Source organism: Orcinus orca, chromosome 14 (assembly GCF_937001465.1).
Source record: "Orcinus orca chromosome 14, mOrcOrc1.1, whole genome shotgun sequence".
NCBI lineage: Eukaryota > Metazoa > Chordata > Mammalia > Artiodactyla > Delphinidae > Orcinus > Orcinus orca.
This window is the reverse complement of record NC_064572.1, coordinates 3,942,090-4,230,447: the sequence shown is the minus strand read 5'-3', so window position 1 is coordinate 4,230,447 and position 288,358 is coordinate 3,942,090. Positions and strand designations below refer to the sequence as shown.

Below are 288,358 nucleotides of genomic sequence, written 5' to 3'. Positions count from 1 at the left end.
TTGAAATTTCACTTCCAAAAACAGTGTTATTGACCATAGTCACCGTGGTTTACATTAGATCCTCAGACCTTAGCCATCTTATGGTTGAATGCTTGTTCCCTTTTACCACTCCCTCCCTCTTTACCCTAACCTGGAAACCACCATTCTTTTCTCTATTTCTATGAGTTTGGCGTCTCATGGCTGTAATATCTGAGGGATGTAAGCAAATACAAAAGTCATCCCTTCAATTGTGCGTTATCTTCCATGTTATGTAAAAACACCCTCAACCAACAATGGATCAGGTCATGTCCCGAGAGCACTTACAGAGTGGAAAGCATTACTTTGGGAATTGATCAAGGGATTAATCAGTTTCACAACTTAGAGCAACCTAATTTGACATCACACAAAAATGGATTTATTTATTGTTAGAAGGTTGATCTTAAACCAAACCCATACAACTTGTGTATAAACCTAGTCACCAAGGGAAATCAGATATTTACAGGTACAGATGGGATACAATTTTGCAGGATAACATGGGTGTCTTTTGAGACTGTGATCAAAAAGACTAGCCTCCAGCCATGACCCTTCTGGTATAAACAGCCAAAGCAGCCCATCACCATGGTAATAAACATTCCAAATACGGCAACTATAGATGAAAGAAAGCTCTGGTGACAAGATTTATTTTTAAGTATAGAACTACAAGAATAGTGAAGCCAGAGCTGTGGTTTTATTTTGCTGTGTTTGTTTTCAGTTATGTGGCTGAGATATAATGAGAAAACTTGTATAGAATCAATCTTTAATAAATCAGGCAGGCTTGTTTAATCTTCTCATCTCTTGATCATTAGGATAAGACCAAAGTGAAAATCCTGCACATGGTGAAGTATATGGAACACTTAATAATCAATTCATCACAGAAGAAAACATTTTAAACCAGGAAGCACAAATGTGCAAGATCAACAATAGTAACCAGATTTAGCTAAGGATGGCTTTGTTTGAGATGAAGCATTCACCATCAGTAAGTGGATGAGCTTTTTATTCTGATCTGTCCGGTGAGAATATGGATTCCTCCTGCAAATGTCTGGCTGTTGTGCAAGAGGTGGGCTCAACCTAGGCATGTCACTCACGCTGCTAAATGGGTAGAGATCACCAATTTCAGAGAGCTTATGGATGGAAGCAGGGACACTTCACTGCAATGAGAAGAGAGAGAGAGAGAGTATGTGTATCAATTATGTGACTTATAGGTCAACCAGGAAGAGATTTTTTATCTCCCAGAAATGGAAGCTTGAACCATCCAATTAGGAATCTCCTGATCAGCACTAGTTAGGTCATCTGCTCACAAGGCCTCTGCCATCCACTACAGGAAAGGAACCTTGCAATTAGGAACCACCTAGCTGCCTAGTGTATCTTTCTTGTCTCTGCTCCCTTCCACCTGTAAAACCTCTTGTCTTCTTTAGCTCTTGGAACTCCCTTATATCTGCTAGACCGGATGGTGCCAGATTCAAGAATCACTGAATAAAGCCAATAGGATGTTTAACATTTGCTCAGTTGAATTTTGTTTTTTAACCCTTTGAAAAATTGTCAACTGATTTGTCAAGATATAGAGCATCAAATTACATAAGTATAAATATGTGTAAGAAAAGATCTGTAAAATAGCTACATGTTAAGGGTAAATTGATCCGCTGAAGCACGTTTTCATCAATGAAGGGTCAGCAGAGGTCCTGGGAAGAAACGGAGTGTGAAATTTGGCCTCGTGGGGAATGATGACAAAGACACAGGAAGCAGAGAGAAAAGCAACCATGTGTTGACCGCAAACGCCCAGAACAGAGTCCTGCTTGAAACAAAGAGGCTTTTATTTGGGGTTTGTTAGGACTGCAGCCCAGAAGACACACATCCAAGGAGCACTTGAACTGTGTCCCCACAGACTATAGAATGGGGAAAGTGTATAAATCCAAAATGCTGCAAGGTTACATAAATACTTTGTCAAGAAGTAGGACTGAAGTTGCCAAGAATTAAGAGGCTTGTTAAGCAAGGATTGGTTTGGTTTCAAAATAAATATATAGTTTTGAAGGAGGGTGAGTTTGAAATTCCAGGGTTGCAACTGGCAGCTGCTGGCAGACATTGTTTGGAAAATGGATAGTGGTGGCCTTGAGTTTGATACACCTCCAAAAATTCAAGTTCTCAGTGATGCAGGGATGTATGTAAAGCCACATCGACAATGGCCACTCAACTCCATATGGATGCCTGAAGCATAGTTACTCTATTCTGATTTTTAAATGGTCTTAGGCATGTAATCAACCACAAGTAAGCACTGAAACCTCCCTGTTTACAAGACAGCTAGAATGCATCTGTGTTCATCTTCGTCAGGTGTTCCCCTGGTGGATGACTGCCATTTCACTCTGGCCACAACTGGAGACAAAACTCAACACTGGAGAGAGAACAACATTGACAACGTCTGAAAGAGGGAAGGAGAGGGGAAGTAGGCAGGGCCAAGAGTGCAGGCCAAGATGGAGAAGAATGAAGACCCAGTGAAGCTAACTGTTGTAGGGCTTCATCCCTTGAGGTAAAGAAAATCCATCTCTGTACCCAGTCTAGTCATCAGGATGCCCTTTGTACAGTGTCTCTAATTTCACACTGAAAATATAAAATCCATAATAAGATGACACTGTAAGCCTACCATGACCCAGACACTGTGGACTTTTACAGGCAATTTCTTATTTAATCATCAAGACGATATTATCATGTCCATTTTACACATAAGGGCACTGAGGCGTGGGTGTGTGTGTGTGTGAGGGACATGCCCTGAGTCACAGCTCTCACGAGGCAGAGCTGAGAGACACCCCAGGTCTGTCTGTAATTCTAAGATGAGTTATCAGGTGGAGCACGAGTTCAGTCAAAACTTAGGTCTTTATACAAAAAAAGTAAAAAACCAAAGTAAAAGTAAGTATTTATGTGAGATTTTTGAAGCAATGGCATTAGTTGAGGATTTCATTCACCAGGGCTGTAGTATTACTAAGTTATATGCTGTCCTGCCGCACAAGTGCTTTCCCCTTCGTGACTGGCGGGCGGCAGGCAGGCTGAGGCTGCAGCGTCCCCTGCGGGACCCTGGCCTGACGTCTGCTGTCCGAGGGCCCCTCTCCCGTCCTCTCCACTTCTCGCCCCTTCTACTGTGACTCCTTCAACCACCCCACCCCCAGGTGGTCTGTACTCCGCCCCTTCTGCCTGTTGCTTCTCTTTCTTCACTTGCTTTCCTCTTGCGGTGCCATCGCTGCCTTTGGTCCCCACTCGAGACCCAGTTTTCAAATTTTCTTTCCATCTGCGCTGAAGGCTGTTCTTCTCCTAGGGTCTGGTCTTCTCTTGGCATCCTGGGCCTCTAGGGAACCAATTCTCACTAAGGGAGCACAGCAGGAGGCTGTGACCTGAGATTCATTTCCCAGATCCTTCGTCATGGTGAAAAGCAGAAGTAGCCATTACTAGACTTTGTTTAGCCGCAGCTCTAAACCTATTACAACAGCTTCCTACCAGGCCAAGATGAGGTCAGAAGTAATTGATTCCATCACCACTTTGCACTCATTTGTTCATTATTCAATATTTACTGAGGACTGACCATTCTTATCACTAAGAATACCAAACAAAACCAAACCAACCAACAAACAAACACCCCTCCATCCCAAATTTTCTCTGTAAGAAACTCATCCTTTCATGGTGTGATAGAAAGTAAAGGACCATCACAATGCAGTGGAGGTCCTTGCTTTGTGTAGGAGTCACAAGGACATTCCAGTTTTTTCCTGAAAAACAGGAAGTTTCCCCATCAGGTAGGGGATGGGGTAACCTGAAGGGCAGAGCTTGTGAAAATGAACCAGGATTCTGGCATCCTCTCCTCCTCATGCACATGCACATGCTCTGACCACACCGGCTGCCACACCATCTTAGAAACCTCTGAGCACCCTCTGTCACAGAGAATTTTCCATTTTCTTCTGTGGCTTCATGAAACTTGCTACTACTCCAGCAATAAATGGCTCTTTCCTTCTCTGTCTTCAGAGCCTTTACTCAAATGTCCCCTCCTTAGAGAAAGATTCCACACCACACATGGGAAATATCAGTCCCAGTCTCTCTGTCCCCTTGTCCTGTTGTACCTTTTCTTGTAGCTCCTACAGCCTCCAGAGATGGGATCTTAATCCCAAGTGTGGGCTGTGGGTGAAGGTAGATGGGAAGAGAGGGCAGGGTGGCATCTTCTCCCCACCGGCTTCGCTGCAGGATGAGCTACTTTCCTTCAGAAACAATGCAGACATATCAACTCCAGGTAAATTGAAATTCAAAGTGAAAGACAAAAACCAAAATCTTTAGGCACTTACATAAGGAATGTTCTTATGATATCAGGGAAATGAAGAACTTCTTAAAAATTCACACAAAGGGGAAGACATTAAAGAAGAAGATTGATAAATACTATCATGTTATGATTAAGAACTGATCATCAAAATGCAACATGAAAAGAAGGAAGACATGAATTAAGTGATAGGTGCAATCATTATAAACAACTTTCAGAAATCAACAATAAATGATGTCAAAAAGACATTGACAGGAATTTCAGAGAAGGTAAAATATGGATGTCCAGTGAAGATTTTCAGAGATGGTCACTCTCATTGGTAATAAATTAAATGCATACTAAAATCACAGTTAAACACTTTTCCACATTCCACAGTTGGGCAAAGGTTTATAAATGGCAATAACAACATTGTCTCACATGTGGCATAACAGGAAGTGTCATTCTAGTTTAATAGGAATATCAGCTGTGATTATATTGTACAGCTAGTTGAGTACATTTCTGAAGTCTTATCAATTGTTACCCAAGACACACAGCAGACACATGTGAACCAGTTCCATAATAGTAATGTTAGGAAATATTCAAATATTCATTCCAAATAGATTAGATAGATTTTGGTATATTTAAAGTATAGACTATTAAATAAGAGAAATAAATCACGTGCATGCAGCAACACGGATAAATCTCAGAAAACACTACTGGAAACAAAATAAAAATTACTTCCCAAACAGATAATCACTATGTGATTTTACTTATATAAAGGACTAAAAGAGGAAAAGCCAAAGAGTTGTTTAGGAATTCATATGCATGTGAGACTCTCTAATGAAAGCCAGAGAATGTCAGAGAGTTGAGAGGCACAGAAGAATTAGAATGTTTTATTTCTGAAAGTGGGTGGGGAGAATATGAGTACTTTTCACTATACATTTATATTACCTATGCAGTTTCTTTACATATGTCTCAATAAATAATATATCACATGACAAAATAAATTACAAGTGGCATTTATATACAAAATTTGATATAGTAAACTTCAAGAAGAAAATAAAAATATTTCTATGATCTTGAGGCAAGGAAGACATTTATAAACTGTTATGAACTGAATTGTGTCCCCCAAATTCATAGGTTGAAGCTCTAACCCCCAGTATGTCAGAATGTGGATGGACTTGCAGATGGGCCTTTAAAGAGGTGAACCAATTAAAATAAGGCTGTTAGGGTGACCCTAATCCAATCTGTCTCCATCCCTGGTCCCTGTAAGAAGAGGAAATTCGTCCCAACAAAGGACACAGGGCTGTGTGCACTACAGGAAAACATTGTGAGGACACACTGCGGAGGCCGCCATCTGCAAAGCCAGGGGAGAGGACTCAGGAGAAACCACAATGCATGACATTTTGACCTTGGACATCCAGTCTCCAGAACTTTGAGGAAATATATTTCTGTTGTTTAAGGGCCCCCACCCCCAGCAGGCTGTGGTATCTGATATGGCAGCTGCAAGAAAATGATACATAAGCATTATCCTGATTGCCAAACTACATAGAAACACCTTAAAGGGTTTTACTACACAAAATTGTTCAAGTCTTATAGGTCAAGAAATAAGAGGAGAACTACAAAGTCAAATTGTTATTTATAACACGGTTCACGGATGTCTGATAGTCCTGATAAATAATTCCTACAAATATATAATAGTATAAACATTGTAGGAGAAAAATTGGCAAGATACATAAGTGGGAAAATTCAAATGAAGAAATACAAAAGGTTACTAGAAAACAGGAAAGGAAAACAGCCTATCTGTATAAATTTAGACTGAAATATTTTCCTTTCTCTGAAGAGAAAAGAATCTTTTTATATAATATCTTACCCACTAACAAAGATTCTAGCTTTCATCCGTTATGATCTGCATCTCTTCGATTTTTTTCTTCTTGGCCCTTTTGCAGTATATGCAAATCAAAAGCCTTTAAAATGGTTTCTGTTTGACATAGAAATTTCTGTTGTCATTTCTGGGAAATTATAACAAACACATAATTAGGTATAATATTTTAACTGTCAGAACGCTTACTCTAAAATGAGAAATAATCTTAAATGCTGAACAATAAGAATTTTCGTGAAGCAAGTCTAGTAACTTCTATATCAGGCAAATATTTAAAATGGAAAGGAAATGGAAAAAGAGAGATCCTCTCTTACAGGTAGATTTTTTGGGTTGTGAGTTACAGGTGAATTTAAATATCTCGTTACGTGATTCTCAATATTTTTAAAGGTTGCTACAATAAATATAAAGTATTTTGGTAATAAGAGAAATCTGTTACCAGAATTTGAAGACTACTTCAGAAGAAACACCAGTAAATTCACTGAGCTCTGAGTAGCACAGGAGGTGAATTTCCTGTGGTTGTGAGGGCCCAGGAATCACACTTGCCTGGAGTTAAATCTTGGTCACTCACTCATTCACTCTGTGATCCTGGCCATGTTAGTAAAGCACCAAATTTCAGTTCTGTGTTCTCGAAAATCAGGAGAATATTTGTGTTGCCTCAGTGATTTGTTACGGGGATTAAATAAGATCATGAAATTAAGGGTTCAGGTAGGCACAGAATAAGGGTGCTTCCTGCCCACCCTCCAACCACATACAAAGGAAAGTGGAGTTTCAGCTGGAAGTCATTAGGTCCCTGTGGATCAAGGGGGATGGAGAAGTAGAAACAAGTCAGGAGCGAGGAGAAGGGTCCAAAGCAGTGCCAGAATCCAACGCTAAGACTGACCACCCTGTGACCCATTTAGACAAGTAACATATTTATCTCAAATCATTCATAGGGCTTATCGGGGATTGCTACAAGCCCTGAGATATGTGCTAATACACACATTACTTCATGTAATTCTCCACACAGCTATATGACGTGATAGTATTGTCATCACTGCTTTAGAAGTAAGGACAGTAAGGCAACGTCCCTGCTTCCATCTGGACGCCCGGTGCTCAGCTGCTGGTTAGGTGCAGATGCAGAGACCTCAGGAAAGCCTCTCCGCATCTCCCTCTCCCACTCAGAGGCCCTCAGACCTCCTCAGTTAGGTGCTGAGCACACAGCTGCTCCCCTTGGTGCCCTGAGGCTCCCCTGGCCATGATCCGCTCTTTCCTTGCAGGAGAGGGGCTTCTGAAATGATTTTCTTGAGGACACATTATCGGTGTCACCCCTCCTCATTCAAACCGGCAATACAAGGAAATTTCACTAACCAGTGTTATAATAAACCTGCTTAAAAAAAAAAAAAGATACACTTCCCTACCTGTATTTGTTTCTTATTGTTGATATAACAAATTACACAAGTACCTTCTCTTACAGTCCTGGAATCAGAGGTCCAAAATGGGTGTCACTGTGCGGACATCAGGTGTGAACGGTGCTGTGTTCCTTCTGGAGGATCTGGGGGAAGGTCTGTTCCTTCACCAGCTTCTAGAAACCGCTACACTACATGCTTGTGGCCCCAGCACCCACTTCACTCCCGCCTCGGTCACGTCCTCCCATCTCCTCTGCCTGTGACCCTCTTAACTCTCTCTTTCACTTCCGGGGACCTATGTGATCACAGTGCACCCACACAAATAACCCAGCAGTGTCTCCGCAGCTCAAGATGCTTAACTTAACCACCCTACACAAGTCCCTTTTGCCAGTTGACTTTACATCTTCATAATGGGGATTAGGGCCTGGACAACTTGAGAGGTCATGTTTCTGTTGGCCACACTACCCTTCTTCGTCACTTGAAAGGACATTATTTTACATAATTGAAAATTTTCTTCACAACACTTTAGAATACAACTAAGTATTAAAATATGAGTTACAGATAATCAAACAATGGGGGTAATCAGCGTGGGTCATAATAGATGGATACAGAATAATGCTTTGTTAGTTTATCACCAGCAAGAAGCAAGGCGTGCACACTATATGGGTTACAGCCTGTCAGGGCAGCTTAGTGGAGGACGAGGTGGTGGAGGCCAGGTGGGGTGTGCAAAGCCAGGGATGAGCCAGGAATGGACCCCGGGAAACACAGGTACAGAATCCAATGCACAGCTAGGCCTGCTGGGGAGTTTAGGCAGGAGGAGCCCAAGACATCGGGGTGGCGGCTGGTTGGGCAGTGTGCAGCTGTGGGTGTGGGTGCCCCTGAGATGCTGACGCTGCTCACTTCAGTTATTTGCGCAAGTAACCCGCCCTCTTTAAAACCTAGTCTCACCCTGGTGTCCCGATGTAGAGTCCATTCAACACAAAACACAACGCAGCAGAGTGTTTGGACCACAGAGTGACTTCCCGACCATTGATCTCAAGGAGAAGTACAGGAAAAACAAAGGCCTTGAGTGAAGAAAGGTGAACCCCACTTTGATTTGAGGGCACACAGGGTGGAACAAGGGCAGAGAGCAGGGACGCACTCCTGGCAGGTGCCCATGGCCTGGAGCATGTGTCCCCAGGTGGCCTCCACTTCTCAGACCAGAACTCACCCAGACCCTCCGGAGCTCACGTCTCTGCCCCAGCGGGTGGCGGAGAGCGCGGGGTCCTCCTTCCAAAAGCATCTCAGGACCCGAGCACGGGGTCGGGTGGGGTACCTGGAACGGGAGTCCGTGCCCCCCAAGTTTGGGGAAGGAAGGAAGGACGAGAGGGAGGACTCCACGCTCCGGGGCCACGGGGCGGGCAGTTTGACTGCTTCCTCGGGCGGAGAAACAGTCGGTGTCGCGCGGTGTCCCTTCAACGCCCCAGCAGCTCCGACCCAGAGGGGTCGGTGCCAGGCTGCGCTGTTCCCCCATGTCCAGGCGCCGGGGCGTCTGGGGACCCTGGGGCGCAGCCGCGAGTCTGGAAGTCCTGGGACCTGCCCTTCGGAGACTCCGCGGACACCTGACACCGGGCGCCCTGGAGCTGCCTCCCCGGGTCCCCTGCGCGGAAGACAGCGAGGCCAGCGAATCACATCTGAGGCCCGGAACCCAAGGTAGGTCTCCGTCCCGGGAAGGCGCGGCCTCAGCCGGGTCAGGAAGAGCTGCTTCCCGAGCCCTTCCCGCGCTCCTTCCATGACCTGCCGGCCCAGCGACAGCATGAGCCTTTGATCCTGGCCTCCCGTCTAAGTCTGGGGATGCAGGGACGATACCACTTCCCGCTCCACCTGCCTGAGGACCTGTCGCCCAGGGAGCAGGAGGATGGGACGCTCCGGCCCCTCCGCTGTCTGTGTGCTGCGCGCGGGGCCGCTGCTGGGACACCAAGTCCACGCCGCATCCCGCGTGTCCCTTCTCTGACCTTTGTCTCTGGTGTGAACGGGCCCAAGTTTCCATCCTGGTAATAACGGTTATATAAAATTATTTTGTAGAAGGCGTTCGGTCCCCTGCCAAAACAAGGCAGTTCATGAATCGAAATGCCAGTCATCCTTAAGCTTTGGCTGTGAGTCTCAAGAGCTGGTCACAGCCTCAGCCACATTTGGGTGCAGAGAGCACAAAACAGCTGCCACGCTCCACTGGCCATTAGCCGTCAGAGAAGCAGGACTCAGTGGTCGGACTCCACGTCCAGGGGTGGGGCTGGAAAGGCAGCTTTATGTCCCTGTGGGAGACACTGTAAGTACTGGTGACTTGACGGATGAGGAACTGTACCCAGCAAGTAGCTGCTGCTCGGAACTATTGGGGACTCTGCACACGGCAGGCCATGGGGCACAGGGACAGTAGAGTTTCACTCACTGCCGGTGGCTGGGTATGCCGAGATGAGGAGGCCGTGCATGGGGGGCTGGGGCATCTTGAGGGAGGACTTGATGGGGAGCCTTTGGTAATTTGGTATTTGTTTTGTTTTAATATTTTTTGGCCTGTGTCAAATGCAATCAGTTTATTTTGGAATGCTGACCTCTAAAAAGTGTCAGTTCCCCTGTGGCTCTATAGATCAGGTCATGGTATCCTGTATCCCGTTCGCCAAATTCTGCCCAAGCCAGTGCTGATAGGGCCTACAAGTTAAGAAAGGTTTTTATAACTTAAATGTTAAGATATTAAAACAAAAAATTGTGAGACATGAGAATTATATGACCGTCAAATTTCAGTTTCTATAAATAAATAAAGTTTTATTGGAGCACAGTCATGCTCACTCATTTACCTTATATCTGTGACTGCTTTCCTCCTGCAATAACAGAATTGAGTAGATGCAACACAGGTCATGTGACAAAGCCTAAAAGATTTACTATCTGCCCTTTAGAACACTGTGCCAGACCTGGGTTAGGAAAGTAGTATTTTTTAACACTACATGTTGGAGTTTTCCCTAAAGAGCCCATAAACTTAGGAAATTTTGCCATGTGAAATAAACCTTTTTCTTGGTAAATATAAAACTGGTTATATTACTCTCAGTAATCTTGGTTAGAATAAACACTAAGACACAAAAGGTACAATTTTTACTGCTCTGTGGAGGGAATCCACTTGCTGCTTTCCCTGATCTAAGAAAAAAAATCACAAACCCTTTTTACTGAAATAGAGCTCCCATCTGGATGAGCTTCAACTATAAAAACTACCAGGTATTTTCTGAGTATCAAAAACAGGGCGTCAAAACCCACATATCTATTTAGTTTGAACTTTAGTTTGGAGACATCTCTTTGGACTGTGGCAGTGTTTGTCAGAGTTCATTGAATATGTACATATTTTAAAAGAATAAGGGGGAGGATTCAAGATGACAGTGTGGGAAGATGCAGAGTTAGCGTCTCCCCACAACTAGGGTGGCTTCCAGCCACTGGTGGGGAGCTCAGACCCCCAAGGAGACGGGAGGAACCCCAGAGTGAACTGGTAGGACATACAGGAACTTAAGGGGGAGGAGAAGTGTAAGCCAGATAAGATCGGCGCCCCTGAGGATGGGGAGATCAGGAGAGGCAGGTGGGAGGGACTCTCTGGGAAGAGCAGGAGAGGAGTGGAGGGCGATCACCTGACCCACTTGGGCAAGAGAGCTTGCTGAGCTCCTAAGCCTGTTCTCCCCCTTCCAAAGCCCCATCCAGGCCGTATGGGTCCTGGAGGCATAGGAGGGAGGCCAGGGGTATCAGGAGAGGTAGGCCATAGGTGCCCTCCAAGAACGGAGGAGGAAAGGCGAGGTGAGGAGGGCATTTGCCCTACCCAATCGAGCACTGGAAGCCTGATGGACCCCCAGGTGAGGTCCCCTGACCTCTGAGAGTAGGGATGGGAAGCACGCGTGGGTCCCTTCCATTCCTTCAGTGTAAGCCCCAGCCCCCAGAGCCCCCAGAGCCCTTTCCAGCCCTGTGGGTCCTGAGCATTCACCCCACCCACCTTCAACCTCACCATTGCTTATGTCTCGCTCTCCACAGCCAAGTCCTCCCCCTCCACTCCGCCCTTTTTTTTTTCTTTTTCTCACTCCTCTTTTTTACTATTGTGGTACTGTTGTACCTTTGAGTTGTTGATTCATCTATATATTTATTTTTATATTCTTTCTAACATACCTGTTATTTTCCTAGTCTAATTTTATTTTTTACTTTATTATAGTACTTTTCTCATTTTTTTTTTCTTTTTGGCTGCCCTACATGGCTTGCAGGATCTTATTCTCTAGCCTGGGGTTGGGCAGAAACTCCTGCAGTGGGAGAACCAAGTCCGAACAGCTGGACTAACAGAGAACCTCAGGGCCCAGAGAGTATTCATCAGAGTGAGGTTTCATAGAGTTCCTCATCTCAGCAGCAAGACCCAGCTCTAGCCAAGAGGCTACAGACTCCAGGGTTGGAAGGCTCAGGCCAAACAACCAGTATAACAGGAACACAATCCCAATCATAAAAAAGAAAAAAAAAGACACAGCAAAAAACTATGTCACAGTTTAAGGAGGACAGTAAAAATCTACAAGACCAAATAAATGAAGAGGAAATGGGCAACTTACCTGAAAAATAATTTAGAGTAATGATAGTAAAGAGGATCCAGAATCTTGGAAACAGAATGGAAGCACGGATTGAGAAAATACAAAAAATGTTTAAGAAAGATCTAGAAGAACTAAAGAACAAACAAACAGAGATGAGCAACACAATAACTGAAATGAAAAATACACTAGAAAGAATCAATAACAGAGGCAGAAGAAAGAATAAGTGAGGTGGAAGAAAAAATGTTGGAAATAACTGCTGAAGAGCAGAATAAAGAAAAAAGTGTGAAAAGACTTGAAGACAATCTGGGAGATCTCTGGGCCATCACTAATGCACAAACATTCAATTAATAGAGGTCCCAAAACAAGAAGAGAAAAAGAAAGTGTATGAGAAAATATTTGAAGAGATTACCATGGAAAACTTCCCTAACATGGCAAAGGAAATAATCACCCAAGTGCAGGAAGCACAGACAGTTTCACATAGGATAAACCCAAGGGAAAACACACCAAGACACATATTAATCAAACTAACAATAATTAAATTCAAAGAAAAATATTAAAAGCAGCAAGGGAAAAACAAAAGTAACATATAAAGTAATCCCCATAAAGTTATCAGCTGATTTTTCAGTGGAAACATGGCAGTCCAGAAGGGAGTGGCAGGTTATACTTAAAGTGATGAAAGAGAACAACCTACAATCAAGATTACTCTACCCAGGAAGGATCTCATTCAGATTCGATGGAGAAGTCAAAAACTTATCAGACAAATAAAAGCTAACAGAATTCAGCACCACAATACCAGCTTTACAACAAATGCTAAAGAAACTTCTCTAAGCGGGGGAAACACAACAGAAGAAAAAGACCCACAAAAACAAACCCAAAACAATTAAGAAAATGGTAATAGGAACATGCATATCAATAATAACCTTGAATGTAAATGGATTAAATGCCCCAAGTAAAAGACATAGACTGGCTGAATGGATACAAAAACAAGACCTATATATATGCTGTTTACAAGAGATCCACTTCAGATCTAGGGACACATACAGAGTGAAAGTGAAGGGATGGAATAAGGTGTTCCATGCAAATAGAAATCAAAAGAAACCTGGAGTGGCAATACTTGTGTCAGATAAAGTAGACTTTAAAATAAAGACTATTACAAGAGATAAGAAGGGAAACCATATAATGAACAAAGGATCAATCCAAGAAGAAGATATAACAATTATAAATGTTTATGCACCCAACATAGGAGCACTTCCATACATAAAGCAAATGCTAACAACCATGAAAGTAGAAATCAACAGTAACACAATAATAGTAGGGACAGTGACACCCCACTTACACCAAAGGACAGATCATCCAAACAGAAAATAAATAAGGAAACACAAGCTTTAAATGACTCAATAGAGCAGATAGACCTAATTGATATTTGTAGAACATGCCACCCCAAAATGGCAGAATACACTTTCTTCTCAAGTGCACACAGAACATTCTCCAGGATTCATCATATCTTGGGTCACAAATCAAACCTCGGAAAATTTAAAAAACTGAAATCATATCAAGCACCTTTTCTGACCACAACACTATGAGATTGGAATTCAATTACAAGAATAAAACTGTAAGAAACACACATACATGGAGGCTAAACAGTGCACTACTAAATAACTAAGGTATCACTGAAGAAAACAAACAAGAAATTAAAAAACATAGAAAAAATGACAATGAAATCACGCTGGCCCAAAACCTATGGGACGCAGCAAAACCAGTGCTAAGAGGGAAATTTATACCCATTCAATCTCACCTCAAGACACAAAAAAATCTCCAATAAACAAGCTAACCGTACACATAAAACAGCTAGAGAAAAAGAACTAAGAAAACCCAAAGTCAGTACAAGGAAAAAAATCATAAATATCAGAGCAGAAATAAATGAAATAGAAATGAAGAAAACAAAGCAAAGATCAACAAAACTAAGAGCTGGTTCTTTGAGAAGATAAACAAAATTGATAAACCCTTAGGCAGACTCATCAAAAAAAAAAAAGGGAGAGGACACAAATCAATAAAATTAGAAAAGAAAAGTAGAAATCACAACTGACACTGCAGAAATACAAAGGATTATAAGAGATTACTACAAACAACTATATGCCAATAACATGGACAGCCATGAAGAAATGGACAAATTCCAGGAAAGGTACAATTTTCCAAGAAGAATTAGAAAATTCCAATTTTCTAATTCTTCCAATTTTCCAGGAAGAATTAGAAAATATAAAGAGATGTATCACAAGTAATGAAATTGAAACGGTAATTAAAAATCTTCCAACAAGCAGGGCTTCCCTGGTGGTGCAGTGCTTAAGAATCCGCCTGTCAATGCAGGGGACATGGGTTCGAGCCCTGGTCTGGGAGGATCCCACATACTGTGGAGCAACAATGTCCGTGCGTCACAACTACTGAGCCTGTGCTCTACAGCCCGCGAGCCACAACTACTGAAGCCCGTGTGCCACAACTGCTGAAGCCCGCATGCCTAGAGCCTGTGCTCCGCAACAAGAGAAGCCACCGCAATGAGGAGCCTGCGCACCACAACAAAGAGTAGCCCCCGCTCACCACAACTAGAGAAAGCCCGCGTGCAGCAGTGAAGACCCAATGCAGCCAAAAATTAAATAAATGAATGAATAAATAAATTTATATTAAAAAAATCTTCCAACAAGCAAAAGTCAAGGACCAGCTGGCTTCACAGGGGAATTCTATCAAATTCTATTCTATTCTATTCTATTGAATTCTGTCGAATACTATTTAGAGGAGAGCTAACACTGATCTTTCTCAAACTCTTCCAAAAAATTGCAGAGGGAGAAACACTCCCAAATTCACTGTATGAAGCCACCATCACCCTGATACCAAATAAAACCAGAAAGATATCACAAAGAAAGAAAATACAGGGCAATATCACTGATGAACATAGATGCAAAAATCCTCAACAAAATACTAGCATACAGAATCCAACAGCACGTTAAAAGGATCAGACACCATGATCAAGTGGGATTTGTCCCAGGGATTCTTCAATATACGCAAATAAAACAATCTGATACACCACATTAAGAAATTAAGGAATAAAAACCATACAATCATCTCAATCGATGCAGAAAAAGCTTTTGAAAAAATTCAACACTGATTTATGATAAAAACTCTCCAGGAAATGAGCATAGAGGGAAGCTACCTCACCATAATAAAGGCCATATATGACAAACCCACCACAAGCCTCATACTCAATGGTGAAATACTGAAAGCATTTCTACCAGGATCAGGAACAAGACAAGGATGTCCACCCTCACCATTCTTATTCAACATAGTTTTGGGAGTCCTAACTACGGCAATGAGAGAAGAAAAAGAAATAAAATGAATCCAAATTGGAAAAGAAGAAGTAAAATTTTCACTATTTGCCTATAACATGATACTACACATAGAAAATCCTAAAGATGTCACCAGAAAACTACTAGAACTAATCATTGTATATGGTATGGTTGCAGGATACAAAATTAATGCACAGAAATCTCTGGCAATCCTATACACCAACAACAAAAAATCAGAAGTAAAAATTCAGGAAACACTCCCATTTACCATTGCAACAAAAAGAATAAAATACCTAGGAATAAACCTGCCTAAGAAGGTGAAAGACTTGTACTCAGAAAACTATAAAACACTGATGAAAGAAATCAAAGGTGACATAAACAGATGGAGAAATATACCATATTCTTGGATTGGAAGAATCAATACTGTGAAAATGACTATACTACCCAAAGCAATGTACAGATTCAATGCAATCCCTATCAAAGTACCAATGGCATTCTTCACAGAATTAGAACAAAAAAAATTGCAATTCGTATAGAAAGAAAAAAGACCCCGAATAGCCAAAGCAATCTTGAGAAAGAAAAACAGAGCTGGAGGAATCATGCTCCCTGACCTCAAACTATACCACAAAGCTACAATAATCAAGACAGTATGGTATTTGCACAAAAACAGAAATATAGATCCATGGTACAGGATGGTACAGATACCCACAAATATATGGGCACCTAATTTATGACAAAGGAGGCAAGAACATACAATGGGGAAAAGACTGCCTCTTCAATAATTGGTGCTGGAGAAACTAGATAGGCAAATGTAAAAGAATGAAATTAGAATACTCCCTAACAACATACACAAAAATGAACTCCAAATGGTTTAAAGACTTAAAAATGTAAGACCAGACACTATAAAACACTTAGAGGAAAATGTAGGAAAAACACTCTTTGACATAAACCACAGCAACATCTTTTTTGACCCACCTACTAGAGTAACATAAATAAAAACAAAAGTAAACAAATCGGATTTAATTAAACTTAAAACTTTTGCACAGCAAATGAAACCATAAACAAGACAAAAGAACAATCCGCAGAATGGGAGAAAATATTTGCAAATGAAGCAACAGACAAAGGGTTAGTCTCCAAAATATACAAACAGCTCATGGAGCTCAATATCAAAAAAAGCAAACAATGCAATTAAAAAATGGGCAGGGCTTCCCTGGTGGCGCAGTGGTTGAGAGTCCGCCTGCCGATGCAGGGGACGCAGGTTCGTGCCCCAGTCTGGGAAGGTCCCACATGCTGTGGAGCGTCTGGGCCCGTGAGCCATGGCCACTGAGCCTGCGCGTCCGGAGCCTGTGCTCCGCAGTGGGAGAGGCCACAGCAGTGAGAGGCCCGCGTACCACAAAAAAAAAAAAAAAAAAAAAAAAAAAAAAAATGGGCAGAAGACCTAAATAGACATTTCACCAAGGAAGACATACAGATGGCCAAGAGGCAAATGAAAAGATGTTCAGCATCACGAATTATTAGAGAAATGCAAATCAAAACTACAATGAGGTATCACCTCATGCCAATCAGAATGGCCATTATCAAAAAAGCTAGAAACAATAAATTCTGGAAAGGGTGTGGTGAAAAGGGAACCCTCCCACACTGTTGGTGGGAATGTAAATTGATACAACCACTATGGAAAACAGTATGGAGGTTCCTTAAAAAAATAAAAAGAGAACTACCATATGACCCAGCAATCCCACTACTGGACATATACCCTGAGAAAACCATAATTCAAAAAGAGACATGCACCACAATGTTAATTGCAGTGATATTTACAATAGCCAGGACATGGAAGCAATCTAAATGTCCATCGACAGATGAACGGATAAGGAAGATGTGGCACATATATACAATGGAATATTACTCAGCCATAAAAAGAAACGAAACTGAGTTATTTGTAGTGAGGTGGATGCACATAGTCTGTCATATAGACTGAAGTAAGTCAGAGAGAGGAAAAAAAATACCGTATGCTAATGCATATATATGGAATCTAAAAAAACAAAAAAGGTACTGATGAACATAGTTGCAGGGCATGAATAAATAGGTAGATATAGAGAATGGACTTGATGACACAGGGTGGGGGGCAAAGTGAACGTAGCATCGACGTATTTACACTACCGAATGTAAAACTGTTAGCTGGTGGGATGCAGCAGCATAGCACACGGAGATCGGCTAGATGCTTTGTGATGACCTAGAGGGGTGGGATAGGGAGGATGGGAGGGAGCCTCAAGAGGGAGGGGAAATGGGGATATGTGTATGCATATGGCTGACTCGCTTTTTTGTGCAACAGAAACTAGCACAGTATTGTGAAGTAAGTATACTCTAATAAAGATGTATTTTTAAAAAAAAATATGACTTTAAGAGTGATCACAGATTTAATTTTCCAGGTATACTGAAAAAAACCAGAGTGGTGAAATTGCACTAAGGATGACAATAGCAACCAACTTCATTTTTATTTTATCTGCACATTGCACAAGAACTTTTAACCCTGTACATCACTGCTTTTTAGAAGACAAATTTCTTTCATTATAGGATCCCTTTTTTTAATAAATAAATTTATTTATTTTATTTATATTTTTTAGAAAAGAATAATTTATTGATAGAAAACTATCAGGAGTTAATGAGTTCTAATTTACACTTGGGAGTAAAGCAAACTCTAAAAATGGTCACATTGATGAAGTAATGAATACATAATTTAATATGCTACTGAAAACTTAAGAAAAATAACCAAAGTCTAGAACTACATAATTTTCGGTTATTAAATACAAAAGCATTTTCATGCAACTTCCAGAGATTCTTGCATGTCGTATAACATTTCTTTCTTAAAAGTGCATTCTTGCATAATAATAACAGAAACAAAATACATTTTGTTTTTTTATTATGTATTTATCAATACATTTCATTTCAAATTTATCAATAATGTATATAGCTTATAGCACATTTCAGGAAATGTCTATATGACAATACTGTGTTATTTGGGGTGTTTTGGATTCTCTATAATTAAGCTAAGAGAAAATTAGGAGCCCAAAATAATGATTTAAATAGAGATCCTCTTGTACAGTATTCTTGAAAATGGTGCCCCATGGATGTTCAAATAAAATGGCAGATAAATGAATTTTAAGGCACATGTGCAGCAGATTTTCTATTCTAATAAAAGCCATTATTGATTTTCAAAACTTTATTTTTGAATCCAAACAATTAATTTTAAAAAATACTTATTTCATGATCCAGTAAACAGGAAACCTGGCTCTTAGGAAAAGAAATCTAGCTTTACTCTTTCTAAATCTTGCAGTGCAACTTTACAGAAGTCCAGAATTTTAGACAGTATTTTTAATAACCCAGCCTTTCTGAAAATATACAGCCTAATCAAGGATCCAGAACTGACAATGTTTTAAATGTCAACTTTACTTTGTAAAGTGCCAACTTTTCTTTGTAAACTAGTAGCAAAATTTTGGAATTATACAATGGGTAAACCCTTATTTACATTTAATTTTTAATATCAGTAGTTTTATTTTGCAGGGTAATTTAATTTACTGTATTAAGAAGAAGAAGTCTATGAAAGTAAGGCCATAGTATTATTTACCTTTCAATCCTCATAACAGTTCAAATTCTGAAATATTGGAGGTTCTCAGAAAATAGTTGTTAATAAATGAAAATTTGATTAAGGAATGAATAAGGTGATTTAGATGATCTTTCTCCTAAATGACACATTTATGTGGTTGATTCCAGAGCCATATTTTCCCGTAGGATCACATGGATGCTATAGTCTCTCCTGTGTGTTTGTGTGTGTATGCTTTAATTTTTATTTTTAGCACCAGTGGAAGTCCTACAACTTGCTATTTCCATTGAACAGTCCATCATCAACATCTTTCCAAGTCAACATCTTTACACCTATAGATTTACTTCATGTAAAAATATCAAAAACTAAATACAAATTAATAATATTGCATTGTGTAGACATACTAGAATTTCCTTACCTGATCCCTCTTAATGGCTATGTTCACTGAATGTTCCGTTTTTATATTAAATAATTCTGATATCAGTAATCTTATTACACATGTATTTGCACAAATGTTGCTCACACACCGGTTTCTTATCATTGGACTTTGCTTGTGGAATATGTAAAGATGAATTTGTGGTCAAGTTTATCATTCATTTCTTGGATGATCTTTGGACTTTTAAAAAACATGCAAAAAAAATGCTTTACAAGCACTCCATTTTGAAACCACAGAATAAAAATCATTCATACATGTTTTCTACGTGTACTTTCATGGTTTCAGTTTTAGAGTCCACGCAGCCGAAGTCCCCGCAAAATCCCTAAGTGCTCCCAGGAGCAGGGACCCGCGCTAGCGCTGTGGGCCGCTAGTACGCCCGCCCGGCCGGGAATCGCGTGGGGAGCGCTTCTCCGCGGCAGCCTCCAGGCGACCTCTTCCCAGTACCCCGCCCTCTTCTTCTGTGGCCGGGGTCGCTTCCCGCTGTACTGATACAGGAGCTAGCGCCGAGACGGACGCCCCGGGACGAACTCGGGCGTTTGGGCGGCCCGCGCTGTACCCTCGCCGGCCGGCAATCGGGATCCATGCCTCAGACTTTCCCGCCGCTTGTCGGGCGCCAAGTGGCGGCCGCTTTGAGACCGTCCCTTCCATCCGGAGCTTCAGTGCCCATTGCGAGGGCTGAGACTCAGCCGCCGTGCCCGAGGCAGAGTTCCGGGAGACCGGCAACGCTGGCGGCGACTGTTCCGGTGGCGCCGGGACGTGGGCGGTTCATGCTGTCGCCGGAGATTGGCCGAGCAGGTCTATAGCTTCTGAGGCTGGCGCTGAGCTGTGGGGAGGTTTGGGTATACTGGATGGGTCGACCAGCACGCCGTGGTTCCCCTCGGGTAACGGGGACCACGGGGCTGTTTTGTGTGACCAGGAGAGTGTGTCCGTGCCTGGCGTCCTCCTCCGTGTGTCCCGTTGGTCGTACATTCTCATATTTTCCAACTCGCCTGGAGGTTGGGAGCAACACGGATGTATGCAGACATCACCAACCCTAACCCTAACCCTAACCCTAACCCTCACCCTCCCTTTTTGACCTTCAATGAGCCTTTCTGCATGTATTTTGGAAGGTCTCCTTGACTTCGAGAATGAGGAATATGTGCTCTTTTATCTCTTATCTGGGCAGGGCCCAGCCTCCTCTCTCACTCCTGATATTTTGGAGTATCTGTCCACAGGGGAGAAACTCCAGCTGTTCACCCTGGGACCCAGCTATCTCCTGCCTCATAGGGATGGTGCAGGGGTTTAGACCACAGACTTCAATCCTGAAATCTGTTACATTGGAAGTGGCAGTTCCAGGACTCTGGAGAGGTACTCTGCTGGAACTCCAATGGCAGACCCTGGCCACTTTCATACAGTGCTTCACCACCCATCATGCCCAGGTCTCTGAGGCAGGTGGTGATGACGCACTTGGCCACACTGTTGAACTGGGTGACAGTGGCATGGATGGTTTGTGCCATGTGCTCATTTTCAAATGTGTTTTCTGGGACCAGATGGAGCCCAGGCACTGAGCGGGAGCCACCTTCTTGAACACGGCCTGGGAAGCAGGGGGAACGTCACATGGGTCTGCCACACCCCCTCTTTGCATGCCCGGCAGGGGCATCACTGACAGTGGGAGCTCAGAAGTGGAGAATATAGCCAAGCCTGCCCATCTCCACTAACTGTCAGCTCCACAAGGCAGCTTAATTCTGCTCAACCCAAGGGAGCATCTTCCACCCACCCCGGTCACCCTTCTGCTCTAATTCCTTGTTCAAATGCACATTCCTCTGTGCAGCTACAACCAGGGGCTTTGTCTGTTTCTGTCCCTTGAGGTTAAGGGCACTTCAGATGTGTGTAATAGGTGCTGAGGCTGCTGAGTCTCTGGGCAGATTGTGGGGTGACCCAGGTATCTGGCTGCACACAGTGAGCTCTCCTCTCCCAAGCAATGGACAAGGCTCTGCCTGATGTTCTATCTGTTCTACCTCTTTTAATCTGCACAGCCACTGTGTGGGAAGTCCTCTCATTGTCCATCTCTACTGATCTCAGGTGGACAGTGAACTTGCCCAGGTTACGTGGTTGATAAGTGGTGGAGCTGGGCATCTACACCCTGATCATAGGAGTCCAGGCCATGGAAAGGCAGGTGTGGGGCCCCAGGCCCACCATGAGCGCCAACCTACTCCGCACGCCCATCAGAGCCAATGGTCCTGGTGCAGCTGTCTCTAACACTGCGTTGACCCTTCTTCTGACCCTTCAGCAAGCAAGAACCTTGGAGCTGGCACTAGAGCAGGATAAAGAGAAACGTTCACCCACGTAACTGACTCCCTGTGCCTTCCCCCAAACAGAAACATCTATGTCTTTAAAAGGAATACCCAGTCCCTAAACCCTAATGCAGAGAATCTTCCCTGCCTGCAGTTCCTCTTACCCTTTGGCTTTGCCTCAGTGAACTCTAAAATCTCCTTCTGGACCAGGAAAATGGGGCATGGTGTTTCATGTCTGAGGCAGGCAAACTGACCTGCATGTAGGCCAACTTTAGCCTAAAAAAGAGGCAGAGCAGGGGCTGCCAGGTAAGCTGCAGGTACTAACACAACCAGGTGCCTAAGATGAGAGAAAGAGCGTGGGGGGAGTCACGTGTGGAACAGAGCCGGATGCCTGGCCTCACTCAATACTGTGCACCCGAAGCACCCTCCTTTGGCTCTTGGACCCAGATGATGGCCTCAGCCCACTTCCAACCCCACTGTGGTTATCCTTGTACTGGAAGGCCTGAGCCCGACAGAGATTGTGTGAGTCTGGTCTTCTTACTGACATTCTTCTCTCCAAGGTCATGAGCACAGCATACTCCATCCTCCATGCACATGAGCATAGAACTGAGCTTGAGACAGCTTTGTGAACATGTTGCTCACCTCACCTCCTCTTCTGGTCCCCAGTTATGGGTGCCAGAGGAGGTAGATGTAGGGAGGGCAGGTGGAGTGAGATGGGGCTATGGAGGGAATGAGTCTCTAGGGGACCAACTCAACCCCTCTGATTCCAGGGAGGCTGGGACCCTATCCACAGCTTTCTGACTCATTTGCTTCTTCGGGGGAAACCCCCAGACATAAGCGTTCCCATGGGAACTGAAAGGTGTGTGAGCTCCAGTGTTCTGCCTGTCCTTGCCCAGCACAGCCTCCAGACTCCCACTCTGTGCTGAGGCCTAGCACAGTGGTATTTGGGTCGACAGAGGAGCCTGTGAGCCCAAGACCACTCAGAGTTTTAGTTGGTCCTGTGTTGTGTTGTAATATGGGAGGAGCACCCATATCCAGAGGCAGCCATGAGGGCATCACTTCTCATGCACTCTGGACATGACTACTTAAGATGTCTAGAGAGATGATCTGAAACTCAGTTTATAATTTAGCCCCAGGGATTGTGTCTGTTTTATTCTTTAAATTTAGTGTCTAGGAAAATGCCTGCACGTACTGGGTACTTAATCTATATTGCTGAATGAGTGAATGCCAACCAGAACCATCCCAGGTATCTGGGTGGACCTTGAGCTCCTCTGCCTGCTCCCAGAAATTCCTAATCTGTCCACACCAAGGACTAGGTCCAGAACAAGATGGATGCAAACACAAAGCTTCTTTGCAAATAGGAAATCAGGGTGATTGTCATGTGCTTTTCCAAACTCACAAAGACCACAGGCCAGTGCTGGATGAGGCAGAGAGTTTCTTCACTGGGGAGAGAGAAATATATATGTGAAGACACACAGCATGGCCAGCAGCCTTCTCCGCAGAGCCAGCCACCAGGCAAGCATCTACCATGACTTGCTACAGTAACACTAGGAGGTTCATACTTTTATCCACCTACTTGTGAGAAGAGCAAAGTGAAGCTCAGAGAGGTGCGGTGACATTCCAAAGACACACAGATAAAGGTGGGGCACTCCCCACCATGCTGTGGCTGGGGCAGCCCTCACCTATGAAACTGATCATGTAGGACCTGCTGGGCAGTAGTGAAGGCCTGATTAGGTGATGTTTCTACCTGGGAAAGCTGTACCAGGGACTCTCTGTGATTCTTCTTGTGCCTGTTTTGTGGGGCAGCATTATTCAGGCATCATCTGGGGACAGGTTTGTCTCTTTTCACACCGTGTAGACAAGGAAGGACATATACACAATGGCAACACCATAAATCACCAGTAGGATCAGGATGTGGAGTTCAGACCAGAAACTAGTAGCATAGCAGGAACTGGTGCAAGAGGAAGACCTGAGCGCCCACCCTGAAAAAGCTTCTATGTTTAAAAGTATAATTAAAGTGGAAGGGGGTAATAGACCGTTGACGCCTTCAAGGCATTCTCTTATCTGAGAAACACCAGCACCTCCCGGTTTTAAGTGCATCATCCCAGTTAGTCATCAGCAAACACCACTGTAGACATGAGAAAATAGACGGTTAGGAATTACAAACAAGTACTCAAGATCATGCAGGTCAAACAGGGAACTGCCCAAAGCACGGGCTGCATGACATTCTCTCTAAGCTGCCTGAGGCTTGGTCTGCTATTCATGTGGAGCAGAAGGCCCTGGAAAACCACATTCCTCAGAGGACCCCAGGCACTTGCCAGATTCATGTTTGGGTTCTAGGCCAACCCTGATCACCTGTAAGTCTTGGGGTTTGAGATTCCTCTGCACCTGTTCTCACTGAAGACCAGAATTTGATGTTGTTGGTGGCCTGCCCCTTGCTTAGAAACGTGGAAGAGTTGAACCCATTGACCAGCTCCTCAAAGATCTCTGGGTGGAACTCTGCAAAGACACTGTCTGGTAGCTGGGCCAGGAGTGATCAGGAGCCTACCTGAACATTGCCACAGGGAGAGTCCCCATGAGAATTTCTGTTCCTCAGTTCAGGAACAGAGAGGCATCTGTCAAGTCCCCCAGCCCCCCAGCCAGGGGGGAGAGCAGATGAAAGCTCTAGGTATCAGGTTTAACATGTGTGCAGATGATCTTGGTCTCGAGTGCTCCCCTCTCATCCTGCCAACCACGAACTGGGGTTTGGGCATGACAGACCCCCACCAGGCTGCCGACACTTGACAACAACTCCTGCCCTGGAAGGCCATACCCCTCATTCCCTGACCCCGCCACCCCCTTCACACACAAACAATGCTGGGCTTCCCTCTTTTACCTTTCAGTGCCTCCTGCCAAATGGCCAGAGGTATCGGTGATGAGGGATGAGCAATGTCCACAGCAACAGAAAAGTCCCTCAGCCCAGAGCCTCTGAAAAGTGGGGAACAACAGGAGAATAGATTGTTCTCTTGAGAGTCTCCAGTCGAGTGAGCTCTTGGGGGGTTCTTCCTATAATGTGGGTGTCTCGTTACCAGTGTTTAAGTTCTGTTGGGGCCTCTCACCAAGGAAGTGAGGTCACTTATTCAAGATTTTATTACCTGGGATCCTCCCTTCCATCAAATCTACCCAAATCTGCTTCTAGGCTGTTAACTGCCCCCCCCACACACACAATGTCATCCTCTTTTTTGTACACGATGAGGTGACACAGCCCTGGCCACAGCTGTCTGGAAATGTAACTAGGGTCCTAAATTTCAGGAGATAGAACTGAAATCAGTCCCTTTTCTCACCAGTTCTGTGTCCTGGAAAACACCCTGCTCCTCTCAGCTGTTCCTCAGTCTTCCAACCTGCACAGTGGAGGTCGGGCTAGAATGTCCTTTCTAGGAGCATCACCATGTGCATTGAGATAATATCTATAACAGCTGTGGCTAGTGTCACGTGTGTCTAAGGCACAAAGGAGAGACTGGAAAATTACAAGAAGGGGTGGGACACAGCATAAAATAACTCAAAAGACGTCTGAGTCTCAGGAAGGTGATATTGGAACTGTCACTTCCCCTTTTGGCCTCATTTTTAGGTCAGCAGCATGAGGGGGTTGAAATTAATGGAAATTCACACGTTGTCACCCTTTGGAGTAAAACTGTTCAGTTGTTTCCTGTTATAATTTGAATGAGAGTCAAGTGACTCAAATTGGCCTGTGTGGTGGGCAGGCTCCACATGGCACCCAGTGACCCCACCTTTCCTATACATACCCCTGTGTAACTACTAAGTGGTTAGCAAATACCCCAATCAGTAGATTTTAGTCAAAGTGATGGAATGTCATGTGTATGCTTTAATTTCAAAAATCGCTCACCTTCCTTTTATTCCCTCTCTAATTTTCCACTTCTCTCTCTCTTATCCCTGAATTGAGGAATCAAGCACAGATATTTTGAGCAGTCATATAAAGAGCCACACAAAGGAGAGAATCGAGGCATTGCCCAAGTCAACACACAGAAAGAAACTCAAACTCCAAATCCAACCTGCATCCTGAACACTGTGAATAAAGTTGGAACCAAATCCTCTGTCACTTGAGTCTCAGTTGAGGCTGCAGCCCCAGCCTGTGAGACACCTTGATGCAGAGGAGTCCATTATGCTGTGCCCGTATTTCTTACCCACAAAAATTGCGAGCTGTTAAATGCATGTAATTTTAAGATGCAAGGTTTGGGGTAAATGTTAGAAAGAAACAGATACCTAACAGTCTAGCAGACCCCAGGATATGGCCCTGACTTCCTGACTCCCCCTAACCCCCGCAGTTTTTTCTCCAGTTCTACTCATCACTTTCTAGCATCTCTGGTCCACTCACCTCTGCACACAGGTGCCTGCAGCAGTGGTGACGTCTCCCTGACATGCTGCTCCCAGATGTGTGAGGGTTGGTTCGCTGTTGTCATTCTGGTCCCCGTAACTGTCACTCCAGTGAGGCCTCTGAGACCCTCTTACCCAGGGACTCCCCAAACCCCCCTCAGAGCACAGTCATTATTTCCAGTCTCACACTTGCTCTTTTCTTTCATATGTCTTGCTCCTGTACTTTTGGCCATCTCTGCTCCAGGCTGTGAGCTCCTGGAAACTAGGGAACTCTTGGTCATTTTGTGCCCCACACAAGGGCATCTGGCAGAGAAGGAGTGCAAGGTACATAGTTGCTGAAGGAATATGTTTGACTATCTTGGTGCCCTCCTCATTTTTAACCAGCTGGACTGTGGAGGTGAATGCTACTGACAAGAGTTTAAAGTTGTATGTGTAACAGGGGGGACCACAAAGCCCTCTATGTGGCTCTCAGTGGGCATCAGTGATGCAAAAGCCTGTCTGCTCCTAGGTGACCAGCACTACAACTGTGGTCCTGGGCCTGCACACCCCTCAAAAACCGGTACCTTTATTTGGGTGTCCTCAACACAGAAGCTCTTCAGAGTCACAGGGGCATAGAGTAGAACATACAGGCTCCAGGGCAGTGCAGTGAAAGTGGCCCCAGAAGCTTCCTTTCCCCCACCGTTTTGTCCATCACTGTGGTGTCTCTTTGCTCGTGAGGGATGACCTCAGCCAAAACAATGATATCCCCACACCCAAATGAGGACCACGAGGTCCCAACTAAGACTGGTCTTCTTCTTAGAACCCTGGCTCTGGGTCTGAGGCTCTGCCCCCTTGTGCTCACAAGGCCTCGTTTCCCAGATAATCCCTCCTCTGCGGGACCTCCGTGAAGTGGAAAGCATTTTGCCAAACTCTCAGAACACAGTGGTCAGTGGTGGAGAACCAAGTTTCCCAGCCGTCTTTCCAAGCATGCAGAACACTTGCAATCCGCCACGGCAAGCACACAATTTGTAGAGAAAGAAAGCCCTTCTCCCCTGCAGCACGGTCTACACTGGGGAATGGGGTGTGTGCTCAGCCGGGTTCTAGAAGATCAGAATGGTGGACTGTAAGACCCCAGGCCCTGTCCGCTGGAGAACACTAGGGAGATGGCCCACGCCCAGGCAGGACTATGGGAACTTGGAGAATCCCCTTCATTCTTTCGACCTCTGGACACACTGCCAGGGGGGTGGACGCCCCTGCTCCATGGCAGAGCTCTCTCCAACATTTTCTTGCTCTCCTCAACACTTACATATTGTTTTCTCTTCCTTAACCACCCTTGCATCATCCCCAGCTGTTAACCCTATTTCTATTTGTACATACATATGTCTGCATGGAGATGCGGAGAGAGTAATGGCCCAAACTGAGCCGAGTTGGGAGGAATTCACCAGGATCTTAAGGGCTCTTATTTCAAAACCAAACATGATGGGAGGGACTGAGTACTGGCTTAGGGAGCTGGATTCCTCATTTTTATTCCGGCCTCTGTTCACATATGGTGTCCTAGACAAGTCCCTGCCTCTTTCTGGGCTTCAGTTTTCAAATTATATAAAGAGGGTTTTGATGCAGAGTTGTATAGGCACGTGCACAGCCAGACAGGTTCTCAGGCTCCAGCAACAGTAGATGGGGTGTTGACGTGAGTGAGCTCAGGCAGGCACAGGTACACAGGCCTCCTAACATGGGCAGATGTAGGCGGACATGTAGCAGGAGTGACCAAGATACCTGTCGATGTCCTAGCACAAGCAAGAGAGAGGGCGCCTGTACCCCACCTCCCTGCACCAGCATGAACACTGGAAGAAGGGCTCTCCTCAAAGGTGAGCTCTGTCTGATGCCCCCACTTGCTGTGTCTAAAAGGTCCACATTCTCTGGAGCCCTAAGGACGAAGATCATTCACAGTGGAGTGGTTCCCAGCAAGTAAATTGGGGGTGGAAGTGATATTTTCTTTGTAGAGGCTCAGGCCCTGGAAACACGCTCCCTGATTTGCCATACATTTTCCCTTTACAACTGAGTGGAATAAACCCAAGGAACATACCCGTAGTTGAAAGCACATGTTGTTGTTGGACAATCCACAAATCGAAGGTTGCTGGGTCCCTGAATCTCTTATTGGAAGAAAATCAACAAGCAGAATCATTTGCTATTTCAAAGCCTTTGTTGAGCTGTTATATGATGTGAGTGTAAGTTTATGAAAGGTTCAAACAACTGATATTTTCATGTATATCTGTTAAGCAGCTAACTTTAAAGTCTGTAACAAAAGTATGTTCTGAAGACATTTTTTCAAGAAAAATTACATTCCAAAGTCTGAAAACAGAAAATCCCACGTGAGGTTCTGAAAGGATAAGTTTCAAAATGTAATTCATGAGTTTGTTTAATTAAGAAACTGATTTTGAATTTTGTAAATAATTTTGGATGTTAGAAATGTGTATCTTAAATACATTATCATTTTGTTTTCTGATATTTTATATTTAACGTATTTTACATTACTTTCTTGTGCATAAAAATATAATTGAATAAAGGTGGTCATAAGCAGAATGTTTTTTCTTGTTTCCTTATTTTTTGAGAGGATTTGCTAAATGACGGAAAACACAGTTTGATTCCCTCCCTGACAAGCTCCAAGGTATGTCAGCTGTATTCCACTGCTTCAGATAGCTAACGGTTTCTTGGAATTAACTGTGGACTCCTATTCTCAAATGAGGAGAAGTCCATAGATTTTCTGCTCTCATCTTCTGTTTCAGTTATTTGTGTTTGTGATCAACTCTGTATATTACTATAGAGAATTTTATTCCAAGCAGAGCAGCTGTCCTCTGTGTCTAACAGGTTGAAGATCCAGTGGAGAATCTGATGGTGGAAATTGGTGGCTCTTTTCTAGGGACCTGAAATGGATACTGTCATTGTAGCATAGAATAGAGGTTATTATCATTTTGGGGGGGATGACCTAAAAACCAGATGACATGGCTCCAAAGAGTGGGGCACATCCCAGGCAAGAGAGCGGGCATGGCTGGAACAGAGCATCACCAGTGCCATCAGCAGAGAGGCTGGGGCACTGAGATTTTGAGTAACTTAGCATCCTGGCTGGGAGGGGGCACATGTTCTCCAGTGAGTTCGAGCATCCTACATTTCCCCCAAGGGCCTGCAGGGGGGGCACGAAGCCACTATGTCACAGGCGATGGGGCGCATGCGCAACTGCACACGCACTTGATGGGCGGTCTTCCCTGAGGACGGAGTGGAGGCGCCATGGCGGTTGCGGGCCCGCGCGTGGGTCTGGCTGGTCTGCGGGAGGAAGACGTTCCCCGCCCGCGCCCCGGCCGGTGCAAAGGGGTTGTGCCCGTTCCTCGACGCTCCGCGTCTTCCCTTCCGGCCGCCCCGCGCGGTGTATCCCCACCTTCTCAGGTAACGTTCGATGTCGCTTGTTGTCCCTCGGATCCGGTCTCCGAGGGGCCGGCGGCGTGGAGGCTGTTCCCGGCGGGGCGTCTGTTCCGGACGCGGGGCGGTTGGCGGGAGGAGCTCCGCCCAAGGCGTGTCCTCGCGGGCGGCGCGGCTGAGCCCCGGACCCTCGGGCCGCGGGGAAGGAGCTGGGGCGCGGTCGACCAGGAGAGTTCACCGTCGCGGACAGACTCTGCTGAGTTTCCTCAGACGCCCCCGGAAGGTTGTAAAAATGTCCCTTTTTTTAGTTGCCAAGAGAAATGTTTCCGCCCCTTGTCCTCAGCCGCACGGAATTATCCACTTATTCCTTTGTTCAAAGACCTTAACTAACAGACTATACACGGATGATGTGCAGGTAACGTGGATCTAGTTGAAAACGTATTGAAAGAGTAAAAAACAGGGCTTCCCTGGTGTCGCAGTGGTTGAGAGTCCACCTACCGATACAGGGGACACGGGTTCGTGTCCCGGTCCGGGAAGATCCCACATGCCGCAGAGCGGCTGGGCCCGTGAGCCATGGCCCTGAGCCTGCGCGTCCGGAGCCTGTGCTCCGCAACGGGAGAGGCCACAACAGTGAGAGGCCGGCGTACCACAAAAAAAATAAATAAAATAAAAAAAAAGAGTAAAAAAAACAGTGTAGTAAAACACACTATGTTAAGTTTTATAGTTTAAACATGTCAGAATCAGAATTTATTGTATTTTACTTTTCCGTCTTAAAGGAATAAAATTATTTGGAGCGTATTGTCAGCTATGGATCGGCACTTGCCGTCTACCTCGACAAGGATTAAATCAGGTGCTGGTGCAGCTGCTGCAGCCGCTGACCTTCAACACCCCCTGAAAGGAGTTCAGGGTGGAGAGCGGAAATAACGTGCTCTGTGCTCGGGGAAAGCTGGCAGGACAGCTCTTCAGAGAGTTAGATACTTTCAGGAGCTGATTTTATGAGCCCAGTTCTTGTATCTCCTCGTGTCTAGAGAAGCATTGAAATCCTTCATGGTGACGTCACTAGCCGGAGCCTGCATGAGATGAGCAGAAACCTTCTGCAAAAATTATATGTGCTCGATTGCGTGTACTCCCCCTTCACCAAAATTACATATACACTGACCTTCCCCCTGCCTCTTTGGAACAGTTTCTTGGAGCTATCTGAGATTCTGTCTCCCAGGATATAGTCTTTATTTGGCCCCAAATAAAACTTAACTCATAACTTTCATGTTGTGCTGTTTTCTCTACGTCATCAATATTTATTATTTATTTTTTTACAAATCATTCTTTTTAAAATTTATTTAATTTATTTTATTTTTGACTGCATTGGGTCTTCGTTGTTGCATGGGCTTTCTCTAATTGTAGCGAGCAGGGGCTACTCTTTGTTGTGGCGTGCGGCTTCTCATTGTGGTGGCTTCTCTTGTTGCAGAGCACGGACACGGACTCTAGGTGCGTGGGCTTCAGTAGTTGTGGCTCGCAGGCTCTAGAGCGCAGGCTCAGTAGTTGTGGCTCACGGGCATAGTTGTTCCCCTGTATGTGGGATCTACCCGGACCCGGGCTCAAACCCGTGTCCTCTGCATTGGGGGGTGGATTCTTAACCACTGCACCACCAGGGAAGCCCCACAATGAGCAATATTTAAGATGTAGTTCTAGCTTTTTTCTCATTTTCAAGTCAAAATATTGCTGTGTTTGAAATTTTCTCATAATACAGTGACAGTCTTAAATATTTATACACATAAGCTCATTGAAAACTCTTCTGCAATATTCCAATGTGACTCGTATTATTAAAAATCATAATATTCATGTCAATACCAAATTTTTATAGGAATGTAATTTAAAAAATTGTGAATCACTTTTAGAAGTTCCAGGCACAGTGACGATTTTTAAAATACCAACCATTGCATACTTCATAAGACCATTTAAGATGAAATATATTAAACCTTAAAACTTCAACAGAATACTTAAAAGGTAAGACAGGGGCTGCTTTTTATAAATTAAATACATTCATAGCAAATAAATTTTCTCCTAATAGAGAATATGAAGGTTTTTAGCTTAATGTTGTATAGCTCCATTGAAAAGGTGAAATTAGGATATCTATAATCTCCTTATTATTTATTTTAAGCCTCTTTCCCATAAGAATTGATATTTCTATCTGTAGAATCTTCATAGCTTATTCATTTACTTTTTATTTTGGTTTATTTTCTACAACAGAAAGAGTATTCCTATGTCTTGTTAAAGTTTTTATTCTCCTAACCTAGTTGAAGGTTACTTTCTGACATTGGTTGTAAACAAGGGGAGAGGCCTTATAATAAGCATGCGATTTTTCCTATAGTCAAGATGTTTTTCTTGGACGACTTTCTTTACAATTTCCACTTTACTCACAATATTATCCCATTGTGACAACTGCATAAAAATTTGTAATCTATTTATACCTAGATGCTTCTGATTTCACCACAGTGCATTTGCTAATATGATTTTACATTAAATATTAATATAACTTAGTTGACTTTATTCATATATGCTAACATGTTTTATATAGGTGTACACATATATGAATATTTGCTACATGCCATTCATTTGCATAGAATGATAGCTGATTGTATCTGATCTTTCTGACTGACAATTGGGTAAACTTATGTGTGTTTAAAGTACTACTTAGAACAGACATTAAATATCACATCGTCTCATTATACAGTATTTTAAAGGTCATATTTTAAATTGTGGGAGCAGAAATTTTGTCCATTAAGGTTAAGAAATGATCAGGTCACAATTTTGGCATCGTCATGCTCAGTGGAGGAACATGGCTTCTACGTCTTCGTACATGTGCCACAGTTACACCTGTATAATATCTGTGAGCATGAGCAATCTTATGTCAACATTATCTTTTCCCAATATACTCGTAATTACCTGAGGTATATCATATCTAGTTTTTCCTTTTACTTCAGTACAATCAATAAAGGCTTGTTTTTTTTTTTTTTTTTGCGGTACGCGGGCCTCTCACTGTTGTGGCCTCTCCCGTTGCAGAGCACAGGCTCCGGATGCGCAGGCTCAGTGGCCATGGCTCACGGGCCCAGCCGCTCTGCGGCATGTGGGATCTTCCCGGACCGGGGCACAAACCCGTGTCCCCTGCATCAGCAGGCGGACTCTCAACCACTGCGCCACCAGGGAAGCTCAATAAAGTTTTCTTTTGCAGTGATGGCATTTTTTCTTTTTTAACATGAAGGTACTTGTCATCTGACATATTTGTACATGATGGGCTACTGCTCTTGTACAAATCAAAGTACTTTCATTTCATATTTTCATCTGTATTCCAGATCTAATCTGATTTCTTAGGAGCATTATATACTTTTTTAAACTGTATTAAACACATAAGAACAGATCACTTTTTATCTTTACCTACCTCATGAGCTAAATGGATATAGACATTACAATAACATGTAAGTCTGACAAAATTGGGAAGCATTCCAGGGTTTGAGCTTCAAGTAATGTTATGTAATCTTCTAAGAGGTAATTTATTTCTGGCACATTATATGGCAACATCTACAATCACTTGCAAGTCTGTGTGCCATTTGGGCTTTCTGATATTGTCACTTTCAGCTATCCCCTAGGAACTGAGTTTGAATTTTTTTTTTCTTTTTGCGTTACGCGGGCCTCCCACTGCTGTGGCCTCTCCCGTTGCAGAGCACAGGCTCCGGACACGCATGCTCAGTGACCATGTCTCACGGGTCCAGCCGCTCCGTGGCATGTGGGATCCTCCCGCACCGGGGCACGAACACGTGTCCCCTGCATCGACAGGCAGACTCCCAACCACTGCGCCACAAGGGAAGCCCTGAATATTTTAAAAAACACTTCTGATTAGAAAATATCAGGATGAAACATTGAATTTTTGTGGTCACAACTCTGTTCTCATTATTCTAATGTAATATTTGAGTTGGCACATAATTTGATTTTGTTCCATTAGTATGAAATGTAAGCATGGAAACAAAATTTTTAAAAAGCATTCTTGGAATAAATGAACCAGTCACAGTGAATTATTGTTATTTTATTTTTATTTTATAAATGGGCTGTTTGAATATGTTCAGCCATGAAGTGACATGTAGACTTACTTCTGAGTCCTGACAGACATCTCTGGTGAGTGACTTCTTAGAAAGTGACCCGGGATACAGCCATTCCAGTAAAATGACTGCAGCCAAAAGAAAAAAAAAAAAAAACAAAAAAACTCCCAAATAACATAATATATAATAAATGATTATACACATGTGCATTCTTAATTTAACATAAAATATGTAAAATTGGTGTTATTGGAAATTTTCTACTATCATGGGTAATTTACTTCTCTCTGTTATAAATTCTATTTAACAAAATGAAGCAGTACAACTAGGTGACAGGGGAAATTAATAGTAATTACTGGTAGGACAATTTAAAAATAATATGTGTTACAAAAAAATAAAAATTTGTTTAATACATATTCATTTTTAAATTGTTTCAGATTTATAGAAAATTTGCAAGAATAGTGCAGGATTTCACAAATAACCCAGACTCAGTTTCCTCTCTTATTACAGTTTCATGTCATTAGGGTACATTTTTACAATTATTGAACTAGTGTTGACACCTGATTACTAACTACAACCCACACTTTTTTCAAATTTTCTTAGACTTACCTTTTTCTCTTCTAGGATTGCATTCAGGATATCTCACCCTCATTCCATTTAGCTGCCATTTCTCTTTAGGACACTGTTAGTTGTTATAGTTTCTGAGACATTTCTTGTTTTTGATGACCTTGACAGTCTCGAACTGGGATTTACCTGTTGTTTCCCTCGTGATTAGCCTGGGGTTATGTGTTTCACTTCGTATCAAGGGCACATGCTCTGCAGATGACTTACTACTGTTGATGTTGCCCTTGATCATCTGGCTGAGGTGGGGTTTGTCAAGTTCCTCACTGTAATATCAATCTTTACTCCCTTCCATTCAGTGTGTACCGTTTGGAAGGATGTCACTGCGTGCAAGACACAGTTAGGGAGTTGGGAAGTTATGCTCCACCTTTCTGATAGTTAAACATCTGTATCTATTATTTGGGATTTTGCCTGAGCGATTCCTACACACCCATATTTTTGTATCTGTTTTTTTCAGAAAAAATAGCCAGTAAGTTTATGAAATGATGCTCCATCTCAGAAGGATCAGAGAGATGCTGGGTCCAAACATCTGTGCCTTGAATACTGTCCAGCACATAGTCTTGCTCAGTAAATACCTGTGAATAAGACTTAAAAGATATGAGGGAGGGCATACATAGTGTGCATAGGTGGCAAAAGCAGATTCCAGGCAGAGGGGAGAGCAAGGTAAAATGCTGTAAAGAAGGAACATGGCTGGCTTGTTTGAGGAAAGTTGGGAATGCTGGGTGGTTGAAGTTAAGTGAGCAAGGGATAGAGCCCTTGGTGTTGTCAACAGATTGTCGGCCATTTAAAGGACATTGGCTTTTACTCTGTGTGAAATAAAGGACCAGTGAATGGTTGTAAGCAGAGGAGGGCTATCATCTGACTTCCTCTGGCTGCTGTCCTACCAACTGACTGAAGGGGCAAAAGCAGAATTGGGGCGCCAATTAGGAGACTGCTGTAGTAACCAAGGTGGGAGCTCAGGCACGTTGTTAGCCCTGGTGATGGGGCCCAGAGGTCAGATTTTCCTTGTGGTTTTGCAGGTAGAACTGGGGCCAGCTACATGGTTATGACACAAGGTTCTTCACTCAGAAACGCCCATGCTCTTGTATCCATCTTGAAATTCTTTTTTTTTCTCCTCCAGACTTATTGAGACATAATTGATATACAGCACTGTGTAAGTTTAAGATGTACAGTGTGGTGATTTGATACAAATATATAGTGTGAAATGATTACGACAATAAGGATTCTTCCATAAACTCACATCATTAACTTTTTTGTGTGGTAAAATTTTTGAGATGTACTCCCTTAGCAACTTTCAAATATATAATACAGCGTTGTTAGCTATGGCCACCATAATGTATGTTAAAGTTCCCAGAACTTACTCATCTTAAAACTGAAAGTTTATACTCTTTGATGCAGCGTATGATTTGCGGATATTCTCTCCTAATCTGTATGTAAACTTTATATATATATATATATATATAAAGTTTTTAGTTTGATATAATCCCATCTGTTGGTTTTACTTTTCTGGCTTATGCTTTGGGGATCATATCCCAAAATTATTGCCCAAACCAGTGTTAAGTAGATTCTTCTTTGTGTTTTCTTTTGGAGTTTTATAGTATCTGGTCTTATGTTTCAGTCTTCAAATTAATATTTGTGAGTGGTATAAGATAGGTGTCCAGTTTCATTTTTCTGTATGTGGTTTTCCAGTTTTCCCAACAGAATTTGGTGAAGACACTATCCTTTCCCCATTCAAAATTGCATTAAAACGAATAAATATTTAGAAATAAACTTAAGGAAGGAAATGAAAAATGTGTCCTTTGAAAACTACAAGACTTTGATCAAAAAAAATTGAAGAAGACAAAACAAGTGGGAATATATACAGTACCGTGTTCTGTGATCAGAAGAATTATTGTTGTTAAAATGTCCATACTACCCAAAGGCATCTATAGGTTCAACTCAATCTCTATCAGAATTCCAACAGCATCTTTTACAGATATAGAGAAATCAATTTTAAAATATTGTACGTGACCACAGAGACAGCAAATAACCAGAGCAATCCTGAGAAAGAAAAAATTGGGAGTCATCACACTTCCTGATTTAAAATTATATTACAGGGGCTTCCCTGGTGGTGCAGTGGTTAGGAATCTGCCTGCCAATACAGGGGACACAATTTCAAGCCCTGGTCTGGGAGGATCCCACAAACGAGGGAGCAACTAAGCCAGTGCACCACAATTACTGAGACTGTGCTCTAGACACCACGAACCACAACTACTTAACCCACGTGCCACAACTACTGAAGCCCGTGTGCCTAGAGCCCATGCTCTGCAACAAGAGAAGCCACAACAATGAGAAGCCCGTACACCACACCGAAGAGTAGTCCCCGCTCGCTGAAACTAGAGGAAGCCCGTGCGCAACAACAAAGACCCAGCACAACCAAAAATAAGTGAATAAATAAATAAATTTATTTTAAACAAAAAGAAACAATATTAAAATCCTGTAGTTACACGACACTATGATATTGGCACTAAAATACACACATAGACTAAAGGAACAGAATAGAAAGCCCAGAAGTAAACCCCAGTGTATAAGTAACTAATATTTGAGATGGGAATAAAGCACACTCACTGGGCAGGATAGTCTCTTCAACAAATGGTACTGGAAAAACTGGATACTACTTATAATTTTGGGGGGAACCTCCATATTGTTTTTCATAGTGGCTGTATTAATTTACATCTCTACCAACAATGCACAAGGATTTTCTTTTCTCCATGTTCTTTCAAACATTTGTAATCTCTTGTGTTTTGGCTGTAGCCATTCTAACAAGAGTTAGATGATATCGTGATTTTGATTTTCATTTCCCTGATGATTAAAGACATTGAACACTTTTTCATATATCTGTTGGACATTTGTATGTCTTCTTTGGAAAATACATCTATTCAGATCCTTTCTCCATTTTTAACCAGTTGTTTTTTGTTTTGTTTTGCTTTTGTGTGTGGTTTTATTTTTTTCTGTGCAGAAGGTTTTTTAGGTTTTCTTAGTCCCAGTTTATTTTTGCTTTTGCTTTGTTGCCTGTCCTTTGGGGTCATAACCAAAAAATCACTATTCCCAAGACCAAGGTCAAGGAGATTTTCCCCCAGGATTTTTTTAGGTGTTTTATGGTTTCAAGTCATACATGTTTGTCTTTAATCTCTTTTGAGTTAATTTTTGTGAGTAGTGTGAGATAGGGGTCCAATTGAATTCTTTTACATTCATTAGACTGTACCAGTTTACATTTCCACCAAATATGCACACAAGTTGCCTTTTCTTCACATTCTCACAAACATTTGTTTTTTCTTCTCATTTTTATAATAGCCATTCTAACAGGTGTGAGTTGATGTATCATTGTGGTTTTGATGATTATTGATGTTGAGCATCTGTTCATGTACCTGTTGGCCATCTGTATGTCTTTTTTGGGGAAAAATGTCTTTTCAAGTCCTTTAGCCCATTTTTTATTTAATTTTTGACTGCTATTATTTTATGTTACTTCTTATATATTTTGAATATTAGCCCCTTATCAAAAAAGTGGTTTGCACATATGTTCTCCAGTTCTATAGCTGCTTTTTAGTTTGCTGATTGTTCATTTTGCTATGCAAAGTTTTTCGTTTGTTTGTTTGCTGTTCCACTTTTTTTTTTTTTTTTTTGCTTTTGTGGCTTCCACATTTGGTATTATATCCGAAAAATATTTGCCAAAACTATATTGAGGAACTTGTTCTTTATCCTTTCTTCAAGTAGTTTTACAGCTTTAGGTCTTATATTTAAGCCTTCAGTCCACTTTGAGTTAATTTTTGTGAGTGGTACAAGAAAGGGGTCCAATTGTATTCTTCTGTAGGTTGTTATCCAGTTTTTTTCCAACACCATTTATCGAAGAGACTGTATTTCCCCTACTGCATCTCCTTGGCTCCCTTGTCAAATATTTGTTAACAGTAAATGACTGGTTTTATTTCAGTGCTCTTGATTCTGTTTCATTGGATTAAGTCTCTATTTTTTGCCAGAATCTATTGTTTTGATTACTATAGCTTTGTAATAAAGTTTGAAGTTAGGAATTGTGATGCCATTAGATTTGTTCTTCTTTGACTAGGTTGATTTGGCTATTAGTGGTGTTTTGTGGTTCCATACAAATTTTAGGGTTGTTTTCTCTTTCTGTGAAAAAATCATTGGAATATTGACAGAGATTGCACTGAATTTATAGACAGCTTTGGGTAGTATAGATATTTTTACAATATTCTTCTGTTTCATAACCATGGAAACGTTCTTCATTTATTTGTATCTTCAGTTTTTTCACCAGTGTTTTGTCATTTTCAGTGTATGGATATTTTACCTACTTGGTTTAATTTACTCCTAAATGTTTTATTTATTTCTGAAGCCATTTTAAATATGATTGCTTTTTACATTTTTTTTCAAATTGTTGTTAGTATATAGAAGTACAATTGCTCTTCACATGTTGATTTTGTATCTTGCAACTTGACTGAATTTGTCTATAATTAGTAATATATTTTTTTGGAATCTTTGGGATTTTCTCTATATAAGATTATATTAAATGCAAAGAGAAATATCTTTACTTCATCCTTTTCAATTTGTATTTCTTTTATTTATTTTTCTTGCCCAACCACTCTGGCTATGACTTCCAGTATTATGCTGAAAAGGAGTGGTGAGAGTGCACAAAACTTATTTTGTTTATATTTTTAGCAGAAAACCTTTCAAGCTTTCACCATTGATTTTAATGTCTGCTGTGAATTTGTTCAATATGACTTTTATTGTGTTGAGGTACATTCTACGTATAGCAATTTGTTGAGTATTTTTTATCATGGAAGGTTCTTTAATTATTTCGTATTCTCTTTCTGTATCTATTGAGATAACCATCTGATTTTCATATTTCATTCTCAATGTGGTGCATCACATGTTTGAATTACATAGGTTGAATTACCCTTGCATTCTAGGGATAAATTCCACTTGATCATGGTGTATGATCCTTTCAATATACTGTTGAATTTTGTTTGCTAGTATTTCACTGAGAATTTTTGCATTAGTAATACTTGACAGTTTTTTTTTCTTGTAATGTTCTTGTCTAGCTTTGGTATCAGGATAATGCTGGACTCATCAAATGAGTTTGGGAATGTACCTCAAAGTTTTTTAGAAAACTTTGACATGGAGTTGTTTTAATTCGATTTAAATGTTTGGTTGAATTTCCCAATGGAAATTGGAAAATTTCCATCTGGTCCTAGCCTGTTTTTTCTTGTTGTTTTTTTGGTTTTTTTGGGTTTTTTTTTGCAAATCTTTTATTACTGATACAATCTTTTCACTCATCATTGGTCTGTTTGGTTTGTCTATTTCCTCATGATTCAGTTTTGGTAGTTTTCATGTTGCTAGGAATTCTTTTCTTCTAGGGTATCAAACTTGATGGTGTATATGTGTTGATGGTCACCTCTCATGAGCTGTGATATTTCTGTTGCATCAGTTGTAATGTCTCCTTTTTCATTTCTGATTTTATTTGAGTATTCTCTTTTATTCTTCATTAGTATAGTTAAAAGGTTAATTTTGTTTTCATTTCAAAAACCACCTCTTGCATTGATGTTTTCTATTGTTTGCATGTTCTCTGTTTTATTTCTGTTTTCATATTTCTTATTTCATTGCTCTGCTACTTGTGAGCTTAGTGGTTTTTCCTTTGTTTGCTAGTCCCGTGAGAAGTAAGGTTGTTTACTTGTGATCTTTCTTTTTTCTTATTGTAGGTATTTGTTTCAATAAACTCTTATTACTGTTTTTCTTGCAGCCCATAAGTTTTAGCAAGTTGTGTTTCAATTTCCTTTTAAGATTGCTTTTTAAATTTCAAAGACATTATTGTAAAGCTGTTGTAATTTTCCCCCCAGTTTTATTGAGATATAATTGAACACAGTACTATTTAAGTTGAAAATGCACATTATAATGATTTGACTTCCATATATTGTGAAATTGTTATTGCAGTAAGATTAGTTAACATACATCATCTTATAGATGCAAGAATAGAAAAATAAGGAAAATATATTTTCCTGTGATGAGAACTCTTAAGATCTACTTGCTTAACAGCTTTCACATATACCATATGGCAGTGTTAACTCTATTCATCATGTTGTATATAATATTCTCAATACTTATTTATCCTATAACTGCAAGTTGGTACTTTTGGACTTCATCAAATTCTGCCTCTTCTCACCTCCCTCCTCTGGTAACCAAAAATCTGATATTTTTCTATGAGTTTCGGGTGGTTTTGTTTTTTTTCACATATAAGCTTGGTCTGACTTCTCTCACTTAGTATAACGCCCTCAAGGTCCATCCATATTGTCACCAATGGCAAGATTTCCTTCTTTCATATGCCTGAATGTTACTCCATTTTCTAAATATACCACAAGGTTTATATCCACCCATCTGTTGATAGACATACGTTTTTTCCATGTCTTGGCTATTGTAAACACTGCTGCTATGAACATGGAGGTGCAGATACCTCTTCAACATAGTGTTTGTAATTCTTTTAATATATTCCCATAGTTTAAAATGCTGGACCATATGGTAGCCCTATTAAATTTTGAGGCCCTTCTCTATTGTTTTCCATAGAGGCTGAACCAATTTATAAGACAAGCAAAAGCACACAAATCATCCCTTTTCTCCACATCTTTGTTAGCATTTGCTAGCAGATCTCTTGTCTCTTTGATGAATTCCATTCTAACAGTCCTGAGGTGATATCTCATTGTGGTTTAGATTTAATTTCCCTGATGTGTAATGACGTTGAACACATTTTCATGTATTTGTTGTACATTCACATATCTTCTTTGAAAAAATGTCCGTTGGGGTCTTTGCAACAGGTTTTAATTGGCTTAATTTATTTTGTGCTACTGAGCTCTATGATGTATTTTGGATATCAACCCCTTATTTGGTGTAAGGTTTGCAAATATTATTTTTGACTACATAGGTTCTTTTCATTATTTATTTATTTTATTTTGTTGTGTAGCAGATTTTTAGTTTGATATTGTTCCACTTGTTAATTTTTTAAATTGTTGCTTGTGCTTAAGGTATCATCAAAAATAATATTAAAGACCTGTGTTAAAAAGATTTTTACTGTTTTCCTCCAGGAAGAAAAGCCTCCCGTCTTACAGTTGTCTTTACCTTATGTTATTTCTATTTAATTGTCATGAGTGGTGTTAGATAGGAGTCTAGATTTATTCTTTTGCATATAACTATGCAGTTTTCCAAGCACTGTTTAATGAAGTGATTGTCTCTCCACCGAGTGTTCCTGACTGTCTTATCAAATATTAGTTGACCTTATATGCATGGGTTTATATCTGGATTCTCAGTTCTATTCCATTGTTGTGTATGCCTTTCTACATGACAGTACCATACTATTTACATTACTATAGCTTTATAATACAGTTTGATATCATGCAATGTGATACCTCCAAGTTTGCTGTTCTTTCTCATGGTCACATTGCATATACAAGTTCTTTTGTGATTCCTCATACATTTCTGTGTTGTTTTTTTCTACTTTAAAAAATGCCATTGGATTTTGATAGGAATTGCATTATATCCATAGATGGCTTTGGGTGGTATGGACATTTTAAAAATATTAATTCTTCCAAGCATGAACAAGGGATAACTTTACGTTTATTTCTGTCTTTTCCAATTTTTTTCATCAGTGTATTGTAGCTTGTATTGTAGATATCTTTCATCTCCTTAGATAAATTTATTCCTTATTATTTTATTAGTTTGGATGCTCTTATAAATAGAATGGTTTTCTTTTTTCAGATCATTGTTAGTATATAGAAATATGACTGATTTTTGCATTTTAAGTTTTTATTCTGCAACTTTACTGATTATGTTGATTAGTTTTAACAGGTTTTTGGTGAAGTTTTTCAGAGTTTCTATATATAAAATCATGTTATCTTAATATAGACACATTTTTACCTCTTAATTTCCAATTTTGATGCCTTTTATTTCTCTTCCTTGACTGATTGCCCTGGCTAGGACTTCCATTTCTATGCTGAATGAGTGGTGAGAGTGGACTCCCTTGTTTTGTTTCTGATATTAGAGAAAAAGTTTCACACTTTCACTCTTGAGTGTGCTTTGAACTGTGACCTTGTCATATTTGGCCTTTTAAAAAAATTATTTACTTTTGGCTGCATTTGGGTCTTTGTTGCTGCATGCAGGCTTTCTCTAGTTGCAGTAGGTGGGGGCTACTCTTCGTTGTGGTGCGTGGGTTTCTCATTGAAGTGGCTTCTCTTGTTGCAGAGCATGCGCTCTAGGCATATGGGCTTCAGTAGTTGTGGCAAACAGCCTCAGTAGTTGTGACTCACGGGCTCTAGAGCACAGGCTTAGTAGTTGTGGTGCACGGGCTTAGTTGCTCCTAGGCATGTGGGATCTTCCCGGACCAGGGCTTGAACCCATGTCCCCTGCATTTCCTGGCAGTTTCTTAACCACTGCGCCACCAGGGAAGTCCCGATATTTAGCCTTTATTATGTTGAGTTACATTCATTTTATACCTAACTTATTAAATGCTTTTTCTGTGCCTGTTGATATTATATTTTCCCTTTGTTCTATTAATATGATGCATCCCATTTATTTGATTTGCTAGTATTTATTCAGAATTTTTAAACCTATATTCATCAGTGTTATTGGCCTGTAATTGGCAGTGTCCTTTTCAGATTATGATATCAAAGTAATGCTGGCCTTGTAAAATGAGTTTGGGAGATTTCCCTCCTCATCCATTTTTTTTCTTTCTTTTTTGAAGACTTTTAGGTTTGGCATTAATGCATTAAATATTTGGTAAAATTTACCAGTGAAGCCATTTGATCTTGAGTTTTTCTTCATTTGAAGAGTTTTGATTACTGATTTAATTTCCATACCACTAATTACTTCATTTATATTTTCTCTTTCTTCCTAATTCACTTTTGGTAGGTTGTATGTTTCTAAGATTTTTTCCAATTTATCTAGGTTTCTCAGTTTGTTAGCATGTAGTTGTTCAAAGTAACATGTTATCCTTCTTATCACTGTAGTAGAGTTGTAATGTCTTCTCTTTTATTTAAAATTTTGTTGATTTGGGTCTTCTCTCCTTTTCCTTGGTTAGTCTAGCAAAAGGTTCAAAATTTTATCTTTTAATGAACCAACTCTTAGTATCACTTATCTTTTCTGTTATTTTCCTCTTCTCTATGACATTGATTTCTGCTGTAATCTTTATAATTTTCTTGCTTCTGCTAATTTTGGGCTCAGTTTGTTCTTTTTCCAGGTCCTTGAACAGAAGAGTTAGGTTTTTTATTTGAGATATTTCTTAATCCATAAGGTAGGCATTTGTTGCAATAAACCTCTCTCTTAACGCTCCTTTAGCTGCATCCCATAGCTTTTAGTATACTGTGTTTCCATCTCAGTTTGTCTCAAAATACTGTCTTATTTCTTCTTAAATTTATTCTTTGATAAATTAGTTGGTCAGGAGAGTGTTGATCAATTGTTTTGTATTCATTAGTGTTCCAGTTTTCATCCTGTTATTGATTTCTAGTTTAATAATATGCTCAGACAACATACTTGGTATAATTTAAGTCTTCCTGAGTTTACTAAGATTTGATATGTGGTCTATCATGTGGTCTTTTCTAGAAAATATTTTTTCTGCACTTGAGAAGACTGTGTATTCAGCCTATGTTGGATAGAATGCTCTGTATATGACTCTTAGGATCATTTGGCCTTTAGTGTTGTTCACATCAACTGATTCTTTTCTTTTTTTAATTGAAATATAGTTGAGTTACAATGTTGTATTAATTTTTGCTGTATAGCAAAGTGTCTCAGTTATACACATATAAACATCTGTTTTATATTCTTTTCCATTATGGTTGATCTCAGGATATTGAATACCCTGTTCCCTGTGCTATACAGTAGGACATTGATTTTTATCCATTCTATATGCAATAGTTTGCAGCTACTATCCCCAAACTCTCAGTCCATCGTTCCCCAACCCCCTCCCACTTGGTAACCACAAGTCTGTTCTCTATGTCTGTGAGTCTTCTTTTGTTTCGTAGATAGGTTCATTTGTGTCATATTTTAGATTTCACATATGAGTAATACCATATAGCATTTGTCTTTCTCTTTATGGCTTACTTCACTTAGTATGCTAATCTCTAGTTGCATCCATGTTGCTGCAAATGGGATTATTTCATTCTTTTTATGGCTGAGTAATATTCCATTGTATATATGTACCACATCTTCTGTATCCATTCATCTGTTGATGGACATTTATGTTTCTTCTATGTCTTAGTTATTACAAATAGTGCTACTACGAACATTGGGGTGCATGTATCTTTTTGAATTATGGTTCTCTCTGGATATATGCCCAGGAGTGGGATTGCAGGATCATATGGCAATTCTATTTTTAGTAACTTCTATACTGTTCTCCATAGTGGCTGTGTCAATTTATATTCCCACCAACAGTGTAGGAGGGTTCCCTTTTCTCCACAACCCCTCCTGCGTTTGTTATTTGCAGACTTTTGATGATGGCCATTCTGACTGGTGTGAGGTGGTACCTCATTGTAGTTTTAATTTGCATTTCTCTAATAATTAGTGATGATGGGCAACCTTACGTGTGCCTATTGGCCATCTGTATGTCTTCTTGGGAGAAATGTCTGTTTCAGTCTTCTGCCCATTTTTTGATTGGTTTGTTCGGTTTTTTTTATTGACTTGTATGAGCTTTTTGTATATTTTGGAAATTAAGCCCTTGTTGGTTGCATTATTTGGAAATATTTTCTCCTAGTCGGTATGTTGTCTTTTCATTTTGTTTATGGTTTCTTTTGCTGTGAGAAAACTTATAAGTTTGAGTGGGTCCCGTTTGTTTATTTTTGCTTTTATTTCTCTTGCCTTGGGAGACTGACCTAAGAAAACACTGGTACAACTTATGTCAGAGAATGTTTTGCCTATGTTCCCTTTTAGGAGTTTTATGGTGTTATGTGTTATATTTAAGCCTTTAAGCCATTTTGAGTTTATTTTTGTGTATGGTAGGAGAGTGTTCTAACTTTATTGATTTGCATGAACCAACCTTTCCAACACCTCTTGCTGAAGAGACTATCTTTTCCCCCATTGTCTATTCTTCATCAGAGATGAATTGACCATGGTTCTGTTGATTTATTTCTGGGCTCTCTATTCTGTTCCATTGACCCATATGTCTGTTTTTGTTCCAATACCAGGCTGTTTTGATTAGTATTGTAGCATTGTCTGAAGTCTGGGAGGGTTATGCCTCCTGCTTTGTGCTTTTTCCTCAGGATTGCTTTGGCAATTCTGGGTCTTTTATGGTTCCATATACATTTTAGGGTTATTTCTTCTACTTCTGTGAAAAAATGTCATGTGTAATTTGATAGTGATCACATTAAACCTGTAGAATGCTTTGGGTAGTATGGACACTGTCATTTTAAACAGCTGCAGCCTGTTCTCACTGTCAGTGGAACCAGCTCCCCTCTGGAAGCAGGTGTCCATGCAAGGCTCTTAGAAATAAGACAGACAACACCACCCACGTGGACTCTTCGTACACACCTCTGACCACTGCGCCTTTGCTTTCTAGAAGTAACCTCCTTAATCAAGTGGGTGGCATCTAGGGATGCGGCAGCCATCACCCTCCAGGAAGAGTTGGTGCCCCTCCTACCATTGAGGAATGAGTGGTCCTGTGCCTCATTCACACCAACGGTTCCAGTTTCAGGAGTTTGGGGAGCTTTTGTTTTGCTGCTTTAGTGGATGAGAAATGACACGTAACCCATTGTCTCCTTTTCACTTATCTTCTGATGATTGAGGCTGGACTTTCATCACTTTCAGTTATTTCCAGAATGCAGCCACTTTTCCCAGTTCTGGGGGAGACCACTGAACATGCCTTCCTGGGTGTTCCCAGCCACAGACTGTGATCCACATGCAGCGAGGAAACTCCACTCTTTGTGCAAGTACTAAGTAGCTAGTGACTGGCTTCTGACCAACAGAATATAGCAAATCAGGGGAGGTCAGTGTTAAGATTCATTGACAGAACCTCTGTCACTTACATCTCACTTGCTGCATCCTGTGTTCTCTCTCTGTTTCTGTCTGTCTGTCTCTTTTATCCTTGGACCTGGGGAAGCCTACATGGGTGTTACTAGGTGCCATATGGAGAGGCCCACATAGGAGAGAACACAGGGAAGTCCCAGGCCTCCAGGCAGAGGCACTAGGCTCTCAGCTCAGACTGCATCCTGCCAGTACCCATCTCAGTGAGTCTGGGAACAAATCCTCCCCTGTGGAGCGACAGCTGAGACCTCAGCCACAGCTTCATAGAGACCTTGAGTCAAGGGCACCCAGCTAAGTGCTGTGGGAGCTCAGGAGTAACTAGGTGTATGTATTTTGTATGTTGAGAAACCCTCCATAATGATCTGCAGTAAATCAGACAATCTTTAGCATAGAGCGGGTCTACTCAATGTTATGTAGAAACAACCACAAAGATAATGCATATTAATAAAGGTAATAAAATGGACTAAAAACAATAATAGTGAGAATTATGATGATATTACCATTACTACTGTTAAAGAGAAAAATAAACATAGAAAGATTGCAGATTTGCGTACAGACTCCTCTAAGTAAATTTCAGGGTACCTATATCAGATGTCCTCTGAGATATTTTAGAGTCAGAGTGCTAGGTTTGCACAAAGAAATTTGTTCTGAGAGGAGAAAACAAGCAGGTGATCCTGGGTCAGCAGAGAGGATGATATGTTGGCACAAACAGTACAGGGGCTTCCTGGGGGACTTAGAAAAAGAAATGGTTACTTGAGCAGGCACGTCACCATCTCTATGTCTGCCAGTGCCGCACCAGCTTTTCCTGGACCCCTGAGTGAATTTAAAACATGTCCCCAGGTTCAGGCATGCCAAGGATACTCTCCTTACTTCTCACTTGTCACAATGTCAGCTCCTGGGCTGACTTTTCTAATTCGGAGGACTGGACTCCAGGAGCGACACCCTCTCCAGCCTTCCCAGGAGACATGATATTAGCCCCTGACACAGAGTTGAGGTGGAAAATCCTGTGCTGAGTCTGGCAGGACAAGGGTGTCTTCCAGGGCTCTTGCACTGGCACCACTTTCTGGTCACTTAAGAGGACTTAAACATTGTTCTAGAGGCTCAATAAAGTCAAGAGTGTCCTCCCTGAGGTTCACTTACCAGTAACAGCTGTCTCTTCCTCCACTGGGTAAGTCTGAGTATCTCAGGAGGCTCTCTGACCCACAAGTACCCATAAGTACAGCAGGAACCAGGAAGCACCATGTGTATGTAAGTCTGTTGAAAACCCTCCACAATACTCTTCAGTAAATTAGATACATTCATGAGCAGAGAAACTTAAGAAATGCAATAACAACAATAGTGATAAATAATAATATCAATAGTGATTACAATCATAAAGATATTAATTGTACTACTACCAATCATAATACTAATAAACTTAAGGACTGAGGGATTATAGACTTCCCTAATTAAATGACGAGTTTCCTGGGGTATTTTCGAGTCAGAGTCCTAGGTTAGCAGCCAAAGTTGTAGGTTTGCATAGTGAATGTATAAATAGAGCAAAACTAAACAGCAGCAGGTAAAAGAAATCCATGGGAGGGCGTGGGCTGACTTAAGTCTCATATTCCAAGCCCAGAGGAGAGAACTATGTAGAAGAGCAAAGTTGATCCTGGGCTTTCCTGACACATGGAGCCAGCAAAGCTCATGAGTTCTGACGACTGGTGTCTGTGGCTCTAACCCGGGAAAGAAAAGCAGGACTCCAGATACACGTTCAATACGTGAAAAAAACACGTAAAATGTACATGGAGCTTCAGCTCTATCTCTATCCCCACTGCCTGTCAATTGAAAAAGTGGCAGATCAGGGCTATTGATTCCCTTTTGATGCACCTACAGACTTACTTGGAATTGGGAGGAGAATATTACTTATGAATTTGCATGTAAAATTTTTATAATAACCTATCTGGAAGTTGAATTACCACTTTCTTGGGAAATTGATAGGTTATTTTACACAACACCTCATACGTTTCCTTTAGTAACATTTGTTCACAGTATATATATTTCTGAATATGTATGAAAGGCAAATGCCATATCAGCCCAGAGAAGCCATTGACGGGGTTTTAGAGATCAGTGACCTTTGAGCACATGTTTGTAGAACTCACTCATAAAGAGTAGGAACTGTTGGACATATTGCAGAGAAAGATGTACACAGATGTGATGCTGGAGGACGCCCGTTGTCTCATCTTCTGAGTGCGTCTCTCAATATTTATTTACTTCCTTATGCATGTCTTATTGAGATAGGCTCTGCAGCTTCCACATATGCTGCTGCACTCTTGTCCCTGACTCATGCTTCTGTAGCACTTAGAGCAACCTGGAACGAATGTGTTCTTTTACTTATCACAGCACATTTGTCCCTGCATGGAGATAAAGTCTCCATTACCACAATCTCACGTACACCTTACTAGTCTGCCACCAACATGCAGAATAGTACTGGACACAGATGAGGGCTATTTTATCTAACAGACAAGTGACTTTATGTTGCTAAGTAATTCTTCTGCTCGGGGGACTACTATGAGGTTTGAACACAGCAAAAAACACATAACAGCTTGTATCACCCTTTCTACATGAACTCCAAGTAATAGTCTCATTGCTCTTATGTTTATTGGATTCTGTTAGAAAACAGTGTTAACCACATTATGAAAACGTTGCTTCCTTCCTGGCTGAGACATCTAGGCAGCCTGCAGACTGTCTTTCCTCTTGGGCAAGAACAGCAGCAACCAGAGACTTTTACTGTCTTTGAGTGAAGTGTCGGGTGACAACCTTCAGTGTTTTCCCCCTTCAGGGTGCTCGAACCTGGGCTGCCATTGATGCCTTCACACTTGAGCCTTGGCATGTTGTCCTGCGCTTGCATTGCATGCACTCTTCTCAGCACAGAATTTTTAAATCCATCTAGCATTTCCCACATGTACCAGGGCATCCGCTCTGCAAAACAGATATAATTTCCCAGTTGGAGCAAGAAGAGTAGGTGTGGAGGGAAGAGGAGGGTTTCCCCAGGCTGGGGTCCAAGTCAGCTCCAGACACATGTGCTCTGTGTGGGGAGGGAGCAGGATACTTGGAATGTCAACTGGAGGTTGGCTCGACTAAAGGATATTTTTAGAAATGTATGTGAAGCCATTGAGTCAAATTATCCAGATTCTGTCCTTATGCATCACACATCAATTTCTCTTCACGTTTCCCCCTGTACTTTTCACCTCAGAGAAGCAAAAATCCTGTCCACGTGGGAGTTAAAATTTCATGTTTTTGTCTTTGCCACGGTCTCTTTAATAATTTTTCCTCTCATATTCCCTGTAGCGTCTGAATTTATTTTATTTTTCTTTTACCTAAACACTGAACATCTTATTAACATTTTTCTAAACCATGTTTCTATTCACTGGTGTATTCCTCAAATTCATGTTGTTTCCCCATGTAATGTACTTTTCAACAATTTAATCCCCAAATGACACATGTGTCATTTCTTATTTATTTATTTAATTTAATTATTATTTTTGTCTTATTTCAAGCAAAAACTGTGACCATTAAAAGCAAGAAATGATATCCAGGCAAGTTATTTTCCTGGTGGAACAATGTAGCTGTAAGAGAATAGTAAATTTCTTCAGGTGTGAACCCTGGTCATCCACATGTGAAACCTGGGAATGAGGTAAGTTAGGAATTCAGCAGACTCATAGAACTCAGTTACAGTGCAGTGTAAACACCAGACCAGCATAAAGTGTTCACTTTATTGACTAAATTAGACTGAATTTTGATGATAGCTAGTAGAAATGCTACAAAGGGGGGATGTCCATTGCAGAAGATTTACATACTATGTGTATGTAACTGACATGGAGATCATTTTAACTGGAGAATATCATTGAATAAACTTACATACACATGAGTTTTCACAGCATAGAAAACACTTTTACTGTAATGAATGAAGGAGAGCCCTGAGGGATTTTTAATTCCTTAGTCAACATTGAATCCTCACACTGGATCTATCAATGTTAAAATCAAACTGAAAAGACGGAGTTCATATCAAAATTCTCAGACATGGAAAAACGCTTATCAAGAATGTTTTACCACACATTTCAGCTATGAATTCATAATTTTGGTTAATAACCTCTTTATAAATAAGTAGAATAAAAATATAGATTTGTTAAGTAATCTTGGAATGATAAATACAAAATTTTGAAACAATAAATACTTTTGTAAATAGGTTAGCATTAAGAAATATATATACACAAAGTTATATGTGACAATTATTATGATCCACTTAATTGTGATTGTCAGTAAGATTATCAGTTGCTTTCTCATCAGAAATTTTGCAGGCCAGAAGAGAGTGAAATGATATGCTTAAAGCATGGCCGGAACTACCTACCAACAATTCTATATCTTACAATATTATTCTTCAAAAATGAGGAAAATGAGAGACAGTCTCAGACAAAAGCTGAAGGAGTTCAGTACCATAATATCTATCCTTCAAGAAATGCTAAAGGGGGTACTTCAAATTCAAATGAAAGGACACCAGTAACTTGAGGCATATGAAAATATATATGTCTCTGATAAAGGTAAATAAACGGACAAATAGAGAAAACACTATAATTTTGACTTGTAGCTACACTTTTGATTATTCTAGGATATTTTTTAAACCAAAATATTAAAATAATTATAAATTTATTGCTATTGCGTGATTGTTTCCCCCAAAATTCATATGTTAAAAATACAACCTCTCAATGTGTTGGTATTAGGATGTAGGGTCTTTGGGGTGTGCTTAGGTTATGAAGACAGAGCCACCATGAATATAATGTGTGTGCTTTTATTTATTTTAAAATATTTACTTATTTGGCTACATTCGCTCTTAGTTGCAGCACGTGGGATCTTTGTTGTGATGCACAGGCTTCATATCTAGCTGTGATATGGGGGCTCGGTAGTTGCAGCACACAGGCTCTCTAGTTGTGGCAGACAGGCTGTAGAGCCAGGATACAGGCTCAATAGTTGTGGTGCATGGGCTTAGTTGCCCTTTGGCATGTGTGATCTTAGTTCTCTGACCAAAGATCGAACTCATGTCCCCTGCATTGGAAGACGGATTCTTAACCACTGGCCTACCAGGGAAGTCTCTTGTGTGCTTTTAAAAGAGACCTCAGAGAGCTCTCTAGTCCCTTCCTCCAGGTGATGATATAATGAAAAGTCTATGACTCAGAAAAAGACCTTTACCTAACCACCTTGATCTCACACTTCAGCCTCCAGAACCATGAGAAATAAACTTCTGTTTATAAGCTACCCAAGCTGTGGCATTTTGTTATAGCATCCCCAAATAACTAATTCGTACATCTACATTAACAGAAAACAATATATACATATGTGACTTGTGACATTAATAACATGTAATTAATGTGTAATGTAATTGGAGATGTAATAGAGATTTTGCGTGTGATTAAAATTATGTTGCTATCAGTTTAAGCTAGTTTGATAGGATTTTATATGTAATCTCCATGGTATCCCCAAATTGATTATCTATAGAATATACACAGAAGGAAATTAAAAGTAAGTCAAGTCAGTGGACATCCCTGGTGGTCCAGTGGCGAAGACTCCACGCTCTCAATGCAGAGGGCCTGGGCTCAACCCCTGATCAGGGAACTAGATCCCACTTGCCACACCTAAGAGTTCGCATGCTGCAAAGAAGATCAAAGGCCCCCATGCCACAACTAAGACCTGGCACAGCCAAAGAAATTAATTTTGAAAATGAGTACAAAAAGTAAGAACAAAGGACGTCAGTATGTGAGAAAATGTGGGACAGAAAAGCTATATGACATTACAGAAAACAAACCATATATATATATATGGTTTAAACTCATCAGTTAAAAAACAAAGAGGTCCCCAGCCTTTTTCTGGCACCTGGGCCTGGAGGGGCTGCTCTGAAGACGGGCGAGCAGCAGGGAGGCCCACGGCAAATCCCAGCCCGATGCGAGCTGTTCGTCGTTTTCCCGGGACAGCTCCAGGGTCTTGGTGTCCAGAGAGCTGCTGATGGGGGGCAGGGGCGGCCACGGAGGTATATGGGACAGGTTGCTCATCAACTCCAAGCGTAATTCCAGAAAAATTCCACTCTTCAAACAGGATAGAGAGGAGTCCCCTATTGGACCAAGTACAGAGCTTTCTCCCACAGATGGCTCAGGCAAACGAAAAGCTAAGGAAAGAAATGTCAGCTGCACCACCTGGTCATTTCAATATTGAAAATATTGACGAGACTCTCAGAAAAATTATGCAAATGGATGTGGCCTTGTTTGAGATGAATCAGTCTGATTCAAAAGAAGATGACAGTTCACAAGAGAATTCACAAGACAGTTCAGAGGACAGTTCAGAATTTGAGGATGAAGAGGATAGCACCTCTTCTGAAGGTGAAGTCACCATCGATACAGTTAAGCTTACTCATTCAGAAGATGGAAAAGGCAAAATAGAAGTTCTGGACCGTCCTGCCAGTGAAAAAAAAGAAAACAGGGACATAAACAATCTGAGAAACAGGTGATAGTTCCCGCTAATTCTGCGGAAAAGAATGTGGCTTGCTGGTTATTTTGCATTTCAGATACCTATGGTGTTTGTTTGCAAAAATGAATGTATTTTGCTTCTTGGAGAAACAGAAGCTAGCTTTTAAAGAGTTGGAAGAGATAGCATTTGGGGATCTTCTAAGAGCAGACTGTTTTTGATCTCATGCTAAAGAGATTTAGTTTAGAAAGCTTAACTTTATGTATGGTGATGAGTGAATTTGTTGGCATCCTCTTTCATCAGCATAGACTTCGGAAATCTCAAAGTTATTTTAAAGTAAAAATACAAGTTACCCATTTGTTTTTGTTTTAAATTGGCCTCTTGGGGCTTCCCTGGTGGTGCAGTGGTTGAGAGTCCGCCTGCCAATGCAGGGGACACGGGTTCATGCCCCGGTCCAGGTGGATCCCATATGCACGGAGCGGCTGGGCCCGTGAGCCATGGCTGCTGAGCCTGCGCATCCGGAGCCTGTGCTCCGCAACGGGAGAGGCCACAGCAGTGAGAGGCCCTCGTACTGACAAAACAGAACAAAACAAACAAAAACTTAGGTTGGGGTTTTTTTTAGGTTATTATAAAGTCATATTTATTTGTTACCATCAAAACGGGTTCATTGAGGGAGAACTTTTTTTAAAAAATATATTTATTGGAGTATAGTTTCTTCACAATGTTGTGTTGGTTTCTGGTCTGTAATGACCAGTGAATCAGCTATATGTATACATTTGTGCCAATGTCCCCTCCCTCTTGCGTCTCCCTTCCACCCTCCCTATCCCACCCCGAGGGAGAAATTTTTTACAAAGAAAAGAATTACTTATATTTAGATGCCCTCAGACATATCTACTTTAATTAAAAAAAAAATCCTTTCCAGTTTGAGCTGGAAAACTGGTGCTCTGTGGTTTAGTCACTGTCAGTGACTCTGTAGCCTCTCAATGCATGTAAAATTTGCTGGTTGGAAAATTTTGTGGGTTTTTTTGGTTTTCTTTTTCTCATAAAGGAATTTTTTGTTTGTTTCAGCTATTAAAATTATTCCTTCCAGTTGCCCACAGTTTTGAAACCTATTCATTGTAGAGAATAGGGACACCCCAGGAAAATAGGTCACAGTACATAAAGAGGTAGTAACAGGTTTTCCCTTTCAAAAGGCAAAATGATCCTGCATTGGAGTTGCCTTTCTGCCACATTCTTGATCTTATTTAACTTGTTTGGGACCTCATCTGCCATGGGACTGGCTTTGCTCAGGATATAGACCTGAGAGTTTAAAGGACTGTCTCCAAGTGCATTGAGCTCATGAGACTTTGTTGCCTAATATTTTAGGGTTTGTTTTAATTATTTTTTCCTACTCCTCTCATTAGCTTATAACATCTTGTAAATATGCTGAGGATAATTCTCCAAGTTCCTTCTGGTATTTTTCATTGGGAATTGGAAATCGGCTGTGCACTCAAAGTATGCAGAAGTGAACAGATCTGGAAATGAGACTTCTCAGCTGCAAAGGGTATACTTTGTAGCACCAAACACAGCTGTGATGGATTATTGGTGTGAATATTTAAGGATTGTCTTCTATAATATAATATTCATGCCACATTGTGGGAAGAGTTGTATTTGTCTGGTTCACTCCTTAGCTTGGTGCATGGTACACAGTAGGCACCGAATGATGTCGATAAATGAATTTACAGGTATATTGAGGATGTACAGAGCATTTTAAGCCATGGTGTCCATGCGGATATGAAAGTGTAACTTCACTGGAAATACAAAGCCAAGTAGAAATAGTCTGATGGTCAGTGAAAGAGACTAGTCAGTCTAGAATACATACTAGTGTGTAGAATTATATTTCTCTCCCGCCATGGCCTTTTCATATAATACTAGGTATTCTATACAGTTAAAGAAGTCAACTAAATTCAGTTCCTCTGGACATTCTTATGACATAGGAGGAAAAGGAAAAACAAAAATTTAATATGTGATAGGGATGTCGTTTTAAGTGTAAAATGGTTGAATTATTTAATATTCAGAGTCAGGGCTGGCTGTTTTTAAATAAATTTGGATACTAAGATAAATTATGTAGGTCTTAAACATTTAAATATAAAGAAATAAAATAAGTTTCATACTAAAATATAGGTGAATATTTAATAACATTAAAAAAACAAAGATGGACAAGATAGACATAAAAAGCGTCCAACTATATGTTGTCTACAAGAGACTCAGAAGTAAGGACATTCATATGCTGAAAGTGAAAATATGGGAAGAGATATTGCATGAGAACAGTAAGCAAAGAGAAGAGGCGTGGCTCTTCTGCTTCTGCAGCTGAGGCTGTGGCCCCTACTTTTCAGGGAGTAAACAGAGGCAGGGGGCAGGGGCTGGGGCACCCCTCCCACCCTCTGCACCCTGAGCCAGGGAAGTCAGAGGGACTTGGTCCCCCTCCCGAGTTCCATTCTTCCTCCAATGAGAATGGTGCTAATCAATAAGGACCAGGCTATAGAACTGATTCACTTTGTTATAAAGCAGAAATTAACACAGCAGTGTAAAGCAATTATACTCCAATAAAGATGTTAAAAATAAAGAAAAATAAAAACCTGGGGAAAAGAGATGGTCCCCGTGGAGAATGCCTATGTCCTAAGTTTATCTGCTGTCGGGTTGGCTTGAGAGAGGGCAGGAGCTACATGATGTGTTCTCTCCCTTCAAATCCATTAACTTTTTCTTTCTTGATGTACGCACACACCCACACACACAAAACGAGTATAAAGCCCATATATATAGAAGGCTAAAGGGTTGGTCTATGAGCTTGAAAAGAGGGAAATAGAACACTTGAGGCCGACTGCAGCAATGTGTTTGTGTCTGTGCATGTGCATTACTAGGTGGAGGGTCCACAGTATCCATCAGATACTTAAGGGAGAACATATCTCCCAAGTGTTCTGGATTTTGTAAATGATCATAGGACAAGACTCTTCAAGAAAAATCAGCTCTCTCCCACACCACACATTAAAGTAACAAATATTTATTGAGAGTCTCCAGGATTCCAGCATGTGGAATTTTCTGGAGACTAAGAGGTGAAACGTATAACATAACCACCTTCACCAAGTTTATAGCTCAGTGGAGGCAATAAGAATTAATATCTCACAGTTTTTCTATTTAAGTAGGACTCAGGGTTTAAGGTAATTTTTCTGCATCGTGTCCACAGTGTCCCAGGACTGACGCCTTCCTCAAGCTCAGCACCTAGAACACAGATCTGATTGAGCTAAACTGGTGATGCACCTGCTTCCCAGCGAGGCTGTGGCCTCTAATGGCTGTTTCCTGCTCCTGTGTCCGTGGCCTGCTCAGGATATGGGAGACACTTAGGCTGACTCCTCAGTGCGTTGTGTACCTTCCGTGGCCGAGAACTTGCTGAGCAAAACAACTTCTTTACTTTTGTGAACACCTGGCCTCCAAAAGGCAGAAATATTTAGTGACAATGTACTGAGGACATAATTCCTTATTCATTCCCTGACCTCCACTCTCTGTCACAGAGACATGCAAAACCACGGTTTCAGGCTTATGGGTCATGACTTGGCTGTGTCAAGAAGTTCTAGGCCATATGGGAAGACTCCTCTCTCCTCTGAGATTTCTGCTTCAACCCACAGGGAGCAGCTTCCCTTAAGGTCTGAACTGAAACCCTATAAGTTCACATATTGAAGTCCAGACGCTTGTACCTCAGAATGTGACTGTATTTGGGAATAGGGCCTTAGGAGAGGTGATGAAGTTAAAATGGGTCACAAGGGTGAGCCCTAACCCAGAGCTGTGCCCCCTATGAGAAGATTAGGACACAGCCATGCACACTCAGCTCATAGAGTTATGTCCATCTGAGGATGCAGCAAGAATGCAGCCACCTGCGAGCAAGGGAGAGAGGCCTCAGAAGAAACTGAACCTGTAGACACCTTGATCTTGAACTCAAAGCCTCCAGAGCTGTGAGAAAATTAAGCCTCCCAGTCTGCACTATCTTGTTCTGGCAACCCTAGCAAAACCCTAATACAGCTTTATTTCTCCTCTATCCTCTCTTGCATATAAAACTTACGAAAATAGCACCAAAAAACACAGTGTATAAAGTATTTGAAAGAAAAACGCAGGGGAGCCACTGCAGGGGCTGATGAACTACACAGCCGTTGATTCCCCTGGTTTTCTTTGTCTGCTACCAAAGTAAGGGAAAATAGTCAAAATCACCATGGAAGGCTTGAGTAGACATTTTAGAGAAGGCATAGCTCCATGGTGAAACAAACTTGACATGTACTTGGTAGAAATAGTAAATGCATTTTAATCCTTGGAGGTTTAAAAAATTCAATTTCTTGGCTTTCTAGAGAGGTTGTAATGTACATGGTTGAAGGTCCTGAAAGTTGCATTACATTGTGCCCCGCACCGCCTCCCCCTCTTTGCCCAGGTGCCCCTGCCCTCTACAGGTAGCCATGTATCTGGTTTCCCACTGCAAACTTCCAGAGTGTCTTTATGTGCATACAAGCAAATATGAATATACATTTCTCCTTGGCACCCTAATTAAAAACACAAATAGTAGAACACTAGGCACGGTGCTGTTATAGCTTGCTTTTATTCATTTGACAGTATCTTGCAAATTATCCTCTATCAAGACATCGTTTCCTGCATGACAATGCACTGAATGGATGACGTACTATAATACACTTTGCCAATCCACGTTGGGATGCACGCTGATATTCAATAATCTGTTTATATTACAAACAATGCAGCAATGCATAATTCTGCTGCTAGCAAATGTGCAGGGTATGTTTCTAAAGGATTTATAACCTGGAGTGTTTTTAACAGAGCATTTGATAAGATACTCTGTTGCTGAATCCTTCTGTGGAGACTAGCAATGAGCCTTTCTCTTTCTGTAAACTGCAACTTATCAGATCTGCCCCCCCACATATCTTTAAGAATGCCTTCCAGCCTCTTGTACCATTCAGAAACACTCCATAATCTTCTCAGCACCTCTCTTTATTCTCACACACGTCACAGCCTTACCTGGCACATACCTGCTGTCTCCACCTTGCCCTCTGCCCATTGAGCAGGATTTAGAAATACTGAAAACCCCGCTTTGATCATCTCCAATTAATCAGCTACTGTGTGACTCAACTTTACTCAGTTTTATCACTAATTACAAGCAATGGTAATTACAATGCTGTTGAGTAACGACAATAGTAATTTTCAGTTCTGTAGATCTCAGAATTTCTCACTTCACCAGTGTCTAACGCTAATGGATCTTCAAACAAATTCTCAAGTCACTGAAATTGTTTCTTGCCAGGACAACGCTGTATGGTCATCTAGTCGTCCTTGCAGCAGCGGACGCCAGGTAACAACCAAATGGAGGAAAAACCACCGGGATACATCTGGATGGCACGGAAGAGAAGGTGCACCTCCACCCCTCCGAACTCATCCCCTCTGGCCCACCACAGGTCCATTTCTCTCTCCGGGTTGTCTCCTCGTCCACACGCGCGTTCAGAGGCCATTCCGGTACGAGATTCTCACGAGGAGCCTCTCTCTGACAACCGCGCATCGCCTCATGCCTCCTCACGACCATCACCAGACGCCCCAGGCAGCTCCCCATTCCGCATTTGTTAGGCTTCTCCAACCACCAAGCCACAGGCGGAACCGTGGCTGCGCCTGGGGCGCCCTACCTCTCACCCGCGACTGTAGTTGCTGTCACCTGTGGTGAGAGGACCTGGTCCACACAAGCGCTTCGACGACGAGGCCAACAGAAGTAGGACGCCGGGTGCTCCCCGTAGACGCAGCTCGGCCTGCAGGGGAATACCGTCTGCGGAGCCCCATGACCGCTTCTCGTGGATTTCGGAGAAAGTAGCCGCAGGGGAGGAGCTCCACCACGGCCGCGGACCGGGACGCACCTTTTCCCCAAGGCGGCCAAGAAGCAGCACCGGGCGTCCTATTGGATGGGGCGTGGCGGTCCCGTGGGAAGGAGGACGTGAAGACCTGGGTCGCACTTCCAGTGCCTCCCCGTTACGCCATTTGGGGCCTACCCACTGCGGAGAAAAACATATTTGGGAATAAGGGCGAATGGGATCAAGAGAGAAGGCTGGTGGAAACTTGGAGGCGTCCACGTCCGTAGGAGACTTTGAGCCACTCTCAGGCAACACTTGGAAAGCGGAAGTACGACCACCGGGCCACATGGACGACTCCGGGGATGGATACTCTTTCTTGACAACGTGCTTCAATGTTAGCGTTTCACGCGCAAAGGACACAAGGGAGTGCCGGTCGAACCGAGCAGACCCACCACTCAACGACTTCTAGGGAGCGCAGCGCCGGCCTCACACTACACATGTCTGGCCGTCCAAATCCCGCGAGAGCAGCAAGCGCCCATGCCCCGGAGACCTGGACCCAAGCGCGCCAGCCAACAAGCACATCGGGCCCTCCAACGGCCTCAACGCCCGTGCCCGGTGCGTTCCCCACGTCCGGAGTGGGACGCTGGTGGACCGAAGTGGTAGAAAATGAACGCTCCTAAAGTGACTCAGAAGGACGGACCATCAAGGCTCAGGCACTCCGGAGGGCTCGCATGACCCTCTCCCTTCACAACGCGGCGGGCGGCCCAGGTAGGGTCGAGTCCGCTTAGTTCCCGTGGCTGGAGGGTCACGGGCGGTTGCTGGTCGACCAAGCCAGGCAACCCTCACACCCCACTAGGGAGCGCGGCAACGATCACAGCCTCGAAAATCTATACACCCAATCTCCAGCGACCGCAGGAGGAGCCCATGCCCCGCGACCACCGGGACAGTCGCCACACGCATAGCCGGCGTCCCGGAACGCTGCCTCGCGCCCGGTGTCCGAATGTCAGCCCTCGCGAAGATCGCCGAAGCTCCGGAGACAAGGGACGATATAAAAGCGGCCGCCAGATGGCGCCCGACCACCGGCTCGAACGTCCCCGGGCCGGATCCCGATCGCTGAAAGGCGAGGGTGCAGTGCCGGCCGCCCAAACGCCCGAGCTCGTCTCGGGGAGACCGCTTCGGAGCTAGCGCCCGTCTCGGCAATACACGGCGCGACCCCGGCGGCAGACGGGAGATGAGGAGCTGGGAGGATGGTGCCGGGAGGCTGCCGCGAAGGAGACGCGCTCTTCACGCTATTCCTGGGCCGCCGGCCGCTGTAAACAAGGAAAATTCTGCAGGGGGATGGACTGCGTGAACTGTAAGCTGAAACCATGAACGTACCAATAGAAAACACGGACATTTTATTCTGTAATTGCAGAGTGGAGATGTTACAAAAACATAAAAACCGGGGCCCAGAAGCCATAAAGGAAACGACTGATAACTTGACCACCTAATTGATCTTTACATATTCCACAAGCAAAGTCAAATGACAAGAAGTGGGTAGGTGGGAACATTTGTGCAAATACATGTGTACTAAGAATATTGATATCAGTATTACTTAAGAACAGAACATTTAGAAAACAGCCATTGAGAGGGACCAGGTAAGTAAATTTCAAGTACATTCAGACAATACAGTATTATCACTTTGTGGTTTGGTTTATTGATATTTTTTTTAAATGAGCTAGATGTATAGGTATTGACTTGGAAAAAATGTTGATGACAAGCTGTTTAATGAAAATAGCGAGTTTATATATATCTTTTGAAAAGAGTAAATGGAAAAGTAGAGGATTGGAATAGGTAAAGCAACTTTGCAAAACAAGAGTAAATTCCTCCTTACAGCCTGGAGTCAAGAACCAGAACGATGAGTGTGTCAGAAACAAACATGAGCCACACTTCGTGCTTTTCTGCCCCCTCCTTCTGCAGTCCTGGGACAGGCAGCTGGCATCTCAGCCCCTCAATGTCTCTCCTCCACCCACACCCAGAGCTACCTACAGGCAAGAAGAACTTTCACTCTGCAGGCCTGGCCTCCCTCTGTCCTCAGCCTCTTTCCTCCTATCAGGAACCCTTAGCAATTCACTTGGTTTGCCCAGTCGTCCATGCCGAAGGTTGCTGGCCCCAACCTACACCTGTGCGGCCTTTCTCTCCAAAAGCTTTGAGCTGATTTCCCAAGGGAAGAACATTCCCCTGACATAGCAGGTATGAGCCAAGAGGACAACTGGAAGTTCGCTCCTGGATCCATCATACAAATTTTGTGTGCACTCAACTCCCAAAGACGCAAGAGCGATGGAGGGTCCACTGTATTGTTAGCGCAACATGGCCATTGCTTTCTTAAAACACGCAGTCTCAATCAGCAAGTCCAGCTGTGGCACCAAGAAAAAAGAAACGCACACGCACACACACATATCGGCAGGTAATCTGTACTCCTGCCAGGTCTGAGAGTGGTGGGAGCAGTAAAGAGATCATTGTTGCCACTTCTTGGGTCCCCTGTGCTGACAAATCCTGGTTGCTGTATTGATGTTACTGGCGGGGAGTGAGGGCTTCGAGCTCCCTAATGTGTCATTTCCTGTCCAGTGCCCTACATTTCATTCTGTCTATCATACACTTTCTCCTCAATACACAGTTACAAATAAGAAAATAATAATCTGCATATGTTACATTCAATTTTCAAGTTTGAACAAAGGTGAAGAACACATAGGGAGGGACTTCTCTGGTGGCGGAGTGGTTGAGAGTCCACCTGCCAATGCAGGAAACATGGGTTTGATCTCTGGTCTGGGAGGATCCCACGTGCCGCGGAACGACCAAGCCCGTGAGCCACAACTACTGAGCATGCGCGCCTGGAGCCCGTGCTCAGCAATAAGAGAAGACACGGCAATGAGAAATCCGTGCCCCTCAACGAAGAGTAGCCCTCGCTCGCAGCAAGTAGAGAAAGCCCGTGCTCAGCAACAAAGACCCAACACAGCCAAAAATAAATAATAAATAAATAAATAGGAAACTCTTTAAAAAGAAAAGTACACATAGGATAATTGAGTTATTGTGAAGGAAGGAAATTTTATTTATGTTCTTTTGTAGACTTAAAAATGTTCAAATATAGTCTATAAAAAGTTTAATATTTTAAAAATTAGAAATAGTAAATAATTCCTCATTACACTTTATTGTCCAGCATCCACCTCCACCCCAGCACCTTTCACATCTGCTCCACCCCCCACCCCCCACCCCCACCCCCGGTCTGCAAACTTGTTTCTCTCATTACTATCACCTGTGTTAACCACACACCTAAGGTTGTTGTAGCCATTCACATGGTAATTAGGGAATTTTTCTTTACTGAGGCTAAGGGCTGTATTTATTGTTTTTAGTGAAAATCTCTCCCATGTGTTCTGTGAAGTCACAGCATTAATGGAGTCTGGAACAAGTGGGTGTGAATGACGGAAGGAGATTATTTCCACATCAGTCTCCCTAAAAGGGTGGTGAACATAACTGGCATTAGTATTTCATGGGTGTACTTAGAAGATCCAGGCCAAAAGGAGAAACCTGACCATTTGGCAAAAGGCGGACCAATTCAACAATAAAAATAAGTCTCTTCTCACCTGTTGTTTCATGGTAAGGAACTCAGCCAACACTTGTCCGCCTCTGCATACTTATGCAGGGTCAGATGAAAAACTGAGCAGGTAAAGATGAGGAAAGGGAACCCAGGCATTTAAAACATTGTTAGGCATTCCAGGCATGAATCCCCAGCCACTCACCAGGGAATGAGCTTTACCACCTAACCCCCAGGCATGTGTAGATATGGTGAACCCCCCTCTCTCCAGGGTCAACAATAAGGCAGTGTAGGCTACTGCACATAATCAAGACAGTAATATTTTCATTTACACATAAAACATGAAAATCCTTGGGTGTTGTACTTTTATTAGAGCTACCTTTTCAGAGTTATTTCATTAATGTTCAGTTCCTAGGAGTTACACCAAACTGCAGGAAACCCGCAAAATGATCAGTTGGGGAATGTTGACTCCACAGAAAGAACACCACTCTCAAATGTTTCATGAAATAATTCTTGATCAAACGCACTAGGATTTTTTCTCCAACACCCGCCCCAGTGCTTCAGAGGCCCCACTCTCCCTGCTGTGCCCTCTCCCCACACACCGGATACCCTTGCCCTCAGTCACCTTGGTTCCTCCCCATGTGGGAATCAGGCAACATGAGGGCCTCAACCCTATTGCTGCCCTCCATGGCCTTGGACCATGTGGCCAGGCCACTTTGGATCTACTTCATGGTGGGGAAAACAATCCAGGGACTCATGTCTTGTTGGAAGGTCTTGTCACACAAATCAAGGCTAAAAACCCCTTGCACAGGAAAGCAGCAGGAGTACGTACATCATAAGCCCACTGTTGGGTACCACAATCCACACAGGGCAGACACGCTCATCAAATATAGAGTGAAGTTTAATTTAGGGTGAAATTTAGTCGACACATTCAGATACATTAGCGAAAGAGTAGGTGGAGTTCTGTCCTACTAAATGTCATGGGGAGAAACATTCTTCACTTCATAATTTTTCTATAGGAAAGTATGTGTCAACTGTCAAGTGCTACCTAAGTCAATGTTAATCATTAACTACTGCATAGACAAATACCGATAATGTGTCAGGAAGAGGGGTGGATCACAACCCTTTGATCCTGAGACCCTGAAAAGAGAAAACATTCCTTTTGAGACCCTGTGATTGAGATTTACCTACGTTTGCTCATTTATCTTTAGTACAACCCTGTTACTTACAGATTAGTTACCTTTTAACAAGTAACATAAGCTAGGTTCTGAAATTTTGCTTATGTGAGAAGATCATGCAGCTAGAAAATGACAGAGCTAGAATTCAAACATAGCTCAGGCTGTTTCTGAATCTCAAATTCCTAAATATGCTGGTGTTGAGGTGTGGATCCCAGATTCAAGTTTCACCTGGATGTGTCGCCTATCAAATCAGTGGTTGGAATCCTCCCTCTTTTCATAACACTTCCCCTCCAGTCTATTCACACAATGACTACCGTGCTTAGGTTCTCCAAACACAGGAATCCTCCATTGCATTGACCCAGTCTCCCGATCATTCCCATGTCTCCTGAGTTTTATGGAACAATTCTCAGGTCCCTCTGACCTCTCAGCACAGCTGATGATCAAGACCCCAATGAGAGATGACAAAAAGACTCCGCTTCCTATGGCTGCATCTATCATACATATCTCCCAATGAGTTTTATAAATATCTGGCATCCTACCAGGACGTGACCATAAACCATTCTCCCATGCTTTGCACACACTTCGAATGTTCCCCTTGTTTCTTTGAATCCCTGAAATTCTCACCTTCCCTCACTTTCAACAGTGTGTTCACCTCCTACCATGCAGATGAAGTAGAATATTCAAAGAAATGTGTCAGCTCACTGTCATGAAGTCAACACCTATTCCTGAATCTTCACCCATTGGCGTGCCGCTCCTGCTTAAACTGAAAGTCATTTCTACTCCTGGATAAACCTATTTTTCTCAAATGTATCCCCTTCCCTCCTGCTCTCTGGAGGTTGTTTTATTATTAATTGTAAACTGAAGCTCTTCTACCAGCTAACGCCCGTCTCTTCCCAGTCCATTCCCTTTCATCTTTTTCAGTTTCTTCATTCTTGAAACAAAATCTCTGAACCAATTTATCTCTAGTTCCTGCCCAATGAATTTCCTCTTTCCAAAGTAAACTGAAAGAATAGTGCAGGATTAGTGACAATCTCTGGGCACCCCTCCCACAGTTTGATTTACTAGGGGTGATCTCCCTGTTACTGTTGACTTGCGTATACATAAACCTTTAAAACATTATAGTTATCTCTCCGTGATTAAATACAATGAATGTTTCTCGTATTTTACTTGGACCCAAGCAGAAGTGGACTATGACCTCCGTCAGGAAATTTATATTTCCAAAGTCCTCTGACATCACTAACTCCCCACTGCCTTTAAACTAGTCAGTTCCTGCCAGTGTACTGTGTGCAGTTCTCCTCAAACAATACTATTTCAACATCTCAAGACTCCATTGTAGCCCTCTTCTCTCTTTTTTCTATATACACCATCTTCGAAAACTGTTATAATTATTCAGTCTTCTCCTGTTACCACTATGATAATAATGCATAAAAACGAATGCTAGATTTCATTTCTGATGTCTCATCCATAATTGCATGGGAAGCAGACACCTACAATGAAATGTATATCAGACAGAAGCCAGGAACTTCCTCCCCAAATAAAAACTACTACTCCTCTCGTCTGCAGTCTCACATAGCGGCTCCACTAATTATTTGGGGCTCAGTCATTGACATAACGTCCCAGAACCACACAAACAGAACAAAGCATCGATTTTATCTCTACGATGAGCGCTCTTGTCTCTGTTCATCTCCTCCCTGATATACATATACATAGTTCCAGCTACACTTATACTGCTTCACTTTCAGGTTAAATGTCAGTGCCTCAGAGATTCCTTCTTTAAATTACTACCTAAGTAACTCTTCTCTCTCTGTTGTCTTGAATAGAACCTACAGGCAACACACGTAATATTTCGCGATATCTCTACTCATCTATTTTTTCTTTTCTTTTTTTCCTGTTTTCCTCTCTGCACCAATTGCAGAAAAGGAAACCGTAGAGTCATAAAGCAAGTTTCTCTTGACTATTACATAAGGATTGTAAACGCACAGAAATTCCACGTACACAGTAACCTAATCTACTCTCAGATGGCCTGTGACCAATGTTCTTTAATCAAATTAAATAACTATCTTTAAATTAATAATTCTTTGAATAATAAATGACTTTGATTCCTCCTGGGGAAAATTTTATTTAGTAATCACCAGAAACAAAAGGTGTGGGAAAACTGTGTTTGTGTCTTTACTTAAGTATGCAACTACCGCACTTCTGAGTTCAAAGTTTTAGTCTCTTTCTATAGAATCAGGCAGAGAATTGTCGGTGGGCTCCTGTTAATAGATCTGATAACCTTATATATTGTATAATCATAAAGAAAGAACTCCTTTAATCTGGATGCCAATCAGGATAAATCTAATCAAGGAACAACTTCCCTAACATAAACTTTTCCTTCTCAACACGTTAACCACTTAGATACATGTAAGGAAAGTATAAGAGATTCCTTTAATTTGCTAATATTCTAAAAATCTCCAAAAGCAGTCTTGATGCCTTGGCCGGAGGTCTCACTGTTTTGTGAATTGTGGCCAGTTCTGGGAAGAGAATTGCAGCTGGAGGATTAGTCTTTATATAAATATGTTTAACCTACAAACAGTCCATCAAGCTGTGGGTTTTGTGTGGCTTTATATAAGGACTGGTGTTGTTTGATGATATCAAACATTCAAGGAAAATATTTTTAGGGTTTTAGAGCATTTGTATTTTAATACCAAGGTAAAAAATAATTAGATTATAATCAATTACATGAAGTTTCCAGGGAGGCAGGAGAGAAAAGAATACAATTGGAGAAATTGGGCTTGGCCAAGGAAGAGATGATTCTTCAATTCTTACTATGGGCTTGGGAATAAACCGTGAGGAATATTTGTAGATTTTGTGACAGTGAGCTGAAGAATTTCCTCAAATTATCTGATTAATCTGTCTAGTAGAAGATGGTCCCTTTTGTGGAAAGTGGCGAAAGTACTGAGAACGATTAAAAATCAAAAGATATGAAGAATGTCTGAAATATTTGTGAGGCATAGAATAAGACTTAATCATCTAGATATAGTACAATGGCCAGCGATATTTGAAAGATGTTTGGAGATTTGTGAACCCTACCAGATTTAATATCCTAGTTAGATTCAGTCATGGAAGAAGCAGGTACTTGGAGCCCTCCAAGATTGGAATCTTGACCAGCAAATGTGATGAATTTGGAAGGAATATGGAAAGAGGAATATGGAAACTGTTGGTCTTCATAACTATATGTTGAAATTACTTGATTTGATTAATTTGGAATAAAAATGAAGACGGTTGGCACACATGTTAGGAGAGTGGGGTCAGTGCACTGGAGGTTCTCCTAGCATTTGGGGCGAGGGAGGAAACTGACTAATAACTTGGAATATCATGGGTTAATTACCTTTAAAATCTCTTTGATTTTTATTTCCTAATAAATAAATTTGGGATACTAATATTTCCCTTATGAGAAGCAGTAGCCAAAGCCTTCTTAGTTTGACCGTGGGAAACAAGATTATTCCTCTTTTCTCATAGGCCAGTTCACATTTGCAGGTGGGGTGGTTGTTCACTCCCAGGTGAAGATTTATGGCTTCATGACTGTTAGGTCTGAAAACTCTAGATAGGATTCAAGTGTCATGGCTTTCTTCTCTTTCCTTGGATTTGCCTGCTTAGAGTAAACAGTGTCTCTGAGAGAGAATACTAGCAGCTGAGTTCTTGGCAATGTGTCCCCAGGTGAGTGAGGACTTGCTCTTACTCCTGGTATGGTAACTCTCTTTCCGGTGGATAGAAGGGGTCACCACTTGGACTGAGGGCTCTAAGTGTATCATCGTGCGAGTCAAGGCTCTGAGCACTAGTCCTGTCGTCTGGCATCTCTGTGAGTATCGTGGAGTAGAGCAAGGGCTAATACAGCAACCATCTCCTTTCCAACATTTACACCGAGGTGCTCCAGACTCCATGAAGGCTGTGTTGGTAAAGAGGGCACATGAGAGGTTGTATTTCTCTCCGCTCAGCCATGGGTTGGACGGGGGTTTGACTCATTCCATAAGCGAGTCTGCGATGCAGTGAGCTCTGTCATGTGATGGACACAAGTGGAAGGATGAGCAAGAGCAGAAGTTCAAGGTCTGGAAGGGGAGGAGGTGTGTGAACAGGTGAGATCTATACGTCCAGGGTCAGAGATGTTAGCTAGAGGTCTGTTCTGGGCTGAGGGGGCAGGAGAAAGAGAAGAAGCCCTTCAGCTGGACTGGCCCAAAGAGGACAGTGGAGCCAAATTTGCTTTTTATTCTTTGTTTTTCCAATTTTTAATCTGTTTTTTGAGAATACAATTGATTATTTTGAAAACTCTAAAAAGTCACAACAAAATATGCCCTTTCATTCTTGTTCCAAACCAGCCATTTTCCCCCTGTTTAGGAACCTTTGTTCAGAAACTGGAAGCACTTTACAGAAAGCATTTTTTCCTTAATTGGTGCATTGAGTAGGATATAGTAGGTAGAGGAACACTTAGAAAACTGTGGCCATATGTGAAGCTCTGGAGAGGCCTGAACCATCGAGAGTCTCCAATTAGTCTCGGAACAGGGAAGACAGGAAGGAGGAAGCTACAGGAGAGACCATGATAGTCAAAGTGGTGAGGTCCCAGGAAACGAGGAGAGAAAGAGGGACCTCAACCCACAGGAAAGGTCAGTTGGGGATCGTCTTACAGTTTGGCAACCCCAGGACCGCTGGCTTGTAAAGTTGAGCCCGTCTGTCCTCATATCTGGTGATGAATGCATGGTCTGTGTCGAGGTTAGGTAGGCAGCAACTGCGGACCCCAAGTTGTATATACAGTCTGTTCACTCACACAAAATGGTGGACATTGCATCAAGGCCCTCTGACGTTTTAATGACTAATTCACCTGTAGCTTTTATTTATTGGATTTTGTTATGTTCAAACATGTCATGTCAGCTCATTTAATCACTCAACTCTCTTGAGAGGTTATTAAAGTATTTCCCACATGAGAACAGTGAGGTTTGTATTGGGGAATACTTTGCTGTAGTCACTGCTGATAAGTGACGGAACATGTATATTGCCTGTCTTGTGCTAAGTCTGTAGATTTAACTGAAAGTAGTGGAGAGCAGGGATATTTATGAATTCCCAAGTACACATTTTTAAATTGCCAGTCAGCTCACAGTTAACATTCTTCTGTGGACTGTGCAGGTTATTTCACATCACCCCTCATGTGATGCTCCTTTACCAAGAAAGTCACTCTGTATTCAGAGTGTGCCCATCTCTGTGATGCACCTGAAAGGCATATGCCAAGTCAGCCCAGAAGAACATTGGATTTGATGTCAAACAGGTTTGAGCTTTTGATACACACAGCTGCCTTTTTTCAGCACTGTCACCCTCGACCATCACCTCTAAATATTTGGGGAAAGTGGGCAGCCTGAACCAGAATGTCCTGCATGTTTTTAGGAATCAGTGACTTTCAAGACATGTGACTGTGAACTTCATCCAGAACTGGGATAATGTCAATTGCAGGTTTCTTTAAGTGAAATGTCTGTGGAATCTTGTTGAAATCAATGTGGAAAAATCCCTCCGATAGTGTCATAATTCTGTGAACGCATCAATCTTATTAATCTAATCTTCTGCATATTCCTTGCCCTTAGAGTAAATGATGGCTCTGTTGTTACTGGTGCTAAAAGTCAACGCAGCACCCATTGTTTCAGTCCCTCCCTTTCGGTGCTTTTCATCATCTTTATCTCGCCAACATCCCACCCATTTTAGTTTTCGTTTGTTTTACCCTTAAAGATATATTCTAATTGTCAATATCCTATAATAGGTTTCGAATTTCTTATATATTGCTCCATTTCATACTTTTTCTCTGTGTTAAAGATCAACATTTTAAAAATGTTCACAGACAGTAGCTTCAGGAAGAAGCCATTTATCTGAAGGTCAATAGTAAGTTTATGGGGATAAACCCCGCTGTCTACATTAGAGACATGATCTTAGGGTAAGAGGAATTCAGCCCAACCATCTGACTGAAAGTGGACTTAAACCCTGGCCTGGCAGAGGCTTTTGAATAGTTTGCATTTGGAAGCATTTTCCCCCCCCAAAAAACTGTACCTTGAGTTTCAAAAGGGCAGTGGCTTAAATGTAGCTCGTGTATATAGTGTTTGAAAAATAAAGAAGACCGAAAACTTAATCAGAAAACGATGGCAGTGAGAGGCTACAAAATAGAAAAATCTATGTGAATTCAGCAAAGTGAGACTCTATGTGAATATAAGTAACATGGTGGGGTTGGTCGTTAGTGGAGACCATCACTGAGGGAGCAGCCTAGAATTCATGTGTAGAGAAGTATAGAAATGAATTTTATGCGAGCAAACTTTTAACAGTCTCTCCTTTCCTTATCAATAGCAGAGACTTCACACTGGAGAAGAGCCCACTGAATGTAACAAATATGAGGAGATTTCACATAGAACTCAACTATCACGCCATATGAGTGACCTCTCACAGGACAGAAACCCTATGCTTGCAATCAATTTGAAAGAGCCTTCAGCCTTTATTCATCATTGAATTAACATAAGATAATTTAGACTGGAGTGAAACCATGCAGGTCTCATCAATGTGGGAAGGCTTGTAGACAATGCTGTAACCTTAGATGTCATGAGAAAACTCACCCTGAAGTGAGCCCCTATATATGTTATAAATGTGGAAGATAGTTTAGCTGGAGCCTCATATTTAAATACACCAGAAACTCACACTGGAGAGAACCCTTAATGTGATAAATGTGGGACACACTTCAGCAGAGCCTTAACTTTTATTCACACTGATGAACTCACAAGGTGAGAAGGCCTCTGTCTCAAAACACTGTAAAATCTGGTGCCTCAATTATTCTATTCCATTTATATTTTCTATTAATGTGCCTCTCATGACTTAAAATTGAATTACAAATACATTTAATTTTTCACAGGTGTCCTAGTCCTAGAGAATTTGTGGACCCGGCCATGAAAATTCCAAGAATTCAGTCAGGCAGGGATTTATTCCTGCAACAGAATTTTTTATCCAAAATGTTTTTCCCCCACCTAGAAGAGATAGATATGTCAGAACCAAGAAGGTGGAAGATCATTCCAGAAACACAATATTGTAAAGCAACTATACCCCCAATAAATAAAATAAGGTAAGATAAAATAAGACAAATCATTGCAGACATGGAGAGTTCCATTTTCAGATTTGGAGAGGGTAGGTGCTTCCTGATAAGGTCAGGCTCCTCTTCAGATAAATTGCTTTTACTTTGTTGACCTAAAAACATTCATTATAACCCTAAAGTCCACGGATGTCTAATGGGTGAAAGCATGGTATTGTAGGGGTCTATAAAGCATGGGATGTTGCCTGCAACATTTGTGTGTCTGTGCTCCTGTCTGTGTACATGCACACGCACACACACAAACGTGCAAGCAAGGGAAAGAGCATATAGCATCCATCTGATCCTAAAGAGAAAATGTGAGTCTGGAATCAATGGTGTAAATGTGTCATCAGGAGAGAGAGCATCCAAGATACCTTAGTCATTAATTTATCAAATTTTCAATTATTAATGAAGACTTACTGAAAGCTTCCAGGATTTCAGAACTTGGCTTGTTATGAGGACTAAATTGTAACTAATACAATGTTCCTATCTTCGTAGAACTCTACATTCTAACACAGTCAATTCAAATACACTGCAATATAAAATTTCTGATATTGAAAATCAAACATACATAAGGGTTTACAAATTGTGTAACTACAAAATGTTTGCTCCTAATTTACAAAGAAAAGTTGCCACTTTATAAAATAAAATTGAGATTTATAACAGTGTCATTATAGAACTTTGGAAGGCCAAACATTGTCAAAAAGACTGGGCTTTAAAAAAATATTTTACAAAATTCTGAACCTTTGAAAAGCTATTCTGCAAGATTTGGGAAGATTAAAGATAGATTTCCATTCTAACAGCCAAGATAATTGTTCAAAATATTATGAAATAAGTATTTTAAATTAACTGTTCAATTACAAAATACACTTTTGAAAATCAATAATGTTTTTTATTAGAATACAAAAACTGCTGCACATGCCCACTAAAATTCCATTTAGCATCCATTTTAATCGAGATTCAATGGAGCATCATTTTATTTAATCATTTATCTTCTTCCAGGTTTACTGAGATATTACTGACATAGAGCACAGAGTAACTTTACAGTGTATAATGATTTGACTTACATATGTTATGAAATGATTATCACACTAAATTTAGTGAACATTCATCATCTCATATAGATACAAAATTAGCGAAATAGAAAAATGTGTTTTTCTTGTGATGGGAACACTTATAATTTATTCTCATAACCAGTTTTATGTGTAGGAGACAGAAGTATTTATTATCTTTATCATGTGCTATATTGCATCCCTGGTACTTCATCTCTCTTTCGGCTGGACGCTTGCAGTTTGGGCCACATTCATCCAGTCCCACCCCTTCCCACGCCCTGCCTCTGTGGACCACAAATTGGACTGTTATTGGATGAGTTTGTTTGCTTGTTGGTTGGCTGTTGAAATATAACTGATCTACAACACTATGTTACTTCTTGTTACACAACAGAGTAATTTGGAATTACTATACATTTCAAAATAAGCACCGGGTCCTCTGCTTGGGGAAGGGCCAGGGCACCGGCGCGTCTGAGGCCCTGGGCCCCGCCGCCAAGATCAGGGACAGGCCCCTGTCTGCGGAGGACGAGGCAGCCTCCGGGTGCCAGAGGATATGCTGGGATCACGCCCCTTCTCTCTGTCCTCCGACCCCAAGTTCCCTCGGCGACGGCAGAGACAGCGGGCTGGGATGTACCCCTAGGGAGGGAAGCGGGTGCTGTTCCGGCCCCGCGGGGCAGAGACCGGCCGGTGGGAAACCCTCTGCCGTGCCAAGGACCCGCTCTACCGCCCGTGGTGCTCCCATGACTGCCGCTTCCCCTGAGCGCAGAGGAGCGGGACAGTCTCCTGGGCCTGCAGGCCGCCACGCTCCTCTCCTCGCCGCCTCCAGGTCTCCCGCCACGCATCCAGCACCTGCGACGTCAGCGAGGGGGGTGGGAGTTCGTGCGGGGATGGACCCAGCCGCAATCGCCGCCCCAGCCTGGAGCCCTGTCGTGTGCTCCGCCCGACACACGGTCGCTCCTTCCTGGACCTGCCGGCCGAGCTGCAGGCGGAGCCATGGAGACACTGACGTCAGAGGCGCCGTCGGGTTTTCCTGGCCGGTCCTGTGACACCGGGCCGCTTCCACTTCTGGCTCCACGTGCTTCCCGGTCTGTAGCTTAAGAGCCGAAGGACGCAGCGCCGGGCCGCTTCGCTGGCTGCACGTTGCGCGCAGGGTCGGCACTGGAACAACAGCGCGGGGGTCAACTACTTACTGCACCCCGCGTGCTACTTCTTTGATCTTTGTCTCTGGTGTGAAAAGGCCCAGATTTCCCATCCTGGGCAACAGAAATGTTCTTTATAAATGTTTTGTAGAAGATGTTCTGTCCCCTACCAAAATAAGATATTTGGTGACTTGAAATGTCAGAGTCATCCGCTGGTGTTGGCCGTGAGGTTGAAAAGCAGGTCACTGCCGCAACCACTTTTGGGTGCACAGAACCCACAACAGCTGTCAGACTCTGGCCATTAGCCCTCAGAGAAGGTGGACCCGTAGCGGCTGGACTCCAAGCCAGGGGTGGGGCTGGAAAGGCGGCTTTCTGTCCCTCTGGGAGCCACAGAAGTTAGCGGTGAATTGATGGATGAGGATCTGTGCCAAGCAAATAACTATTGCTCTGAACTCTTTGGTCCCATGCATGCGGCCGGACAGGGAGCACAGGGTCAGGACAGTCTCACTCACTGTTGGTGGCTGGGGACGCCAAGAAAAGGGTACCATACATGAGCAGGGGGGGCACCCTGGGGGAGGAATAAGTCCCCTCCCATCTTGGGCAGATTTTGGTAACTTGTTTTTTGTTTTGATTGTAGTTTTCATATTTTCTGGTGGAGGGCTAGTACAATCAATTCGTTTTGAAATGCTGGTCTCCAAGGAGGGATGTTTGCACTGTAATTCGAGGGAACAGGCCATGGCATCTTACATCCCATTGGCCAAATTCCACACCCAGCTTGTGCTGGTAGGAACTGCAAGCTAAGAGTGGTTTTTATATATTTAAATGGCTGAAAATAATTCATAAAAAGATTATTTGCAACCCACAAAAATTATATAGCATTCAAATTTCCTTGTCAATAAATAATGTTTTATTGAAACACAGTTATACTCCTTTATTTACGTTTTACTGTAGCTGCTTTTTGGCTACAATGACTGAGATGAGTAGAAATAACAGACATCCTATGACGAATCTAAAATATTTACTATCTGGTCCTTTACACAAGTTTGCCAACCCCTGCTCTAGAAAAGAGGGAAAAAAAATTTTTTTGACACTCATATGCTGGGATTTATACTTTTAAAACAGTTAAACTTTTAGCGAATTTTCTCCCTGGAAACAAACTTTAGGTAGATGTAAATATGTTAAATTACTCTCAGTAATCTCAGTTAGAATAAACACTAATTCACAATTTTTCCTGCACTGAGGAAAGGAATCCACCTGCAGATAATTTTATTTTCATCTCAGAAATAATCACAAATTAGTATAACTAAAACCTAGCACCCACACAAATTAACATCAACTGCATAAACTGCTAGATATTTCTGAGCCTCAAAATAGAACATTGTAAGCCATAAAAGTATTTACTTTAAATTTTGGTTTGGCGACATCTCTTGCCTGTGGCAGTGTTTACCAAAGTTAATTGATCACGGAGAATTTCATCAAGAATCATTTTCTAATAGAAAACTATCAAGAGTTAATGCACTATAATTCACACTAGAGTAAAATAAACCAGAAAACAATCACATTGATGAAACAATGAATATGTAATTTATATAAGAATATAAAAATGTATAACGACCAAAAAAATCACTTATTACCTTATTTTCTGTTATTAAATATGAGAACATATTATGCAACTTCCAGGTATTCTTGCATCTGGGAAGCCATTTCTTTCTTAAAAGGGCATTATTGCATAATGAAACATATAGGTAAATGCAGTTTTAGATTTTTATTTTGTATTTAGGAATACATTTAAGTTCAAATTTACCAAGAGTGTATATAATCGCATTGGGACTATATACACTACAGAACACACTGGGAAATTCTAGATTTTATGATAATAATGTGTTATTTTGGATTGCTTTGGGTTATCAAAAAAATTAGAAAGAAATTAAGAGCCCAATATAAAGAGCAAGATAGCAATCCTCTTGTCTGTTATCCTTTAAAATGGTATCCGGTTGAATTTTGAATAAAATGGATAATGAAAGGAATTTTAACAGGCACGTACAGGGAATTTTTATCCTTATAAAAATCGGTACTGATTTTCAAACATATAGTTTTGAATTCTGACAATTTAAAAAATACTTATTTTGGAATATAGAGAAGAGCAAACCTGGTTCTTAAGACAGGAAACCTAGCTTTGCTCTCCCCAATTCATGTAGAGAAGATTTTCCAAAATTGAGAATTTTGTAAAATATTTTTACTGACCAGTATTTCTAAAAATATATAACTTTTCAAAGTTCCAGAATTGAGACTGTTTTAAATGTCAATTTTATTTTATGAAGTGCCAACTTTTTATTGTAGACTAGTAGTGATATTTTGTGACTATACAATGTATGAACATGTCTTTTTTTTAACGTCAGAAATTTCATTTGGCAAATGATTCTTATTACCTACATTAGAATATAGAGTTCTATGAAGAGAAAGGCCTTCTGCTATTTACAGTTTAATCATCATAACAATCCAGGTTCTGAAATGTTGGAAGTTCTCTTTAAATATTTAATAATTGAAAAGTTTATAAATGAACGAACAGGGTGATTTAGCTTATTTTTCTCCTGCATGAATCCTTTATGCTAATAATTCCTAAATGGCATTTTCCCTTTTGATCAGATGGTTGTTACAGTGTCACTCCCTTGCATGGGTGTGTGTGTGTGCACTCAGATGCACGTACACACAGTAATGTTGCAGGTAACATCATGGGTTTTCTAAAGGAATTTTTTTAAGACTTTTTTTTCATTTTAAAAGATTTTTATTTAAAAACCATTTTAAAAGATTTTTATTCAATTCGTTACAATATTGTTACTGTTTTATGTTTTGGTTTTTCGGCTGTGAGCCATGTGAGATCTTAGTTCCCCAGCCAGGGATCAAACCCGCACTCCCTGCATTGGAAGATGAAGTCTTAACCTCTGGAATGCTAGGAAAGTCTCCATGATGGGCTTTATAGGCCCCAGAATACCATTTCTCAACCCATTAGACTTCAATGGACCTCAGGGCTATAACGAATGTTTTGGCCAACAAAGAAAAAGAAATTGAACTGAAAAAGGTCCAGAACTCATCAGGCAGCCTGTACGCTCTCCCTAGCTAGCCTTCTTGAAGGTTTAATTGACAAAATAGACGTTGTCTCTATGGTGATCTTTCTCCCGGAACTTTTTTTAGTACCATTTTTCTACATCAAAGAGTAAAGCTTTAAAGGTAAACTTACCAATGGCTTTGTGAGGGATCTCCTTTGTGTTTACATGATTTAGTATATGCACCCCTCAATGTTCTAATACATTCTTAAAGTAGAACTCTTTTTATGTCTGCAAAGATCTTTCACCTTCTCAGTCCTGAAGATATCTATCTGTTCTTCTTGGACAAAACAAACAAAGAAACCCTTGGCTACAAAATGCTATGTAGGGATTAAACCACCATCTGACTTTGAATTCTTGAGTTTTTCCTGTCCGTGTACCCACAGTTATTCACCTTTCTTTAAATATAATTAATGTATACTTTTTTTAAGTCATACGAGAAATAGTAAATGAACGTTAAGTAATAGAATTAATTGAAGCAGCAGAGGTTAATCACAAAATATGTGTGTATTTATTCTTGAAGGCATTCATCCGGAATGCGTATACAGATATTTGGACCCTAATTACGAGTTAACACACATCATACTATGTTTTACATTTTCAGTTAACCTTCATCGTTGTTTCCTGACTGATCCCAGTCTTTGTAATTATGATTAAAATTTTATGAAGTCAGAAAGTGTCTAACTGATTAACAGTGACAGAGTATTAACAGGATTCATTCTTACTTATCATAATATTTCATGATTTTGAATGACACATACCCACTCAGTAGCGCTTATGTATTTGCAAATCCTGATCTACTGAAGCAGGTTTGCTTCGTTTCTTCTTACTTGATACTGAATATTGCTTTCAGCACTTCTCAAACCCCTTCACCATCTACATCTTTATACTGTATATTTAATAATAAGACAATTGCTGAAGGACTGAATTATTGGCTCAATTGCATGCTAACACATTCTTTATAGACTATTTTCCCAGTATGAGTTTTCTGATGAATAGCAAGTGAAAGATTTTCCACATTGTCTTTAGAATTGGCATCTCCTCAGTGTGAGCACTTTCTTGTTCAGTCAGGAATAAGAAATCACTGAATAATGTCCTTCCTTCATTACACTGAGACTATTTTTTCAGTGTGAACCCTCTCATGTCTAATGACTCTATGACTAATGGAACTGTAGCATTCATTTCATCGGATTTCTTCTACAGCAGTGATTAGATGGTTTACCCCTAGAGGGCTCTCCTCATAGTAAACCTTGGGATGTCTTCTCTACTGTATCAGTGATGCAGTCCACTCTGAGTTCTCTGTGTATTCTGAGGCTGGAGCTCCAACTGAAGGCTCTTCCACCATGATTACAGGGTCAGGGTTTCTCTCCACATGACTTTCCTGGTGGTTTAAAAGGGATAATTTCTGGCTGAAGGCTCAATATCCTTGATTACAGACACAGGGTTTCTACTCGGTATGAATTCTCTGGTGTTTATAAAAGTGGGAGCTCTGGGTAAAGGCTGAACCACATGGATTCCAGACATAGGGTGTCTCTCCTGTGAGTTTTCTAGTGCGTGTAAGCGTGAGAGCTGCGTTTAAAGGCTTTTCCACATTCATTGCATTTGTAAGCTTTCTCATTAGTGTGAATTCTCCCCCATGACTAAGGTTATGGCTTTGACTAAGTGTTTTCTCACATAAATGATATTCCTTGTGGTTTCTCTCCTGTGTGAATGTGCTCATGTTATTGAAGCGTTGGATGGTCACTGAAAGTTCTTCCACAGTCATTCCAAACATAGGGCTTCTCTCCCGTGTTAGTTTATTGGTGTGAATAAAAGTCAGCTCTCTCGCTGCATTACCTTTATAAGGTTCGTCTTCTCCAGTGTGAGCTGTTGGTGTATAAATGCGAGGCTTCAGCTGAATTATTTCCCACGTTCAGCACATTTGCAAGAGGCACTCCAGAGTGCACTCTCTCATGTTGTCTAAGGTTGGAGGGTGACTAAAAACCTTCCACATTCTGAGATCTGCATGGTTTCCCTCTAGTATTCAGAGCAGAAGCTCTGATTATGTTACTTCAGTGATGAATAATGGCTGAAGTCTCTCCCATTCAGGCTGAAAGTGTAACACACGTGGAGTTAAGGTTGTTGTATGTGACATGTCCTCATATTCATTGCATTCAGTGGGCTCTTCTCCAGCATGAAATCCCTGCTATTGACAAGGAAAGAGAGGCGTTAAAAATTGCTCACATAATAATCATTCAGTCATTTCTCTACCTGTGACTTCTAGGCGGCTTCCTCAGTGATGGTCTTCATTGAAAATCTCCCCATGTTAGTTACATTCACAGGTAATGTTACTTGTCTGAATTCACAAAGATTTTCTATCCGGTAAACCCTCACTGGTCATAGATTTCTGATTAAGATTTAGGTCTTCTTTATGTTTCAAACACTATATCCATGAGCTATGTTTAATCAATTACCTTTTCATTGAAGCCCAGGTTAGTGTTTGACATGTAATGTCAAAAGACATGGGTCCTCAGATTGTTCCATCCTCCATTAAATTGATAGAAAATCTCCTGTCCACATGGCCAAGGACATGGAGGCAGAGCTAGGGTTGAGTCTCTGATGTTACTGATTCCCACATGGGGAGGAACCAAGGTGACTAAGGGCAAGGGCATCCGGGGTGGCAGTGGGTGCAACAGGGGTGCTAAAGGCCTGTAATTGGTGTTGGAGAACAAATGATGGTGTCTTTCACCAAGAATTATTAAATAAGAATTTTGCAAGAGGTGTCCTTGCTGTGGAGACAGGACTCTCCAGGAGACCATGATAAGTGTTACCTGGGAATTAGTGTTAATCCTAGGAACTGAATATTAATAAAATAATAACTCTGAACAGTAAGTCCAATCAAAGTATAACACCCCATAACTTGCATTGTTTTCTGCAAAATGAGGATATTATATTCTCCCTACATGCCGAGTAGCCAATGCAGCCTTGTTCTTGACCATGGGAGGAAAAAGCGTTCCTTCTGTCTGCGCATGTCTGTGGGTAAGGTGGCAGGGGTCACTCCCAACTGAGTGGTTGGGGATTGATGCCTGATGTATCTAACAATACTCTGAAAGGCTGGGTTCTCATCGCTGCTTTCTCTTTCCTCAGATTTATCTGCTTGATTTCCGGATTGTCCCTGCATAAGCATGCAGAGGAGCGCAGATGGTGGCAGAGTTCCTGATAATGAAACAACAGGTGAGAAAAAAAAGTTATTTTGATTCCTGAATTGATCCATCTTTTGCCAAATGGTCAGGTTTCTACTTTGGGTCCAGATCTTCTAAGTGCACCCAGGAAATATTAACGCCAGTTATGTTCACCACCCTTTTAGGGATATGGCAGGTCAGGGACCAATGTAGAAACACTCTCTTTCCCAACCTTTACTTTCACTTGCTCCAGCCTCCATTAAGGCTGTGACCTCACAGAAGACGGGAGAGGTTTTTACCTTCTCTTTTTTTAAAGGTCATCCCTTGGGCTCAGTGGTCTCCTTCATCATGTTACTGGCTGCAGTGGACTTAGGAATGCGGTGAACACAGGGGATAGAGAATGACTCAGAACAGAAATCTCTACGTCAGTGGGGAGCAGGCGTTTCATCAGGTGAGTCCTGTGTTATAGGTGCTGGGGTGAATGGAGGCTTGGTGAGAGATAGCAATAAAGAATCAATTCTTTTTCCTAATTTTAAAATGTTTAACTTTCTACAGACTACTCATAAACATTTTGATAGTTTTATAAAGATAAATGTAAGTTCCTTAGCAAAGTTATTCACATAACTCTGTTCCTTTGTGTTGTTAACCTTCATTCAAATTAGAAAGTTGAATGCAATGTCTGCAGATTCTTATTTTCTTAATTGTGACTGTGTATGGAGGAGAAGGGGCATAGTACATAGAACAAACTGTAGAGCACTGGACAGCAAATGATAGTCTGGGGAGCTCCAAGACCTCACTCCCACACAGATCCATCAGTAAAACAACCAGGATCTGCCTGAATGAGCTGGGATTCTAGCCCAGGGAACCCCAGAGGTGGGAACAATGGGCTTTCTGCTCCCACCATTGCCAGCCCTGGTAAGTTTTCCTATTAGACCCGGGGATGTGTGTGTGTGTGTGTGTGTGTGTGTGTGTGTGCTTGTGTGTGTGCGTGTGTGTGTTTGTTTCTTCTTCCTGACACCCCTGGACTTGCCGAGTGTGCATCACTGTTTCATGAAAGCTATGCTCATGTGGTGCTAAAGGTATAAGACCCTCTCAGTCTTGTATCTTCCTGTGTTGGATACATAAAATTTATAGGTCCAGCTGCAAATGTTCAGTTTTCTCCTTGGCTCCTACTTGCAATGGCATGGGGATGTCTTCTTTGGGGAAGCAGCTCTAGACTCATGGAGAGAAGAGCTGCACAGGTGTAGGTTGGGCAGAGATAATTGGAGCAACCAAGTGAATTGCTAAGGTCTCCTGATAAGGAGGTAATAGGCTGGGCACTAAGAGAACCCAAGTCTTCTGAGTCAGGGTTCTGACTGCAGAATTCTCCACATTAGCGTGAGGAGCGCATCTCCTTCGCGGCAGCCTCCTGCCCAAATCTTCCCAGCCCCGCCCGCTGCTGGGGTCGCGTCGTGCCAGGCCGAGCCTAACCGACAGGGAGCTCCTAGGCGGACGGCCCGAGACGATCTCGAGCGTTTGGGCGGTCGGAGCTGATCCCTCGCCGGCCAGCGATCAGAATCCATCACGCTGACGTACGAGCCCGTTGTCGGGAGCCACCTAGCGGACGCTTTTATATTGTCCTTTCCCTCATGAGCTTTGGCGACCTTCGCGAGGGATGTGACTCGCCCGCCAGGCGCAGGCCAGAGTTCCGGGAGGCCGGCGACGCAGGCGGCGACCATCCCGGTGGTGCTGAGTGCTGGGCGCGTCCTGTCTTACCGGAGATTGAATGTGGAGAGAAGTGTGCTGTGGGACCGACACTGAGCTCCCTCGAAATTTTGGGGGGAGGTCTGCGCCGGTCGACCAGCACTCCCTGATGCCCCTTGGCCCGCGGAGACCTCCTACCCTTCTACGCGCAACCAGGAGAGGATGTCCGTGCCCGACGTCGTACTCCGTGTGGAACGATCCGTCGCTGCGTCCTCGCCGCCTTTGGGGCCCGAGTACAGCCCTGTGCTGTCGAGGCGGTGGGGCTGCTCAACGGGTCCACTTCACTTTCTCCGGTCTCCAGGGGAGGCGGTCACGGGGGCGGTCCTTGCACCGAGGAAGGGGCACGGGATGCGGGTCAACAGACGGGAGCCACTCGCCAGATTGAACCGACGGCTACGCAGGGACCTCCCGTCCCCACTCCTTGGTCGCCTCGTCAGCGTGGCGCTTGCCTTTCCAACCTGTTCAGGTCCCCTCACCGCCGACTGTCGAGGGCAAGCGTGTAGGGCGCTCATGGAGGGGCGGCAGTTCCTCCTAGGCTTCGGTGGTCCTAAGTCGTAGTCATTTCTATTTGGGAAACAGGGACTGGCCGGGGCATCCGTGATGCTCGGGAGGAGACACGAGCCTGGCCGCCGTCCTCGGTGGGCATAGTTGTCGGGAGCTTCTCTGAAGAAGCTCTGCAGACAGTGAACGGCCTACAGACGCGCGGGCAGAGGGGAGGACCCCCCAGGGCAAGAAATGGGACCGATGGTGTCCTGGGTCGAGAACGGGTGTCATCGGTGTGGCGGTGCGCCTTCGCCCGTGTGCGATCTGGATACTTCCTGTTGAGGTTCACAGCAGTTGCACGTCACTTGGCGTCTGCAGCGGCAAGGTCGACCAGATGGCCAGATTTCGGTATTGGGGCAAGAAAAAAATTGAATGAATTGAAATTCTTTTTGTTGTGAGATTCACTACAATGTGAACATTAGTGAAATAAGAAATCCTAAGATTTACAGTAAATTACTGTAATAATTACTATCGTTTGCAGTTTTTTTCACAAAATGTTTATCTATGAAATTTAAAATATATTTAGTACAATTTTTTGTGATACAAGTCTGCTAATGAGAAAAATGGAATTCTTTTGCAAGGGGGATGTCATTTAGCTTCTTACAGGTTCCTATCATCAAAATTTCAGTTGTTAATGCTGACTTATAAGGAGATTTTGCCTGGTTTATATATTTCATATTTGAAAATTCTTTTCACACAAATATGTACTACCAAATACTGAAGTTCAGGAGTGTGTGATTTTAATTGAACATATTCATTTCTTGGAAGGAATTTATAAAATTCTGTTTGATTCTTCTATTGATATTTGCCTTTTAGTATGTCATTATATTGTACATTAGTCATTTATAATTCTGTTTGCAGTTAATTTTAAAAACATTGATTCAAGTTTCCCTATCCACAGAGTATATGATTGCTTGAAGATGATGAAGGAGGGTTTTGAGATGCAAAATTTTCTAAATCCACCTGGAAGCCTGGGAAACTCTCCCTCCAGACACAAGGCCCTGCTCCACACACTGCAGCAAGCAATCTGGAAAACCAGACTCCAACCTCTGCAGCAATAGGACCCAAGGGTCAGGACTTGGTCAGTGACTCACAGCTTCGAAATTTTCAGTCCTTTCCATGTAGAACCAAATATGTTCCCCTAAGTAATCACGTAAGACGCCCCTCTTCCTATCAGCTTCTCTCAAGCCTCCCTGCATCACAAGCTCTCGGGAGGACATGGCTTCCTTTTTTTGCCACCACAAAGTGTCCCCACTCTTATGTGTGCCCTGAGTCTCAGCTTGATGTGAGTGGTGGTGGCTGACTCCCGTGCTCTATAGACAAGTTCTCAGTAAATAGTGCTTGTTCTCATTTGTGTGTGTGTGTGTGTGTGTGTGTGTGTCTTTTTTCATATCTACAGAGCTTAGGATGGCAGGAAGCAAATAAAACTCATGATAATGTTTCCCATGTTATTTTAAAAATCACATTTATTAATCACCATTTTTTAAGTTGAGACATAATTCACATACCATAAAATTCACCCTTTGAAAAGTGTAGAATTAAGTGATTTATAATCTATTCACAAAGTTGTGCAACCACCGGAACTAATACCAGAACATTTAATCACCTCAAAAAGAAACCCCAACCCCATTAGTCTCTTCTATTCCACCTATGCTCAGGCCGTGGCCACCACAAATGTGCTTTCTGTCTCCACGGATATGCCCATTCTCAATATTTCATGTGACTGGAATCATACAATATGTGCCTTTTATGTCTGGCTTCTTATACTAAATATCATGCTTTTGAGGCTCATGTTTTAGAATGTATCAGTATTGTACTCCTTCGTTTGGCCTAAGAATTTTTCTTTTGAAGCCATAAGATTTTACGTACATTCACATGCCACCAGGGTTTTTGGAGGTGTTTTTTTTTTTGTAAAATATATATTTTCAATTTTAACCATTTAAAATCTACAGTTGACTAACATTAAGTACTGCTTCCCTGCCTGGCCCCAACATACCCCCACTCACCTGGAGCTTCCAGTAGGTCCAGAGGACACAAGCCCAGCGATGCTCCCCTTCCTTGGAAACCCCAACGTCATCCATCATGACCATGATCCCACTATTAGTGCCCCTCATTGTAGCAAAAAGAACCCCGGACATGGATAGACTCTAGTGAAGAGGGCAGCTGCCACCAGGCAAGGTCTTGTGCTTGGGACAAGGAAGCAGTGCCCTGGGACCTGCAGGCACCCTGGCGTCACATGAGGTACAGTGCTGGTCTCCTGAAGGCATATTCTGCTGAGGTCACGGCCAGGTCCCTATGAGGAGAACCAGTGAACCCTTAGGGACATCTCTTGTCATTCTTTTCTTCCTTCCTTCCTTTCTTTCTCTTTTTCTCTTTCCACCAGGAAGAGGTAAAGCTTGACAAGAAAAAAGTAAATGACTTTCTAGACCATCCATATTTCAGGGCTGCCTCATGGACCTGTCCTTATTTTCTCAATAAAAACCCTTTAAGGAACTAAGATGTGCTACATGTTCCATGCACGCTCACCTGTGTGCCTGCCCCGCACAGTCCTCCATCTTCCCTTCCCTCTTCCAACACTTCACTCCACTGTGGGGGCTTATACAAGGGCAAAGATTGCTGTGAGTTCCAGCATGGTGTCTGCCTCACCCCCTTCATGACTGTCTTGCTGACTCAATAGCCTTTGTTCTGGCTGCTCGGGAACCCTTGTCTGTCCTCTGCTCAGGGACACTGCTCATCGTTAGCAACACCCACCTGTATTCCCCACTGTTCAGGCCCTGGGAAATCGGCTGTCCTGACCTGGGACATCTTTAAATATAAGAAATTGCTACCTTCCACCTCTGCTGTCAGAAGACTGGGTGTGTGGCCCAAGGCTCTCGGAGGTGTTTTGCATTCTCCCAGAATCTCCTCTCACCTCCCTAAGAAACTCTACTACCAGGACACCTCCAACCAACACCCTCCATTAGGCGCTGAGCTGTCAATATTTCCAGCCCAGAAAGACCACAGCCTGTGCTTTGCAACAGGGAAAACCCTCCCCTCTACTTCCAGTCCATCCAAGTGCCCCCACCGTTCCTCAGCTCGCACAGCCCACAGACGGTTTCTGAGTCTGTACAGCAGGTGAAGTCCCATAGGTGTCAGGTCCTGAGTCTCTTCCAGCTACCATGTTCCACTCAAACCTACATGACGAGTCCACGGTCCTCTGGTAGTGCAGGGGCCCCTCCCATGTGCCTCTTCTGGCACTGTTGCTGGATCTCCTTCCTCCTTAAATCACGGCAAGAAGCTTGGTTTCTCTGGGCCTGTGAGTGGGGAAGGGTAGGAGGAGACGAGCGGCCTAGAGAGTCCAGTCTATTCTGCATCCTGTGGGCCCATGACTCTGGTGGGTGGAAGCAGAGGGTGTAATGGGACAGCAAGGCTCTTGGTCTGCTTAGTGGCTCGGGATTTAGGGCACATTCAATTGGAGGCTGAACCTAGTGGAGAATGTTGGTCAGCAAGCAATTTCTGCATGTGTAGGAGCTGAACCAGTTCACCAAGCTCTCTCAAAACTAATAAACACTCTTACTTCTGGCAACAGGGGAAGGGCAGATGATGTTCCAGGAAACTCCTCTTTAACCTCCTGGGAACATTCTGACAGGGTCTTTGAATATACAACAAATGTCTGCTTTGGTTAAGAAGACATTGGGTGATTTGAAGGTACATCCTGGTAATGGAGAAAACTACAGTACTTCAAAATTAAAATCCTATTTTATGATTTAGAATCTACTGTACTTAGATGACTGATAAATTGTTTAATGAAGGCATTGGTAAAAATAAAAGCTGAGAGCTACAGAGGTTTTATTGTTTGTTTTTGGTTTTTTTTTTTGTGGTACGCGGGCCTCTCACTTTTGGGGCCTCTCCGGTTGCGGAGCGCAGGCTCCGGAGGTGCAGGCTCAGCGGCCATGGCTCACGGGCCCAGCCGCTCTGCGGCATGTGGGATCTTCCCGGACCAGAGAACAAACCCGTATCCCCTGCATCGGCAGGCAGACTCTCAACCACTGCGTCCCCAGGGAAGCATGAGACCTAAAGAGTTTTAACATTACTTTCTATTTTCATAAATTTTACATTATAGTCTAAAACTGTGGCATGCTTACCTATTTGTCCATCTATCTCTCCTTCTCCCTCTCTCCGTAGTGTTAAGATGTTCGTCACTATTTTGTAGGTGCCAATTCTTCTGCAACATGCACACTTCATTGTGTAGGAGAAGTGGTAACGTTTGTTCACAAGAGTGTAAGTGAGGAGGTGATGCGAGGGCGGGCTGGGCCACTGCAATGTGGTGAAAGAATGACAGGCATTGTCCACGGGGCCTGGCCCCTGGACCCTAGGCTCCTCCTTTTATCCAGACACCTGGGGCACCCTTATTCACTCTTGACCCAGTAAACAGGGTGCCTAGAATATCTCTGTGAGCAGCCCTGGCCAGGAGCCCTTCACATACTTCTCTCCATTTACATCGTGGGCATGGAGTTCTCTCAAAGATCTTCAAAGTTCTCAGTTCTTCTGATTTCTATAGTCTTCGCTTTTCTTCATGCCAAGGATGTCACTAAATAAATCAGCCTATGTATGATTAATATGAACATATAGTGTTGATATATTAAAATAATATTTGTATATCATATTTAACATTTTATTTACATTATATGTACATTTATTTATATAGTATTATTTTATTATAATAAATTAAATTAATAAATATAAATAAGCTATTAATATGAATATATATTACACCTGCGACTCAGGATTTGCCTCCTGGGTGCTCAGCTCTGCCCACTGAGCCAGACTGTTTGCCTGAAAAAATGAAGACTTCAGGGCAAAGTGAAATGTGAGGGGGAGGTGGGCAGAGAAGACCCAACCTGCAGTCACAGTGAAGAATGAGGTGCGTTCTCAAGACCAGCTTGAAGCGCACATTCTTAGTGAGGGGAGTGGATGCAAACACTGTCGCCCGCCCCGTGCGCCCCGTCTGGAGTGGAGAGGGGAGGAAGCGTCCTCCAGGTATTTCTTCACCGGCTCCTCCCACCGGACCCCCTCTCCTCCCCAGTCTCTGCTGTGACACTTGGTTTTTGACACCTGGAGGTGAATTTAACCCTCCCCCACTGTTCTCCTCCCTCCTGTCTCTCTTTTCTTTCCCTTCATTGAGGCTCTCAGGCCTGCTATCAAGTTGGCTGGAGGCCACAGCCAGTCGTAAGCACCTTCCCTGCAGCCAGTGAGCTGGCCTTGCCCAATCTTCCTCCTTTTAGAGCTGTGATAACTGGGTACCTGCTGTCACTGGAGACTTTCCCTGCTGTTATTCTCCCCTCGCCAGGTGGTCGGATGTGCAGGACAACTAAAGGCGACTCTGACTTTCCCCGGGTGTGCATGGTAGCACCTATTGTAGTTTGCTAAGGCTAGCCACCTAAACACAGGCTGTGCATTGTTTTAAGATATAGCCCAAAAATACAATAAGAAAAAAACTCCCCTGATAAGGTTGGCGTGACTAAATATATTCAGAACTTCATTGAGCCTATTCTCATACACTCAATTTACTACAGCTTTAGAGGTTTCTAATTTCTACTCAGATTTGCAAAGATTGGTCACTGGGAAATTTATTAGCTGTCATTGTATTCCAGATGGCAGAGTAAACAGGGACTAGAGGTAGAAACACCTGCAAAATACCTAATATGGTCAAAATTGTCCGACTACTTTTAAAATGTTATTGATTAACCATCCAGACAAATGAGAAATGCCAGAGAAAAGTCAAATAGAGACATGTATTCATTCAGCCAAAAAGATGAACGAAGTGAGAGGTGAGGTGAGGAAGCTGGCCCAGTGTGGGCGATGGGACCAGGCAGCTGTGGCGGCAGCTGTACCACGGCCTTTATGGGGCTGCTCTCTCAGCCCCCCAGACGGGCAGCTTTTCTTGGTAAACTCAGTGTAAGGATATCAGCCATTCATCAGGCACTTCTTTGGCTTCACACATGAGCAGGACCCTTGTAGCTGCAAGGTTTACAAATTAGATCCTCTGCAGTGGCTACTCTGTGTTCTGTGCTCTCCTCAACTGAGGCTGCTTCTGGTGTCTATCACAGAACCTATAACACGTCCTGAGTGTCCAGGCTTACAGAGGTGCTGCTTGAGACTGGGCTGTGACATTTCCATGTCTGGCATGTAGCAGGCATTGAATGAATATTTATTGGGGACAAGGAGGCTAAACTGCACAAGCATCTACTCCTAAGCTGCTTCACACAGCTTGTGACTGCAGCTGAGCTCCAGAGACCTCACTGCCTATGGTGGGGGCTAAAGCTCTCACAGCTTGTTTCATCTGCATGTTGCTTTCCCCCTGATAATATGATCCTTTTAGCTTCTCCTCCTAGAGTTTTGCATAGACCAAGTGAGAAAGACCAAAGTTGTTCCAGTCTTGTGTCAGGCTTTTAAAGCTCAACTACACTGAAAGCTCATGAGAGGTACAGTATCACGTGGGGGTGACTTTCAGCAAGAGTTGTCACAGTGGCACTAACCTCAACAAGTCTATTCACTTTTTGTATAGAGGTTTTAGTCCAATACTCTGCTCAAAAAGTTCAGAAGGCATATTTTGTGATATTTAAGCCCTTTGCTCTTGCTCTAGGGCAAGATTTCTCAACCTGGGGATTAACGACATTCTGAGCTGGATAAGTTTTCGCTGTGGGAGCTGTCCCGTGAGTTCTGCGATGTTGAGCAGCAGCCCTGGACTCTACCCACTAGCATCTCCTCAGGCGTGACAACCCAGAATGTCTCCGGTTACATCCACTAGTCCTCTGGGGATAGGGGATTGAGGAAAAATTCCTCCAGCTGAAAATTTTTTCTCAAGTGGCACCAGTAGATTGCAAGGAGAACCAAAACGACAACAACAAAAACAACAACAACAAATGACTCACCAAGACTTGCCCAGTGATGGAATTATGAAAAACTAAAGAATAGGCTTTCCTTGTGTAGTATCTTCAGGCTATTTTTGGATACTTCTGTGCAGAGCTGACTCAAAGTCCTCCGTCCCTTAGTGGTATTTGGCCCAAGGCCCCAAGATGCCTTTACCTAAAGTGTGTTTAATGTCACGTTTGTTTAATATATTCAGATGTGCCCCTCTGTGTGCCTGCATCAACAGCGTGTATCTACTTAGATTATACAATGTGAGAAAATAGAATCCTCATTATTTCAATAGCCTCCAGGGTAACAACTCACAAGGAACCTAAACTAATTTTACTGATAATAGTGAGAATTTACTACCAGAATATGTAGTAAATATTAGGAAACAATCTATTTTACAGTAATAATTCAAAATGAAGTTAAAGAAATTTAATCATCATGACTGTTTACCACGAGAATCAGGTAGTGTAGCATGTTAGGTGGTGCAGCAGGGTGAAGATGACAAGACAAATATCTCTAACGTGTTCCTCACTTACTCATCTCTAATATATGGGGCACCACTCAGGGTGCACACGGATGTGCCACCCACACCTCTGGCCCAGAAAACACTCACTGCCCAGCTGCTGGAGTGCCATCAACAGGCAACTTCCAGCCAAGATCCCCTCAGGCAGCCTCACCCATGCATGGGACCCTCTCAGGGCTGCCACACCCAATGGTCAAGTGCAGAGGGGCACTTACAACACCTGTGATGGCCACATATGCTTCAGAGCCCCCATGGGCTGAGCCAAGGCTTCCTCGGGGCCGGACACCTGCTCAACTATGCCATCTGGCCAATCCTGCTCCCTCTCTGCCCTGTCACAGAGGTTGACACCTAAGTTGCACTCTGCTTGCCAAAATCCATGTTAACATTCCCTTCCAGAGAAACTGACTTGTGACGGGGGGAAAGCAGTGATGAGGAGGAATTGGGAGCCAGACTGCTCCACAGTTGGAAGTAGCAAGGACCCCTCCACGGGCTAGGTGGGGCACCCGTAGTGTCCGGAATAGGCGATGGTCCAGGTGTGCAAACTCTCACAGGTGACAGGGTAGTAATTGCTAGTCACCATCGAAACAAGAAGAGGAGCTTCCGGTAGAAAGTAAGCAGAAAAAGCTGAACCCCCCACCCAGACCCAGGATTTTGATAAATATATTTTCACATATTGAGGTATGGGGACGTCGTCTGGCTTATACAGGAGTTAACTTGAGTGTTATGCATACTAGAACAGCCTGCGTGTGGCCTATCAAACATACATTGTGCTTCTGCTTTAATTATTAAAGAAAAGAGTGCATTGACCAGAAGTAAAGAATGTCCATGTTAAAAATAAAGATGAAATGCCTCCCTTCCTGGGATGCCAATGCTGAAGCTCCTTCAATAATAAGCTTCATTTCCCAGGTGCCAAGGCCATGCTGACTCTCTGTGTATGAGCTGATCTGTTTTTTGTTTGTTTGTTTTGTTTTTGTTTTTTCCCTGAAACCTTAAAGGAAAGTATCCCTGACTTGTTTAATGTTCTTTGTTCTGACAATATATAAAAGTTTGCTGAAAACCATGCTTACCTGAGACAGTTCATCAGAGCTATCTTAGGGGTTGTCTTCCAGGCTATAGTCCACAGTTTGGCTCAAATCAGATGCTTTTCTATTCCTATTATAGATTGTTTATTGATTATTTTCATCAACAATTTATTAGTTAAAGTAGCCAGGCTCCAAGTCCCAGACGAGCTTAGTCAGCCACTCACCAGAGGTCTGCTAGCCCGTGGGACATTAGCACCGTGAGAGGGACCCTAACTTGGTAGTGGAATTCAGGAGGATGCCCCTGAGCGTTGAAGCCCACACTCTTCTGATCCCTGTGAGCCTGCAGAAATGGCCAACCGTCCCTGTGTAGACCAGGTGCCGCCCCTCCATCCTGTTCTTGCAACGAGAATGAGTGCCTTGTCCCTTCTTACTGCTCAACTTCCACCCTTTCAGCTACCAGCCCTAGGGAGAAATTGGTAACCCCAAAGAACACCCCAAATTGCCTCAGTGCTCATATGAATAGTCGGAGGAAGTAGTTGAAGGAGCAGAAGGAGTGAGATTTCCCCAGAGCTGGAAAAGTGCAGCCAGATGCGTCACCTGTGAGTAACGACCCCAGCTGCCACCATCCCTTTTGCCTTCCAGGTGTACGGGGTCTGCGGTATCCTTGCTAAGTCTATTTTTCGCCATTCCCAGCCCTTCCCTATCATCACCCCTTCACCTTGAAACATGTTCAAGAAAATTGATTAAAAAGAAAATGTGTTCAGCTACATCCAGTGGAAAACCTGCTATTATGGGTATTAAGAACAAGTAGAACCATTCCCAGTCATTGAACCATGGCTTCATCCAATCGTGCCTAAGAAGGAACCAGTTAAAAGAGTGGTATGCTGTGAACAGAAAGAAATCTTTACAGTGACTGGAGAGTTATTCTATTTAGAAAAAGAGAGGGTCTTTTTATCCAACCCCAAGGTTATTCCACACAGAAAGAGATAAAAAAAGACCCTTTTTCCACACCAACAGGTGGATAAAGGAGCCATCAAATTTGTACTCAAAGGAGTTGATATCACGTGTCTACACTTAGCTTCTCGAGGAGCTAAGCTTTGCTCCGCTGCAGCAGATAGGATTGTTGCAATGGAGGCAGAAGGAAAAAAGCTTGCTCTGGGTGCTGCAGTCGTGAAGATGTCTGCAGATGATGCTGAGAAAGTCAACACAGCAACTGGCATTGAAACATGTATTATATAAAAGGTGGGCTGTGGCACGTAAAAGCATATAAGTAAGTCTCAGATGGAATGCACTTGGGCTCCACATGGATGTGGTGCAATATCTGTGTTTGTGTGTGTGTGTGACAGCATGACTACAACACCCCTGTGATTATGCTGAATAAATTCTACACATGCAGAAAAGAGAACCCAAGAAACAAACAACTGTTGCCGCCTTGCTCGGAAAGAGTGCAGACCAGCTGCCCCTGTGTCCTCTCCTGGCCATCAGGCTATAACTCTCCCAAAAGAGCTTCATGACCCAGCCAGTGTGCTGGTGGGACTGCGAGAAGACAAACGGGACTGAATTCTCAGTGTGTCACCTGAGGTGCCCTCATGTGAGCGTCTGGACAGGACCGAGCATGGAAGAGTCAAGTGTACGGGCACTGAACTGGCTGAAGGGTTTTCCTCTCGACATCCCTGCGGAGTCAGAGCCCCTCTCAGCCCTTCATGGTGGAGAAGGGAGACGATGAGACGCCTCAGCCCCTACACATGGACAGGCAGCTCCCGGCTCCTGCGGACTTCCAAAGCCTCATGCTATGAACTGACTTGTAATAACTTTGTTTTTGTCATTAATGTACTAGATATTTTTAGTAGCATTAATCTGAAAACGGGTTATTACCACCGATGTCAGTAATGGAATTAGCTGCGCTAGAGATAACCTACAGTTTAACCTAAAGTTTACAACGAAGTTTTCGCCTCAAAGTTTTAAGGAATTCAAGACGAGACTAGAATAAGACAAGACACCACAGAAACTGCTTGGTGACTGGGCTTGATATTCACTTTAAAGAAAATTATCTCTGAAAACTTAGAAACGTTTAATTATGCATATTGTTATTAGCATGAAGGTGAGAGATAGAAATGAAATATGAACCTGGATATGCTTATAGCAGTGTTATGTGGTTCTGTGGAAAGCTTTCTGCAGTGTTCTCAAATAGCAGTGGAACACCCCAAAGCAGGAAATCGTGACACCTCAAAGTCATGCTGTTACCAGACAAAAGCAAGCTGCAAGGCAACACACAGTATTTAAGACAAGTAAAAATGAAACTTTATTATCTGTGAGTAAATAAAAGTATATTTGAAAAATTTTTTTTAAGTTGTCAGAATATATACAAATGAACCATGGATACCTTGATACGTGTGAACGAGAAATTGTACTTTTACTCTGAAGTATTCAGGGTTTTTTTTGTGTGTACTTGGAACTCAGGATGAACTTGAACAAGAGTGTACACTGTTTGTATTTAAAAACACGCGCACACACGCACAATTTTACATGTGATAACAGAAATGTCTTGTCATACAGCCTAGAGTCAAGTCAAATAGTAAGTTACGTGGAAGAGAATGGGTTTTTATTTAAGGATTAGAGACAGAACACACTCGAAGCACAAATAATAAAACCCTCACTGCACAGTAGTCACTAGAACATTCCTTGAGCACTCGCTGGGTTTAAGCCAGCTTGGAAATCAGTTATTTGTCTAAACTAAGTGAGAATTTATGCCCGGTTCCTAGAAAGCATATGTTTTAATTAACTTGGCTGCCAGTATCTCTCCAGGGAAGAAAATATACATTTTATTTTCAAAACTTGTCTGGGCCTGTTCTATCAAGGATTGGTCCATTAAAAACAAAACACCCAAATCAATATTTTAAAATACTATTTTTGCTTACCTGAAATCTTCCTCCTTTTTAGAGCTTTTTATTTTCTGTCATCTGTTCAACACAGTGTAAAGTAAATACAATCGAGTCCACAGCAGGGGCCGCTACTCAGGGGGCTCGGGGCTTCGGACATCACTAGGAGTTGAAATGGCAAAGAGCATATTTGATGCAGAGCCCTAAAGGCATTTTGGTACTGGATAACCTGCATCTACAGAAAGCACATGATAGCCTGATACTGTTTCCTACATCTGCCACAATTTAAAATAATTTTCTAATGTTTTATTTTCTGTAACCTGAGATTGGGAATGTTGGGGAGAGGGTATAAATATAACTATTTATGTAACTCATCCTAAATAGAGCATAATTAGAAAGTATAATTAGACTTGAGTCTAATTCCCCTTCATATCCTAGTTTCTGTGGCTCTCAGTAGATAAGGCTCAGGTTCCAGTCCCAGCTCATTTCTACAGACTGGACAGTAGGTGGCACCATCAGCCAGTTTAAAAAACAGTTCACTGGTTTGGTTTGTTGTTAACCAGTTTACCACATTTGAGCAGGAACCTAAATAGTTTTGTGCATAAGTGCATTAAGTCCTGGCCATTGTCACGGGAGAATAATCCTAGAAGAGCACAAAGCCATTTAAATAGATCTGTATGAAGTATTTACAAATAACCAGAGGAAGAGACTTTGCCTCTCTGTAGATCGAGATTATCCAATAATGAAATGCGTTTAGGGTTTGTGTCACTTTAATTTCTGGTAATGAGAAATGTCTGCCTGTGACCATACCTAAACTAGTTTGTCCTTTGACCCTGGCCAGACACATAGACTTTATATATTTAGGTTTTCTTGTCTGGGGGAATTAAAAAACTTGACCTAGCTGCTCACAAGTGGAAAACAAAGTATTAGACCTTAAAATGTTCCAGTAGAGTGCAGATCAAACACTCCCAATTCTAGACACTTCATAGAATGTTTTTAAACCTTTTCAGCCACCCCTCGTTTTTAAACCTTTTCAGCCACCAGTCGCTCTTTTCAGCCACCACTCGCTCAGAAAGCTTACTTTACTAGGTACTGTTCACAATGGAAATGTGTTGAAATCACTGCAGCTATGTTCTACTCCAGTGCACAAGGATCTCTACAGATAGGAAGAGTGCTAAAATATTCTGAAAGGGTAAATCCAGGGCATTTAATTTTATTTGAATAAAAACCTGTGCACAAACACATTTTATACATGACTTCAGGGAGGCCACAGGCCCCCTGAGTTCCCTAAGCCCCTCAGATTAAGATCTCCTGACCTGGGAGTGAAAGAAAACAAACGTACCCATACCACCTTCCCCTCCCCATTCAGACCTCTGGTCCCACCCCAGCCACACCCGTGGGAAGGCAGGTCGGCACTCAGCACATGTACTGTCCCAGCTGCAAGGCAGTCAGATGTGTTATATGAAGAAGATCCGCCACAGAACACCTCTGCTTCCTACATCCTCCTGGCCCAGAAGGAGATTTAGAAAAAGCATAGAGGAGAACATCAACTCAGCAGAGCAGTCTCGAAGCACAAGGGAGTGGAGAAACAGGAAGCACAAATAAGCCCAGGGAATGACTGACTTCTGACTTTTTTGTTGATAACAGATCTGGGTGAAGTTTCCCTGCTCCCTGCTGATGGCATCTCTGTATCTGCAGGCACTTTCTCTTTGCCTCGCAGTGAAATGCAACTGCTTGTCAGAAGGCCGATCTCTTCTGTCATCCAGAGGTCACCTTCTCGTGGCTGTCACCCCTGTAACCCTGGACTGTATGCTGATTGTTCCATTGGTTGTTAACACTTCTATAAACGGAGATCTAACTGCCAAGAGTTCAAAATCCCAGTGGTCTGTCAGGTCCCACCACCAATTCACTCCCCAGAGTCATGTCTGAAGTGGGTAAAAATGCCACAAACTCAGGACTGAAGATACTACTGTGGGAACATGAAATACATTTAGAACCTTAGAAAGTCTAATTGTAAAGGTATTTGTTTTCCTTTAAAGTCTGACAAGAAAATGACCCTCTTGCTTATCTTGTCTAAAGAATAAAGATGGACAGGTACTTACTGAAGATAAGCTACAAAATTTGAGACGGAAGAATGGAATTAAAAGAGAATTGTCTCATGCAGAATAAATACTCGGGTTTGAGAATTTGAGAGGAAAAAGAAATGGATTCAAGAAAAGATCTTACTATTAGAGCTGAGACCATATGTGATTTAGTCAAATTTCTTTTTCTGAAGGCCAGATCGCCTTGTACAGACTTGTACAGACACAAAGCTGCAACTTTCTTCTCTATTGATCTACAGAGGGGTCCACAGCCACCACTCCAGACCACCGCATTGTGCAGCACTCAAGATGCTCAGGACTCTCTCCTATGTATCCCTGGGGAGTGACTCCCAAATGGTCCATCCACTGGGTCTAGCTCTACATGTTTTAAACACCCTTTAAACCTCTGAAGAGAGCTCTCCTCTCTTCCACATGAAATATCCCCTCACATCTCCTCACTGTTAACATGGCTGCTGGGTTTACAATCAGGCTTAAGATATGGTCTCCTGACTAATGTTTCTTATTATAATAAAGTCAACGGTTTTATACAATATCTTACTGGCATTATTAATATGTCAGATGCAGAGAAAGAATTCAAGTATTAAGGCAAATAATTGTCCTCCTAGCCTTATGAATTATCTAAGTATTGTCTCAACTGATAATGAATGTACAGAGCCTTTTCATAGGGAAAAATGAGGAAAAAGGTAAGAAAATTAGATCAAGCTTAACTCATAAAATTAGCAGCGGTAGATGTTCTTTGAAAGGAAGAACACAAAGCATTATGAATCAGAAAACTGCTTCCAAAGTGAAAGAAAAGAAGCAAAAGCCACCAGAAAATTCTCATGAGTAGACATTTTAGGGAAGCCGGATAATCTTTCTGGAAAAACAAATTGGACTTTCATTCAGTTGGTAGAAATCGTGCTATAACTTTTAATCTTTAGAAGTTTAAAAAGAATTTAATGTCCACATTTATGAGAAGTTGATAATATGTGTAGAAGGTTCAAGAACCTATAAATATTAAATACTTTATGTTGTATTCTGCCACCCGCCCTTGCCCAGGACCCCTGTCTTCAAAGTCAGCCACTGTGGTTGATTTTCCAGGTATCATTCCAGAGTGTCTTTTTATGGGTGTGCAAGAAAATGTGAATATATATTTTCCTTCACTCCACATTTTAATACATAAGTAGCTGTATAATGTTTCATTACATCTTCCTTATATTCAGTTGAAAAATATCTGGGGGAAAAAACTTCTATCAGGACGTTGTTTCCTACAAAGCAGTCCACTGAGTGGATGATGTACTATAATGCATGTTGTCAGTCCATATTGGGATAAACACTAATAGTCAACCACCTTTTGACATTACAAACAATGTTACAATGCATAACTTTGGCCTATGTTATTCTACTGCTAAAATCTGTATAGGATAGTTTCTAAAGGATTTGTAGCCTAAAGTATTTCTAACTGAAATAACATTTGATAAGATGTTACCAGTAAGATAGCAGGTACTGAGTTTTTCTGAGGAACCTAGAAGTGGTCATTTCTCTTTATTTTATTATAAATTCAACCTCTCCTCTACCAGATTTCTCCCCGATCTGTGTTTGAAAACATTTTCCAACCTCTTCTACCCTTGTGACTTCTCTATAATCTGTTCCTCTTCTTAGCAGTGTCATTCATTCTCATGCCCACCACAGCCTGACATGGTCTCTAATTGCTGTCTGCTCGTCTCTCTTTGTCCATCATTGTTCAACCCACTCCACTGGAGAAACACTCAACATGGCCAGACATCTTGTTGAGTATGAAAAAATGGATCATGGATGATTCTGACTCACTGAGCCTGGATGAGAGGAGACATCCAGAGGGGAGTTTAAAGTAGCTGGGGAAGGAGAAGAGGATTTAGGTTTCATCCATGGTCATCATTCAGGGGAAGATGTTACTGAGACTTTACATAGGAGCAGGAGAAGACAGAGTTAGATGCAAGTACTTTCAGTGGCCCAGAAATGACAGGTGAACTGAGAGGAAGGGACTCCAAGGGAAGAGCAAGGGAGAGAACACAGTGAGTTGGGAGGTCCAGGGGGCGATAATTTGTGGGGCAGGACATCCAAAAGGAAGGAGCTACCCAGAGACGAAACTCCACAACTGCTTGATGATCCATCTGAGTCTCTGTCGTGTACCAATCTGAGCACACACAGGTGAAATTTCACAAGGCTGGGCAGGAACAATTTCTGTGAAAAGAACAATTACTGGAGAACTGTACATTAAATAATTTCTAAAGTTCATGTATGGCTGAGAATCCTCACCAGCCAGAGTGGAGAAACCTCCTTGAATACATGGGGCATTCTATTAAGACACCAGAAATTGTGCATATTAATAGTGGAACTAATGACAAGCCCTAGAATAAAGAATACTCTAGGACTGTACTAAAGGATCCTCTAGAACTGTACTAACAAATATTAAAAATAAGACTTGAAAGGGTCTATGTGATATGCAATTGATCGTTTCCTACCAGAAAAAAATTTAAAAAGTAACACTTTAAAAAACAAAGAAAAAAAACCCCACTTCTATCAAGGAAACTCCAAGGGATTTAGGGGCCTTGTGTGAAAACCCAGGTCAGATATATACATATGTATACACATTAAAATGTTCAAGAAATTGACTACTTTCTGGAAAAATATGAATTCTCAAGACCAATATTTAAAACAACTGAAACAAAAGAAAAATAAGCAAGGAAGGATATAAAATAAAGTTTTTCAACAATTACTTCTGAAAATCACGTATGGACTATGCAAGTAAAGAAAGAAACAAACAAATAAACAAAAAAACTGACTACAAAAGTAACAAGTAGTTTCATAGAATGAAGAATAGAAGAATAGAGGAAATCTGTATTTTGTGAAAATAATTTAACCCTGATATCAAACATGAATGATACAAAACAAAACCACACACCAATTTTACCTGTTGGTAGGAATGTACATTGATACAGCTACTATGGAGAACAATATGGCCATTCCTTAAAAATCTAAAAATAGAAATACCATATGACCCATAAATCCCACTACTGGACATATACCCTGAGAAAACCATAATTCAAAAAGACACATGTGCCCCAATTTTCATTGCAGCACTATTTACTATAGAACGGGCATGGAAGCAACATAAGTCTCTATCAACAGATGAATGGATAAAGAAGATGTAGTACATATATAAATGGAATATTACTCAGCCAGTAAAAGGAATGAAATTGGGTCATTTGTAGAGATGTGGATGTACCTAGAGACTGTCAAACAGAGTGAAGTTAAGTCAGAAAGAGAAAAACAAATATCATATACTAATGCATATATGTGGAACGTATAAAAATGGTACAGATGAACCTATTTCCAAAGCAGAAGTAGAGACACAGACATAGAGGACAGATGTATGGACACCAAGGGGGAAAAGGGAGGTGGGATGAATTGGGAGATTGGGATTGACATATATACACTACTATGTATAAAATAGATAACTAATGAGAACCTGCTGTATAGCACAGGGCACTCTACTCAATGCTCTGTTGAGACCTAAATGGAAAGGAAATCCAAAAAAGAGGGGATATATGCATACATATAGCTGATTCACTTCGTGGTACAGTAGAAACTAATGTAACATTGTAAAGCAACTATACCCCAATTTTTTAAATCCTATCTTATTAAAATACTAATTAATAATATATGAATTGTTGAATGCTAAAGGACATTTTCAGGAATTATGAGATTTCTCAATAGTTAATGAAAAGGCACTGAAAATCCTTAAAAATGTAACAGTTCAAAGGATAAGAATCATTAAAAATGCACAAAACAACAGACTTTCTACTTTTAAGATATAGAAAACATATGTATAAATCTCATCCATAAAAAAGCAACTAAAATAAACATATTTTACAAGGAATATCGAGAATGAAGAAGTAGAAAAAAATCAAATTTACAAAATACCATTTAAAAAGACCAAAGGAAAACAAAAAATGAGAGAAAATTCCATGATTCTGTAGAATACCAAATATTATAGAGATATCTACCTTTCTCGATTTTAATTCTAATAAACTTGCAATCAAAATCCTAGTATGTTTTTAAGAAAGAGACTAAGATTTAGCTGAAAGTCAAGCTAGAATTTTTTTTTGAAAAGAATGAGTGAATCGTACCTTACTAATTATATATATAAAGCTAAATTAAGAGTGTGTTTCTAATACGGAAAAAGATAAACTAGTGTCGACTTTAAAAAAAGTGCACAACGTGAGAGTTGCAAGTTAAGTTTTATTTGGGGCAAAATGAGGACTATAGCCCAGGAGACAGCATTTCAGAGAGCTCTGAGATACTGCTCCAAAGAGGCAGGTGGAAGTCAGTACATATGTGATTTTGGTGAAGGGGGAGTACATGCAATCGAGAACATATATTTTTTGCAGAATGTTTCTGTTAGTCTCGCGAAGGTTGCTGCAAGTCTCGAGGAGCAAACCTCACCATGAAAGATCTTAGTGTTTTTCTAGATATGAGGGGATACAAGAATTGGGCTCATAAAATCTTCTCCTGAAATTATGTAACTCTCTGAAGAGCTGTCCTGCCAGTTTTCCCAGAGCACAGAGCGCCTCATTTCTGCTCTCCACCCTGAACTCCTTTCAGGGGATGTTGAAGGTCAGCGGCTGCAGCAGCTGCACCAGCACATGATTTAATCCTTGTCGAGGTAGATGACAAGTGCCAATTCGTAGCTGAGACTAGCGTTACCCTAAATGTAGATTCTAGGATGAGAGCCTATATGATAAAGGTATTACAGTCAATAGAAGCCATTATGGAGCATACAATAAGTGGTGATGAAAAATTGGGTAGTTAGTTTTCTTTAAAAAGTATTTACATCTTCACTCAGAACCATACATAAAAATAAATTTGATATAAATTTAAACAGGGTTTTATTAATTATATATATATATATATATATATATGATTTCTAGATGGGAAAATCTCAAACATAAAAAGGATAGAAGAAAAATTACATAAAAATGGGAAACTCCAAGAGGTTAATATTTGTATAAGTTAATATTTTTAACATTAAAACATTAATACAAATTGATTTAAACAGAAAGAATAAAACAGATCTAAAACACACACACGAATGATGTGCACAGAGGATTCCTTTGATTAAATAAAAATACCAACATAACACATTGATCTCACAAGTGAAAAATAATACAATCCTTTCTACCTTTAGGAAAACTTTCAAAATATGGGACAATTAAATCAAAAGTAGTGAACAGCCACATATCTAAATTGGTACATTTCTAGAAAGCAGTTTTTAAAGATGTGTTAATAAACGTCTTTTAATTCCATCTTTAGAATTCTACTACTAAAGGGGGAAAAATGATATGGGGACGTGTTTTTACATAGAAAACGTATTCAAATACTTTACTTTTAAGATGGGAAAATTGTGAAGAGCCCTAAATCTAGAATCTAAATAACAAGGAAATGGTTAAACTATATTGCACATATTCCTGACATAACATTATTCAGGCATTATCATAATGTCTATGAAGATAATTAAATACAGGTCAATAAATGTATCACAGCAGCTACTATTTACATTACGTATTACATATGTTGAACGCTTAACTTTGGGAATTTAATTTAAATCCTTAGAGCAGGCCTGGAAGATGGGTTGTGTCATCTGCAAATCAGACGCCCAATCTTGTATTCTTTCAATGCATTGCTCCAAAAATTATATATTACATTACATTATACATATATGGAGAGAGAGAAATCAACAATATTTACATGTGAGTTTATTAGGAGTGTAAATATATAAAAATGTTACTAGCTCTTTCCTTGCAATAGAGATGAGCATGATTCTTATTTTCTTGGTACTTTATAAATTTTGAAAACACATTACTCACATAATCAGGGTAAAAACCAATTTAAAAACGCTGAAACATCCAAAATATAGATGAAAATTTCTGGGATATTATTTTTAATTAGGTAAAGATATAATGATATTTCTTGGAGTGCATTTATTTTAGAGTTGTTTAATCAAAGTAAGTTGAAGATGTTGTTAAGACAGTGTGGGGCTCCACCACAAGATAAGTTCAAAAAATGGCTTTAACCATGTCAGATAGTCAGGGTCATTACTTTTTAAAATCTAAGGTTAGAGAGCAGGGACTATAGTGCTTATGGAACTACTAACCCTGCTTTATGTATTTTCATATTTCAAAATCTTGTTCTCTACATCTATTGAAGCTCATACTACATTAACATTATACTATAATATTCTATATTTAACTATACAAAAGCCTTCAGGTTTTTGGTTGCATAATCTGAGAACTGAATTCATTAAGAGAAAATGACTCAACTGAACGTGGAAGTCAAGGCAGCCTTAAAACCTAAGTACACCTTTTTTCCATAATGTGTTACATTAATTATTTACAAATAATAGTTAAATTCCCTTTGCTTCAATTCCTTCAACTGCAATTCCTGATCCTTAAGGATCTCCAGATTTAAGGCCATATATGCTCCTTCATAGCCATCAGGAGAAAGATATTAATACATTGTCAGAGTTGCAATAAGGTATTGCTCTAACATGCCTGACATACAGGGAACAATTTGAACATATTCTGAATCTCACTTGTGTTCACATGTAATTTTATCCAGAGAAACAGTTGGTGAATGAATGCACAGCTACACCCAGAGGAACCTAGCCAGGTGGAAAAACACAAAACACACACTTGCACACACCTCAAACAGCTACCCCACTCATATCAGACGTTACAGCTTTTTATGGGATTTCAAATCACCCTTCTCTCACTGCTTCACAATCACCCACAAGCTGCAACCCTTCTACCACCCAGATTAACCAGAAAACTGCAGACCCTTTTCAAGTTAAAGTGCCATATTTGTTGTGGGTGAATATTTAACCATTTAGCACATATAATTACACTACCATTTTTATTAGGGTTTGTCTTAGTTTGGGCTGCTGTAACAAATATACCATAGACTGGGTGGTTTTGATAACAAAGATTTATTTCTCACAGTTCTGGAGGCTGGAGAGTCCAAGATCAATGTGGCAGCACTTGTCCTTTTTTTGCGGTATGCGGGCCTCTCACTGTTGTGGCCTCTCCCTTTGCGGAGCACAGGCTCCGAACGCACAGGCTCAGCGGCCATGGCTCACGGACCCAGCCACTCCGTGACATGTGGGATATTCCCAGATCAGGGCACGAATCTGTGTCCCCTGCATCGGCAGGCGGACTCTCAACCACTGCACCACCAGAGAAGCCCCGGGTGTCTTTTTATAAGGGCACTAATCCCATTAATGAGAGCTCCAACCTCCTGACTTAATTACTTCCTGAAGTAACATCACATAACTTCCAAATAACATCACATTGGGAATTGGTCTTCAAAATAGTAATTTTCAAGGGACAGAAACATTCAGTCCTTAGCAGGCCCTTATTTATTTATTTTTTCTGTTTTTTGTTTTTTTTGCGATATGCGGACCTCTCACTGTTGTGGCCTCTCCCTTTGCGGAGCACAGGCTCCAGACGCGCAGGCTCAGTGGCCATGGCTCACGGGCCCAGCCTCTCCGCAGCATGTGGAATCTTCCCGGACCGGGGCATGAATCCATGTCCCCTGCATCGGCAGGCGGACTCTCAGCCACTGCGCCACCAGGGAAGCCCAGACCCTTATTTTTTAATGTACGAATGTCAGTTTTTGAGTATTTGGCCCTAAATCCATTTCCCCACAAGCCCTGTGATTTTGGTTTTTTTGTTGTTGCTTTTGATTTTAAAATAGATTTTTTTTTCAGCTTTATTGTGGTATAATCAAGAAACCTTCACACTGTGTTCCATAGTGGCTGCACCAATTTACATTCCCACCTACAAGTGCACAAGGATTTCCTTTTCTCCACATCTTAGCTAACACTCATTCTTTTGTCCTTTTGAGGGCAGCCAACCTAACCAGTGTGATGTGATATCTCACGGTGGCTTTGATTTTTATTTCCTTGATGATTACTGATGCTGAACATCTTTTCATGTATTGTTGCACATGTGCATGTCTTATTTGGAAAAATATCTATCCAGTTCTTCTGCTCATTTTTAACCTAAATTTTTTTTGTTTCGTTATTGTTGTTTTACTATTGACTTGTGTAGTTTTTTATACAATCTTCATGTTAACCCCTTTTTAGATATTTGCAAATACATTTTCCCATTACATTGTGTGCCTTTTCAGTTTGTTGATGGTTTCCTTAGCAGTGTAGGAACCTCTCAATTTTATGTACTCCCACCTGTTTATTTTGGCTTTTGTTGTCTTTGTTTCTGGTGTCAAATCCAAAAAAAAAAAAAAAATTGCCAAGACGGGTGTGAAGGAGCCAGTCCTCTATACTTTCTTGTAGGAGTTTTATGGTTCCAGAACTTAAATTTTTCTTTAATCCACTTTCAGTTGATTTTTATGAGTGGTATAAAATACGGATCCAGTTTTATACATTTGCATGTGGCTGCCACTTTTTCAGACACAATTTATTGAAGAGACTATCATTTCTCCAATGAGTATTCTTGGCCCTGTTGTCAGACATTAGTTGACTCTACATGCAGGGGTTCATTTTAGAGCTCTCCATTCTGTTCCATTGGTCTGTGTGTCTATGTTGATGCAAGTATTATACTGTTTTGATGACTATAGCTTTGAATTGTAATTTGAAAGCAAGAAGTGTGATTCCTCCAACTTTGTTCTTCTTTCTCAGGATTGCTTTAGCTATTAAGAATCCTCTGTGGTTCCACACAAACCTTAAGATATTTTTTTCCATTTTTGTGAATAATGCTTTTGGAAATTTGATACATTATATTAATTATTTTTATTACATTAAATCTTTATGTAGATTGCCTTGGGGAGAATGGAAATTTTGCCAACATTAATTCTTCCAATGTATGAACATGGAATATCTTTCCAGTTATTTGGTAAACACTTGTACCTAAATCTTTTTCGGCATATCTGATCATTATCTTTATATGAATTCCCAGAAGTAAAATTACTAGCTCAAACAGCATAAATATTTTACAATTTTTAATGCAGAATACCAAATGATGCTCCAGAAAAAGTGGTACCATTTACATTTTTCCAATGCAGCATCTAAGAGTGCTGGTCTCACTGCATCCTCACCACGTTTACCTTTGAAATTTTTTCTGACACCTTGCCAGTTAGATATATATATATAAAGGTTACTTTCACAACTGGATGAAGTGTTTATGAAGATTCTGACTAATGGGAAATTCTAAGGAGGATAATTTTAAGTGTTTAGATATGATTTTACTTAATTGTAGCTGTTTCTTCCCTACAAATTCTTTTGGGGGTTGAATAGAGTAGCATGCCTGTGTTTATTTTCCTCCTGGGGTTTGAAACCTCTGCCTGTCACCCTGTTGCACCCACTTTGTACTTTACCATTGTTCTCCCACTGCCCTTCCCTGTCGCCTCCCCTAGCCAGAGACAGTTAGTAACGGAGTTCCACCAGCAATTTGCCAGCGAGTCTAATGAAAAGCACCCACAGGCTGATGATTTTCAGCTGGGTTCTGAAATATGAATTAATGTGATTTGTCTGGAAAATGTCTCATAAAACATGAACTCTGTTATGGAGTGGATGGGTGATGAGAGAAAACAGTGAAAATTGTGTGTGGGGGGCAGAGACATCAATTTGGCTCCCAACACCCTGGCCCACTTCTCTCGTAAAGCAAATGCACACTCAAAATTTAAGTGAGCACAGGGCTGCCTGAGACTACAGACGTTCCCGGCCTCCTGTGCAGCTGGGTTGTTTGTGAGACTAAGCTCTCCCTCCAAGATGGAAGGAAAGAAATTTGTGCAACTTCTAGGATATTTCCTACATGGGAGAGGCAGGCCTTACTTTCTCCTTCTCCCTCTGTCCTACTTCATGAATGTAAACACTGAAACTGTAGCTCCATCCTTCCCCACGTCCACCCTGGAGGAGGCCAACTTCCCTAGGATGACAGAGCATCAGGGATTACAGAGAAGCTTCCTGAAGTAGCCTTGTGAGAGCAGCTCTGGACTACCTGCCTCCAGATCAGAATGTGAGAGAGGTGCAAACTTCTATCTGGCATAATTACGTGGGGGTGGGCAGAAGTGGTGTGTTGCAGCAACTTAACTCTATCCAATACAGGACTCCTGGAAGGGGCTCCTTTCTGCACTTGCCATGGATCAGGCTGCTCCAAGGACTACAGCTGTCTGATACTTTCAGCTCTCCCTTTCATGGGGTGTTGGGGGAACAGCCAATCTCAGCAACAATCCAATATCCTCTCCAGGCCCTTCTCTGGAAATCTAATGGGTGAAGATGGATGCGCCCAACACAAGGAATCTGGAGCTAATATTTTCTGGGGATACAGTCTTCTTCTTTCCACCACAACATGCACCCCGGCTCTCTCCTAAACACATAGCTTGTTTTGAAATGTGCTGTGCTCTTTCCCTGCTAATACGTGCAGATTCTAAATAAATAACTCAGGGCACGGACCATCTTACGTCTGTTGTAACTTCAATGTTGCTGGAAAGATGAGTTTAGAACTAAGTCCTGTGCTAAACCAATACATTTAAGAGCTTAATTTGGAAAACCAAAAAATTCCAATTGAGTCATACACCCACAAAGTAGGACTCAACTCAAGCGTTGGTCTGAGCTCCCCATTCAAGTGAAGGTGTATGGGACTTCCCAGGTGTCTGATCTTGTCCATGTAACTTCTCATATACTCTCCAGCCTTATGGACCCACAATTTTCTGGTGAAGGAACAGCCTAATATATAATAAAATATTAAACTGATTGAGAACATTGTAAAAAGTTTCATAGTTCATTTGTTCTTTATTTATTCATGCTTAATTATGTACAGAGTGTCTTTTCTTTCGGGACTGGTTTAATATATAGTTTATTAGTAGGGAATTTGAGGTAAAGTAAGGCCAATGGATCACTAGGCATCTGTCACTGAAAAGATTGTTGGTTACTTGTAGCTCCCAAGAGGAGGGGACAGGTCGCACATTGGTCAGCAGACAGAGGGAGGGAGGGGAATTTGGGACAAGTGCTTTCTCTGTAATTCCCCAGGAAGGAACAGTGAGGAGGGCGAGTAGATTCAGGACTGAGTAGCCTATAGGATGTCAGGGGCTGTCCCTGATGTCTGGGTGTTGAGGGAAGGGAGACAGTGGTCCCCAGTGTGAGAGCCACAGAGGAGGTGGATGGTGAGGGCTCTGGATGGATTGCTTTGTATTTGAAAAGCAGGCCTGGGAGCAGGTCTGAATCCAGGGAGGCGGGAGAGGAGGGACTCAGGGGTCGAGGCAAGGGGACCCGGGCCTGGCACGGACTTGTCTAGAACAAGGCGAGCCTGGCATGTTCATGTGAGGAGATGTTAAAGCGTCAGGTTTACAGAACCTAGAAACTTGGTCCACACTAGGGCGCAGCTTAAACGTCACCTCCTCCGAGACAGGTCCCTTGCCTGTGCATCTACAGTGTCAGCCTCCCTCGCCCACGTGTCCTAGTCATCACCCACCTCATTCCTGTGCAGCACCCAGGGCCAGCCCTGTCCACACCCACTGTGGCTGCCCCACCCGGAGGAACTCTCCTCACGGGGTCCCAGTCTTAGGAGCTCCTCTGCCACCTCTGTCCCCTTTCCCTGCCACTCCAGCCCCTCCCCAGCCCTGCTCTCCTGCTTCCCCTGAGGCCTGCTCTTCCCTGCACAGCGCCAACCCTTCTACACGCTGTTCTGTTTACTGTCTGTCCCCCTCCGCAGCGTCAGCTCCATGGGAGCAGCAGCAGGGTTGTTTCTTTTTAAATTGTTCTTGTTTTTGTATATTTTATTCTCTGTGTGGCCTACAGCCCAGATCAGTGTGGAGCCCGAGGTAGAGACTCCATAAGCACTGAATGAGCAGCTGGTATCATAGCCCGGAACGCGCCTTTTTGTGATTTCCTTGTTGGGTGAGTCTCTGTCTTCTCGAGACTGGGAATCCCTTACCCCAGCACAAGCCTGGCACACAGCAGATGCAGGATCAACATTTTGAGGAATGAATATGCCACTCACTTTCCTTAACTCAAGGACCCAACAATGATAAACCTTGTTGCTGTCCTTAGGGGACAGTTAAAATCAAGACAACAGCCCCAAAAGAGTTGTTTAGTAAGAACAATGTCATCAAACTGCGACTTAAATGCAGTTTTGGCTCCTCCAGAAATTGAATCGTAATCCAGTGGATCAGAAATCCTGTGATCAGCACTAGCTAAGCCATCTGCCTGGGAGACCGCTGCCATCCGCTAATACAAAGAAACCTTGCAGAAACCCACACGATGCTTTGCCCAGAACAGCTTCCTTGTTTCAGCTCCCTTCTGCCTATAAGCGTCTTTCATTTTGTGCAACTCCTCAGAGCTTCTTTCTATCTGCTAAATTGGATCCTGCCTGATTCATAAATCTTGAAATAAAGCCAGTGATTTTAAAATTTTACTCAGTCGAGTTTTATTTTACTTTGTTTGTTTTTTTAATGGAGCTTATAGTTTATTTTCAGGTTATATTTTGCTTCAAGAGATTGTCCTAGAAATTAGTCGTGTTTATTACTGCTATGTAACAAACTATTACAAAACGTAGTTGTTTGAAATATAATTTATTATTATCACTGCTAGTTCTGTGGGGTCTCTGTACAAAATTGCATGCTTCTTGCTTTGAGCTCCTCGTGCTGCTGCAGTTGGAGGGCACCTGAGGTGGCGTCACTGAGAGGCTCCAGGAGGCCCCTCACTGGGCCGGCTGGGGGTCACCTGTGCCTGGGGCCAGAGTGTGCACGTGACCTCCGCACATGGCTTGGTTTCCTCGCAGCACGGTCTGTGTTTCCAGGGACCACAGTGTATGAGCAGCAGTCTGAATAAAGAAAGGGGGAGTGGCCAGATCTCTTATAAGGCCGGTTCCGGAGTGGTCCGAAGTCACCTCTGCAATTCTCTATGGGTCAAAGCAGTCACAGGCCAGGCCAGATGTAGGAGTTTGGAGAAACAGACCGCTTGTCTCATCGGGGTGGTGTGTCTTGTTTTGTATAAGGAAGGAAGGAATTGAAGCTGGCTGCCTTTTTAGATAAACCACCAACACGATTCTGTGATGAATGCTACAACTGGGCAACAGATGTCAGGGCCCAAAGCAGTCTTGCTGCGTTCTCGGAGTCCAGAAGGTGAAGCGCATGAAAAAAGTAATTCCAGAACCTTCTCTGAAGGAGGAAATGCTGTGGGACATGTCCTTAATATAAACACTGAGAAACTGGGCAAAACACATAAAACAACATTTTTTGGTCATTGGACAATAGCAAGCAGAGGAGAATGGTGCTGGTAGGGACCAACCAGGGACAAGATTGCTGCTTCCTTGGCGCTGTATTCCTAAGGGCCTTGCGAGTCTAAGCAGGATCTGAGCTTTGTCTAATACACTAGAGCATCTCTGTGACGTTCAGAGTGAGGGGACGGGTGGGTAGGAGTTAGCACAATCAGGGCTCAGCTTTGCAGTGTTCATAATCTGAGGGCACAGAAAGATAGGAGGCTCCTAGCGGTCCCAGAAGACGCCCACAGGTCTTTATCCACGCACGTGGACCATTTACTCGTCACATGAGGTTTGGGTCCCTGGATGAGCCCTAACCCCTAACACCTAGTGGGGGCTCATTTGCTGAATGAAGATGCAGAAACTCTCTTGGAGATGCAGAACGTGAGGAATGGGTGCTGTTTGGATGGACTCAGGTTGGAGGAAAGGGCTTTTTAAAGAGGGGAATGAGGACTTTCAGGTTGGAAATCCTGCTACCTCAGCCCAGCCTCCATCAATTGAAAGGTATTGGTCACAGGTGTACTGAACACGGCGTTTCTTACATCAATGGGAGGAGAGATTGGGAGGAGGTGAAATGTCCCTGAGACACTTGGACCTGACACCCACCCATGTGACCTCAGCTCTGGGAAGTAGCAGCATAGCATCTCTAGGGCTGTCCCCAAATCAGTACAGCAGCGGCTTTCCCTGGGTCTAATTTTGCATTTTTACAATAACCATGAGAAATTTCCAGAAGAACAAGATACGAAGACCTTGAGCAGATTGTCCTTCTGAACACTTCATTCTCAATCAAGGGCAATTCTCTATGACCGGCAGCTATCCCCGCTATACATTCAGTGCTCCCTCACCCAGCACAAGGCACACATTCACTGAGGCCCTACTGTGTGCTGACCTGGTCCAGACACCAGACGACAGCAGTGGGTGAAACAGGTGGAGGGAGATCCCAATTCACATGCAGGTGACAGACTCATGGGGAAAACAGATTAAGAAATAGAGGTACACAATATCAGGAGGTGATATGTACCATAAAGAAAAGGAAAGTAAACTTTTGAAAATTCCTGAAGAAGTTTAGGGAGCAAACATATAGAGTACACAGTATTCTAGGCTGTGAGAATAGCAAATGCAAAGGCCCTGAAGTCACCATGGGCTGCATGTTTGAGAGACTTAGTTTTTAGCTGGAATACTTGTCTTGTGCTCAGTCTGTTTTGCTTTTATTTGTAAGCCTTGATTTCATTTTCCTAGCTCATTAGCTTGAGTTTGATCACACCAACTGGTAAATTCAATTCCAGTGATCAGCAAATTCTACTGCAGAGTTTCAAAATGGAAATATGTGAACTTGGGCCCAGCACTCTGTTAGCAGCTAGCAGGCTGTGGACTGAACCCCCATGATGACTGCAGTTAACAAACTTCCCCAGTGTCCTCAGGCCCCTTCCGCTCCACTTCCTCCCCATCTCATCTGGGTCAAAGCTCTGATCCTGCCCCTCTGCCACACCTTCATTTTCTATGCGTAGCTCACCTGTCATCCCCGCCCGAAGTTCCCACAGGCTTCTCAAAGTCCTAGGTCCCAAACTGAGTTCATCCCTTGTCTCCTCTTGTGGAATCACTATCAGTGAGGGAACCCCTTGATGGCCCCACCCTCAAGCTCTAAGACACGACCTCTGCCCCCTCCCCCACTCCCTTTAATCCCACCCCATGATCCCATTGCTGCAGGACTCCCTGTCATTCTCTCCTTCCACCTTTCTATCTTGAGCTGCCCACCACCCTCTCCCCCGTCAATAAGTCCCTTTGAGATGAGCACAATTACACATAGGATCACTGAGGCCACACAGGCAGTTGTTGCTGGGAATGACAGGCAGTATCCCAGAACAGAGGACAGACGAGGGCTCCCTGAGAAGGCAGAACACAGGGCATCGATGTTCAAGACACCCATAAAGGGAGTGAGGCAGGCATCACGCTGTAGCCCCTCCCCACTGATCACCCCGTGTTCCCTGTTTCCAAGCTTTGCAAATCCTCAGTGGGCCAGGCCTCCTTGTCTGTGTTAGGGGGATGGCATGCATTAGTGTATCTATCCACTCATTTATTGATCTTGTACTTGGGTCCTGCTCAATGCCAGTCTTTGGCTAGATGAGAACTCATTCTTGAAGAGCCTCTTCAGATGTCACCTTCTCCACGAAGCCCTTCTTGATCTACACACCTTCTCCTGCTTGCCTCTGGCCTCATCTGGGACCCCACCGCCCCCAGTGTTGTGATCATTCTTTGAGAAACTCTCCAGCCTGTGAGCTCTGTGAACATACTGGGCCAGAGAGAGAAAGATCTTGAAAAACTGTGATGACTAAATAACTGAATAGATAAAAGGATTAAACACAGGCCATGTGTACAGTAAGTTCACCAAAGTTTAATTCTTTCTTCCTCTTCTTTCCCTCCTTCCAGGACTAGGAGCCCAACGGTTCTTATTTCATCGTCACCTCAGGTAGAAGTTCAATGGACTGGTTGATTTTTATCTTTTGTGTACATTCACACTTTGAAAACATTTCATGGCTGTACTAATCAAAATTGAGAAAATTATACCTTGAGGGGTAAGCATCCTCCTGTGGTGTCTGAGTCAAAACAGGACGATAAAATAATATAGGATATTGAGGAGGAATTGGCTTGTGCCCCCCGGGCAACAGCAAGTAGGGAAACAGAAGCAGAGGGAGGAAGTTTCCACCCCGTCCCCACCGTGTCACCCCTCTCCCTCTTTGTACGGAACTTGCCTGATTGTGGTTACCTGGAGGTGGACGTGTCTCCTGACAGATGGCATGGCCTTAGGGCACGGCTATAGAGGTCACTAGACTTCAGTTCTAAGCCCTCTGCCTGACATAGGACAAGTCTTTGGTGCCCTGGATCACCTGTTTTTAATCTTAAAGAATGTGATAGCGAGGCTGCGTACATGAGTGTCCAGAGATCGTGGAGGCTGGGTGCCTGGCGTTGGTCACTGGGGGATGCTTCCATTCTGTTAGTGCTTCCCCTGGCATCCCAGCCTGGAATATGGCTGTGTGGGTGGAATATCCAGAGGGAGCCATGAAGGCATCAGAGAGACACTGATAGTCAGTGTCAGGACAGCATTGAATTACAGAAGACTGGGCTTTCCTCCTGTCACTTCCAGCTGCCCAGGCCCTCTTACCACTGGCCACATACCCTTACTGAAAACAATCTCCTGGGAACTCAGAGTCACAGCCTGGTGGCCTGGCCACCAGATGGCTGAGGGTGTGTCAGGAGCAGTTTGCCACAGGAGTCTGGGGACACAGGGCTCTGACATGGGCTGGGGAGTGGAAGTGGCATGGCAGGGCTGCACAGCATGGGGTATTGGGTGCCTGGTCTGGGCTGCCACCATCCAGGTCCGCATCACCATGAAGTCAACTGCCAGCTTCTGAGCTCAGAAGCTGAGCAGGGTTGAGGCTGGTTAGTACTTGCTGGTAAGACAGACTGGGATGCCCGGTGCTGTAGGCTTTGCCACTTGTCTCTCCTTTCATCTCTCTCTCCCTTTGCCACTGCTGCCTCCCTCCCCTTGAACAGGTGGTCACCTCTTTGGTCACTGGATGGTGGCACAAATTGGTGGAGTCTTGCAAAGGGTATGTGTAGAGTTCTGAGAAAGGGCAGCATGGCTGGGCTGGTGTCCTCTGTGCTTGCTGGTAGCTCTGGGTTGGTGGGGCAATTTTGGGCCCTGGAACTGTCTGCATAAAATGATTGCAATAGCAAGTTTGGTACTCTATTTTCCACATTAAATAAAAGTGGTAGCACGTGTGTTTGTGTGTGTGTGTGTTTATTTTTTTTCTTTTTCCCACACTGCGCAGCTTGTAGGAGTTTAGTTTCCCCATAAGGATGGAACAAGGGCCTTTGAAAAAGAGAGGGTGGTGGAGTCCTAACCACTGCACCACAAGGGAATTTCCTGTGTGTGTATCTTAAGGACTTACAAAGGAAAGTTCTGAGGCCAAAGAGAGGAATTAATCACATGATAAAACATGGATGAGCCTCAAACACATGACACTGTATAGGAAGCCAGACACGAAGGCCACAGTCATACAAATCCATGTACTTGAAATATACAGAAAAAGCAAATCCACAGGATTGAAAAGCACACATTTAGTTGCCTACGGCTGTGGGGAAGGGGAGTAGGAAGTAACTGGTTAAGGAGCTTTAGGTGTCTTTGTAGGGAGATAAAATATTCTGGATCAAATAGTGATGATGGTTGCACAACTTTGTAAACAGACAATAAATCACTAAACTCTAGAGTGTTCAAAGGGCATTTTATGATATATGATTTCTATCTCAACTTAAAAACCGGTGAGTAATAAATAATATGTTTTTGAAAAATACTTGGAAACACATATTATCCTCATTGCTTGATTTGGTTCCCACTCTAAGCTCTGTACAAATGAACAAAGACCCCCCCCCCACCGCTCCCAAAATGAGAACAAACCCTATTTATTCAGAATTCGTCTATAGAGCACAGGAGTCAGCCACCACCAGTCACATTCGGCTGAGACTCAGGGAAGGCATAGGGATGGGGATGGCTTCTGGGGGAAAAAAAGGGAGGCATGTCCTGATCATAGCTTGTCAAGTGGGGAGGTTGGAGGCGGACTGATAGGAGAATGGGCGTCCCACATGATTACTTAGGGGACCATATTGATATATTTCTTTCCCCCATTTGGTTCTAAATAGAAAGGATGAAAAATGAGGAAGCTGTGAGTCACTGACTAAACACTGATCCTTGAGGCCTATTGTTGCTGAGGTTGAGGTCTGGTTTTCCACGTTGGTTGTTGCAGGGTGTGGCATAGGGCCTTGTGGCTCGAGGGAGAGGTTCCCCGACTTCCAGGAAGATTTAGAAAATTCTGCATTCCAAAATCCCTCTTTCATCATCTTCAGTCACATACTCTGTGCATACAGAAACTTGAATCACTGTTTTCAAAATTAACTGCAAACAAGGGTAATAATTACTGTAATTTTGAGTAACACTGACAATGGTAATTTTCATTACTATAAATCTCAGGATTTCTCATTTAACTAATGTCCACATTATAGGCAATTGACCTTGTAACAGAAAAATATCATTACTTTTTTTTTATGCCCAATATCGCCGTCGGGCCATCTGGTCGACCTCACCTCAGCAGCCACCTGGTGAAGCGTCAGTAGTGCTAATCTCATCCAGAGGGATCCTTGTGGCACACCTACGAAAGCGCAGCTTGACACTCCGGCTCCACCCAGTCCACCATCCGTACCATTTCTCAACACGGGGCAAATAGAAAAGGGGACGCCGGGCCATCCCCGCGTACACGCAGCTCGAACTGCGGTAAAATCAGGGGTGCGGAGCCCCGTGGCCGCTTCGCGTGGAACCTGGAGAAATGAAAATGGCTACCGGGGAACAGCCCCACCTCCGCGACGGCACTGGGACGGACCCGGACCCCAAGGAGGCGAGGACGTACCGCCGGGCGGCCTCTGGGACGGAGCGTCGCGACTCCGTGGAAAGGAGGACGGGAAGCCCCAGGGTCGCCCTCTCAGTGTCTCCTCCTTTCGGCCACCAGGGTCGATCCCTACTAGGGGGAGAAACGTGAACATTTGGGGGTTAGGGCGATCGGGATCCACGGTGGGGCCATTGAAAACTGGGCGGTGTCTGCGTACAACCGTGTCGTTCCCAACCTCCAGGCGAGTTGGAAAATATGAGAAAGTACGACCACCGGGACACACGGAGGACGACGGGGGACACGGACACCCTCTCCTGGTCACACACAACTGTCTGGGCTGTCCCCACGGCCCGAGGGGCACCACGGCGTGCTGGTCGACCCATCCAGTATGCCCAACACTTTCTAAACCTTAACGCCAGCCTTAGAAGCTATAGACCTGCTCGGCCAATCTCCGGCGGCAACATGAGCCGCCCACGCCCCGGCGCCACCGGAACAGGCGCCGCAAGCGTCGCCGGCCTCCCGGAACTCTGCCTCGTGTCCGTCGGCTGAGTCTCAGCCCTCGCGAAGGTCACTGAAGCTCCGGATGGAAGGGACGGTCTCCAAGCGGCCGCCAGTTGGTGCCCGACAAGCGGTGGGAAACCCCGAGGGATGGATCCCGATTGCCGGCCGGCGAGGGTACAGCGCAGGCCGCCCAAACGCCCGAGTTCGTCCCGTGGCTTCCGCCCCGGAGCTAGCTCTTGTATCACTACCGCGGGAAGCGACCCCGGCAAAAGAAAGAGGGCGGGGTACTGGGAAGAGGTCGCCGGGAGGCTGCCGCGGAGAAGCGCTCCCCACGCGATTCCCGGCGGGGCGGGCGTACTAGCGGCCCACAGCACTCGGGCGGGTCCCTGCTCCTGGGAGCACTTAGGGATTTTGCGGGGACTTGGGTTCCGTGGACTGTAAAACTGAAACCATAAAAGTACACGTAGAAAACTTGTATGAATGATTTTTATTATGTGGGATAAAAAATGGAGTCCTTGTAAAGAATCTTTTTTTAAAGTCCAGAAACCATCAAAGAAATGAAAGATAAACTTGACCACAAATTCATCTTTATATATTCATTTTTACCTATTCCACAAGCAAAGTCCAATGATAAGAAACCGGTGTGTGAGGAACATTTGTGAAAATACATGTGTAATAAGATTACTGATATCAGAATTACTTAATATAAAAACAGAACATTCAGAAAACTTAGTCATTAAGGGGGAAAATTAAAAAATTTTTCTACTAGTTTACAAAGAAAATTTGGCACTTTATAAAATAATGTTGAAATTTAAAACATCGTCAATTCCGGATCCTTGATTAGGCTGTGTGTTTTAAGAAAGGCTGGATTGGGCTTCCCTGGTGGCGCAGTGGTTGAGAGTCCACCTGCCGATGCAGGGGACACGGGTTCGTGCCCCTATCCCGGAAGATCCCACATGCCGCGGAGCGGCTGGGCCCGTGAGCCATGCCCTTGAGCCTGCGCGTCCGGAGCCTGTGCTCCGCAACGGGAGAGGCCACAACAGTGAGAGGCCCGTGGAACGCAAAAAATTATTATTAAAATAATAATAAATAAAAAAAATAATAAAATTATTATTAAAAATACTGTCTAAAATTCTGAACTTTTGTAAAATTGTTCGGCAAGATTTAGGAAGAGTAAAGCAAGATTTATTTTCCTAAGGGCCAGGTTTCCTGTTTACTGTATCATGAAATAAGTATTTTTAAAATTAATTGTTTAGGTTCAAAAGTAAACTTTTGAAAATCAATAATGGTTTTTATTAGAATAGAAAATCTGCTGCACATGTGCCTTAACATTCCATTTATCTGCCATTTTATTTGAACATCCATGGGGTATGATTTTCAAGAACACTGTACAAGAGGATCTCTATTTTAATCATTATTTTGGGCTCCTAATTTTCTCTTAACTTAATTTTAGATAAGCCAAAACACCCCAAATAACACACTCTTGCCATATAGACATTTCCTGAAATGTGCTAGAAGCTATATACATTATTGATAAATTTGAAATGAAATGTATTGATAAATACATAAGAAAAAAACAAAATGTATTTTGTTTGTTTTATTATTATGCAAGAATGCACTTTTAAGAAAGAAATGTTCTACCAGATGCAAGAATCTCTGGAAGTTGCATGAAAATATTTTGTATTTAATAACCGAAAATTGTGTACTTCTAGACGTTGGTTACTTTTGTTAAGTTTTCAGAAGCATATTAAATTATGTATTCATTATTTCATCATTGTGACCATTTTTAGAGTTTGCTTCACTCCCAAGTGTAAATTAGAACTCATTAACTCCTGATAGTTCTCTATCAATAAATTATTCTTTTTCTAAAAATAAATAAATTTATTTATTTTTTTAAAAAGGATCCTATAATGAAAGAAGCTTCTCTTTTAAAAGGCAGTGATGGACAGGGGTAAGAGTTCTTGTGCAATGTGCAGATAAAATAAAAATGAAGTTGGTTGCTATCATCATCCTTAGTGCAATTTCACTACTCTTTTTTTCAGTATACCTGGAAAATTAAATCTGCGATCACCCTTAAAGTCATATCTTTTTTTAAAATACATCTTTATTAGAGTATACTTACTTCACATTACTGTGCTAGTTTCTGTTGCACAAAAAAGCGAATCAGCCATATGCATACACATATCCCCATTTCCCCTCCATCTTAAGCCTTCCTCCCACCCTCCCTATCCCACTCCTCTAGGTCAGCACAAAGCATCGAGCTTTACATTCGGCAGGGTAAATACATCAATGCTGCGTTCTCTTCGCCCTCCCACCCCGTGTCATCAAGTCCATTCTCTATGTCTACTTATTTATTCCTGCCCTGCAGCTATGTTCATCAGTACCTTTTTTGTCTTTTCAGATTCCATATATATGCGTTAGCATATGGTATTTTTTTTCCTCTTTCTGACTTACTTTAGTCTGTATGACAGACTCTATATCCATCCACCTCATTACAAATAACTCAATTTCGTTTCTTTTTATGGCTGAGTAATATTCCATTGTATATATGTGCCATATCTGCCATATCCACTCATCTGTTGATAGACATTTACGTTGCTTCCATGTCCTGGCTATTGTAAATAGCACTGCAATGAACATTGTGGTGCATGTCTCTTTTTGAATTATGGTTTTCTCAGGGTATATGTCCAGTAGTGAGATTGCTGTGTCATATGGTAGTTCTATTTTTATTTTTTTAAGGAACCTCCATACTGTTTTCCATAGTGGTTGTATCAATTTACATTCCCACCAACAGTGTGGGAGGGTTCCCTTTTCACCACACCCTTTCCAGAATTTATTGATTCTAGATTTTTTGATAATGGCCATTCTGATTGGCATGGGGTGATACCTCATTGTAGTTTTGATTTGCATTTCTCGAATACTTAATGATGTTGAACATCTTTTCACGTGCCTCTTGGCCATCTGTATGTCTTCCTTGGTGAAATGTCTATTTAGGAGTTCCACCCATTCTTTAATTGCATTGTTTGTGTTTTTGATATTGAGCTCCATGAGCTCTTTGTATATTTTGGAGATTAATCCTTTGTCTGTGGCTTCATTTGCAAATATTTTCTCCCATTCTAAGGATTGTCTTTTTGTCTTGTTTATGGTTTCGTTTGCTGTGCAAAAGTTTTAAGTTTAATTAAGTCGTATTTGTTTATTTTTGGTTTTATTTCTGTTACTCTAGGAGGTGGGTCAAAAAAGATGTTGCTGTGGTTTATGTCAAAGAGTGTTTTCCTCTAAAAGTTTTGTACTGTGTGGTCTTACATTTAAGTCTTTAAACCATTTGGAGTTTATTTTTGTGTATGTTGTTAGGGAGTGTTCTAATTTCATTCCTTTACATGTCGTTGTCCAGTTTCCCCAGCACCAATTATTGAAGAGGCTGTCTTTTCCCCATTGTATGTTCTTGCCTCCTTTGTCATAAATTAGGTGCCCATATGTGTGTGGGTACCTGTACCATCCTGTACCATTGATCTATATTTCTGTTTTTGTGCAAGTACCATACTGTCTTGATTATTGTAGCTTGTGGTATAGTTTGAGGTTAGGGAGCATGATTCCTCCAGCTCCGTTTTTCTTTCTCAAGATTGCTTTGGATATTCGGGGTCTTTTGTGTTTCCATAAGAATTGCAAGATTTTTTGTCCTAATTCTGTGAAGGACGCCATGGTAGTTTGATAGGGATTGCATTGAATCTGTACATTGCTTTGGGTAGTGTAGTCATTTTCACAATATTGATTCTTCCAATCCAAGAATATGGTATATATCTCCATCTGCTTATGTCATTTTGATATCTTTCATCAGTGTTTTATAGTTTTCTGAGTACAAGTCTTTCACCTTCTTAGGCAGGTTCATTCCTAGGTAATTTATTCTTTTTGTTGCAATGGTAAATGGGAGTGTTTCCTTAATTTCTCTTTCTGATTTTTCATTTTTGGTGTATAGGAATGCCAGTGATTTCTGTGCATTACTTTTGTATCCTGCAACTTTACCAAATACAATGATTAGTTCTAAAAGTTTTCTGGTGACATCTTTAGGATTTTCTATGTATAGTATCATGTCATAGGCAAATAGTGACAATTTTACTTCTTATTTTCCTATTTGGATTCATTTTATTTCTTTTTCTTCTCTGATTGCCATGGCTAGGACTTCCAAAACTATGTTGAATAAGAGTGGCGGGAGTGGACATCCTTGTCTTGTTCCTAATCCTAGTGGAAATGCTTTCAGTTTTTCACCACTGAGTATGAGGCATGTGGTAGGTTTGTCATATATTGCCTTTATTATGTTGAGGTAGGTGCCCTCTATACTCATTTTCTGGAGAGTTTTTATCATAAATCAGTGTTGAATTTTGTGAAAATCTTTTTCTGCATCGATTGAGAAGATCATATGGTTTTTATTCCTGAATTTTTTAATGTGGTGTATCATTGATCGATTTACATATATTGAAGAATCCTTGCATCCCTGGGACAAATCCCACTTGATCATGGTGTATGATCCTTTTAATGTGCTGTTGGATTCTGTTTGCTAGTAGTTTCTTGATGATTTTTGCATCTATGTTCATCAGTGATATTGCCCTGTAGTTTTCTTTCTTTGTGATATCTTTTTCTGGTTTTGTTTGGTATCAGGGTGATTGTGGCTTCATAGAATGAATTTGGGAGTGTTTCTCCCTCTGAAGTTTTTTGGAAGCGCTTGAGAATTATCAGTGTTAGCGCTTCCCTAATGTTTGATAGAATTCGCCTGTGAAGCTAGCTGGTCCTGGGCTTTTGTTTGTTGGAAGATTTTATATTACGGTTTCAATTTCATTACTTGTGATACATCTGTTTATATTTTCTAATTCTTCCTGGTTCAGTCTTCGAAAATTGTACCTTTACGAGAATTTGTCCATTTCTTCATGGTTTCCCATGTTATTGGCATATACTTGTTTGTAGTAGTCTGTTATAATCCTTTCTATTTCTTTTTTTAATTAATTAATTTATTTATTTATTTATTTTGGCTGTGTTGGGTCTTCATTTCTGTGTGAGGTCTTTCTCTAGTTTTGGGGAGCGGGGGCCACTCTTCATCATAGTGCGTGGGCCACTCACTGTCGTTGCCTCTCTTGTTGCAGAGCACAGGCTCCAGACGTGCAGGATCAGTAGCTGTGGCTCTCATGCCCAGTTGCTCTGGGGTATGTGGGATCTTCCCAGACCAGCATGAGGCCTCGTGTCCCCTGCATTGGTAGCCAGATTCTCAACCACTGTGACACCAGGCAAGGCCAATCCTTTGTATTTCTGCAGTGTCAGTTGTGATTTCTCCTTTTTCAGTTCGAATTTTATGATTTGCGTCCTCTCCCTTTTTTTCTTGATGAGTCTGTCTAAGGGTTTATGAATTTTGTTTATCTTCTTAAAGAAGCAGCTATTAGTTTTATTGAACTTTGCTCTTGTTTTCTTCATTTCTATTTCATTTATTTCTGCTCTGATATTTATGATTTCTTTCCTTCTACTGATTTTGGGTTTTCTTTGTTCTTTTTTCTCTAGCTGCTTTAAGTGTACAGTTAGCTTGTTTATTTGAGATTTTTCTTGTTTCTTGTGGTGAGATTCAATGGCTATAAATTTCCCTCATAGAACAGATTTTGCTGTGTCCCATAGGTTTTGGGTCAGTGTGTTTTCACTGTCATGTTTTTCTTTGTATTTTATAATTTCTTGTTTGATTTCTTCAGTGATCTCTTGGTTATTTAGTAGTGCACTCTTTAGCCTCCATGTACGTGTGTTTCTTACAGTATTTTTCTTGTAGTTGAATTCCAATCTCATAGCAGAGTGGCCAGAAAAGATGCTTGATATGATTTCAATTTTTGTAAATTTTCCGAGGCTTGATTTGTGACCCAAGATGTGATGTATCCTGAAGAATGTTCTGTGTGCACTTGAGAAGAAAGTGTATTCTGCCACTTTTGGGTGGCATGTGCTATCAATATCAAATAGGTCTATCTTGTCTATTGTGTCATTTAAAGCTTGTATTTCATTATTTATCTTCTGTTTGGATGATCTGTCCATTGGTGTAAGTGTGGTATTACAGTCCCCTGCTATTATTGTGTTACTGTCGATTTCTCCTTTCATGGTTGTTAGCATTTGCTTTATGTATTGAGGTGCTCCTATGTTGGGTGCATAAACATTTATAATTGTTTTATCTTCTTCTTGGATTGATATTTTGGTCATTGTATGGTGTCCCTCCTTATCTCTTGTAATACTCTTTATTTTAAAGTGTATTTTATCTGATACAGGTATTGCTACTCGAGGGTTTTTTTTTTAAATTTCGATTTGCATGAAATATCTTTTTCCATCCCTTCACTTTCAGTCTGTATGTGTCCCTAGGTCTGAAGTGGATTTCTTGTAGACAGCATATATATGGGTCTTGTTTGTGTATCCATTCATCCAGACTGTGTCTTTTGGTTGGGGCATTTAATCCATTTACATTCAAGGTTATTATTGATATGTATGTTCCTATTACAATTTTCTTAATTGTTTTGAGTTTGTTTTTGTAGGTCTTTTTCTTCTCTTGTGTTCCCAGCTTAGAGAAGTTTCTTTAGCATTTGTTGTAAAGCTGGTTTGGTGGTGTTGAATTCCGTTAGCTTTTATTTGTCTGAAAAGTTTTTGACTTCTCCATCAAATCTGAATGAGATCCTTGCTGGGTAGAGTAATTTTGGTTGTAGGTTTTTCTCTTTCATCACTTTAACTATAACCTGCCACTGCCTTCTGGCCTGCTGAGTTTCCACTGAAAAATCAGCTGATAACCTTATGGGGATTCCTTTGTATGTTACTTTTGTTTTTCCCTTGCTGCTTTTAATATTTTTTCTTTGAATTTAATTTTTGTTAGTTTGATTAATATGTGTCTTGGCTTGTTTTTCCTTGGGTTTATCTTATATGGAACTGTCTGTGCTTCCTGCACTTGGGTGACTATTTCCCTTGCCATATGAGGAAGTTTTCCACTATAATCTCTTCAAATATTTCCTCAGACACTGTCTTTTTCTCTTCTTCTTCAGAGACGCCTATTATATGAATGTTGGTGAATTAGTGATGTCCCAGAAGTCTCTGAGATTGTCTTCAATTTTTTTGACTCTTTTTTCTTTATTCTGTTCTTCAGCAGTTATTTCCAACATTTTGTCTTCCACCTCACTTATTCTTTCTTCTGATTCTGTTATACTGTTATTGATTCTTTCTAGTGTATTTTTTGTTTCAGTTATTGTGTTGCTCATCTCTGTTTGTTTGTTGTTTAGTTCTTCTAGATCTTTGTAAAACATTTTTTGTATTTTCGCAATCCGTTTCTCCATTTTATTTCCAATATTCTGGAAATATTACTATCATTACCTTTACTATCTTACTTAGTAGAAACCCTACTATCATTACTCTGAATTATTTTTCAGGTAGGTTGCCTATTTCCTCTTCATTTATTTGGCCCCGTAGGTCTTTATCTTCCTCCTTCAACTATGACATAGCTTTTTGCTGTGTCATTTTTTTTTCTATGATTCGGATTGTGTTCCTGTTATACTGGTTGTTTGGCCTGAGGCTTCCAACCCTGGGGTCTGTAGGCTCTTGGCTAGAACTTTGTCTTGCTGCTGAGATGAGGAGCTCTATGAGACCTCACTCTGATGAATATTCTCTGGGGTCTGATGTTCTCTGTTAGTCTAGTGCTTTGGACTTGGATCTCCCAGTGCAGGATTTTCCACCCAAACCCAGGGTTGAGAATCAAGATCCTGCAAGCCACGTGGGGCAGAAAAAAAAAAAGAGAGATAGAGAAAACAACTGTAACAAAGTAAAATTAAAATTAGACTAGTAAATTAACAGATATGTTAGAAAGAATATAAAATTAAACATATAGATGAATCAACAACTGGAAGGTACAACAGTACCGCAATAGTAAAAAAGAGGAGGGAGGAAAAGCAAAAAAAAAAAGGGCGGGGTGGAGGGGGAGGACTTTGCTGTGGAGAACAGAGCGGGAGTTAAGCAATGGTGAGGTTTGGGCAGTGGGTGGCGCCAATGCTCAGGACCCACAGGCTGGAAAGGGCCCTGGGGGCTGTGGGGGTGGGGCTAAGGATCAAGAAACAGAAAGGGCCCACGTGTGCCCCCATCCCTGGTCTCAGAGGGCAGGGGACCTCATCTGGGAGCCCTTCAGGCTTCCTGGGCTCGAGTGGGTAGAGCAAACGCCCTCCTCTCCTCGCCTCTCCTCGTCCCGTAGGGCCCTTTCCACCTATCTCTCCTAATCACCCTGGCCTCCTTCCTATGCCCCCAGGGCCCATCTGGCCTGCATGGGGCTTTGGAAGGGGGGAAGAGGCTTAGGAGCTCAGCAAGCTCTCCGGCCTAAGTGGGTCAGGGGATCGCCCTCCCCTCCTCTCCTACTCTTCCCGGAGAGTCCTTCCCACCTGCCTCTCCTGGCCTCCCTCGCCTGAGGGACGCTGATCTTGTCTGGTTTACACTTCTCCTCCCCCTTCAGTCCCCGTATGTCCTACCAGTTCACTCTGGGGTTCCTCCCATCTCCTTGGGGTTCAGAATTCCCCACCAGCGGCCGGCATGTGCCCTAGTTGTGGGGAGACACTAACTCCGCATCTTCCCACACTGTCGTCTTGAATCCTCCCCCTATTCTTTAAGAAACTTTACATATTCAATGAACTCTAGCAAACACTTTCACAGTCAAAAGAGTTGTTTCCAAACCAAAGTTCAAACTAAATAGTTTTATTGTTTATGATGCCCCGTTTTGATACTCAGAAAATACCTGGTAGTTTTTATAGTTGAAACTCATGCAGATGGGAGCTGTATTTCAGTAACAGGAGATTGTGAATTTTTTCTTAGATGAGAGAAGGCAGCAGGTGGATTCCCTCCCCAGAGCAGTAACAATTGTACCTTTTTTGTCTTAGTGTTTATTCTAACCAAGATTACTGAGAGTAATGTAACCAGTTTTATATTTACCAAAGAAAGCATTATTTCACATGGCAAAATTTCCTAAGTTTACGTGTTCTTTAGGTAAAACTCCAACAGGTAGTGTTAAAAAATAATACTTTCCTAACCCATGTCTGGCATAATGTTCTAAAGGGCAGATAGTAAATCTTTTAGGCTTTGTCACATGACCTGTTTTGCATCTACTCAACACTGTTATTGTATCAGGAAAGCAGCTGCAGATAAAAGGTAAATGAATGAGCATGGCTGTGCTCCAATAAAAGTTTATTTATTTATAGAAACTGAAATTTGACAGTCATAGAATTCTCACGTCTCACAAATTTTTTTTTAATATCTTAACAATTAAAATTATAAAAACCATTTTTAACTTACAGGTCCTATCAGCACAGGTTTGGGCAGAATTTGGTGCACGGGACGCAGGATTCCATGGCCTGATCTATAGAGCCACAGTGGAACCGACACTTTTTAGAGATCAACATTCCAATATAAACTGATTGCATTACACACATGCCAGAAAATATTAAAACCAAACAAATACCAAATTACCAAAGGCTCCCCATCAAGTCCTCCACCAACATGCCTCAGCCCCCCATGCACGGCCTCATCTTGGCATCCCTAGCCACCGGCAGTGAGTGAAACCTGTCCTTTCCCTGTGCCCCATGGCCTGCCGCGTGCAGGGCCCCCATTAGTTCTGAGCAGCAGCTACTTGCTGGGTACATATCCACATCCGTCAAGTCACCAGTACCTACAGTGTCTCCCAGAGGGTCATAAAGCTGCCTTTCCAGCCCCATCGCTGGACGTGGAGTCCGGCCACTGAGTCCTGCTTCTCTGACGGCTAATGGCCAGCGGAGCGTGGAAGCTGTTTTGCGCTCTGCGCACCCAAAGGTGGTTGAGGCTGTGACCAGATCTTGAGACTCACAGCCAAAGCTTAAGGATGACTGGCATTTCGATTCATGAACCGTCTTGTTTTGGCAGGGGACCGAATGCCTTCTACAAAATACTTTTATAGAACCGTTATTACCAGGATGGAAACCTGGGACAGTTCACACCAGAGACAAGGATCAAGGAAGGAACGCGCGGGGTGCGGCGTGGACTTGGTGCCTCAGCAGCGGCCCTGCGCACAGCACGCAGACAGCGGAGGGGCCGGAGCGTCCCGTCCGCCTGCTCCCTGGGCGCCAGTTCCGCAGGCAGGCGGAGCAGGAAGTGGCATCGTTCCTGCGCCCCCAGACTTACACGGGAGACCGGGCTCAAATGTTCAGGCTCTCGCTGGGCCGACATGTCCTGGGAAGGAACGCGGGAGGAGCAGGGGAAGCAGGGGACCTACCGCGGGTTCGGGACCTCGCACGTGCTTCGCCGGCCTCGCCGCCCTCCGCGAAGGGGATACGGGGAGGCAGCTCCAGGACGCGCGGTGTCAGGTGTCTGCGGAGTTTCCGAAGGGCAGACCCCTGCGCTTCCAGACTCGCGGCTGTGCCCCCAGGGTCCCCTGATGCCCCCGACCCTGGACATGCGTGTACAGCACAGGCAGGCTCCGACTCCTCTGTGTCTGAGCTGCTTGGTCGTTGAAGTTACCCCGCGGAACGCCGGCTGTTTCTCCGCCCGAAGAAGCAGTCAAGCTGCCCGCCCCGTGGCCCTGGAGCGTGGAGTCCTCCCTCTCGTCCTTCTTTCCTTCCCCAACCTCGGGGCACCCGGACTCCCGTCCTAGGAACCCGACTGACCCTGTGCGCGGGCCCTGAAACACTTCTGAAAGGAGGCGGCCCGCACTGTCTGCCACCCGCAGGGGCGGCGAAGTTTCTACCGGAGGGTCTGGGCAAGTTCTGGTCTGAGAAATGGAGGCCACCTGGGGACACCTGCTCCAGGCCATGGGCACCTGCCAGGAGCGCGTCCTTGTTCTCTGCCCTTGTTCCACCCTGTGTGCCCTCAAATCAAAGTGGGGTTCACCTTTCTTCACTCAAGGCCTTTGTTTTTCCCTGTGCTTCTCCTTGACCTCAATGGTCGGGAAGTCACTCTGTGGTCCGAACACTGTGCTGCATTGTGTTTTGTGTTGAATGGACTCTACATCGGGACACCAGGGTCAGACTAGGTGTTAAGGTGGGCGGGGTACTTGCGCAAATAACTGAAGTGAGCAGTGTCAGCATCTCAGGGGCACCCACACCTACAGCTGCACCCTGCCCACCCAATCGCCACCCTAATGTCTTGGGCTCCTCCTGCCTAAACCCCGCAGCAGGCCTAGCTGTGCATTGCATTCTGTGCCTGTGTTTCCCGGGGACCCTCCTGGCTCATACCTGGTTGTGCACACCCCACCTGGCCTCCCCACCTCGTCCTCCACGAAGCTGCCCTGACAGGCTGTCACCATATAGTGTGCACACCTTGCTTCTTGAAGGTGATAAACTAACAAAGCATTATTCTGTATCCATCTATTATGACCCAGTCTGATTACCCCCATTGTTTGATTATCTGTAACTCATATTTTAGTACTTAGTTGTATTCTAAAGTGTTGTGAAGAAAATTTTCAATTATGTAAAATAATGTCCTTTCAAATGACGAAGAAGGGAGTGTGACCAGCAGAAACATGGATCCTCAAGTTGTCCAGGCCCCAATCCCCAGTATGAAGATGTAAAGTCATCTGGCAAAAGGGACATATGTAGGGTGATTAAGTTAAGCATCTTGAGTTGGGGAGAGCATTCTGGGTAACTTGCGGTGGTGCACTGTGATCACATAGATCCTTGGAAGTGAAAGAGAGAGTTAAGAGGGTCACAGGTGCAGGAGATGGGAGGACGTGACCGAGGCGGGGGTGCAATGCATCCTGGGGCCACAAGCAAGGAGTGTGGCAGCTTCTAGAAGCTGGTGAAGGAACAGACCTTCCCCCAGAGCCTCCAGAAGGAACACAGCGCCGTTCACACCTGATGTCCGCACAGTGAGACCCATTTTGGACTTCTGACTCCAGGACTGTAAGAGAAGGAACCTGTGTTATTTGTTATATCAGCAATAGGAAAAAAATACAGGTAGGGAAATGTATCTTTTTGGTTTTTTAAAGTAGGTTTATTATAACACTGGTAAGTGAAATTACCTTGTATTGCGAGTTAGAATGAAGAGGGGTGACACATAATGTTTCCTCAAAACAATCATTTCAGAGCCCCTCTCCTGTGAAGAAAGAGCGGATCAGGAGCAGGGGAGACTCAGGGCACCAGGGGGAGCAACTGTGTGCCCAGCACCTGACTGAGGAGGTCTGTGGGCCTCTGAGTGGGACAGGAAGATGCTGAGAGGCTTTCCTGAGGTCTCTATATCTGCACCTAACCAGGAGCTGAGCGCTGGACGTTCATGTGGAAGCAGGGACGATGCCTCACTGTCCTTACTTCTAAAGCAGAGATGACAATACTATCACGTCATAGAGTTGTGTGGAGAATTACATGAAGTAATGTGTGTATTAGCACATATTTCAGGGCACGGAGCAATCCCCGATAAACCGTATGAATGACTTCAGATAATTATGTGCTACTTGTCTAAATGGGCCACAGGGTGGTCAGTCTTTGCGTTGGATTCTGGCACTGCTTTGGACCCTTCTCCTCGCTCCTGACTTGTTTCTACTTCTCCATCCCCCTTGATCCACACGGACATAATGACTTCCAGCTGAAACTCCACTTTCCCTTGTATGTGGTTGGAGGGTGGGCAGGAAGCAGCCTTCTTCTGTGCCCACCTGAACCCTTAATTTCAGTATCTTATTTAATCCTCGTAACAAATCACTGAGGCAACACAAATATTCTCTGATATTCGAGAACACAGAACTGAAATTTGGTGCTTTAGTAACTTGGCCAAGATCTCAGAGTGAATGAGTGAGTGACCAAGATTTAAATCCATGTGAGTCTGATTTCTGGTCCCTCACAACCACAGGAAGTTCACCTCCTGTGCTACTCAGAGCTCAGTGATTGTACTGGTGTTTCTTTTGAAGTAGTCTTCAAATTCTGGTCATGGATTTCTCTTATTACCAAAACCCTTTATATTTATTGTAGCAAGCTTTAAAAATATTGAGAATCACGAAACGAGATATTTAAATTCACCTGTAACTCACAACCCAAAAAATCTACCTGTAAGAGAGGATCTCTCTTTTTCCATTTCCTTTCCATTTAAATATTTTCCTGATATAGAAGTTACTAGATTTGTTTCACCAAAATTCTTATTGTTGAACATTTAAGATTATTTCTCATTTTAGAGTAAGTGTTCTGATAGTTAAAATATTATACCTAATTATGTATCTGATATAATTTCCCACAAATGACAACAGAAATTTCTACGTCAGACAGAATCCATTTTAAAGGCTTTTGATTTGCATATACTGCAAAAGGGTCAAGCAGAAAATAATTGAATAGATGCAGATCTTAATGGATGAAAGCTAGAGTCTTTGTTAGTGGGTAAGATATTATATAAACAGATTTTTCTCTTCAGAGAAAGGAAAATATTTCAGTGTAAATTTATACAGATAGGTTGTATTCCTTTATTGTTTTCTAATAACATTTTGTATTTCTTCATTTGAATTTTCCCACTTATATATCCTGCCAATTTTTCTGCTACAATGTTTATACTATTTTATATTTGTAGGAATTATTTATCAGGAATATCAGACTTCCGTGAAACATGTTATAAATAACATTTTGACTTTGTAGTTCAAAGTCAAACTTTGTAGTTCAAACAAACTTTGTTAGTTTGGTTTGGTTTGGTATTCTTAGTGATAAGAACGGTCAGTCCTCAGTAAATATTGAGTAATGAACAAATGAGTGCAAAGGGGTGATGGCCATAATTTCTTCTGACCTCACCTTGGCCCGGTAGGAAGCCAGTGTAGTAAGTTTAGAGCTGCTGCTAAACAGCCTCTAGAAATGGCTACTTCTGCTTTTTGCCATGACGAAGGTTTTGGGGAATGAATCTCAGGCCACAACCTCCTGCCGTGTTCCCTTAGTGAGGATTGGTGACTTGCAGCCCTCTGTCTCTGCTTCCCCAGCAGGTGCTGATGGCTACAGGCTAGGTGGGCTGTGACCTCCTGCCAGTTTCGGCTCTCCTGTGTCCCTGGTTGGCCGTACCGGATTCACAGGAGCCCACCTGCTGGAGGGGACAAAGATCTGAAACCATTACCTGCTGGGGGTTCAAATTCGGGACACTGGTTGATTTGCATTTGCTTCAGTCAACAAGGGTGTCAGCCTGTCCCTGAACAGAGGGCTGGCCAGGCTATGCTGTCACCTTTCCCTCACAGTCAGCCTCCTGTCATTCCACCTTGACTCTGCCTGTTCCCTTGCCTCATGGGGACGTCCTACATGTCACAGCCACTGCTGTTCCTCGGCCGATATCAGGAAGTAGATAAGTTCTTCCTGCACTGAACATCCCTGAGGACGTGAGTTATGTGTCCAGCCCTGACCTCAAGGCCACAGTGATGAACAGTGACCTGGTCAACATGGCCATATTGTCAGGGTGGGCACAAGGGGCCAAAGTCCTTGTGACCAGGGAAGTCACACAGAACACGACCTGAGGATGAGGATGGAGTGAGGTTCCCTAGAGGCCAAGGATGCAGAGAGTAGACCAGACCCCAGGAGAAGGAGAGCCTTCAAAGCAGATGGAGAGGAAATGTGAAAACTGGGTCATGAATGGGAACCAAAAGCAGCGACGGCACCGCAAGAGGAAAGCGAGTTGAGAAAGAGAAGAGACATGCAGAAAGGGCGGAGTACAGAGCACCTGGGGGGGGGGAAGGTGGAAGGAGTCACATCAGAAGAGGAGAGAAGTGGAGGGGACGGGAGAGGGACCCCCGGACGGCAGAGGTCAGGCCGGGGTCCCGCAGAGGACTCCGCAGCCGCAGCCCTCCTGCCGCCCGCCAGTCACGGAGGGGAAAGCACCTGTGCAGCAGGACATCGTATAACTTAGTACTACTATAGCCCTGGTTAATGAAATCCTCAACTAATGTCATTGCTTCAAAAATCTCACATAAATACTTACTTTTACTTTTGTTTTGGATTTTTTTTTTTTTGTATAAAGACCTGAGCTTTGACTGAACTCCTGCTCCACATGGTAACTCAGCTTATAATTACAGAAAGACCTGGGGTGCCTCTCAGCTCTGCCTCGTGGGAGCTGTGACTCAGGGCATGTCTCTCACACCCCACCCCCTCTCAAGCCTCAGTGCCCTTATGTGTAAAATGGACATGATAAGATTGTGTTGATCATTAAATTGAAAATTTCCTGTAAAATTCCACAGTGTCTTGGCCATGATAGGCATACAGTGTCATCTTATTATGAATTTTATATTTCCAGTGTGGAAATTAGAGACACTTTACAAAGGGCATCCTGATGACTGGACTGGGTAGAGAGATGGATATTCTTTACCTCAAGGGATGAAGCCCTACAACAGTTAGCTTCACTGGGTCTTCATTCTTCTCCATCTTGGTCTGCACTCTTGGTCCTGCCTAGATCCCGTCTCCTTCCCTCTTTCAGATGTTGTCTATGTTGGTCTCTCTCCAGTGTTGAGTTTTGTCTCCAGTTGTGGCCAGAGTGAAATGGCAGTCATGCACCAGGGAAACACCTGACGAAGATGAACACAGATGGGTGCTAGTTGTCTTGCAAACAGGGAGGTTTCAGAGCTCATTTGTTGTTGATCACATGTCTAAGACCATTTAAAAATCGAAATGGAGTAACTATGCTTCAGGCATCCATATAGAGTCAAGTGGCCATTGTCGATGTGGCTTTACATACATCCCTGCATCACCGAGAACTTGAATTTTGGGGCTGTATAAAACTCAAGGACACCACTAGCCATTTTCCAAACAATGTCTGCCAGCAGCTGCCAGTTGCAACCATGGAATTTCAACATCACCCTCCTTCAAAACTATACATTTATTTTGAACCCAAACCAATCCTTGCTTAACAAGCCTCTTACTTCCTACCAACTTCAATCCTACTTCTTGTCAAACAATTTATGTAACATCACAATTTTTTGGCTTTATACACTTTCCCCATTTTGCAGTCTGTGAGAACACAGTTCAAGTGTTTCTTGGATGTGTGTCTTCTGGGCTGCAGTCCTAACAAGCCCCAAATAAAAGCCTTTGTTTCAAACATGGCACTGTTCTGGGAATTTGTTGTCAATACAGGGTTGCTTTTCTCTCTGCTTCCTGTGTCTTTGTCATCATTCTCCACAAGACCAAAGTTCACACTCCGTTTCTTCCCAGGACCTGTGCTGACCCTTCATTCATGAAAAAGTGTCTCAGCTGATCAATTTACCCTTAACATGTAGCTATTTTACAGATCTTTTCTTACACATATTGATACTTATGTAACTTGATGCTCTATATCTTGGCAAATCAGTAGACAATTTTTCAAAGTGTGAAAAAACAAAATTCAACTGAGCAAATGTTAAACATCCTATTGGCTCCATTCAGTGATTCTTGAATCTGGCACCATCCAGTCTAGCAGACAGAAATGAGCTCCAAGAGCTAAAGAAAGCAAGAGGTTTTACAGGTGGAAGGGAGCAGAGGCAAGAGAGTTACGATAGGCAGCAGGCTCCTTACTAATTGCAAGGTTCCTTTCCTTTAGGGGATGGGAGGGGCCTTGCGGGCAGATAACCTAAGTAGACCTGATCAGGAGATTCCTAATTGGATGGTTCAATATTCCATTTCTGGGAGATAAAAAACCTCTTCCTGGTTGACCTATAAGTCACGTAATTGATACACATACTCTCTCTCTCTCTTCTCATTGTAGTGCAGTGCCCCTGCTTCCATCCATAAGCTGTCTGAAATTGCTGATCTCTACCCATTCAGTAGCGTGAGTGACATGCCTAGGTTGAGCCCACCTCTTGCACAACAGCCAGATATTTGGAGGAGGAATCATATTCTCACCAGACAGATCAGAATAAAAAGCTCATCCACTTACTGATGGTGAATGCTTCATCTCAAACAAAGCCATCCTTGACTACAACTGCTTACTATTGTTGATCTTGCACATTTGTGCTTCCTGGTTTAAAGTGTTTTCTTCTGTGATGAATTGATTATTAAGTGTTCCATATACTTCACGGTGTGCAGGAATTTCACTTTGTCTTGTCCTAATGACCAAGAGATGAGAAGATTAAACAAGCCTGCCTGATTTATTAAAGATTGATTCTATACAAGATTTCCCATTAAATCTCAGCCATATAACTAAAAGTAAACATGGTGAAATAAAACCGCAGCTCTGGCATCACTGTTCTGTGTAGTTCTATACTTTAAAAATATGGCTTCTCTGGTGGTGCAGTGGTTGAGAGTCCGCCTGCTGATGCAGGGGATAAGGGTTCATGTCCCAGTCCTCCGGGAAGATCCCACATGCCTCAGAGCGGCTGGGCCCATGAGCCATGGCCGCTGAGCCTGCGCGTCCAGAGCCTGTGCTCCGCAACGGGAGAGGCCACAACAGTGAGAGGCCCACGTACATCAAAGAATAAATAAATAAATAAATAAATAAATAAATAAATCTTGCCAGCAGAGCTTCCTTTCATCCATAGTTGCCGTAATTGGCATGTTTATTACCATGGTGATGGGCTGCTTTGGCTGTTTATACCAGAAGGGTCATGGCTGGAGGCTAATCTTTTTTGGCACAGGCTCGAAAGAAGCCCATGTTATCCTCCAAAAGTATATCCCATCTATCCCTAGAAATATCTCAGTTCCATCGGTGACTAGTTTTACATACACCAGTTGTATGGCTTTGATTTAACATCAACCTTCTAACAATAAATAAATCCATTTTTGTGTGATGTCAAATTAGGTTGCTCTAAGTTGTGAAACTGTTTAATCCCATGATGAATTCCCAAAGCAATGCTTTCCACACTGTAAGTCCTCTCGGGACATGACCTGATCCATTTTTGGTTGAGAGTGACTTTACATAACATGGAAGATAACACACAATTGGAGGGATGACCTTGAGAAAGCAACTTTGTATTTGCTTACATCCCTCAGATATTACAGCCATGAGAAACTAAACTCATAGAAATAGAGAAAAGAATGGTGGTTTCCAGGTTGGGGTAAAGAGGGAGGGGTTGGGAAAAGGGAACAGGCATACAACTATAAGATGGATAAAGTCTGAGGATCTAATGTAAACGATGGTGACTATGGTTGATAACGCTGTTTTTGTAACTGAAATTTGCTAAGAGGGTGAAACCTAAATGTTCTCTGACACACACACAATGATAAATATGTGAGGAGACGGATGTGTTAATTCACTAGGCGGTGGGCATCTTTTCACATTTATACATATTCTAGATCAACATGATGTACACTTTGAATATCTTACAATTTTATGTCAATTCTACCTAAATTTAAATCTGAAATTTTAAAACAGATATTGTTGCCGAACCAGGTTCACTTACCTGATGCACAGCAAGCCAAACACAGAGACGCCAAGTTTGCAGCAGGGAAGGGTTTATTCATGAAGCAGCCAAGTGAGGATGTAGGAGAAGAAATCTCAGATCCACCTCCCCGAAGGTGAGGGCTCAGGATATTTACAGGATAAAGTAGCAGGGTGGTCTCAGGCATGAGGAAAGGTGATTGGCGGTGGGGGAAAGCTGAGGTCATCAGTGTTGTTCCCAGGTGTATCTGGATCACAGGCTTCTATGAGATGCATGTTCATAAATGGAGGCACTCAACATGTTCTGAGATTGGAGATTTAGACCCTCTGACATCAAATGGTCATTCATCAGACCCATGGGCAGACCCAGTTGTAGGGGTGGTGGGTCTGAGCCAGTCTTAGTTAGAGGGAACTGATCAGGAACCAACTCGAAGTTCCTTTAAAACTACTTAAACCTCCCTCTTACTATAGTGACCTATAGTCGGAGGTGTTATCTACAGGGATGGTTAAAGTTGTTTGTTATATATTACCTAGGTTACCTAAAGATTGGAGTGTATGGAATTAAAGAGAGACAGGGAAAATATAACTAAAGTGAGTTCAATCAGCAGAGGCAGGTTTTCAACACGCTATTCCCTTGTCTGTTTCTCTGTAACGCAAGCTCAAAGATTTCTCTTAGTCACTACTTTCTCTTAACCCAGGAAGGGACATGGTTTCAGTATTGCATCCATGAAAAATGGAAGGTTGATATTGTCTAGCTCCATAACACTTAGGATTATAGGAACTGAGTCAAACATCACACGATCCAAAAAGTCCCCCTAGCTGACAGTATCTGAGCAAGCCTTATTTATTACTCATTTCTGAATTACCATGTTTACCTGCATTGGTGACTTAGTGCATGATTTACAAAGAGCTGCACACTGGAAACTTTCTAGAGTGTTCGATCCTATTCTCCCAAAGTAAAATGCTGCATTTGGAGATTACCCTTTGCGGGGATTCCTTTGATTTTTTATAAATTATATTGTTAACAGACATAGGGAGATTTCATGAAATAATTTTCTCTATTTTTAAAATTATTTTCTTCAATATGACCCTTTCTTTAGTTAGCAAGGGACATGTATGTTGCCTCAAAAAGGATTAGGTTTTTATCACAAGAATGCAAAGAGAAAGAATGGTCTGATGTTCTGCTTTTATATTTTCAAAATAAGCTATTTAAATCCAGACTGGAAATAGTTGTTTTCAAAAGCTATCCCTTTCATTTGGAAGAGGTGAAATTCACTGAATGAAGATAAGGACCTAGAAAATAAGAATGAGGACACTCTGATAGAAGAGCAGCACAGTGATAACCTGTCCAGCAATAAGAGGAAAGAGGAAAAGAATGACACAGACCACCCTGTCCCAGAAGAGGAGACAAGATTCATTCTGACTGAGAGAGGAAAAGTGGGTGGACAGTGGGCTGATCTTGGAGGGTTTGTGGCTTCAGGGATGAGGGGACCTGGCTGGATTTACTGATGCGTAATGAGAATCACTGTGGAGAGAAATCATCCCTCATCAGCAGGGTGTGGGCATCAGGAAACCCCACTGAGACCCGTAGACCCTCTGCTGCCAATGAGTGAGCACTGGCCACCACTGCTGAGGGGCACATTGGCTGTCCTTGTCTTTGAGGTCTCCAGTGGCCCTGGGTAACTGCTGTGCTCGTGTCTCCTGGACCATCCAGCAGAAACCCTGACCATCCCTCCCAGATCCTCTTTGAAACCTAACTGAAAATTTTCCCTTTTCAGTGACCTGGAGAGTTGTAAACCCTCCAATGGTTTGCAAAGTCAGATACAAGATGGAAGAAGAAGGAAAAACCTGGAAGAAAATGTCATTAACAATTTTTTTGAACTCAAATTGTTTTAAAGAACTGAATCTGTTTTCTGTGGGGACGGTAAGTCCACTGTGGTAAGTGAGGCCCAATGGCGGCTGAGGACTCAGCAGAAGGATACTCTGAAGGAGGGCCTGGGATCCATATGAAGACAGGAAAGAGAGTCCATGGCTGACGGTGGGAAGTGACAGCGAGAACTGAGAGCTGCTGGGACAGGGTGTGGCACTGCTCCTCTCTGGACACCACTTCACTTCCAGGCAGCTGTTGTGCACAGGCCTCAGGCTTCAGGATAATGATTCTCGGGGTTGCAAGGCTTGACAGGAGGTGTAGCCGGGTAGGGAGCTCACGGGTTTCTCCCCACCTTTGTGGCAGCTGCTCGTGACCTGGGGCTGCCTGGTCACTTGCAGTGCTTCTGCTGGAGGGACTTTCGGTCTGAACTGATGGCTGAGACCTGAGCTCTCTTAGCTCAGGGGAGACAGGGGAGAGGGATGCTCTGTGCTGGGAGGAAGCAGACCCTTCAGAAACTAAGAAAACAGGGGGCAGACTGGCCGCGAATAAATGATTCTATGCCACACCTTTTGGAAGGAGGAAAGGGTCACCTAAGAGACAGAATGCATTTGTATGGGCTCACAAGTTTACACGGGAAGTATGTCATGGGAACAATTTTTATGTTTAGTCTTTAAACTAAACAGGGGTGTCTGAGTTGTTGGACCTGAGATGGAGCCCTACATATGAGTCACGTGGGGCCCAGGTTTGTGCTTGAGATGCTGCTGAGCCAGTGGGGACCATCCTGTGTGAACAATCCCTTATTAACCCAACAGAACACCTGCAATGTGCCTGCAAACAGGCGGGGGACACGACACTCAGGAGGCATCAGGTTATTGAAGGAAGAGCTCCCGTTGCTTCTTTTTGGCTAAGAGAGGACAGTGGTGACACTCGTCCAAGGGCTGATGATGAAAACCTGCCACACTGGAAAGGATACATTGTCCTTTGGTGTCGCTTCACTGTGCTCTACTCTACCTTAACTTCTTGCTTTAGATTTCATTCTTGTAAAAAGAAAAAATATGGAGAATGAAAGAAAATCAGGGATAACGAGGGTGCATACTCTTGGTGTTTGCTCCACTTCCTTTTTGAAAAAATAAAGTAGGCCAGTGCTTGAGAAGACATATGGAATGCCTGATATAATCACCATTAAATATCTAGTTTCCATGTGCTGAAAGTGACTTCCACCTCATGTGTGCTCGGTAAGACAAGTGAACTGCTCCTGTGTGATGCAGGTAATGGCAGTGGGAAGGGCAGGAATGGAATCATGAGGGTGGATGAGCAGGTGGGATTTCTTATTTCAACTCCATGAGTCTCTGAAGAATTTGTGGGTGGGTTACACTTAAAGTGTCTGTGCTGGCCCGAGAGACGGTGTGAACTGTACTTTATGGACAGGTAAGTGAAGATCTGAAAGACAAGTTTAAGATCAACCCTATGCAGAAGTATCATTCATCTACAGATCCAGGAAAGAAACCAGAGATTTTTGGCTTTTTCAGAAGGCTACATTAACCAGTCGGTACCTGACATGTTGGCACTGACCCCTGCACCTTAAACCCAGCCTCACCCACCAAATATCATGGCACTTATAAATGAGGAGGTGGTGAGAGGCATGTGGGTGGTGACTTGGATTCTTATTTAGAGAGTGCCCTAGATGACTGCCATAGTTGTGTGCAGCTACACAGTACAGATTCTTTTTGTTCCTGATATGTCTTCTGATTCCTTTTACTATATCAGGTTCCACAAATCTCATCTTTTTTTTTTTTTTTTTTCTGTACGCAGGCCTCTCAATGTTGTGTGCTGTCACTTTGCAGAGCACAGGCTCGGGTCGCGCAGTCTCAGCGGCCATGTCTCACGGGCCCAGCAGCTCCACGGCATGTGGGATCTTCCCAGACCGGGGCACGAACCCGTGTCCCATACATCGGCAGGCAGACTCTCAATCACTGTGCCACCAGGGAAGCCCAACAAGTCTCATCTTCAGCAGCATTCTGTGTTTCTACCACAACCCCCAAAGATCATCTCCTTTAAAGAGGTCACCTGCTTCTCCATCATGCTGCTGGCCTGAGACTGCCCCATGCCCCATACCCGTTTCCAAGCCCTTCCTTTTCGACATTCTCATAGCTAATGCTTTGACAATAAATGTTACTTTTTCTCACTATTTCCCACTCATGTCAGCGTATAGGTTCTGGGTGTGGATCCCCCCTTATGGTGTCTGTCTGTAACCACCACCAGGACCCAGTACACTGTCTTCCTTTCCTTCTGGTCTCTGCCTGACACTCAGCTCTGCTGGGGGCTCCCGGGCTGACTCTTACCTGGATGTCGAGCAGGGCAGTGCACTGTTTGTGCATGGACTCTGGGAGGGTATGTGCTTCCTTTTTGGATTTTTAAAACTTGTAATATGGAGAGATTCTAACTGAACTTGCCACTATACATCTTCATTTACAGAATTCCAGACTTCTTCAATGTAAACCAGCATCAGTGACCCAGCCTAATCCAACAGGGAAGTTAAGAGCCACCCCTGCTCCACTCTGCTCCCAGGTAAGAGGAGCTTTGATCAACATCAAGACAAGAAACATGGGTCCTCCTGTTACTGAACCAGGTTCATGTGTTCTATGCAAAGAAAGCGGAAAACCTGAGATACTGAGGTGCGGCAAAGAAAGGCTTTATTCACAAAGCACCCAAGAGAGAACACAGGAGAACAAATCTCAGATCCCCCTCCCCAAAATTCAGGGGCTGAGATACTGGAGGGATACAGAAGCTGGGTGGGCTTAGGCCCGGGGAAATGTGACTGGAAGTAGGGAAAGTTGAGGTAATTGGTGTTCTGCAGAGGTGTATGAGTAATGTGCTTCTTCATGGGATGTATGCTCAAAAGTGGAGGCACTTAGCATGGTCTGAGGGTGGAAATTCTGGTCCTCTGACCTGAAGCGGTCATTCACGGGACACCTGCACTCGCCCAAGTTTGGGAGCAGTGGTCCCAACAAGTCTTAGGCAGCTCAAGCTTGAATTAGACACAGCTGACTCCAAGTTCCTGAAAATAATTGGGGTGAAATCTTATTGTTTAGTCAACACGACGCTTGGAGGACATACAACAAAACAATTAAAGTGAGCTTGCTTACCGAAGGCAGGCTACAAGCAATGAGGTGTTTAATGAGCTTTAAGACAAGCTCAAGAATTCCGTTAGTCACCAGTTTCTGTTAACCCCACCGGGCAGAGTTACACTCCTTTTCTAGCAAATGAAGCCAAACTCTAATAAGTTCATCATGGGTGTGATTCCCCTCACTTGGATTGCTTCCCTTTCAGTCTTTTGTTTTCCCTGGTCTTTGGTGACAATCAGGGCTGACATGCTGAGCACAGTCCCTGCACCAAAAATTCCTGACCAGATTGTGAGAGGGTCCAGAAGAGACATGTGATTTTGTGGACAGCCTAGGCCATCCCAGTGGCTCTGAGAAGACTGTGTTTCCTTCCCTAGCTTCATCTCTGTGCACTTTTTGCCTCAGAGCACTGGGACATACGGGGACATGATCTAAGGTGAGCATAATGTAAAGGGGCTGAGGGACAGTTCACTTAACCTTTCATGCAGACCTTATGGCAGAGAGGAGACAGGAGCCTTGTAGCTTTTCTGCTCAGTTAGGCAGATTCTCCCAGGGCAGCTATTTCCCTGGAATTCATGGTAATGTCAAGTGTCCGAATCATGGATTTAAGAATTTGAGTTGTTCCCCTTCTTGAATACTGATTATTGCTTGGAAGTAGGAGAATAAGATAAATTATTTTACACATCCCTGGACATCACACAGATCCCAAAATCAAAACTTATTGCTGAGCCTGAAAATGGACTGAAGCGAAACTAGACTCATTAACTGTGACCACCCTTTCCATTGCTCTGCCATAGTTTTCCTGCTTCAGGCTTCTCTCCTAGCAGGAGCAGTAGTGATATAAAAATCTAAATGATGTAGTTTCACACACATGGATTTTTCTGCTCTAGAATAAATAATCATGTTTTAACCTATTCATAACCAAATTTGTTCTGAAGGGGAATTAACATGAGTCGGTTTTGTGTATATTTACACCTTTACTTATAAGCCTGTGTCTTAGTGTCAAGAGACACTAAGACTCTTGACTCTGCAATGTTAGCGGCTCAGGAGGGATGTGGCTCATGACCCCACCACACTGCAAGGTCTTTGTGGGCACATGGATATGTGTCATCTTGCATCCATCATGGAATCTGTGTTGGGACTTGACAATATACACAAACAGGGAGAGGAGGAGTTTCTAGGGCCAATTCAGCTGAGAGTTCCCAAAAATGCACCAAGTAAAGGGGAGAAAACAACCAACAGTAGAGTTGAGGTCAAGAACAAGAAATACTGGGTAAGGTACCAAACGGCATCTCCTTGATGAGGGTAAGTGGCTTGTGAAGATGGCATAGAAGTTAGAGAAATAGGATCAGGAGAATTAAAAAAAAGGATTCAAGGAGACGTCAGGAGGGTCAGTGAGCAAAATCCCATTTCTTGGCAAACTTTGCATGCTGTTGGAACATGTGATCTGCTGAAAGGGGCCACGAGAGACCACAGGGAGCGTTGGTGAGTTTCTGACCTCTAATGTATACTTTCCAGATGGATTAACAGGAGAATCAATAAACATTGTTGACACTTGACATTTTGATAGAGCCATATTATTTGCTGAGGTGGCAGGTGTTACCATGGCAGAGATGTAAGTTATATAAGAATATCTTATTTCTTGGGGTGTTTTTACTGCACTTATATTATTTGTTCCATAATAATCACAGCTCCCCTGGGTATTGTTCTGTGATAGGTGATCTGACCAAGCACAGTTCTGATACTCGTTTTCTCTATGACACAGGATATATTAACTTAACTTCTCTAAGCCTGGATTTTCTCATTTGTAATACGTTGATGATAGCACTAATCCACAGGGCTATACAGAAGGTTAGAGGAGAGCATAGATAAGAGATATTTACCATATGGCCTAGAAGAGTAATTTCTCAATACATATGAACCACTATCACTGTAGACAAATCATTCGGAAGAGACAAATGGTGGAACTTTGGAGAGATAGTCTCAGACCTGGATTGTAGGACCACAGACAATGTTACGAATGCTACCTTCAAAATATCACTTAATTCCCTCATTCAGAACTGCATTATTTTTTGTTAATATATTTATTTATTTATTTTTGGCTGTGTTGGGTCTTTGGTGTTGTGCGCAGGCTTTCTCTAGTTCCGGCGAGCAGGGACTACTCTTCGTTGTGGTGTGCAGGCTTCTCATTGCAGTGACTTCACTAGTTGCTGAGCACAGGCTCTAGGCGCTTGCACTCAGCAGTTGTGGCACGTGGGCTCAGGAGTTGCGGCTAGCGGGCTCTAGAGCGCAGGCTCAGTCACTGTGGTGCACGGGTTTAGTTGCTCCACAGCATGTGGGATCTTCCCGGACCAAGGCTCAAACCCCTGTACCCTGCATTTGCAGGCGGATTCTTAACCACTGTACCACCAGGGAAGTCCAGAGCTGCATTATTTTTCCCAATAATACTCCAACACATGCTCTCTTCCTCTCTATCCTGATTCAATCTACCCCTCACACGGCTATGGACTTCAGTGTGGTTTTTTTTTTTTCCCCAATTATAAAATAACAATGTTGATTTACTTCCACTTTGAAATTTAAAATTATCCTAAAATAAATAAAATCCCAAGCAATATAATTTATTAAATGACTTTAGTGTTTAAAAAAAGAAAAGAGAACATAAAATAACTCAAGGCAGGTACTGTTGATGTAGCAGGACGCTCCCCGGGTGCAGTGGCTTTCAGGTGGGGTGGGCCAGCGGCTCTGACTGAGGTGTTGCCAGCAGTCCCCACCCAACATCCTAGACCTGTTTCCACAGTGAGGATTCATACTGCCCTTGTGTAGTTGATGACTTTGCAGACAGAAAGTGAACAAAAGGAGAAGCATAGTTGGTGAGTTTCAGAGAGAGTCCCCGTGGGAAATATGTGTGACCTCATGAAACAGTCTGGGGAACAAGGCGAAAAATGAGAGAGGTTCAGTTGTTCTAGACAAACCTGGTGGCTGTTACTTGACATGACGCTGACCCAAACAATCTAAATGCCAAGTGGGAATAAAGCTATTAGTAATACCGGTGAACCGTCTAATAAAGGCATATAGGGTAAGCGAAAAATATTTTCAGTTCAGCAGGAAAAAGGAAGTCCTGGGAACTTTTCATTTTGTGAGGCACAATACAGCAGAACATCGTGGACGTAGTGACAATGTGGAAGTGAGCGTGATGTTCAAATAAGAGCCGGGAAGAAACTTGGGAGCGATTTAGAGGCCGCGGTGGCCCGTGTGGTCAGTGCAGAAACTGGAGTTCCAGATATAGATGATGTCGGTGGTAAACGAAGCAGCAGGAGCTGAACCGGCAGCTCTGAGCAGCCTCCCTGTGTGACAGGCTCACCAGCCCCAGAGGCACGTGAGGCAGCAGGAGGAATTGCTGGGGAGGTGGTCCTGGAGCAGCATGACAGGAGCAGTGAGAACAATGTCCGGAGGGGAGAGGGTGGCTCACGGGTCAGGGCAGAGTTCAGCCCCCAGGCAAGGGCTCCCTGGAAGACTGTTCCTTACGTGAACAGCATGGTGCTGGCCAAGCAGACATGAGCATCGGTCAAGGCTGGAGGGACAATCAAGTCAGAGCAGGACGTGAGTAGACAATGAAAGCTGTTAAGGTTTTGTGTAAGAGCCCGTCTCTGAGAATCCTAAGGGATGCTGGCGAGGGTAAGGACCCACGGACCATGAGAGCTAAGAGTGTCTGCTGGACATGGCCAGTGCACTTGAGAGCTGGAAGGATCAGTACAAATTTACTTGTTTATCACTTTATTTTTGCTGAGGTAAGGCAAGACAACCTTCAGATTACATTCATAAACTCAAAATATTTTTGAATAAAATTTATCTAGTTTTACACATTTCTTCTGGGTAATTCAATTAATGCATCAAAAATAAATATACTTATTAAAGTTCTTTTTTTCTCACACAATTTGCACTAAAACATGCAAACTGATCTTTTTAGTTTAACATGAGTCTCCAAGGTGTTCTTTCAGTTAGTGACAACAATGTGTATTTTGAGTCTCTTTATGGAAATTTCGGGAAAAAAAAGAATATCTAAAAAAGTACATAGTATTTAAGCTCCACAAATTTAGACTTTCTTCCAATACAGAGGCAAGGGCTATGGTTCTCAGCTCGAAGTGCAATTTAAAAATCTCAGGCAAATTTAAAAATATGTGGCCATCCAGTCCCACTGCCGCAGATTCTGCTCTACTTTCTATGTCTGTGAGGTGGAGCCCTCCGTGACGTATTTTTTTCATCTCCCTCGGTGATTCTAATGTGAAGGCAAAGATAATTATCACTAAGCTTGGGGACCAGAGGGTAAGAAAAGTGCAGAGGATCTCAATTTTAGAAACTACATTTCTCACCTGTGCTCTGCCCGTCCCCATCTCCTAAACATAAACACACAGGTGCACACACCTCCCTGGTCCCCACCAAGAATCCTTTCTCCAGACTTTACTGTATTTGAGTGTCTGCATTCCAACAACAATGCATTCCAACAACAATTCCGAAGGTTTTCCCTAACTTCTCTCTCCTCTCATCCTCTGCTAGCTTCCTCCCCTGGTGTCCCCTTCCGAATTCTACCAGAGACCAGGGCTGTGGTCACTCTACTCGGGATCCCACTCTGTGTCTAACATGGGACTTGCCCAGATAAGATCTTAAATACTAGTTGAATTGAGGCTATTTGTGGTATCGTACTAGCAGCTTTTTCTGTATGCTGGGAGGGCAAGATTCTCAATTTCTGATTCACTCTTTCACCAACCCCCCAGGTTTCAGGATCAGAGTGTTGTGTTCTCTTGCATATGGGCAGATATATTTTCCTTATTCTTTTCCTTAATTTTGTTTCTCCATCACTCTCTTTTAGCAGTAGAAAATAAGCGTTCAAACAGACACATGAGGATAAAATCATTAAAATGAGAGGTCGCATTATCCACAGAAATTTGATAACACTCCGCTCCATGGGGCTCCTGCCCTTCTCTGCTGCCCTACTTGTGACCCTCTCCCCATCGCTCCCTGCATCTGATGATGCCAACCTCCTCTCAGACCCTAGAACACACCGGGCTCTTTCCAACCCCTACTCCTGTCCTTTCTGCCTGGAATACTCTTCATCTTGCTCATCACCTGCACATCCTACAAGTCTCACACTCATCTCATCCCCTCAAGGGAACCTTCCCGACACCCGTGCACGGGAAAGGGAAGCTAATTACCCGAGGACAGGAGTCAGGAAGGGCTCTCTGCATGATAGTCGTGCAGATCCTCCCTCCATCCCAGTGTCTGACAAGGTTTTGATTCAAAATTGATATTATTTGAATGGATAAAATTAAAGACTTATGAGCTTTTTAAAATAATATTTGTCCTTACAGACATAGAGGCAAACATGAACCCAGTGAAAATGTAAGGTTTATTTTTAGTGTTATCCTTAGTGTGCTAAAAATCTCAACCATCAGGGACTTTGTTAATCCTCAACCTAATCCTCAGTTGTATCAGTAAGCAAAGGGAAATAAGAAAAATAAAGGTTATGAATATTTTGGAATAGAGAAAAGTAAGCGAGTGATCTGTGCTCTGTTATTTCTTAATACTAATTGGAAATGTTCCCATTGGGAACACTGATTGACAAGATTAGGAACTGAAATTTCATTAACTTATTGTAAATGTTTAGGTTATCCTCATTTGGAGATAATGATACCCAGAAGATAATTAGGATTTTGTAATGTTAAAACATTAAATATTTAATGGTTACTTTATGAATTAGTTAATAAATAATTTAGTTGGGGTGTGTATTTATATTTTATATTAATTGAATGTTCATAAGCATTATTTATAATAATTTCCTGAGAAATCTTATACATGAGTTGATGTGCTTTCAGTAAACTTCTATCACAGAATAGAAAAGTGTATGATCAATAAAAAGGTTGGAAAAATAAAAATATACAACTGAAGTCAAGGTTGTTGATAAAGAACCTAGACCAAAACCAAACAAATCAGTAAGTATACAGAAGATGTGAGTGATGCTATTACTCTGATGTAACACATATTTACAAAGTACTCCATCTTCCGCATAACTATCGCAGAAAAAATGACATTTTTTCTAGTAAACATGGAAAATTCACCAATATACCCTGGGTCACAAAACAGGCTCAATAAATATCAAAATATTGAAGTATTACGAATTATGTTCTCTGTCCACATTTGAATTTAAATTAAAAATCAAAAATAATAATATTTGAAAATTAAACACTATACTCCTTAAAAGCCCATCATTGGGAAAGAAATACCAAGTAACATTTAATATTTCAAACAAAATAATAATAAAAAGGTAACATATCGAACTTGGTGAGAAGCAGTGAAAACATTGCTTAAGGAGGAATGGATAGCTTTAAATGGTTTTATTAGAAGAAAGGAAAAGGTTAAAATCATTTATCTAAATTTCCTTTTAAAAAGCTAAAGAAACAAAACAAACAAACAAACAAAAAACCCCACCAAGTATCAAGGTCAAGTAGGTGAATAAAAGTAACTAAAAAGAGCAACAATCGATTAAATAGGAAATAGATAAATCACAAAGAAAATTAACAAGGCTAACAGTTGGTTTTTGAAAAGATTTGAGCACCTGAGCCTGCCTGGCAGCAGTGGAGCGTGCAGGGCTGGTCAGAGAGATGGATGGCTGCTGTCGTGGACGCCGCTGGGGAGCCCGGGTATGCAACTCCTGTCTCTGAGGATGTTCCCATTCTGAGAGCCTTTCCTGCGCTCACAGCCCCTCTGAGTGGGCTGAGACAGTTGAGTGAGTGATTCTGGGGAAGTGGCATTTTCCTCCTCCAGTTTTCGTGTTGACTTTCAAGAGAGCACCGTGTGCAAGCCATCTCCGCACTGACACTGCCGTCCACTTCTCCCTGCAGAATGAGGAGTGAGAATGCTGAGGGCAGGCTGCCGTCCACTGGCCTCTCGGCTGCGGTTGGTGACAGCCTCAACTCTTAAGGGACCCGTGCTCTTGGCTCCCTGCTTCAGTCCGACCAACCTGCTGTGCTGTCCTCCCAACTCTGTCGGCTGCTCTGGAGGCTTCACAGCCCACGACCCTCTAGTCAGCTGTGAGTGAGGGATGAGTCTGTCCACTTCAGTGGGGAAATAGCAGAAGGTCCCCTCTCCAGCACTAGAACAGTCAGCGTCCTACAGGTTAGCTTTACCAGAAACAACATGGGCACATTGATCATCCTCTGCCTTTGTCCCTAAGTCTCCCTTGAGTTGGACTGCAAACTGGAGAAGGGGTGAGTGTCTGTCACTCTGAGCCCAATGGGTGCCATCTCCAGGAGCTGTGTACTGGGACATGGGGACCCTTGTTAGTGTCTTTTGAGCACCTGGACGTGAAATTCAAATCAAGTCACATGGGACAAGCCCAGCTGAAATAAACTAGCCTTAAAATATAAGTTAAGAATTGAGGTGGCATAGACGTATAAGTACAGAAAAAATTAGGAATTTTATTCCAAGTGTATATTCATAAAGATTCCCTATAATAAGTCTTAGAGAGAGGCAGGAAGTGTGTGTATCTGTCTGGAGGGAGAAGGCTGAAGACTGAGGCAGAGACGCTGTGGCATAGAAATGGAAAGACTAGTCCCGTGAAGAAGAGCAGGGATTTTGCCCCAGCCACTTATTAGGCTCGGCTACGCGTCCTGCCCTTGAGATCTGTGAGATACCCATGTATCCATGTAACACATTTCCATATGTATTCTATCAGTTCAATCGAGTTTCCTACTTAAAAAGAAGTCATCACTGTTCAAGAGAGCCAATGCCTCCAATTCCTAAATCCATGAAGGAGAATGCTTACGATCACCATGGATTCCAGGGTCATGCCCGCCCTGGCAGACTCTGCCCAAGTGAGCAGAACGAGCTCCGAGGCTCCTGTCTCCTGTGTGCCTTAACGTCTGCATGAAAGACCAACTGGACAGCCTCCCTGGCCCCTCCGCAGTAAACAGCCCATGGACCTTGTCCCCATATGTCCCAGTGCTCTGGGCGCAGAACTGCACATGGGAAGGATGCTGAGGAGACAAGCCAGCTCCCCTGAGCCCAGACTGGCCTCAGCTGTCTGCCTAGATCTCTCTCTATGCGAGTCCCCTTATAGTCTGGCTGAGATTTCTAAGTGAAGGGACCCTACCTAAGAGAAGGAGGCACTGGGTGTCACCAAGGACCAGGAAAAAAAAAGATAGACAAGAGAAACAATCAGAATGACCGTGGTCACCCCTGAGATAGGCTTATTATGTTCTGGTTTCTGCTAGAATAGGAGAAACAGTGTTTCTTGTCTTAATTTTTACTAAAGTTCTTTTTATATGGGGGTGGAGTGAAGCAGGGAAGTTTTAAAATTCCCTATGGATTAGACTCTGCCACTGACATCTGCCTACTTTGAAGGAGTCTATGAGTTTTATAAGTGAAGAAATATAGTACCTGGTTCAATTAGATTATTTCCATGTTATGTTTTTCTTTTTTTTTTTATTCCAAGAGGGAAGCATATAACCTCCTAAGAGCCCCGGCCTTCAAAGTCTACTACCCAGCTACCATCCATGTGAGGGTCAGCCCCAGAGTCCCCAACAGCCCTGAGTGTTAGGCAGGGGTTGCAGAGAAAGGAGTCAAATGTGCTGGATCCTGCTGGTGGTTATAGACAGACACCATCAGAGAGGATTCACTCCCACAAGTAGTAGGCTCGCCCTGAGTGGGACATAGTGAGAAGAAGTCTCTTATATGGTGGGCAGAGAATTAGCTGTGAGAGCGTCAGAAGAAAGGGCTTGGAAAGGGCCAGGTGGCAGGGAGCATCCTCAGGTGACACCAATGATGAAGCAGCAGGAGGACGCTTGAAGGAGAGGGGCCTTTGCGGCTGGTGGTAAAAGCACAGGCTGAAGCTGCTGAGGCCTGTGACGACCAAGATAATCACAAGGAAGCAGAAGACAGAGCAGGAAGGAAAGGGCGAGGTGTGTTGTGAAGCTGTACGTCCCTGTGGCATCAGTAAGGGCGCTCTCTAAATAAGCATCCAACTCACCAGGCAAATGCCTCTCCTCCACGTCCCCACTTACGAGGCCAGCAGATATTAGGGAGGAGGCTGGGTTGAAACTCTAGGTGGTGGTGCTAACGTATCAGGCATCCAAGTGGCTAATACCTGCTTTTGAAAGAGCCAACAATGATCTGCTTTCTCTTTCTGGATCTGTCAACAGCCAATGATACTTCTATGTACTATTGACCTTGGACTCATCTTTCACATGTACATTCACCCATCAATAAAGTACAGTTCACATTGTGTCTCAGGCCAGCAATGACACTTAAAGTGTAACCCACTGACAAAATTCCTGGAGAGTCATGGCGTTGAAACAAGAAATTCCACCTGGTCATCCACCCTCATGATTCCATCCCTGGTCTTTCCGCTGCCGTTACGTGGGTCACACATGAGCCAGTTCACTTGTGTTAATTTGCCCACGTGGGATGGATGTCACTTTCAGTGCAGAGAAATTATATTTAATGGTAGTTATGAGAGGTGTTCAAATTTCATCTCAACCATTGGCCAAGATGGAACTTTGGATTTCAGAAAGGAAGTGGAGCAGGGCCAAATGGTACCCACCCCACTTATGCCTGATTTTCTTTGGTGATATGCAGTCTTTTACCAAGAATGAAATCTAAAGAAAGAAGTTAAGATAGAGTACAGGGCTTCCCTCGTGGCTCAGTGGTTAGGAATCCGTCTGCCAATGTAGGGGACACGGGTTCGAGCTCTAGTCTGGGAAGATCCCTCATGCCACGGAACAACAAAGCCCATGTGCCACAACTACTGAACCTGCACTCTAGAGCCCACGAGCCACAACTACTGCAGCCCGCGTGCCACAACTACTGAAGCCCACGCGCCTAGAGCCCGTGCTCCACAAGAGAAGCCACCGCAATGAGAATCTTTCACACTACAACGAAGAGTAACCCCTCATCATTGCAACGAGAGAAAAGCCCGTGTGCAGAAATGAAGACCCAAAAAGTAGCCAAAATTAAAAAAATAAATAATAATTAAAAAAAAAAAAGGTAGAGTGCAGCACAGTGAAGTGACACCAAAGGACAATGTATCTATCCCAAAGTCACAGACTTTCAGCATCTGCCTTTGGAGGGGTGTCACCACTGTCACCTCTCAACCAAAGGCAGGCATTAGAGGCTCTTTGTCAATAACCCGGGGCTTCCTGTGAAGAGCTCCCACTCCTTGATCCAGCTGCGAGTTCTCATTCACCCTTGATGTGGGTCCGAGGACCTCACTCAGCGTAGCTCCACAGGTAAGTTCTAAGACACCACAGTCCTCATTAGCCACTGCAGGACTTTCCTTCCCTTCTGGAACCAGGTTCAGTTCCTTAAAAAACATTGATCCCAAAAAATATTTTTTTAATTATTTTTTTATTGGAGTATAGTTGATTTACAATGTTGTGTTAGTTTCAGGTGTACAGCAAAGTGAATCAGTTATACATACACATATATCACTCTTTTTTAGATTCTTTTCCCATATAGCTCATTACAGAGTATTGAGTAGAGTCTTTGTGCTATATAATAGGTCCTTATTAGTTATCTATTTTATATACAGTAGTATGTATATGTCAATCTCAATCTCCCAATTTATCCCTCCCCCCTTCTCCCTTGGTAAGCATAAGTTTGTTTTCTACATCTGTGACTCTATTTCTGTTTTGTAAACGCGTTTATTTGTCAATTTTCTTTTCTGGTTCCACATAAAAGCAATATCATAGGGTATTTGTCTTTCTTTGTCTGACTTACTTCACTCAGTATGAGAATCTCTAGGTCCATCCACGTGGCTGCAAATGGCATTATTTCATTCCTTTTTATGTTTGAGACCTATTCTATTGTATCTATGTACCACATCTTCTTTATCCATTCCTCCATTGACGGACATTTAGGTTGCTTCCATGTCTTGGCTATTGTGAATAGTGCTGTAATGAACATTGGAGTACATGTATCTTTTTGAATTATGTTTTTTTTCCCACATATGCCCAGGATTGGGATTCCTGGATCATATAGTAGCTCTCTTTTTAGTTTTTTAAGGAACCTTCATACTGTTTCCATAATGGCTGTACCAATTTACATTCCCACCAACAGTTTAGGAGGGTTCCCTTTTCTCCACACCCTCTCCAGTACTTATCTTTGGAGATTTTTTGATGACAGCCATTCTGACTCATGTGAGGTGATACCTGCTTGTAGTTTTGATTTGCATTTCTCTAATAATTAGTGATGTTGAGTCACATCTTTTCATGTGCCTCTTGGCCATCTGTATGTCTTCTTTGCAGAAGTGTCTATTTCGATCTTCTGCCCATTTTTTTTATTAGAGTTAATAGTTTTTAATGATTTTTCCATTTAACTTTAAAAAATTCTTCTTCTAACAATCTTGTGTCTGACTCTGTGAGACTTTTGGAATGTTTGCAGCACTCCAGGCCATGGAAAAGAGGGAGATTCCAGTTAGGACTCATAGTGTCTCAAGGAACAGGTGGACATCCCTTCTGATGGGCAGTCCCTGGAGACATAAGGGAAGCATTTAACCATGGGAACCAAAAAAAAAAAAAAAAGAAAAAAAGAAAAGGAGAGCAGGTAATGCACTCCTGAGCAGCAATGCCCGCTTCTCAGTAATCAGCAGTAGGTCATCTGCAGGCCTTGACGGGCTTCCTGATGCCCCTACCCTGCTGGTGAGTGATGCTTCATCTCCACTATGATTCTGATCCACCATCAGCAAACCCAGGCCTGGTCTCCTCATCCCTGACCCTATAAGTGCCTCCAAGATCAGCTGTCAGTCCAGCTTCTTCTCCTCTCTCAGCCAGAATGAATCTTGTCTCCTCCCCCAGGACAGGGTGGTCTGTGTCATTCTCTGTCCTCTTTCCTCCTACTGCTGGGAAGATTATCACTGTGCTACTCTTCTGTCAGAGTCTTTCTCATTTGTATATTCTAGGGCCTCGTCTTCATTCAGTAGATTTCATCTCTTTCAAGTTAAAGAGATTGCCTTTCCAAATGACCACTTGTAATTTCGGATAAAAAGTCTACTTTGGAGGAGCTTCCGGGAAGATTGTGGAAGACTAAGACGCGGAGATCACCTTCCTCCCCACAGATACACCAGAAATACATCTACACGTGGAACAACACCTACAGAACACCTACTGAAGGCTGGCAGAAGACCACAGACTTCCCAAAAGGCAAGAACCCCCCCCCCAACGTAACTGGGTAGGGCAAAAGAAAAAAGAATAGAGACAAAAGGATAGGGACGGGACTTGTACCAATGGGAGGGAGCTGTGAAGGAGGAAAGGTTTCCACACACTAGGAAGCCCCTTCGCGGGCAGAGACTGCGGGTGGCGGAGGGGGAAAGCTTTGGAGCCCCGGAGGAGAGCAGAGTAACAGGGTTGCGGGGGCCAAAGCGGAGAGATTCCTGCACAGAGAATCGGTGCCAACCAGCACTCACCAGCCCGAGAGGCTTGTCTACTCCCCCGCCGGGGCGGGCGGGGCTGGGTGCTGAGGCTCAGGCTTTGATCAGAGCGCCGGGAGAAGACTGGGGTTGCCGGCGTGAAAACAGCCTGCAGGGGATTAGTGCGCCACGGCTAGCCGGGAGGGAGTCCGGGAAAAGTCTGGACCTGCCGAGGAGGCAACAGACTTTTTCTTCCCTCTGTTTCCTGGTGCGCGAGGAGAGGAGATTAAGAGCGCTGCTTAAAGGAGCTCCAGAGAGCCCAGAGACAGGCATGAGACGCTAAGGCTGCTGCTGCCCCCACCAGGAAGCCTGTGTGCGTGCACAGGTCGCTGTCCATGCCCCTCCTTCCAGAGAGACTGTGCGGCCCACCAATGCCAGGGTCCCGGGAACCAGGGACAACTCCCCAGGGGAGCACACGGCGCCCCTCAGGCTGGTGCAGCGTCATGGCGGCCTCTGCCGCCGCAGGCCCGCCCCGCACTCCGTGCCCCTCCCTCCCCCTCACCGGCCTGAGTGAGCCACAGCTCCCGAATCAGCGGCTCCTTTAACCCCGTCCTGTCTGAGCGAAGAACAGACGCCCTCCAGCGACCTACACGCAGAGGCGGGGCCAAATCCAAAGCTGAGACCCTGGGAGCTGTGAGAACAAAGAAGAGAAAGGGAAATCTCTCTCAGCAGCCTCAGAAGCAGCGATTAAAAGTCGACAATTAACTTGATGTACCCTGCATCTGTGGAATACATGAATAGACAACGAATCATCCCGAATTAAGGAGGTGGACTTTGAGAGCAAGATTTATGATTTTTTTCCCCTTTTCCTCTTTTTGTGAGTGTGTATGTGGATGCTTCGGTGTGAGATTTTGTCTGTATAGCTTTGTTTCCACCATTTGTCCTACGGCTCTATCCGTCCGTTTTTTTTCTTAATAATTATTTTAATAAATTTATTATATTTTATCTTACTTTATTTTATTTTACTTAATCTTCTTTCTTTCTTTTTTCCTTCCCTCCCTCCTTCCTTCCTCCCTTCCTCCTTCCCTCCCTCCCTCCTTTCTTTCTTTCTTTCTTTCTACTTCTACTAATTCTTTCTTTCTACTTTTTCCCTTTTATTCTAAGCCGTGTGGATGAAAGGCTCTTTGTGCTGCAACCAGAAGTCAGTGCTGTGCCTCTGAGGTGGGAGAGCCAACTTCAGGACACTGGTCCACAAGAGATCTCCCAGCTCCACATAATAACAAATGGCGAAAATCTCCCAGAGATCTCCATCTCAACACTATCACCCAGCTTCACTCAACGACCAGCAAGCTACAGTGCTGAACATCCTATGCCAAACAACTAGCAAGAAAGGAACACAACCCCAGCCATTAGCAGAGAGGCTGCCTAAAATCATAATAAGTCCACAGACACCCCAAAACACACCAAAAGGCGTGGACTGGCCCACCAGAAAGACAAGATCCAACCTCATCCACGAGAACACAGACACTAGTCCCCTCCACCAGGAGGACTACACAACCCACTGAAACAAACTTAGCCACTGGGGACACACACCAAAAACAACGGGAACCAAGAACCTGCAGCCTGCAAAAAGGAGACACCAAACACAGTAAGATAAGCAAAATGAGAAGACAGAAAAACACACAGCAGATGAAGGAGCAAGATAAAAACCCACCAGACCTAACAAATGAAGAGGAAATAGGCAGTCTACCTGAAAATAATTCAAAATAATGATAGTAAAGATGATCCAAAATCTTGGAAATAGATTAGACAAAATGCAAGAAACATTTAACAAGTACCTAGAAGAACTAAAGATGAAACAAACAGTGATGAACAACACAATAAATGAAATGAAAAATACTCTAGATGGGATCAATAGCAGAATAACTGAGGCAGAAGAACGGATAAGTGACCTGGAAGATAAAATAGTGGAAGTAACTACTGCAGAGCAGAATAAAGAAAAAAGAATGAAAAGAACTGAGGACAGTCTCAGAGACCTCTGGGACAACATTAAATGCACCAACATTCGAATTATAGGGGTTCCAGAAGAAGAAGACAAAAAGAAAGGGACTGAGATCATATTTGAAGAGATTATAGTTGAAAACTTCCCTAATATGGGAAAGGAAATAGTTAATCAAGTCAAGGAAGCACAGAGAGTCCCTTACAGGATAAATCCAAGGAGAAATACGCCAAGATACATATTAATCAAACTGTCAAAAATTAAATACAAAGAAAACATATTAAAAGCAGCAAGGGAAAAACAACAAATAACACACAAGGGAATCCCCATAAGGTTAACAGGTGATCTTTCAGCAGAAAATCTGCAAGCCAGAAGGGACTGTAAGGACATATTTAAAGTGATGAAGGAGAAAAACCTGCAACCAAGATTACTCTACCCAGCAAGAATCTCATGCAGATTTGATGGAGAATTTAAAACCTTTACAGACAAGCAAAAGCTGAGAGAGTTCAGCACCACGAAACCAGCTCTACAACAACTGCCAAAGGAACTTCTCTAGGCAAGAAACACAAGAGAAGGAAAAGACCTACAATAGCAAACTCAAAACAATAAAGAAAATGGGAATAGGAATATACATATTGATAATTACCTTAAATGTAAATGGACTAAATGCTTCCACCAAAAGACACAGATTGGCTGAATGGATACAAAAACAAGACCCATATATTTGCTGTCTACAAGAGACCCACTTCAGACCTAGAGACCATACAGACTGAAAGTAAGGGGATGGAAAAAGATATTTCATGCAAATGGAAACCAAAAGAAAGCTGGAGTAGCAATTCTCATATCAGACAAAATAGACTTTAAAATAAAGAGTATTAGAAGAGACAAACAAGGACACTACATAATGATCAAGAGATCGATCCAAGAAGAAGATATAACAATTGTAAATATTTATACACCCAACATAGGAGCACCACAATACATAAGGCAAATACTAACAGCTATAAAAGGAGAAATCGACAGTAACACATTCATAGTAGGGGACTTTAACACCCCACTTTCACCAATGGACAGATCATCCAAAATGAAAATAAATAAGGAAACACAAGCTTTTAATGATACATTAAGCAAGATGGACTTAATTGATATTTGTAGGACATTCCATCCAAAAACAACAGAATACACATTTTTCCCTAGTGCTCATGGAATATTCTCCAGAATAGATCATATCAGGTCACAAATCAAGCCTTGGTAAATTTAAGAAAATTGAGGTTGTATCAAGTATCTTTTCCGACCACAACACCATGAGACTAGATATCAATTACAGGAAAAGATCTGTAAAAAATACAAACACATGGAGGCTAAACAATACAGTACTTAATAACGAAGTGATCACTGAAGAAATCAAAGAGGAAATTAAAAAATACCTAGAAATAAATGACAATGGAAACACGATGACCCAAAACCTATGAGATGCAGCAAAACCAGTTGTAAGAGGGAAGTTTATAGCAATACAAGCCTAACTTAAGAAACAGGAAACATCTCGAATAAACAACCTAACCTTGCACCTAAAGCAATTAGAGGAAGAAGAACAAAAATACCCCAAAGTTAGCAGAAGGAAAAGAGTCATAAAGATCAGATCAGAAATAAATGAAAAAGAAATGAAGGAAATGATAACAAAGATCAAAAAAAACTAAGAGCTGGTTCTTTGAGAAAATAAAGAAAATTGATAACCCATTAGCCAGACTCATCAAGAAAAAAAGGGAGAAGACTCAAATCACTAGAATTAGAAATGAAAAAGGAGAGGTAACAATTGACACTGCAGAGATACAAAAGATCATGAGAGATTACTACAAGCAACTCTATGCCAATAAAATGGACAACATGGAAGAAATGGACAAATTCTTAGAAATGCACAATCTGCCAAGATTGAATCAGGAAGAAATAGAAAATATGAACAGACCAATCACAAGCACTGAAATTGAAACTGTAATTAAAAATCTTCCAACAAACAAAAGCCCAAGACCAGATGGCTTCACAGGTGAATTCTATCAAACATTTAGAGAAGAGCTAAAACCTATCCTTCTCAAACTCTTCCAAACTATAGCAGAGGGAGAAACACTCCCAAACTCATTCTATGAGGCCACCATCACCCTGATACCAAAACCAGACAAGGATGTCACAAAGAAAGAAAACTATAGGCCAATATCACTGATGAACATAGATGCAAAAATCCTCAACAAAATACTAGCAAACAGAATCCAACAGCACATTAAAAGGATCATACACCATGATCAAGTGGGGTTTATTCCAGGAATGCAAGGATTCTTCAATATACGCAAATCAATCAATGTGATACACCATATTAACAAACTGAAGGAGAAAAACCATATGATCATCTCAATAGATGCAGAGAAAGCTTTTGACAAAATTCAACACCCATTTATGATAAAAAATTCTGCAGAAAGTAGGCATAGAGGGAACTTTCCTCAACATAATAAAGGCCATATGTAACAAACCCACAGCCAACATTGTCCTCAATGGTGAAAAACTGAAACCATTTCCACTAAGATCAGGAACAAGACAAGGTTGCCCACTCTCACCGCTCTTATTCAACATAGTTTTGGAAGTTTTAGCCACAGCAATCAGAGAAGTAAAGGAAATAAAAGGAATCCAAATTGGAAAAGAAGAAGTAAAGCTGTCACTGTTTGCAGATGACATGATACTATACATAGAGAATTCTAAAGATGCTACCAGAAAAATGCTAGAGCTAAACAATGAATTTGGTAAAGTAGCAGGATACAAAATTAATGCACAGAAATCTCTGGCATTCCTATACACTAATGATGAAAAATCTGAAACTGAAATCAAGAAAACACTCCCATTTACCATTGCAACAAAAAGAATAAAATATCTAGGAATAAACCTACCTAAGGAGACAAAAGACCTGTATGCAGAAAATTATAAGACACTGATGAAAGAAATTAAAGATGATACAAATAGATGGAGAGATATACCATGTTCTTGGATTGTAAGAATCAACATTGTGAAAATGACTCTACTACCCAAAGCAATCTACAGATTCAATGCAATCCCTATCAAACTACCACTGCATTTTTCACAGAACTAGAACAAAAAAAAATCGCAATTTGTATGGAAACACAGAAGACCCCGAATAGCCAAAGCAATCTTGAGAACGAAAAATGGAGCTGGAGGAATCAGGCTCCCTGACTTCAGACTATACTACAAAGCTACAGTAATCAAGACAGTATGGTACTGGCACAAAAACAGAAAGATAGATCAATGGAACAGGATAGAAACCCCAGAGATAAACCCACGCACATATGGTCACCTTATCTTTGATAAAGGAGGCAGGAATGTACAGTGGAGAAAGGACAGCCTCTTCAATAAGTGGTGCTGGGAAACTGGACAGGTACATGTAAAAGTATGAAATTAGATCACTCCCTAACACCATACACAAAAATAAGCTCAAAATGGATTAAAGACCTCAATGTAAGGCCAGAAACTATCAAACTCTTAGAGGAAAACATAGGCAGGACACTCTATGACATAAATCACAGCAAGATCCTTTTGGACCCACCTCCTAGAGAAATGGAAATAAAAATAAACAAATGGGACCTAATGATACTTCAAAGCTTTTGCACAGCAAAGGAAACCATAAACAAGACCAAAAGACAACCCTCAGAATAGGAGAAAATATTTGCAAATGAAGCAACTGACAAAGGATTAATCTCTAAAATTTATAAGCAGCACATGCAGCTTAATAAAAACAAAACAAAAAACCCAGTCCAAAAATGGGCAGAAGACCTAAATAGACATTTCTCTAAAGAAGATATATGGACTGCCAACAAACACATGAAAGAATGCTCAACATCACTAATCATTAGAGAAATGCAAATCAAAACTACAATGAGATATCATCTCACACCAGTCAGAATGGCCATCATCAAAAAACCTAGAAACAATAAATGCTGGAGAGGGTGTGGAGAAAAGGGAACCCCCTTGCACTGTTGGTGGGAATGTAAATTGAGACAGCCACTGTGGAGAACAGTATGGAGGTTCCTCAAAAAACTACAAATAGAACTACCATATGACCCAGCAATCCCACTACTGGACATATACCCTGAGAAAACCATAATTCAAAAAGAGTCATGTACCAAAATGTTCATTGCAGCTCTATTTACAATAGCCCAGAGATGGAAACAACCTAAGTGTCCATCATCGGATGAATGGATAAAGAAGATGTGGCACACATATACAATGGAATATTACTCAGCCATAAAAAGAAACGAAATTGAACTATTTGTAATGAGGTGGATAGACCTAGAGTCTGTCATACAGAATGAAGTAAGTCAGAAAGAGAGAGACAAATACCGTATGCTAACACATATATATGGAATTTAAGGGAAAAAATGTCATGAAGAGCCTAGGGGTAAGACAGGAATAAAGACACAGACCTACTAGAGAATGGACTTGAGGATATGGGGAGGGGGAAGGGTAAGCTGTGACAAACCGAGAGAGTGGCATGGACATACATACACTACCAAACGTAAGGTAGATAGCTAGTGGGAAGCAGCCGCATAGCACAGGGAGATCAGCTCGGTGCTTTGTGACCGCCTGGAGGGGTGGGATAAGGAGGGTGGGAGGGAGGAGACGCAAGAGGGAAGAGATATGGGAACTTATGTATATATATAATGGATTCATTTTGTTGTAAAGCAGAAACTAACACCATTGTAAAGCAATTATACTCCAATAAAGATGTTAAAAAAATAAAATAAAAGAGTCCAAAGGGAAAGGACAGATCTGTTACAATCAAGGTACCGTTTATTAATCACGAAAAAATAAAAAAGTCTACTTTGAAAGTACAAAAATGTGGAACTTTAGACTGTTTCTCTGCATTCTTGACATAATTCTAATTCTATTCAAGGCAACACGAATACTTCTTACTGACTGGAAGAAAGCTCATATTGAAGGAAAGTTAAAAACCCAGAAAATTATTGCACAGTATCTCTGTTTACAATCCATTGTATGAGAAATCAAAGGAGTCCACACAGAAGGTAATCTCCAAATACCAAATCCTGGGAGAATAGGATCAAATCCATTAGAAAGTTCCAGTGTGCAGCTCTTTGTAAATCTTACATTAAGTCACCTGATAAACTTGATAACTCAGAAATGACTAATAGGTAAAACTTGTCCACATTCTGTCAGCTAAGGGAACTCTTTGGCTCATGGAATGTTTTACCCAGATTCTAGGACCTAATGTTATAGAGTTGGACACAATCGACCTTCCATTATTCATGGATTTATATATTTTAAAAAATTTTAACCTTGCTGAGGTATAATTTACATGTAAAATTATAGGATATTTAAGGTGTGCATCATGGTGGTTTGATATATATTGTGAAAGGATTCCCTCCATGCAGTCACTTAACACATCTATCATCTCATGTATTTATCTCTCCCTCTCTCTCTCTTTTTTTTTTGGTGAAAACATTTCATTTCTAACCTCTTAGCAAATTTCAATTATACAAAACAGTATTATTAACCATAATCACCATGTAACCATAGTCACCATGTTTTACATTAGATCATCAGATCTTATTCATCTTATAGCTGAAAGTGTGTTCCCTTTACCGACCTTTCCCCATTTCCCTCACCCCAATGTCCCCCCAACTACTGTTCTACTCTCTGTGTCTATGAATTCAACTTTTTCATGGATATAGTATCTGAGGGAATTCTAAAATTTCCCCTAATTACAAAGATGGTTTCTAAATGTCATCAGTCCAATTGTGTGTTATTTTCCACGTTATAGAAAAATACTCTCAGCCAACAATATGTCCAAAGAATCAGGCCATGACCCAAAAGCAGTTACAGGTTAGCATCCAGGAATATTTAGAATTGATCACGTGACTGATGCCTTTCATACACAGAACAACTTACTTTGGCAGCACACACAAAACGGATCTATTTATAGGTAGAAGTCTGACACTGAAATACAGCCATGCAACTGATATAGCAAGCCAGACACCAAGGGCGGTTACATATTTCCAGGAACACAGGGAATACACATTCGTCAATCTGTGTTCTCAGGTTCAGCATTCATGGGTTCAACCAACTGTAGATGGGGACCTTGGATACAGAAGGCTGACTGTAAGGGACCTGAGCATCCATGTGTTTTGGTATCTGCAGGGCCCTGGAATCAATCCCTCGCAGAAATAAAGGGATGAGTGTAACATGTATTTCTTTTGAGACTGGAGACTTCTTTCTGTGTTCCAAAACACCAGTCTCTCAGTGTGCCCCGATGGCATGAATATCCAACCAGCTCATCAACATGACAACAAACATTCTAACTGTGAACGGTGCCAAAAAGTAAGCCCAGGTCACAAGATTTATTTTAAAAGTATAAAAATAAACAGAACAGGGGCTTCCCTGGTGGTGTAGTGGTTGAGAATTTGCCTGCTAATGCAGGGGACACGGGTTCAAGCCCTGGTCTGGGAGGATCCCACATGCCACTGAGCAACTAGGCCCGTGAACCACGACTACTGAGCCTGCTCGTCTGGAGCTTGTGCTCCGCAACAAGAGAGGCCGCCATAGTGAGAGGCCTGTGCAGCGCGATGAAGAGTGGTCCCCGCTTGCCACAGAAACGAAGACCCAACACAGCAAAAATCAATCAATTAATTAATAAACTCCTACCCCCAACATCTTCTTAAAAAAAAAAAAGAAAAACAGAACAGTGCTGTCAGAGCTGTGGTTTTATTTTTCATATTTTTGGCTTTAGTTATGTAGCTGAAATTTAATAACAAAAATGTACTGAGTTAATCTGTGACAAATTAGTCAAGCTTCTTTTATCTTCTCATTACATATAATTGCACAAGACCAAAGCAGAAGCCTGGTCTTTGTGGAGTACATTTGATGGAACGCTTTATAGTGCCTACATCACAGAAGAAAACACCTTGAACCCGTGAGCAGAGATGTGCAAGATCGAAAATAATGAGCAGCTCCGGCCAAGAAGGGCTTTGTTCACATCTCTCAGGGACTCGCTGGCAATAAGTGCAGGAGGTATTTCTCTAGCCTAGATTGTGAGGGTGTGATTAGCATGCCAAAGTCATACGCTTTGCAAGGTGTGGGGCTCATCTAAGCATGTGACTCACTCTGTTGAATGGGTGGTGGTAGAGATCCCAGAGAGTGTGCGGAGGGCACAGGAGGGGCTGCCCGGTGGTGACAGAGTGGAGGTGTCAACAGGGGGACCTTCAGGTCAACCAGGGGAAAATTATAACCTACCAAACCTTGGTTCAATTATTTCTTCTGCCATTGAGTCACCAAGTTTACACACTTACACTCTGAATGATAAGTTCTGTAATTTTAATAACTGTATCTCCTCTTTAGAACCTTCTGTTAAAAAGAAGAGGATAGGCCCAAAATGCAATTGCTCACCTTAAGCCGCATGTAACTTAATTATATAATTATAAATATAATTAAGTTACATTCCCCCAGCGATGGAATCTTAAACCAGTCAATCAGGAGCTCCAGGTGAGCACACGTTAAGTCATCTGCCTGAGAGACGCTGGTCTCACCTAGGAGAGTAACCTCGAAATAATCAGCTAGCTTATGCTTCTATAGCTTCCGTGTCCCTGCTCTCTTCTGCCTGTAAAACCTCCTGCCTTGTTTAGGTCTTTAGTGCTCCTTTCTATCTGCTGGATTGGACGCTGCCTGATTCATGAATCACTGAATGAAGCCAATAAGATCATTAAAGTTTACTCAGTTGGATTTTGTCTTTTAACACTTCCAAAGAAATTCAATGAAGAACATCAGGTTACATAAATCTATGTGAGAAAAATCCGTAAAATTGCTTTGCGTTAGATGTTAAATCCATCTGTTGAAGGACTTTCAGGTTTTGCAAGAAGGGAGGCTTACCCAGGTCCTGGGAAGACATGGAGTGTGAAATTTGGTCTCCTGGAGAATGATGACTAGGCTACAAGCAGCAGACAGAAAAGCAGCCCTGAAACGTGCTAAACCTTCCCTTGCACAAGGAAGCGACTCCTCTGCTGTGGTGAATCTTGGTCAGATGTTCCCATTACCGGGTGACTGACATTTCACACTGGCCACAACTGAAGAGAAAACTCAACACTGGAGAGGTCAAACACTGACAACAGAGGCAGGAAAGAGGGAGGTGAGGGGAACCAGACAGGCCCAAGAGTCCAGGCCAAGGTGGAGAAGAAGAAACACGGAGTGAGGGTGCTTGTTGCAAGAATTCATCCCAGTGAAGAAAATCCAGTTATGTGTCCAGTCCAGCCAACAAGGTGCCGTTTGCAAAGGGTCCCAAACTTCACACTGAACATACAAAATAAATACTAAGTATGATGACATTTCATGCCTCTCATGTCCCAGGCACTGCAGAATTTTACATGCAATTATTAATTTAACCTTCAAGCCCATATCATCATGCCTGGTTTTACTAATAAGGAAACTGAGGCTTAGATGGGGTGAGGGGAATGCCCTGAGTCACAGCTCCCATGAGACAGAGCTGAAAGTCACCCCAGGTCTGTCTGTAATTCTAAGCTGTGTTACTAGGTGGAGCACGAAGTCAGTCAATGCTCAGGTCTTTATAGAAAATAGAAACTACCTAAACGTAAGTAAAATACTTACATGGGATTTTCTGCAGAAGTTGAGGATTTCATTAACCAGGGCTGTACTATTACTAAGTTATATGATGTCCTGCTGCACAAGTGCTTTCCCCTCCGTGACTGGCGGGCGACAGGCGGGCTGAGGCTGCGGCGTCCCCTGCGGGACCCTGGTCTGACCTCTGCTGTCCGGGGGGCCCCTCTACCGTCCTCTCCACTTCTCCCCTCTTCTGCTATGACTCCTTCCACCACCACCCCCCGCCAGGTGCTGTGTACTCCGCCCCTTCTGCCTGTCCCTTCTCTCTCCTTCACTCGATTTCCTCTTGAGGTGCCGTCGCTGCCTTTTGTTCCCAATCATGACCCAGTTTTCACATTTGCTCTCCAAATGCTTTGAGGTCTTTGCTTCTCCCGGGCTTCTGTCTGCTCTCAGGAATCCTAAACCTCTGGGAAACCCACTTACCCTGCACCCCTGGTCCCACTCTATGACACGTGTCTGGTCGTCGGCATGGTTGCCACTCTGCAAGTCCTGAGTCCATGGCCGTGCTGACAGGACCCTGGCCATCACTGTGGCCTTACACAGGCGCTGGCCTCGTAACTCACAGTGCCAGGGATTCTCAGGGTCTGGGGCTCCAATGCAAGGTAGGGAATCATTTCTGATCTTTTTCTTTACTGGGTGGGCCCCTGGGAATCAGGACAGCCATGGAGGGTGTGCAAGGAAAGCCGAGCCAGGTGAGTGCTCAGGCCCTGAGCCACAGACTTCAGCTGCTCATGGAAAGAACACACTGAAGGAGGGGCTCTCCATTCACTCACTGTCACCGGGAAGCTCTGACCTGAGACTCATCCCTCAGACCCTCCCACGTGGTGAAAAGCAGAAGTGACCATTTCCAGATTCTGTTTAGCAGCGGCTCTGGGCTCCTACGGTACCTGGTTCCCACTGGAAAGAGATGAAAGCAGAGGAAAATGTTACCTTCACACATTTGCTTTCTTTTGTTTGTTTATTTATTATTTATTGAGCAGTGAAACTTCTTATCAGTAGGGACACAAAAAGGAAAAGGACAAAATCTGTCTCTTTAAGAATCTCATCTTCTAGTGGGAAAGCAAAGTAGAGAGCATCCTGAGGCAGCGGAGTGTCTGCTGTCGCTGGACTCAGAGGAGGACCTGACAGTTTGCCCAGTGTGGGATGTTCGGGAGACGGGGGCTAATCTGCAGGCAGAAATTTGCGAACAGCAACCAGCATCCTGGCGGCCCCCTCCTTCTCGTGCACACGCACGTGCTCCAGGCACACTGGCCACTTTGCTGCTGTGAAATCTTTGAGGACCCTCCTGCTACAGAGTGTTTCCATATCCCTGGGGCTTTCCTGACATGTGCTACTCCTCCAGAGATAAGAGGCTGTGTTCTTTTATCGTCCGCATGGGCTCCTCTCACGTGGCCCTTGTTGGCGAGAGAGCTTCCACAGCATCATGGAAAACAGCAGCCCCACCTTTCTCTGACCCCTTGTCTTATTCTATCTTTTCCTGTAGCCCCTCTAGCCTTCAGAGATGGATTCTGAGCCCAAGAGGGAGCTGTGGGTGCAGCGAGATTTTTTGGAGGGGGTGGCATCTTCTCCCCACAAGCTCGGCTGGAAGAAAACATGCTGATTTTCAGAGAAAATGCATAAGTATCAATTCCAGGTAAATTGATGATTAAAGGTGAAACAAAAAAACATGAAATCTGTAGAAGCATACATAAGAGAATGTTCTTATAACATCAGGGGAATGAGGAACTTCCTGTAAAAAAATCACAAAATGTATAAATCATATAGGAAAACCTGGTAAATACCATATTTATTAAGTATAATTAACAATATTACAATTTAAAACTCCTGCTCGTCAAAAGACATCCTAAAAAGAAAGGAAAGAACAGCCATGAAGTGGGAGGTGATATGTGTAATCAGTGCAAAGAACTTTCAACATAAAGATGAAAAGAAGTCAGAAAGACTTAAACAGGCATTTCATGGAGGATGAAATACAGATGCTGAATGAACACTTAAAAAGATCCTCAGTGTCATTAGTAATAAATTAAATGCAAATTAAAACCCCAATAAAATACCATTTCTCACCTCACCATCCGGGAAACTTGTAAGAAAGGAAATAAAAAAGTTGCTTGTGATTGGGAACAGCAGGAATTGTCACTCCCTGCTCACAGGAATATCAGCTTCTTTCATTACACTGTGTGGCTGGGAGAGCACACCCCTAACATCACACCCAAGGCATAGAGCTGAGACGTGTGAGCCATTTCCATAGTAGTAAAGGGCCAGAAACACTCGAATATTTATTAACAATAGATTGGATGGATTTAGGGATATTGAAAGTGTTCAACAGAATTCAGTGGAGTACATTTGGAGATCTTTTGGCTTTATTGCCTGATTCATCATGAATCGGGCAACATTCTCTCTAGCACACAGAAAGCAGCTCTGAGAAGTTGTACGAATGAAAAACGTTTGTAGGCAGAAAATAGCAGGAACCAGCTACACAGGCTCAAAAGCTGGAGAGTTAGTGAAGAGAAATCTCCTTTAGGTGAGACAGGGTTCTGTCAGGCAGATAACCCAACTAGTGCTGGTCAGGAGATACCTGATTAACTAGTGCAAGTTTTCCTTTTGGGAGAGCTGAAACTACTTCCGTTAGATCTCAGTTTGGTGACGTGGGACTTAGCATAAGTGATTCTACTGGAGCTGTTGTCTTGCTTTTACAACCATATGGACTACTAAAGAGCAGTAAATTAAATTGACTACATGCATCAACACGGATGAATCTGAGAATCCAATGTTGAACACAAAATAACCACTACACCACAAAAGGAAAATCAGTGTGATTCTACTCGTGTAAAGAACCCAAAGGGGAAAAGCCAACGTATTGTTTAGGAATTCATATAAATGTGGAAATCTCTAATGAAAGCAAGGGAACATCAGATCGTTGAGACGCACAAAGGAAATAGAAGGTTCTATTTCTTAAGGTGGGTGATGAGAAGATAGGCATTTATGTTGCTATTATTCTGTAAACTATACATTTATGTTACCTGTGCACCTATCTTTCAATAAGAGGCATGCCACACATCAAAATAAAGGCCAAATATCATTTAAATATAAAATTTGATATTATAAACTTCAAGAAGAAAATATAGCTATTTCTATAATCTGAGGTGGGGAAGACGTTTCTAAGCTGTTAGGCTCTGAATTTTGCCCATGAGTCCATATGTTGAAGCGCTAATCTCCAGTAACCCAGAATGTGACCGTATTTGGAAATAAGGCGTTTAAAGAGATGAATAAACTAAACCGAGGATTTAATGTGGCCCTAATCTGATCTGGCTGGTGTCCTTCTAAGAAGAGGAAATCTGGGCACACAGAGAAATACTAGGGATGTGCACACACAGCACACAGCATGCAGGCTGCCATGTACAAGGCAAGGAGAGAGGTCTCAGGAGAAACCACACCTCATCACATCTTGAACTTGGACTTCCAGGCCCTGGAAGTTTGAGAAAATATATTTCTGTCATTTAAGGCCCCACCCCCGGCTGTGGTATTTTATTATATCCACCCCAGCAAACTAATACCTAAGCATTATCCTGAATGCTAAACCACACACAAAAAGCTTAATGGATTTTAGTACACAACGTTGTTAAACATTTAAATGTCAAAAAGTGAAAGGAGAACTACAAACTCAGAATTCTATTTTTAACATACACAACAGAAGTCTAGTATTCCTAATAAATAGCTCCTAGATATATATAATTAAGTGAAAATTCCAGCAGAAAAATATTGGCAAGAAACATAAGCTGGAACACTCATGTAAATAAGTATAAATGATTACTAGAAAATGGAAAATATTCAACCTGTCCATAAAAGCTAGACTGAGATATTAGTTTCTTTTCTATTGAGATAAGAGTCTTAATACAATATCTCACCCACTAACAGAAACTGTAGCTTTCATCCACTGCAGATCTATAAACTCTGTAACCTTTCTTGCTTGGCCCTTTGGTGGTACATAAACATTAAAAAGCTTTGGAAACGATTTCTGTTTTGATCCAGAGTTTTGAATTCTCATTTCCTGGAATTTATACCAAAAAAAAATAGTTGCAATATTTTAACTATCAGGATGTTTATTCTAAAATAAGAAAATATCTTACCTGCTCAACAATAACGATTTGGGGCAACAAAACACAATTCCTTTTATATCATGCAAATATTTAAAATGGAAAGGAAATAAACCAACATATGAAGAGAGATCGTCTCTAAAAGGTAGATTGTCTAGGTGGTGGGATTAGAGGTGAATTTATATGTTTTCTTTCATGTTTATCAATACTTTCAAAGTTTGCTACAATAAATATACAGTATTTTGGTAATAAGAGAAACGTATAAAAGCTACTTCAAAGGAAACATGAATACACTTGCTGAGTTCTGAGCCGACTTCTGTGAGAAGTGAACTGTGGGTGTGAAGGTCCAGGATTCATGTTGCCTCAGTTAGACTTTTGGTCACTTACCTTGTGATCTTGGCCCAGTAGCTAAAAGCTTCAAGTCTCAGTTTTGCCATCAGGAAAACAAGGAGGTGGTGCTACTGCTTCACAGACTTGTTTCCTGAAAGTAAAGGGCTCAGAGTGGGTGAAGGGGAGGCTGCTTCACATTCACACTCCAGCCACAGTGAAGAGTGGAGGTTCAGCAGGAAGGCTCAGGTCATGGTGGATCAAGAAGAAGAAAGGAGCGTTGAGAGATAAAAAGATACACAGCAGGACCAGAATCGGCACTAAGAAAGGTCACCCCTGTGCTTTGGGCAAGCAGATAATAATTATCACCAACTAGTCACTTAGATTCTTGGGCATTACTACTTGCCCTTGCATGTGTGCTGATACACACATTGTCTGCGGAATTGTCCACACAGCTCTGTGACATAGTGGTACTGTCACCTCTGCTTCAGAAGCAGGGAAACAAAGAGTTAGAGACAGTAGGTGCCCTGTCCAACATAACACAGAAAGGAAGGGGGGCTCTAGGACTGAGATATCTGTGTCATTCAGGGCCAGCTTGTGTCTTTCCTATGGGCGCCCCCATGTCGACTTGGATGAGCCCCCTCTAACACAAGCACAGTTCAATTCAGCCTTGGGGAACTGTGAAAGGTATTTGTCTCCCACTTATAAGCTTAATCTTAATTTTGTAAAATAAAACAAATTATAAAACTTTAGTTAAGACTTCCCTGGTGGTGCAATGGTTAAGAATCTGCCTGCCAGTGCAGGGGACACAGGTTCGAGCCCTGGTCCGGGAAGATCCCACATGCCGCAGAGGAACTAAGTCCATGCGGCACAACTACTGAGCCTGCGCTCTAGAGCCTGCGAGCCACCACCACTGAAGCCCGTGAACTGTAGGGCCGGTGCTCCACAACAAGAGAATCCACTGCAATGAGAAGCCCGTGTACTGCAATGAAGACCCAATGCAGCACACACACACACACACACACACAAACAACTTTATTTAAGTACTAAATAAAATATTGCTTTCACTTTCCACTAGGTATAATAAGAAAGAGAAAGAAGCAAAATGAGTTTACATAAAGCACATTGGGGTATAAGGGAATTCTTTCTCTGGTTAACCTCTTGTCTTCTGCCTGTGGGCCAGCTGCCTGCTTCTGGATGCTCACCTTTGGGGGCTATGCCCAGCTCCCGGGTGAGACGCAGATGCACACACCTCTGGAGGCTGCTTCAGCATCTCCTTCTCTGAACTCAGATGGTCTAGAAGCTCTAAAGCATCTGCCCACTCACTGCTCCCTCTCTGTCCTCTTAACAGAGGGGCTTCGGAATTGACTTTCTGAGGAAACATTGTCAGTGTGACCCCTCCTCTTTCTAACTCCTTGACCCAAGAGAACTTCAGTCTCCAGTGTTATAATAAATCTCTCCTTTGATAAAAGATACACTCCCCTACCTGTATTAGTCTCTTATTGCTGATATAACACATTACCAAAAGTTCCTTCTCTTACAGTCCTGGAGTCAGAAGTCCAAAATGGGTCTCACTATGCGGACATCAGGTGTGAACGGTGCTGTGTTCCTTCTGGAGGCTCTGGAGGAAGGTCTGTTCCTTCACCAGCTTCTAGAGACTGCCACACTCCTTGTTTGTGGCCCCAGCACCCACAGCATGCCCACCTCGGTCACTTCCTCACATCTCCTCCACATGTGACCCTCTTAACTCTCTTGTTGACTTCTGAGGACCTATGTGATCAAAGTGCACCCTCAGAAATAACCCAGGAGGGTCTCCCTAGGTCAAGATCTTTAGTTTTTTTTTAAAAAAAAGTTTATTGCATTATAGTTGGTTTACAATGTTGTGCTAGTTTCTGGAGTAGAGCAAAGTAATCCATATATATATATATGTATGTATATATATATATATGTATATATATATATATATTCAGATTCTTTTCCATTGTAAGTTATTGCAAGATATTGAATATAGTTCCCTGAGAAATACAGTAGGTCCTTGTTGTTTATATACCTTATATACAGTAGTGCGTATATGTTAATCCCAAACTCCTCATTTCACTTTCTCCCCCTTTCCAGAAAGAGGTAACAGGAAGTTTGTTTTCTATGTCTGTGAGTCTATTTCTGTTTTGTAAATGAGTTCCTTTGTATCACTTTTTAGATTTCATATATAAGTGTCTTTCTCTGTCTGACTTACTTCTCTACGTATGATAATCTCTAGGTCCAACGATGTTGCTGCAAATGGCATTATTTCATTCTATTTTATGGCTGAGTCATATTCCACTGTATATATCTACTGTAAGGTCCGATCTTAACAAAGGGCACCATGAAACAAAGGAAAGCTTCAAGTGAGCTTTATTAGGGAGAGCTCCCGGACGAGGTTCACTGGTCGGAGAGAAAGGGGCTAGAGAAGTCGCGTCCAGTACTGGATGAGGGGGATTTTTATTGGGGTAAAAGCAAAAGGCAGCTTGCAAGGGGAGGGGGTGGTTTGCTATACAGGGTAATTCCTTATTTGGTGAGGATACAGCAGGGCCAGGTGTTAGTTGGTCTGTTTTTCCTTCCCATCAGCCCCATTGTTTTCTGGGCAGGAAGTTAGAGTCTCTTGTTGATTCCCAGAACAGGTGAGGTCGTTAGGTCCCAATGCCTCTCCTACCTCATACTGGTCGATGTTTTCTCTTACCCCCAGGGGCTCCTTTCACCCGGGCCAACGGATCTTACATCTACGACATCTTTTTTATCCATTCCTCTATTGGATATTTAATTTGCTTCCATGTCTTGGCTATTGTAAATAGTGCTGCAATAAAAATATGGTGCATGACTCTTTTGAATTATCGTTTTCTCTGGATATATGCCCAACACTGGGATTGCTGGATCTTATGGGAATTCTATATTTAGTTTTTTAAGGAACCTCCATACTGTTCTCCATAATGGTTGTACCAATTTACATTCGCACCAACAATGCAAGAGGGTTCCATTTTCTCCACACCCTCTCCGACATTTATTATTTGTAGACTTTCTGATGATGACCATTCTGACTGCAGTGAGATGATACCTCATTGTAGTTTTGATTTGCATTTTTTAGAATAATTAGTGAAGTTGAGCATTTTTTCACATGCCTATTTTCCATGTGTATGTCTTCTTTGGGGAAATGCAAGATCCTTACTTAATCCTTAGTGACACTTACAAAGTCCCTTTTGTCATGTAACGTAACATAGTCACAGGTTCTGGGGATTAGAACAGTTATATTTGGGTGGGGGGGAGGTATTATTCTGTCAACCCCACTACCCTTTCTGTGCAACCTCAAGGCACATTATCTTACACAATCAACTAGCATTTTAACAACAGTTGAGAATATAATCAACTACTAAATATGAGTTACAAATAATAAAACAGTGAGATCAGTGTGGGTCACAATAGACTGGCCTAGAACAATGGTTTCTTAATTTTCAGTGGCAAAAGAAGGGGAGCATTCTGTGTGGATACCGTCTTGCCAGGGCAGAGAGGTTTCTTGGAGGATGAGGTGGGGTCTGCACAGCCAGGGATGAGCCAGGAGGGGACCATGGGAAACACAGGCACAGAACCCAATGAACAGCTAGGCCAAGCTACATAGAAAAATCTTTGTTCAAGTCTTATAGGTCAAGAAATAAGAGGAGAACTACAAAGTCAAAATGTTATTTATAACATGTTTCACGGAAGTCTGATATTCCTAAAAATAATTCCTACAAATATATAATACTATAAACGTTGCAGCAGAAAAATTGGCATGATACATAAGTGGGAATATTCAAATGAAGAAATACAAATGGTTACTAGAAGAAAGCAAAGGAAATCAACCTATCTGTATAAATTTAGACTGAAATATTTTCCTTTATGTTAAGAGAAAAGAATGTTTTTATATAATATCTTACCCGCTAACAAAGACTCTAGCTTTCATCCATGAAGACCTGCATGCTCTTCAAGTTTTTTTCTGCTTGGCCCTTTTGCGGTACATGAAAAACAAAAGCCTTTAAAAGGTTTTCTGTTTGGCCTAGAAATTTCTGTTGTCATTTCTGGGAAATTATATCAAATAAATAATTAGGTATAATATTTTAACTATCAGAATGCTTACTCTAAGCTGAGAAATAATCTTTAGTGCTCAGCAATAAGAATTTGGGGAAACAAATCTAGTACCTTCTATATCAGGCAAATATTTAAATGGAAAGGAAATAAAACAAAAGAGATCCTCTCATACAGGTAGATTTTTGAGGTTGTGAGTTACAGGTGAATTTAAATATCTCTTTCATGTTTATCAATATTTTTAAAGCTTGCTACAATAAATATAAAGTACTTTGGCAATAAGAGAAATCTGTTACAAGAACTTGAAGACTACTTCAAAAAAAACACCAGTACACTCACTAAGCTCTGAGTAGCACAGGAGGTGACCTTCCTGTGGTTGAGAGGGCCCAGGAATCAGACTTGCCTGGATTTAAATCTTGGTCACTCACTCATTCACTCTGCGATCCTGGCCAAGTTACTAAAGCACCAAATTTCAGTTCTGTGTTCTCGAAAATCAGGAGAATATTTGTGTTGCCTCAGTGCTTTGTTACGAGGATTAAATAAGGTTCTGAAATTTAGGGTTCAGGTGGGCACAGAGGAAGGCTACTTCCGGCCCACCCTCCAACCACATACAAGGGAAAGTGGAGTTTCAGCTGGAAGTCATTATGTCCGTGTGGATCAAGGGGGATGGAGAAGTAGAAACAAGTCAGGAGCGAGGAGAAGGGTCCAAAGCAGGAACAGAATCCAATGCTAAGACTGACCACCTGTGGCCCATTTAGACAAGTAGCACATAATTATCTTAAATCAGTCATAGGGCTTATCGGGGATTGCTACGTGCCCTGAGATATGTGCTAATACACACATTACTTCATGTAATTCTCCACACAGCTCTATGACATGATAATATTTTCATCTCTGCTTTAGAAATAAGGACAGTGAGGCATCATCCCTGCTTCCACATGGACGCCCGGTGCTCAGCTCCTGGTTAGGTGCAGATGCAGAGACTTTAGAAAGCTTCTCAGCATCTCCCTCTCCCACTCAGAGGCCCTCAGACCTCCTCAGTCAGGTGCTGGGCACACAGCTGCTCCCCTTGGTGCCCTGAGGCTCCCCTGGTCATGATCCGCTCTTTCATCACAGGAGAGGGGCTCTGAAATGATTTCTTTGAGGAAACATTATCAGTGTCACCCCTCCTCACTCTAACTCACAATACAAGGAAATTTCACTTACCAGTGTTATAATAAACCTGCTTAAAAAATAAGAAAAGATACACTTCCCTACAAGTATTTGTTTCCTATTGCTGATATAACAAATAACACAAGTTCATTCTCTTACAGTCCTGGAGTCAGAAGTCCAAAATGGGTGTCACTGTGCGGACATCATCAGGTGTGAACGGCGCTGTGTTCCTTCTGGAGGCTCTGGGGGAAGGTCTGTTCCTTCACCAGCTTCTAGAAGAGGCCACACTCATTTCTTGTGGCCCCAGCACCCACTTCACTCCTGCCTCGGTCACGTCCTCCCGTCTCCTCCACCTGTGACCCTCTTAACTCTCTCTTTCATTTCCGAGCACCTATGTGATCACAGTGCACCAGCGCAAATAACCCAGGAGGGTCTCCCCAGATCAATACCTTTAACTTAATCATCCTACACAAGTCCCTTTTGCCAGGTGACTTTACATCTTCATACTGGGGATTGGGGCCTGGACAACTTGAGGGGCCATGTTTCTGCTGGCCACACTCCCTTCTGAGTCACTTGAAAGGACATTATTTTACATAATTGAAAATTTTCTTCACAACACTTTAGAATACAGCTAAGTACTAAAATATGAGTTACAGATAGTCAAACAATGGGGGTAATCAGCGTGCGTCATAATAGATGGATACAGAATAATGCTTTGTTAGTTTATCACCAGCAAGAAGCAAGGCGTGCACACTATATGGTGGCAGCCTGTCAGGGCAGCTTCGTTGAGAAGGAGATGGGGAGGCCAGGTGGCGTGTGCACAGCCAGGGATGAGCCAGGAGGGTCCCCGGGAAACACAAGCACAGAATGCAATGCACAGCTAGTCCTGCTGCGGGGTGTAGGCAGGAGGAGCCTAAGACATTAGGGTGGCGGCTGAGTGGGCAGGATGCAGCTGTGGGTGTGGGTGCCCCTGAGATGCTGAGGCGGCTCACTTCAGTTATTTGCGCAAGTACCCCGCCCTCTTGAACACCTAGTCTCACCCTGGTGTCTGGATCTAGAGTTCATTCAACACAAAGCACAGCAGCCTGTTGGGACCAAAGAGGGAAATTCTGGCCACTGGGGTGAAGGAGGTTTGAAACAAAGGTGTTAAGAGCAGGAAAGTTACTTTCCTTTAAGGCCAGGAGGCTGGGAAGAGGGGAGGGAGCAGGGACACTAGGGCTGGCGCTGGTGACTTCTGGCGGCCCTTCTTAGATTGTGTCCCCTCCACTACCAGGAACACCTCCAGACTCTGAAAACTGTTGAGGGGCAGAGGCTGGGTGGGTTTGAGTTCCTGGGGTGAGAGCCAGGGTGCCCTGAAGTTCGGGGGTGTGGGGAGGAAGGTACAGAAGGAGAGGGGGCTCCAGGCTCTCAGGCACCAGGGCCAGGCGGCCTCCAGGTTTCTGTGTGAGAAGGCTGAGGACACGCTGGCCTTGGGGGCTTCCTCAATGTCGGGGGTTAGTCTTTCCCGCAGCCTGGAGCTGGGGCTGTGCATGCGGAGGCGTCCTGGGGTGGGAGGGTCCCTGCGATGGTGGGTGCAGCTGCTGATTTGCAGGTGCCTGCAGCCCCTCCCCTGCTGTCCCCGAGGTTCCTGGAGCTGCCGCCCGCGGTCCATTGCCTGCAGGGTGGTGAGGATGGTGCCCCGGGAGTGAGGCCCCCGAGACCCATGAGCTCTGGGACGGGTCCGCGTCCCTGGAGAAAGAGGCCGGCTCTCAGGCAAGAGCAGCTGTGTCCAGGAAAATCATCAATAAACAATCTATCATAGGAATAGAAAACAATTGTATGTGGGCCAAAGTGAGGCCTACAGACTGGAAGCCAGCCGCTCGGATAGCTCTGAGGATCTGCTGCTCAGATGCAGGGTTTCCAGCACAGCTGTATGTCTCCTGAGAAGAAGAATATCAACCAAGTCAGGGATAAAGCCCTTCAAGGGAAAAACAAAACAAAACAAAACAGAGACTAGCAGGTGCCCAGCGAGACAGCATGCCCATGGCACCTGGAAAGGGCAAAGTACCATGAAAGGAGGACCAGCATAGGCATCTTAGGACCCGGGGCATTTCATTTGTATTTTTAACACCAACATTCTTTACTTCTGGTCAATGCGTCCTTTTCCTTAACAATGAAAGCAGATGCTCAGTGTCTGTTCCGTGGGCCACAAACAGGCTGCTCTCGTGAGCGGGACATTCAAGGTAAGTCACACAGAGGCCACAGTGACCATCAGCTGTTGCACAGATCGCTGCCTTCTGCTCCTCACGCCTCCCTCGGGGGCGGCGGCCGGGAGGGACGAGGAGTGACCAGCGCAGCGCGGCCCGAGGCCAGGGCTCCCGGGCAGTTCTGGCTGCACTGCATCGAGCCTGGGGCGGGGACTTCAGGCTCCGCCCACACCGAGGGTCTCCTTCCAGGGCCGGGGGCGGAGGCACAGCTGCCGGGCCCCGGGCCGGTTGGGGCTCACGAGTGAGTCCACCTCTAGGTCCCCTGGCTTCCAGGCTGCAGCCACAGGTCTGGCACTGTGGCAACAAGGCAGGAGCCAGCAGGTGCCTTCTAATCCTTCATGTCTGGTGTGAGGAGCCCAGATTTCCCATCTCGGGCCTAAGTTTTTTTTGTGTGTGTGTGTGTGTGCACGTGCGTGTGTGTGTGTGTGGCTTTTTCATAAAGTTAAATTTAGTCAATTTGAAGAACTGCCTCTTCCTATGAGATCTGAATTTTCCTCTATTTAATTATTAAAATGCTCCCTCTTTTTTTTTTTTTTTGGTAGGTAATGATAAAAGAAATTTCCACATGTTGAGGTATGGGATGTTATTCTGGCTTATACATGAATTAACTTAAATTTCATGCAGCTGAAATAGCCTGTGTGTGGCCTATCGAACATACATTATACACCTGCTTTAATTATTACAGAAAAAGACACATTGACCAGAAGTAAAGAATGATCATGTTAAAACTAAAGATTAAATATCTCTCTTCCTGGGACACCAATGCTCATCCTCATTTGATGATGAGACTCTCTTCCCTGGTGGTGGGTCATGCTGGCTCGCTCTGTACATGCTGATTTGTGCTTTCTGTTGTTGTTTTTCTCCAAATGCATCCCTAACTTGTTTAATGTTCTTTGTTCTGAGAAGATATAAAACTGTGCTGGAAACAGTGTTTCTTGAGAACAGTTTCTCAGAGTAATCTTGTAACAGGGAAGAACAAATCTGACTCCATATTAGATCTGTTTCTTTAACTTTAATCTTTGTATTCGGTTGCTGGTGCTTAGAGTTAAGAACGTTGTCCATAGCCTGAAATAGACAGGGTTGCCCATTCTCAAGACTCTGACCTTTAAGAGTATAACACTTTTCCATTCATATAGCCATAAACAAGTTGCAGAAAAGAGAATAACACTTGTTTTGTTGGAGGTTTACAGGAACATCGTGACCTGACCTACATGCACAAAGGATTCCTGCACCAAGAATTTTGCAATACCAACTATGCTCCTCCCTCACCTGGCCTTTCAAAATGCTTTGCTGAAATGCTTCGGGGAGTTTGAGTTTTCTGGGGGCATGAGCCACCTGTCTCCTTGTGTGGCCCTGCCATAAACTATCGTGTGCTTCACACTTGGATGTTTCAGTGTTTTTGGTCTCACTGTGCGTTGAGCAAAGGAACTTGCTTTTGGTAACAACCTCAGAAGACGGCTTCTGAGCTGGTCCTCAGTTTGGTTCAAATAAAACACTTTTTAAATCTTATTATAGATTGTTTATTGATTATTTTTGTTTATAGTAATATAGGTATTATATTTTAATTCAACTATAATTATGGCATAGATATAATTTTATGTTTTGTTTTCTTCACTCAGTGCTTTATCTTCTGCATTTATAAATATGACGATTGATTTTCAAAAACTACTTTGGAATTCAAACAATTAATTCAAAAATACTTATTTCATAATACAATAAGCAACAAAGCTGACCCTTAGGAAGGAGAATCAAGCTTTGCTTTCTCAAAGTCATGCAGAATAGATTTTTCTAAGGTTCAGAATTGTGTAAAATATTTTTTAATAATGCAGAGACTCTGAAATATATGGCCTTCCAAAGTTCCAGAATTGACAATGTTTTAAATGTCAATTTTCTTTTATAAAGTGCCAACTTTTCTTGGTAGACTAGTGGCAAGCATTTTGTAATTATACAATGTGTAAACCCTTATGCACGTATTCTATTTTGCAGTGTATTTTTATTGCCTGCATTAGAATGTACAGTTATATGAAGAGAAAGGCATTGTATCATTTACAATTAAATCCTCATAAAAGTTTAAGTTCTGAACTATGAGATGGACTCAGTAAATATTTGTTAATAATTGAAAATTGAATCCATGAATATATGTGACTTATATGATTCTTCTCCTGCATGACACATTTATGGCCTTGAATCCTGAGTGACATTTTCCCTTTAGGGATCAGATGGATACTCTAGTCTATCTCCCTTTTTCTCTGTGTGTGTGTGTGTGTTTGTGTGTGTGTGTGTGTGCACATGCACACACACATGCATTCACAGGAGCACATACACCGACAAATGTTGCCCCAACATCCTGTGCTTTATAGACCCTTTGAATACATCATGCCTTAAGTCATTGGTCTTCAATTGACCTCAGTGTTATAATGAATGTTTTGGCCAACAAAGAAAAAGCAATTGATCTAAAGACGGGGACCTAGCCTCTCCCTAACTAGCTTTCTTGCAGGTTTAACTTACAAAATGGGCTTTCTCTGTATGCTCATCTTTCTCCAAGCACTTTCTGTTTTGAGGATTATTCATCTAGAGCAAAGAGTAGATCTTTGGCAGGCAGACTTACAAATGAAGCTCTGAGGGGCAGTGCTTTATGTTTCCATGAATTAGTACATTCAAGCCTGCTGTTCTAAAACAATCTGGAAATGGATTGCTCCATGTCTGCAATGATCTGTCAGTTTCTCAGTACCGAGATAGGTATCTGCCCTTCTTGTGAGAAAAATCCTTTGGCTCCAAAATGCTAATATAGGGGATAAACCACTGCCTGACTCTGAGTTCTTGGAATTTTTCTGTCCAGGTACACACAGTTCTCCAGGAGTAGCAGCCTTGTAAAAGAGTAAATTAATTTATAATTTTCTTTTAATTTATGAGAGAAATGATACATTAAAAATGGAAGTAACAAGATTAGTTGAATTAATGCTGACTCTGAGTTCTCTGTGTGTGCTGAGACTGGAGCTCCAACTGAAGGCTCTTCCACCATGAGTACAGGTGTAGGGTTTCTCTTCACTTGAGTGTCCCGGTGGTTGAAGAAAGAGAAATTCTAGCTGAAGGCTCTACCTCATTGATTGCAGATATAGAGTGTCTCTTCTTGAGTTCTCTGGTACATATAAATGTGAGAGCAGCATCTAAGAGTTCTTCCACATTTATTATATTTATAGGGCTTCTTCCCAATGTGACTTCTCACATGATGTCTAAGGTCATGGCTTTGTCTTATGTTTTCCCACATGATGACACTCACAGGGTTTCCTCTCCAGTGTGAATGAGTCCACGACTTTGAAGTAACCAAGTTTCAACTGAAAGCTCTTCCAGATTTATTCCAGACATAGAACTTCTCTGCTATTTGAGCTCATATATCTGAATGAAAGTTGGCCTCTGATGAAGGGTCTTCCACATTCACTTCGTTTTTAGGGTTTCTCTCCAGTGTGATTTTTCATGTGTGTAAAGGCAAAACTCCAGCTGAGCTATTTCTCACTGTCATAACATTTGTAGGGGTCCCTCCAGGGTGAGTTCTCTCATGCCATCTAAGTTTAGAGCATTGACTAAAGCTTTCCCACATTGATAGGATCTATATGGTTTCTCTGCAGTATAATTCACCTTATGTTATTGATACTTAAAAAAGGAATATTGGCCAAAGACTCTTCCAGATTAGTGACAAGTTTAGGATTTTTCTCCTGTGTGAATTTTTGGTGTATATAAAGGTGAAGGCTCTAGTTGAATTCTTTCCCACATTCATAGCATTTATAGGGATTCTCTCCTGTTTGAGTTAATACCTGTGAAATTCACGTTGTTGCATGTGAAATCTCCTCACATGCATTACATTCCATGGACTCTCCTCCAGAGTGAAGACTCTGCTATGTGCAAGGAAAGGAGAAGTTGTTACAGATGTTCACGCACGTCCATGTACTCATTTCTCTACGTAGTGCCTCTAGTCTGCTCTCTCACTGGTAGTCTTCTTTTAAAATAAACTGCCCATATTCGTTCTATTCACATGCAGTGTTACTTGGTGAATTCACACTGATTTTCTATTTTGTAGCCTCTCGCCTGCATAACTTTCTGATTAAATTTTAAGTCTTCTTTATTTTTCACACGTTATATACATGAGCTATGTGGAGGCAATTCCCCTTTTATTGAAACTGAAGTTCCAGTTTGTCTTCAGGGAAATGTTATTCCAAAATTTAAAGCATTCCAAATATTCTACTGGGACAGAATTTATGCTCAAGCGTTTTATCCATCAGCAGATTGTCATGAACTCCTATTTTATCCCATTACCAGGTCTCTTATGTGACGACTGAGTTCATCCCCAAGAAACATACCGTTGACCTGCAGATAAATGGGTCCTTCCTGAACGCATGCTGTATTGGTATCATTTCATGTTTTTTAAGGTCACCTTCCATGTCTGAAAAAAAGAGAAAAGAAATAGCTACAGTGACTTAGGGGAAGGAGAATTTTGCAAATCCTCACAAGGCTAATCTAAATATGTGTCAATTATTGGCTTTAACACAGAGAAAAGATGTGAAATGGAGGAATATAGCAACAATTAGATACATGATATTGATACATTGATGATGTATACTATTTTTAAGAGTAAAATGACTGAAAAATAAAATGAAGGTGGGATGTCAGGGAGATTAAGACACAGTAAATCAACAAAAGGGAGAGACTGAAACAAAAGTTGCTACATGAATAATAGTAACAGAAAGAGCACTTTCTCAGAAGCCAAGGAATGTACATAAAGTTAGATGAATAGAGATTAATGTGCTCAAAGAATTAGGACACCATTGGAGTGGTATTTCTGCATTGGCCTTACAAGGTGTGAGAAGACTTCTTCTTCAAGGAAATCTGCAGTTGACTACAGGTCCTGTTCTCTCACTGACCAGGCCCCTCTCCACATGGAATCTCAAGAGCCTGGAGCCCACCTAGAGCTGGGACTCTGGGAATCCTCTTTCTTCCTCTACACCTCTTCTCCTGATTACGGCTGGGAAATCACATCTACTTGTAGAGGTAAAAACCATTTGTGGAAAAATGTATATGGATTTGGAGTTCTGATTTGGGATCTGCGTGTGGTCTTCAGGTTCACATCAGGAGGAGAAGCAAGGCCAACAGGAAAGAACAGCACAGGGAAGGGCGTCCTGAGCTCTGGCAGCACCACCAGCCCTTCCCCAGAACAGAAGGATGCTGACCATTACTTCAGATGTTAAGGAACTGTCTGTTGATGTGTAGGTCCCAGCACTTTGACAGACTGCAGGATCATTTTTTCACACTTCCCTCTGACCAGTGTGAATCAATTGTTCTATAGTGGATTAAACTTTATTTTCAAAAAAGAAAAATCCAATAGTATAACTCAATGCCAACCCTATGACTTGAATTTTAAAGGGACAATATCTGTTCTGTGTAACTTTGTAGGGTTAAACTCCACCCGAGTTTGCACAGCAGAATGGTTTTTGGAAAATATTTAATGCACTTATTTATCCATTTAAGGCCTCCATGCAGTGAGCCCCCAGCACTGGTCTGAGTGTTAGATATGGAGCCGCAAGAAAGACATACTACAGTTATCGGAAAGTCTACATCTTTTGAAATGGCAAAGATGAAGTAAACAAATGAACAAGATCATTTCGTCCAGATTTTAGTAAGTGCTTTATGAGTGTATATGTGTCAGGGTGGGGAGGGGAGTGCACTCTGGGGAAGCTACTCTGGATGATTTTTTATTAAATAAATAAATGCTGACAGTGTCATCCACAGAGAACAGATGACTGTTGTTCTCCAGCATCACATCCCTGTGCAGGTTCCTCTGAGATGGCTCTAAGAGGCCTCCCTTTTTTTTTTTTTTTTTTTTTTTTGCGGTATGTGGTCTTCTCACTGTTGTGGCCTCTCCCGTTGTGGAGCACAGTCTCCGGAGGCGCAGGCTCAGCGACCATGTCTCACGGGCCCAGGCGCTCCGCGGCATCTGGGATCTTCCCGGACCGGGGCACAAACCCGTGTCCCCTGCATCGGCAGGGGCACTGTCAACCACTGAGCCACCAGGGAAGCCCAGGTCTCCCTTTTTTGATGAAGATTATAGCCACAATTTGAAGGTGGCTAATTCCTAAAAACATGCTGGACTTTCTGGTTCAGGCTTCTCCATGTCCAAGAGTATCCAGAGGTAATGGTTGAGGGTGACTGCACTGGGATAAGGCAACTGTGTGTATCAAAAGCTCAAACACTTCTTGAGGCCAAGTCCAATATTTCTCTGGGCTGACTTGGCCTATGTCTTTCAAATGCATCACAGAGATGTGCACACTCTGAATACACAATAGTTTTCATGATTAAGGAATATCATATAAGTGGTGTGAAATAACCAGCACATTCTATGACAGAATGTAAGTTCTGAGTTCCGGGCTAGCAATTATAATATTTGTACTTGGGAATTAATAAATAAACCCTGTGTTCCACCAATTTTTATTAAATCTACAGACAACACAAGGCAAGAAATATCCATCTTCTGCCACTAATCAGCTTTGATTTTGGGCAAATTATTTCCCATTTTGAACTTCACAATTTTCAGGTGTGAATAAGTTTCATAACCTCTTGAGAGAGTTGAGTGATTACATGATCTAATAGGTAAGTGCTTCTCACATAACAAAAGCCAATAAATAAAAGCTATATATTATTATATGTTATTTATTATTTGTTCAGGAATATTGTCATTAAAAAGTCAGAGAGCCTTGAGGCAATGTGCACCCCTCTGCATGACTGGATAAGTTTTATAGTAAACTTGGGGTCAGGAGGTGTTGCCTGTATCATCTCCACTCTCATCGGTGTTAATCACCAGATGTGAGGACAAAGTGTGTATGATGAGTCCAGGTGCAAATTTCAGTTGTCCCCTTGGTTCACATCTGCTGTGTAAGGGGAGTTCTTTCCCTTGGGAAAGCAACTCATGGCTCATGAAGTGAAGAGCTAAAAACATGGAGAATCGAGCCAGCAGCCACTGGTGGGGATGACTGGGGCGCCTGAGTGAATGTCTAGGGGTTCCCAGAATGAGGGAACAGGCTGAGGAGGCCAGGTCTGCAGAGTCAAGTTTACACAAGGTCCCCACTTGCATCTGGGCTGGGTGGAGCAGAGACATTTACGGGCTGGGATGCCAGCTCCTGCCTGGGAGCTGTAGTAGTATGGGGCAGAAAAGCAGGAAGTGCGGCCCATCTTTGTTTCTGAAGACACTCATCTTTCTGGCTCCAGACACCAGGCTATAAGGAAGACTTGATTCTTGTTTTTCAGAGTTGTTTTAGCTATTCTAATTCCTTTGCCTTTCCAACTCAGATTCTTTAAAAGATAAATGCATATCCTGTTGTTGGTGCTGGCTTTTCTTTTCTTTATTATTATTATTTTTTAACTACCCTGGAAGTTCTACAAATGGCTATTTTCATTGAATAGTTCATTATCAACATCTTTCTAAGTCAGTACCTATAAATCTACCTCATTTAAAAACTATCAGTAACCCAAACACCAATTGATAATAATGCATTGTGGGGATGCACTAACCGGAATTTATTTACCTAAATTCTCTTAATGTCTATGTTTTTGAAATACTCTGTTTTTATATTAAGTAAAGCTGATATCAATATTCTTATTACACATGTAATTTGCAGAGATGTTCCCCACACAGCCGTTTGTTGTTTGACTTTACTTGTGGAATATGTAAAGATCAATTTGTGATCAAGTTTACCATTCATTTCTTTGATGGCTTCTGGACTTTTTAAAGAAATGCTTCACAAGGACTCCACTATGAAATCACAAATAAAAATTATTCATACATGTTTTCACCGAGTACATTCATCGTTTCAGTTTTTCACTCCACACAGCCCGAGTCGCCGCAATATCTCTAAGTCCGCCCCGGGAGCAGGGACCCGCCCGTGTGCTCGGGGATCCTTCGCTGCAGCCACCCGGCGACATGTTCCCAGCTCCCTCCCCCTTTCTGTCTGCTGCCGGGGTCGGGCCGCGTCGTACCGAGCCGGGGGCTAGCTCCGAGGCGGACGCCCCGGGACGAGCTCGGGCGTTTGGGCGGCCCGCGCTGCACCCTCGCCGGCCGGCCATCGGGATCCTTCCCGAGTCCGTTCTAGTCGTTTGCCGGGCGCTACATAGCGGCCGCTTTGAGATCGTCCCTTCCCTCCGTAGCTTCGGCGACTTTCGCGAGGGCTGTGACTCGGCCGCCAGGCGCGAGGCAGAGTTCCGGGAGGCGCTAATGCTGGCGGCGACTGTCCCGGTGGCGCCGAGGCGTGGGCGCTTCCTGCTGTAGCCGGAGATTGGCCGAGCAGATTCATGTGGTGTGAGGCTGGCCTTGCGCTTCGGGGCTGTGGTTGGGGTGGTCCTGGTGGGTCTACCAGCCCGCCCTGTAGCCCTCCGCCCGCAAGACTGAGCGTGGTTATAGGACACGGTGTCCGTGCCCGACGTCGTCCTACACGTCCTGGTGGTCGTACTTTCTCGATTTTTCCGAGTCATCCGAAGGTGCGGAAAGACACGGATGTACTCGGACGGCGCTTGGCTTTCCTCGGCCTCTACGCTGGATCCCGAACTTATTCACCAACTTTTTACGTCTCTCGCCGGAGTGGAGCCGGCCCGGATGGAGAAACAAGGAGGCAGTGGGAGGGCGACAGCGGGCCTCCTCTTCCTCCTTCCCGCGGGACCTTGATGCCCGACTCACAGGCCGTCTGGCGGTGCGTCCTCGCCGCCTTGGGGACCCGGGTCCATCCAAGTGCCGTCGCGGCAGTGGAGCTGCTCCCCGGCGACCACCTTCAATTCTCCAGGTTCCACGCGAAGCGGTTACGGGGCTCCGTAGATGGGATTCCCTTCAGGTCAGGGGGCATATACAATGTTCCCGTAACCTGTTCTCCTCGGCGCAGCGCTTGTGTGTCGACAGCACACGCAGGCCCCCTCACCGCAGGGTACGACACGGAGTGTCGCGGGCGAGCGGGGAGGACGCTCCAGGCGGCAGCCGTCCCACTTGTGTCTCGGTGGTCGGAGCCCCTAACAAACGTTTGGGAAACGGGGTGCGGCCTGGGCTGTCCACAGATGGTCCGGAGGAGCCACGAGTCCGTGCGCAATCCTGGTTGGAAGCGGGTGTCTGAGGCTCCCCCGCGGAATAAGCCCTCTCTATGGATCCTAGGAACGGTCTCTGGACCCGCGGTGGCCCACACCGGACCGAGCAACGCGACGAATGGCGGCCTGGGTGCGACCCCAGGAGTTAGGGCGGCGGCTGTTCGCCTGCGCCCTTGCACAACCCGGGTTCGTCCCGCTGAGATTCGCACCAGTGGAGCTTCACCTGGGAGCTCCTGCAGCAAGGTCGACCAGATGGCTTGGCAACGATATTGGGGATGAGAAAAATATGCATTGGATTAATGTGTTTTTTTTTTTTCTTTCAGTGTAGGACTCACAGTAGACTCACCACAATGTGGGCATTCATGAAATAAGAAATCCTGAGATTTTGGTAATGAAAATTACCATTGTTTTTTTTACTCAACACTAGTGTAATTATTACCACTGTTTGCAGTTAATTTTGAAAACACTGACTAAAGATTCTTTATCCCAAGAGTATTTGAAGATGTTGAAAGAGGGTTTCCAGAATACAGAATTTTCTATCTACGCCTGGGAGTCAGGGAACTCATCCCTCTAATCATGAAGTCCTGCCCCACACCCTGCAGGACGCAATCTGGAAAGCCAGACACAAATCTGTGCAGCAACAGACCCCAAGTGTCAGTGCTTGCTCAGCGGCTGAAAACTTCCTCATTATTCATCCTTTGCATTCCGAGCAGAATGTAGGAAAGCCAAATATGTTGCCCTAGGCAGTCATGCGGGCCTCCCATCTTCTTGTCCGCCGCCTCCAGCTTCCTCACATCACAACTTTCTTTTTTGCCACCAGAAAGCACTTCTGCGTGTGCTTGGGTCAGTGTAACGTGAGAGGCGGTGTCTGTGCCTCTCAGTCTGTAGCGCCGGCTCTGAACAAATAGTGCTTGTCTCGCTTGGGAGGTCTTTCCTCATGTCTACAGAGCTTAGTAGAGTGAGAATGAGAACCAACCAATAAACAAACAACTCAGGATTATATGTTTTTTTGACGTTCTCTTATAAAAATCACATTTACTCATGATGATTTTTAAAGTGAGATAGATACACATATCATAAAATTCACCCTTTCATAAGTGTACAATTCAGTGATTTAGAGTTGACATAGAAAGTTGTACAACCATCATCAGTACTAATTGAGAACATTCCATCACCTCAGAAAGAAATCGAGACCTCATTATACAGCCACGTCCCCTCCCCACTCTTCCCCATTAGCCTTCAGCAACCCCCTGTGTGCTTTTTGTCTATGGATTTGCCAGTTCTGTATATTTCAAGTAATTGGAATTGCACAATTCTGGCCTTCTCTGTCTGGCTTCTCACACTTAGTGTCATGTTGTGGCGTCTCATCCATGTTTTAGCCTGTGGTTCATTCGTCTGTTTCACTTAAGAATTTGCCATTCTAGGGCTTCCCTAGTGGAGCAGTTGTTAAGAATCCGCCTGCCAATGCAGAGGACCCATGTTCGAGCCCTGATTCGGGAAGATCCCACATGGTGCTGAGGGCCCATGCACCACGATTACTGAGCCTGTACTCTAGAACCCGCGAGCCACAACTACTGAAGCCTGCAAGCCTAGAGCCCATGCTCTGGAACAACAGAAGCCAACGCAATGAGAAGCCCACGCATCACAATGAAGAGTAGCCCCCACTCGCCGCAACTAGAGAAAGCTCGCACACAACCACGAGGAGCCAATGCAGCCAAAAATAAATAAATAAATAAGAAATAAGAATTTGCCATTCTAGATCATTAAGATATACACACGTACACAGACACGTTCTATCATTTTTTTAAATGTGAAACATACAGAATATATAAATTCCATCATAACCATTTTATGCACACAGCTCCATGGTATTATTGTCACATTTTCCTGCAGATTCTCAACTTGCTCCACCATCCTACAGCTTCCCCCAAGCCCCACGGGCACGAGCGCAGTCCTGTTGTATTTTCTCACAACCCCACAAATCACCCACCCCGACCAGGACTCCACCAATGGGTGCCTTATGCTGGCGGCCAAAGAAGACAACACCTGTGCAGGGAGTGGGGTAGTGGTGGAAAATGGACAGAGAGACGAAAGGAGACAGAGGTGGCAAAAGCGTGATCCCCCGGAACCCACAGTCTCCCAATCAAGTACAGCCCACATATCCTCAGAGTGGTGTGGCGTACGATGATGGCATCCAGGGGGGCACACTGCCAGTGAGGCTCCACTCCCCAGTGTGCTCTGAGCCATGGGCTCCCCAGGCTCCTGTGAGTGGGCCACTTCTGTCACATCCTTCAGCCCTCTGTGGACCACACGCTCAGCCTTGGACTTTTGATTTCCTAGGAGACTGTGCACACTCAGGGTGTGTGACCAGTTGCAAAAGGTCAGGACCAGCCAATAGCAAAATCCTGTCCCCTGTATTTCAGTGCCGCCCTGACACCACCTGCCCTTCTCCTACTCACTCTTTCATTCCTCTATGAAAACATTCCACCACCATATTGCAAGCTGGGGTTACGGGGACATCAGTGACAGGGGACAGCAAGAGTTGAGCATCTTACAGTGAGATGCCAGGAACTCATCCAGGCTCCACCTCAGCCAGCATAACTGTCAGATTTACTTAGAGTTAGGAACAGAGGCTCCAAAGGCACTATTGACTTGAAGTAGGCCATGCAGAAAGCTTAGAACTGAGGTCTGGTGGCCAGTAAATCTCCCAAGGAGAAACACTGAACCCCAGGTAATCATAATCAGGTTGGTTAAAGGCAAAGAGGTAGGAATGTGTCCTGGTGGGGGAGGGGTGAAAACTTCCTCTGTTTCTGCTTCCCCACTTCTCACTGCCCAGGGGTCCAGACACCGGTTCACGTCCTCCTCAACACCATGTGCTCCCATAATGTCTTCTCCTGGCTCAGGCACCACAGAAGGGCTCCTGCCTTTAAGGTTCTCAATACTGAGACGTACAGCCATGAAATGTCTTCAAAGTGTAAACAAATTGAAATGAAAGATAACAGACCTCCAGACTACTGAAGTGGCAGAGGAGGTGAGGGTGAGTAACGCCCCTCGGCCTCCTGGTCCTTGAATGAGGGAGGAGGAAGATGAGGAGGAGGAGGAGGAAACTGACCTTCAGTGAACTTGACTTACACATGGCCTGTGTTTAATCCTTTCACTGTTCAGTAATTTAGCCATCACCACACATTTACGAGCTCCTCTCTGAGTCTCGCCCAGTGTCCTCACAGAGTTCACAGGCTGGAGAGGTAATCAAAGCATGATCACAGCCTTGGGGTGTTGCACATGGGGCCAAAGTCAGCAAGATTGGGTGGCCATCAGCATGTCTTCATGGATGAGGCAACATCTGAGCTGGGTCTCGAAGGATGAGTTCTCCTCTCGCCAAAGTGGCACTGAGTAGGAAACACACAAGATGAATGAATAAGGGAATGAAGGAATAAATGGGCACGCCCCTAACACCACACAAGTACGGCATCCCACCAAGATGGTGGTTTGGGAACACAGGGTGCACTGGGGGAAGAGTGGGGAGATGCTGCAGCATGATGCCTGCCTCACTCCTTTCATGGTCTTTGCTGCTGCAGTGGCCTGTGCTCTACCGGCTCAGGGAGATATGTCTGTCCTCTGCTCTGGGATCCTGTAGCTTTTTACAGCAGTGACCACATGTGGTGATCCATGTGTATTTGTCTGCCACATGAGGGGCCTTTTTGATGAGGGAAAGTTTGGTATGCATCCCAGGACTGAAAAGAAAGGGAAGATGGTGCGTAGTCCTGCAGCAGTGGGATCAATCCCACTGATTGATGCGGGCTGCTGGGGTGGGGTGAGGCAACAGCCATTCCTGGAGTTTGGGGGGCTCATTAGTGGCTTTCGAAGCAAATGGACTTCCAAGAAAAAAAATACATCTCAGTTGCGGCTGCACTGACTTTGAGAAGCTTGGCGGACCTTTGGGCAGAGACCTCTGGAAGGAGCTGGACATAGAAGATGAAAGTGTGAGAGAGTGTCATGATCAGAACTCATGACCCAGACGAGATGGGAGGAGGTGGAGTGGAAGGAGACTGAGGACACAGAGGAAGTTCATGAACTGGGGTCATCAAGGTGGAGACCCCTCAGGTAAATTCCACCGCCTGCTAGCTCCTCACAGAGTGCTGGGTCCAGGGAGGCCACTCAATAGACATGCACTGAGTTGACCCAAAGTCACCAAAGTTTTCACGTTGAGTCACTGGAATAGAATATGCTGAATTCAACAGATTGGTGGTGAGGTTTTTATGTTAATGAGCTAAGAAAGTGAAAGGAAGAATACAAATAAAAGCAAAATGCAGACTCAAGAGAAATCTAAGAATCCACACTAGTAACTAAGGCTCTCAACATGCAGCCCACTGTGGCCCCAGGGCCTTTGCACTTGCTGATCTCTCAGCCTGGAACACTCTGCCCTCTCCATTGTTGTTCACTGAACACACTCAAAAGTTTGCTCAACCTTCCTTCCTGACTATTTCTCTCCAAGATACATATCACCATCGGACGTTGTGCCCATTTAATTTTTTTCTATCTCCCCCACAAGTCTGTCGCCTGCATGAGAATGGGGACTCCCTCCTTTTTCATCACCACTGCTGCACCTCAGTGTCTGGAACAGGCCTGGAACTCAGTGGGAGACAGCTCGGTATCAGCGAGATTATGCCAGATGGAGAATGAAGGGTTTAGGGGACACTCTGCTGCAGGTCTTGGTCTCTTGTTCTGCATGTATCTCACTATTATAATAAAGAGTCAACATCAGGCCCAGGGAAAGCAGCTGCTCTGACTTGGGGAAAATCCTATTTATAACCTGCACCTCCCGCGCTGAGGTCATACGGGTGGACGTCAGGCCCCAGCCTCTCACCGGCATCTCCCCTCCTCCCACCATCTCCTCGCATTTCCCTGAGAAACCCCGGCTCAGGACATCCACCAAACCCTCCACTTGGTGGGGCCGGTGCTGAGCCATCAATATTTCCAGCTGAGAAAGGGTTTTGTCTGTGCTGTGGAAATAGAAAACCCTCTCCTCCACCTTTGTCCCATCTGAGTCTCAACTTCCTCTCGGCTACACCCGCACCCAGAGGGATTCTGAGTTTTTGTTCAGCAGGTGAGAACCCGCACATGGCAGGCGCTGAGGTTCCTCCAGCCATCACGATGCACCCGAACCTCCATGATGAGTCCACAGGCTGTGTGAGCAGGTGGGGTCCCCCCTGCGGACTTCCCCCGGTCTGGGCCTGTACCTTCTTCCTCCCCAAACCAGAACCAGAAACAGGACACTGGCCGTGGCTCTGAGTGGGGAAGGGTAGGAGGGGACAAGAGAGCCCAGTGCACTCTGATCCCGGTGAGGGTTACCAGCGGTGTAAGTGGGACAGTGGGGCGGCTTGGCCTGCTTGGTGGCCGGGATCTAAGGCTGCTTACAAGCTGCAGCTGCACCTGCCAAAGATGTTAATGGTGACAAAGTGCTCCTGGGTGTGTAGGTGCCAGAGCCACTCACACAGCTCTCTCGCAACCAGTTACAATAAACACCCGCACTGATTGGCAACAGGGGAAGGGCTGACTGTGACCCAGGAAACTCCCCCTAGCCTCTGGCGCACATTCTGGCAGGGTCTCTGAAGATGCTAAAACGGTCTGCTTTGGCTAAGAAGACACTGGAGGATTTGAATACTGGCTTCTAAGGTACATTTTTGGTAACGTAGAAAACTGTATTATTTCAAAATTTAAAGCCTACGTTATGATTTTAGAACCAGATTACTTAGATGACTACTAAAATGTATAGTGCAGGCATAGATGAAAATAAAGGCTAAGTTGTTATAAACGGTTTTAACATCAATTTTTATTTTCCTATATTTTATATTATAGTATAAAACTGGTGTTTCTCTCTCTTTCTCTCTCTCTCTCTCTCTCCCTCTCCCTCTCCCTAGCTTTAAGATGTGTGTCACCATGTGGTAGGTGCCATTTCTCCTGCACCATGTACACTTCATTGTGTAGGAGAAGTGACAACATTTGTTCACAAGAGTGTAAATGAGGAGCTGAGGCGCGCACCGACTGGGGCACTGCAATGTGGTGAAAGAAGGAAGGCACTTGGCCAGGGTAGATTTGCCCTGGCCTCTGGGCTCCTGCTTTGCCCACACACTTGGGGTGCCCTTGTTCACTCTTGACCCAGCAACAGGAGTCAAAAGGAGCAGTGCAGGCAGCCCTAGCCAACACCTTCCATATACTTCTCTCCACTTACATCATGGGTAAGGCGTTCCCTCAAAGATCTTCAAAGTTCTGGCCTCTTCTGATTTATTTCGTCTTCATTAGTCTTCTTGCCAGTGATGTCACTAACTAAATTAGCCTATACATTATCAATATTAACATATACTACTGGAATATAAATATTATTATAGTATTGCTATATTATATATTATTTATATATTATGTTTATATAGTTGTAATAAAGTAAATTAATAATTTAAATGAGTTAATATAATAATATGAATATATATTACATCAGAGAGACAAGCTTTTGCCTCCTGCGTGCTCAGTTCTGCCCACTGAGACACCCTGTTTTCCTGTAAAAATGAAGACTTGAGGGCAAAGTGAAATGTGTGGGGGAGGCGGGCAGAGAAGACCCAACCTGCAATCACAGTGAAGCCTCCACAACCGAATCCCTCAAGTGAAGCACGAAGTGAGTTCTCAACACCAGCATGAACCGCACAGTCTTAGTGAGGGGAGTGCATGCCAAACTGCTCTCCCACAACGTGCGCCCCGTCTGGAGTGGGGGTGAGGAAGCTTCCGCCAGGGATTTCTTCTCTTTCCCTGTTCTCTGTTTCCTCCCCTCTAGATGGTCGGATGTGCAGGACAGCTAAGGGCACTTCTGACTTTCCCCGAGTGTGGGTGCTGGCACTGACTGGAGGTTGTTAATCGTTTCTCACTTAAGTACAGGCAGTGAGTTGGTTTAAGTCATAACCTGCAAAAAAAATCAATTAACAGGACTAAATATGTACATAATTTGGGTGCGCATATTCCCATACACTCAATCTTCTATATGTTTACAATGAGAGGTTTCCAATTTTTACTCAGATTTTCAAACATTGGAGATTGGGAAATTTAGTAGTTGAAACCATTTGGTTTCAAGACGGCAGACTGAAAAGGGACTAAATGTAGACAAACATAACATAATTTAGTCAAAGCTGTCCAAGTGCTTTATAAATGTTAGTGTATCATCTTCCAGACCAATGAGAAACGCCAGAAGAAATTCAAATAGAGATCTCATTTTGTTAAGCAAAATGGTGATGGTAAGAGGTGAGGTGAGGAAGCTGGCCCAGCGTGAGTGGTGGGACCAGGTAGTTCAGATGTTATGGAGGCAGCTGTGGTGGCAGCTCTGCCACGTCCACCCCGGGCTGGTCTTTCAGCGCCCAGACAGGCAACTGATGTAGGTAAACTCAGGGTAGGGTGATCAGCTGATCACTGGCCACTTCTTTAGCATCACACATGAGCAGAACCCTGAGAGCTGGAAGGTGTACAAATTAGAGCCTGTGTCACTCAGACTGGTGGATCGTGGTGGCTGGAGGAGCCCCAGCGCCTGCCACCTGTGTGTTCTCACCTGCTGGTCCTCAACTGCACTCAGGATGTCCAAGGGCAGAGCGGGTCCCGGAACAACTGTGAGGGTCACACATGCTTCAGAGACCCCACACCCCAACCCGGGGGTCTGGGCAAGGCTTCCCCAGGGTTGAATCACAGCTCAACTTTGCCGTCTGCCTGATCCTGCTTCCTCCCTGCCTGCCACAAAGGCTGACATTTTTTTTTTTCTTGCTACACGGGCCTCTCACTGTTGTGGCCTCTCCCATTGCGGAGCACAGGCTCCAGACGCTCAGGGTCAGCGGCCATGGCTCACGGGCCCAGCCGCTCCGCGGCATGTGGGATCCCCCCGGGCCGGGGCACGAACCCGTGCCCCCTGCATCGTCAGCTGGAGTCCCAACCACTGCGCCACCAGGGAAGCCCAAGGCTAACATTTAATACACAGTCCTGCCTGTCCAGATCCATACCAACCTCTGCCTTCAGAGAAACTAACTTGTGATGGGTGGGAGTGGGAGAGACAATGTGAGAGGGATTTTGGATGCAACAAGAACGCCCACGTGGGCCAGGAGGAGAACACATAGTGCCCAGCCTGGGTGGCAGTCCAGGTGCTGGAAGGTCACAGTGATGGGACAGCTACAGCTACTGTTCTCAATGATGCCCCCAACACAGGGCCCCCGCAAAGCTCAAGGTTTTCACGATGAAAATTAACTCATATATATGAGTGAGTTGCACTAAGCCTTTTCAGTGAGGGAGCTGGAGTATTGATAGAAAGACCACACTGGGGTTTAGTGATACAGAGTCAGACACCTTCTAAACAGGCTCTTGAAATAAGAGGAGATGACCTCCATGAAGCTACTTCAGTTCTGCCATGTTTCAAGGATCAGGAGTCAGTAACACATGATGAAAATTTAATTTCTATGCTCAGTTACTGAACTCTTGAAAATATAACTTCTGAGTTTCTCCATGTTATAGAGGAGGTGTTTTCAAAAGACATCTCCTCAGCATGCCCCTCAAAGTTCAATGCAGCACTATTGACAATAGCCAGGTCATGGAAGCAAACTAAATGCCCATCGACAGACGAATGGATAAAGAAGGTGTGGGGCATATATACAATGGAATATTACTCAGCATAAAAAGGAACGAAACTGGGTCATTTGTAGAGATGTGGATGGACCTAGAAACTGTCATACAGACTCAAGTAAGTCAGAAAGAGAAAAACAAATATTGTATATTAATGCATATATGTGGAATCTAGAAAAATGGTACAGATGAACCAGTTTGGAAGGCAGAAATAGAGACACAGATGTAAGAACAAATGTATGGACACCAAGGGGGGAAAGCGGGGCTGGGGTGATGGTGGTGGGATGAGCTGGGAGATTGGGATATATACACTAATATGTATAAAATAGGTAAATAAGAAGAACCTGCTGTATATATAAAAAAAAGTGTCTCCTCATATATGGGCTTCATGTGAACAGGTGCAAAGCAGAGTTTGTTCCTGTGCCAACAAATTCTTGAGAACACAGGGAGAGTGGCCAAAATCAGTGACATAATAAAACAGTTCTATAAAGTAAGAGTAAAAGAAATCAACTCCATGTAGCAGTGTCCCACTCTCTCAACTTATGTGTTTGTATTCAAGAAAAAAATAAAATCTGCTTCTAGAATAGTTATTGAAAATAAAAGGTTGGGTTTTAATAGGCTGAAAAAAAATTTTTTGGAACCGGATTTTGTTTTCTAAAATGTTATTTTGCTTTCATTTTTGCCTGGAACAACTTCTCGAGTGCCTATGTCTGGGAGGGTATGAATTAACCAGAACGTTCTGGAATGAGGATCCTCTTCCCTCTCAGAGCACTTGAACTGGCCATTGTGATGTGTGAACCCAGAGGGGCCAAAACAAGCCTCAGAGAAACGTTTTGTTTAAAATAACAGCAACAGCAAGCCTTCCTAGAAATACTGTTCTGTGTAGTAGAATTTTCCCCAGGCCACAGAGGCTGAGCCACATAGGCCGCATCTCAAAGTATGATGCATCAAGGACTGGGGTCTGGGAGCTGCCTTCAGGCCTGGGCCCAACCTCTCAGGAACCCGGTGACCAAAGCCAATGCATTGTAAAACCTACAATGAAAACGCACAAGCCCCCAAATGTGCACAACGTAACGTTTTCAATGCCAACCTCAGTTTCCTGTGAATGATTTGTGAACAGATTTAAAAGCTGTGTTGGGGATGGCAGCAAAGGAAAAAGAGGATATTGGCCATAAAATTAATTCTAAAAGACCTGTAATCAAACTAAATAAAAAATATCTCCAATCTTTGGGGAAACATTTACTAATTTACAGGCATTGTTCTAAAGTTAGAAAATCCCTTACGGTTTGGGGATTGTTTGGGAAGATGAAGCAAAAGGGTCTGAAGCTTTAAGAGCCAGTTCAGGGCCCATCTCAGCTGAGGTCGCCCTGCCCTTGAGCGTCTGGAAAAGGACTGAGCGGGCAAGGGATCAGCTTCAGGGGCACGTTTACTGGCTGACTTGGTTCTCTTCCCTCATCCCTGCTGAGCCACAGCCCCTGTCATCCCTTCGTGGTGTCAGTTAGAAGATGCCTCTTTCTTGGGGGAGGGGAGGCTCCTTATTCTCAGACACAGAGCAGCAGCAACTGGTCCTATGTCTGCAAAAGTCCCATGTTGTGAACTCATTTGTAATACTGTGTTTTATCATTAATGTGCTGGATATTTTTATTTAATTCATCTGAAAACTGGTTATCACCACAAGAATTTTATTTTTGGCTGCGCTGCATGGCTTTTGGGATCCCAAGCAGGGGTTGAACCCAGTCACCACAGTGAAAGCCCGGAATCCTAACCGCTAGGCCACCAGGGAACTCCCATCACCCCCAAGTTTAATAAGAGATTTAGGTGCACCAGATACAGCCTAAAGTTTAACCTAAATTTTACAGTGAAGTTTTTGCCTGAAAGTTGTAAGGAATTTGAAACAAGACTAGACTGTGTAAAGGCACCACAAAATATGCTTGGTGACTGGGATTTATTAACTTTAAATAAAATTTATACACAAAAAATTAGACACAATTATTTACATAGTGATCAGCATAATAAGTGAGGGATAGAAATAAAATATGAACCTGGATATGCTTATAGCAGTGTTACCTGATTCTGGAAAGCTTTTTTGCACTGTTATTATACAGCAATGGAAAAACCAAAAGAAAAAAAAAATGGAAATGGTGGTAATTCAAAGTCTTACTGTTACATGAGAACAGCAAGTTGCAAAGCAACAGGAATTATTTATTTAACAGAACTGAAAATGAATCTACGTTATTTGTGTGTAAATGTAGATTTGAAAAAAAATATTTAAAGGTTGGGGAAATTATACAAATAAACATCACACATCTTTACAAGGATGAAAGGGAAATGTATTTGGTTTTTTTTTCGGGGGGGTGGTTTGGGCCCTGCAACATGGCTATACGCTGGGGTCTTACTCCCCCAGGGCCCTTGGCAGTGAAAGCATGAGTCCTAACCACGGGACCACAAGGGAATTATTTCCCTAAAGTAGGGTAAATTTGAACTAAAATGTGCACTGCTTGTATTAAAACACAGCAACAGTAACTGTGCATTTGGTGTTATAAAACTAGCTTGTTGTAAAGCCTAGCCAATACATTTCGGAGTCAAGCAACAGGTAGGTTTATTCTGTGGATGAGAATGGATCTTTATGTGAGGATTAAAAACAGAACACACACGAAGCACAATTAATGAAACCCTGGCTGCACACTGTTTCTTACCCTAGTCACTAGAACATTTCTTGAGCACTCGCTGGGCTTAAGTCAGCCTGGAAATCAATTGTTGCCCAAGGCAAGTCAGAATTTATGTCAGGCTCATAGAAAAGAGAGATAAGTTTATTAGTTTGGCTACTAGGGTCTGTCAGTGGAAGAAAAGGTACATTTTAGTCTCAAAACTTGTTTGGGGGCTTCCCTGGTGGGGCAGTGGTTGAGAGTCTGCCTGCCGATGCAGGGGACACGGGTTCGTGCCCCGGTCCTGGAAGATCCCACATGCCGCGGAGCGGCTGGGTCCATGAGCCACGGACGCTGAGCCTGAGCGTCCAGAGCCTGTGCTCCGCAACGAGAGAGGTCACAACAGTGAAAGGCCAGCGTACCACAAAAAAAAACAACAAAGAAACAACAAAAAAAAAACTTGTTTGGGCCTGTTTTCTCAGGAATTGCTACATGAAAAACAACACACACCAACATTAAAAAACACCGTTTTTGCATACCTGGTAGCTTCTGCCAATTTAGAGATTCCTCTTTTTCTGCCATGTGTTCAATGCCATATAAAATAAAGGAGGCCGAGTGGGCAGCAGGCAACGCCCCCGCGGCGCTGAGCAGCCGAGCATCCGTGCTGGCAGCAGCAGCTCAGGGGGCCCTGGGCTTCGGTCCTGACCAAGAGTGAGAGAGCCAAGGAGCATTTCTGCTCTGGGTGCCTAAAGGCATTTTATTCCTGAATAATCCGGATCTACAGAAAGCAAGGGATGGCCTTATATTGTTTTCTACATCACCCACAATTTTAAATAATTTGCTAATTTCTTATATTTTGCAACCAGAGATTTGGCATTCTGGAGACAGAATATAAATATTACTACCTAACTCAGTGTAAATACAGTATAATTAGAAAGACGTGTGAGTCTAACCTACCTTGATATCCTAGTTACTCTGGCTCTCAGTAGACAAGGTTCAGACTATATACACTGGACATTTCTACAGATTGGACAAGTGCCAACTTTACTCCATTTAAAAAAACAAACAAATCCTTCAGTTCCCTACTGTTTTGTTTGTTTGGTTTTTAAGCAGCTGGTCACACTTGCCATGGAAGCATAAATATTTATATACATTAGTGCATTAAGTACAAGCACATTAGCTTGGATGGGTAGTTTTAGAAGAGCACAAAGCCATCTAAAATCATGTCTATGAAATATTTACAATTAACCACAGAAACAGGCTCTGCCATCTAAAAATATACTTGGGACCAGCCCTGATTTTTTTTCTCCTGTGATCCTGTTCAGACAGACAGACTTGATAAGTTCGGTTTTCTTATGTAGAAAAAGAAACTAAAAGAAACAAACAAAAGACTTAACCTAGCAGCTCACAAGTGGGAAACAAACTACTATTTATTAAAATATTTGGTAACACTCATAGTGCAGGCTCGAATGCTCTCAATTTGAAGTACTTCACAGAATGTTTTTACACCTTTTCAACGACCAGTCTCCCCCAATCCTCGAAAGCTTACGTTTATTCGGTACAGTTAACAATTAATATGTGTTGAAATTATTGTAGCTGTGTGTCCTGGTACAATTCACAAGAATAACTAAAGACTAGAAATGTTGATAAAATATTCTGGAGAGGCTGCACCCAGAGCACTTAATCTTATATGAACAAAAGCCTGTGCACAAACACATTTTATACGTGATTTCAGGGAGGGCACAGGCTCCCTGGGCTCCCTAATCCCCGCAGATTAAGAGCTCCTTGGCTGGGAGGTAACAGAAGACTAAGGCGTCCCTACTTACCTCCCCATTCAGACCTCTGGTCCCATCACAGCCACACTGGTGGGAAGCAAGGAGGACGCTCGGGCATACTCTGTTCCAGCTGCACGGAGATCAGACACGTTGTAAGGAGTGTCATCATAGGGAAGAACGAATTTCATTCCACAGTGGATGTTTTGTTACTTTAACCTCTGTGTTCTATTGCCTTCGCTTTGAGTTAAGAATGTTGCCTGTAGCCTGATATAGGCAGCATAGCTCATTCTCAAGGCTCTAACCTTTAAGGGGATAACACTTTTCATCCATCTAGAGATAAAAGTTGCAGAACAGACATTTCTTCTGTTGGAGGTTTACAGGAACACCGTGACCTGAACTTCGTGGACAAAGGATTTGCCTGCGACAAGAAGTTTGCAACAACCAACCTCGACCCCCTCACCTGGCCTTTCAAAATGCTTTGCTGAACGCCTTTGGGGAGTTTGGGCTTTTGTTGGGCACAAGCCATCCATCTCCTTGCGTGGCCCTGCAATACACCTTTCTCTGCTACAAACACTGACATTCCACTTGCTTGGCCTCACTGGGCATCGAGCACAGGAACTTGTGTTCGGTAACAGGAGAAGACGTGTCACACTGCACCTCTGCTTCATATATTCTGCTAGGCTTTGTGCGATGGCTCAGAAGGAGATTTAGACAAAACACAAAGAACAGCACCAGCTCACTTCACCAATCCACATGGGAATAAACGCCAATATTTACTGATCTTTTGGTATTCCAAACTATGTTGCCATTCATAACCTTGGCCTATGGTTTTCCACTGCTAGAAAATTTATAGGATAAGTTTCCAAGGGATGTGTAACCTGGACTTTAACTGAAAGAACACTTGATAAAATGTTACTATGCAAAGATAGTGAGTTGCTGAATCCTTCTGAGGAAGCTAGCAATGAGACTTCTGCTTTCTTTAAACTGTAACCTCTCTATCAGACCTCATCTCCACCTGTGTTTAAAAATATTCCCCAATCTTGTCTACCTTCAGAAAACCTCCATAATCCACTCTTCTTCTGAGCACTGCCCTTTATTCTCACCCAATCACAGCCTGACCTGGCACATACCTCCTGTCTCTACCTTGCCCTCTGCCCATCATTGCTCATCTCACTCCATTAGAGCTGGACTCCACATGCCAGATAACCTCCGGTGTATAGAGAAATGGATCATGGATGATCCTGAACCATGGAGACCTGGAGCCCAGGAGGGATGGGGCATCCACAGGGGTTATAGCTGAGGAGAAGAAGAGGGAGAGGAATGAGATTTCATGCATGGTAATTATTCAGGGAAACATGCTACAGAGCCCAGATTTGGGGACAGGGTAAGTCAGGTTGCAAATTATTGGGAGCTGGTGCCCAGTAATGACGGTTGAACTGGGAGGCAGGGGCTCCAAAGGGAAGAGCGAGGGAGGAGGCTGCTGGGAGTGATGGGCAGAGCACACACTGGACCACGATGCATCAGAGAAGCAGGAAGGCATAATAAGCATCCCAAAGGAAGGACCGAATATCATGGCAATGAGCATGTGACTGTAGTGACATGTGTCACAGAAGGGTGGAGAAGAATGGAAAAGAGGTAACAGGAAGGGAGATTAGATGTCATTGATAAACTCAGACAGGTGTTTCACGACAGGCCAAGGGCAGAAGACAGAGCATAGGATACACGAAGGATACATAAAAATCAATAAATACAAAACATACCTGTTCAAATCGAGAATTTGTTGAAATGCTCTTTCAAAGAATATAGGAGTAAAATTGCAGGTGAAAGGATATTGATCCTGAGGTGATGGCTGAAAGGAATGATTCCCCCGCCTAAAAAGGGATCCCGTCAGGAACATGCTATGCAGAGGCAAGCAAGGAGGTCACATGACACTGGTGAAATGATGGGACAGGGGACATATGTGTCAGGTGGAGACCCTGGGCCTTCTCTGGAGGAGGCGGTTCTTGCAGACACCACATGCCCGTGAGCTGAGAACGTCAAATGGGAGATAGCTGAGTCAGTAAGGGTTACTTCAGCTGAATTGTGTTTGTAAGTGTGCAGATAAAGCACAATACGAATGATCCTGGCAACAGGGCAGGGAGTTTGCAGCTCTGCGCGGCTGCCTACCACCAGACATAGCCTGCTGGCTTAGAATGAGCCCATTCACCACTGAACTCTTCTTACTTTTCCGTCTTTTCTTTTAAAGCTATATGTTCCTTAAACTCTCCAAGCAATTTGCTGGTGACTGTCTTACACAGAAGTAGGAATTCTAAGGTCTGGTTCCCTTGTACCCTTTCTATGTGACCTTCAGAAAGATGAAGTTTTTCTTTGAGACAATGGTTCTGCAAATTTATAAATGAATTCATTTTCGCTCATGCTGAGCAAGACTGCCGAACTTGGCCTTCAGTCTCCTGTGTTAGAAATTGTCTCAGTGATGTCAGAAAAGCCCCCGCTGATTTCAGACCCTGTGATCTTGCTGGTGCCTCGCCTACTGCATCAAGCCCAATATGATTTCTGGACACTCTGTCTTCCCCCTTTGTGGGCACAGGACATCTAATGTGCACTAGGAATGTAGAGGAGCGTTCACATCAGCAGCAAATCTCAGACCACAGGCTCCCAGCCTGAGCCAGGCCCTGACTCGACCCACCCCTCCCTTCCCCCCCATATGCCATCATTTATGCCCCTTACTCAGGACAATGGAGCCACAGTGTTTTCTCACCATCTGGCTTTGGACACATCTCCAACCTACTGACCTTGCTCTTCCCTCTGCCTAGGATACGCTTTCCCTAGACCTGCAAAGGGCTGGTGGCTTCTGCTCACCTGGATGGAGGCTTAGATGTTAGCTCCTCAGAAAAGCCTCAGGGCCCCCCTCGTCTAACACTGGCCCCTCCCCAGCCCATTGCACATTAGTGTTTTCTCTTTGCCCGTCACATCTTAAATGCCATCTGTAATGAAGGAGGCTGAGTCAGCAGCAGAGAACGCCCCGCTGTGGTGAGACTGGGCTGCTGTCCCGGCAGCAGCGGCCCAGGAGCTCTGGGCTTCGGTCATCGCCAGTTTTGTTTTCTTGGTAGAGCTCTTCAAAGTTATTTTTCTTAGACTTTCACTTACAGGAGTCTGTGTACTCCACCCAGCAACTTGAGAGCAGGGTCTCTAATGTGTCCCCAGTGTGTACAATTCTCAGAAAATGTGCTGAAGAATGAACACAAGGGACCTTAAGGTCCCATTCGTCCAGGCCTCTCAGTGACGGAGGAGTTAAGTGAGCTGCTATAGTCTCTCAGCTTGTCACCTCCGGCCAATCCAGAGATGCTCACTGAACATTTCAGAACAGAAACAACTGCTAATGACTACACAAAAACATGAGTGCTGAGATCCAGGAAAAAATATTCTCTACCATATCAACTGTGGAAAAGTGTATTACAAATAGCAGAAATGTGTAGATTGTGAAGTATCTTGAGAAATATTGAATGCAAACTTTGATAACGAGCAACAAGAAATAAAGCATCCCCAGTTCAGTGGGTCAATGCTTGGACATATGTAAACACTACTGAGTGAGCGTGTGTTTCTCAAAACAATAAAACCTTGTACTCAGTAAGAATGGGCCAGTTTTCCTTCAATACAGTCATTATTGATCAGTTAGTGACTTTCTGTCTTTATGAAGTTGTAAATATACTTAGAAACACTAGGGTTAATCAGGAAATAACTTTGAATGGTAACTAAAAAGTAGAACACAAATGATGTTAACTGTTATATTAGTGTTCAAATATGTATGCATATGTCAAGGATGACATATCTCCTCTGAGATTTCTGCTTCAAGCAACGGGGAGCAGCTTCCCTTAAGGTCTGAACTGAAACCCTATAAGTTCACATATTGAAGTCCAGACCCTTGTACCTCAGAATGTGACTGTATTTGGGAATAGGGCCTTAGGAGAGATGATGAAGTTAAAATGGGTCACAAAGGTGAGCCCTAACCCAGAGCTATGCCCCTATGAGAAGATTAGGACACAGCCATGCACACTCAGCTCATAGAGTTAAGTCCATCTGAGGATGCAGCAAGAATGCAGCCACCTGCAAGCAAGGGAGAGAGGCCTCAGAAGAAACTGAACCTGTAGACACCTTGATCTTGGACTCAAAGCCTCCAGAGCTGTGAGAAAATTAAGCCTCCCAGTCTGCACCATCTTGTTCTGGCAACCCTAGCAAAACCCTAATACAGCTTTATTTCTCCTCTATCCTCTTTCTTGCAAATAAAACTTACGAAAATAGCACCAAAAAACACAGTGTATAAAGTATTTGAAAGAAAAACGCAGGGGAGCCACTGCAGGGGCTGATGAACTACACAGCCGTTGATTCCCCTGGTTTTGTCTGCTACCAAAGTAAGGGAAAATAGTCAAAATCACCATGGAAGGCTTGAGTAGACATTTTAGAGAAGGCATAGCTCCATGGTGAAACAAACTTGACAGGTACTCAGTTGGTAGAAATAGTAAATGCATTTTAATCCTTCGAGGTTTAAAAAGTTCAATTTCTTGGATTTCTAGAGAGGTTGTAATACATGTAACATGGTTGAAGGTCCTGAAAATTGCATTACGTTGTGCCCCGCACCGCCTCCCCCTCTTTGCCCAGGAGCCCCTGCCCTCCACAGGTAGCCATGTATCTGGTTTCCCACGGCAAACTTCCAGAGTGTCTTTATGTGCATACAAGCAAATATGAATATACATTTCTCCTTGGCACCCTAATTAAAAACACAAATAGAATACTAGGCACGGTGTTCTTATATCTTACTTTTATTCATTTGACAATATCTTGCAAATTATCCTCCATCAAGACATCGTTTCCTGCATGACAATGCACTGAATGGATGACGTACTATAATGCACTCTGCCAATCCACATTGGGATGCACGCTGATATTCAATAATCTGTTTATATTACAAACAATGCAGCAATGCATAATTCTTCTGCTAGCAAATGAGTAGGGTATGTTTCTAAAGGATTACCTGGAGTGTTTTTAACTGAGAGCATTTGATAAGATACTCTGTTACTGAATCCTTCTGTGGAGACTAGCAATGAGACTTTCTCTTTCTGTAAACTGCAACTTACCAGATCTGTTCCCCCACATATCTTTAAGAATGCTTTCCAGCCTCTTGTACCATTCAGAAACCCTCCATAATCTGCTCAGTACCTCTCTTTATTCTCACACCCCTCACAGCCTTACCTGGCACATACCTGCTGTCTCCACCTTGACCGCTGCCCATTGAGCAGGATTTAGAAATACTGAAAACCCCTCTTTGATCATCTCCAATTAATCAGCTACTGTGTGACTCAACTTTACTCAGTTTTATCACTAATTACAAACAATGGTAATTATAATGCTGTTGAGTAACGACGACAATAGTAATTTTCAGTTCTGTAGATCTCAGAATTTCTCACTTCACCAGTGTCTAACGCTAATGGATCTCCAAACAAATTCTCAAGTCACTGAAATTGTTTGACACGACAACGCTGTATGGTCATCTAGTCTTCCTTGCAGCAGCGGACGCCAGGTAACAACCAAATGGAGGAAAAACCACCAGGATATATCTGGATGGCACGGAAGAGAAGGTGCGCCTCCACCCCTCCGAACTCATCCCCTCTGACCCACCACAGGTCCCATTTCTCTCCCCGGGTTGTCTCCTCGTCCACACGCGCGTCCAGAGGCCATTCCGGTACAAGATTCTCACGAGGAGCCTCTGACAACCGCGCCCACCCAGGACCGCGCATTGCCTCGTGCCTCCCCACGACCATCACCAGACGCCCCAGGCAGCTCCCCATTTCCCCATTTGTCAGGCTTCTCCGACAACCAAGCCACAGGCGGAACCGTGGCTGCGCCTGGGGTGCCCTACCTCTCGCCCGCCACTGTCCTTGCTGTCACCTGTGGTGAGAGGACCTGGTCCACACAAGCGCTTCGACGACGGGGCCAACAGAAGTGGGACGTCGGGCGCTCCCCCGTAGACGCAGCTCGGCCTGCAGGGGAATACCGTCTGCGGAGCCCCATGACCCCTTCTCGCGGATTTCGGAGAAAGTAGCCGCAGGGGAGGAGCTCCACCACGGCGACGGGACCGGGACGCACCGTTTTCCCAAGGCGGCCAAGAAGCAGCACCGGGCGTCCTATTGGACGGGCGTGGCGGTCCCGTGGGAAGGAGGACGTGAAGGCCGGGGTCGCACTTCCAGTGCCTCCTCGTTACGCCATTCGGACCCTACCCACTGCGGAGAAAAACATATTTGGGAATAATGGCGAACGGGATCAAGCGAGAAAACCGGCGGAAACTTGTCGGCGTCCACGTCCGTAGGAGAATTTGAAACACTCTCAGGCGACACTTGGAAAGCGGAAGTACGACCACCGGGCCACAAGGACGACTCCGGGGATGGATACCCTTTCTTGACCACGTGCTTCCATGTGGGCGTTTCACGGGCAAAGGACACAAGGGAGTGCTGGTCGAACCGAGCAGACCCACCACTCAACGACTTCTAGGGAGCGCAGCGCCGGCCTCACACTACACATGTCTGCCCGTCCAAATCCCGCGAGAGCAGCAAGCGCCCATGCTCCGGAGACCGGGACCCAAGCGCGCCAGCCAACAAGCACATCGGGCCCTCCAACGGCCTCAACGCCCGTGCCCGGTGCGTTCCCCACGTCCGGAGTGGGACGCTCGTGGACCGAAGTGGTAGAAAATGAACGCACCTAAAGTGACTCAGAAGGACGGACCATCAAGCCTCAGGCGCTCCGGAGGGCTCGCAAGACCCTCTCCCTACACAACGCGGCGGGCGGCCGAGGTAGGGTCGAGTCCGCTTAGTTCCCGTGGCTGGAGGGGCACGGGCGGTTGCTGGTCGACCAAGCCAGGCAGCCCTCACAACCCATTAGGGAGCGCGGCAACGATCACAGCTTCGTGGACCTACACACCCAATCTCCAGCGAACGCAGGAGGAGCCCATGCCCCGGGACCACCGGGACAGTCGCCACACGCATAGCCGGGCTCCCGGAACGCTGCCTCGCGCCCGGCGTCCGGATGTCAGCCCTCGCGAAGATCGCCGAAACTCCGGAGACAAGGGACGATATAAAAGCGGCCGCCAGGTGACGCCCGACCACCGGCTCGAACGTCCCCGGGCCGGATCCCGATCGCCGAAAGGCGAGGGTGCAGTGCCGGCCGCCCAAACGCCCGAGCTCGTCTCGGGGAGTCCGCTTCGGATCTAGCGCCCGGCTCGGCACGACACGGCGCGACCCCGGCAGCAGACGGGAGACGAGGAGCTGGGAGGATGGTGCCGGGAGGCTGCCGCGAAGGAGACGCGCTCTTCACGCTATTCCTGGGCCGCCGGCCGCTGTAAACAAGGAAAATTCTGCAGGGGGATGGACTGCGTGAACTGTAAGCTGAAACCATGAACGTACCAATAGAAAACACGGACGACATTTTATTCTGTAATTGCAGAGTGGAGATGTTACTAAAACAGCAAAACCAGGGCCCAGAAGCCATAAAGAAAACGATTGATAACTTGACAACCTAATTGATCTTTACATATTCCACAAGCAAAGTCAAATGACAAGAAGTGGGTAGGTGGGAACATTTGTGCAAATACATGTGTACTAAGAATATTGATATCAGTATTACTTAAGAACAGAACATTTAGAAAACAGCCATTGAGAGGGACAAGGTAAGTAAATTTCAAGTACATTCAGACAATACAGTACTATCACTTTGTGCTTTGGTTTATTGATATTTTTTTAAAATGAGCTAGATGTATAGGTATTGACTTGGAAAAAATGTTGATGACAAGCTGTTTAATGAAAATAGTGAGTTTATATATATCTTTTGAAAAGAGTAAATGGAAAAGTAGAGAATTGGAATAGGTAAAGCAACTTTGCAAAACAAGAGTAAATTCCTCCTTACAGCCTGGAGTCAAGAACCAGAACGATGAGTGTGTCAGAAACAAACATGAGCCACACTTCCTGCTTTTCTGCCCCCTCCTTCTGCAGTCCAGGGACAGGCAGCTGGCATCTCAGCCCCTCAATGTTTCTCCTCCACCCACACCCAGAGCTACCTACAGACAAGAAGAACTTTCACTCTGCAGGCCTGGCCTCTCTATGTCCTCAGCCAGTTTCCTCATATCAGGAACCCTTAGCAATTCACTTGGTTTGCCCAGTCGTCCATGCCGAGGGTTGCTGGCCCCAACCTACACCTGTGCAGCCTTTCTCTCCAAAACCTTTGAGCTGATTTCCCAAGGGAAGAACATTCCCCTGACATAGCAGGTATGAGCCAAGAGGAAAACTGGAAGTTCGCGCCTGGATCCATCATACAAATTTTGTGTGCACTCAACTCCCAAAGACACAAGAGCGACGGAGGGTCCACTGTATTGTTAGCGCAACATGGCCATTGCTTTCTAAAAACACGCAGGCTGAATCAGCAAGTCCAGCTGTGGCACGAAGAAAAAAGAAACACACGCACACACACATATCGGCAGGTAATCCGTACTCCTGCCAGGTCTGAGAGTGGTGGGAGCAGAAAAGAGATCATTGTTGCCACTTCTTGGTTCCCCTGTGCTGACAAACCCTGGTGGCTGTATTGATGTTACTGGCGGGGAGTGAGGGCTTCGAGCTCCCTAATGTGTCATTTCCTGTCCAGTGCCCTACATTTCATTCTGTCTATCATACACTTTCTCCTCAATACACAGTTACAATTAAGAAAAGAATAATCTGCATATGTTACATTTAATTTTCAAGTTTGAACAAAGGTGAAGACCACATAGGGAGGGACTTCCCTGGTGGCGCAGTGGTTGAGAGTCCACATGCCAATGCAGGAAACATGGGTTTGATCTCTGGTCTGGGAGGATCCCACGTGCCGCGGAACGACCAAGCCCGTGAGCCACAACTACTGAGCATGCGCGCCTGGAGCCCATGCTCAGCAATAAGAGAAGACACGGCAATGAGGAATCCGTGCCCCTCAACGAAGAGTAGCCCCCGCTCGCAGCAAGTAGAGAAAGCCCGTGCTCAGCAACAAAGACCCAACACAGCCAAAAATAAATAATAAATAAATAAATAGGAAACTCTTTAAAAAGAAAAGTACACATAGGATAATTGAGTTATTGTGAAGGAAGGAAATTTTATTTATGTTCTTTTGTAGACTTAAAAATGTTCAAATATAGTCTATAAAAAGTTTAATATTTTAAAAATTAGAAATAGTAAATAATTCCTCATTACTCTTTTTTGTCCAGCATCCACCTCCACCCCAGCACCTTTAACATCTACTCCACCCCCCACCCCCCACCCGCACCCCCGGTCTGCAAACTTGTTTCTCTCATTACTATCACCTGTGTTGACCACACACCTAAGGCTGTTGTCGTCATTCACATGGTAATTAGGGAAATTTTCTTTACTGAGGCTAAGGGCTGTATTTATTGTTTTTAGTGAAAATCTCTCCCATGTGTTCTGTGAAGTCACAGCATTAATGGAGTCTGGAACAACTGGGTGTGAAAGACAGAAGGAGATTATTTCCACATCAGTCACCCTAACAGGGTGGTGAACATAACTGGCATTAGTATTTCATGGGTGTACTTAGAAGATCAAGGCCAAAAGGAGAAACCTGACCATTTGGCAAAAGACGGACCAATTCAAGAATAAAAATAAGTCTCTTCTCACCTGTTGTTTCATTGTAAGGAACTCAGCCAACACTTGTCCGCCTCTGCATACTTATGCAGGGTCAGATGAAAAACTGAGCAGGTAAAGATGAGGAAAGGGAAAGCAACCAAGAGAATCCAGACATTTAAAGCATTGTTAGGCATTCCAGGCATGAATCTCCAGCCACTCACCTGGGAATGAGCTCTACCACCTAACCCCCAGGCACATGTAGATATGGTGAACCCCCCTCTCTCCAGGGTCAACAATAAGGCAGTGTAGGCTACTGCACGTAATCAAGACAGTAATATTTTCATTTACACATAAAACATGAAAATCCTTGGGTGTTGTACTTTTATTAGAGCTACTTTTTCAGAGTTATTTCATTAATGTTCAGTTCCTAGGAGTTACACCAAACTGCAGGAAACCCGCACAATGATCAGTTGGGGAATGTTGACTCCACAGAAAGAACACCACTCTCAAATGTTTCATGAAATAATTCTTGATCAAACGCACCAGGATTTTTTCTCCAACACCCGCCCCAGTGCTTCAGAGGCCCCACCCTCCCTGCTGTGCCCTCTCCCCACACCCCGGATGCCCTTGCCCTCAGTCACCTTGGTTCCTCCCCATGTGGGAATCAAGCAACATGAGGGCCTCAACCCTATTGCTGCCCTCCATGGCCTTGGACCATGTGGCCAGACCACTTTGGATCTACTTCATGGTGGGGAAAACAATCCAGCGACTCATGTCTTATTGGAAGGTCTTGTCACACAAATCAGGACTAAAAACCCCTTGCACAGGAAAGCAGCAGGAGTACGCACATCATAAGCCCACTGTTGGGTACCACAATCCACACAGGGCAGACACGCTCATCAAATATAGAGTGAAGTTTAATTTGGGGTGAAATTTAGTCGACACATTCAGATACATTAGTGAAATAGTAGGTGAACTTCTGTCCTACTAAATGTCATGGGGAGAAACATTCTTCACTTCATAATTTTTCTATAGGAAAGTATGTGTCAACTGTCAAGTGCTACCTAAGTCAATGTTAATCATTAACTACTGCATAGACAAATACTGATAATGTGTCAGGAACAGGGGTGGATCACAACCCTTTGATCCTGAGACCCTGAAAAGAGAAAACATTCCTTTTGAGACCCTGTGATTGAGATTTACCTACGTTTGCTCATTTATCTTTAGTACAACCCTGTTACTTATAGATTAGTTACCTTTTAACAAATAACATAAGCTAGGTTCTGAAATTTTGCTTATGTGAGAAGATCATGCAGCTAGAAAATGACAGAGCTAGAATTCAAACGTAGCTCAGGCTGTTTCTGAATCTCAAATTCCTAAATATGCTGGTGTTGAGGTGTGGATCCCAGATTCAAATTTCACCTGGATATGTCACCTATCAAATCAGTGGTTGGAATCCTCCCTCTTATCACAACACTTCCCCTCCAGTCTGTTCACACAATGACTACCGTGTTTAGGTTCTCCCAACACAGGAATCCTCCAGTGCACTGACCCAGCTTCACGATCATTCCCATGTCTCCTGAGTTTTATGGAACAATTCTCAGGTCCCTCTGACCTCTGAGCACAGCTGATGATCAAGAGCCCTATCAGAGATGACAAAAAGACTCCGCTTCCTATGGCTGCATCTATCATACGTATCTCCCAATGAGTTTTATAAATATCTGCATCCTACCAGGACGTGATCATAAATCATTCTCCCATGCTTTGCACACACTTCGAATGTTCCCCTTGTTTCTTTGAATCCCTGTAATTCTCACCTTCCCTCACTTTCAACAGTGTGCTCACCTCCGACCATGCAAATGAAGTAGATAATTTGAAGAAATGTGTCAGCTCACTGTCATGAAGTCAACACCTATTCCTGCATCTTCACCCACTGGCGATGCTGCTCCTGTTTAAACTGAAAGTCATTTCTACGCCTGGATAAGCCCATTTTCTCAAATGTATCCCCTTCTCTCCTGCTCTCTGGAGGATATTTTATTATTAATTGTAAACTGAAGCTCTTCTATCAGCGAACACCCATCTCTTCCCAGTCCATTCCCTTTCATCTTTTTCAGTTTCTTCATTCTTGAAACAAAATCTCTGAACCGATTTATTTCTAGCTCCTTCCCAATGAATTTCCTCCTTCCAAAGTAAACTGAAAGAGTAGTGCAGGATTAGTGACAATCTCTGGGCGCCCCTCCCACAGTTAGATTTACTAGTGGTGATCTCCCTGTTACTATTGGCCTGCATATACATAAAGCTTTATAACATTATAGTTATCTCTCCGTAATTAAATCCAATGAATGTTTCTCAGTATTTTACTTGAACCCAAGCAGAATACGAGTATGACCTCCGTCAGGAAATTTATATTTCCAAGGTTCTCTGACATCACAAACTCCCCACTGCCTTTAAACTAGTCAGTTCCTGCCAGTGTACTGTGCACGGTTCTCCTCAAACAATACTATTTCAACATCTCAAGACTCCATTGTAGCCCTCTTCTCTCTTTTTACTACATACACCATCTTCGAAAACTGTGATAATTATTCAGTCTATGGCTGTTACCACTCTGATAATAATGCGTAAAAACGAATGCTAGATTTCATTTCTGAGGTCTCATCCATAACTGCATGGGAAGCAGGCACCTACAATGAAATGTATATCTGACAGAATCCAGGAACTTCCTCCCCAAATAAAAACTACTACTCCTCTCGTCTGCAGTATCAGATAGCGGCTCCACTAATTATTTGGAGCTCAGTCATTAACATAACGTCCCAGAACCACACAAACAGAACCAAGCATCGATTTTATCTCTACAATGAGCGCTCTCATCTCTGTTCATCTCCTCCTTGATATACACATATATAGTTCCAGCTACACTTATACTGCTTCACTCTCAGGTTAAGTGTCAGTGCCTCAGAGATTCCTTCTTTAAATTACTGGCTAAGTAACTCTCCTCTCCCTGTTGTGTTGAATAGGACTTACAGGCAACACATGTAATATTTCACGATATCTCTACTCATCTGTTTTTTCTTTTCTTTTCTTTTCTCCTGTTTTTCTCTCTGGACTAATTGCAGAAAAGTCAACTGTAGAGTTATAAAGCAAGTTTCTCTTAACTATTACATAAGAATTGTAAATCCACAGAAATTCCATGTACACAGTAACCTAATCTACTCTCAGATCGCCTGTGACCAAAGATTTTTAATCAAATTAAATAACTATCTTTAAATTTAAAAATATTTGAATAATAAATGACTTTGATTCCTCCTGGGGAAATTTTATTTAGTAATCACCAGAAACAAAATGTGTGGGAAAACTGTGTTTGTGTCTTTAAAGTATGCAGCTACCACACTCCTGAGTTCAAAGTTTTAGTCTCTTTCTATAGAATCAGGCAGAGAATTGTCTGTGGGCTCCTGTTAATAGATCAGATAACCTCATATATTTTATAATCGTAAAGAACTCGTTTAATCTGGAGGCCAGTCAGGATAAATCTAATCAAGGAACAACTTCCCTAACACAAGCTTTTCCTTCTCAACAGGTTAACCACTTAGATACATGTAAGGAAAGTATAAGTGATTCCTTTAATTTGCTAATATTCTAAAAGCCTCCAAAAGCAATCTTGATGCCTTGGCAGGAGGTCTCACTGTTTTGTGAATTGTGGCCAGTTCTGGGAAGAGAATTTGCAGCAAGAGGATTAGTCTTTATATAAATATGTTTAACCTACAAACAGCCCATCAGGCTGTGGGTTTTGTGTGGTTTTACATAAAGACTGGTGTTGTTTGATGATATCAAACATTCAAGGAAGATATTTTTAGGGTTTTAGAGCATTTGTATTTTAATACCAAGGTAAATAATACTTAAATTATAATCAATTACATGAAGTTTCCAGGGAGGCAGGAGAGAAAAGAATACAGTTGGAGAAAATGGGCTTGGCCTAGGAACAGATGATTCTTCAATTCTTACTATGGACTTGGGAATAAACCATGAGGAATATTTGTAGATTTTGTGACAGTGAGCTGAATAATTTCCTCAAATTATCTGATCAATCTGTCTAGTAGAATGTGATTCCTCTTGTGGAAAGTGAGGAAAGTACTGAGAATGATTAAAAATCAAAAGATATGAAGAATGTCTGAAATATTTGTGAGGCATAGAATAAGACTTAATCATCTAGATATAGTACAATGTCCAGGGATATTTGAAAGATGTTTGGAGATTTTTGAACCCTACCAGATTTAATATCCTAGTTAGATTGAGTCATGGAAGAAGCAGGTACTTGGAGACCTCCAAGATTGGAATCTTGACCAGCAAATGTGATGAATTTGGAAGGAATATGGAAAGAGGAACATGGAAATTGTTGGTCTTCATAATTATATGTTGAAATACCTTGATTTGATTAATTTGGAATAAAAATGAAGACGATTGGCACACATGTTAGGAGAGTGGGGTCAGTGCACTGGAGGCTCTCCTAGCATTTGGGGTGAGGGAGGAAACTGACAAATAACTTGGAATATCATGGGTTAATTACCTTTAAAAACTATTTGATTTTTATTTCCTAATAAGTAAATTTGGGATACTAATATTTCCCTTTTGAGAAGCAGTAGCCAAAGCCTTTTTAGTTTGACCATGGGAAACAAGATCACTCCTCTTTTCTCAAAGACCAGTTCACATTTGCAGGTGGGGTGGTTGTTCACTCCCAGGTAAAGATTTATGGGTTCATGACTCTTAGGTCTGAAAACTCTAGATAGGATTCAAGTCTCATGGCTTTCTTCTCTTTCCTTGGATTTTCCCGCTTAGAGTAAACAGTGTCTCTGAGAGAGAATACTAGCAGCTGAGTTCTTGGCAATGTGTCCCCAGGTGAGTGGGGACTTGCTTTTTCTCCTGAAGTGGTAATTCTCTTTCCGGTGGATAGAAAGGTGTCACCACTTGGACTGAGTGCTCTAAGTGTATCCTGGTGCAAGTCAAGGCTCTGAGCACTAGTCCTGTCGTCTGGCATCTCTGTGAGTATCGTGGAGTAGGGCAAGGGCTAATACAGCAACCATCTCCTTTCCAACATTTACACCGACGTGCTCCAGACTCCATGAAGGCTGTGATGGTAAAGTGAGCACATGAGAGGTTGTATTTCTCTCTGCTCAGCCATGGGTTTGACGGGGGTGTGACTCACTCCATAAGCGAGTCTGCGATGCAGTGAGCTCTGTCATGTGATGGACACAAGTGGAAGGATGAGCAAGAACAGAAGTTCAAGGTCTGGAAGGGGAGGAGGTGTGTGGACAGGTGAGATCTATACGTCCAGGGTCAGAGATGCTAGCTACAGGGCTGTTCTGGGCTGAGGGGCAGGAGAAAGAGAAGAAGCCCTTCAGCAGGACTGGCCCAGAGAGGACAGTGGAGCCAAATTTGCTTTTTTTCCTTTGTTTTTCCAATTTTTAATCTGTTTTCTGAGAATACAATTGACTATTTTGAAAACTCTAAAAAGTCACAACAAAATATGCCCTTTCATTCTTGTTCCAAACCAGCCATTTTCCCCCTGTTTAGGAACCTTTGTTCAGAAACTGGAAGCACTTTACAGAAATCATTTTTTCCTTAATTGGTGCATTGAGTAGGATACAGTAGGTAGAGGAACACTTAGAAAACTGTGGCCATATGTGAAGCCCTGGAGAGGCCTGAACCATCGAGAGTCTCTGATTAGTCTCCGAGCAGGGAAGACAGGAGGAAGCTACAGGAGAGACCATGATAGTCAAAGTGGTGAGGTCCCAGGAAACGAGGAGGGAAAGAGGGACCTCAACCCACAGGAAAGGTCAGTTGGGGATCATCTTAGAGTTTGGCAACCCCGGGACCACTGGCTTGTAAAGTTGAGCCCGTCTGTCCTCATATCTGGTGATGAATGAATGGTCTCTGTCGAGGTTAGGGAGGCAGCAACTGCAGACCCCAAGTTGTATATACAGTCTGTTCACTCACAAAATGGTGGACATTGTATCAAGGCTCTCTGACATTTTAATGACTAATTCACCTGTAGCTTTTATTTATTGGGTTTTGTTATGTTCAAACATGTCATGTCAGCTCATTTAATCACTCAGCTCTCTTGAGAGGTTATTAAAGTATTTCCCACATGAGAACAGTGAGGTTTGTATTGGGGAATACTTTGCTGTAGTCACTGCTGAAAAGTGGCGGAACATGTATATTGTCTGTCTTGTGCTAAGTCTGTAGATTTAACTGAAAGTAGTGGGGAGCAGGGATATTTATGAATCCCCAAGTACACGTTTTTTAATTGCCAGTCAGCTCACAGTTAACATTCTGTTGTGGACTGTGCAGGTTATTTCACACCACCCCTCATGTGATGGTCCTTTACCATGAAAGTCACTCTGTATTCAGAGTGTGCCCATCTCTGTGATGCACGTGAAAGACATATGCCAAGTCAGCCCAGAAGAACATTGGATTTGATGTCAAACAGGTTTGAGCTTTTGATACACACAGCTGCCTTTTCTCAGTACTGTCACCCTCGACCATCACCTCTGAACATTTGGGGAAAGTGGGCAGCCTGTACCAGAATGTCCTGCATGATTTTAGGAATCAGTGACTTTCAAGACATGTGACTGTGAACTTCATCCAGAACTGGGGTAATGTCAATTGCAGGTTTCTTTGAGTGAAATGTCTCTGGAATCTTATTGAAGTCAATGTGGAAAAATCCCTCTGATGGTGTCACAATTCTGTGAACGTATCAATCTTATTAATCTAACCTTCTGCATATTCCTTGGCCTTAGAGGAAAGGATGGCTCTGTGGCTACTGGTGCTAAACGTCAACGCAGCACCCATTGTTTCAGTCTCTCCCTTTTGGTGCTTTTCCTCATCTTTATCTCGCCAACATCCCATCCATTTTATTTTTCGTTTGTTTTACCCTTAAAAATATATGCTAATTGTCAATATCCTATAATATGTTTCCAATTTCTTATATATTGCTCCATTTCATACTTTTTCTCTCTGTTAAAGATCAACATTTTAAAAATGTTCACAGACAGTAGCTTCAGGAAGAAGCCATTTATCTGAAGGTCAATAGTAAGTTTATGGGGATAAACCCCGCTGTCCACATTAGAGACATGATCTTAGGGTAAGAGGAATTCAGCCCAACCATCTGACTGAAAGTTGACTTAAACCCTGACCTGGCAGAGGCTTTTGAATAGTTTGCATTTGGAACCATTTTTCCCCCCCAAAAAAACTGTACCTTGAGTTTCAAAAGGGCAGTTTCTTAAATGTAGCTCGTGTATATAGTGTTTGAAAAATAAAGAAGACCGAAAACTTAATCAGAAAACGATGGCAGTGAGAGGCTACAAAATAGAAAAATCTATGTGAATTCAGCAAAGTGAGACTCTATGTGAATATAAGTAACATGGTGGGGGGGTAGTTAGTGGAGACCATCACTGAGGGAGCAGCCTAGAATTCATGTGTAGAGAACTAAAGAAATGAATCTTATGTGAGCAAACTTTTAACAGCCTTTCCTTTCCTTATCAATAGCAGAGACTTCACACTGGAGAAGAACCCACTGAATGTAACAAATATGAGGAGATTTCACATAGAATTCAACTATCACGCCACATGAGTGACCTCTCAGAGGACAGAAACCCTATGCTTGCAATCAATTTGGAAGAGCCTTCAGCCTTTATTCATCATTGAATTAACATAAGATAATTTATACTGGAGTGAAACCATGCAGGTCTCATCAATGTGAGAAGGCTTGTAGACAATGCTGTAACCTTAGATGTCATGAGAAAACTCACCCTGAAGTGAGCCCCTATATATGTTATAAATGTGGAAGGTAGTTTAGCTGGAGCCTCATATTTAAATACACCAGAAACTCACACTGGAGAGAACACTTAATGAGATAAATGTGGGACACACTTCAGCAGAGCCTTAACTTTTATTCACACTGATGAACTCACAAGGTGAGAAGGCCTCTCTCTCAAAACACTGTAAAACCTGGTGCCTCAATTATTCTATTCCATTTATATTTTCTATTAATGTGCCTCTCGTGACTTAAAATTGAATTACAAATACATTTAATTTTTCACAAGAGTCCTAGTCCTAGAGAATTTGTGGACCCGACCATGAAAATTCCAAGAATTCAGTCAGGCAGGGATTTATTCCTGCAACAGAATTTTTTATCCAAAATGTTTTCCCCCCACCTAGAACAGATAGATATGTCAGAATGAAGAAGGTGGAAGATCATTCCAGAAACACAATATTGTAAAGCAACTATACCCCCAATAAATAAAATAAGGTAAGATAAAATAAGATAAATCATTGGAGACATGGGGAGTTCCATTTTCAGATTTGGAGAGTGTAGGGGCTTCCTGATAAGGTCGGGCTCCTCTTCAGGTACATTGTTTTACTTTGTTGGCCTAAAAACATTCATTATAACCCTAAAGTCCACGGATGTCTAATGGGTGAAAGCATGGTATTGTAGGGGTCTATAAAGCATGGGATATTACCTGCAACATTTGTGTGTCTGTGCTCCTGTCTGTGTACATGCACACGCACACACACAAACGTGAAAGCAAGGCAGAGAGCATATAGCATCCATCTGATCCTAAAGAGAAAATGTGAGTCTGGAATCAATGGTATAAATGTGTCATCAGGAGAGAGAGCATCTAAGTTACCTCAGTCATTAATTTATCAAATTTTCAATTATTAATGAATATTTACTGAAAGCTTCCAGGATTTCAGAACTTGTCTTGTTATGAGGACTAAATTGTAAATAATACAATGTTCCTATCTTCGTAGAACTCTACATTCTAATGCAGTCAATTCAAATACACTGCAATATAAAATTTCTGATATTGAAAATCAAACATACATAAGGGTTTACAAATTGTGTAACTAAAAAATGTTTGCTACTATTTACAAAGAAAAGTTGCCACTTTAAAAAATAAAATTGAGATTTATAACAGTGTCATTATAGATCTTTGGAAGTTCAAAAAGACTGGGCTTTTAAAAAATATTTTACAAAATTCTGAACCTTTGAAAAGCTATTCTGCAAGATTTGGGAAGAATAAACATAGATTTCCCTTTCTAACAGCCAAGATAATTGTTCAAAATATTATGAAATAAGTATTTTAAATTAACTGTTCAATTACAAAATACACTTTTGAAAATCAATAATGTTTTTTATTAGAATACAAAAACTGCTGCACATGCCCACTAAAATTCCATTTAGCATCCATTTTAATCGAGATTCAATGGGGCACCATTTTATTTATTCATTTATCTTCTTCCAGTTTTACTGAGATATTACTGACATAGAGCACAGAGTAACTTTACAGTGTATAATGATTTGACTTACATATGCTATGAAATGATTATCACGCTAAATTTAGTGAACATTCATCATCTCATATAGATACAAAATTAGCGAAATAGAACAATGTGTTTTTCTTGTGATGGGAACCCTTATAATTTATTCTCTTAACCAGTTTTATGTGTAGGAGACAGAAGTATTTATTACCTTTAACATGTGCTATATTGCATCCCTGGTACTTCATCTCTCGGCTGGACGCTTGCAGTTTGGGCCACCTTCATCCAGTCCCACCCCTTCCCACGCCTGCCTCTGTGGACCACAAATTGGACTGTTATTGGATGAGTTTGTTTGCTTGTTGGTTGGCTGTTGAAATATAACTGATCTACAACACTATGTTACTTCTTGTTACACAACAGAGTAATTTGGAATTACTATACATTTCAAAATGAGCACCGGGTCTTCTGCTTGGGGAAGGGCCAGGGCACCGTCGCGTCTGAGGCCCTGGGCCCCGCCGCCAAGCTCAGGGACAGGCCACTGTCTGCGGAGGACGAGGCAGCCTCCGGGTGCCAGAGGATATGCTGGCATCATGCCCCTTCTCTCTGTCCTCTGACCCCAAGTTCCCTCGGCGACGGCAGAGACAGCGGGCTGAGATGTACGCCTAGGGAGGGAAGCGGGTGCTGTTCCGGCCCCGCGGGTCAGAGCCCGGCCGGTGGGAAGCCCTCTGCCGGGCCGAGGACCCGCTCTACTGTCCGTGATGCTCCTATGACTGCCGCTTCCCCTGAGCGCAGAGAAGCGGGACAGTCTCCTGGGCCTGCAGGCCGCCACGCTCCTCTCCTCGCAGCCTCCAAGTCTCCCGCCACGCATCCAGCACCTGCGACGTCAGCGAGGGGGGCGGGAGCTCGTGCGGGGATGGACCCAGCCGCAATCGCCGCCCCAGCCCGGAGCCCTGTCCTGTGCTCCGCCCGACACACGGTCGCACCTTCCCGGACCTGCCGACCGAGCTGCAGGAGGAGCCGTGGAGACACTGACGCCAGAGGGGCCGTCGGGTTTTCTGGGCCGGTCCTGGGACACCGGGCCGCTTCCACTTCTGGCTCCACGTGCTTCCCGGTCTGTAGCTTAATAGCCGAAGGACACAGCGCCGGGACGCTTCGCTGGCTGCACGTTGCGCGCAGGGTCGGCACTGGAATAACAGCGCGGTGGTCAACTACACAGTGCACCCCGCGTGCTACTTCTTTGATCTTTGTCTCTGGTGTGAAAGGGCCCAGATTTCCCATCCTGGGCAACAGAAATGTTCTTTATAAATGTTTTGTAGAAGATGTTCTGTCCCCTACCAAAATAAGATATTTGGTGACTTGAACTGTCAGAGTCATCCGCTGATGTTGGCCGTGAGGTTGAAGAGCAGGTCACTGCCGCAACCACATTTGGGTGCACAGAACCCACAACAGCTGTCAGACTCTGGCCATTAGCCCTCAGAGAAGGTGGACCCGTAGCGGCTGGACTCCAAGCCAGGGGTGGGGCTGGAAAGGTGGCTTCTGTCCCTCTGGGAGCCACAGAAGTTAGCGGTGAATTGATGGATGAGGATCTGTGCCCAGCAAATAACTATTGCTCGGAACTCTTTGGTCCCATGCATGCGGCCGGACAGGGAGCACAGGGTCAGGACAGTCTCACTCACTGCTGGTGGCTGGGGACGCCAACAGGAGGGGACCATACATGAGCAGGGGGTGCACCCTGGGGGAGGAGTAAGTCCTCTCCCATCTTGGGCAGATTTTGGTAACTTGTTTTTTGTTTTGATTGTAGTTTTCATATTTTCTGGCGGAGGGCTAGTACAATCAATTCGTTTTGAAATGCTGGTCTCCAAGGAGGGATGTTTGCACTGTAATTCGAGAGAACAAGCCATTGCATCCTACATCCCATCGGCCAAATTCCACACCAAGCTTGTGCTGGTAGGAACTACAAGCTAAGAGTGGTTTTTATATATATAAATGGCTGAAAATAATTCATAAAAACATTATTTGCAACCCACAAAAATTATATAGCATTCAAATTTCCTTGTCAATAAATAATGTTTTATTGAAGCACAGTTATACTCCTTTATTTACGTTTTACTGTAGCTGCTTTTTGGCTACAATGACTGAGATGAATAGAAATAACAGACATCCTATGACGAATCTAAAATATTTACTCTCTGGTCCTTTACACAAGTTTGCCAACCCCTGCTCTGGAAAAGCGGGAAAAAAGTTTTTTTGACACTCATATGCTGGGATTTATACTTTTAAAACAGTTAAACTTTCAGCGAATTTTCTCCCTGGAAACAAACTTTAGGTAGATGTAAATATGTTAAATTACTCTCAGTAATCTCAGTTTAGAATAAACACTAATTCACAATTATTCCTGCACTGAGGAAGGGAATCCACCTGCAGATAATTTTATTTTCATCTCAGAAATAATCACAAATTAGTGTAACTAAAACCTAGCACCCACACAAATTAGCATCAACTGCATAAACTGCTAGATATTTCTGAGCCTCAAAATAGAACATTGTAAGCCATAAAAGTATTTACTTTAAATTTTGGTTTGGCGACATCTCTTGCCTGTGGCAGTGTTTACCAAAGTTAATTGATCACAGAGAATTTCATCAAGAATCATTTTCTAATAGAAAACTATCAAGAGTAAATGCACTATAATTCACACTGGAGTAAAATAAACCAGAAAACAATCATATTGATGAAACAATGAATATGTAATTTACATAAGAATATAAAAATGTATAACAACAAAAAAATCACTTATTACCTTATTTTCTGTTATTAAATATAAAAACATATTATGCAACTTCCAGGTATTCTTGCATCTGGTAAGCCATTTCTTTCTTAAAAGGGCATTATTGCATAATGAAACATATAGGTAAATGCATTTTTAGATTTTTATTTTGTATTTAGGAATACATTTAACTTCAAATTTACCAATAGTGTATATAATCGCATTGGGACTCTATACACTACAGAACACACTGGGAAATTCTAGATTTTATGATAATAATGTGTTATTTTGGATTGCTTTGGGTTATCAAAAAAAATAGAAAGAAATTAAGAGCCCAATATAAAGAGGAAGATAGCAATCCTCTTGTCTGTTATCCTTTAAAATGGTATCCGGTTGAATTTTGAATAAAATGGATAATGAAAGGAATTTTAACAGGCACGTACAGGGAATTTTTATCCTTATAAAAACCGGTACTGATTTTCAAACATATAGTTTTGAATTCTGACAATTTAAAAAATACTTGTTTTGGAATATAGAGAAGAGCAAACCTGGTTATTAAGACAGGAAACCTAGCTTTGCTCTCCCCAATTCATGTAGAGAAGATTTTCCAAAATTGAGAATTTTGTAAAATATTTTTACTGACCAGTATTTTTAAAAATATATAACTTTCCAAAGTTCCAGAATTGAGACTGTTTTAAATGTCAATTTTATTTTATGAAGTGCCAACTTTTTATTGTAGACCAGTAGTGATATTTTGTGACTATACAATGTATGAACATGTCTTTTTTTTAATGTCAGAAATTTTGTTTTGCAATTTATTCTTATTGCCTGCGTTAGAATATAGAGTTCTATGAAGAGAAAGGCGTTCTGCTATTTATGTTTAATCATCATAACAATCCAGGTTCTGAAATATTGGAAGTTCTCATTAAATATTTAATAATTAAAAGTTTATAAATGAATGAACAGGGTGATTTATCTTATTTTTCTCCTGCATGAATCCTTTATGCTAATAATTCCTGAATCGAATTTTCCCTTTATGATCAGATAGTTGTTACACTGTCCCTCCCTTGAATGGGTGTCTGTGTGTGCGTTCAGATGCATGTACACACAGTAATGTTGCAGGTAACATCATGGGTTTTTAAAAAAATTTTTTTAAGATTTTTTTTATTGATGTGGACCATTTTAAAAGTTTTTATTGACTTTGTTACAATATTGTTACTGTTTTATGTTTTGGTTTTTTGGCTGCGAGGCATGTGAGATCTTAGCTCCCCGACCAAGGATCGAACCCGCACTCCCTGCATTGGAAGGTGAAATCTTACCCTCTGGAATGCTAGGAAAGTCCCCATGATGGGCTTTATAGGCCCTAGAATACCATTTCTCAACCCATTAGACTTCAATGGACCTCAGGGCTATAACGAATGTTTTGGCAAACAAAGAAAAAGAAATTGAACTGAAAAAGGTCCAGAACTCATCAGGCAGCCTGTACACTCTCCCTAGCTAGCCTTCTTGAAGGTTTAATTGACAAAATAGTCGTTGTCTCTATGGTGATCTTTCTCCCGGAACATTTTTTAGTACAATTTTTCTACATCAAAGAGTAAAGCTTTAAAGGTAGACTTACCAATGGCTCTGTGAGGGATCTCCTTTGTGTTTACATGATTTACTATATGCACCCCTCAATGTTCTAATACATTCTTAAAGTAGAACTCTTTTTATGTCTTCAAAGATCTTTCACCTTCTCAGTCCTGAAGATATCTATCTGTTCTTTTTGGACAAAACAAACAAAGAAACCCTTGGCTACAAAATGCTATGTAGGGATTAAACCACCATCTGACTCTGAATTCTTGAGTTCTTCCTGTCCATGTACCCACAATTATTCACCTTTCTTTAAATATAATTAATGTATACATTTTTTAAGTCATACGAGAAATAGTAAATGAACGTTAAGTAATAGAATTAATTGAAGCAGCAGAGGTTAATCACAAAGCATGTGTGTATTTATTCTTGAAGCCATTCATCCGGAATGCGTATAAGAATATTTGGACCCTAATGTACGAGTTAACACACATCATACTATGTTTTATATTTTCAGTTAACATTCATCGTTGTTTCCTGATTGATCCCAGTCTTTGTAATTATGATTATAATTTTATAAAGTCAGAAAGTGTCTAACTGATCAACAGTGACAGAGTATTAACAGAAAATGGATTCATTCTTACTTATCACAATATTTCATGGTTTTGAATGACACATACCCACTCAGTAGCGCTTATGTATTTGCAAATCCTGATCTACTGAAGCAGGTTTGCTTCGTTTCTTCTTACTTGATACTGAATATTGCTTGCAGCACTTCTCAAAACCCTTCACCATCTACATCTTTATACTGTATATTTAATAATAAGACAATTGCTGAAGGACTGAATTATTGACTCAATTGCATGCTAACACATTCTTTATAGACTATTTTCCCAGTATGAGTTTTCTGATGAATAGCAAGTGAAAGATTTTCCACATTGTCTTTAGAATTGGCATCTCCTCAGTGTGAGCACATTCTTGTTCAGTCAGGAATGAGGAATCACTGAATAATGTCCTTCCTTCATTACACTGAGACTATTTTTTCAGTGTGAACCCTCTCACGTCTAATGACTCCATGACTAATGGAACTGTAGCATTCATTTCATTGGATTTCTTCTACAGCAGTGATTAGATGCCTTACACCAAGAAGGCTCTCCTCGTAGTAAACCTTGGGATGTCTTCTCTACTGTGTCAGGGATGCAGTCCACTCTGAGTTCTCTGTGTATTCTGAGGCTGGAGCTCCAACTGAAGGCTCTTCCACCATGATTACAGGGTCAGGGTTTCTCTCCACATGACTTTCCTGGTGGTTTAAAAGGGATAATTTCTGGCTGAAGGCTCAATATCCTTGATTACAGACACAGGGTTTCTACTCAGTATGAATTCGCTGGTGTTTATAAAAGTGGGAGCTCTGGGTAAAGGCTGCACCACATGGATTCCAGACATAGGGTGGCTCTCCTGTAAGTTTTCTAGTGCGTATAAGCATGAGAGCTGCGTTTAAAGGCTTTTCCACATTCATTGCATTTGTAGGCTTTCTCATTAGTGTGAATTATCCCCCATGACTAAGGTTATGGCTTTGACTAAGTGTTTTCTCACATAAATGATATTCCTTGTGGTTTCTCTCCTGTGTGAATGTGCTCATGTTATTGAAGCGTTGGAGGGTCACTGAAAGCTCTTCCACAGTCATTCCAAACATAGGGCTTCTCTCCCGTGTGAGTTTATTGGTGTGAATAAAAGTCAGCTCTCTCGCTGCATTACCTTTATAAGGTTCGTCTTCTCCAGTGTGAGCTGTTGGTGTATAAATGCGAGGCTTCAGCTGAATTATTTCCCACGTTCAGGACATTTGCAAGAGTCACTCCAGAGTGCACTCTCTCATGTTGTCTAAGGTTGGAGGGTGACTAAAAACCTTCCACATTCTGAGATCTGCATGGTTTCCCTCTAGTATAATTAGCTTATGTTAATTCAGTGGTGAATAACGGCTGAAGTCTCCCATTCAGGCTGAAAGTGTAACACACGTGGAGTTAAGGTTGTTGTATGTGACATGTCCTCATATTCATTGCATTCAGTGGGCTCTTCTCCAGCATGAAATCCCCGCTATTGACAAGGAAAGAGAGGCTGTTAAAAATTGCTCACATAATAATCATTCAGTCATCTCTCTACATGTGACTTCTAGGCAGCTTCCTCAGTGATGGTCTTCATTGAAAGTCTCCCCATGTTAGTTACATTCACAGGTAATGTTACTTTGCGGAATTCACACAGATTTTCTATCTGGTAAACCCTCACTGGTCATAGCTTTCTGATTAAGATTTAGGTCTTCTTTATGTTTCAAACACTATATCCATGAGCTATGTTTAATCAATTACCTTTTCATTGAAGCCCAGGTTAGTGTTTGACATGTAATGTCAAAAAACATGGGTCCTCAGATTGTTCCATCCTCCATTAAATTGATAGAAAATCTCCTGGCCACATGGCCAAGGACATGGAGGGCAGAGCTAGGGTTGAGTCTCTGTTGTTACTGATTCCCACATGGGGAGGAACCAAGGTGACTAAGGGCAAGGGCATCCGGGGTGGTGGTAGGTGCACCAGGGGTGCTAAAGGCCTGTAATTGGTGTTGGAGAACAAATGATGGTGTCTTTCACCAAGAATTATTAAATAAGAATTTTGTGAGAGGTGTCCTTGCTGTGGAGACAGGACTCTCCAGGAGACCATGATAAGGGTTACCTGGGAATTAGTGTTAATCCTAGGAACTGAATATTAATAAACTAATAACTCTGAACAGTAAGTCCAATCAAAGTATAACACCCCATAACTTGCATTGTTTTCTGCAAAATGAGGATATTATATTCTCCCTACATGCCGAGTAGCCAATGCAGCCTTGTTCTTGACCATGGGAGGAAAAAGCGTTCCTTCTGTCTGCGCATGCCTGTGGGTAAGGTGGCAGGGGTCACTCCCAGCTGAGTGGTTGGGGATTGATGCTTGATATATCTAACAATACTCTGAAAGGCTGGGTTCTCATGGCTGTTTTCTCTTTCTTCAGATTTATCTGCTTGATTTCCGGATTGTCCCTGCATAAGGATGCAGAGGAGCACAGATGGTGGCAGAGTTCCTGATAATGAAACAACAGGTGAGAAAAAAATTATTTTGATTCCTGAATTGATCCATCTTTTGCCAAGTGATCAGGTTTCTACTTTGGGTCCAGATCTTCTAAGTGCACCCAGGAAATATTAACGCCAGTTATGTTCACCACCCTTTTAGGGATATGGCAGGTCAGGGACCAATGTAGAAACACTCTCTTTCCCAACATTTACTTTCACTTGCTCCAGCCTCCATTAAGGCTGTGACCTCACAGAAGACGGGAGAGGTTTTTACCTTCTCTTTTTTTAAAGGTCATCCCTTGGGCTCAGTGGCCTCCTTCATCATGTTACTGGCTGCAGTGGACTTAGGAATGCGGTGAACACAGTGGATAGAGAATGACTCAGAACAGAAATCTCTACGTCAGTGGGGAGCAGGCGTTTCATCAGGTGAGTCCTGTGTTATAGGTGCTGGGGTGAATGGACGCTTGGTGAGAGATAGCAATAAAGAATCAATTATTTTTCCTAATTTTAAAATGTTTAACTTTCTACAGACTACTCATAAACATTTTGATAGTTTTATAAAGATAAATGTAAGTTCCTTAGCAAAGTTATTCACATAACTCTGTTCCTTTGTGTTGTTAACCTTCATTCAAATTAGAAAGTTGAATGCAATGTCTGCAGATTCTTATTTTCTTAATTGTGACTGTGTATGGAGGAGAAGGGGCATAGTACATAGAACAAAGTGTAGAGCACTGGACAGCAAATGACAGTCTGGGGAGCTCCAAGACCTCACTCCCACACAGATACATCAGTAAAACAACCAGGATCTGCCTGAATGAGCTGGGATTCTAGCCCAGGGAACCCCAGAGGTGGGAACAATGGGCTTTCTGCTCCCACCATTGCCAGCCCTGGTAAGTGTTCCTATTAGACCCGGGGATGTGTGTGTGTGTGTGTGTGTGTGTGTGTGTGCGTGTGTCTGTTTGTTTCTTCTTCCTGACACCCCTGGACTTGCCGAGTGTGCATCACTGTTTCATGAAAACTATGCTCATGTGGTGCTAAAGGGATAAGACCCTCTCAGTCTTGTATATTCCTGTGTTGGATACATAAAATTTATGTAATAGGTCCAGCTGCAAAAGTTCAGTTTTCTCCTTGGCTCCTACCTGCAATGGCATGGGGATGTCTTCTTTGGGAAAGCAGCTCTAGACTCATGGAGAGAAGAGCTGCACAGGTGTAGGGTGGGCAGAGATAATTGGAGCAACCAAGTGAATTGCTAAGGTCTCCTGATAAGGAGGTAACAGGCTGGGCACTAAGGGAACCCAAGTCTTCTGAGTCAGGGTTCTGACTGCAGAATTCTCCACATTAGCGTGAGGAGCGCCTCTCCTTCGCGGCAGCCTCCTGCCCAAATCTTCCCAGCCCCGCCCGCTGCTGGGGTCGCGTCATGCCAGGCCGAGCCTAACCAACAGGGAGCTCCTAGGCGGACGGCCCCGAGACGATCTCGAGCGTTTGGGCGGTCGGAGCTGATCCCTCGCCGGCCAGCGATCAGAATCCATCACGCTGACGTACGAGCCCGTTGTCGGGAGCCACCTGGCGGACGCTTTTATATTGTCCCTTCCCTCCTGAGCTTTGGCGACCTTCGCGAGGGATGTGACTCGCCCACCAGGCGCAGGCCAGAGTTCCGGGAGGCCGGCGACGCAGGCAGCGACCATCCCGGTGGTGCGGAGTGGTGGGCGCGTCCTGTCTTACCGGAGATTGAATGTGGAGAGAAGTGTGCTGTGGGGCCGACACTGAGCTCCCTCGAAACTTTGGGGGGAGGTCTGCGCCGGTCGACCAGCACTCCCTGATGCCCCTTGGCCCGCCGATACCTCCTACCCTTCTACGCGCAACCAGGAGAGGATGTCCGTGCCCGACGTCGTACTCCGTGTGGAACGATCCGTCGCTGCGTCCTCGCCGCCTTGGGGGCCCGGCTACAGCCCTGTGCTGTCGAGGCGGTGGGGCTGCTCAACGGGTCCACTTCATTTTCTCCGGCATCCAGGAGAGGCGGTCACGGGGGCGGTTCTTGCCCCGAGGAAGGGGCACGGGATGCGGCTCAACAGACGGGAGCCACCCGCCAGATTGAAACGACGTCTACGCAGGGACCTCCCGTCCCCACTCCTTGGTCGCCTCGTCAGCGTGGCGCTTGCGTTTCCTACCTGTTCAGGTCCCCTCACCGCCGACTGTCGAGGGCAAGCGTGTAGGGCGCTCATGGAGGGGCGGCAGTTCCTCCTAGGCTTCGGTGGTCCTAAGTCGTAGTCATTTCTATTTGGGAAACAGGGACTGGCCGGGGCATCCGTGATGGTCGGGAGGAGACACGAGCCTGGCCGCGGTCCCGGGTGGGCATTGTTGTCGGGAGCTTGTCTGAAGAAGCTCTGCAGACAGTAAACGGCCTACAGACGCGCGGGCAGAGGGGAGGACCCTCCAGGGCAAGAAATGGGACCGATGGTGTCCTGGGTCGAGAACGGCTGTCATCGGTGTGGCGGTGCGCCTTCGCCCGTGTGCGATCTGGATACTTCCTGTTGAGGTTCACACGAGTTGCACGTCACTTGGGGTCTGCAGCGGCAAGGTCGACCAGATGGCCAGATTTCGGTATTGAGGCAAGAAAAAAATTGAATGAATTGACACTCTTTTTGTTGTGAGATTCATTACAATGTGAACATTAGTGAAATAAAAAATCCTAAGATTTACAGTAAATTCACATTACTGTAATAATTACTATCGTTTGCAGTTTTTTTCACAAAATGTTTATGAACTTTAAAATATATTTAGTACAATTTTTTGTGATACAAGTCTGCTAATGAGAAAAATGGAATTCTTTTGCAAGGGGGGTGCCATTTAGCTTATTACATGTTCCTATCATCAAAATTTCAGCTGTTAATGCTCACTTATAAGGAGATTTTGCCTGGTTTGCATATTTCATATTTGAAAATTCTTTTCACACAAATATGTACTACCAAATACTGAAGTTCAGGAGTGTGTGATTTTAATTGAGCATATTCATTTCTTGGAAGGAATTTATAAAATTCTGTTTGATTCTTCTATTGATATTTGCCTTTTAGTATGTCATTATATTGTACATTAGTCATTTATAATTCTGTTTGCAGTTAATTTTAAAAACATTGATTCAAGTTTCTCTATCCACAGAGTATCTGATTGCTTGAAGATGATGAAGGAGGGTTTTGGGATGCAGAATTTTCTAAATCCACCTGGAAGCCTGGGAAACTCTCCCTCCAGCCACAAGGCCCTGCCCCACACATGCAGCAACCAATCTGGAAAACCAGACCCCAACCTCTGCAGCAATAGGACCTAAGGGTCAGGACTTGGTCAGTGACTCACAGCTTCGAAATTTTCAGTCCTTTCCATGTAGAACCAAATGTGGGGAAGGCCAAATATGTTCCCCTAAGTAATCACGTAAGACGCCCCTCTTCCTATCAGCTTCTCTCAAGCCTCCCTGCATCACAAGCTCTCGGGAGGACATGGCTTCCTTTTTTTGCCACCACAAAGTGTCCCCACTCTTATGTGTGCCCTGAGTCTCAGCCTGATGTGAGTGATGGTGGCTGACTCCCATGCTCTATAGACAAGTTCTGAGTAAATAGTGCTTGTTCTCATTTGGGTGTGTGTGTGTGTGTGTGTGTGTCTTTTTTCATATCTACAGAGCTTAGGATGGCAGGAAGCAAATAAAACTCATGATAATGTTTCCCATGTTATTTTAAAAATCACATTTATTAATCACCATTTTTTAAGTTGAGACATAATTCACATACCATAAAATTCACCCTTTGAAAAGTGTAGAATTAAGTGATTTATAATCTATTCACAAAATTGTGCAACCATCGGCACTAATACCAGAACATTTAATCACCTCAAAAAGAAACCCCATCCCCATTAGTCTCTTCTATTCCACCTATGCTCAGGACGTGGCCACCACAAATGTGCTTTCTGTCTCTACGGATATGCCTATTCTCAATATTTCATGTGACTGGAATCATACAATATGTGCCCTTTATGTCTGGCTTCTTATACTGAATATCATGCTTTTGAGGCTCATGTTTTAGAATGTATCAGTAATGTACTCCTTCGTTTGGCCTAAGAATTTTTCTTTTTAATCCATAAGATTTCACGTACATTCACATGGCACCAGGGTTTTTGGAGGTTGTTTTTTTTTTTTTTTTGGAAAATATATATTTTCAATTTTAACCATTTAAAGTCTACAGTTGACTAACATTAAGTACTGCTTCCCTGCCTGGCCCCAACATACCCCCACTCACCTGGAGCTTCCAGTAGGCCCAGAGGACACAAGCCCAGCCATGCTGCCCTTCCTTGGAAAACCCAACGTCATCCATCATGACCATGATCCCACTATTAGTGCCCCTCATTGTAGCAAAAAGAACCCCGGACATGGATAGACTCTAGTGAAGAGGGCAGCTGCCCCCAGGCAAATTGTTGTGCTTGGGACAAGGAAGCAGTGCCCTGGGACCTGCAGTCACCCTGGGGTCACATGAGGTACAGTGCTGGTCTCCTGAGGGCATATTCTGCTGAGGTCAAGGACAGGCCCCTATGGAGGAGAACCAGTGAACACTTAGGGACATCTCTTGTCATTCTTTTCTTCCTTCCTTCCTTTCTTTCTCTTTTTCTCTTTCCACCCGGAAGAGGTAAAGCTTGACAAGAAAAAAGTAAATGACTTTCTAGACCATCCATATTTCAGGGCTGCCTCATGGACCTGTCCTTATTTTCTCAATAAAAACCCTCCAAGGAACTAAGATGTTCTATGTGTTCCATGCACGCTCACCTGTGTGCCTGCCCCGCACAGTCCCCCATCTTCCCTTCCCTCTTCCAACACTTCACTCCCCTGTGGGGGCTTATTCAATGGCAAAGATTGCTGTGAGTTCCAGCATGGTGTCTGCCTCACCCCCTTCATGACTGTCTTGCTGACTCAATAGCCTTTGTTCTGGCTGTTCGGGAACCCTCGTCTGTCCTCTGCTCAGGGACACTGCTCATCATTAGCAACACCCACCTGTATTCCTCACTGTTCAGGCCCTGGGAAATCGGCTGTCCTGACCTGGGACAGCTTTAAATATAAGAAATTGCTACCTTCCACCGCTGGGGTCAGAAGGCTGGGTGTGTGGTCCAAGGCTCTCGGAGGTGTTTTGCATCCTCCCAGAATCTCCTCTCACCACCCTAAGAAACTCTACTACCAGGACACCTCCAACCAACACCCTCCATTAGGTGCTGAGCTGTCAATATTTCCAGCCCAGAAAGACCACAGCCTGTGCTTTGCAACAGGGAAAACCCTCCCCTCTACCTCCAGTCCATCCAAGTGCCCCCACCATTCCTCAGCTCGCACAGCCCACAGACGGTTTCTGAGTCTGTACAGCAGGGGAATTCCATAGGTGTCAGGTCCTGAGTCTCTTAGACCAGCTACCATGTTCCACTCAAACCTACATGACGAGTCCATGGTCCTCTGGTAGTGCAGGGGCCCCTCCCATGTGCCTCTCCTGGCACTGTTGCTGGATCTCCTTCCTCCTTAAGTCAGGGGAAAGATCTTGGTTTCTCTGGGCCTGTGAGTGGGGAAGGGTAGGAGGAGACGAGCGGCCTAGGGTCCAGTCTATTCTGCATCCTGTGGGCCCATGACTCTGGTGGGTGGAAGCAGAGGGGGTAATGGGACAGCGAGGCTCTTGGCCTGCTTAGTGGCTCGGGATTTAGGGCACATTCAATTGGAGGCTGAACCTAGTGGAGCATGTTGGTCAGCAAGCAATTTCTGCATGTGTAGGAACTGAACCAGTTCACCAAGCTCTCTCAAAACTAATAAACACTCTTACTTCTGGCAACAGGGGAAGGGCAGATGATGTTCCAGGAAACTCCTCTTTAACCTCCTGGGAACATTCTGACAGGGTCTTTGAATATACAACAAATGTCTGCTTTGGTTAAGAAGACATTGGGTGATTTGAAGGTACATTCTGGTAATGTAGAAAACAAAAGTACTTCAAAATTAAAATCTTATTTTATGATTTAGAATCTACTGTACTTAGATGACTGATAAATTGTTTAATGAAGGCATTGGTAAAAATAAAAGCTGAGAGCTACAGAGTTTTTTTGTTTTTGTTTTTGTTTTTGCATTACCTGGGCCTCTCACTTTTGGGGCCTCTCCGGTTGCGGAGCGCAGGCTCCGGAGGCGCAGGCTCAGCGGCCATGGCTCACGGGCCCAGCTGCTCTGCGGCATGTGGGATCTTCCCGGACCGGAGCACAAACCCGTATATCCTGCATCGGCAGGCAGACTCGCAACCACTTCGTCCCCAGGGAAGCAGGAGAGCTAAAGAGTTTTAACATTACTTTCTATTTTCATAAATTTTACATTACAGTCTAAAACTGTGGCATGCTTACCTATTTGTCCATCTATCTCTCCTTCTCCCTCTCTCCGTAGTGTCAAGATGTTCGTCACTATTTGGTAGGTGCCAATTCTTCCTCAACACGCACACTTCATTGTGTAGGAGAAGTGATAACGTTTGTTCACAGGAGTGTAAGTGAGGAGGTGATGCGCGGGCGGGCTGGGCCACTGCAATGTGGTGAAAGAAGGACAGGCATTGCCCACGGGGGCTGGCCCCTGGACCCTAGGCTCCTGCTTTTATCCAGACATCTGGGGCACCCTGATTCACACTTGACCCAGTAAACAAGGAGCCTAGAATATCTCTGTGAGCAGTCCTGGCCAGGAGCCCTTCACATAGTTCTCTCCATTTACATCGTGGGCATGGAGTTCTCTCAAAGATCTTCAAAGTTCTCAGTTCTTCTGATTTCTATAGTTTTCGCTTTTCTTCATGCCAAGGATGTCACTAAATAAATTAGCCTATGTATGATTAATATGAACATATAGTGTTGATATATTAATAAATATTATTATATTAAAATAATATTAGTATATCATATTTAACATTTTATTTACATTATATGTACATTTATTTATATAGTATTATTTTATTATAATAAATTAAATTAATAAATATAAATAAGCTATTAATATGAATATATATTACACCTGTGAGTCAGGATTTGCCTCCTGGGTGCTCAGCTCTTCCCACTGAGCCAGACTGTTTGCCTGAAAAAATGAAGACTTCAGGGCAAAGTGAAATGTGAGGGGGAGGTGGGCAGAGAAGACCCAACCTGCAGTCACAGTGAAGAATGAGGTGTGTTCTCAAGACCAGCTTGAAGCGCACATTCTTAGTGAGGAGAGCGGATGCAAACACTGTCGCCCGCCCCGTGCGCCCCATCTGGAGTGGAGAGGGGAGGAAGCCTCCTCCAGGTATTTCTTCACCGGCTCCTCCCACCGGACCCCCTCTCCTCCCCAGTCTCTGCTGTGACACTTGTTTTTTGACATCTGGAGGTGAATTTAACCCTTCCCCACTGTTCTCCTCCCTCCTGTCTCTCTTTTCTTTCCCTTCATTGAGGCTCTCAGGCCTGCTATCAGGTTGGCTGGGGGCCACAGCCAGTCGTAAGCACCTTCCCTGCAGCCAGTGAGCTGGCCTTGCCCCATCTTCCTCCTTTTAGAGCTGTGATAACTGGGTACCTGCTGTCACTGGAGACTTTCCCTGCTGTTATTCTCCCCTCGCCAGGTGGTCGGATGTACAGGACAACTAAAGGCGACTCTGACTTTCCCCGGGTGTGCATGGTAGCACCTATTTGTTTGCTAAGGCTAGCCACCTAAGCACAGGCTGTGCGTTGTTTTAAGATATAGCCCAAAAATACAATAAGAAAAAAGCTCCCCTGATAAGGTTGGCGTGACTAAATATATTCAGAACTTCATTGAGCCTATTCTCATACACTCAATTTACTACAGCTTTAGAGGTTTCTAATTTCTACTCAGATTTGCAAAGATTGGTCACTGCGAAATTTATTAGCTGTCATTGTATTCCAGATGGCAGAGTAAACAGGGACTAAAGGTAGAAACACCTGCAAAATACCTAATATGGTCAAAAGTGTCCGAATACTTTTAAAATGTTATTGATTAACCATCCAGACAAATGAGAAATGCCAGAGAAAAGTCAAATAGAGACATGTATTCATTCAGCCAAAAAGATGAACGAAGTGAGAGGTGAGGTGAGGAAGCTGGCCCAGTGTGGGCGGTGGGACCAGGCAGCTGTGGCGGCAGCTCTACCACGTCCTTCACAGGGCTGCTCTCTCAGCCCCCCAGACGGGCAGCTTTTCTTGGTAAACTCAGTGTAAGGATATCAGCCATTCATCAGGCACTTCTTTGGCTTCACACGTGAGCAGGACCCTTGTAGCTGCAAGGTTTACAAATTAGATCCTCTGCAGTGGCTAGTCTGTGTTCTGTGCTCTCCTCAACTGAGGCTGCTTCTGGTGTCTATCACAGAACCTATAACACGTCCTGAGTGTCCAGGCTTACAGCGGTGCTGCTTGAGACTGGGCTGTGACATATCCATGTCTGGCATGTAGCAGGCATTGAATGAATATTTATTGGGGTCAAGGAGGCTAAACTGCACAAGCATCTACTCCTAAGCTGCTTCACACAGCTTGTGACTGCAGCTGAGCTCCAGAGACCTCACTGCCTGTGGTGGGGGCTAAAGCTCTCACAGCTTGTTTCATCTGCATGTTGCTTTCCCCCTGATAATATGATCCTTTTAGCTTCTCCTCCTAGAGTTTTGCATTGACCAAGTGAGAAAGACCAAAGTTGTTCCAGTCTTGTGTCAGGCTTTTAAAGCTCAACTACACTGAAAGCTCATGAGAGGTACAGTATCACGTGGGGGTGACTTTCAACAAGAGTTGTCACAGTGGCACTAACCTCAACAAGTCTATTCACTTTTTGTATAGAGGTTTTAGTCCAATACTCTGCTCAAAAAGTTCAGAAGGCACACTTTGTGATATTTAAGCCCTTTGCTCTTGCTCTAGGGCAAGATTTCTCAACCTGGGGATTAACGACATTCTGAGCTGGATAACTTCTCGCTGTGGGAGCTGTCCCGTGAATTCTGTGATGTTGAGCAGCACCCCTGGCCTCTACCCACTAGCATCTCCTCAGGCGTGACAACCCAGAATGTCTCCGGTTACATCCACTAGTCCTCTGGAGATAGGGGATTGAGGAAAAATTCCTCAGCTGAAAATTTTTTCTCAAGTGGCACCAGTAGATTGCAAGGAGAACCAAAACGACACCAACAAAAGACTCACCAAGACTTGCCCAGTGATGGAATTATGACAAACTAAAGAATAGGCTTTCCTTGTGTAGTATCTTCAGGCTATTTTTGGATACTTCTGTGCAGAGCTGACTCGAAGTCCTCCATCCCTTAGTGGTATTTGGCCCAAGGCCCCAAGATGTCTTTACCTAAAGTGTGTTTAATGTCACGTTTGTTTAATATATTCCCCCAGATGTGCCCCTCTGTGTGCCTGCATCAACAGCGTGTATCTACTTAGATTATACAATGTGAGAAAATAGAATCCTCATTATTTCAATAACCTCCAGGGTAACAACTCACAATGAACCTAAACTAATTTTACTGATAATAGTGAGATTTTGTTACAAGAATATGTAGTAAATATTAGGAAACAATCTATTTTACAATAATAATTCAAAATGAAGTTAAAGAAATTTAATCATCATGACTGTTTACCACGAGAATCAGGTAGTGTAGCATGTTAGGTGGTGCAGCAGGGTGAAGATGACAAGACAAATATCTCTAACGTGTTCCCCACTTACTCATCTCTAATATATAGGGCACCACACAGGGTGCACACAGATGTGCCACCCACACCTCTGGCCCAGAAAACACTCACTGCCCAGCTGCTGGAGTGCCATCAACAGGCAACTTCCAGCCAAGATCCCCTCAGGCAGCCTCACCCATGCATGGGTCCCTCTCAGGGCTACCACACCCAATGGTCAAGTGCAGAGGGGCACTTACAACACCTGTGATGGCCACATATGCTTCAGAGCCCCCATGGGCTGAGGCAAGGCTTCCTCGGGGCCGGACACCTGCTCAACTATGTCATCTGGCCAATCCGGCTCCCTCTCTGCCCTGTCACAGAGGTTGACACTTAAGTTGCACTCTGCTTGCCAAAATCCATGTAAACATTCCCTTCCAGAGAAACTGACATGTGACGGTGGGGAAGCAGTGATGAGAGGGAATTGGGAGCTAGACTGCTCCACAGTTGGAAGTAGCAAGGACCCCTCCACGGGCTAAGTGGGGCACCCATAGTGTCTGGAATAGGCGATGGTCCAGGTGTGCAAACTCTCACAGGTGACAGGGTAGTAATTGCTAGTCACCATCGAAACAAGAAGAGGAGCTTCCGGGTAGAAAGAAAACAGAAAAAGCTGAACCCCCCACCCAGACCCAGGATTTTGACAAAGATATTTTCACATATTGAGGTATGGGGACGTCGTCTGTCTTATACAGGAGTTAACTTGAGTGTTATGCATACTAGAATAGCCTGCGTGTGGCCTATCAAACATACATTGTGCTTCTGCTTTAATTATTAAAGAAAAGAGTGCATTGACCAGAAGTAAAGACTGTCCATGTTAAAAATAAAGATGAAATGCCTCCCTTCCTGGGACGCCAATGCTGAAGCTCCTTCAATAATAAGCCTCATTTCCCAGGTGCCAAGGCCATGCTGACTCTCTGTGTATGAGCTGATCTGTTTTTTGTTTGTTTGTTTTGTTTTTGTTTTTTCCCTGAAACCTTAAAGGAAAGTATCCCTGACTTGTTTAATGTTCTTTGTTCTGACAATATATAAAATTTTGCTGAAAACCATGCTTACCTGAGACAGGTCATCAGAGCTATCTTAGCGGTTGTCTTCCAGGCTGTAGTCCACAGTTTGGCTCAAATCAGATGCTTTTCTATTCCTATTATAGATTGTTTATTGATTATTTTCATCAACAATTTATTAGTTAAAGTAGCCAGGCTCCAAGTCCCAGACGAGGTTAGTCAGCCACTCACCAGAGGTCTGCTAGCCCGTGGGACGTTAGCGCCGTGAGAGGGACCCTAACTTGGTACTGGAATTCAGGAGGATGCCCCTGAGCATTGAAGCCCACACTCTTCTGATCCCTGTGAGCCTGCAGAAATGGCCAACCGTCCCTGTGTAGACCAGGTGCCGCCCGTCCATCCTGTTCTTGCAATGAGAATGAGTGCTTGGTCCCTTCTTACTGCTCAACTTCCACCCTTTCAGCTACCAGCCCTAGGGAGAAAGTGGTAACCCCAAAGAACACCCCAAATTTCCTCAGTGCTCATATGAATAGTCGGAGGAAGTAGTTGAAGGAGCAGAAGGAGTGAGATTTCACCAGAGCTGGAAAATTGCATCCAGATGCGTCACCTGTGAGTAACGACCCCAGCTGCCGCCATCCCTTTTGCCTTCCAGATGTAGGGGGTCTGCGGGATCCTTGCTAAGTCTATTTTTCGCCATTCCCGGCCCTTCCCTATCATCACCCCTTCACCTTGAAACATGTTCAAGAAATTTGATTAAAAAGAAAATGTGTTCAGCTACATCCAGTGGAAAACCTGCTATTATGGGTATTAAGAACAAGTAGAAGCATTCCCAGGCATTGAACTATGGCTTCATCCAATCGTGCCTAAGAAGGAACCAGTTAAAAGAGTGGTATGCTATGAACAGAAAGAAATCTTTACAGTGACTGGAGAGTTATTCTATTTAGAAAAAGAGAGGGTCTTTTTATCCAACCCCAAGGTTATTCCACACAGAAAGAGATAAAAAAAAAGACCCTTTTTCCACACCAACAGGTGGATAAAGGAGCCATCAAATTTGTACTCAAAGGAGTTGACATCACGTGTCTACACTTAGCTTCTCGAGGAGCTAAGCTTTGCTCCGCTTCAGCAGATAGGATTGTTGCAATTGAGGCAGAAGGAAAACAGCTTGCTCTGGGTGCTGTAGTCGTGAAGATGTCTGCAGATGATGCTGAGAAAGTCAACACAGCAACTGGCATTGAAACATGTATTATATAAAAGGTGGGCTGTGGCACATAAAAGCATATAAGTAAGTCTCAGATGGAATGCACTTGGGCTCCACATGGATGTGGTGCAATATCTGTGTTTGTGTGTGTGTGTGACAGCATGACTACAACGTCCCTGTGATTATGCTGAATAAATTCTACACATGCAGAAAAGAGAACCCAACAAATAAACAACTGTTGCCGCCTTGCTCGGAAAGAGTGCAGACCAGCTGCCCCTGTGTCCTCTCCTGGCCATCAGGCTATAACTCTCCCAAAAGAGCTTCATGACCCAGCCAGTGTGCTGGTGGGACTGCGAGAAGACAAATGGGACTGAATTCTCAGTGTGTCACCTGAGATGCCCTCATGTGAGCGTCTGGACAGGACCGAGCATGGAAGAGTCAAGTGTAGGGGCACTGAACTGGCTGGAGGGTTTTCCTCTCGACATCCCTGCGGAGTCAGAGCCCTCTCAGCCCTTCATGGTGGAGAAGGGAGATGATGAGATGCCTCAGCCCCTACACATGGACAGGCAGCTCCCGGCTCTTGCGGACTTCCAAAGCCTCATGCTAAGAACTGACTTGTAATAACTTTGTTTTTGTCATTAATGTACTAGATATTTTTAGTAGCATTAATCTGAAAACGGGTTATTACCACCGATGTCAGTAATGGAATTAGCTGCGCTAGAGATAACCTACAGTTTAACCTAAAGTTTACAACGAAGTTTTCGCCTCAAAGTTTTAAGGAATTCAAGACGAGACTAGAATAAGACAAGACACCACAGAAACTGCTTGGTGACTGGGCTTTATATTCACTTTAAAGAAAATTATCTCTAAAAACTTAGAAACGTTTAATTATGCATATTGTTATTAGCATGAAGGTGAGAGATAGAAATGAAATATGAACCTAGATATGCTTATAGCAGTGTTATGTGGTTCTGTGGAAAGCTTTCTGCAGTGTTCTCAAATAGCAGTGGAAAACCCCAAAGCAGGAAATGGTGACACCTCAAAGTCATGCTGTTACCCGACAAAAGCAAGCTGCAAGGCAACACACAGTATTTAAGACAAGTAAAAATGAAACTTTATTATCTGTGAGTAAATAAAAGTATATTTGAAAAATTTTTTTTAAGTTGTCAGAATATATACAAATGAACCATGGATACCTTGATATGTGTGAATGAGAAATTGTACTTTTACTCTGAAGTATTCAGGGTTTTTTTTGTGTGTACTTGGAACTCAGGATGAACTTGAACAAGAGTGTACACTGTTTGTATTTTAAAACACGCGCACACATGCACAATTTTACATGTGATAACAGAAATGTCTTGTCATACAGCCTACAGTCAAGTCAAATAGTAAGTTACGTGGAAGAGAATGGGTTTTTATTTAAGGATTAGAGACAGAACACTCTCGAAGCACAAATAATAAAACCCTCACTGCACAGTAGTCACTAGAACATTCCTTGAGCACTCGCTGGGTTTAAGCCAGCTTGGAAATCAGTTATTTGTCTAAACTAAGTGAGAATTTATGCCCGGTTCCTAGAAAGCATATGTTTTAATTAACTTGGCTGCCAGTGTCTCTCCAGGGAAGAAAATATACATTTTATTTTCAAAACTCGTCTGGGCCTGTTCTATCATGGATTGGTCCATTAAAAACAAAACACCCAAATCAATATTCTAAAATACTATTTTTGCTTACCTGAAACCTTCCTCCTTTTTAGAGCTTTTTATTTTCTGTCATCTGTTCAACACAGTGTAAAGTAAATACAGTCGAGTCCACAGCAGGGGCCGCTACTCAGGGGGCTCGGGGCTTCGGACATCACTAGGAGTTGAAATGGCAAAGAGCATGTTTGATGCAGAGCCCTAAAGGCATTTTGGTCCTGGATAATCTGCATCTACAGAAAGCACATGATAGCCTGATACTGTTTCCTACATCTGCCACAATTTAAAATAATTTTCTAATGTTTTATTTTCTGTAACCTGAGATTGGGAATGTTGGGGAGAGGGTATAAATATAACTATTTATGTAACTCATTCTAAATAGAGTATAATTAGAAAGTATAATTAAACTTGAGTCTAATTCCCCTTCATATCCTAGTTTCTGTGGCTCTCAGTAGATAAGGCTCAGGTTCCAGTCCCAGCTCATTTGTACAGAGAGGACAGTAGGTGGCACCATCAACCAATTTAAAACACAGTTCACTGGTTTGGTTTGTTGTTAACCAGTTTACCACACCCCAGCAGGAACCTAAATAGTTTTGTGCATAAGTGCATTAAGTCCTGGCCATTGTCACGGGAGAATAATCCTAGAAGAGCACAAAGCCATTTAAATAGATCTGTATGAAGTATTTACAAATAACCACAGGAAGAGACTTTGCCTCTCTGTAGATCGAGATTATCCAATAATTAAATGCGTTTAGGGTTTGTGTCATAAATACTCTTTGCCACTTTAATTTCTGGTAATGAGAAAAGTCTGCCTGTGACCATCCCTAAACTAGTTTGTCCTTTGACCCTGGCCAGACACATAGACTTTATATATTTAGGTTTTCTTGTCTGGGGGAACAAAAAAACTTGACCTAGCTGCTCACAAGTGGAAAACAAAGTATTAGACCTTAAAATGTTCCAGTAGAGTGCAGATCAAACCCTCCCGATTCTAGACACTTCATAGAATGTTTTTAAACCTTTTCAGCCATCACTCGCTCTTGACTCAGAAAGCTTAATTTACTAGCTACTGTTCACAATGGAAATGTGTTGAAATCACTGCAGCTATGTTCTACTCCAGTGCACAAGGATCTCTACAGCCTAGGAACAGTGTTAAATATTCTGAAAGGGTAAATCCAGGGCATTTAATTTTATTTGAATAAAAACCTGTGCACAAACACACTTTATACATGACTTCAGGGAGGCCACAGGCTCCCTGGGCTCCCTAAGCCCCTCAGATTAAGATCTCCTGACCTGGGAGTGAAAGAAAACAAATGCACCCCTACCACCTTCCCCATTCAGACCTCTGGTCCCACCCCAACCACACCCGTGGGAAGGCAGGTCGACACTCAGCACACATACTGTCCCAGCTGCAAGGCGGTCAGACGTGTTATATGAAGCAGATCCGCCACAGAGCACCTCTGCTTCCTACATCCTCCTGGCCCAGAAAGAGATTTAGAAAAAGCACAGAGGAGAACATCAACTCAGCAGAGCAGTCTCGAAGCACAAGGGAGCGCAGAAACAGGAAGCACAAATAAGCCCAGGGAATGACTGACTTCTGACGTTTTTGTTGATAACAGATCTGAGTGAAGTTTTCCTGCTCCCTGCTGATGGCATCTCTGTATCTGCAGGCACTTTCTCTTTGCCTCGCAGTGAAATGCAACTGCTTGTCAGAAGGCCGATCTCTTCTGTCATCCATAGGTCGCCTTCTCGCGGCTGTCATCTCTGTAACCCTGGACTGTATGCTGATTGTTCCATTGGTTGTTAACACTTCTATAAACGGAGATCTAACTGCCAAGAGTTCAAAATCCCAGTGGTCTGTCAGGTCCCACCACCAATTCACTCCCCAGAGTCATCTCTGAAGTGGGTAAAAATGCCACAAACTCAGGACTGAAGATACTACTGTGGGAACATGAAATACATTTAGAACCTTAGAAAGTCTAAATGTAAAGGTATTTGTTTTCCTTTAAAGTCTGATAAGAAAATGACCCTCTTGCTTATCTTGTCTAAAGAATAAAGATGGACAGGTACTTATCTGAAGATAAGCTACAAAATTTGAGACTGAAGAATGGAATTAAAAGAGAATTGTCTCATGCAGAATAACTACTCGGGTTTGAGAATTTGAGAGGAAAAAGAAATGGATTCAAGAAAAGATCTTATTATTAGAGCTGAGACCATATGTGATTTAGTCAAATTTCTTTTTCTGAAGGCCAGATCGCCTTGTACAGACTTGTACAGATACAGGGTGCAACTTTCTTCTCTACTGATCTACAGAGGGGTCCACAGCCACCACTCCAGACCACCGCATTGTGCAGCACTCAAGATGCTCAGGACTCTCTCCTATGTATCCCTGCGGAGTGACTCCCAAATGATCCATCCACTGGGCCTAGCTCTACATGCTTTTAAACACTCTTTAAACCTCTGAAGAGAGCTCTCCTCTCTTCCACATGAAATATCCCCTCACATCTCCTCACTGTTAACATGGCTGCTGGTTTTACAATCAGTCTTAAGATATGGTCTCCTGACTAATGTTTCTTATTATAATAAAGTCAACGGTTTTATACAATATCTTACTGGCATTATTAATATGTCAGATGCAGAGAAAGAATTCAAGTATTAAGGCAAATAATTGTCCTCCTAGCCTTATGAATTATCTAAATATTGTCTCAACTGATAATGAATGTACAGAGCCTTTTCATAGGGAAAAATGGGGAAAAAGGTAAGAAAATTAGATCAAGCTTAATTCATAAAATTAGCAGCGGTAGATGTTCTTTGAAAGGAAGAACACAAAGGATTATGAATCAGAAAACTGCTTCCAAAGTGAAAGAAAAGAAGCAAAAGCCACCAGAAAATTCTCATGAGTAGACATTTTAGGGAAGCCGGATAATCTTTCTGGAAAAACAAATTGGACTTTCATTCAGTTGGTAGAAATCGTGCTTTAATTTTTAATTTTTAGAGATTTAAAAAGAATTTAATGTCCACATTTATGAGAAGTTGATAATATGTGTAGAAGGTTCAAGAACCTATAAATATTAAATACTTTATGTTGTATTCTGCCACCCGCCCTTGCCCAGGACCCCTGTCTTCAAAGTCAGCCACTGTGGTTGATTTTCCAGGTATCATTCCAGAGTGTCATTTTATGGGTATACAAGAAAATGTGAATATATATTTTCCTTCACTCCACATTTTAATACATAAGTAGTTGTATAATGTTTCATTACATCTTCCTTATATTCAGTTGAAAAATATCTGGGGAAAAAAACTTCTATCAGGACGTTGTTTCCTACAAAGCAGTCCACTGAGTGGATGATGTACTATAATGCATGTTGCCAGTCCATATTGGGATAAACACTAATAGTCAACCATCTTTTGACATTACAAACAATGCTGCAATGCATAACTTTGTCTATGTTATTCTACTGCTAAAATCTGTATAGGATAGTTTCTAAAGGATTTGTAGCCTAAAGTATTTCTAACTGAAATAACATTTGATAAGATGTTACCAGTAAGATAGCAGGTACTGAGTTTTTCTGAGGAACCTAGAAGTGGTCATTTCTCTTTATTTTATTATAAATTCAACCTCTCCTCTACCAGATTTCTCCCCGATCTGTATTTGAAAACATTTTCCAACCTCTTCTACCCTTGTGACTTCTCTATAATCTGTTCCTCTTCTTAGCAGTGTCATTCATTCTCATGCCCACCACAGCCTGACATGGTCTCTAACTGCTGTCTGCTCATCTCTCTTTGTCCATCATTGCTCAACCCACTCCACTGGAGAAACACTCAACATGGCCAGACATCTTGTTGAGTATGAAAAAATGGATCATGGATGATTCTGACTCACTGAGCCTGGATGAGAGGAGACATCCAGAGGGGAGTTTAAAGTAGCTGGGGAAGGAGAAGAGGATTTAGGTTTCATCCATGGTCATCATTCAGGGGAAGATGCTACTGAGATTTTACATAGGAGCAGGAGAAGACAGAGTTAGATGCAAATACTTTCAGTGGCCCAGAAATTACAGGTGAACTGAGAGGAAGGGACTCCAAAGGAAGAGCAAGGGAGAGATCACAGTGAGTTGGGAGGCCCAGGGGGCGATAATTTGTGTGGCAGGGCATCCAAAAGGAAGGAGCTACCCAGAGAGAGACCTCCACCACTGCCTGATTATCCCTCTGAGTCTCTGTCGAGTACTAATCTGAGCACACACAGGTGAAATTTCACAAGGCTGGGAAGGAACAATTTCTGCAGAAAGAACAATTACTGGAGAACTGTACATTAAATAATTTCCAAAGTTCATGTATGGCTGAGAATCCTCACCAGCCAGAGTGAAGAAACCTCCTTGAATACATGGGGCATTCAATTAAGACACCAGAAATTGTGCATATTAGAAGTGGAACTAATCACAAGCCCTAGAATAAAGGATACTCTAGGATACTCTAGAACTGCACTAACAAACCTTAAAAATGAGACTTTAAAGGGTCTAAGTGATATGCAAGTAATCGTTTCCTACCAGAAAAAAGAATTTAAATTAACACTTTAAAAAACATAGAAAAAAGCCCCACTTCTATCACCCAGGAAACTTCAAGGGATTTAGGGACATTGTGTGAGACCCCAAGTCAGATACACACACACACACACACACACACACACACACATATATATATATACTGCAACTACATTAGAATATTCAAGAAATTGACTACTTTCTGGAAAAATATGAATTCTCAAGAGCAATATTTAAAACAACTAAAACGAAAGAAAAATAAGCTAGAAAGCACATAAAGTTTTTCAACAATTACTTCTGAAAATCGTGTATGGGTTATACAAGTAAAAAAAACAAAAAACAGCTGACTACAAAAGTAACAACTAGTTTCAGAGAATCAAGAATAGAAGAATAGAGGAAATCTGTATTTTGTGAAAATAATTTAACCCTGATATCAGACATAAATGGTGCAAAACAAAACCACACACCAATTTTATGTGTTGGTGGGAATGTACATTGATACAGGCACTATGAAAAACAATATGGCCATTCCTTAAAAATCTAAAAATAGAACTATCATATGACCCAGAAATCCCACTACTGGGCGTACACCCTGAGAAAACCATAATTCAAAAAGACACATGCACCCCAATGTTCATTGCAGCACTATTTACTATAGAAAGGGCATGGAAGCAACCTAAGTCTCCATCAACAGATGAATGGATAAAGAAGATGTAATACATATATAAATGGAATATTATTCAGCCAGTAAAAGGAATGAAATTGGGTCATTTGTAGAGACATGGATGTGCCTAGAGACTGTCAAACAGAGTGAAGTAAGTTAGGAAGAGAAAAACAAATATCGTATATTAATGGATATATGTGGAATCTATACAAATGGTACAGATGAACCTATTTCCAAAGCAGAAGTAGACACACAGACATAGAGAACAGATGTATGGACACCAAGGGGGGAAAAGGGAGGTGGGATGAATTGGGAGATTGGGATTGACATATATACACTACTATGTATAAAATAGATAACTAATGAGAACCTGCTGTATAGCACAGGGAACTCTATTCAATGCACTGTGGAGACCTAAATGAAAAGGAAATCCAAAAAAGAGGGGATATATGCATACATATAGCTGATTCACTTTGCAGTACAGCAGAAACTAACACAACATTGTAAAGCAACTATACCCCAATTTTTAAAATCCTATCTTATTAAAATACTAATTAATAATATATGAATTGTTGAATGCTAAAGGACATTTTCAGAAATTATGAGATTTCCCAATAGTTAATGAAACGGCACTGAAAATCCTTAAAAATGTAACAGTTCAATGGACAAGAATCATAAAGAGTGCACAAAACAGCTGACTTTCTACTTTTAAGATATAGAAAACATATGTATAAATCTCTTTCATAAAAAAGCAACTAAAATTTAAAATAAACATATTTTAAAGGAATATAGAGAATGAATAAGTAGAAAAAAATCAAATTTACAAAATACCATTTAAAAAGACCAAAAAAAAAAAAAAAAGAGAAAATACCATGATTCTGTAGAGCACCAAATATTATAGAGAGATCTACCTTTCTCGATTTTAATTCTAATAAACTTCCAATCAAAATCCTAGTATGTTGTTAAGAAAGTGATTAAGGTTTAGTTGAAAGTCAAGCTAGAATTTTTTTTTAAGAGAATGAGTGAAATGTGCCTTACTAATTATATATATAAAGCTAAATTAAGAAAGTGGTTCTAATACAGAAAATGGTAAACTACTGTCGACTTTAAAAAAAATGCACAACGTGAGAGTGGCAAGTTCAGATTTATTTGGGGCAAAATGAGGAGTATAGCCCAGGAGACTGCATTTCAGAGAGCTCTGAGAAACTACTCCAAAGACGCAGGGGGGAAGATCAGTATATATGTGATTTTGGTGAATGGGGAGTATATGCAATCGAGAACATATATTTTTTGCAGAATGTTTCTGTTAGTCTCGCGAAGGTTGCTGCTAGTCTTGAGAGCAGACCTCACCATGAAAGATCTTAGTGTTTTTCTAGATATGAGGGGATACAAGAATTGGGCTCATAAAATCTTCTCCTGAAAGTATCTAACTCTCTGAAGAGTTGTCCTGCCAGTTTCCCCCGAGCACAGAGTGCCTCATTTCTGCTCTCCACCCGGAACTCCTTTCAGGGAGTGTTGAAGGTCAGCGGCTGCAGCAGCTGCACCAGCACATGATTTAATCCTTGTCGAGGTAGATGACAAGTGCCAATTCGTAGCTGAGACTAGCGTTACCCTAAATGTAGATTCTAGGATGAGAGCCTATATGATAAATGTATTACAGTCAATAGAAGCCATTATGGAGCATACAATAAGTGGTGATGAAAAACTGGGTAGTTAGTTTTCTTTAAAAAGTATTTACATCTTCACTCAAAACATAAAAAATAAATTTGATATACATTCAAACAGGGTTTTATTTTTTAAAAATATATAGATGTATATGGTTTCTAGATGGGAAAATCTCAAACATATAAAGGATAGAAGAAAAATTACATAAAAATGGGAAACTTCAAGATGTTAATATTTGTATAAGTTAATATTTTTAAACTATTTTTTAAAATAAACTATTAGTTTTAAAATATTAAAACATTAATGCAAATTGATTTAAACTGAAAGAATAAAGCAGATCTAAAACACACACACGAATGATGTGCACAGAAAATTCCTTTGATTAAAGAAAAATACCAACATAAAACGTTGATCTCACAAGTGAATAATAATACAATCTTTTCTACCTTTAGGAAAACTTTCAAAACATGACACAATTAAATCAAAAGTGGTGAACAGCCACATACATAAATTGGTACATTTCTAGAAAGCAGTTTTTAAAGAGGTGATAATAAACCTCTTGTAATTCCATCCTTAGAATTCTACTACTAACGGGGGAAAAATGATATGGCAACGTGTTTGTACATAGAAAAGGTATTCAAATAGTTTACTTTTAAGATGGAAAAATTGTGAAGAGCCCTAAATCTAGACTCTAACTAGCAAGGAAATGGTTAAACTATATTGCCCAAGTTCCTGACATAACATTATTCAGGCATTATCATAATGTCTATGAAGATACTTAAATACAGGTCAATAAATGTATCACAGCAGCTACTATTTACATTATGTGTTACATATGTTGAACCCTTAACTTTGGGAATCTAATTTAAATCCTTAGAGCAGGCCTGGAAGATGGGTTGTGTCATCTGCAAATCAGATGCCCAATCTTGCATTCTTTCAATGCATTGCTCCAAATATTATATATTACATTACATTTTATATATATATGGAGAGAGGGGGAAATCAACAATATTTACATGTGAGTTTATAAGGAGTGTAAATATATAAAACTCTTACTAGCTCTTTCTTTGCGATAGAGATGTGCATAATTCTTATTTTCTTGGTACTTTATAAATTTTGACCACACATTACTCACATAATCAGGGTAAAAAGCAATTTAAAAATGCTGAAGCATCCAAAATATAGATGAAAATTTCTGGGATATTATTTTTAATTAGGTAAAGATTTATTGATATTTCTTGAAGTGCATTTAGTTTAGAGTTGTTTAATCAATGTAAGTTGAAGATGTTGTTAAGACAGTGTGGGGCCCCACCACAAGAAAAGTTGAAAAACTGGCTTTAACCATCTCAGATAGTCAGGGTCATTATTTTTCTAAATCTAAAGTTAGACAGCACAGACTATGGTGCCTATGGAAATACTAACCCTGCTTTATGGATTTTCATATTTCAAAATGTTGTTCTCCACACCTATTGAAGCTCATACTACATTAGCATTATATTATAATATTCTATATTTAACTATACAAAAGCCTAAAGATTTTTGGTTGCATAATCTGAGAACTGAATTCATTAAGAGAAAATGACTCAATGGAACATGGAAGCCAAGGTAAGCTTTAAACCTTAGTACTCCTTTTTTCCATAATGTGTTACATTAATTATTTAAAAATAATTGTTTAAATCCCGTTTCTTCAATTCCTTCAAGCTGCAGTTCGTGATCCTTAGGGAGCCCCAGATTAAAGGTCATATATGCTGTTTCATAGCCATCTTGGAGAAAGATATTAATACATTGTCAGAGTTGCAATAAGTGTTGCTCTAACATGCCTGACATACAGGGAACAATTTGAACATATTCTGAATCTCACTTGTGTTCACATGTAATTTTGTCCAAAGAAACAGTTGGTGAATGAATGCACAGCTGCACCCAGAGGAACCTAGCCAGGTGGAAAAACACAAAACACACACTTGCACACACCTCAAACAGCTACCCCACTCACATCAGACGTTACAGCTTTTTATGGGATTTCAAATCACCCTTCTCTCACTGCTTCACAATCACCCACAAGCTGCAACCCTTCTACCACCCAGATTAACCAGCAAACTGCAGGCCCTTTTCAAGTTAAAGTGCCATATTTGTTGTGGGTGAATATTTAACCATTTAGCACATATAATTACACTACCATTTTTAATAGGGTTTGTCTTAGTTTGGGCTGCTGTAACAAATATACCACAGACTGTGTGGTTTTGACACAAAGATTTGTTTCTCACAGTTCTGGAGGCTGGGGAGTCCAAGATCAAGGTGGCAGCACTTGTCTGGTGAGAGCTGTTTCCTGGAGAGGTATTCTCTGGGTGAAAAGCAGAGAAAGCAAGCTCTCGGGTGTCTTTTTATAAGGGCACTAATCCCATTGATGACAGCTCCACTCTCCTGACTCAATTACTTCCTGAACTAACATCACACAACTTCCAAATAACATCACATTGGGAATTGGTCTTCAAAATAGTAATTTTCAGGGGACAGAAATATTCAGTCCCTAGCAGGCCCTTATTTTTTAATGTACCAATGACAGTTTTTGAGTATTGGGCCCTAAACCCATTTCCCCACAAGCCCTGTGGTTTTGCGTTTTTTTGTTGTTGTTTTTCATTTTACAATAGATTTTTTTCAGCTTTATTGTGGTATAATCAAGAAACCATCATACTCTTCTCCAGAGTGGCTGCACCAATTTACATCCCACCTACAAGTGCACAAGGATTTCTTTTCACCACATCTTAGCTAACACTCATTCTTTTGTGCTTTTTTTTTTTTTTTTCAGTACGCAGCCCTCTCACTTTTGTGGCCTCTCCTGTTGCGGAGCACAGGCTCTGGACGCGCAGGCTCAGCGGCCATGGCTCACGGGCCCAGCTGCTCCGCGGCATGTGGGATCTTCCCGGACCGGGACACGAACCCGTCTCCCCTGCATCGGCAGGCGGACTCTCAACCACTGCGCCACTAGGGAAGCCCTCTTTTGTGCTTTTGAGGGCAGCCATCCTAACGGGTGTGAGGTGATATCTCACTGTGGCTTTGATTTTTATTTCCCTGATGATTACTGACGTTGAACATCTTTTCATGTATTGTTGCCCATTTGCATGTTTTCTTTGGAAAAATATCTATCCAGTTCTTCTGCTCATTTTTTAACTAAATTGTTTTTGTTATTGTTGTTTTGCTATTGACTTGTGTGGGTTTTTATACAATCGGCATATTAACCCCTTATTAGATATTTGCAAATACTTTCTCCCATTACATAGTGTGCCTTTTCACTTTGTTGATGGTTTCCCTTGCAGTGTAGAAACCTTTTAATTTTATGTACTCCCACCTGTTTATTTTGGCTTTTGTTTTCTTTGTTTTTGGTGTCAAATCCAAAAAAAAAAAAAATTGCAAAGACCGGTGTGAAGGAGCTGGTCCCCTATATATTCTTGTAGGAGTTTTATGGTTTCAGATGTTAAATGTTTCTTTAATGCACTTTCAGTTGATTTTTATAAGTGGGACAACATGCACATCCAGTTTTATACATTTGCATGTGGCTGCCAGTTTTTCAAACACAATTTATTGAAGAGACTATCCTTTCTCCATTGAGTATTCTTGGCCCTGTTGTCAGACATTAGTTGACTGTACATGCAGGGATTTATTTTAGAGCTCCCCATTCTGTTCCTTTGGTCTGTGTGTCTATGTTGATGCAAGTATTATACTGTTTTGATGACTGTAGCTTTGCATTGTAATTTGAAAACAAGAAGTGTGATTCCTCCAACTTTGTTCTTCTTTCTCAGGATTGCTTTAGCTATTCAGAGTCCTCTGTGGTTCCACACAAATCTTAAGATTGTTTTTGCTATTTTTGTGAATAATGTCATTGGAAATTTGATACATTACATTAATTATTTTTATTACATTAAATCTGTGTGTAGGTTGCCTTGGGGAGAATGGAAATGTTGCCAACATTAATTCTTCCAATGTATGAACATGGAATATCTTTCCAGTTATTTGGTAAACACTTGTACCTAAATCTTTGTCAGCATCTCTGATTATTATCTTTATATGAATTCCCAGAAGTAAAATTACTAGCTCAAACACCATAAATATTTTACAATTTTTAATGCATATTACCAAATGATGCTCCAGAAAAAAGTGGTACCATCTACATTTTTCCACTCCAGCATCTAAGAGTGCTGGTCTCACTGCATCCTCACCACGTTTACATTTGCATTTTTTTCTGACACCTTGCTAATTAGATATACCAAAAAAAAAAAAAAAAGTTACTTTCACATCTGGATCAAGTGTTTATGGAGATTCTGACTAATGAAAATTCTAAGAGAAATTCTAAGGAGGATAATTTTAAGTGTTTAGATATGATTTTACTTAATTGTAGCTGTTTCTTCCCTACAAAATTATTTTGAGGGTTGAATACAGGAGTGTGTCTGTGTTTATTTTCCTCCTGGGGTTTGAAGCCTCTGCCTGTCACCCTGTTGCTCCCACTTTGTACTTTACTATTGTTCTGCCACTACCCTGCCCTGTCGCCTCCCCTAGCCAGAGACAATGTTAGTAACGGAGTTCCACCAGCAATTTGCCAGTGAGCCTAATGAAAAGCACCCACAGGCTGATGATTTTCAGCTGGGTCCTAAGCTATGATTTAATGTGATTTGTCTGGAAAAACTCTCATAAAACTCGAACTCTGTTAGGGAGGGGGTGGGTGATGAGAGAAAACATTGAAACCTGTGGGGGCGGGGGGCAGAGACAACCATTTGGCTCCCAACACCCTGGCCCACTTCTCTCTTAGAGCAACTGAACATTCGATATTTAACTAAGTGCAGGGCTGCCCGAGACTACAGACGTTCCCGGCCTCCTGTGCAGCTGGGTTGTTTGTGAGACTAAGCTCTCCCTCCAAGATGGAAGGAAAGAAATTTGTGCAACTTCTAGGATATTTCCTACATAGGACAGGCAGGCCTTACTTTCTCCTTCTCCCTCTGTCCTACTTCACACTGAAACTATAGCTCCATCCTGCCCCACGTCCACCCCGGAGGAGGCCAATTCCCCTAGGATGACAGAGCAACAGGGATGACAGAGAAGCTTCCTGAAGTAGCCTTGCGAGAGCAGCACAGGACTGCCTGCCTCCAGATCAGAATGTGAGAGAGATGCAAACTTCTATTTGGCATAATTACGTGGGGGGGGGGGTGTCGGTGTGTTATAGCAACTGAATTCTAACCAATACAGGAACCGTGGAAGGGGCTCCTCTCTGCACTTGCCATGGGTCAGGCTGCTCCAAGGACTACAGCTGTCTGATACTTTCAGCTCTCTGCTTCATGGGGGTGGGGGGGAAGCCAAGCTCAGCAACAATCCAGTGTCCTTTCCCGGTGCTTCTCTGGAAATCTAATGGGTGAAGATGGATGCTCCCAACAAAAGGAATCTGGAGCTAATATTTTCCGGGAATACGGTCTTGTTCTTCCCACCACAGCGTGAACCCCGGCTCTCTCCTAAACACGTAGCTTGTTTTGAAATGTGCTGTGCTGTTTCCCTGATGATACGTGCAGATTCTAAATAAATAACTCAGGGCACAGACCATCTTACGTCTGTTGTCACTTGAATGTTGCTGGAAAGATGAGTTTAGAACTAACTCCTCTGCTAAACCAATACATTTAAAAGCTTAATTTGGAAAAACAAAAATTTCCAATTGCGTCATCCACCCACAAAGCGGAACTCAACTCAAGTGTTGGCCTGAGCTCCCCATTCAAGTGCAGGTGTATGGGAATTCCCAGGTGTCTTGTCTTGTCCGTGTAACTTCTCATGTACTCTCCAGCCTTATGGACTCACAATTTTATGTTGAAAAGACAGCCTAATATATAATAAAATATTAAAGTTATTGAGAACATTATAACAAGTTCCATAGTTCATTTGTTCTTTATTTGTTCATGCTTAATTATGTACAGAGTGTCTTTTCTTTCGAGACTGGTTTAAAATATAGTTTATTAATAGGGAATATGAGGTAAGGTAAGGTCAACGGATCACTAGACGACTGTCTCTAAAAAGATGGTTGGTTACTTGCAGCTCCCAAGAGGAGGGGACAGGCCGCACATTGGTCAGCAGGCAGAGGGAGGGAGGGGAATTCGTGACAAGTGCTATTTCTGTGATTCCCCAGGAAGGAACAGTGAGGATGGCGAGTAGATTCAGGACTGAGTAGCCTGTAGGATGTCAGGGGCTGTCCCTGGTGTCTGGGTGTTGAGGGAAGGGAGACAGTGGTCCCCAGTGTGAGAGCCACAGAGGAGGTGGATGGTGAGGGCTCTGGATGGATTGCTTTGTATTTGAAAAGCAGGCCTGGGAACAGTTCTGAATCCAGGGAGTCGGGAGAGTACGGACCCAGGGGCCGAGGCAAGGGGACCCAGGCTTGGCACTGGCTTGTCTAGAACAAGGCGAGCCCAGCATGTTCATGTGAGGAGATGTTAAAGCGTCAGGTTTACAGAACATAGATACTTGGTCCACACTAGGGAGCAGCTTAAACGTCCCGTCCTCAGAGACACGTCCCCTGCCTGTGCATCTGCAGTGTCAGCCTCCCCCGCCCATGTGTCCCAGTCATCACCCACCTCATTGCTGTGCAGCACCCAGGGCCGGCCCTGTCAGCACCCACTGTGGCTGCCTCACCCGGAGGAACTCTCCTCACGGGGTCCCAGTCCTACGAGCTCCTCTGCCACCGCTGTCCCCTTTCCCTGCCACCCCAGCCCCTCCCCCGCCCTGCTCTCCTGCTTCCCCTGAGGCCTGCTCTTCCCTGCACAGCGCCAACCCTTCTACACGCTGTTCTGCTTACTGTCTGTCCCCCTCTGCAGCGTCAGCTCCATGGGAGCAGCAGCAGGGTTGTTTCTTTTTAAATTGTTCTTGTTTTTGTATATTTTATTCTCTGCGTGGCCTACAACACAGATCAGTGTGGAGCTCGAGGTAGAGACTCCATAAGCACTGAATGAGCAGCTGGTATCATAGCCCGGAACGCGCCTTTTTGTGATTTCCTTGTTGAGAGAGTCTCTGTCTTCTCGGGACTGGGAATCCCTTCCCCCAGCACAGGCCTGGCACACAGCAGATGTTGGATCAGCATTTTGACGAATGAATATGCCACTCACTGTGCTTAACACAAGGACTCAACAATGATAAACCTTGTTGCTGCCCTCAGGGGACAGTTAAAATCAAGACAACAGCCCCAAAGGGGTTGCTTAGTAAGAACAATGTCATCAAACTGCGACTTAAATGCAGTTTCGGCTCCTCCAGAAATGGAACCGTAATCCAGAGGGTCAGGAATCCTGTAATCAGCACTAGCTAAGCCATCTGCCTGGGAGACAGCTGCCATCCGCTAATGCAAAGAAACCTTGCAATAACCCACACGAAGCTTTGCCCAGAACAGCTTCCTTGTTTCAGCTCCCTTCTGCCTATAAGCGTCTTTCATTTTGTGCAATTCCTCAGAGCTTCTTTCTATCTGCTAAATTGGATCCTGCCTGATTCATAAATCTTCAAATAAAGCCAGTGATTTTAAAATTTTACTCAGTAGAATTTTATTTTACTTTTTTTTTTTTTAGTGGAATTTATAGTTGATTTTCAGGTTATATTTTGCTTCAAGGGATTGTCCTAGAAATAGTCGGGTTTATTACTGCTATGTAACAAACTATTACAAAACTTAGTGGTTTGAAATATAATTTATTATTATCACTGCTAGTTCTGTGGGCTGTGTGTGTTTAATTGCATGCTTCTTGCTTAGAGTTCCTCGTGCTGCTGCAGTTGGAGGGCATATGGGGCAGTGTCACTGAGAGGCTCCAGCAGGCCCCTCACAGGGCTGGCTGGGGGTCACCTGTGCTGGGGGCCAGAGTGTGCACGTGACTTCCGCACCTGGCTTGGTTTCCTCGCAGCAGAGCCTGTGTTTCCATGGACCACATTGTATGAGCAGCAGTCTGATTAAAGAAAGGGTCAGTGGTCAGATCTCTTATAAGGCCGGTTAAGGACTGGCCCAAAGTCACCTCTGCAACTCTCTACGGGTCAAAGCATTCACAGGCCAGGTCAGATGTAGGAGTTTGGAGAAACAGACCGCTTGTCTCCTCGGGGTGGGGTTCCTTGTTTTGTATAAGGAAGGAAGGAATTGAACGTGGCTGCCTTTTTAGATAAACCACCACGAAGATTCTGTGATGAATGCTACAACTGAGCAACAGATGTCAGGGCCCAATACAGTCTCACTGCGCTCTCGGAGTCCAGAAGGTGAAGCACATGAAAAAAGATAATTCCAGAACCTTCCATGAAGGAGGAAATTGTGTGGGAGTTGTCCTCAATATAAACAATTAGAAACTGTGCAAAACACATAGAACAACTTTTTTTGGTCATTGGACAATAGCAAGCAGAGGAGAATGACACTGGTAGGGACCAACCAGGGACAAGATTGCTGCTTCCTTGGCACTGTATTCCTAAGGGCCTTGCGAGTCTAAGCAGGATCTGAGTTTTGTCTAATACACTAGAGCATCTCTGTGACGTTCAGAGTGAGGGGACGGGTGGGTAGGAGTTAGCAGAATCAGGGCTCAGCTTTGCGGCGTTCATAATCTGAGAGCACAGAAAGATAGGAGGCTCCTAGCAGTCCCAGAAGACGCCCACAGGTTTCTATCCACACACGAGGACCATTTACTCATCACATGAGGTTTGGGTCCCTGGATGAGCCCTAACCCTTAACACCTAGTGGGGTCTCATTTGCTGAATGAAGATGCAGAAACTCTCTTGCAGATGCAGAATGTGAGGAATGGGTGCTGTTTGGATGGACTCAGGTTGGAGAAAAGGGCTTTTTAAAGAGGGGAATGAGGACTTTCAGGTTGGAAATCCTGCTACCTCAGCCCTGCCTCCATCAATTGAAAGGTATTGGTCACAGGTGTACTGAACACGGCGTTTCTTACATCAATGGGAGGAGAGATCGGGAGGAGGTGAAATGCCCCTGAGACGCTTGGACCTGACACCCACCCATGTGACCTCAGCTCTGGGAAGTAGCAGCATAGCATATCTAGGGCTGTCCCCAAATCAGGACAGCAGCGGCTTTCCCTGGGTCTAATTTTGCATCTTTACAATAACAATGCGAAATTTCCAGAAGAACAAGGTACGAAGACCTTGAGCAGATTGTCCTTCTGAACACTTCATTCTCAATCAAGGGCAATTCTCTATGACCCGCAGCTATCCCCGCTATACATTCAGTGCTCACTCACCCAGCACATGGCACACATTCACTGAGGCCCTACTGTGTGCTGACCTGGTCCAGACACCAGACAACAGCAGTGGGTGAAACAGGTGGAGGGAGATCCCAATTCACATGCAGGTGACAGACTCATGGGGAAAACAGATTAAGAAATAGAGGTACACAATATCAGAAGGTGATATGTACCATAAAGAAAAGGAAAGTAAACTTTTGAAAATTCCTGAAGAAGTTTAGGGAGCAAACATGTAGAGTACACAGTGTTCTAGGCTGTGAGAATAGCAAATGCAAAGGCCCTGAAGTCACCATGGGCTGCATGTTTGAGAGACTTAGCTTTTAGCTGGAATACTTGTCTTGTGCTCAGTCTGTTTTGCTTTTATTTGTAAGCCTTGATTTCATTTTCCTAGCTCATTAGCTTGAGTTTGATCACACCAATCTGGTAAATTCAACTCCAGTGATCAGCAAATTCTACTCCAGAGTTTCAAAATGGAAATATGTGAACTTGGGCCCAGCACTCTGTTAGCAGCTAGCAGGCTGTGGACTGAAACCCCATGATGACGGCAGTTAACAAACTTCCCCAGTGTCCTCAGGCCCCTTCCGCTCCACTTCCTCCCCATCTCATCTGGGTCAAAGCTCTGATCCTGCCCCTCTGCCACACCTTCATTTTCTATGCGTAGCTCACCTGTCATCCCCGCCCGAAATTCCCACAGGCTTCTCAAAGTCCTAGGTCCCAAACTGAGTTCATCCCTTGTCTCCTCTTGTGGAATCACTATCAGTGAGGGAACCCCTTGATGGCCCCACCCTCAAGCTCTAAGACACGACCTCTGCCCCCTCCCCCACTCCCTTGCATCCCACCCCATGATCCCATTGATGCAGGACTCCCTGTCATTCTCTCCTTCCACCTTTCTATCTTGAGCTGCCCACCACCCTCTCCCTTGTCAATAATTCCCTTTGAGATGAGCACAATTACACATAGGATCACTGAGGCCACACAGGCAGTTGTTGCTGGGAATGACAGGCAGTATCCCAGAGGAGAGGACAGACGAGGGCTCCCTGAGAAGGCAGAACACAGGGCATCGATGTGTCAAGATACCCATAAAGGGAGTGAGGCAGGCATCACGCTGTAGCCCCTCCCCACAGATCACCCCGTGTTCCCTGTTTCCAAGCTTTGCAAATCCTCAGTGGGCCAGGCCTCCTTGTCTGTGTTAGGGGGATGGCATGCATTAGTGTATCTATCCACTCATTTATTGATCTTGTACTTGGGTCCTGCTCAATGCCAATCTTTGGCTAGATGAGAACTCATTCTTGAAGAGCCTCTTCAGACGTCACCTTCTCCACGAAGCCCTTCTTGATCTACACACCTTCTCCTGTTTGCCTTTGGCCTCATCTGGGACCCCACCGTCTCCAGTGGTGTGATCATTCTTTGAGAAACTCTCCAGCCTGTGAGCTCTGTGAACACACTGGGCCAGAGAGAGAAATATCTTGAAAAACTGTGATGACTAAATAACTGAATAGATAAAAGGATTCAACACAGGCCATGTGTACAGTAAGTTCACCAAAGTTTCTTTCTTCCTCTTCTTTCCCTCCTTCCAGGACTAGGAGCCCAACGGTTCTTATTTCATCATCACCTCAGATAGAAGTTCAATGGCCTGGATGATTTTTATCTTTTGTGTACATTCACACTTTGAAAATATTTCATGGCTGTACTAATCAAAATTGAGAAAATTATACCTTGAGGGGTAAGCATCCTCCTGTGGTGTCTGAGTCAAAACAGGACGATAAAATAATATAGGATATTGAGGAGGACTTGGCTTGGGTCCCCCGGGCAGCAGCAAGTAGGGAAACAGAAGCAGAGGGAGGAAGTTTCCACCCCGTCCCCACCGTGTCACCCCCTCCCTCTTTGTACAGAACTAGCCTGATTGTGACTACCTGGAGGTGGACGTGTCTCCTGGCAGATGGCGTCACCTTAGGGGACAGCATTAGAAGTCACTAGGCTTCAGTTCTAAGCCCTCTGCCTGACATAGGACAAGTCTTTGGTGCCCTGGATCACCTGTTTTTAATCTTAAAGAATGTGATAGCGAGGCTGCGTACATGAGTGTCCAGAGATGGTGGAGGCCGGGTGCCTGGCGTTGGTCACTGGGGGATGCTGCCACCCTGTTAGTGCTTCCCCTGGCATCCCAGCCTGGAATATGGCTGTGTGGGTGGAATATCCAGAGGGAGACATGAAGGCATCAGAGGGACACTGTCAGTCAGTGTCAGGGCAACATTGAATTACAGAAGACTGGGCTTTCCTCCAGTCACTTCCAGCTGCCCACGCCCTCTTACCACTGGCCACATACCCTGACTGAAAACAATCTCCTGGGAACTCAGAGTCACAGCCTGGTGGCCTGGCCACCAGATGGCTGAGGGTGTGTCAGGAGCAGTTTGCCACAGGAGTCTGGGGACACAGGGCTCTGACATGGGCAGGGGAGTGGAGGTGGCATGGCAGGGCTGCACAGCATCGGGTATTGGGTGCCTGGTCTGGGCTGCCACCATCCAGGTCCGCATCACCATGAAGTCAACTGCCAGCTTCTGAGCTCAGAAGCTGAGCAGGGTTGAGGCTGGCTAGTACTTGGTGGTGAGACCGACTGGGACACCCGGTGCTGTAGGCTTTGCCACTTGTCTCTCCTTTCATCTCTCTCTCCCTTTGCCATTGCTGCCCCCCTCCCCTTGCACAGTTGGTGACCTCTTTGGCCGCTGGGTGGTGGCACAAATTGGTGGAGTCTTGGAAAGGGTGTGTGGAGAGTTCTGAGAAAGGGCAGCACGGCTGGGCTGGTGTCCTGTGTGCTTGCTGGCAGCTCTGGGTTGGTGGGGCAATTTGTGGCCCTGGAACTGTCTGCATAAAATGGTTACAATAGCAATTTTGGTACTCTATTTTCCAAATTAAATAAAAATGGTAGCATTTTTGGTGCAAATGGTGTGTTTGTGTGTGTGTGTGTTTATTTTTTTTCCTTTTGCCACACTGCGCAGCTTGTACGATTTTAGTTCCCCCATAGGGATGGAACCAGGGCCATGGAAAAAGAGAGGCTGGTGGAGTCCTAACCACTGGACCGCCAGGGAATTTCCTGTGTGTGTATCTTAAGGACTTACAAAGGAAAGTTCTGGGCCAAAAAGAGGAATTAATCACATGATAAAACATGGATGAGCCTCAAACACATGGCACTGTATAAGAAGCCAGACACAAAGGCCACAGTTGTATAAATCCATGTACTTGAAATATACAGAAAAAGCAAGTCCACAGGGATGAAAAGCACACAGTTAGTTGCCTACGGCTGCGGGGCAGGGAACTAGGAAGTGACTGTTTAAGAGGTCCTAGGTGTCTTTGTAGGGAGATAAAGTATTCTGGATCAGATAGTGATGATGGTTGCACAACTTTGTAAACAGACAATAAATCACTAAACTCTAGAGTGTTCGAAGGGCATTTTATGGTATATGATTTCTATCTCAACTTAAAAACCGGTGAGTAATCAATAATACGTTTTGAAAAATAATTGGAAACACATATTATCCTCATTGCTTGATTTGGTTCCCACTCTAAGCTCTGTACAAATGAACAAAGACCCCCCCACTCCCAAAATGAGACAAGCCCTATTTACTCAGAATTCGTCTATAGAGCACAGGAGTCAGCCACCACCAGTCACATTCGGCTGAGACTCAGGGAATGCATAGGGATGGGGATGGCTTCTGGGGGAAAAAAAGGAGGCATGTCCTGATCACAGCTTGTCAAGTGGGGAAGTTGGAGGCGGACTGATAGGAGAATGGGCGTCCCACATGATTACTTAGGCGAACATATTGATATATTTCTTTCCCCCATTGGTTCTAAATGGAAAGGATGAAAAATGAGGAAGCTGTGAGTCACTGACTCAACACTGACCCTTGAGGACTATTGTTGCCGAGGTTGAGGTCTGGTTTTCCACGTTGGTTGTTGCAGGGTGTGGCATAGGGCCTTGTGGCTCGAGGGAGAGTTTCCCCGACTTCCAGGAAGATTTAGAAAATTCTGCATTCCAAAATCCCTCTTTCATCATCTTCAGTCACATATTCTGTGCATACAGAAACTTGAATCACTGTTTTCAAAATTAACTGCAAACAAGGGTAATAATTACTGTAATTTTGAGTAACACTGACAATGGTAATTTTCATTACTATAAATCCCAGGATTTTTCATTTAACTAATGTCCACATTATAGTGAATCGAGCTTGTAACAGAAAAATATCATTACTTTCTTTTTTTTATGCCCAATATCGCCGGCGGACCATCTGGTCGACCTCACCTCAGCAGCCACCTGGTGAAGCGTCACTAGTGCTAATCTCATCCAGAGGGATCCTTGTGGCACACCGACGAAAGCGCACCTTGACACTCCGGCTCCACCCAGTCCACCATCCGTACCATTTCTCAACACGGGGCAAATAGAAAAGGGGACGCCGGGCCCTCCCCGCGTACACGCAGCTCGAACTGCGGGAAATCTGGTGTGCGGAGCCCCGTGGCCGCTTCGCGTGGAACCTGGAGAAATGAAAGTGGCCACCGGGGAACAGCCCCACCTCCGCGATGGCACTGGGAGGGACCCAGACCCAAGGAGGCGAGGACGTACCGCCGGGCAGCCTCTGGGACGGAGCGTCGCGACTCCGTGGAAAGGAGGACGGGGAGCCCCGGAGTCGCCCTTTCAGTGTCTCCTCCTTTCGGCCACCAGGGTCAATCCCTACTAGGGGGAGAAACCTAAACATTTGGGGGTTAGGGCGATGGGGATCCACGGTGGGGCCGTTGAAAACTGGGCGATGTCTGCGTACCTCCGTGCTGTTCCCAACCTCCAGGCGAGTTGGAAAATATGAGAAAGTACGACCACCGGGACACACGGAGGACGACGGGGGACACGGACACCCTCTCCTGGTCACACACAACTGTCTGGGCTGTCCCCGCGGCCCGAGGGGCACCACAGCGTGTTGGTCGACCCATCCAGTACACCCAACACTTTACAGACGTTAGCGCCAGCCTTAGAAGCTATAGACCTGCTCGGCCAATCTCCGGCGGCAACATGAACAGCCCACGCCCCGGCGCCACCGGAACAGGCGCCGCAAGCATCGCCGGCCTCCCGGAACTCTGCCTCGTGCCCGGCGGCTGAGTCTCAGCCCTCGCGAAGGTCACTGAAGCTCCGGATGGAAGGGACGGTCTCCAAGCTGCCGCCAGTTGGCGCCCGACAAGCGGTGGGAAACCCCGAGGGATGGATCCCGATTGCCGGCCGGCGAGGGTACAGCGCGGGCCGCCCAAACGCCCGAGTTCGTCCCGCGGCTTCCGCCCTGGAGCTAGCTCCTGTATCACTACCGCGGGAAGCGACCCCGGCAACAGAAAGAGGGCGGGGTACTGGGAAGACGTCGCCGGGAGGCTGCAGCGTAGAAGAGCTCCCCACGCGATTCCCGGCAGGGCGGGCGTACTAGCGGCCCACAGCGCTCGGGCGGGTCCCTGCTCCTGGGAGCACTTAGGGATTTTGCGGGGACTTGGGTTCCGTGGAGTGTAAAACTGAAACCATAAAAGTACACGTAGAAAACTTGTATGAATGATTTTTATTATGTGGGATAAAAAATGGAGTCCTTGTAAAGAATCTTTTTTTTAAAGTCCAGAAACCATCAAAGAAATGAAAGATAAACTTGACCACAAATTCATCTTTATATATTCATTTTTACCTATTCCACAAGCAAAGTCCAATGATAAGAAACCGGTTGTGAGGAACATTTGTGAAAATACATGTGTAATAAGATTACTGATATCAGAATTACTTAATATAAAAACAGAACATTCAGAAAACTTAGTCATTAAGAGGGAAAATTAAAAATTTTTTCTACTAGTTTACAAAGAAAATTTGGCACTTTATAAAATAATGTTGAAATTTAAAACATCGTCAATTCTGGATCCTTGATTAGGCTGTGTGTTTTAAAAAAGGCTGGATTGGGCTTCCCTGGTGGCGCAGTGGTTGAGAGTCCACCTGCTGATGCAGGGGACACGGGTTCGTGCCCCGGTCCCGGAAGATCCCACATGCCGCGGAGCGGCTGGGCCCGTGAGCCATGGCCGCTGAGCCTGCGTGTCCGGAGCCTGTGCTCCGCAACGGGAGAGGCCACAACAGTGAGAGGCCCGCGGAACGCAAAAAAAAAAAAAAAAAAAGGAGAAAGGCTGGATTATTAAACATACTGTCTAAAATTCTGAACTTTTGTAAAATTGTTCGGCAAGATTTAGGAAGAGTAAAGCAAGATTTATTTTCCTAAGAGCCAGGTTTCCTGTTTACTGTATCATGAAATAAGTATTTTAAAAATTAATTGTTTGGGTTCAAAAGTAAACTTTTGAAAATCAATAATGGTTTTTATTAGAATAGAAAATCTGCTGCACATGTTCCTTAGTATTCCGTTTATCTGCCATTTTATTTGAACATCCATGGGGTATGATTTTCAAGAACACTATACAAGAGGATCTCTATTTTAATCATTATTTTGGGCTCCTAATTTTCTCTTAACTTAATTTTAGATAAGCCAAAACACCCCAAATAACACTCTCTTGCCATATAGACATTTCCTGAAATGTGCTATAAGCTATATACATTATTGATAAATTTGAAATGAAATGTTTTGATAAATACATAAGAAAAAAACAAAATGTAGTTTGTTTGTTTTATTATTATGCAAGAATGCACTTTTAAGAAAGAAATGTTCTACCAGATGCAAGAATCTCTGGAAGTTGCATGAAAATATTTTGTATTTAATAACCGAAAATTGTGTACTTCTAGACGTTGGTTATTTTTGCTAAGTTTTCAGAAGCATATTAAATTATGTATTCATTATTTCATCATTGTGACCATTTTTAGAGTTTGCTTCACTCCCAAGTGTAAATTAGAACTCATTAACTCCTGATAGTTTTCTATCAATAAATTATTCTTTTTCTAAAAATAAATAAATTTATTTTTTTTTAAAAAGGATCCTATAATGAAAGAAGCTTCTCTTTTAAAAGGCAGTGATGGACAGGGGTAAGAGTTCTTGTGCAATGTGCAGATAAAATAAAAATGAAGTTGGTTGCTATCGTCATCCTTAGTGCAATTTCACTACTCTGTTTTTTTCAGTATACCTGGAAAATTAAATCTGTGATCACCCTTAAAGTCATATCTGTTTTTAAAATACATCCTTATTAGAGTATACTTACTTCACATTACTGTGCTAGTTTCTGTTGCACAAAAAAGCGAATCAGCCATATGCATACACATATCCCCATTTCCCCTCCATCTTAAGCCTTCCTCCCACCCTCCCTATCCCACCCCTCTAGGTCAGCACAAAGCATCGAGCTTTACATTCGGTAGTGTAAATACATCAATGCTACGTTCTCTTCGCCCTCCCACCCCGTGTCATCAAGTCCATTCTCTATGTCTACTTATTTATTCCTGCCCTGCAACTATGTTCATCAGTACCTTTTTTGTTTTTTCAGATTCCATATATATGTGTTAACATATGGTATTTTTTTTCCTCTTTCTGACTTACTTTAGTCTGTATGACAGACTCTATATCCAACCACCTCATTACAAATAACTCAATTTCGTTTCTTTTTATGGCTGAGTAATATTCCATTGTATATATGTGCCATATCTGCCATATCCGCCATATCCACTCATCTGTTGATGGACATTTAGGTTGCTTCCATGTCCTGGCTATTGTAGATAACGTTGCAATGAACATTGTGGTGCATGTCTCTTTTTGAATTATGGTTTTCTCAGGGTATATTCCCAGTAGTGGGATTGCTGGGTCATAAGGTAGTTCTATTTTTATTTTCTTAAGAAACCTCCATACTGTTTTCCATAGTGGTTGTATCAATTTACATTCCCACCAACAGTGTGGGAGAGTTCCCTTTTCACCACACCCTTTCCAGAATTTATTGATTCTAGATTTTTTGATAATGGCCATTCTGATTGGCATGAGATGATACCTCATTGTAGTTTTGATTTGCATTTCTCGAATACTTAATGATGTTGAACATCTTTTCACGTGCCTCTTGGCCATCTGTATGTCTTCCTTGGTGAAATGTCTATTTAGGTCTTCCTCCCATTTTTTAATTGCATTGTTTGTTTTTTTGATATTGAGCTCCATGGGCTCTTTGTATATTTTGGAGATTAATCCTTTGTCTGTGGCTTCATTTGCAAATATTTCCTCCCATTCTAAGGATTGTCTTTTTGTCTTGTTTATGGTTTCGTTTGCTGTGCAAAAGTTTTAAGTTTAATTAAGTCGTATTTGTTTATTTTTGGTTTTATTTCTGTTACTCTAGGAGGTGGGTCAAAAAAGATCTTGCTGTGGTTTATGTCAAAGAGTGTTTCCTCTAAAAGTTTTGTACTGTGTGGTCTTACATTTAAGTCTTTAAGCCATTTGGAGTTTATTTTTGTGTATGTTGTTAGGGAGTGTTCTAATTTCATTCCTTTACATGTCGCTGTCCAGTTTCCCCAGCATCAATTGTTGAAGAGGCTGTCTTTTCCCCATTGTATGTTCTTGCCTCCTTTGTCGTAAATTAGATGCCCATATGTGTGTGGGTACCTGTACCATCCTGTACCATTGATCTATATTTCTGTTTTTGTGCAAGTACCATAGTGTCTTGATTATTGTAGCTTGTGGTATAGTTTGAGGTTAGGGAGCATGATTTCTCCAGCTCCGTTTTTCTTTCTCAAGATTGCTTTGGATATTCGGGGTCTTTTGTGTTTCCATAAGAATTGCAAGATTTTTTGTCCTAATTCTGTGAAGGACGCCATGGTAATTTGATAGGGCTTGCATTGAATCTGTACTTTGCTTTGGGTAGTATAGTCATTTTCACAATATTCATTCTTCCAATTCAAGAATATGGTATATATCTCCATCTGCTTATGTCATTTTGATATCTTTCATCAGTGTTTTATAGTTTTCTGAGTACAAGTTTTTCACCTTCTTAGGCAGGTTCATTCCTAGGTAATTTATTCTTTTTGTTGCAATGGTAAATGGGAGTGTTTCCTTAATTTCTATTTCTGATTTTTCATTTTTTGGTGTATAGGAATGCCAGTGATTTCTGTGCATTACTTTTGTATCCTGCAACCTTACCAAATACAATAATTAGTTCTAAAAGTTTTCTGGTGACATCTTTAGCATCTTCTATGTATAGTATCATGTCATAGGCAAATAGTGAAAATTTTACTTCTTATTTTCCTATTTGAATTCATTTTATTTCTTTTTCTTCTCTGATTGCCACTGCTAGGACTTCCAAAACTATGTTGAATAAGAGTGGCAGGAGTGGACATCCTTGTCTGGTTCCTAATCCTAGTGGAAATGCTTTCAGTTTTTCACCACTGATTATGAGGCATGTGGTGTGTTTGTCATATATTGCCTTTATTATGTTGAGGTAGGTGCCCTCTATACTCATTTTCTGGAGAGTTTTTATCATAAATCAGTGTTCAATTTTGTGAAAACCTTTTTCTGCATCGATTGAGAAGATCATATGGTTTTTATTCCTGAATTTTTTAATGTGGTGAATCACATTGATCGATTTGCATATATTGAAGAATCCTTGCATCCCTGGGACAAATCCCACCTGATCATGGTGTATGATCCTTTTAATGTGCTGTTGGATTCTGTTTGCTAGTAGTTTCTTGAGGATTTTTGTATTTATGTTCATCAGTGATATTGCCCTGTAGTTTTCTTTCTTTGTGATATCTTTTTCTGGTTTTGTTTGGTATCAGGGTGATTGTGGCTTCATAGAATGAATTTGGGAGTGTTTCTCCCTCTGAAGTTTTTTGGAAGCGCTTGAGAATTATCGGTGTTAGCGCTTCCCTAATGTTTGATAGAATTCGCCTGTGAAACTAGCTGGTCCTGGGCTTTTGTTTGTTGGAAGATTTTATATTACGGTTTCAATTTCATTACTTGTGATACATCTGTTTATATTTTCTAATTCTTCCTGGTTCAGTCTTCGAAAATTGTACCTTTACAAGAATTTGTCCATTTCTTCATGGTTTCCCATGTTATTGGCATATACTTGTTTGTAGTAGTCTGTTATAATCCTTTCTATTTCTTTTTTTAAATTAATTAATTAATTTATTTACTTATTTTGGCTGTGTTGGGTCTTCATTTCTGTGTGAGGTCTTTCTCTAGTTGTGGGGAGCGGGGGCCACTCTTCATCATAGTGCATGGGCCACTCACTGTCGTGGCCTCTCTTGTTGCAGAGCACAGGCTCCAGACGTGCAGGCTCAGTAGTTGTGGCTCTCATGCCCACATGTGGGCATTGCTCTGGGGCATGTGGGATCTTCCCAGACCAGCACGAGAACTCGTGTCCCCTGTATTGGTAGCCAGATTCTCAACCACTGTGCCACCAGGCAAGCCCAATCCTTTGTATTTCTGCAGTGTCAGTTCTGAATTCTCCTTTTTCATTTCGAATTTTATGATTTGCATCCTCTCCCTTTTTTTCTTGATGAGTCTGTCTAAGGGTTTATGAATTTTGTTTATCTTCTTAAAGAAGCAGCTATTAGTTTTATTGATCTTTGCTATTGTTTTCTTCATTTCTATTTCATTTATTTCTGCTCTGATATTTATGATTTCTTTCCTTCTACTGATTTTGGGTTTTCTTTGTTCTTTTTTCTCTAGCTGTTTTAAGTGTACAGTTAGCTTGTTTATTTGAGACTTTTCTTGTTTCTTGTGGTGAGATTCAATGGCTATAAATTTCCCTCATAGAACAGATTTTGCTGCATTCCATAGGTTTTGGGTCAGTGTGTTTTCACTGTCATGTTTTTCTCTGTATTTTATAATTTCTTGTTTGGTTTCTTCAGTGATCTCTTGGTTATTTAGTAGTGCACTGTTTAGCCTCCATGTATGTGTGTTTCTTACAGTATTTTTCTTGTAGTTGAATTCCAATCTCATAGCAGAGTGGTCAGAAAAGATGCTTGATATGATTTCAATTTTTGTAAATTTTCCGAGGCTTGATTTGTGACCCAAGATGTGATGTATCCTGGAGAATGTTCTGTGTGCAATTGAGAAGAAAGTGTATTCTGACACTTTTGGGTGGCATGTGCTATCAATATCAATTAGGTCTATCTGGTCTATTGTGTCATTTAAAGCTTGTATTTCATTATTTATCTTCTGTTTGGATGATCTGTCCATTGGTGTAAGTGTGGTGTTACAGTCCCCTACTATTATTGTGTTACTGTCGATTTCTCCTTTCATGGTTGTTAGCATTTGCTTTATGTATGGAGGTGCTCCTATGTTGGGTGCATAAACATTTGTAATTGTTATATCTTCTTCTTGGATTGATATTTTGGTCATTGTATGGTGTCCCTCCTTATCTCTTGTAATAGTCTTTATTTTAAAGTGTATTTTATCTGATACAGGTATTGCTACTCGAGGTTTTTTTTTAAAATTTCAATTTGCATGAAATATCTTTTTCCATCCCTTCACTTTCAGTCTGTATGTGTCCCTAGGTCTGAAGAGGATTTCTTATAGACAGCATATATATGGGTCTTGTTTGTGTATCCATTCATCCAGTCTGTGTCTTTTGGTTGGGGCATTTAATCCATTTACATTCAAGGTTATTATTGATATGTATGTTCCTATTACAATTTTCTTAATTGTTTTGAGTTTGTTTTTGTAGGTCTTTTTCTTCTCTTGTGTTCCCAGCTTAGAGAAGTTTCTTTAGCATTTGTTGTAAAGCTGGTTTGGTGGTGCTGAATTCCGTTAGCTTTTATTTGTCTGAAAAGTTTTTGACTTCTCCATCGAATCTGAATGAGATCCTTGCTGGGTAGAGTAATTTTGGTTGTAGGCTTTTCTCTTTCCTCACTTTAACTGTAACACACCACTGCCTTCTGGCCTGCTGAGTTTCCACTGAAAAATCAGCTGATAACTTTATGGGGATTCCTTTGTATGTTACTTTTGTTTTTCCCTTGCTGCTTTTAATATTTTTTCTTTGAATTTAATTTTTGTTAGTTTGATTAATATGTGTCTTGGTTTGTTTTTCCTTGGGTTTATCCTATATGGAACTGTCTGTGCTTCCTGCACTTGGGTGATTATTTCCCTTGCCATATGAGGAAGTTTTCCACTATAATCTCTTCAAATATTTCCTCAGATACTGTCTTTTTCTCTTCTTCTTCTGAGATGCCTATTATATGAATGTTGGTGACTTAGTGATGTCCCAGAAGTCTCTAAGATTATCTTCAATTCTTTTGATTCTTTTTTCTTTATTCTGCTCCTGAGCAGTTATTTCCAACATTTTGTCTTCCACCTCGCTTATTCTTTCTTCTGATTCTGTTATCCTGTTATTGATTCTTTCTAGTGAATTTTTTATTTCAGTTATTGTGTTGCTCATCTCTGTTTGTTTGTTCTTTAGTTCTTCTAGATCTTTGTTAAACATTTTTTGTATATTCTCAATCCATGTCTCCATTCTATTTCCGATATTCTGGATCATCCTTACTATCATTACTCTGAATTATTTTTCAGGTAGGTTGCCTATTTCCTCTTCATTTATTTGGCCCTGTAGGCTTTTATCTTCCTCCTTCAACTATGACATAGCTTTTTGCTGTGTCATTTTTTTTTTCTATGATTCGGATTGTGTTCCTGTTATACTGGTTGTTTGGCCTGAGGCTTCCAACCCTGGGGTCTGTAGGCTCTTGGCTAGAGCTTTGTCTTGCTGCTGAGATGAGGAGCTCTATGAGACCTCACTCTGATGAATATTCTCTGGGGTCTGATGTTCTCTGTTAGTCTAGTGCTTTGAACTTGGATCTCCCAGTGCAGGATTTTCCACCCAAACGCAAGATCGAGAATCAAGATCCTGCAAGCCACGTGGGGCAGAAAAAAAAAAAAGAGAGAGAGAGAAAACAACTGTAACAAAGTAAAATTAGACTAGGAAATTAACAGATATGTTAGAAAGAATATAAAATTAAACATATAGATGAATCAACAACTGGAAGGTACAACAGTACCACAATAGTAAAAAAGAGGAGGGGGGAAAAGCAAAAAAAAAAAGGGCGGGGTGGAGGGGGAGGACTTTGTTGTGGAGAGCGGGAGCTAAGCAATGATGAAGTTTGGGCAGTGGGTGGCGCCAATGCTCTGGACCCACAGGGCTGGAAAGGGCCCTGGGGGCTGTGGGAGGTGGGGCTTAGGATCAAGAAACAGAAAGGGCCCACCTGTGCCCCCATCCCTGGTCTCAAAGGGCAGGGGACCTCACCTGGGAGCCCTACAGGCTTCCTGGGCTCCAGTGGGTAGAGCAAACGCCCTCCTCTCCTCGCCTCTCCTCTTCCCTTAGGGCCCTTTCCACCTATCTCTCCTAATCACCCTGGCCTCCTTCCTATGCCCCCAGGGCCAATCTGGCTTGCATGGGGCTTTGGAAGGGGGGAAGAGACTTAGGAGCTCAGCAAGCTCTCCAGCCTAAGTGGGTCAGGCGATCGCCCTCCCTCCCTCTCCTACTCTTCCCGGAGACTCCTTCCCACCTGTCTCTCTTGGCCTCCCTCGCCTGAGGGACACCGATCTTGTCTGGTTTACACTTCTCCTCCCCCTTCAGTCCCCATATGTCCTACCAGTTCACTCTGGGGTTCCTCCTGTCTCCTTGGGGTTCAGAGTTCTCCACCAGCGGCCGGCATGTGCCCTAGTTGTGGGGAGACACTAACTCCGCATCTTCCCACACTGCCGTCTTGAATCCTCCCCCTATTCTTTAAAAAACTTTACATATTCAATGAACCCTAGCAAACACTTTCACAGTCAAACGAGTTGTCTCCAAACCAAAGTTCAAACTAAATAGTTTTATTGTTTATGATGCCCCGTTTTGATACTCAGAAAATACCTGGTAGTTTTTATAGTTGAAACTCATGCAGATGGGAGCTGTATTTCAGTAACAGGAAATTGTGAGTTTTTTCTTAGATGAGAGAAGGCAGCAGGTGGATTCCCTCCCCAGAGCAGTAACAATTGTACATTTTGTGTCATAGTGTTTATTCTAACCAAGATTACTGAGAGTAATGTAACCAGTTTTATATTTACCAAAGAAAGCATTATTTCACATGGCAAAATTTCCTAAGTTTCCGTGTTCTTTAGGTAAAACTCCAACAGGTAGTGTTAAAAAATAATACTTTCCTAACCCATGTCTGGCATAATGTTCTGAAGGGCAGATAGTAAATCTTTTAGGCTTTGTCACATGACCTGTGTTGCATCTACTCAACACTGTTATTGTATCAGGAAAGCAGCTGCAGATAAAAGGTAAATGAATGCGCATGGCTGTGCTCCAATAAAAGTTTATTTATTTATAGAAACTGAAATTTGACAGTCATAGAATTCTCACGTCTCACAAATTTTTTTTTTAATATCTTAACAATTAAATTTATAAAAACCATTCTTAACTTACAGGTCCTAGCAGCACAGGTTTGGGCAGAATTTGGCGCACGGGATGCAGGATGCCATGGCCTGATCTACAGAGCCACAGTGGAGCCGACACTTTTTAGAGATCAACATTCCAATATAAACTGATTGCAGTACACACATGCCAGAAAATATTAAAACCAAACAAATACCAAATCACCAAATGCTCCCCATCAAGTCCCCCCCCATGGTGCCCCAGCCCCCCATGCACAGCCTCCTCATCTTGGCATCCCCAGCCACTGGCAGTGAGTGAAACCTGTCCTTTCCCTGTGCCCCATGGCCTGCCACGTGCAGGGCCCCCATTAGTTCTGAGCAGCAGCTACTTGCTGGGTACATATCCACATCCTTCAAGTCACCAGTAACTACAGTGTCTCCCAGAGGGTCATAAAGCTGCCTTTCCAGCCCCATCCGTGGACGTGGAGTCCGGCCACTGAGTCCTGCTTCTCTGACGGCTAATGGCCAGCGGAGCGTGGCAGCTGCTTTGCGCTCTGTGTACCCAAAGGTGGTTGAGGCTGTGACCAGATCTTGAGACTCACAGCCAAAGCTTAAGGATGACTGGCATTTGGATTCATGAACCATCTTGTTTTGGCAGGGGCCCGAACGCCTTCTACAAAATACTTTTATAGAACCGTTATTACCAGGATGGAAACCTGGGACCGTTCACACCAGAGACAAGGATCAAGGAAGGGACGCGAGGGGTGCGGCATGGACTTGGTGCCGCAGCAACGGCCCTGCGCGCAGCACGCAGACAGCGGAGGGGCCGGAGAGTCCCGTCCGCCTGCTCCCTGGACGACAGGTCCGCAGGCAGGCGGAGCAGGAAGTGGCATCGTCCCTGCGCCCCCAGAATTACACGGGAGGCTGGGCTCAAATGCTCGGGCTGCCGCTGGGCCGGCATGTCTTGGGAAGGAGCGCGGGAGGAGCAGGGGAAGCAGGGGACCTACCGCGGGTTCGGGACCTCGCATGTGCTTCGCCGGCCTCGCCGCCTTCCTCGAAGGGGACACGGGGAGGCAGCTCCAGGGCGCGTGGTGTCAGGTGTCTGCGGAGTTTCCGAAGGACAGATTCCTGCTCTTCCAGACTCGCGGCTGTGCCCCCAGGGTCCCCTGATGCCCCCGACCCTGGACATGCGGGTAAAGCACAGCCGGGCTCCGACTCCTCTGTGTCTGAGCTGCTCGGTCGTTGGAGGTACCCTGCGCGACGCCGGCTGTTTCTCCGCCCGAAGAAGCAGTCAAGCTGCCCGCCCTGTGGCCCTGGAGCGCGGAGTCCTCCCTCTCGTCCTTCTTTCCTTCCCCAACCTCGGGGCACCCGGACTCCCGTCCTAGGAACCCGACCGGACCCAGTGCGCGGGCCCTGAAACACTTCTGAAAGGAGGCGGCCCGCGCTATCCGACACCCGCAGGGGCGGCGACGTGACCGTCAGAGGGTCTGGGCAAGTTCTGGGCTGAGAAGTGGAGGCCACCTGGGGACACCTGTTCCAGGCCATGGGCACCTGCCAGGAGCGCGTCCTTGCTCTCTGCCCTTGTTCCACCCTGTGTGCCCTCAAATCAAAGTGGGGTTCACCTTTCTTCACTCAAGGCCTTTGCTTGTCCCTGTGCTTCTCCTTGACCTCAATGGTCGGGAAGTCACTCTGTTGTTCGAACACTCTGCTGCGTTGTGTTTTGTGTTGAATGGACTCTACATGGGGACACCAGGGTGAGACTAGGTGTTAAGGTGGGTGGGGTACTTGCGCAAATAACTGAAGTGAGCAGTGTCAGCATCTCAGGGGCACCCACACCCACAGCTGCACCCTGCCCACGCAGCCGCCACCCTAATGTCTTGGGCTCCTCCTGCCTAAACCCCGCAGCAGGCCTAGCTGTGCATTGCATTCTGTGCCTGTGTTTCCCGGGGACCCTCCTGGCTCATCCCTGGCTGTGCACACACCACCTGGCATCCCCACCTCATCCTCCACGAAGCTGCCCTGACAGGCTGTCACCATATAGTGTGCACGCCTTGTTTCTTGCTGGTGATAAACTAACAAAGCATTATTCTGTACCCATCTATTATGACCCACACTGATTACCCCCATTGTTTGACTATCTGTAACTCATATTTTAGTACTTAGTTGTATTGTAAAGTGTTGTGAAGAAAATTTTCAATTATGTAAAATAATGTCCTTTCAAACGACGCAGAAGGGAGAGTGGCCAGCAGAAACATGGCCCCTCAAGTTGTCCAGGCCCTAATCCCCAGTATCAAGATGTAAAGTCACCTGACAAAAGGGACTTGTGTAGGGTGATTAAGTTAAGCATCTTGAGCTGGGGAGACCATTCTGGGTTATTTGCAGTGGTGCACTGTGATCACATAGATCCTCGGAAGTGAAAGAGAGAGTTAAGAGGGTCACAGGTGCAGGAGATGGGAGGACGTGACCGAGGCGGGAGTGCAGTGCATCCTGGGGCCACAAGGAAGGAGTGTGGTGGCTTCTAGAAGCAGGTGAAGGAATAGACCTTCCCCCAGAGCCTCCAGAAGGAATACAGAGCCGTTCACACCTGATGTCCGCACAGTGAGACCCATTTTGCACTTCTGACTCTAGGACTGTAAGAGAAGAAACCTGTGTTATTTGTTATATCCGCAATAGGAAACAAATACATGTAGGGAAGTGTATCTTTTCTTATTTTTTAAGCAGGTTTATTATAACACTGGTAAGTGAAATTACCTTGTATCGTGAGTTAGAATGAAGAGGGGTGACACATAATGTTTCCTCAAAAAAATCATTTCAGAAGCCCCTCTCCTGTGAAGAAAGAGCGGATCAGGAGCAGGGGAGCCTCAGGGCACCAAGGGGAGCAACTGTGTGCCCAGCACCTGACTGAGGAGGTCTGAAGGCCTATGAGTGGGACAGGGAGATGCAGAGAGGCTTTCCTGAGGTCTTGGCATCTGCACCTAACCAGCAGCTGAGCGCCGGGCGTTCATGTGGAAGCAGGGACGATGCCTCACTGTCCTTACTTCTAAAGCAGAGATGACAATATTATCACGTCATAGAGTTGTGTGGAGAATTACATGAAGTAATGTGTGTATTAGCACATATCTCAGGGCATGGAGCAATCCCCGATAAACTGTATGAATGACTTCAGATAATTATGTGCTACTTGTCTAAATGGGCCACAGGGTGGTCAGTCTTTGCGTTGGATTCTGGCACTGCTTTGGACCCTTCTCCTCGCTCCTGACTTGTTTCTACTTCTCCATCCCCCTTGATCCACACGGACATAATGACTTCCAGCTGAAACTCCACTTTCCCTTGTATGTGGTTGGAGGGTGGGCAGGAAGCAGCCTTCTTCTGTGCCCACCTGAACCCTTAATTTCAGGATCTTATTTAATCATCGTAACAAATCACTGAGGCAACACAAATATTCTCCTGACGTTCGAGAACACAGAACTGAAATTTGGTGCTTTAGTAACTTGGCCAAGATCTCAGAGTGAATGAGTGAGTGACCAAGATTTAAATCCATGCAAGTCTGATTCCTGGGCCCTCACAACCACAGGAAGTTCACCTCCTGTGCTACTCAGAGCTCAGTGATTGTACTGGTGTTTCTTTTGAAGTAGTCTCCAAATTCTGGTCACGGATTTCTCTTATTACCAAAACACTTTATATTTATTGTAGCAAGCTTTAAAAATATTGAGAATCACAAAACGAGATATTTAAATTCACCTGTAATTCACAACCCAAAATATCTACCTGTAAAAGAGAATCTCTCTTTTTCCATTTCCTTTCCATTTTAAATATTTTCCTGATATAGAAGTTATTAGATTTGTTTCACCAAAATTCTTATTGTTGAACATTTAAGATTATTTCTCATTTTAGACTAAGTGTTCTGATAGTTAAAATATTATACCTAATTATGTATCTGATATAATTTTCCACAAATGACAACAGAAATTTCTACGTCAAACAGAATCCATTTTAAAGGCTTTTGATTTGCATATACTGCAAAAGGGCCAAGCAGAAAAAAATTGAAGAGATGCAGATCTTAATGGATGAAAGCTAGAGTCTTTGTTAGTGGGTAAGATATTATATAAACAGATTTTTCTCTTCAGAGAAAGGAAAATATTTCAGTCTAAATTTATACAGATAGGTTATTTTCCTTTCCTGTTTTCTAGTAACACTTTGTATTTCTTCATTTGAATTTTCCCACTTATATATCCTGCCAATTTTTCTGCTACAATGTTTATACTATTATATATTTGTAGGAATTATTTATCAGGAATATCAGACTTCCATGAAACATGTTATAAATAACATTTTGACTTTGTAGTTCAAAGTCAAACTTTGTAGTTCAAACAAACTTTGTTAGTTTGGTTTGGTTTGGTATTCTTAGTGATAAGAACGGTCAGTCCTCAGTAAAAATTGAGTAATGAACAAATGAGTGCAAAGGGGTGATGGCCACAATTTCTTCTGACCTCACCTTGGCCCGGTAGGAAGCCAGTGTACATTTAGAGCTGCTGCTAAACAGCCTCTAGAAATGGCTACTTCTGCTTTTTGCCATGACGAAGGTTTTGGGGAATGAATCTCAGGCCACAACCTCCTGCCGTGTTCCCTTAGTGAGGATTGGTGACTTGCAGCCCTCTGTCTGTCTCTGCTTCCCCAGCAGGTGCTGATGGCTACAGGCTAGGTGGGCTGTGACCTTCTGCCAGGTTCGGCTCTCCTGTGTCCCTGGCTGGCTGTACCGGACTCACAGAAGCCCACCTGCTGGAGGGGACAAAGATCTGAAACCATTACCTGCTGGGGGTTGAAATTCGGGACGCTGGTTGATTTGCATTTGCTTCAATCAACAAGGGTGTCAGCCTGTCCCTGAACAGAGGGCTGGCCAGGCTACGCTGTCACCTTCCCCTCACAGTCAGCCTCCTGTCATTCCACCTTGACTCTGCCTGTTCCCTTGCCTTATGGAGACGTCCTACATGTCACAGCCACTGCTGTTCCTCGGCCGATATCAGGAAGTAGATAAGTTCTTCCTGCACTGAACATCCCTAAGGACGTGAGTTATGTGTCCAGCCCTGACCTCAAGGCCACGGTGATGAACAGTGACCTGGTCAACATGGCCATATTGTCAGGGAGGGCACAAGGGGCAAAAGCCCTTGTAACCAGGGAAGTCACACAGAACACGACCTGAGGATGAGGATGGAGTGAGGTTCCCTAGAGGCCAAGGATGCAGAGAGTAGACCAGACCCCAGGAGAAGCAGAGCCTTCAAAGAAGATGGAGAGAAAATGTGAAAACTGGGTCATGAATGGGAACCAAAAGCAGCGACGGCACCTCAAAAGGAAATCGATTTGAGAAAGAGAAGAGACATGCAGAAAGGGCGGAGTACAGAGCACCTGGTGGGGGTGGTAAGGTGGAAGGAGTCACATCAGAAGAGGAGAGAAGTGGAGGGGACGGGAGAGGGGCCCCCAGACGGCAGAGGTCAGGCCAGGGTCCCGCAGAGGACTCCGCAGCCGCAGCCCGCCTGCCGCCCACCAGTCACGGAGTGGAAAGCACCTGTGCAGCAGGACATCGTATAACTTAGTAATACGACAGCTCTGGTTAATGAAATCCTCAACTAATGCCATTGCTTCAAAAATCTCACATAAATACTTACTTTTACTTTTGTTTGGGTTTTTTTTTTTTTTTTTTTTTTGGTTTAAAGACCTGAGCTTTGACTGAACTCCTGCTCCACATGATAACTCAGCTTATAATTACAGACAGACCTGGGGTGCCTCTCAGCTCTGCCTTATGGGAGCTGTGACTCAGGGCATGTCCCTCACACCCCACCCCCCTCAAGCCTCAGTGCCCTTATGTGTAAAATGGACATGATAAGATTGTGTTGATCATTAAATAAAAAATTTCCTGTAAAATTCCACAGTGTCTTGGCCATGATAGGCATACAGTGTTATCTTATTATGGATTTTATATTTCCAGTGTGAAATTAGAGACATTTTACAAAGGGCATCCTGGTGACTGGACTGGGTAGAGAGATGGATATTCTTTACCTCAAGGGATGAAGCCCTACAACAGTTAGCTTCACTGGGTCTTCATTCTTCTCCATCTTGGCCTGCACTCCTGGTCTTGCCTAGTTCCCCTCTCCTTCCCTCTTTCAGATGTTATCTATGTTGGTCTCTCTCCAGTGTTTTGTCTCCAGTTGTGGCCAGAGTGAAATGGCTGTCATCCACCAGGGGAACACCTGACGAAGATGAACACAGTTGTGTGCTAGCTGTCTTGCAAACAGGGAGGTTTCAGAGCTCATTTGTGGTTGATGACATGTCTAAGACCATTTAAAAACAAAAATGGAGTAACTATGCTTCAGGCATCCATATAGAGTTGAGTGGCCATTGTCGATGTGGCTTTACATACATCCCTGCATCACCGAGAACTTGAATTTTGGGGGCTGTATCAAACTCAAGGACACCACTAGCCATTTTCCAAACAATGTCTGCCAGCAGCTGCCAGTTGCCACCATGGAATTTCAAAATCACCCTCCTTCAAAACTATACATTTATTTTGAACCCAAACCAATCCTTGCTTAACAAGCCTCTTACTTCCTACCAACTTCAATCCTACTTCTTGTCAAACAATTTATGTAACATCGCAATTTTTTGGCTTTATACACTTTCCCCATTTTGTAGTCTGTGAGAACACAGTTCAAGTGCTTCTTGGATGTGTGTCTTCTGGGCTGCAGTCCTAGCAAACCCCAAATAAAAGCCTTTGTTTCAAACATGGCACTGTTCTGGGAATTTGCGGTCAACACAGGGTTGCTTTTCTCTCTGCTTCCTGTGTCTTTGTCATCATTCTCCACGAGACCAAAGTTCACACTCCGTTTCTTCCCAGGACTTCTGCTGGCCCTTCATTGATGAAAAAGTGCCTAAGCTGATCAATTTACCCTTAACATGTAGCTAGTTTACAGATCTTTTCTTACACATATTGATACTTATGTAACTTGATGCTCTATATATTGGCAAATCAGTAGACAATTTTTCAAAGTGTGGAAAAACAAAATTCAACTGAGTAAATGTTAAACATGCTATTGGCTTTATTCAGTGATTCTTGAATCTGGCACCATCCGGTCTAGTAGACAGAAATGAGCTCCAAGAGCTAAAGAAGGCAAGAGGTTTTACAGGTGGAAGGGAGCAGAGGCAAGAGAGTTACGATAGGCAGCAGGCTCGTTGTTAATTGCAAGGTTCCTTTCCTTTAGGGGATGGGAGGGGCCTTGTTGGCAGATAATTTAATTAGTCCTGATCAGGAGATTCCTAATTGGATGGTTCAAGATTCCATTTCTGGGAGATAAAACATCTCTTCCTGGTTGACCTATAAGTCACGTAATTGATACACATACTCTCTCTCTCTCTCTTCTCATTGTAGTGCAGTGCCCCTGCTTCCACCCATAAGCTCTCTGAAATTGCTGATCTCTACCCATTCAGCAGCGTGTGTGACATGCTTAGGTTGAGCCCACCTCTTGCACAACAGCCAGATATTTGGAGGAGGAATCATATTCTCACCGGAGAGAGCAGAATAAAAAGCTCATCCACTTACTGATGGTGAATGCTTCATCTCAAACAAAGCCATCCTTGGCTACAACTGCTTACTATTGTTGATCTTGCACATTTGTGCTTCCTGGTTTAAAATGTTTTCTTCTGTGATGAATTGATTATTAAGTGTTCCATATACTTCACCGTGTGCAGGAATTTCACTTTGGTCTTGTCCTAATGACCAAGAGATGAGAAGATTAAACAAGCCTGCCTGATTTAATATAAATTGATTCTATACAAGATTTCCCATTAAATCTCAGCCACATAACTAAAAGTAAACACGGTGAAATATAACCGCAGTTCTGGCATCATTGTTCTGTACAGTTTTATACTTTAAAAATATGGCTTCCCTGGTGGCGCAGTGGTTGAGAGTCCGCCTGCCGATGCAGGGGATACGGGTTCATGTCCCGGTCCTCTGGGAAGATCCCACGTGGGGCAGAGCGGCTGGGCCCATGAGCCATGGCCGACGAGCCTGCGCATCCGGAGCCTGTGCTCCGCAACGGGAGAGGCCACAACAGTGAGAGGCCCGCGTACATCAAAGAATAAATAAATAAATAAATAAATAAATAATAAATCTTTTCAGCAGAGCTTCCTTTCATCCATAGTGGCCGTAATTGGCATGTTTATTACCATGGTGATGGGCTGCTTTGTCTGTTTATACCAGAAGGGTCATGGCTGGAGGCTAATCTTTTTCGGCACAGGCTCAAAAGAAGCCCATGTTATCCTCCAAAAGTGTATCCCATCTATCCCTAGAAATATCTAATTTCCATTGGTGACTAGTTTTACATACACCAGTTGTATGGCTTTGATTTAACATCAACCTTCTAACAATAAATAAATCCATTTTTGTGTGATGTCAAATTCGGTTACTCTAAGTTGTGAAACTGATTAATCCCATGATGAATTCCCAAAGCAATGCTTTCCACACTGTAAGTCCTCTCGGGACATGACCTGATCCATTTTTGGTTGAGAGTGGTTTTACATAACATGGAAGATAACACACAATTGGAGGGATGACCTTGAGAAAGCAACTTTGTATTTGCTTACATCCCTCAGATATTACAGCCATGAGAAACTAAACTCATAGAAATAGAGAAAAGAATGGTGGTTTCCAGGTTGGGGTAAAGAGGGAGGGGTTGGGAAAAGGGAATAGGCATTCAACTATAAGATGGATAACGTCTGAGGATGTAATGTAAACCACGGTGACTATGGTTGATAACGCTGTTTTTGTAACTGAAATTTGCTAAGAGGGTGAAACCTAAATGTTCTCTGACACACACACAATGATAAATATGTGAGGAGACGGATGTGTTAATTCACTAGGCGGTGGGCATCTTTTCACATTTATACATATTCTAGATCAACATGATGTACACTTTGAATATCTTACAATTTTATGTCAATTCCACCTAAATTTAAATCTGAAATTTTAAAACAGATATTGTTGCCGAACCAGGTTCACTTGCCTGATGCACAGCAAGCCAAACACTGAGACGCCAAGTTTGCAGCAGGGAAGGGTTTATTCATGAAGCAGCCAAGTGAGGAGATAGGAGAAGAAATCTCAGATCCACCTCCCCGAAGGTGAGGGCTCAGGATATTTACAGGATAAAGTAGCAGGGCGACCTTAGGTATGAGGAAAGGTGATTGGCGGTGGGGGAAAGGTGAGGTTATCAGTGTTGTTCCCAGGTGTATCTGGATCACAGGCTTCTATGAGATGCATGTTCATAGATGGAGGCACTCAACATGTTCTGAGATTGAAGGTTTAGCCCCTCTGACATCAAATGGTCACTCATCAGACCCCTGGGCAGACCCAGTTGTAGGGGTGGTGGGTCCGAGCCAGTCTTAGTTAGATGGAACTGATCAGGAACTAACTCGAAGTTCCTTTAAAACTACTTAAACCTCCCTGTTACTATAATGACCCATAGTCGGAGGTGTTATCTATAGGGATGGTTAAAGTGTTTTGTTATATATTACCTAGGTTACCTAAAGATTAGAATGTATGGAATTAAAGAGAGACAAGGAAAATATAACTAAAGTGAGTTCAATCAGCAGAGGCAGGTTTTCAACACGCTATTCCCTTATCTGTTGCTCTGTAACACAAGCTCAAAGATTTCTCTTAGTCACTACTTTCTGTTAACCCAGGAAGGGACATGGTTTCAGTATTACATCCATGAAAAATGGAAGGTTGATACTGTCTAGCTCCATAACACTTAGGATTATAGGAAATGAGTCAAACATCATACGATCCAAAAGTTTCCCCTGGCTGACAGTACCTGAGCAAGGTTTATTTATTACTCATTTCTGAATTACCATGTTTACTGGCATTGTTGGCTTAGTGCATGATTTACAAAGAGCTGCACACTGGAAACTTTCTAGAGTGTTTGATCCTATTCTCCCAAAGTAAAATGCTGCATTTGGAGATTACCCTTCGTGGGGACTCCTTTGATTTTTTATATATTAGATTGTAATCAGACATAGGGAAATATCATGGAATAGTTTTGTATATATTTTTTATTATTTTCTTCAATATGACCCTTTCTCTAGTTAGTAAGAGACATGTATGATGCCTCAAAAAGGATTAGGTTTTTATCACAAGAATGCAAAGAGAAAGAATGGTCCAATGTTCTGCTTTTATATTTTCAAAATAAGCTGTTTAAGTCCAGACGGGAAATAGTTGTTTGCAAAGCTATCCCTTTCATTTGGAAGAGGTGAAATTCACTGAATGAAGACAAGGCCCTAGAAAATAAGAATGAGGACACTCTGATAGAAGAGCAGCACAGTGATAACCTGCCCAGCAATAGGAGGAAAGAGGAGGAGAATGACACAGACCACCCTGCCCAGGAGAGGAGACAAGATTCATTCTGTCTGAGAGAGGAGAAGAGGGTGGACAGAGGGCTGTTCTTGGAGGGTTTGCGGCTTCATGGATGAGGGGACGTGGCTGGGTTTACTGATGAGGGATGAGAATCATCGTGGAGAGAAATCATCCCTCATCAGCAGGGTGTGGGCATCAGGAAACCTCACTGAGACCCGTAGACCTTCTGCAGCCAATGAGTGAGCACCGGCCACCATTGCTCAGGGGCACATTGGCTGTCCTGGTCTTTGAGGTTTCCGGTGGCCCTGGGTAACTGCTGTGCTCGTGTCTCCTGGACCATCCAGCCGAAGCCCTGACCATCCTTTCCCTGATCCTCTTTGAACTCTAACTGAAAATTCTCCCTTTTCAGTGAGCTGGAGTGTTGGAAACATTCCAATGGTTTGCAAAGTCAGACACAAAATAGAAGAAGAAGGACAAAAAAGGGAATAAAGCGTCATTACCAATTTTTTTGAACTCAAAAATTTTTAAGAAGAGAAACTATTTTCTGAGGGGACGGGAAGCACAGCAGTGGTAGGTGAGGTCCAATGGCGGCTGGGGACTCAGCAGAAGGACTCTCTGAAGGAGGTCCTGGGATCCTATGAAGGCTGGAAAGAGAGTCCATGGCTGACGGTGGGAAGTGACAGCAAGAAATGAGAGCTGCTGGGACAGGATGGGGATCTGCTCCCCTGTGGGCACCTCTTCCCTTCCAGGCAGCTGCTGCGCACAGGCGTCAGGCTTCAGGATAATGACTCGGGGGAGCGAGACTTGGCAGGAGGTGTAGCCGGGGAAGGCGGCCACGGGATTCTGCCCACATTAGTGGCAGCTGCTCGTGACCTGGGGCTGCCGGGTAACCTGCGGTGCTTCTGCTGGAAGGACATTCTGCTTGAACTGATGGCTGATGACTGAGCTCTCTTATGGAGACAGGGGAGAGGGCTGGTCTCTGCTTGGAAGAAGCAGACCCTTCTGGGAAACTAAGAAAATTAGGGGCAGGCGGGGCGTGAAGGAAAGATCCTATGCCACACTCTTTAAGGGGGAAAGGGTCACCGAAAGGAGAGAATGCATTTGGATGGGCTAACAAGTTTATTCGGGAAGGATGTCATAGGAACAATTTTTATGTGTAGTCTGTAAAATAACGGGGGCTTCTGGGTTATCGGGCCTGAGATGGAGCCCCAGATACGAGTCACGTGGAGTCCATGTTTGTGCTTGAAATGCTGCTAAGCCGGTGGGGAGAGCCCTGTGTGAACAATTCCTTATTAACCCGGCAGAACACCTGCAATGTGCCTGCAAACAGGTGGGGAACACTTGACACTCAGGAGGCATCAGGTAATTGAAGGAAGAGACCCCGTTGCTTGTCTTTGGCTGAGAGAGGACAGTGATGACACTCATCCAAGGGCTGATGATGAAAACCTGTGACACTGGAAAGGATACATTGTCCTTTGGTGTCGCTTTACTGTGCTCAACTCTACCGTAACTGCTTGCTTTAGATTTCATACTTGTAAAAAAAAAATATGGAGAATGAGAGAAAATCAGGGATAACTGGGGTGGGTACTCTTGGTGTTTGCTCCACTTCCTTTTTGAAAAAATAAAGTAGGCCAGTGCTTGAGATGACATATGGAATGCCTGATATAATCACCATTACATATCTAGTTCCCATGCGCTGAAAGTGACTTCCACCCCATGTGTGCTCGGTAAGACAAGTGAACTGATCCTGTGTGATGCAGGTAATGGCAGTGGGAAGGGCAGGAATGGAATCATGAGGGTGGATGAGCAGGTAGGATTTCTTATTTCAACTCCGTGAGCCTCTGAAGAATTTGTGGGTGGGTCACATTTAAAGTGTTTGTGCTGGCGCGAGAGATGGTGTGAACTGTACTTTATGGATAGGTAAGTGAAGATCTGAAAGACAAGTTTAAGATCAACCCTATGCAGAAGTATCATTCATCTAAAGATCCAGGAAAGAAACCAGAGATTTTTGGCTTTTTCAGAAGGCTACATTAGCCACTTCAGTGCCTGATATGTTGGCACTGACCCCTGCACCTTAATCCCAGCCTCACCCACCAAATATCATGGCGCTTATAAATGAGGAGGTGGTGAGAGCATGTGGGTGGTGACTTGGATTCTTATTTAGAGAGTGCCGTAGATGGCTGCCATGGTTGTGTGCAGCTACACAGTACAGATTCTTTTTGTTCCTGATATGTCTTCTGATTCCTTTTACTATATCAGGTTCCACAAGTTCATCTTTAGCAGCATCGTGTGCTTCTATCACAAGCCCCAAAAGATCATCTCCTTTAAAGAGGCCACCTGCTTCTCCATCATGCTGCTGGCCTTAGACTACCCACTGCCCCATAGCCCTTTCCAAGCCCTTTCTTTTTGACATTCTCACAGCTAAGTCTCTGACAACAAATGTTACTTTTTCTCACTATTTCCCACTCATGTCAGCCTACAGGTCTGGGTGTGGATCCCCCATTATGGTATCTGTCGATAACCACCACCAGGACCCAGTACACTGGCCTCCTTTCCTTCTGGTCTCTGCCTGACATCCAGCTCTGCTGGGGGCTCCCGGGCTGACTCTTACATGGATGTCGAGCAGGGCAGTGCACTGTTTTTGCATGGACTCTGGGAGGGTATGTGCTTCCTTTTTGGATTTTTAAAACTTGTAATATGGAGAGATTCTAACTGAACTTGCCACTATACATCTTCATTTACAGAATTTCAGACCTCTTCAATGTAAACCAACATCAGTGACCCAGCTTAATCCAACAGGGAAGTTAAGAGCCACCCCTGCTCCACTCCGCTCCCAGGTAAGAGGAGCTTTGATCAACATCAAGACAAGAAACATGGGTGCTCCTCTTACTGAACCAGGTTCTTGTGTCCTATGCAAAGAAAGCCGAAAACGTGAGACACTGAGGTGCGGCAAAGAAAGGCTTTATTCACAAGGCATCCAAGAGAGAAGAAAGGAGAACAAGTCTCAGATCCCCCTCCCCAAAGGCCAGAGGCTTGAGATATTTGAGAGATAAAGAAGCTGGGTGGCCTTTGGCCTGGGAAAATGTGACTGGAATTAGGGAAATGTGAGCTAATTGGTGTTCTGCAGAGGCGTATGAGTAATGTGCTTCTTCGTGGGATGTAGGCTCAAAAGTGGAGGCACTTAGCATGGTCTGAGGGTGGAAATTCTGGTCCTCAGACCTGAAATGGTCATTCATGGGACAGCTGCACATGCCCAGGTTTGGGGGCAGTGTTCCCAACAAGTCTTAGCCAGCTCAAGCTTGAATTAGACACAGCTGACTCCAAGTTCCTGAAAAGAACTTGGGTGAAAACTTATTGTTTAGTCAACACAACGCTTGGAGGACATGCAACAAAACAAAGTGAGCTTGCTCCCCGAAGGCAGGTTACAAGCAGTGAGGTGTTTAATGAGCTATAAGACAAGCTCAAGAATTCTGTTAGTCACCAGTTTCTGTTAACCGCATGCGGCAGAGTTAACTCCTTTTATAGCAAATGAAGCCAAACTCTAATAAGTTCATCATGGGTGTGATTCCCCTCACTTGGATTGCTTCCCTTTCAGTCTTTTGTTTTCCCTGGTCTTTGGTGACAATCAGGGCTGACATGCTGAGCACGGTCCTTGCACCAAAAAATCCTGGCCAGATTGTTAGAGGGGCCAGAAGAGACATGTGATTGTGTGGACATCCTAGGCCATCCCAGTGACTCAGGGAAGACTGTGTTTCTTTCCCTAGCTTCATCTCTGTGCACTTTTTGCCTCAGAGCACTGAGACATAGAGGGACACGATCTAAGGTGAGCATAAAGTAAAGGGGCTCAGGGACAGTTCACTTGACCTTTCATGCAGACCTTATGGCAGAGAGGAGACAGGAGCCTTGTAGCTTTTCTGCTCAGTTACGCAGATTCTCCCAGGGCAGATATTTCCCTGGAATTCATGGTAATGGCAAGTGTCCGAATCATGGATTTAGAATTTCAGTTGTTCCCTTTCTTGAATACAGATAATTGGTTGTAAGTAGGAGAATAAGAAAAATTATTTTATACATCCCTGGATATCACACATATCACAAAAGCAAAACTTATTGCTGAGCCTGAAAATGGACTGAAGTGAAACTAGACTCATTAACTGTGATCACCCTTTCCATTGCTCTGCCATAGATTTCCTGCTTCAGGTTTCTCTCCTAGCAGGAGCAGTAGTGATATAAAAATCTAAATGATTTAGTTTCACACACATGGATTTTTCTGCTCTAGAATAAACAATCATGTTTTAACCTATTCATAACCAAATTTGTTCTGAAGGGGAATTAACATGCATCGGTTTTGTGTATATTTACACCTTTACTTATAAGCCTGTGTCTTAGTGTCAAGAGACACTAAGACTCTTGACTCTGCAAAGTTAGCGGCTCAGGAGGGACGTGGCTCATGACCCCACCGCACTGCAAGGTCTTTATGGGCACATGGATATGTGTCATCTTGCATCCCTCATGGCATCTGGGTTGGGAGTTGACAATATACACAAAAGGGGGAGGAGGAGTTTCTAGGGCCAGCTCAGATGAGAGTTCCCAAAAACGCACCAAGTCAAGGGGAGAAAACAACCAACAGTAGAGTTGAGGTCAAGAGAAAGAAATACTGGGTAAGGTACCAAACGGCATCTCCTTAATGAGGGTAAGTGGCTTGTGAAGATGGCATAGAAGTTAGAGAAATAGGATCAGGAGAATTAAAAAAAAAGGATTCAAGGAAACGTCAGGAGGGTCCATGAGCAAAATCCCATTTCTTGGCAAACTTTGCATGCTGTTGGGACATGTGATCTGCTGAATGGGGCCACGAGAGACCACAGGGAGCGCTGGTGAGTTTCTGACCTCTAATGTATACTTTCCAGATGGATTAACAGGAGAATCAATAAACATTGTCTACACTTGACATTTTGATAAATAGAGCTATAGTATTTGCTGAGGTGGCAGGTGTTACCATGGCAGAGATGTAAGTTATATAAGAATATCTTATTTCTTGGGGTGTTTTGACTGCATTTATATTATTTGTTCCATAATAATCACAGCTCCCCTGGGTATTGTTCTGTGATAGGCGATCTGACCAAGCCCAGTTCTGATACTCCCTTTCTCTATGACACAGTATATATTAACTTAACTTCTCTAAGCCTGGATTTTCTCATTTGTAATACGTTGATGGTAGCACTAATCCACAGGGCTATACAGAAGGTTAGAGGAGAGCATAGATAAGAGATATTCACCATATGGCCTAGAAGAGTAATTTCTCAATACATATGAACCACTATCACTGTAGACAAATCATTCGGAAGAGACAAATGGTGGAACTTTGGAGAGATAGTCTCAGACCTGGATTGTAGGACCACAGACAATGTTATGAATGCTACCTTCAAAATATCACTTAATTCCCTCATTCAGAACTGCATTATTTTTTGTTAATATATTTATTTATTTATTTTTGGCTGTGTTGGGTCTTTGGTGCTGTGCGCAAGCTTTCTCTAGTTCCGGCGAGCAGGGACTACTCTTCGTTGTGGTGTGCAGGCTTCACATTGCAGTGACTTCTCTAGTTGCTGAGCACAGGCTCTAGGCGCTTGCACTCAGCAGTTGTGGCACGTGGGCTCAGGAGTTGTGGCTAGCGGGCTCTAGAGCGCAAGCTCAGTCACTGTGGTGCACGGGTTTAGTTGCTCAACAGCATGTGGGATCTTCCTGGACCAAGGCTCGAACCCGTGTCCCCTGCATTTACAGGTGGATTCTTAACCACTGTACCACCAGGGAAGTCCAGAGCTGCATTATTTTTCCCAATAATACTCCAACACATGCTCTCTTCCTCTCTATCCTGATTCAATCTACCCCTCACACGGCTATGGACTTCAGTGTGGTTTTTTTCAGAATTATAAAATGACAATGTTGATTTACTTCCACTTTGAAATTTAAAATTATCCTAAAATAAATAAAATCCCAAGCAATATAATTTATTAAATGATTTTAGTGTTTAAAGAAAGAAAAAAGAAAAGAGAAAATAAAATAACTCAAGCCAGCTACTCTTCATGTAGCAGGATGCTCCCCGGGTGCAGTGGCTTTCAGGTGGGGTTGGCCAGCAGGTCTGACTGAGGTGTTGCCAGCAGTCCCCACCCAACATCCTAGACCTGTTTCCACAGTGAGGATTCATACTGCCCTTGTGTAGTTGATGACTTGGAGACAGGAAGTGAACAAAAGGAGAAGCATAGTTGGTGAGTTTCAGAGAGAGTCCCCGTGGGAAATATGTGTGACCTCGTGAAACAGTCTGGGGAACAAGGCCAATAATCAGAGGGGTTCAGTTGTTCTAGACAAACCTGGTGGCTGTTACTTGACATGACCCTGACCCAAACAATCTAAATGGCAAGTGGGAATAAAGCTATTAGTAATACCGGTGAACCGTCTAATAAAGGCATATAGGGTAAGAGAAAAATATTTTCAGTTCAGCAGGAAAAAGAAAGTCCTGGGAAGTTTTCATTTTGTGAGGCACAATACAGCAGAACATCGTGGACGTAGTGACAATGTGGAAGTGAGCGTGATGCTCAAATAAGAGCCGGGAAGAAACTTGGGAGCGATTTAGAGGCCGCGGTGGCCCGTGTGGTCAGTTCAGAAACTGGAGTTCCAGATATAGATGATGTCGGTGGTAAATGAAGCAGCAGGAGCTGAACCGGCAGCTCTGAGCAACCTCCCTGTGTGACAGGCTCACCAGCCCCAGAGGCACGTTTGGCAGCAAGAGGAATTGCTGGGGAGGTGGTCCTGGAGTAGCATGACAGGAGCAGTGAGAACAATGTCCGGAGGGGAGAGGGTGGCTCACGGGTCAGGGCAGAGTTCAGCCCCCAGTCAGGTGCTCCCCGGAAGATTGCTGCTTACGTGAACAGCATGGCGCTGGCCAAGCAGAAACGAGCATCGGCCAAGGCTGGAGGGACAATCAAGTTAGAGCAGGACGTGAGTAGACAATGAAAGCTCTTAAGGTTTTGTGTAAGAGCCCGTCTCCGAGAATCCTAAGGGATGCTGGCGAGGGTAAGGACCCACGGACCATGAGAGCTGAGAGTGTCTGCTGGACATGGCCAGTGCACTCGAGAGCTGGAAGGATCAGTACAAACTTACTTGTTTATCACTTTATTTTTGCTGAGGTAAGCCCAGACAACCTGCAGATTACATTCATAAACTCAAAATATTTTTGAATAAAATTTATCTAGTTTTACACATTTCTTCTGGGTAATTCAATTAATGCATCAAAAATAAATATACTTATTAAAGTTCTCTTTTTTTCTCATACAATTTGCACTAAAACATGCAAACTGATCTTTTTAGTTTTAGCCTGAGTCTCCAAGGTGTTCTTTCAGTTAGAGACAACAATGTGTATTTTGAGTCTCTTTATGGAAATTTCGGGAAAAAAAAAGAATATCTAAAAAAGTACATAGTATTTAAACTCCACAAATTTAGACTTTCTTCCAATGCAGAGGCAAGGGCTATGGTTCTCAGCTCGAAGTGCAATTTAAAAATCTCAGGCAAATTTAAAAATATGTGGCCATCCAGTCCCACTGCCGCAGATTCTGCTCTACTTTCTATGTCTGTGAGGTGGAGCCCTCCGTGACGTGTTTTTTTCATCTCCCTCGGTGATTCTAATGTGAAGGCAAAGATAATTATCACTAAGTTTGGGGACCAGAGGGTAAGAAAAGTGCAGAGGATCTCAATTTTAGAAACTACATTTCTCACCTGTGCTCTGCCCGTTCCCATCTCCTAAACATAAACACACAGGTGCACACACCTCCCTGGTCCCCACCAAGAATCCTTTCTCCAGACTTTACTGTATTTGAGTGTCTGCATTCCAACAATTATGCATTACAACAACAATTCCGAAGGTTTTCCCTAACTTCTCTCTCCTCTCATCCTCTGCTAGCTTCCTCCCCTGGTGTCCCCTTCCGATTTCTACCAGAGCCCAGGGCTGTGGTCACTCTACTCGGGATCCCACTCCATGTCTAACATGGGACCTGCCCAGATAAGATCTTAAATACTAGTTGAATTGAGGCTATTTGTGGTATCGTACTAGCAGCTTTTTCTGTATGCTGGGAGGGCAAGATTCTCAGTTTCTGATTCACTCTTTCACCAACCCCCCAGGTTTCAGGATCAGAGTGTTGTGTTCTCTTGCATATGGGCAGATATATTTTCCTTATTCTTTTTCTTAATTTTGTTTCTCTGTCACTCTCTTTTAACAATAGAAAATAAGCATTCAAACAGACACATGAGGATAAAATCATTAAAATGAGAGGTCGCATTATCCACAGAAATTTGATAACACTCCACCCCATGGGGCTCCTGCCCTTCTTTGCCGCCCCACTTGTGACCCTCTCTCCATCGCTCCCTGCATCTGATGATGCCAACCTCCTCTCAGACCCTAGAACACACCGGGCTCTTTCAAACCCCTGCTCCTGTCCTTTCTGCCTGGAATACTCTTCATCTTGCTCATCACCTGCACATCCTACAAGTCTCACACTCATCTCATCCCCTCAAGGGGACCTTCCCGACACCGTTCACTGGAAAGGGAGGCTCATTTCCCGTGGACAGGAGTCAAGAATGGCTCTCTGCATGATAGTCGTGCAGATCCTCCCTCCATCCCAGTGTCTGTCAAGGTTTTGATTCAAAATTGATATTATTTGAATGGATAAAATAAAAGACTTATGAGCTTTTTAAATAATATTTGTCCTTACAGACATAGAGGCAAACATGAACCCAGTGAAAATGTAAGGTTTATTTTTAGTGTTATCCTTAGTGTGCTAAAACTCTCAACCATCAGGGACTTTGTTAATCCTCAACCTAATCCTCAGTTGTATCAGTAAGCAAAGGGAAATAAAAATAAAGGTTATGAATATTTTGGAATAAAGAAAAGTAAGCGAGTGATCTGTGCTCTGTTATTTCTTAATACTAATTGAAAATGCTCCCATTGGGAACACTGATTGACAAGATGAGGAACTGAAATTTCATGAACTTATTGTAAATGTTTAGGTTATCCTCATTTGGAGATAATGATACCCGGAAGATAATTAGGATTTTGTAATGTTAAAACATTAAATATTTAATGGTTACTTTATGAATTAGTTAATAAATAATTTAGTTGGGGCGTGTATTTATATTTTATATTAATTGAATGTTCATAAGCATTATTTATAATAATTTCCTGAGAAATCTTATAAATGAGTTGATGTGCTTTCAGTAAACTTCTATCACAGAATAGAAAAGTGTATGATCAATAAAAAGGTTGGAAAAATAAAAATATACAACTGAAGTCAAGGTTGTTGATAAAGAACCTAGACCAAAACCAAACAAATCAGTAAGTATACAGAAGATGTGAGTGATGCTATTACTCTGATGTAACACATATTTACAAAGTACTCCATCTTCCGCATAACTATCGCAGAAAAAATGACATTTTTTCTAGTAAACATGGAAAATTCACCAATATACCCTGGGTCACAAAACAGGCTCAATAAATATCAAAATATTGAAGTATTACGAATTATGTTCTCTGTCCACATTTGAATTTAAATTAAAAATCAAAAATAATAATATTTGAAAATTAAACACTATACTCCTTAAAAGCCCATCATTGGGAAAGAAATACCAAGTAACATTTAATATTTCAAAGAAAATAATAATAAAAAGGTAACATATCGAACTTGGTGAGAAGCAGTGAAAACATTGCTTAAGGAGGAATGGATAGCTTTAAATGGTTTTATTAGAAGAAAGGAAAAGGTTAAAATCATTTATCTAAATTTCCTTTTAAAAAGCTAAAGAAACAAAACAAACAAACAAACAAAAAACCCCACCAAGTATCAAAGTCAAGTAGGTGAATAAAAGTAACTAAAAAGAGCAACAATCGATTAAATAGGAAATAGATAAATCACAAAGAAAATTAACAAGGCTAACAGTTGGTTTTTGAAAAGATTTGAGCACCTGAGCCTGCCTAGCAGCAGTGGAGCGTGCAGGGCTGGTCAGAGAGGTGGATAGCTGCTGTCGTGGATGCCGCTGGGGAGCCCGGGTATGCAACTCCTGTCTCTGAGGGTGTTCACGTTCTGAGAGCCTTTCCTGCTCTCACAGCCCCTCTGAGTGGGCTGAGACAGTTGAGTGAGTGATTCTGGGGAAGTGGCATTTTCCTCCTCCAGTTTTCGTGTTGACTTTCAAGAGAGCACCGTGTGCAATCCATCTCCGCACTGACACTGCCGTCCGCTTCTCCCTGCAGAATGAGGAGTGAGAATGCTGAGGGCAAGCTGCCGTCCACTGGCCTCTCGGCTGCGGTTGGTGACAGCCTCAACTCTTAAGGGACCTGTGCTCTTGGCTCCCTGCTTCAGTCCGACCAGCCTGCTGTGCTGTCCTCCCAACTCTGTCAGCTGCTCTGGAGACTTCACGGCCCATGACCCTCTAGTCAGCTGTGAGTGAGGGATGAGTCTGTCCACTTCAGTGGGGAAATAGCAGAAGGTCCCCACTGCAGCACTAGAACAGTCAGCGTCCTACAGGTTAGCTTTACCAGAAACAACATGGGCACATTGATCATCCTCTGCCTTTGTCCCTAAATCTCCCTTGAGTTGGACTGCAAACTGGAGAAGGGGTGAGTGTCTGTCACTCTGAGCCCAACGGGTGCCATCTCCAGGAGCTGTGTACTGGGACATGGGGACCCTTGTTAGTGTCTTTTGAGCACCTGGACTTGAAATTCAAATCAAGTCACATGGGACAAGCCCAGCTGAAATAAACTAGCCTTAAAATATAAGTTAAGAATTGAGGTGGCATAGACGTATAAGTACAGAAAAAATTAGGAATTTTATTCCAAGTGTATATTCATAAAGATTCCCTATAATAAGTCTTAGAGAGAGGCAGGAAGTGTGTGTATCTGTCTGGAGGGAGAAGGCTGAAGACTGAGGCAGAGACACTGTGGCATAGAAATGGAAAGACTAGTCCCGTGAAGAAGAGCAGGGATTTTGCCCCAGCCACTTATTCGGCTCGGCTACGCGTCCTGCCGTTGAGATCTGTGAGATACCCATGTATCCATGTAACACATTTCTATATGTATTCTATCAGTTCAATCGAGTCTCCTACTTACAAAGAAGTCATCACTGTTCAAGAGAGCCAATGCCTCCAGTTCCTAAATCCGTGAAGGAGAATGCTTACGATCACCATGGATTCCAGGGTCATGCCCGCCCTGGCAGGCTCTGCCCAAGTGAGCAGAACGAGCTCCGAGGCTCCTGTCTCCTGTGTGCCTTAACGTCTGCATGAAAGACCAACTGGACAGCCTCCCTGGCCCCTCCGCAGTAAGCAGCCCATGGAGCTTGTCCCCATATGTCTCAGTGCTCTGGGCGCAGAACTGCACAAGGGAAGGATGCTGAGGAGACAAGCCAGCCTCCCCTGAGCCCAGACTGGCCTCAGCTGCCCACCTAGATCTCTCTCTATGCGGGTCCCCTCATAGTCTGGCTGAGATTTCTAAGTGAAGGGACCCTGCCTAAGAGAAGGCAGCACTGGGTGTCACCAAGGACCAGGGAAAAAAAAAAGATAGACAAGAGAAACAATCAGGATGACCGTGGTCACCCCTGAGATAGGCTTATTATGTTCTGGTTTCTGTTAGAATAGGAGAAACAGTGTTTCTTGTCTTAATTTTTACTAAAGTTCTTTTTATATGGGGGTGGAGTGAAGCAGGGAAGTTTTAAAATTCCCTATGGATTAGACTCTGCCACTGACATCTGCCTACTTTGAAGGAGTCTATGAGTTTTATAAGTGAAGAAATATAGTACCTGGTTCAATTAGATTATTTCCATGTTATGTTTTTCTTGTTTTTTAAATTCCAAGAGGGAAGCATATAACCTCCTAAGAGCCCCGGCCTTCAAAGTCTACTACCCAGCTACCATCCATGTGAGGGTCAGCCCCAGAGTCCCCAACAGCCCTGAGTGTCAGGCAGGGGTTGCAGAGAAAGGAGTCAAATGTGTTGGATCCTGCTGGTGGTTATAGACAGACACCATCAGAGAGGATTCACTGCCGCCAGTAGTAGGCTCTCCCTGAGTGGGACATAGTGAGAAGAAGTCTCTTATGTGGTGGGCAGAGAATTAGCTGTGAGAGCGTCAGAAGAAAGGGCTTGGAAAGGGCCAGGTGGCAGGGAGCAGCCTCAGGTGGCACCAATGATGAGGCAGCAGGAGGCCACTTGAAGGAGAGGGGCCTTTGCGGCTGGTGGTAAAAGCACAGGCTGAAGCTGCTGAGGCCTGTGACGACCAAGATAATCACGAGGAAGCAGAAGACAGAGCAGGAAGGAAAGGGCGAGGTGTGTTGTGGAGCTGTACGTCCCTGTGGCATCAGTAAGGGCGCTCTCTAAATAAGCATCCAACTCACCAGGCAAATGCCTCTCCTCCACATCCCCACTTATCAGGCCAGCAGATATTAGGGGGGAGGCTGGGTTGAAAGTCTAGGTGGTGATGCTAACGTACCAGGCATCCAAGTGGCTAATACCGGCTTTTGAAAGAGCCAACAATGATCTGCTTTCTCTTTCTGGATCTGTCAACAGCAAATGATACTTCTATGTACTATTGACCTTGGACTCATCTTTCACATGTACATTCACCCATCAATAAAGTACAGTTCACCTTGTGTCTCAGGCCAGCAATGACACTTAAAGTGTAACCCACTGACAAAATTCCCGGAGAGTCATGGCGTTGAAACAAGAAATTCCACCTGGTCATCCACCCTCATGATTCCATCCCTGGTCTTCCCGCTGCCGTTACGTGGGTCACACACGAGCCAGTTCACTTGTGTTAATTTGCCCACGTGGGATGGATGTCACTTTCAGTGCAGAGAAATTATATTTAATGGTAGTTATGAGAGGTGTTCAAATTTCATCTCACCCATTGGCCAAGATGGAACTTTGGATTTCAGAAAGGAAGTGGAGCAGGGCCAAATGGTACCCACCCCACTTATGTCTGATTTTCTTTGGTGATATGCAGTCTTTTACCAAGAATGAAATCTAAAGAAAGAAGTTAAGATAGAGTGCAGGGCTTCCCTGGTGGCTCAGTGGTTAAGAATCCGCCTGCCAATGTAGGGAACACGGGTTCGAGCTCTAGTCTGGGAAGATCCCACATGCCGCGGAACAACTAAGCCCGTGTGCCACAACTACTGAACCTGTACTCTAGAGCCCACGAGCCA

The 288,358-nt window shown here is 43.1% G+C and overlaps 1 long non-coding RNA gene and 3 pseudogenes across 2 annotated transcripts; all 4 read left to right on the top strand.

The window, feature by feature from the left end:
* The first annotated feature begins 49,942 nt into the window (after positions 1 to 49,942).
* Positions 49,943 to 53,082, top strand: LOC125961082 (NOP protein chaperone 1-like; annotated as a pseudogene).
* Positions 53,083 to 59,844: 6,762 nt separating this feature from the next.
* On the top strand, positions 59,845 to 224,337 carry LOC125961039 (uncharacterized). Of its 2 annotated transcripts, none has more exons than XR_007471336.1 (4): positions 59,845 to 60,261; positions 220,659 to 220,745; positions 221,008 to 221,142; positions 223,873 to 224,337. It is a non-coding gene; the product is annotated as an uncharacterized LOC125961039 (long non-coding RNA). The 2 variants fall into 2 exon arrangements; XR_007471337.1 differs by lacking the exons at positions 220,659 to 220,745; positions 221,008 to 221,142 and adding exons at positions 78,915 to 79,001; positions 79,266 to 79,400.
* LOC125961025 (malignant T-cell-amplified sequence 1-like) lies at positions 90,407 to 91,128 on the top strand (annotated as a pseudogene).
* Positions 224,338 to 232,161: 7,824 nt separating the features above from the next.
* LOC125961027 (malignant T-cell-amplified sequence 1-A-like) lies at positions 232,162 to 232,711 on the top strand (annotated as a pseudogene).
* Positions 232,712 to 288,358: the final 55,647 nt, after the last annotated feature.